The following is a 247108-nucleotide window of genomic DNA, read 5'->3' on the forward strand; positions in this document are numbered from 1 at the left end:
TCATGGGGATTTCTTGGCAAGATTTGTTCAGAGGAAGTTTACCGTTGCTTTCCTTGAGAGCATGTGACTTGTCCAAGGTCACCCAGTGGGTTTCATGGCCAAGCTGGGATTCAAACCCTGGTATCCAGAGTTACAAAGCACCAGGCTTCAAATCCCCATTGGACCATGGAAAGTGCATATCAACCTAGGCAAGTCACATTCTCTCATCCTCAGAGGGATGGCAAACTTTCTCTGACTAAATCTTGTAAAAAAAAAATAGGGTTACCATTAGGTGGTCAGGAAACAAAGTTGTCACAAGCTGCCATTTTTATCACTTCATTTTTGCATATGGTACCATGCTAAGGAGGATGGAAGGACAGACAACTGTTGTCTGCCTTCACCAGAATTTAGTTTCTAAACCCCAAGAATGACAAAGGGAAATTGCTGCAGATTCTCACACGATCTCTGTCTTCACTAAATTTTATACTTGTTTTTTGCCAGAAAAGGCAAAATCAGCCAACAGGTTATATTTCAGCATCCTTTAGATGCTCTATGTCCTTAACCTCATCTCTCAGTCCAATCATGGTTTTTTTTCATGCATCTACTTTCTAATCCATTGACTAATACTTTTAAAATGTATATCAATCCAAATTCATCTTGCAATAATTTTGGAAGCACTAAACTGAGTAGGATCAGAAAGCATAGTGTATGCTGTGACCAGTTAGTAAGACTACCTAGAAATGGTTTATAGTGAATGACAAACAAAGGAAAGTCTCCCCTGCTTCCATTTTAATTGCAAATCCTGTCAACAGCTACTGATAACACTTGGCACTTTTGAAAAGAACACTGAAGTTTGCCATATGTATTGGAATATCAGCCCATATATGTAACCTTGTCCTTGTTTTATGTTAATACCTGGGAGCTACAGTCCCAAATACATATCCCTGGGTCTTCCACTGTAGCAGAAGATGAGGATTAATCACTGACTCTCCAAAGGTCCTTGCATACTACACAAATATAGTGCTACGATTCTACTTTTAGTTGCCATGGGTGCATCCTAAGGAATCCTAGGGTTTGGCTGATGAAGTGGAGCTCTCTGGTTGAGGATCCTCAGTACCCCTCCTTAAATTACAAATCCCAAACTTTCATAGGGTTGCCATAAGTCAGAAAGGACTTTAAGGCGTACAACAACAACAACAACAACAGACAATTCTGACCCAGATGTATCAATGATCTTAGTATCTGGCAGTTTTTTTCTCTGTGTGTGCGTGTGTATGTGTAGACAAGAATTTTTAAAAAGTTATTTGTTAATTGTCAATGATTCACCAGTGAAAAAGCTGGGAGAACAGGGAGTACTTCTTTAGAGATGTAAATTGTGATCACGTTACTGAAATTTCTACAGATTTAAGGAGAGAAACGCATTCCTCTCTGTATCAGAGCCTGAAAGAAGGGATTGCTGCTCCCAGAATCCCTTAACTAAAATGGTTCCAATGGTCACACTGGCTAAGTGTTTCTAGAGTTGTATACAAAATAAGTTACACTTCTGAGCAATGTCTTGTCATATCTTCAAGTCAGTAGAAAACAATATTTTCCAAAATATGCAAATATCACCTAAGCTACTCTCTCAGATCTCTTTTTTTTCTGATCATATGTCATTTCTTCAAAAAGGTCCCCACATTTTCAGATTTAAGGGCACAGCAGTCCTGAAATGAAATTAGAAATACAAATCTGCACTTCAGAACAGATTTGTCATATTTCTTATTTACTGCAAGCTGGATATGTAAAGTACTGTAGACTGGCCATGTGCCATAATAAATTATTTCATTTCATTTCAGTACTGTAGTAACATATCAGTCATTCCTGTATGACTAAAATCTACTTTACAAATTCAAAACTAAAGTACAAATTAAAATAAATGTGAAAATACTCACTCAAAATGAAACTTTCACTCATCGTAAAAATGAACTACATCCAATTTTAATCCTAACCTGTTAAAATGGATGGATATTGTTCACCAGAATTAATGTAGGTCTCATTGGTTTCATTGGATCTAATCCTCACTCATTCATGGAGACACACTGGATGGTCTTGGGGAAGTCACATTCTCTCAGCCCCAAAGAGAAAGAGAATAGCAAACCTCCTCTGAACAAATCCTGATAGAAAATTCAGTAATAGTATTGCCTTCGAATTGAGCTAGGTTTAATGCAAGCTGTTTGGAACTGAAGTACATTTCAGTCTGCCTTGTAGAGAAAATTAACTACTAACACTGTTTTCTATCAGAAGTTTATTATATATTTAGTGCCCAGAAGTGGTAAATAGCCAATGAAGCAGCGAACCTGTTTATGAATTCTACTACTTCAGACTCTATAAAGCTTACAGATATGTGACTACTCTAAACATTCCTTTTTTCACGGTAAATAATGATGAGAATTTCTGTTGAGTTTACAGAGTTTGGGGATTAAAATTCAGCATTGGGAGACATAGACCATTTTGTCCGCTGTAATTAATGTGACATAGCTATGCGGGCAGGGGAGATACAATTTACCCAAGTAGATTTTTTAATATATATATATTTAAATCATTTTTATTTGCTGTAAGTGCTAATTTGTTTAAGCAATTGATTGTATTTAAGGCATGTAATATACTTTAAATTGTTAGAAAGTATTGTAGGTAAAATATGAAGACTGGTTTAAAACACACACACACAAAGCCAGATTGGCTGCAGTGTTAATTTAAAATATATATATATATATATATATATATATATATATATATATATATATATTGTTGTTGAAGCACAAGGTTTTAAGCAGTAAAAAGAAATGGTCTACCAATAATTTAAAAATATTATAAAAATAAAAATAGTTGATTGTGTGGATTTTGGTTGCCATCCTTTGTTTATTTTTCTGGGTGAAATGTAATAAAATCATTATTATTATTATTATTTTAAAGTAATAGGTGCATTCAGTATTCTGAGCCACAGGAGTTAGAATTTTTAATGAGCCTAATTCAAGTGAAGACAGTCAACCTGGTCTAGTGGTTTGAGCACTGGATTCTGGAGATCACGGTTCAAATCCCCACTCAGCCATGAAAACCCACTAGGTGATATCACTCTCTCAGCCTCAGAGGGAGGCAAAGGAAAAATTCTACTTTTTCATATATGGTGCTTACTTAACTACTCCTTGTTTTCTCATTTAGCTTCTCGGTTATAGATGGAATTGTAGTGTGACAGTACAGAACCTATTCCATTAATTCCAACTACTGCAGTCAGAATGGATTATTCTCACTCCCTCTTGCCGACATTGTGCACCTAAAACCCAGATCCAAAGGCTGGAAACCCCTTCAGGGTACGGTTTTTGACACTGTGGTGGAATGCAACAGAGATGGAGAGGAAGACAGATCTGGTTCTGATGGTGTTGGGTACAGACACACACTTTGGTCAGTCTGTGACTGTACAATATAGAAATAGTTGCCCTGATCATTCATTTTTTGCAGTGGAAATTCCAGAAAGCATCAGTACTATTTGCCTTAGAATAAAGACTGTAGTCAACTTGATATTGTTTTGATCTCTGTCAGTCTTCACACTGCAGGAAATGGAGACCAAATGGTAATTATTCCTTGGTGAAGACAAATTTGCAATAGCTACCATCACAGAACAACAGAGGGAGAAGGAAAGGAAGAGCTGTCTTCACAGATGGTTTACATTTGGTAAAGAAGATGGCCAAAAACCAACAACACATAGAAACCCTACAAAGTATATATTAAAGAAAACAAAACATCTTACTTGTTAATGCAAGACAAAAAGTTGTTAGGATGCACACATTACTATCAGTAATGTTTTTGGTGAAGTAACACTGTAAAAATTACCCCACATGTATTTTGGATAGTTCGATTAAGAAATGTATAATTTTATGTCACTCTCATCCTGAGAATTATATAAAGGCAGATAGTGCTCACCTATATCTCCTCTCTTTAAAAAAAATGTGATATATCTTCACTGTACTATTTATAGCTCACAAGGTCCTGTGAAAAAAGGGTGGGAAAGCTGGCAGGAAAGCTACTAAAACAAAAAGAAATGAATTGCTGAGCATTCCTTCCCAATTTCTTTTATAAAAGCAGGGAGCCAGGGACTCATTTTGGATAGGTGAGTAAGAGCATATTATTGATTCCTTTAGAATTCTGTTGTCATTGTTCTAATGGGCTGAAAGCTACTGTTTCAAGTCTCCAACATAGTTGCCCTCCCCTTTAAGTTGGAGTGATGGTTCAATAAATCCTTGTAGATAAATTAGAAATTTGGCATCCATTCCAGGGTGAACTGGAGTTCAGAATAAGCTCAGAATAAATTTTAGCTCTCCCAAGTCTTCCATTTGATGCCAAGTCTTTTTGTAGCATTGTTTGGGAGGAAAGACAGAAGACATTGTTCATTAAGTGTAGGCCACCTTCACACATTACAGATTTCCCACATGGAAATGGTATTCAAACTTATCCTACGAAAGAGACCCACAGTGTGCTTCATACCTTATGGTAAGACTGCTTTCTGAACACTCAGTGCTAACCCAGTTCCTAAATCTATTAGCTAGATCCAGTTAGAAATAATCTCTTTCTACTGGTGAGGGTGAAGGTGTCTGCCTCAAGACACCAATTATGTACCTACATTCAGTGGTACTTCTAATGGTCTTTCTGCCAAATGTAGACCCAAAATGTGCCATTCCTGAGGTAAAACAAAGAGAAAGGGAAGGGAGGAAGAGAAATATGGTAGCACCTTAAAAAAAAAGATTAACTGGTTTTTATTTTCGCATGAGCATCTTCTTCAATTACAGTATTGAGTGGTAATAAGGCCTCAGATATAAAGCATATTTATACAGTTGTAGGAGCAGGGCAGAATGTAATAGGATCCAGAAAGATGCTAATCATGTCCCATGCCCTAAATTTTCAAAGGGCTTTATAAGGTGATATATGTCTTTCTGGTCTTTACAGTGGTCAGTAAGTGTTAATGTGTGAAAGCAATAAATCTGCTTACCAAAAGTCTGGCGGGTTACAAACCGCCAAAAAATACGTATGGAATACGTATTAGGGTTAGGAAGGGGTGGTGCTTCCGCACCCCCCTAACCCTAGTACATATTCCATACGTACAACATGGTGGCGCCCCTTCCACATGGGGGCTGCCATGTTTACGTATCGGACGCTGTGCGTCTGCACGTGTCGCAGCGTCTATGATGTCGCGAGTCCGCCCCTGGCGCCTTGCGACATCATAGAGGCGCCGCTTAAAGAAGCTCCATTTTGGAGTTTCTTTTTTGCTCCGCAAGGGAGCCGCGCGGTGTGGCTGCGGCAGCTCCCTTACGGAGCAAACGGCGGCAGCGGCAGACCACCTCAAAGCAGCGGTCTATAACCCGCCTCAGTTTCCTTGGGTTCAAAACGCTCTCTGACAAGTTTCTTTTTGTTATATGTGCAGTAGTGAGGACTCTTGTATTAATATATATTGTGCTTAATAAAATCATTACCTTTATTTGTATCTCTGCTAATGAATTGGAATTTGTGAATATAATTCAATTCACCTGTTTCTGTTTCTATTCTTCTTTTGTTATTTCCTTGTTCAAAGACTGCCACTTGTAAATCCCCTCCTGAATGTCCAGGAAGGTTGACATGTTCTACAACTGGCTTTTCAATATTACTATTTCTAATGTCAGCTCTGTGTACTTTATTCTCCTTGTGGAATGTTGCTAGCATAGAATAGCATCTATCACATTGGAGGAAGAACAAGTGAATGTACCTCTGATGTTATGGGTGATGTTATTGGCCCATGTAATATGAAGAACTCCTAGGGGAAAATGGAGTGATCAGCAAACCCATATAATCTTTATTTAGTACTATCTAGGTCTTCCATATGTCTTCAGGCCAGTGTACCTTTCCCATGTGAAACTTCCTGATCTTCCAAAAGATCATTGTGACCTCTTTAATTAAAACATGCCTGACTCTAGATACCAAAATATGAAACCCCATATTCAGTGCAAGGAGATGTAGAGTATGCTAACACTGGATTTGTGACAGGATCCCTTTTTACCATCTGGATCTCTGTATTACCATCTATGTTGCATATCCTGTTGTAAGTGAGTACTTGTTTAAGATGTGCAGGCTATCTGTAGGCCTGCCTCCCAGACATTCTGAGAGGGCTGTTTTCCTGAATTGGCTGCAGCTGTTGATGATGTAGCTGAATAGTCTCAGCTGGGGACTGTAGGTGGCAATTAGAGGTGTTCCGTCATTTTGTGTTTTTGTTCTGTCTTGTAGTAGCCCTTTATTTGGGCTTTTTTTAGTCTGAGAAATGCTTGTAAATCCAAGAGTTTCAAGTGTGTGTCTTGTCAGTCAGAGCAGATACAGATGCATCTAGGGCTTAGCTGTAAGCAATAGATTTGGTAGTGCATTCTGGGTATTCTGGAGGAATGTAAATATGCAAGATGGTTACTGAATTCCTTGGCATCTTCTCTTCTTGTTTTGTGCCTTCAAGCCATTTCTGACTTAAGGTTACCCTAAGGCCCTCTCAACAATTGTAAAAAAGCAGATTTCCTAATGAAACAATATTGAGTATTTTATCTTTAAATATATTTAAAGAAAGTTACCTTATACATTTAACTAAAAATATCCAGATTTCTGGGAAAATACTACGTACATCACGTATGTCACATTTATCAGAAATCTGACATTTTCTGGAGTCTGGTTCTTTAGAGTTTTCAGCCATGGTAGACTATCACTCTCTGCCTGTAACTCCATTTTCTAGTGAACTTTCACTGGTTTATAAAATTCAGATTTTAGGTGATTTATTATATCTTCAAAATAATCTCCTGTGTTTGCTGCTGTTCCACCACTAGCAATGGGAGCAATTTCATTTTTTGAGTACATTTTTGCTTCCCCTGTATATTCTTGACACAATTTACTGGCACCATGCAGATATTTTTGCTCCATTCCTCACATCAGGCCTTATGCCTTCATAATAATGGTCTGCCCCCTTCATACAGCATTGCTGGTCTATTTTTGGTATGTCTTTTTTCTGATACTCTGGTGTGGTACACAGACTGCCCAAAAAGGGCGGCCCGCCAGCGCCTGTTTTTCCACCAGAGGGAAGTCTCAGCCGCCAAACCGCAAGGCTTCCCACCAGTGGAAAAAGAACCTGCAAAAAGCGGGTTCTTTTGAAGCTGCGGCGGAGGCATAACAAGTGCGTCACTGGAGCACTCGTTATGTAAGTGCCATGCGGATGCCACATAGCACTTATGTAACAATGGCGCCGCTTTGTATACAGGATGCTGCCATTGTTACACCCTCATCACATGCAAGAGTTATGAGCTGTGTGGGTGCTCCGCCCTCAGCCAACCCCTAGCACATGACAAGGGCGCCTAAAAGACCCATATATACCGGGTGTACGATTCTAATTCTTACAGGGAGGAGAATCATTTGTCCTCATTTTGATCAAGACTTCTGTCTACCTTGTCTGAAATTTCTCACCTCTCTCTGATTTGTCTTAATTTCCAAACTGTGTCTCTCTGAAAGAATAGTTGTAGGAATAGCAGTAGATGAAAAGTGACTGGTAAAAATACTAATTTAATTTAATTTAAGACATTTTCATACCCTCCAACATGAAACTCAGACACATGTGGTCAAGCTACATAGTGTGGTGAAAATGGCCATTATTAATGAGGAAGACCAGAAAATTTAGGAGAGGCAGTTAACTGAGTCGAAACTACCTTTGCACTTTGGATCCAGCTTGAAGCTATGGAAACAACCTGAGGGCAAAAGGGTATGGTGGGAGGAGGAAAGAGAAACCAGGACACTTTAGAAGCAGCTAGAAAAGATGGATATCTGGGGATTAATTGTGAAGGTCTCTATCAAAGCAAGACAGTTGAAAAAAATTGTATTTTGCACCTCTCTTTCTCTCTTACCCCCCCCCCTTTCTCTCTCTCTCTCTCTTTATGCATTTATGCATTTGACCCTGTAAACAATTTTGTCCTTCCTAGGCTTCTTGGCTAAAACTTATTCTTCCTGCTTGGGCTCAAACCTAAGGACATCCTACTTCTACATGCAGAAAGATTGGGCATGAAGATAATTCCTTGCACACTTATTTGCTCTTGCAGTTCATTAAGTCCCCTTCAGCAATGGCATTTAGGGCTTCTGTTCATTAAGGGAATGGGGCAGGAACATTACACATATCCCAGGTGACTCTATAAATGGAGACTAGGAGAAAAGAGGCAAAGATTCAAGAAATGCAGTAGATGACAGCAAGCTAACACTCTCCTTGTCTTCTCCTTGACCTCCAAAGCACTCTCTTATTTTCTATGCATTTAGAGTGTAATCTTATCCTTCTCTCAGCAGGAGATAGATCAGTATAAACACCTCGATACATGAAGAAACTAGCAAACAGTTTACTGTAGTCCTAGAATTTTCTTGCTGTTGTAAAACAGGAGGGTACTAAGTGGGCAGTTCATATCATCTAGTTTTTCAATACTACTAATATTTAAGAATTAAGATGGGTAGAGAAGCAAAAAAATACCTACTCAGAGCTAGTTTAGAATTATTACCACTGGACTATACCTCTCAGAATCCTCCAGACAGCAAAACCACAGTAGATTCTGATAGATGTAGTCTAAAAACCAACTCTTCTTTAAGCTCTTGTTAAGGATGAGGAAATTTGCTTTATTTCTAGCCTGCTTCTCATTTATCACAGTTTATATTGTATCTTAATTTTTTCCTGTTATTCCAAAGGTACATGGTTATATTGATTAGAAGAAGAATTAGTTTTGTCCTCTCCACTATGCTTCTCGCTACATTTTATACCTATTTCTAAGATTTTCCACATCTCCATTTCATTCAGTTCTTGCCATCTTATAACAATAATGGGGAAACCAAATAACATTTGCTACTTAAACTCTTAATTTGTGGTTTAATTTAAGAATTTCAGTCACTAGCTATTACTGAGGCAAAGTCAAGAAAGGAAGATGAGATTTAATTAGTTTTGCTTCATACTGACATCACACACTTCCAAGTTCGTGTAGCATATCAACAATGTCAGATCTAAACTAGAACCACCGATGAATCACCAGCAGCTAACAAACACAACCTCTTTTTGTATTTCACAAATTTTCCATATCTAGATAGGCTCTGAAGCATCATAATGTGTAACCTTGGCATTGGTAAAATCTGACAGAGCAGTACAGTCAGCCTTCCATATCCATGGATTCTGCCCAGAAGGATACCATAGTCAAGGATATCAAAAGCCACCAAGAGGTCCAGCAGGACCAAAAGTAACACACTCCCTCTGTCCAGTTCCCTGAAGAGGTCATCCACCAGGGTGACCAAAGCGGTATCCATCCTACAGCCAGGTCTGAAGCCAGATTAAAATGGATCTAGATAATTCATTTCATCCAAAAACTCTTAGAACTGGGAGGCCCACTCTTTCCAGAACCCTGTCCAAGAATGGAATATTAGAGAATGTCCAATAATTATTCAGAATGGTGGGTCCCAAGAAGGCCTTTTTCAGTAACAATATAGTGCACCTATGCGCACTATACACGGCTTCAAGCTTATGCTGAAGCCACACAATAGAGTGTATGGTGTGCACATCCATGGCATGCGCGCCTCTCAGCACCACAGACACATGCCCCATTTTTTCCAATGGAGTGCGAGCATACGTGGAATTCCCCTTACACGGGAGGATCCAGAATGGATCCCCCGTGTAAGGGAAGGACTCATTGTAGAGGTTTGTTCACAAGTAACCTCTACCTTCCTGGGAGCTTATTTGCAGAAAAATGTACACCATTGCAATTTATAGCATATATGGTATGCTGGTTTACTTAGGAGAAAATGTAATTTGTATAGAGGAAATTTTATTTATAAATTAGAAGGTATAAGGGTGGGCTTTATTATTTCACACATACACACACAAACACATGCACACAAAACCTCCCAAACTATAAAAGTACAGTTTCTCGGAAATAAGCTTTATTGAAGTCAGTGAAGTAGGATTGCAACCTAAAAGCATAGCTTTTACCAAAAGAAAGAATGAAAGAAAGAAAAGAAAAGAAACACAAATATTTCAACTGCATAAATCCTCCCTCTCAAATTGAAACTGAAAGACTGCAAGGAAGATATGGCTTTGGCACAAAAACAAGAGCACTTCAAGAACATTTACAAGGGTGCCATGGTGTTATCTACCCAAATGTGAAAGTGAAAAGGAGGAGGCTCTGGCCCAAAAGAGATATTTTAATGTGGTCTGGTTATTTTGTTTTGAAACAGTGTTAATTTATGTGCATATTGTCCCTATTAATTTATGAACTGCACAGTTCTATGTCCCTTTCTGTGTCTGGTTCATACTTTCGAGACAGATCTAAGCATCCTGGTGCCCTCCAGATGTCTGTGTTGGTACAAACTTCAGCTGTCATGATTCTCACCTAGCAAGATTATGGTGTTTGCGGAGGATACCTACTTGCCAGTCAATGGACTAGTTTCATAATACATCACAGCCAACAGAATAAAGCTATGAAATTCTTTCTTTGCCTTATATTATTGGCTTTAGACTCCATGAGGAAGAAATGAAAAAGCCACCTTGGAAGAATTTGTATCCTTAAAGGTGGAACAATTAAAACAAACACCATGAAATAGCATGCCAAATATATAAGTCAGTCCTTATTCCCTACATAATTCCTTTTATTTTTTTAAAAATATTCAAATTAATAGGGTTCTACTCCCAGGGCTGCCTTACAATGGACTAACAACTATGAACATTTATATACAGATGTGGCTCATTACTTCAAGACAGACCAGTGCAACAATGAGGCTCTGATAACACGATGAACTGTAATGTGAGAACATTATTTTCCCCTTTGAATAAGCACTGAACATTTTGTGACTAATAGCTGTGGCTTTTTGCTTTTTCCGCCAACAGAATATAGCTATGAAAGAACATTGCATTAGTATGAAGGTGATGACACATTTGTTCTTAATATTATTCTGCTCCTAGACAAAGAATGTGGTAACATACATCTGAAAGACACTAAAAGCCTATTTGCATGAACACACATACACACACACACCGCTTTGCTCAGCAGGAGATATTCTGCCAGCTCTGGGTCCTCTTAACATTTTTGGATTATTTGAATGGATTGCTTTTGAAAAGAACACCTTTTCCAGGCCCCAGTCTATTCCATTTTAGCAGCCTATGTGTTTATTAAACTATTTTTCCTTTCACAACATTATAATATTTTCCACAACATACCACTTTTCAAAAGCACTATTATTACAGGCCCATGGGTCCTCCAGGATGCCCCTAATATTTAATATCAGAAATATATAGGCTGAGTGACCTCTCCATGACCCCAACATGGAAGCCATGAGTCTAAGGTGTCTTTCTGCATGTAGCCTAGCAGAGCCAGAGTTGCTGGAGGCACTGGCCTGATTGGATCAGGATGCCCCGAAGAGGCAAGAGGGACCCAAAACAAAGAAGGTTCCAGAGATTTCCAGAACAGCAAAGCCTCAGCAATATTGTGCATTAATTCCAATTGTGCTTCTGAGTGCACACCTATCGCCCTCCTTTCAATCCGGTTTTGGCTCAGTGTTCCAGCCCTGGAAAACAATCCCAAAGTCATTCCCAAGCCATTTGTCCCCTCTCATTCCTTGAAAATCTGCCAAGGTGGAATTCTGCTATAAATATTGGGACCACTTCATCCCAATCTTTGGCTCAGTTGGATTACTGAGAGAACCTCTGCCAGTCTACTTGGCTAAGTACCTCAAATCACTCACCATCCCCACATGCCAGGGGAGGGCTTTGAGTCCTCTCTTCTTTCCCTGAACCTCTGAATTGGAACTTGGAGCCACATAGGTAAATATCGCCATTAGTGAAGCCTCGGATCTATTCCAAATTTACACCTTTGATTTGTTGTGTGCATGTGTGGTTGCTTGGGTGAATCAGTGTGGTTATTCTCCCTTTTTGAATAAAATTTATTACAATTTGGAAACCTGCCTCTGGAGTTCTGTTGAATTTGGACCCTGTAAAGCTGGTCAAAGATACATGGGCTGATTACCCTATCCCCTCTGTTTGAGCTAAATACAAATACCCCTAAGTATAACTGACTTCGGAGTGTCCTCTCCAGATACTGATGGATTGTGGGTAACATTATCCAAGTTTACCCTAGATTAAATACTAACATTTCTTCCCAGTTATTAAACTCCTTCCCCTGGATTACAATCCACCATTTATTTTCCCCTGCATATTGTGTTTTTCATATGTGGTGCATAATCAAACATGGATTTATATTACCATGGTCTCCTGTTAACCTGATTTATCTTTCAGATTTCCTTAGCTCATATGTGTACAAATTCACCTTCTCAACCCACAAAATGTAAATTCTGTGACACAGGAAATAGCTACAGGACAGTTATTGTCATCCAGTGGCTAACAGTGCAATCCTGTGCACATCTACTCAGAGGTAAATTGCATTAGAATCAATGGAACTTACTCCCAAGACAGCCAGCATGGTGCAGTGGTTTGAGCAATGGAGACTAGGGTTCAATTCCCACTCAGCCATGAAACCCACTGGGTAACCTTGGCCAAATCACATGCTCTCAGCCTCAGGGGAAGGCAATGCAAACCTCCTCTGAATAAATCTTGCCAAGAAAACCTCATGATAGCTTCACCTTAGGGTCGATATAAGTCGGAAATGACATGAAGGCACACAATACACATGAAGAGATGTACATAGGGTTGTATCCTAAGTGTCTGACCTCAAGAGTTTCTAGTGATAACCTTGCTTCAATTTTAAAGTCATGAAATGGTTTATGCAGGTCCTCATTATCTCAGTCTCAGCATACACACAGACACCCACACAACAGTCTGTAGTAAAGAGATAACAATACCAGTGTTGTTTCCAGGGCAGTTGAAAATATTTCTCAATGGGCTTTGGCTATTCTGAAATGCAATCCTAAAGCTAAATAATGTTATGAGCCTGGAAACCTTACATTTTGGGGGGACTCTAATTCCCAGGATCCCTCAGCCAGCATGGAGTGACTGCCCAAGCACAAGTAGTATTGCAACTGAAATACCACATGGAGCCAGTTCCATGTGACAAGAAATTTGGGTAGAAAGACTTGATGCTTATGATCACAAACACTGCTGGTATGATCAAAAGCTGGAATCCTATAAGGATTTCTGAAATTATATACAAATAGCCTATTACAGGCTAGTGGTCCTGTTTCAATCATTTTCCAGACATCAGTTTATTTTTATTAATTGAGGGCCTGAACAGACAGGCCAAAATCGGGTCACTTTGGAGGTATGCTGTTTAAATGACACACACATCTTAAGAAGCCAGAAGCTGTGCCAAAGCTGTGCTCTAGTCCTTAGGACTGGAGCATTGCTTTGGTGCAGCTTCCGTCCTCTTAGGACACATTCAGCATTTAAACAGCATTCCTCCAAAGTTACCTAAATCAGCTTTATTTTGGCCTGTCTGTTTGGGCCCTGAGTCTAGTAGTTTATCCAGCTGTTGTAACTCTGACACGGGACAGACCGCTCCAAAAGGGGGCCTGCTGGCAGCCTTTTTCCCTCTGGAGGGACACCACAGCTTCCAGACAATGGCATCCATCTGGAGTAAAATGAACCCGGTAAAAAACAGGTTCTTTTCGTGCCACTGGGCAGATGTAACGAGTGTGCCAATGGCGCATTCGTTACGTAAGCAACATGCAGCAATGTGCGGATGCTGTGTGTTGCTTACATCAAAATGGCACCACCCATATGGACAGGATGCCGCCATTACTATGCCACTGCACCGTGCTAGGGTTAGGGACCATGCAGTTGGTGCGCGGTCCCTAACCCTAAAATCAGCGCCAGCACGGCACATTCGGCTCATCTGTTACTTATCACAGCAAGGTCATACACCAGGGGTTTTTTTGCCTCTGGCTGCATTGAACACTCCCTCCCAGAACTGATAAGATTACACACACATGCACACACATAATCTCATTCCACTTGGTTCAGCTAGTGGTGGACCAAGAGTAGCTAGCAAACAACTTTCTCCTGGTGTTTGTGTTTTCATCCCTCTCATGAGTGGACAGGCTTAGCCAGTGCCAGTATTAAAACTGGCTGCCCAGCTCTGTTTAGTCCTCCATGCCAAAGAGTGGGGGGCATTTTTGCAGGGGATAGGGGGACGTTTTCACAGACATCCTTCGAGGGCTACACTGGTATATTTGGGGTGATCCTAAAGGGATGTTGCATCTATTCTGGCCATAATTTTTCTGGTGTTCAGGTGATGTTGTACCTTTTTTTGGTTGGGGCAATTGGGTTGGAGGTACAACCAGCACATTTTCTGATTTGGTTCATTTTGGCCAGTGTGGGTACAGAAGACACACTCCAAAATACATCCATTAAAAAAATAATGAGTGAATAGGGTTTGGAGAAATTGCCAGGAGGTTTGGGACTACATGCAGGCCACAGGCGGAACTTTCCCCCACTCTGTCGTACACTATTGGGGAAGCAACTAGAAAAAAGAAGTAGATTTTTAATCCACTGTTTTTAGGATCACCATAACTACTTGGTGAAACCATGCTCACGAGCCACAGGTTAAGCTGAATACTGCAAATGCAGTACTGTTGGGAACCCAGATGGTAGTGGACATAAAGGTAGTGAACAAGTGGCAAGGTTCCAGCAAATGCCCTAGTATGGTGGGTGCTGACGACGGCAGTTATAATCCTATTCATGGTTTTTTAATTTTTAAATGTGGCATGGTTTCTGCTTTGAACAAGCTCCCCATATGGCAAACATTTATAGTGACTGCTTTCAAGTTCATTTTAGTACATGGGTAGCCACAATAAAGTTTGGCACTTTCCCTCTGGTCCCATCCAAATATTATATCACTTATGTAGGTACTAGTAAACATCACTCCAAGGTAATTAGGGCTTCATTTTGAATTTCCCTCTCATGGCATCAGCTGGATTGCATAATGATTTCTCATTCCAATGATCCAGATAACCAGAGGTGAAGAAGTAAAGTGCTATAATGATATCTAATTTTTAGAAACACAAAATCTAAATTGGAGGTGATTGTACATATTCCAGCAGTATAGAACATTATTCCCAGATGGGCTTTGTGTCTCAAGGTATTGGAATTACAGTGCATTTTTGTTGTAAGTACTGATGACAGAGCTTGAAAATAACATGTTATAAGTAATGATATTTCTGAACGTGTTTGTTTTTAGGCTAATGACGGCATAACAAAGTCATATTTGCAAAATAACATAAAGCCAATGATGTCTTGTTTCTTTCTATGTAATAAATGACATTTATTTACTTCTAACATGTTTATTTGAAGAGATATGGAGCCATTTTCCTATTTTTATGTGTTTGTTGATTTGAATGCTATATGCATTCAAATCAACTCTGACATATGGAAACCCTATTACACTGTTTCCTTGGCAAGAATTATGCAGGGGACATTTGTAATTGTCCCCTGAATATGTAATGTTGAGAAAGTCTGACTTGTCCAAGTCACCCAGTGGGTTCCCATGGAGGAGTGGGGATTCAAAACCTGGTTACTTTTCACACTACCCAAATATAGCACTATGATTCTATTTTAACTGCCATGGCAACATCCTATGGAATTTAGAGATTTATAGTTTGGTGAATCACCAGATCACTTTGGTTGAGAACTTTAAGTTCCAATTCCTAAAGAGCAAATCAAGGGTGCATTACAGACGGGCTCATAGAGGCACCATAGTTATGCGCAATGGGCGGCGCTTCCTGACGCGCCTTGCCCCTCACGCGTAATGAGTGCATCAAAATGGCGGACGCGCAGCCCAGGGCCCAGGAAGAAGCAGTTTGGCTGCTGTGGTTCCCAGATGCAGCAACCGGCAGCGGCGCAAGACCGCCTGTTTTGGTAATGTGCTAAGGATTTCACAGGATGCAGCCCTGCCAATTAAAGTGGCTTTATAACACTGTATAGGGTGAAAGGGCTCCTGGTCTCCTGGAGTCCTATTTCAACACTCAACCCACCCCATCATTCTGGCTGTCTTATTATTTAATGTGTATTTTTGTAAAGTAATAATAAAATAAGTAAAAAGTAACATTTTAGCAAGATACTAGGCTTAAGCTAGGGATTAGTATGCCACTTTAAAAACCCTACAGCTTTTTAAACAAATTGTTTCTGCCTGATGACCACAAGTAATGACCTTGTGCCTTACCAACCACTCTTCTAACTCCCATACATTAAGTTCACAAAGAGCTGACAAGTTGTTCAAGATTGATCTTGAAGAAAAAGATTGTTTCAAGAAATCTAATTTCCTTAGTTTGTACCTCTTGCCATTTAATTTTACTTTTCTTTCCTACCCTGTTTCTTGTGGGCCACAAGAAAGCACAAAAATTATAACCATTCCATGGAGCCAAATTCCTTCCTTGCTATTTCTACTTAAAAAGAAAGACCGCTAGTAGAATCTCCAGGAAGCTGCTTTGCAGTCAAAACAGACAAAACACAGATGGATCAATTATCCGAATGTGGCACCTTTGTATGCTCATGTAAGGCTTCCTTTAAAAGAAAGTAGAATTTAAAAAAATTAGAAATAGCAGTTTATACTAAGTTAAATTTTAGTGTACGTATAACATAACAGATATCTATGTTAATAGAACAGATATCAATAGGTAATAATCCTTGTTTCTCGTGGAAAGATTAGACAGAAGTCTATCAGGAATGCTTCACACATATTTTAGGAAAGGACTTTGGATTAAAGGGACTTTGGAGTTTAGGGTTGCTTCCAACTCTGCTATTCTATTAACTTCATTTTATATGCTTTACGAGTGTTTTGCCATTTACACAAAAGATAAAGGACCTCATTGATTCTGAGGAGGTGTTGGATGGATCCACACTGAGCATGTATCTGCTTGCCATTATCATTAGTAACACTGGTGGTTCTTTGTTAATGTAGGATTTTTTTTAAAAAATTGTGACTTAGAAAAGCAGGAATGAGAGGTGAGAAAGATGATTTCTTAAAACTAAGCTGTGAATATGAGCCTCCCACACAAATCCATTTATGAGCAATAACAATAATCTTGTTAGGTTTTTTTTCCTCCAGACTTGAGCTGGATGAATTGATTAGAACTATAATTATTTCCCTCCTTCTCAGTTGCTTCACTTTCATAAAATCACTCCTACATTTCAGATTTAAAATTAATTCCTTAGCATCTTAGTTGCACTCTGAGAATGCTTTAACAACTTAATGCTTTAAAAACAAAAAGGTCACCTAAGGGAAAGTTGTTCCCTTCAAAAAACATTGCATAACATATAAATGTATAGTGTAATGTATATAATGTAGATTATATATTTGCACCAGAGATAACTGAATTTAAATTTCCACTTTAGTCTGAAGCATTTTGATTGACCATAGACAGTAACTGTATCACAGTCTAATCCATTGAATTAATTATACTTAATATTCCACCTTTACTCCCAAAGTGCTTAAGACAGAGTACATGATTCTCTTCCTTTCTATTTTACCCCCATCCAAACCCATTAAGTAGCTTGGGCTGAAAGAAAGATACTGGGCCAAGGCCACCAACTGTATTTGATGGCTTAGTTAAGACTAGAATCATAAGATCCAATTCCAGTCTAACAGTCTAACGACTGTCCCACACAGTATAATTAAATTTTAATGAGTTCAGTGTGACTTCCCCCAGGTAAATGTGCATATGCTTTTAGTTTTAGCCAAGGAAGTGCAGAACCATAACATATAGAACCACTTAAAACTAGAAACCAATCAAGAGCAATCAGCTGAAAAGCAAGTTATCTCTAAACAAGAAGACCACGTTGCCAGAGGTTCAGTGGTGAAGATTATAAATGGGCTTCCTGGAAAGAGAGACTGAAAACCAAAGCTTTGAAGCAACCACTGAGAAGGCACCTTTGCATCCAACTATGTCTACCCTGCCAAGATCTTAGGTGCCTTTTCATACTATGCACGGCCCAAGAAATTTTGCTGCCTCAGGTAGAGTAGCAAAAGGCCTCTCCCCTCAGTGAGAACTGGAAGTCTTATCTCTCTAGCCCCAATCAAAACCTTTAACCTCTAATACCACATTGGATCACTAAATTACCTCACAGGATAGTATAGGAAAACCTCCCATTTAATCAACCCCATTTTGGGGTGGTTTGGAGGGGGACAACAGAATGGGGGAATGCTGTGCTTTATTTTAATAACAACTGCTGTTCATGGAGGCATCTGGGAACTTTTTAATTAATTTTTTTCCAGTGCAGGGTATTGGGTCATGCTATGTCACCCACAAGCTACACAATTCCCATTTCTTGATCAGAACTGAAGATGAGCCACCCTAAAGGCTTATGTAGTCTAGCATTTTGTTCCCACAGCAGCTACCCTAAAAAATACTTGTAGGAAGCCCAGAAGCAGGAAAGAAGGATAATCATATCCTCTTGGTTATGTTCCCTAGCAACTGCTACTGAGAGGCATACTGCCTCCCAGACTGGAAGTAATATACAACTCTCTTGACTAGGAGCCACTAATCCAATACCAGGCAAATACATGCAGTGATTCCGCAGAAGAACTTCCAGATAAGAGCATCTTTTGGTCCCTGCTAAGAGAAAATGAAAGTTGCTAAGAAGAAGAGTTAGTGAAATTACAAAGTAGGTGTATGTGTGTGTGTGTGTGGGGGGGTGTTGCTGCTATTCTTTTCTATTCTTTTTTAGAATAACTAGCAACATCAGCAACAGGGAGGTTGGTACATTTTCAGTTCTCTGTGCCGTAGATTTGCAAAGGCATAATTGTGTTTTAAATGAACACCTTTTCTCTCAGGACATACACCTGCACTCAAAGCACTCCTTGCCTGAAATGGTTCCCAACAGACCCTCTCATTCTGACGAATGCAGCTGCAGAAGTGCACTAGCCCATGTTGGTTGGTGAGCAATCAAACACAACACAGAGGAATAAGAGCTAGGTGGCATTGTAGATTTCTCTACAGTTTACCTTTCAGCATGTCAGTGCTCCCCACTTCCAGGCTATGAACTCTCTTTATCCCAGCTGTTTCCATGAATAGTTCCTTTAAGCGGGTGGGTTATGAGGAAGGGAATGGGCAGAAGGTAGAGTGGGATCTGCTCTGTCCTGGATCTCTGGGTGATCCACAGTAGATTAGTGGGGAGGAGGGTTGACTCCCAACTATCTAAAAATTATTAGCATCTAAAAAACATTTCCAGTTTATATTGGGCTGCGGAGAAAGAAGGCTGTGGCAGGAGGGGGAAGAATGGGTTTTTGTACATAAAAGATGGCATTAGTTTGGTTTTGATAATTATCTGAAATTGCTAGGCTCAGCATGTGCTCAGAAGTACCCTGTTATTCAGTTCTTGGTATAGTCTTCACCACTGTTTTGCACCTGTCTGATTAGATGATCTCAGGAAAACAGAGATAGAGATTTTAAAAAAAATACTGTCTATTCTGCAAGTCTGACATCTAGGCTAGTTCTGCCATTAATTTTGCTTTGGCTTATGGAATAAATGAATAGGGCATTAATGAAATAACATTTCCTACTCCCTACATCCCATTTCCCTGAAGCTACTTGTGAAACTAAGGCCTGTTACAGACTGCCAAAATAAAGCTGCTTCGGGTCTCTTTGGAGGTATGCTGTTTAAATGATGCATGCATCCTAAGAATCCAGAAGCTGCACCAAAAGCTGCACTCCGGTGCTTAGGAATGGAGTGTGGCTTTGGTGCGACCTCCGGACTCTTAGGACCCATGCATCATTTAAATAGCATACCTCCAAAGAGACCCGAAGCAGCTTTATTTTGGCAGTCTGTAACAGGCCTATAAAACCTGTTTGGAGAATGGATGGGAAACTAAAGAGAGAAAGAAAATATATGAACTTCTGTTTTGAAAACTTTCTTATATTAAGTTTTGGGGAAATTCAGTTTCTTCACCCCATAACAGTCCCTATTCTCCACTTTTCAACCCAGCTCTCAATATTCTGTAGGCCTCCAAAATGCTCTTCAGTATTCAAAAGAGATATAAAAGAATGTTATTGGGGGTTTTTAAGTGTGAAATTGAAAGAAAGCACAGATAGGTATAGTTTTAAAAATTATTTCACAAAATCTCAAACATTTTTTTAACATGGGGAGATTAAAAAATGGTTTCTGAAAACTCTCAGAAAGCAATTCAGATGCTTGCCCATCCCTTTTTATGACAGTCTATGGGGCCAATGGCATATTATTTTTTATGACAGTTGTGGATGCATCTGCTGAACATACAAAGCTGTTTTATTCTTCTATTTTAGTCCATAACATTGTGGCTAGTATTTATTTTTCCTTTGCAATGGGTCCTATTTGTGCTTTGTTTCCCTGAGCATGTCTATTTCTTATACAATATGGCTTTTTCTATTTTACATTTCTTTTAATTTGCTTAAATTATATGTTCCCCACAAAACAAAGGTTAGTGGATGGCAAATAATAAATACTATCACCTTAACATGTATTAAATGTACATAGGTTTAAGGCAGAATGTGTGTGTGTGTGTGTGTGTGTGTATGTGTATGTGTATATATATATATATGTATGTGTGTGTGTATATATATATGTATGTGTGTGTGTGTGTGTGTGTGTGTGTGTATATATATATATATGAGTTAGATGGAACTATGGTCCGGTACACATGGGTGCTTTGTGGTGTGATGGCGGCCATTTTAGGGTTCGGGAGCACGCAGCAACCGCACGCTCCGAAGCCTAATACGTACAGATGCCGGCATCATGGCCACCTCCCATCCCATCCACCATGATGCCGCTGCTGCTGCCATACAGTGACCAGACATCGCTGGCAGCAAGTGGCGTTGTGGTGGTGCCCCTTCCTGCTTCCAGCATCGCAAAAAAGAAGCTGCTCTAGGTGGCTCTTTTTTTTTGCAGCACATCTGTGCTGCAGCATGGGGATGCAGCAGCACAGACACGGGGCAAAACGGGCAGCACGGAGCCGTCCATCTGTACTGTCTCTATGAGACCCATTTTGTACAGAACACTCATAATCACCACTAGAATGAAAGTGACTCCACAATTTTCAACTACCTCAGGTTTTTTTAAACAAGGGTTTCTGGAGCTTTCCTTTTATCTGTCATTCTTACTTAATAAAGCTGGATCATTAAAAAAGAGAGAGAGATCCTTAGAATGTGATCACAGCATATGTTTCCTCCCCATTTTTACACATTTTATATAGAAACTTTTACATGAGAGATTACTTTGAAAGAAATCTCTAATGGTTAGTCTGACTGTTAGTCTGGTAAATGGGTACTGGTGCAGTGTTTACTTTAATGTATATATTAGAAACATATGGTTAGGTTAGATAATAGGAGATTAAGCTATTCCCATGTGTCTTCTAGCTGGCTATCTCTGTGAAAGCGTCATGAATGTGCCTACTAATTTAACCACCTAGGTACTGTGTCTTTCAGAAATAATAAACCCTGACAGGTTTAGCTTCAGATGTTATTGGTTGCCTCTGCATTATGTCATGACAATTTGTTATTGGCAGTAAGTTCACACACTCCTGTTTCTTTGCTTCCTCTGCTCTTTTACAAATGCAGCCTCTAATGCTGAAGCATGTGATTCCTCCTCTCCACTGCTTATACCTTCCTGTAAGCCATAGGGCACATTTCCAGTGATAAGTTGTTGTTTTTTTTAAAGTCTGTTGCAAACGTCATGTACACTGAGCTATGATCGTGTTTCTACTTAAGCACACAAAGAGACATTTTAAGGTTTTGAAGGATCTAATTTTAAATAATGTGGGTGTCACAGATTCCACTGCTGACACCATATGTTATGGATTCACATTGCTGCCAACCATATGTCAAAAGACCTCACAGGTTTTCAGCCTGGAGGCTCTGACGGGGAATTACTGCCATCACCAGAAGCATTCTTTTCATGCAGTTATTCTAGAAGCCTGGAATAAACCCTGGCTTTACCAGTGCAGCACAGATCCAACTTCCTCATGTCTAAATCCCACACTGACCCAAAACATTTGAATAATACCACAGAAAGATTCCAGCAGGAGAAATTTCCACATCAGTCCTATGCCTTCCTGAAAGCCAAAGCCACTGATGTGCATCCAAAAATCAGAAGAAGAATGTGCACAAAGGAGAATCATGCATAGATCATACCTTCAGGGTCATGTCCTTGAACCTGGGCTTGTAGCCCATCCACACAGTCTGGGAACCTTCATGATGAAGGATAATCATGGCACAGGAAAAGCCTTAGGCCTGGCTCTCCTACAGGTTGAGTAAGGCATCTGCTGGGGAGCAGCAGTGAGATGTTGGAAGACTGATATTATGCATTATGCAGCATCTCTTGCATCTCTTAAACTAAATGTTAATGTTCAGTAATGAAGTAATATTCAGTATCAGTATGCTTGGGTTTTGCCCATGCAATGGTGGGGAGTATGCCTTCTTACCGTCCAGCAAAAGTAGCAGAAGGTCACAGGTCAGCCTTAGAATTCCTATACACAAAGAAATGAATAAGCTTTCCTTTAATCTGTTGTTTGCAATGGACTCATATCTAGCAGCACCACACACTCTCAGGAGAAGGGGCAGAGACCACACCATTCAACACATAATTCTATGTGGCTCAAGGCAGATACAAAAGGGGCTAGAATAACCGCCTGATAAACAGTAGATAACATTGGAAGTTCCCATGTCAATATCATGGGTATCGAGAGTGACACATTACTGCTGTGGGAACTTTGCTTTAGTGAATTCATTGCTAAAGTAAGTTTTGAATCGGAAACTTGTTTTTACCACAATAGATTCTTTGTTGAGGTGCACAAATCATATAGCAGGTGCCTTCCAGAGTTTACAAGATGGCCACCATTTTTGAAACTCTTGAAGAGCAATATGGAGGGATCATCCTGTGAACATAGAAAAGCAAATACTGTACTATATGAAATCACTTTGTACTCCAACCCTACACATGGCTACTGAGAATTAAATCCTACTTTACTTAGAGGAACATGCTTCCACATGAGTGTGCATGAAAGTACACCCTTAACGTGCTAGCCAGCTCTAGGATAATTTGCCTTTACTGGTGTCCATATCACACTGCACAAATAATCCAGTTCTCAATGCTAGATAATCCTGAGAATTATAGTTTATTGTGGCATCACTGCTCTCTGACAAAAAAGGCTAAATGTCTCATAAAACCACAGCTCCCAGAATTCTTTAGCATTGAGCCAGGGCAGTTAAAGCAGTCTCAACCTGGATTATTTCTGCAGTGTGTTTTGAACCTCGGTCTACTACCAATGTCACAAATTCTAATTTTATCAGCACTGGAATGTGAGCTGATTAAACTGCCAATGAACAGTCATAGGTTAGGCACGGTACAGACTGCCATAAAGTGGCATACCAGCTCCAATTCCAGGGTTAGGGAGAATACACTAACCACATGCTCCCTAACCCTAGTACGTGCAGGTGGCGTAACAATGACGGCATCCCATCCATACCGGCACCGCCATTGTGATGTAACCCGGAAATACCAGGTTCTTTTTCTCCACAGTGACAGTTTGCCGTTTGGGGGCTGTACCATCCCTGTGGAGGAAAATAGGCTGCCGGCAGGCCACCCTTTACACGCGTTCTGTCCCAGGCCTCAGATAGTTATATTATTCAGAATGCTCAAAAGAAAAAATATATATTTTTGTTGTGTTTTCCTGGAAGCCAAAGTCACTGATAACAGTCATATGACCCTACTACAAGTAGATTGATTCAATCAAGGAAGCCATGGCTCTGAGTTAGCCTTGATTTCAGAGATATGGATATAGCTTTGAATATGTGTCATCACTTACATTCAGCAAGTGCAATTTCATTGGTGGCTGCATCACTGCCAATAATTTTGTTCTAGTACTGTCAGCAGCAGAAAACTGTCACACGGAAGATGATATGTCTAATGTATTGATGTAAACACCACTTCTCCTTCCCCACAAGGGTCACAGTCCTACATGTAACTGTTAGAAAATAAAGTAATTTATAGGGTTAACTGATATATACATTCATAATGTTCAGTTGCACATGTTCTGTGACCTATCCTTGGTGCCACTAGTTGTGCAGCCAGTTTATGTGCCATTCAGAAAGAGTCTCCACAAACACTGTACATTCCAGGCAATGATGTGAAGCATCTCTGCATGATACAGAGATTCAACATGCACTGGTGTTCTCTATTTATAAAAGTTAATTTATAAAATGTATACCCTCCTTGACCATCAAAAATGGGCCAAAGGGTAGCTAACCATAACAAAAGTAAGTTTTTTTAAAATTTAACTAAAACATAGTATAAAAACACTGGGGAGACAGCATGATGAAGATGTTACACTGTTGAACTAGTGTTTAATCCTGGGAGAGCAGGATTACAAGACCTACTCAGCAATGAAACCCATTGAGTTATCTTGGCTGAGTCATACTTGCTCAGCCTTAGAGGAAGGCAATAGCAAACCTCTATACAAATCTTGCTATGGTTGTTACTATGGTTACTATGGTTGTTGTTGCTATATGCCTTCTCATTATATCCAATTTATGGCAACCCTAAAGTGAACCTATCATGGGATTTTCTGGGCAAGGTTTGTTCAGCGGAGATTTTCCATTGCTTTCCCCCAAGGCTGAGAGCATGTGACTTGTCCAAAGTCACCCAGTGGTTTTCATAACCAAATGTTCTCCAGAGTCATAGCCCAACACTCAAACTACTATGCCACACTGACTCTCGAATCCCTATGTTAGGGTCTCCATAAGTCAGAGTCAACTTGAAGGCCCACAACAACAACAACAACAAATAAATCACATTTAAGTACACATTATATTTTTAAACAAAAAAATAAATAAATAAAATAAAAATTTTATTTCTATCCCGCTTTTTGCCAAGCAATCAAAGCGGCATACAACAAGTTAAAATACAACCATATATACATAGTATCCTCCCCTCTTAAAACAAGATTAAACAGTATAAGATTAAAAACTACACATTAAAAGCCAACTAATCCAAAAAATAATCATCATGGGCAGAGTTCACTAGATGGAACTAGTCTTATTCGTGGTTGAGTATTTTATTCTGGGAAGGCCTGCCGGAAACAAGAAGCACCCATCTGATTAAATTTAATTTAATCTCTCAGGATAATTGACCAACTTGTTTGCCAAAAAAAACGTGCTGAAAAGAAGCCAGAAGAAATGGAGAGAAGCTGTAACTAAAATAATTTGCTGGCCTCAGCTAAAGTTCATCTGTCGATCCTATGACATTTACTTAAGTGTTGATTTACCTTTCAGTAATTCAATATGATGTAGTGGTTTGAATGTAAGACTAGAACTCTGGAGACCAGGGTCTGGTTCCTACTAGTCAGTGGAAACCCCCTGGGTGACCATGAGCAAGTCATACACTTTCAGCCCCCCAAAAAACCTGTGATAGGTTCACCTTGGCATTGCCATAAATCAGAAGCAAGCCAATAACAATAACAATTGTAGTGAGTCTAACCTAGTTGGGATTAAGAAATGGTTTCAGGCCTGGCATGAGCAAACTGCAGACTTTCCAATATTTTCAGACTATAGCTCCCATTATCCTTTACTGTTGCCTTTGACAACTATGGCTGGTGGAACTGGCAGTAAACTATATCTAGATGGTTGCAATTTGCCCATCCACATGTTATGAAACAGCCTCCTTTGCCATCCACTAACTATACTTCTCATGATCTTGCCCCCCCCCCCCAAAAAAAGGCTCTCCCTTCAAAATACTTTATTTTGGAAGAAGATATAATCATGTGGTATTTACCTAATAGCTATCATATGTAAACAGGACTTTAGCAGGGTGGGGGTGGGAAGAGGGAAACCTCCTCATTAACAACCAGAGACATACCTAATGTTCTTTCTTCATATTCATATGTGAACACAACTCTGGTGACCATGAAAAGGCAATAGTATTGGAGCAGTATTGCATTTAATGCCTTCTTTCAGTGTGCTGGACACCATAGGCATGTAAAGGCAATGACATATGAGCCAGACATACCAGCCTTTCCCTGATGATCTGTGAGAGTCACCCTGCAGCCCTGTCAGCAGGCACATGGCTTTGTTCCTCCAGTTGCAGCCAACAGATTGCTCCACAGGGGTGTTCCAGCGTGTACAAATCAGTCATAAGATACTAACATTTATATATTGTATGGTTAATATTTGCTCAAGTTTTGCATCAGTCACATCCTTTTAAGGTTATGCATGCTTATTTGGAAGCAAATTTCACTGATGGGAATGGAAATTACTTTCAAGTAAATATGGTTGATTCACAGTTTAACAAATAAAACTCATAAAGTCAGTAACAATATACACTTGTCCCTCCATATTCACTAGGGTTAAGGGTACAAGACCCCCATGAATATGGAAAAAATGCAAATAACAAAAACACCATGTTTTTACCTGAGAGGACACCTCTCTAGAAATCTCTAGGTCCTCCAGTGCAGCTCTGTGGCCAACATCCAACAGACACTGACCATAGAACTGCACCAAAGGAGCTACAAATGCCTAGTAGAGTATTCTCTCTAGGAATTTCTAGTAGGTCTTTCAGTGCAACATTTAGTTAAAGTTGACCATAGAATTGCACTGAAGGACCTAGATATTCCTAGAGAGAAAACATTAATCAAATCTGTGAATAATTAAATCTGCAAATATCAAAGCCGCAAATATGGAGGGATAAGTATACACATATTTATTTAAACATCATACGACATTTTAAACACTTCTGTGTCTTCCCACCAAGATTAACAGTGAACAGTGCCTACTCTAAAATAAGCCCTGTAGAGTGCAGTGAGGCTTATTCCAAGGGTAGCCATTGGTCTAAATACAGGTTTGAGTGTTGGACTATGATTCTGGAGACCAGGGTTTGATTCCTGGCTTGGCCATGAAACCCACTGGGTGACCTTGGGCAAGTCACTTGTTCTCAGCCTCAGAGGAAGGTAATGGCAAACCTCCTCTGAAGAAATCTTGCCAAAAAACAAAACAAAATGAAAAAACCCACCCCATGATAGGTTTACCTTAAGCTGGAAATGATTTGGAGGCACACAACAACAACAACAAAAATACGGTCACCCCTTCTAACTTGCCGATCTGAGATCCATGTCTTTGAATATGAGCTGAGAGGCAACTTCTGGTATTTACAATGGCGCATGCACCTGGGCCACACGCATGGGGGCACACTTCATTCAAGCCTATGGGGCTTGAATAAGCATGAGCCTCTGTTTTCGCAGGGGGAGTCTGGAATGGATACCCTGCAAAAAATGTACCAGATCCTTCTGATCTTGGAAGCTAAGCCGGGTCAGTTCTGATTAGTATTTGGATGGGCCACAGAATGCCAGGTTGTTGTTGTTGTGTACTTTCAAGTTGTTTCTGACTTATGGCAACCGTAAAGCATGGCTGTCTTGGCAAGTTCCTTCAGAGGGTGGTTGCCATTGCCGCCCTCTAAGGCTGAGCGCATGAGACCTGTCCTAGGTGCGTTTCATATTTCAGTAGGGATTTGAACCCTGGTCTCTAGCGACATAGTCCAACGCTCAGACCAGGGTGCTGTAGGTTATATTTCGGAGGAAGGAAGTGGCAAAGACACAAAGCACTCCTTGCCTAAGAAGTCCCTATGAAACACATGGCATCACCAGTTCTGTGTCTTCCTACAAAGAGTAACAGTGAACTCCTAATTGGGCCTACTGTAAAGTTGACAAGGGATTTGAAGGCACAGACACAGACACAGAGAGAGCAGGACTAGGAAACAGGACTGCAAGCTAAAAGCAGCACATGTTTCCATGGTTCAAGTAAGCAGAGTCCCCTTTTGTTTTTCTGGCTGCGCCTCTACCAGAGAGTGTGTGGTAGCCGAGGAATGTGTCACAGTAATGCAGAGAGCTGTAATGATGTCAACTTGTTATTTACTTTCCAAATCTGAATGACTGAGCAAGGCGAAAGGAGAATCAATCAGCCACAATGTGACCCTGCAGGCGGAAAAAACACAGCACTCTCACCAGTAAGAAGGATGGGGGATGGAAAGCACATGTAACCAGGGCAATGTTGCATCATGTACTTGCATTGCTTTTTGTACTGCTCCCTTCTCTCTCTCTCTCTCTCTCTCTCTCTCTCTCTCTCTCTCTCGCCATTGAATGTTATGTAGCTCTGTCTGAAAGCTGCATAAGCCTAGAGAATATATATATATATATATATGGAAAAGAAGGGCTAATTCAAGACAAAAGAACATCAACATCTGTTTCTAGGGCTGAATGGCTCCTACCATGTAATAAAGCCTATTCTGCTGAATCACAATTATGGAGAGAGTGTAAGTCCATGTTTTTCATGTGCTGTAAATTATGGCAGAGAATAGCAAGGGTTTTAAATCACTCATGAAGTGTACAGGATATTAAAAATATAGTATGGGATGTCATGCTGTTTTGGATAGGTCAACCCCCATTTATATAATATTAATTATTATTATTATATTAAGGAAAGCATGAATTGTTTTCTGCCCACCATGATCAGGTTACATTGGGGAAAGACTCAAATTTGGTTTAGGACTGGCTTTGGAGGAAATAACTTTTTGGAAACTGAAATTGAAAAGCAACAACAGCAACAACAGCGGATGGCTATCATGAAAATAACTGACTGCTTAAAAGAGGAGTTTTGTACAATAAAGATCACAAACACACACACTGCACACCCCTACACAAAGCTACAATATATATATGCTGTATTATACTATATGTATGTGTATACAGTAGCTTTGTGTAGGGGTGTGCAGTGTGTGTGTGATCTTTATTGTATAAAGCTACAATATATACACAATATATATAGATATTGTATAATACAATATATATATACACACACACACACACATACACACATATATTGTAGCTTTGTGTATGGGTGTGTAGTGTGTGTGTGTGTGTGATCTTTATTATTATGCTTCTTGTGTGATCTTTGTGTTTCTGTGTGATCTTTCTTGTTATGCATTTAGTAAGAACCCAATTTCCTCATTCCCCCTCAACGTTATGACCCCCTCCACCCCCTTCCCATAGGAACCCAAGACTGTGAAAATATTGAAAAATAACACACCCAGACATTATGTGAGGAAGTGAATGTGGAGTGTGTTGTTGATGTTGTTTTAAAATCTTTGATCCCCCCCTTTTCCCCCTCCTTCCTTTTTGCTGACTCCACAGGGTTAACATTCCCTTTGAATGCAGACAAGGGAGGGAGGGGGTAAAAATGTCTCCTGTTTTGCTGGAGTGCAACACAACATTTCAATATAATCCCTAAAAGTGACTAAGGAGTTACTCCAGGACACAGGGGCTTGGAAAAGAAGGGGATTAATGTGTGTTCAAGGTAGGTGGATGATGATGATGATTATTAATATTATTATTTAACATCCGATGCAAATGATAAAAGCAGAGACCACACACACACACACACACACACCAAATATATCTCTCTCTCTTCCTTTATGATCAATATGTTGATTTCCAGAGATGCCTGTTTGCCTCTTGTCTGCTGGTTGAGGAGCTGCTGCTGCTGCTGCTGCTGCTGCTGTTCTCTCTCTGGGGGAAGGAAGGCTCACCCTTTGCTTACTTCGAGACACACTCCCCAACCAGACCCACTGCTCCATGGAGGAGTTGTGAGCAAGAGCAGCGGCAGCAGCAGCAGCACCTCCGTCCTGACCGCCATTCCGCACCCAAAAAACTTTCCATTGCCCTCTTCGGGACTTCTTGCTTGGGCTCCTTCTCTCTTCCCTCCGTTTTGTGTGGCTGTGTACGGAGGCTGTGGAGACACTGGCTGGAGCTGCACAGCCCTGCCTTGCTTCACCCTTCGTTTTAGTTTTTAACTGGGGGGGGGGGGATCAAAGAACAGGGCCCCCATGGACTGCAAGTGAAAGCAGCCTCCTGGTGCCTGTGGGGGTTGGGAGTGTGGTTTTGATTCCTTTCCACTCTTCCCCAAGTTGGAGCTTTCCTTCTCTGGAGTGCAAAGCTGTCTGTGTGCCTTTGAGGGAGGTGAGTCTGCCTTACACCCCCCCCCCTTTTTGCATTATTATTATTATTATTAATTATTATTAGGTTGTTATTGTTCCTGGTGGGGGAGAAATGGAGCTGGGCGTGTGTTGGTGTGGGTCCCTTGCAACTTCCTCGTGTTGTGGAGCTCTTTGCTTGTGTTCCTTGTGGAGAGAAAGGGGGGGATGGGGTGGCCCTGGTGCCTCAGCTGCTGGAGCAGGGCTGGCTCCCTCATGCCTGGAATGGGGCTCCTACTAGAAATAGTAGGCGGATGAGGAGTGTGATGAGGAGGCTGGGGGTCCTCTCTGCCTTGGCCACCCTTGGCTTCTCCTCGTGGGGCTCCCCAGCCCAAAGTCTCTGGAAACTCTCTCCTTTTTAAAACAAGGTGAGAGAGAGGCTTCTCATGGCGCCCAGAACAGGAAGCCCTTCTCTTGTGGGGCTGGAAACAAGGGGGAGAAGGGGTTCCAAGCCTAGTGGGGGGGATGGGGAAGGCTTGGGGCCCTTTTTGTGAGTGGTTCCTGGGGAATGGGCCAGGTGGACTTGGCTCTGGAGTCGTTGTGGTGTTGTGTGTGTTGTGGGGGGATATAGGTATGGATGTGTGTGTGAGAGGGGTGTGGGGGGGAAGGGCGGTGAGAGCCCGCCGTTCTTGCAAACGGTGTGGCGTTTGCATAACCCTCAACAGCAGCAGCAGCAGCAGCAGCAGCAGCAGGGGGAGGGGAATCCCCATTCATTCCCAAGGCTTGAATCAGCAAACTCCAGCACCTCCTGGCTTTGGCTGCAGGGTGTGTGTGTGTGTGTGTGTGTGTGCCACATGGGAAAAAGGCTAAGCAACTAGGAGAGCCAGGTTGGGCATGGCCTTGTGGCTGGCTGGCTGGGGAGTCTCCTTCTTTCTTACCAAAACCAAGGGAGCCCTGTGGTTTTTGAACCCTGCCCCCTTGCAACCTGTTGCACTCAGGTTGGGAAATGTGTGGGGCCTACCCTTCCCTCCTGTTCTCCCTTGCTCACCCCTCTCAAAACTAGCCAGGGCTAGCCATGGAGCAAAGTACCATCACACCCCAAATCCACAAAACAGGGATACTGTTGTTGTTGTTGTGTGCCTTCACATCACGTCCAACTTACGGCAACCTTATTGTTGTTGTGTGCCTTCTAGTAATTTCCAACTTATGGCAACCCTGTTGTTGTTGCATGATTACAAGTCCTTTCTGACTTACTGTGATCCTTTTCTTGTTGTTGTGTGCCTTCAAGTTGTTTCCAATTTATGGCAACCCTGTTGTTGTTGTGGGCCTTCAAGTAGTTTCCAACTTATGGCAAGCATGTTGTTGTTGCATGCCTTCAAGTCATTTCCAACTTACCGTGTTGTTGTTGTTGTGGGCCTTGAAGTAGTTTCCAATTTATAGCAACTCCTATTGTTGCTGTGTGCTTTCAGGTTGTTTCCAGCTGATGGCAACCCTGTTGTGTGACTTCAAGCCATTCCCAGCTTATTGCGACCTTGCTGTTGTCATTGTTGTGTGCCTTCAAGTCATTTCCGACTTATGGCAACTCTGTTGTTGTTGTTGTTGTTGTGTCTTCAGGTCATTTCCAATTTACTGCAACCCTGTCATAGGGGTTTCGGGGCAAGCTTCTTCTGAGGCTGAGAGAGTGTGAATTGGCCAGGGGGATTCCATGGCTGAGCCAGGATTGGTACCCCGGCCACCCAGGGTCCTAATCCAGTGCTCAAACCACTACACCACATTGGCTCTCTGTGGCGACCCTAAGGTGAACCTATTCATGGGGCTTTCTTGTCAAGTTTCTTCAGAGTGGGGTTTGCCATTGCCATCCTGTTGAGGCTGAGCTGGGATTCAAACTCTGGTCTTCCAAGTAGCTCAAGCCACTACACCACACTAACCCTCGTATCCTTTGCAGTGGTCCCCAAACTGTGCTCTTTAAGGGATTGTGGACTACAGCTGCCAGAATCCCAGACTATTGGCCAACATGGCTGAGGCTTCTGTGAGCTGAAGTCCAAAATCTCTTTTAAAGGGCACCTTTTGGGGACTGCTGCTTTATGGGGCCAACCCAAATGCACACAACATACACATTTCAAGCTTTGCCTGATGAAGAAGCCACTGGAGCTTTGAAAGCTTGCATTTGGGTTGGTTCCATAAAGGCATCTCTTTTTGTAGATTGGAGATGTTATTTAGTTTATTCTTAAAACGACTATTTCCAGCACAGTTGCCTTAACTACTACCACCCCATTTTTATTGGGTCCCCATCCCACTTGTGGGCTGTTTGCCTCTTGTTTTGATTTTAATTGGGAGTGAGGGCAAATTATTGTTGGGGCTGGATGCTCAGCGAATGACCCCTTGGCCTACTTAATTATATACAGGGTTCTCAGAGACACACAGAGAGAAATAAATGGCTGGCATTCCTTCCTCCAACTTCTCAAAGTTTTCCTTTCCAAGCTGCATCAGGTATCTGACATCCCCCCTTAAGAAGCTAAACCTGTCCGCACCAGTGTTTTAAAACCACTTCTGCAGCATATATGCTTGCACAGACATTGATTTTGTGTTGGATCGCAAAATAAAGAGACCTTGTGCTCAAAGGCAGCGCAGCAGCACAAGCAACGACAACAACATTCGAGGTTGCTTTGGTGCCAGATGGCTATGAGAATAAATACTGGAGGTGCAACAGGATTTGACTATTATAGGTCTAGCTTAATAATTTGCTCAATGTTACCTATGTCCCAGTAGAGGGGGAAAACAGACATTATGTAATGTACAAGGAGCTGTTCCTGTGCCAAATTTAATGCCACATCTTCTTGCCTTGACCCATTTATTGGTTAACCTTAAACCTTCCAAGTCTCTTCGGTGCAGCAGAGACAAGGTTAATGCATTAAACCTTTCTTGCCACATGACTGCACATGCTGGGATTTACATCTCTCCTTTAGCCCATACTTAAAGAGACTGTTTGCAGTTAATGGGCTATCACATACTTCAGAATGGACTTGTAAGCTGTATTTTTCTCATTCTAGACATCCTGAATCCCAAGACACAAGGCTCACTTGCACATCAGGAATATCTGCAGTTACTAACCTGGTGGGTTTGTGTATTTCAAAGCCAGCTTGTGTGGTACAGGTTTGTTTACATGTTTGGTGAATCCCAGTGGCTTTCTAGCCTAAGCTTCTTGCCAACTAATTTGGGTCACTGCTAGAGCTTGGTGTGAATGGCTTGATCAAACTCCACCCAGCCAGGCTACTGCCATAATACTGTTGACAGAGTCTCATATCCTGAGGTAGCAATTACTTAATTCTGTTTAACCTTGAATTTGTCTGAATGATTGAAAGGAGGGTTATGGCTCAGGAGAACTGATCAGGAATTTTTGCTCACTGTAGGGCTTTGAGAGATTTTAAATCAATAGTCTCACACATCTGTTAGCTTGATTTTCTGCTACCACCAAAGTATCCTGTAATCAGATAAACAAATCTTGTTATCAAAGGCTGGAGAGCTGCATACAATTACTAGAGAGCAAGTACTATTCAACTGAAGGGGACTTGCTTCCAAGGAAACATGATGTGGATTACACTGTACATGCATTGAGACTCCTACATCATAATAAAGCCTGAGAGAACGTATTTGAGTATGTCTTCTGTTTTGAACATAAGTTAAGCAGGAAATAGTACACAGTTATTGGGAAACTCTGCAACAAAAGGCTAGAAAAGAAAGTCTTACTGAACACTGGAAAAATACTATATTGTGTTGGTAGAATAAAGCAAAGGTATTCATTTCAGTTAAAATCATGTGGAGGGTGAGCATTACTTAAAACAGTAGATGCTGTTGTTGTTGTGTGCCTTCAAGTCATTTCTAATTTTTGGTTACCCTAAGGTGGCCAGAGTGGGTTTTTCTTTTGTCTCTGAGGATGAGAGAGTGTGACGTATCCAAAGTTATCTAGGTCCAAAACGCACTGCAAAAATAATCCAGTTTGAGACCACTTTAACTGCCCTGGCTCAATGTTAAGGAATTCTGGGAACTGTAGTTTATTGTGGCCCAAGAGCGTTCTGACAGAAAAAACTAAGGCGGGATACAGACCGCCCAAAAGGGCGGTCTGCCGCTGCCCTAGTTTGCTGCACGAGGGAGCCACAGTGGACAAACCGCACGGCTCCCTCGCGCAACAAAAAGAAGCCGCAAAAAGCGGCTTCTTTCTGCAGTGCCATTATGACGCTGCAAGGTGCCAGTGGTGCACTTGTGGCATCATGAAGGCGCCGCCATTTTTATGTCCCCGTCAAGCGCAGGGGGCGAGTCATAGCACCCGTTTAAATAGCGCCATAATGTCTCACAAGGTGCCAGTGGTGCACTTGTGGCATCATGAAGGCGCCGCCATTTTTATGTCCCCGTCAAGTGCAGGGGGCGAGTCATAGCACCCGTTTAAATAGCGCCATAATGTCTCACAAAAAAACTACAGTTCCCCAAATTCCCTAGCATTGAACCAGGGCAGTTAAAGTAGTCTCAAACTGGGTTATTTCTGCAGTGTCTTTTGGACCCTAGTGGGTTTCTGTGGCTGAGTGGGGATTCATACCCTGGCCAGAGTAAAGCTCCAGTGCCACATTCAAACTTAATTATCTGTTTTCAAAGGTGAAAGAAAACAACAAAACTTTTAAGATTAAGCATTCAGCTTCCAGGAGTCCTAAATAGATATTTAAAAAGACTGATATTACTTCACATTGTGTATTATATTTGCCAATTTCTGTTCATACATCTTGATAGTGAAAGCTCTATAGACATGGATTTGGGGGTTAAGTGTCTTGATCAGATTTATCATTGATAGTGCTAGCAAGGTCTGTGTTGGGATTGTACCTTGGTACCTTGGCGCATTTTGTATGCTATGCTGTATATTTATTTCACTCTTCTCCATGGCAGACATTTGCACTATAATTTTCATTTCCCCCAGGCAGAATGACTAGTGCTCAAGAGTGATGGGAACTGGAGGTTGGAATGAATAGATAGCTTCATAACAGGGAAGTCTGTTTTCTAGAGTTTGGAACATTATTTCAACTGAATCCAGGTTTTCCCTCCTGCAAACAGAATAGGCCTTTCCTTCTCTGGAAGGTTTCTGATCCAACACAGCATTGCTCTTTTTAGAATGGGCAGATGAGGTAGTTCTTGTTGATTCCCCCTTTATTTACTCAAGTCCACCTACTTACTCCATTCCTTAGAACATTATGCCTTTCCTGAAAATTTGCTCTAGAGATGGGGAGCTGGCTCTATGATAGTGGAGAAAGCCAGGAAAGGAAAGAACCATAAAAGATCATTTCTTCTCTGTGCCTTAAGGCTGAATCTCCACTGCAAATATAATGTATGGTAACTTGACAACACTTTAACTGCCATGGTTCCATGCTATGGAATCCTGGAATTTCTAGTCTGTTGTGGCACCACAGCTCTCTGATAAAGAAGACAACTATCTCACAAAACTGCAAATACACAAAATCCATAGCATTGAGCTATGGCAGTTAAAGTAATGTCAAATTGTATTACTCTGTAGTGCAAATTCAACCCAAATCAGCCTGTGATAGGGTTTTCTTGGCAAGATTTATACAGAGAAGGTTTGCTATTGCCTTCCTCTTAGGTTAGGAAGTTGTGACTTGCCCAAGTTTACCCAATGAGATTTCATGGTTTAGCAGGAAATCAAATCCTGGTGTCTTAATCTTGTACCACTGACTATACCATGTTGGCTCACTCTTCCACTGAATGGAGCAAATTGTTGAATCCAAGTCACTCTGTATGGAGGAGCACATATGGCTTAATCTATTTACTGAAAGTGTAACCTGTGAATATTTCAGGTTCCATCATTTTATCTTACTGCTGGATTCATCCGGTTCTTGTGGCTGGTATAAAGTGAATGAAGGCAAATTTCTTGAAGGCTATGTGCCGTAATGGTCTAGGTAGGCCAGGACTGACTATGCTTCGCATCCCAAAAGGAAAAGAAAATACAATGCAAAGCAAATTGAATGTTTGATAAATACGTGTAATCCAGATTCTACAACTGGAATAAATTCTGTGAAGTAAATAATTTTGCATGTTTATTTCCCATCTTGTTTTCTGAGAACCAGGTTTTCCTTCAGTGAAGGAAAGAAAAAGTTTAAACAGATGCCATTATGCACATAAGCTCTAGGATTACTTGCTGCCATGCATGTTGTGTGTGGCTCCCATGAAGGCCATTTGGGAGCCTCAGGTGTACTAAACTGCCCTTATTTGATTCCTGATAGAAATGAGAAAATAGACTTTTGTTCAGCATCCTAAAGATACCAGATCCTGTCAGATCTTGGAAGCTAAGCAGGGTCAGCCTTGGCGAGTACTTGCATGGGAGACCTCCGAGAAATACCAGGTGCTGTAGGCTATATTTCAACCGAAGAAGCTGTCAAAACCACCTCTGAGTGTTCCTTACCTAAGAAAATGGTTTGAAATTTGTGGGGCCACCATAGGTTGACAGGCGACTTGAAGGCATGTGTGCACATGTGTGCACATACACACATATCTTATGACAGATTTACTAGTTTACAATTACAGTGCACTCCTTTGATTTATCCACGTTTTGTTGTGTTAGAACCTGAAACTGAAATGGATTTAATTCACATTGTTACCGCTTGACATATACGTTAAAATACTCAGTACTATGAAGCTGTAAAATATTTTTTATTGTAGCACAAAATTAAATGAACAGTAACAAACTGATTCTTAAGTAAACAGTAACAAACTGATTCAAAACAAGATATATTCATTCCATCTGACCCAATACTTGGTAAAAACACCTTTAGTGGCAATTATAGTTGTGAGTCACTTTGGGTAAAGTCTTTACCAGCTAAGCAGATCTGGATCCTGTAATTTTTTCCCCATTTTTCTTGGCAAAATTATTTCAGATCATTATCAACAGCAGCTTATAAACGTTGCTACGGATTTTCAATCACATTGGGATCTGTCTTAAACTGAACAATTTTAAGAGAGTCATGTTACTGTTTTTAAACCATTCTAGTAAAGTTTGGCTGTGTGTTTAGGGTCATTGTGCTGCTGGAAGGTGAATATGGGCCCAAACAGACAGGCCAAAATAAAGCTGCTTCAGGTCACTTTGGAGGTATGCTGTTTCAATGACACACACATCTTAAGAGGCCAGAAGCTGCACCAAAGCTATGCTCCAGTCCCTAGGAATGGAGTGTGACTTTGGCGCTGCTTCTGGCCTCTTAAATAGCATTTAAATAGCATACTTCCAAAGTGACTTGAAACAGCTTTTTTTGGCTATCTGTTCAGGCCCTACATTTCTCAGACCCAAGTCCTTTCAGAATGAAATAGGCTTTTCTCTAGAATGGCCCTGTATCCATCCATTCATTATACCCTCAGTCCTGACCAGTTTCCAAGGAGGAAAGGCATCCACACAACATGATGGTAGATGGTGATGATGGTATTCTCATGGCCATGAGCATTATTGACTTTGCATAGCACATAACATTTTCCATTTTGTTCTCGTCAGACCAGAGAACCCTTTCCTGATGTTTGCTGTGTCTCTCATTTGTCAACTCCAAACAGTCTTTGATAGGATGTTGTGAAACATCCATGTGATCGTTATCCAATAGTTTCTTCAATTTCAGCTAGAGATCTCTCCAGCTCATTCAGGGTTACTATTGGGTTTTGGTTACTTGTCTGACTAATGCCATCTTTTCAAGGATACTGAGGTGTGGTGGATGACCTTTTCTAGGCAGAATCACAGTTAAGCCATATTCTTTCCATGTTGTATTAATGGATTTAACAGTGCTTTGGGGGATTTAATAGTCTGGGGTTTATATATATGTGTGTACCCCCCCCTCTCTGTGTATCTATATGTATGTATCCCAACCATTCTTGGTGTTTATGCATGACTTTCTTCTTAACTTGGTATGTTAGCTTCTTGGTTTTCAGATACTTCATTTAGATAAGCTCTCTGACAAAATCTGGGGCCTTCCAAAAACATGCATTTAATCAAAGACTATGTTGTCCAGGAACTGTACACAGGTGGGCTCCATTCAATTAACCATGTGTCTTCTGGAGGCAGTGGGTTGCATCAGTTCATAGCAAAAGAGATGAATACTTATAGAACCAACAGCTGGCTATTCATTTTTGTTTACTTAATTTCTGTGCTCCAATAAAAGAATTTTGTACCTTTCCAGTATTGAGTATCTTCTGCAACGAACTGTAGGTTCTGGGGAAATTCAAGGGTGTAATTTTAACATGAAAAGCTCTTTTTCAAAAATGGAAAAATGTATCTGAGATCATTCTGTACACTCACTAATATTTGATTTGGAAGAATTCTATAATTCAAGATGATTTATCTGTGAGTTTGGGGGGGACTTTTCTTTTGATCATACAGAGTAGCTTAGGGCCTGAAGAGACCGGCACTTTATGCCAGCCTGAGCCAGGACTAGGTTTGTGTGGGGGCTGAGCATTTACACATTCAGAAATCCTACCGTGTGTCCTGGGCTCCATCTTGGTGCACACCTGTACAGATGGGTGTGCCATGATAAAGCCCCTCATGCACAGCGCACAAATGGCACTGCACACGGGGGGGGGGGGGCGCCCTTATGGTGCCCGTTCTAGGGCGCAAATAGGAGCTGCATTTCATGGCTCCTATTTGCACTGAGTTGGGGATGTGGAGTGCAGCTGCCGCATCCCCAATCCAGCCCATTCAGGGGCAGCATAGAGCTGCCCCTGAACAAGCTGTCTGCCGAGCCCCTAGTCATTGGAGCTCAGCTGTACAGGGTTTTCATCAACTTTAAAATGACTTACTTTTAGGTAGGCCTTATTGATGTTTAAAGTGAGCTCAGATTTTTCACATCTGGTGATTGTTTAGATTTGATTGCTTTTTTATCAAGTCATCTTAGCACGATCAAGTGCATGTTTTTTTTATTTATTAAACAAATAAAAATAATAGAACAAATATATAAATATAAAGGAGGCAGAATAGAATTCCCTCCATGTGTTCTACTGCCACTACAAAAAAAGCAAACATCAAAGCATTTTGGGTAACCCGCTTTGATCTCTTTTGGAAAAGCGGGCTATAAATAAACAGTATTATTATTATTATTTTGAAATTGAAGGCTTTCATGGCCGGAATCCATAGGTTTTTTGTGGTTTTTTGGGGCTACGAGGCCATGTTCTAGAAGAGTTTATTCCTGGCATTTTGCCAGCAGCTGTGGCTGGCATCTTCAGAAAATGTTGGCATGGAAGAGAGTGCAGTATATATACTGTTGGTTGAGAGGAAGATTTACATGTTACATGGGTCAGCCAGAAAAATCAGAAGTAGCAGAACACGTTATAAACCATCCTGGGCATAAATGTAGTTTGAAAACACTGAAATTCTGGACCATGCCAACATCTATCAGGTCAGAATGCACAGGGAAGCCACTGAAATCCTTAAACACCCAGACAACTTTAACAGGAAATAAGAAACCCTGAAAGTAAACAAAGCTTGTCTCCCAATCCTGAAAAACATCAAAATCAAGACCCAGCAAATGCAAATGAAAACCACCCAGGGTTAGGAGGGTTTCCCAGGAGACAGTGGATTGTTAATTAAATAGACACCCTGAGGCCTTCAACAACAGAACAATTCACAGATTAAGATGTAAATCACTTCCTCTCAACCAACTGTATATGCCCCACTCTCTTCCATGCCAGCATTCTCTGAAGATGCCAGCCACAGCTGCTGGCAAAATGTCAGGAATAAACTCTTCTAGAACACGACCTCATAGCCCCCAAACCACACAAAAAACTATCAGTGCAGTTGATGGAAAATATATAGCATATACTGTATATACAGCATATATAGGCATATGAAACAAATAGAAAACAAGATCCCACCATTGAAGCTGGACAACTAAAAAAGCAGTATCAAAAGAAAAAACAAACTGATGTAAAGTTACCTTTAAAGAAATTTTATATATTACAAAAAAGGGTTTCAATTCCTGAGAAAACATCCTTTTTTCAACAATTATTTTTTAAAGTAATAGATTTTGTTTCTTTTATTTGTTCAGTTTGTATCTTGCCTTTCTTCCAATATGGGGCCTGTTTTTATCGAGGATCTAACTTGCAAGGTATAAAATTGTAATAAAATAATATAGGTGAGAAATAATAATAATGACGCAGGAGTTATGCAAGGCATTAATGACATCCTGGCTACAAAAATAGTTCAGCCATCCCTGTACTTCCCTTTTCAAGCTGGAAGAATACATTTTTGGCTTGCAAACCCTTTGCTGTATGTGAATTGGACCTAGAGGGAGCAGTTTTACAGTGAAGAGGAACACCAACCAGGAAACATGATCACAGGGTGACCAGATGTCAAAACTGTAAATGAGGACAAGGCACTGCGAAATATAAGACATTAAAAAAAAAAATGTAAGCCATTACAAAATATAAAGAAAAAAAAAACAGTTTTATAAATTCATGCTTCTTTGTCATGCTCAAAATGTAGGATGGTTTGAAATTCCTCCTCGACAGAAGGTTGAAATGTAGTAAAAGGAGGATGTCTGGTCATCCTGCATGGTCAGTCCTTTCTCCACTAGTTTTCACCTCTTTCCTTCAAGAATTGCATGGAGAGAGTTTGTGGGAGTGGGTTCACTTACGTGGTAGGCTTTTTATATCTAAAAAACCCCCCAAAACTTCCAGTATCATTAATGTTAACATCAGTAGACAATGACACAAGTAGACAGTGCTATGGTGACTTGGTTAGGAAATCTGCATTTCTGAGATTCTACTACCTTCTTTCTCAAAGTGTGCTTACTCATGGTGTGAATACCATAAATCCCACAGTCTGACTGACATTGTTTTTTCCTGTCCTTTTAGCCTAGTGCAGCAACAGTTTTCTAATGATACTACAAAAGAAAGAGCAAAGCACATGATTTGCCCAGTAAACTTAATTCTTCACCATACTCTCTATTATCTCTGTGGGAATGGTGGTAAAAATCTGCATTGGAATTTTATTTTTGCTGAGATCACTCTCCCTGGGAAAGAGATACATTTTCTGGCATTTCCTTTTGTGCATTTTGGCAGTTTGGAGTTTTCATTACTCTTTTAATGTAAGTTCTGGTTATGTTCCAGCCTTATTTGAAATATGGGGGAGTAGAAATTTCTTTCAAACTGTTGTGACTGGTCTCATTTTTTCCATTTTTTTAAAATCAGGAGTCAAGATGGAAGTAATTTTGTAAACTGTTTCTTAGCCAGAAAATGTCTTTCCTTTCTTTGACTATTTTTAGTTAGAAGGAAATAGCTGACCTCTTTATGTAAAAACCTGATTCCCAGGGGTGCAATTTATAGGTTTTTAATCAAATGTCCTACTTGGACAACTTGTTTGAAATGTAACAACAACAGTGGAACTGGTGACCTCTTCAGGAGTAATAATACTCTGCAAGATAAGTACAAGCTATAGTTTTTGCTTTGTGGGAGAAAAATACGGAAAGTGGAGTATGGTGTGTTTCTTTGTCTACCGTATAAACTCGAATATAAGTTGATAAATTTATGCCCAAAATTGACCCTAAAATCCTGGGTAGATTTATATGCAGCTCAATAACTAGTACTGCTTAGAAAGGTCCTAAAACAAGCAAGCTTGATGCCCCACTTGGTGGCTGGAGGCTGTGTGTGTGTGTGTGTGTGTGTGTGTGTGTGTGTGTGTGAGAGAGAGAGAGAGAGAGAGAGAGAGAGAGAGAGGATCCCAGTCACATTTGTAAGGTTTCTTTTCCCATGGAAGAAACACCTCATTTAACTCCACTTCCTTGCCTCACCAGTCCGATTTGCAAGCCTCCTCTTCCCATGGAAGAAATTTAACAGCACTTACTTCCCTTCTCAATCTGTTAAAACCTCTCCTCCTCCAGCACCTGAGGATCAGTGTTAAGAGTTCGGGGGTGGTCCAGAGAAGGAGAAGGAGTGATGGAAGTGGTATTTTCCCTTTTCCATCCTTCCGTATAGCCCCTTAGGTTTTACCCTCGACTTGTCCACGGGTCATATCAAAATCCATTATTTTGACCCTGAAACTTTCCCTCAGCTTATATATGAGGCCGACTTGTACACAAGTACATACAGTTATTTTATGTCTGAGTCATAGGTGCGTTACAGACCTCCGAAAAGCGGCGGCCTGCACCCGCCCCTTTCCCCGCCGGATCGGGGCCTCAGTGGCCAGAGCAGCAGCCACTGAGGCCCTGATCCGCCACTTTCCAGGCCACGAGTAAGGGGCAAAAGGCCGCTTCCCTGCGGCCTGGAAAGGGGTGTCCTTGGGGCTTCAAGCCCCAAGGACACCCCGCGGCAGCAGGGAGGAGGAGAAAGGGGCCGCTTAGCCCCTTTCTCCTCTGCGTCGCTGAGTGCAGCTATCTAAAGGCTGCGCCCAGCGACGCAAACCTGGAAGGAGCTCAGAAACAGAGCTCCTTCCGGGGCCGCGGAACGTAACAACCGCGCCACCTCGTTTGGAGGCGGCGCGGTCGTGACATAGTCATGGTGGCGGCCGTGTGGAACGGCTGCCACCATTTTTTACGTGCTGAGCACTTACTAGGGTTGGGGGGGTGCGGAAGCACCGCCGTTTCCTAACCCTAGTACGTGCTCAGCACGTACTTTAAGGCCCGTCTGTAACAGGCCATAAGCACCATATTTGAGGTGCTACTGGAAACCCAAAAGCTCATTCTACAATTACATCACCTACTGAATTTTGCCACTCAAAGTGTACTAATACATGCCATATCGGAAAGGAAAGTTTGTAGTAATTCTGTATGTAATGAAGATACTAAATTTACAGCTCAATAACTTTGTAGTAGTTCTTTGCACCTCGTATTAATAGAATATGAAATACACCTGCTCTCAACTGGCTTACCTACTTCCAAATATACTGAGGATTGCTGGACTTAAATTTTTATCCATCATTCCTAAGGATTGCTATTGCTACTTCAACATTTAGAATCCTGTGTTTAAAAATAATAGTACAGTCTATTTTATAATAGTAGGAACTGCTCAGCAGTAGAATGGATTGTCAGTGGTAGGAGGCTTCTTGTTGTGGGAGTAAATCAAGCAGAGGCTAGACCAATAATGGCGAACCTTTTAGAGACCAAGTGCCCAAACTCAAAAGGTATTCCTGCACTGGGTGCCATCTGGTACTGGGGGCAGGACTTCTGGGGGGAGGGGCTTCTGCTTTCTGGGGTCAGGACTTCTAGGGGCAGGATTTCCCCAGACAGTTCATGGCAGAGGACAGGGGAGAGAGGAAGAACAGGCCTATGCCTGTTCCTCCTCTTCCCCCTGCCTTCCCGGGCCTTCAACTGCCTCTGTGGAGACAGCTGAAGGCCCAGGATGGCTGGGAAGAGGAGGAACAAGCGTGCACCTGTTTCTCCTCTTCCCTGCCCTCCATGTGCCCTTAAAAATGGCTTTGTGTTCCATCTCTGGCACACGTGCCATAGGTTTACCACCACGGGGCTAAAGAGTATCAATCAGGATGCTCTGGTTGCATTCTGCATTACAGATCCTAGATTTTGCTGGGAACTTGACTAGATGATCTCCAAGCTTTTTTATTCTTCTAATTCTCTACCATGGCTAGGGACGTAGCTAGGATTTTAGGAAGGGAGAGGGGGTCCAGACTAAGTGCTACCATTATAATGGGGCTTGGGTGTGGCGGCGCAGCAGCACACACCATTCATTTTTCTAATGGAAGGGGGGGGGTCTGGACCCCAAGAACCCCCCCCCCCTTGGCTACGTCCCTGCCATGGCTGTTCTTTTCACTTGTAGAAGTATCATAAGTCTTGTTCATCCAGAGAGAAAAAAATTGTTTAGGATGCAGCCAGGAAAAAAGCAACTGTGTGGACTTCATAATCTCTGTAGTCTAGATTTTTAACAGTTTATAAATTCCATAATCTAAGCAATTTTTCACATTTGAAACAATTTAATACAGTTAATCAAAGTAGTGTCCCATTGGGGTCTGTCCTCATTTGGTTTGGTTTGGTACTGATCACAATCTGAAATATCCACGTAGTGAAGTATTTGGCAATATCTTTCTTTGAAAATTCAAAATATGCAGTAGGAAATGTAAACAGAAGATTGAGACAAGTCCAGATGTTGTCGACTTGTGATGAAGCATGGAAATATTGGACTTAAATTCACTTAGTGTTGGAAAACATTTTTAAAGATAAAATACAATTGAAACCAGAGACTTTCTTGTTTTTGAACAAATCCGGAAGGACTTTAAAATATATGATTACTGTAGCTAGAAATTGTGTATGCTAAAAGATGGAAATATGAAGTTACCCCAACCAAAGAAGACTGGCTGATGAAAATAATTTAACTTGCTGAAATGGATAAATTGACTGTGCTGATTAGGGTGAAACCTCTGAATAATTTTAAGAAAGATTGGGAATTGTTTATTACCTTTTTGCAGCCACATTGGGACTATGTCTCTGTTTTGGACTTCATAAATTAAACAGAATTTATATGTAGTAGTAACATAAATATAATACCATATAAAGGGAGTTAAGTAATAGTGGAATGTAACCATTAGTTTCGGGGAGGGAAGTCAATAGTGTAAGTATAGTTTTGTTACTTATGTGGTGGTGTTCTGTTGTTGTGTATGCTGATTATAAATAGTTGTTTTAAAAGGATATGCGGTTGTGTTTATTGTGTTTAACAAAAAAGATTAAAAAATAAAATTGAAAATATACTACAAAATCAGTAATACCTACGCATTAGATCTGCTTCAGAATTCAATCTTTCAATTGACCATACTGTGCTCATTAGTGGTTTATTTGGATTTTTTTTATCAGGAAATTTTTGTCAGGTAATTTATAGTCAGAGTTCAGACTTCCTTTCCTCATTTGACAAATCCTAACTTGTAATGTGTTGTATTTCTTTTGTATTTCTTAGAGAATCACCAAAATGATAGTGTCAAATACCACTGTCGTGTCTCCTTTAAATTTGTATTTGAATCCATATTATTTTATAGTAAAACCTCAATAACCTTCAGCAGAAGAAATAGGTACACCCTGCTTGAAATGCCTACTTGAGTAATCTTGTGGGAGGCCTATAGTGGTTATAGAGCGATGAATTTTATGTTACAGCCCCTCCTCTGTTTTTGCATACTTGAAGTCTGTGTCCTTCAGCCGTTTGTGGGCAGCAAACGGAGGGGGACAAAATGGGGCCTGCGCCCACGAGTGCCTGCGGGTGTGTGCCGCTATTCAAGCCAATGGGGCTTTAATATAAGCATTTTTCCATTTTCATGTGGGGGTCCAGAATGGATCCCCCATGAAAATGGAGGGGCAACTTTATATTGTTTGATATTAAACTAGTTCTTAGGTACAATAATCCCTGATCAGAATTTCACAAAAACTAAATCTATACCAAAATTTAGGTAAACACGAACTGTAGACTTTGACATCTCCATAGTTATTGGCTGTAAGAAACTTGGCTTCAGTATATTGAAATGCAATATACCACAGGCGTAGCTACTGCAGATTTTCTCCAGTGTTCCAGACATCCCAGCTCCTTAAGAATTGAAATTTTAAAAGGGAAAACTGGCATGTAACCCTCTTCCCTCTAAACCCGCCCCCGCCACGAAACACAAAGCCTATGTGAATGATGGTCAATGCTGTAACGTCTATGGAAATAAGAGTCAATAAGATTGATTGATGCAAGATTCCAGTGGAGTAGGTGGGGTAGCCTGGTAAGTAGCTGCATACCTGCAGAATAGTGACAACTAGTTGCTTCATGCTTTCCTCTACTTTTGATCTTCGTCCCTCAGACAACTGGGGGGGGGGCGAAGCCAAAAAATAAATAATTAAATAATTTTTAAAAAATTAAATAAACAAATAAACCGGGACAAATGTAGCACAAAATTTTCAGATGGAGGACACTTTTTTATAAAAAATGGAGGACACGCAAAAAAAATTGCTGATTTTTTAAAAAATGTTAAGATAAATGCATGTTTCTGAGGCTTCTATAGACAATTGCCGCACCATGCCCCTCGTGCGAGAGGCCAAAGGCCCCGGCGGCAATCGGCGGCAGGACCGGGCTGGGGCCGGTCCCAAGGCCTCGCCGGGCCGCATCTGGCCCACGGGCCGCAGGTTGCCTACCCCTGGGCTATTCCAACGAGTCAAAAATGGAAAACATTGTGAGGTTCATTATCAGATGTCAGTGATTATGTCAGGGAATTTTAAGTAAGCTAGAATTTTAAGGCATATTTGTAGAAGTGAGAGCAGCTAAACAAATCACTAATATTCCATTCACTGTTTGTTCATTATAAGGAGGAAGCCCAGCACTCTGATGTGTATCTCCTGTGACAACCCGTACTTGTCGGCCTATGACTTCGGCTTGTTGCGTGAGATGGCTAGAAGTCTTGATTTATATGTCAGTTATAAACAAAGAGTGGATGGAAAGTGGGTGGTTTATTTAGTTGCTCTGGTTTGATGTTGGCATGATAGGGTGGACTACAGAAGCTGTAAACCACTTGTTAGGAACTTCCTGTAACCCCACCATATTGTTATATGTGAACAGGGTGACTAAGGATAAGAACAAACAAAAATCCAACAGTGATACCTTTATTGGCCAACCAAAATGCACAATATACTTGTTGCAAGCTTTCGAAGCTGCCATTGGCTTCTTCAGGCAAGATGTTACAAACCAAATAGGAGGGGGGGGGGGACAATGGGAGATTATTATTATTATTATTATTATTATTATTAACCTTTATTTATGAAGCGCTGTAAATTTAAACAGCGCTGTATATGCAATCTTTTTAGTTAGACGGTTCCCTGCCCTCGGGCTTACAAGCTAAAAAGACATGACACAGAAGGAGAAGGGAGTGGTGGAGGGAAAGGGTAAGAGGTCCAGCAGTTCCTCTTTACCTCCGAGGCCTGGACCAAGGCAGATGGACTGGAGGGAGGGCTTGGCTTCATAATGGATGGTTAATCATTTTCCAGAGAAAATACATACTCTCAAGTAGGATAATGCATATACAGTACATAGCAATACAGGAAATGGTTTGATAAACAGGCACCAAAAGAACATCAAATAGTAAGCGACAATTATGCAATGCCTGGGAAGGCTTCTCTGAACAGGATGGTTTTCAACTCCGTTTTGAAGCTGGTTAAAGAAGTGATGGCTCTTGCTTGTGGGGGAAGAAAGTTCCAGGAGTGAGGGGCAGCAAGTGAAAAGGGGCGAATCCGGGATGGGGCAGAGGAAATCCTGGGCTGAGACAGCAGACCTTGACTACCAGAACGGAGGGCCCTGGTGGGAAGGTGAGGAGAAAGAAGGTCTGATAAGTAAGGAGGGGGCAGTCCATGGAGGGCTTTAAATGTCGACAGCAGGAGCTTATACTGAATGCGGAAAGGGAGGGGGAGCCAGTGAAGGGATGCCAACACAGGAGAGATGTGGTCAGAGCGGTGGGTGGAAGTGATAATGCGTGCAGCTGAATGCTGAACAGAGATTAAAGGACGGAGGTGAGAAAGAGGAAGCCCAGCCAGGAGGACGTTACAGTAATCAAGTCGTGAGATCACTAGGGCATGGACCAGGATCTTGGCAGTAGAGGTGGAGAGATATGGTCGGATTTTGGCAATATTGTACAAAAAGAATCTACAAGCCTTGGCTGTGGTCTGGATCTGAGGGATACACGACAGAGAAGAGTCAAAGATAAAACCAAGACTGCGGGCTTGCTGGACTGGCTGAATGGAAATGTTGTCCACAGAGACAGAAAAGGAGAGTTGAAGGGTGGGCTTAGGAGGAAAGACAAGAAGCTCTGTCTTGGACATGTTGAGCTTCAAACGCCGATGGCGCATCCACTGTGAGACAGCTGTAAGGCAAGACGAGACTTGCTGTTCAAGCCTTGGAGAAAGGTCAGGGGCGGAAATGTTAGTCAGCTGCCTGCATGTTGTTGCAGTCCTTAGTAAAAATGTTATGATGGAGAGGATATCTTTTGCAGGCAGGCTCCTCCTTCTGGCCATGCGGCAATAGGGAGATTTTCAAAGTCCAAGAAATTTAAAATCCATTGCATTCTGTAATTCTGTTCCACTAGCAGATATATTATTCATTATTTTTAATTGTATACTGCTCTGGGCGCCTGAAAATAACAAATAAGCTTTATAAATATTTCCACAACATTTTATTTGTCCCTTTCACACATTGACTTAGATCCTAAGATAAAAGAATGGAAGTTCACAGAAAGAAAATTGAACATTCCTTTGTCTCCTTTCTATCTGTCTTTGTCCCCAAACCCCAATTTTTTGGATGGTTGTGAAGGGTGTTCTTCTGAACAGTGCAAGAAAAGCTGTGAGGGTGGAGAAGTGTTATGGATGGGATGAACTGTATTCAGTTTGGGAAGATTTTTCTCCCCTCTAGTAGTGCTCTCCAAGTTTGTTCCTTCTGTAGTTCGCTAAAATGAGTACCCAGCTTGTTGGGGGCAATTAGCTTACACTTTGTAAACCGCTTAGTACTTCGGTAAGCAGTATAGAAATGTACTTGCTATTGCTATTTGTTCAAGAGGGATTCCCAAGCACCTGTGTGAGGCTTTCTGGGAACACAAGTAGGAGCAAGGTTTCCGTTCACTAATCTTTGAAACCAAACTATTCTCTCTTCTATCCTTAATGCTGTCTCCCTCTTTTTCTGGATGTTTTTCTGGATGTCACCTATAATTATCTTGCCAGTTGTGACCACCTTACAGCTGGCCATTTAACACTGTCAGTTTGTGTGGCTTTCTCCCATCTCTGTGAATGGAGTGCTGCCCATACTCTGTCCTTGACTGAAGGTGGGTTTGAATAATAAAATTAATGCTTAGTATTTGCATCTTGGAGCAGTGTTAGGGTCCTGGGATCCTGACGGGGCCCAATCACAGTTCTGTCTGTGGGTTTACCTGGCAGTCATCACCTGGTGGCCTCCAGCTATCCCTTTCCTAGCCAGACCGGGACTGCAGTAACCACATGCCATGGCCCTGATTCAGCATTTCGAGGGCATGAAAAGGGCACCATAGCTGCAGCGGTGTGGCTATATGGTGCTCCTTTGGTGCTGTGTCATATGGACACAGCGCTGGAGGAGTGCACTGACCTTGCGCACCTTGTGGAGCAGCGTGCATTGTCATGACACCCTCGGGACAGAGTTGGGGTGTGCGTCATCTGGATGCAATGCCCGATTCCACTCCCAGGCCACCAGGTACTCATTTTCAGGCTGGTCTGTAAAGGGCCTTCATTTCTCATAGTTTGAGGGCCATCACTTCTTTTTAATGCATTCTTTCTGTATACTACAAAAGTAAGTGACTGTATATGTACTATTATATTGAACTTTTCTTCTATTCTTCCCTTTAGGCCAGTGGTTCCCAACCTGGGGATCGCGACCCCTTTGTGGGTCACACGACCCTTTCTCAGGGGTCACCAGGTTGGGAATCCCCCTGCCTCCCCCTCTTCCGCTTCTCCCTGCGGGTGCCAGCACTAACACAGGCGCCACTGGGGCTTGTAGGCGACTGAAAGTCCCGCCCCTTCCTGGCCTCCCAACCGATCAGGGAGGCCGCGGGCGGGACTTTCATTCCCAATGGGGGTCGCAGCACAACAAAGGTTGGGAACCGCTGCTTTAGGCTTTGGCGAGGCTTGCCATCAGGCACAGACCTCTTTTATGCCTCCTATAGAAATATATAGGAACAATAGCTTACTTGGTTGGGTCTCAGACTTGTCATTTTCTTAATCCTAAAAATCTAAAAAAAAATTGTCCAGTTTGAAAGTAACTGATGTAATAAGGACTGGATGGAGTGCTGGATCATTTCACAAGAAGTGCAGAAATATCTTCCATGCAACTATGTGTTCTGCTAAAGCAGAAGAATGTCTTGTGTTCTTGGTACTGCCCTAATACAGAGCTGTGCACACAACAGGATACAGATTGTGCTTGCATGATAATGGGCCAAAGCACACTGCAGAAATAATCCAGTTTGAGATGGCTTTAACTGTCCTGGCTCAGTGCTAGGGAATTTTGGGAACTATAGTTTCTTGTATCACCAGAGCTCTCTGACAGAGAAGGCTAAATGTCTCACAAAACTAAAGTTCCCATAATTTCCTATCATTGAGCTAGGACAGTTAAAGTGGTCTCAAAATGGATTATTTCTGCAGTGCGTTTTTGGCCCTATGTTAAGACACAGTTGTTGTGTTAAGTTTACAAATAGTAGCTTAATAGCTACCTGACTGGGTCATTTCTTTTGGTTCATTCTCAGTGCTAAGCAATGGACATTTCATATTTGCATAAAATTAAATTAATGTATGTAAATTAACAATTACCCAGATTACCATGTGAAACATGGCAATCATTATATGTGCTAGTAGCCAAAGAAATTGTATCACATTGACTGATTAAGCAACCTATCCTGCTAAACAGGCCAGTGTAATCCAGGCATTTAATGAGCCTGTTAATTAAAATGAACATTGATTCCATGGAAGAAATCATTTTCAAAAACAAACCTATAAAATGTCTGGTAACTATTGTACAGCTTATTTTTACACTAAACATAAGAGTTCTCATATGCAAAAGTAAATGGGAGAAACAGTCTGTAAACAGTCTATAAACTGGAAGTGATATACAGTATAGCAAAAGAATTGTATGTTTTAAAAAAAATTGAAAGCAGAGTTAATTTAATTTTGTTAGTGTTTGCAAACTACACTGGCTTTTTATTTATGGTTTGTGCTCCTTTCCAGCTTGGCTTTATCAGCAGTCCATTAATCCTGCCCCACAGAACAGCAACACTCTGCAGAGTACAGCACTAAAGCTCCTCCTAAAAAATCCAAGCATTTACAGATCAGTATTTGGGAAATGAATAAATTTGTGCTTTGATGACACTGATGAAAGGGAGCTATTGTGCTATCTTGATTAGTGCGAGCACAATTCTTACATAAGATTTGTGCTTGGAAAATGGCTGTGATGAATTTATGCTGATTTTAACACATTCCAGTAGCCTACAGCATATTGATTCACAAAGTCCTGCCAAAAGCAATAAGCTTCATAGTGTAGAGTGAAATATACACAGTGGATTTTGTTTTTGAGAGTGAAAACATGGGCCTTGATTGTTTATTATAAAGATATACTAATTTTATTGCCAGTTTGGCAACGGCTTTCTTCCTTAGTCATTTGTTGGCTTTCTTCCTATTTTCCAGTTGAGGTTGGCTTGACTTTGTTCAGGGATGAGGTACGTGTATAACTTTTATACATGTAGTATTGGATAGCATCAACAATTGAACTGTAAGCATCACTTCACCTATCCAGCCCCCCACTCCATCCCCACACTCACTAACCTAATTTCAATAATTAGATTCTTGGAAGACTGAGCAGTAGACAGGCAAAAAAGGAGCCCATGCAGCATAAACTCACTGCTGGGTCATGCATGCAGATTCTATCTACCTAATGCTAGGGTTGACATTTATTGCATTGAGTCTACCTTGCATAGCATATTGTTGGGGTCTTTGGAAAAGATTCTTACTGGACTTTCATAACCTGAAGGAGGTTGGAGGTCTGTAAGTAATTTTCTCATGTTTCACTGGACCTTGTAGGTCTCCCTCAAAGTGGAATGCTATGTGATGTTGGATCTTTGTTTATCTTGCCTCTCTTCCACAAAACCATGCTACATTCTAGTGCTGAATCTTCCTTCCCTGTGACCCCTCCCAAACCTTTTCCTAAATAGTGTGACTTGAATAAGAACCATTAAATCGCTCTCCTTGAATACAATTTGGATGTATGGGGACAAATCTCTGGGTGAATGTGAAATCAAAGACTTTCATGGCCAGCGTCCATAGTTTTCTGTGGGTTTTCCAGGCTGTGTGGCCGCGTTCTGGAAGAATTCTTCCAGAACATGGCCACATAGCCTGGAAAACCCCCAGAAAACTCTGGATAAATGTTTCTGCAGACAAACTCTGGGTTCATTTGTGTTGAGCTTTTAAATATGGCCTTTTCTTCTGTCTGGTGGCTAAACAAATCTGTAACCCTAGTCCTACCCAAAGTGTATAATATGTTCTTCATTCCATTAATTCTTCAGGCACTGCATTTTGAGAAAGCCCAGATGTTCTGCCCAATCCAGCTATAAATAATTAACTGGAGGGGGTTGACAAACAAGAGTGAGCCATTTGACTAGAGAAGGCAAAGTTCCATCATATATTGTAAAATAATGTTGATGTGTTTTCTATTTGAGAAGAAAGAAATAATGATATAAGAAGACCCATGCTGGATGACATTAAAGGCCTACCTATCTTGTGGAGAGCATGCTATTTCCCACAGTAATTGTTTAATGGGAAGCCCAGAAACAAACACTGAGGTTTGAGCAGGGTGAGGTGGAGGACTATTTTGGATTTTAATGGATCCAAATGAGATTAGCTCAGTTGTCATCTGTAAAATCAGGCAATGCATTTAAACAGCTAAGGGAAATATGTTTTCCCACACCAGTATTCCATCTTTCAAGATTTAAGAGCCAATAGTAATAATAATAATAATAATAATAATAATAATAATCTGCTTAATCACTTGGAATCCAAGCGGATTACAGCAATAAAAGAGGATACAGTTAAAATTCTAAAACCCCTATCCCCCCCAGTATAAAAACATAGTAATACTAAAAAGAGATTAAACCAGACAGATATTAAAACAGTAGTATAAAATCACAGTTAAAATCAATGGAAGATTTGTAAAAAAAGAAATGTATAGCGGAGACCAGAAAGGATGGAAAAAGGGATGTAGAAAAGGGGAGAGAAGTGGAGGCGGGGGGAGGCAGGAAAATAGAGATGGACCTAGTCTGGAAAGGCCTTTCAGAAGAGATCCGTCTTAATAGCCTTACGCTATTACGCCATATTTAATCATAAACTATAGTATTGAATCTAACTAGGTGTTGTTGTTGTTTTAAATCATATGTGCCCCTTCTTTGGTATTTTATTCCCTCGCTTACTCACTTGGACAGGAGAGGGGAAGGGGATGGGATGGTCTCTGAAAGATCGACAGAGAAGGAAAACCCCGCAAAGTTGTGGGCTGCAGATGTGTGGTTGTGAAAGACTATGGGTGAGCAAGCAAATACACGTACCCTTCCTCCTCACAGTCCCTCCTCCTTTCTCTTCCTGACCATGCAAGGAAGCGAGAGAATGTGCACACCCTCAGTGATTGAGTGAGGACAAACACACACCCTCCTTCTTAATGCTATCCATCCCATCCCCTTTCCCCCACCCATACAACCAGGTGAGAGAGTGTGCGCGTGCGGCCGGACCTAGCCACACCACCAGTTTGATTGCCTCCCAGTTACAATGGTGTTATCGGAGTTAAAAGTGGTGCAGGACAGCAGTGGAGGCAGCAGCAAATATAACAATCCATGAATATTCAAATCCATGAAAGTTTAACCCACAAATGTGAAGGGATGACTGTATATGAGTAAGCAATTTCTGTTGTGGTTGTATCACTCTTCTCTGACACAACCACAGAGATAAGATGTGAAATGTTCACTACAGCTTTTAACTAATAATTTCTTAGTATTATACATGTACCTGGGCAACGTTACTGAAGCAAGAAAACTTCTAATGGTAGTTCATTGGGGATGCTTGTTTCACCAAATTGCAGTTAAGATTAGCTAACATTTAAGGTTCAGAGAAAACAAACGGTGGTTAATTGAAAATGAAACCTAAAGCGCCCTGCTAGTGGCTGCATCAAAGCAGAACAGAGGGACATATTTAAAATTGGGTCTGAACAAGCCTACCTCCAACTTTTCATTCTTTTTAAAACAGCTACATCAGCAATAGTGGTCTCCCCAGTACAATCTATACTAGGTTCTTATTTATGGACTCCTTCCAACAGTTGAAGTCCCATGCTTTGTGTTATTCAAACAACTGCTGTGACCTAATTCCTAACATACCATCTGTTTTACAGATAAAGGAAACAGCATTGAAGGGTGCTATTTATAAAATGCCAGCTATGGAAATTACAGAATAAAAATCTACAGTCTAAGAAGAACTAAATTAAAGGCGATAGCTTGTCTAAGATACAGAGGATTATTGCTCAGTGATAGAGAAAGTCCCAAAATCAGTCTGTAGAATATTTGTTTAGAATGTTTGGATCTTAGACAGTAGGCTTGGCAAAACTCTTAAGAGTTTGGATCACCATTGGCAATTAGACTGGGCAGTGCTGTGCTAGCTACATTAATAATCTAACCGTTTCATATTAAAATCTTGAGGCTGATCCATAATTCAGTTTATCTGTAAGACTTGGACTATAACCATTTCAGCACCTTAAATAAAAGTTTTCCAGTTTGTGGGCTGGAATGTTAGTTATATCTAGGCTAGAAGATCTTCAGGATGTAGTCATGTATGAATTCTGGAAATGCAAAGAAAGAAAAAGAAATGAAAAAGAAACAGATTCTTATATGTGGAAAAGTCAGAACTCCTGTTTTATCCTATGTGTGAAGCAGAACTTGGAAAAAAATGCTTTAAAAATCCTTGCAGTACCTGTGGGTGGCCAACCAGTGAAATTGTCAGATTATTGGTCATTGTATCTTAGTACTGTCCACTCTGACAGCAGTGCCCTGGATCTTCTAGAGTGGTTTTTGTGACTGTTTGAGATGCATTTAACTGGAGGTGCCTTGACTTTGGTCTTTCTGCATTCAAAAATGTGCTGCACCTGTGAACTACACCTCCATCTTATATGAAAATTTATTAAAGCAAGAGAGGTAGATATGGCTAATAGAAAATGTGTTTTGGAACTCCAATGTTGTTTTTAATTTCATACTACTTCAGAGTTCAAGCATCTTTCCTGGTTATCTCAAAGTAAATTCAAATTGTTCTGTGTGAAAGAATGGAAAATGCACCACATACTCTTTACAAGACAATTAGCAGGGTGCCAGCTTTCACAGTTTGATAATTATAGAGGGATTTAAATTACTTTCCTATCCACCTTTCTTACAAGAGTACTAAGAGCATTAATTAATGTTTGGGAAGCCTTTTAAGATAAGTGTTGATTAGAGTTGCTGTTAGTTTAGTAAGTGGAAAATATGAATGCAAAATAATACATGTAAGCAAACATCTAAGCCCTTACCCCATACTTGAGTTTAATTAGCACCATTAATTTTGCCACTGATTTTAGGCTTATCTAGCTAGGCCTAAATAATCATTAATAGAATCTATATCTGCATGCACTTCAAAAGAAATAAATCATTATGTAGAATCACTGGCACTATTTTACAGAGGGGACAGGGATGGGCAGTGGAGGACAGAACTGTAGGTTCTATATTATCTGATATGAATATCCTGAATTAGATTTTTGCCCAACAGTATAATAGCGGACACTATCATGTCATATGTGTTGAAGTAAAATTCAGTTGTTGCCTGCTTAGGTTTTATATGTGAAATGGAGGAAGGCACCATCATGTCAGTTAGCAAAAGATCTTGGATTATCCCTGGCATATCGTTTACCAAAAGTAGCTGAGTTGCTGGGGGGTTCCATACTCAAATGTTCTGCATGTCTTTCCATGTGGAAAACTAGGATGATTCAGAAAAGACAACTATCAAATTCAGCTCACTGAAACAAATGCATGTTTGTATATTGCAGATCTTGTATATTTATTAATAAGTTTTTAATACTAAGTAAGAGTGATTTGCTCAATGTATCCTTCAGGATGGGAAAAACACATGCCCCATGAAGATTCTTTAACAATATATCCTACAGTTTGTTCTTTTTTATTGGACCTTTATTGGTCTTTTACAATTTGTTCTTTTTTATTGGACCTTTTTTCGTTCCTGTAGCTGTCTTTTTATTTCGTTATTCATTATCTGTGCTCAGTAACATTGATACAACTCTATTGTTGATCATGGCCTGATTAGGGCTACCATACCAGAACAGATTTAAGAGTGATCATGATGAGAGCCAAGTCTATTGGTGCAAAAGTAGATTCAGTCATTTATTAATGGCTACAAAAAGTATTTACTGCAGAGAAACTACACCTCCCTTTTTTTTCATATGTGGATTCTACAAACTACAAATGGAAGTATTTTAAAAACCATTGAGACCTCAAACGCAGGTGGGCATCCCTCCATGATACAATATTGTCCAAAGTACCTGCCTTTGTTCTCAGCATGTATCTCTATATTTGTCTATGACTCGTTTCTCATTTGGTATTCTAATAGATTTTCCCAGAAGTTCTGAGATTGCGGGGCGGGTTATGTAGGGAGAGGCGTTCCCACAAATAACTTGGGCCCAAGCCATATAGGGCTTTAAAGGTGATAACCAACACCTTATACTGAGGGATGCCAGATGTTAGCTGTCTTTTAGAAGAGCAGCTGTCTCTCAGCATTACCATCTGGAATCTGCCTGAGAGTTAGGAATGGAGCCACTGAAGTGCAGTGCCTCCAGTTCCCAACTCCCTCAGACATTCCAGAAGGATACCATGGTCAGTTGTATCAAAGGCCACTGAGATGTCCAAGAGCACCAACAGGGTCACACCTCCCCTGTTGATGCCCAGATGAAGATCATCAACTAAGGTGACCATGGCAGTCTCAACTCTGTATCCTGCCCTGAAGCCGGTTTGAAATGGGTCCAGATAATCGGCTTCCTCCAAGACAGCTTGGAGTTGGAAGGCAACTGCCCTCTCGATCACTTTGCCCAAGAATGGTAAAAGGGAGACCGGTCTATAGTTATTTCTCACCAGGGGGTCAAGGAGGGTCTTTGCAAGAGTGGTTTGACCACCACTTGTTTTAATGTTGATGGAAATTTACTCTCTGAAGGATGCATTGATTATGGATCTTAATAAAAAATTTACTGCATCACCTCCCCTGGCAAGGATCGAGATGGCAGGCTGTCTTCCTTACACTACCAAGAAGCTTGTCCGCTTCATTGGTATTTACAAACTCAAAATGAAGATTTTCCTTGTACCATGGTTTACGATGTTAATGTTGTGATTTAGAGAGTGGGCGATTTGGTGTGTTTTGTTCAAAAAGCTGTTTAATGGTTGAAATTTTCATGGTAGACTAAAAATTTTATGTCACTGGTAATGCTCTGTTCTCCAGTGTATAAATTGGACTGGCTGCAGTTGAAGCTCATTCATTTTGCTGTGATTCATTAAAATAGTTGAAAAGGAATTCTGGAAATCCAGGAAATCTGTCATTTGTCAATTTCTACGTCAGAACTTTTTTTTTCTTCTTTTCTGGCAGGCAGTTATGATGATATAGTAGTGGAAGTGTGTGGAATAAAGCCCACAAGGTTAATACAATATTAGAGTTGGTTTCATAATGTGAATTTGCAAATGCAGCCACACAGCCTTCTTACAAGGTGATGTTTTTTTTCCATTTGTCTTTCTCTTTAACATATGGGGAAAGAAATGAGGAAGGCAATGGATGGTCAGAGTCTTCACCTCTTTCTGTCTTCAGCCCTGGAAATAGCTGAGAAGGGCTTCTGTTAGAGTTGGTTAAAAAGTGACCCCTTCTTTATGGTGAAATATCTTGTAAATAAATTACAACCGTTACACTAGAATGGTGACATCATGCATCTGAGGTAGATTAGACCTGTTTCCCTATATAGGTTTTGTCCTTTGGCAGTAGCAATGTGAATGCTTGTACCTGAAAGTGGGTCCCTTCTTCAGGGGTCCTTTCACTACACAGTTACTTATTTGTAGAGATATATTTATTTAATCATTTTAGCCCGGAGTTATGCCCCTAGGGCATAAATAAGGCTATATATATGATACAAGTGCACTGTGAGAACTATAGGTACTGATACCTGTGTTGGCTATTGAAGGATAAATTAAAAGTGGTTTTCCTAATAAATTAAGAGTGACCAACAACAATGTGTTGGTAGCATCAGGGCATTTAAAAGAGGAGGTCTTCCTATATGGTGGTCTGCCATGGGTCCTGGCAGCCTGTGGCATATCTATTACATAGGTCTAGTCTAGAAATGAATTACACTTGTGTGAAGTTTGAACCATATATTAATAAGGAGAAATTCAGATGTTTTTGACAGGTTGTTGCCCACTTGCAATATTAATTTCCTGTATGATTTATGTATACAGTAGACCCTTGGTATTCACTGGGGTTTGGTTCAGGGATACCTATGGATACCAACATCTGTAGATGCTCAAATCCTATTAAATACAACAGTGAAGTAAAATGGTGTGCCTTATATAAAATGACATAATCCAAGTTTTCATTATTTAATGGGTGTGCGTGGGGGGGGGGAATCCATGGATAAGGAATCCATGGATATGGAGGGCCAACTGTATATGTCTTCAAGTTGCCTATCGACTTAATAGTGACCCCATGAGTTTCATAAGGTTTTCTTAGGCAAGGGATATTCAGGTGGTTTTGCTAGTTCCTTCCACTGAAATATAGCCTACAGTACCTGGTATTCCTTGGCTGACCCTGCTTAGCTTCCAGGATCATACGGGAACTGTTGCTTCTACGTTATAATTGCTAATTTAATTACTGAGGCTCTTGTCTTCTGAGACTGTCCCACTGAAAACAGCACTCTTTTTGTTTTACAAGATACCCTTTGAAATTTTGGCTGTTTGCCATTCCAGAAAGTTCATAAAGTAGGTTCTGTTCTGCTACTCTGTGGTTATCAGGGAACACAACTTGATTTCAACAGATGGTGATTCCTACAATAATGGCTGATATTTATTTCTAAATTTTGAGTATTTTACTAACAAGTATAATATTTTATGGGCCAAAATGCTTTAAAGGTACTAGAACCTCTTTGCTCCTGGAAGGTTAAGCAGGGTCAGTTCTGGTTAGTACTTGGATGGGAGACCATCAACAAATACCAGGTGCTGTAGGCTACATTTCAAAGGAAAGAACTGGCAAAACCACTTCTGAGTATTCCTTGCCTAAGAAAACCCTCTGAAATTCATGAGGTCACCATAAGGCCACAGATGGCTTGAAGGCTCACACACGCACATAGTACAGTACAGATTTTTACAAGATATTGCCAAGACCTATGCAATTGAGACAGTTTGGCTTTTCCATATGGTCTGACATTTTTTTTAAAAAAAATGGTTCTGATTTCCATGTTCTTCCCTTTTAGAAAAGGCAGTTTCCACATCTGTCTGTCACATTTGTTTGCTTTTCAGAAAGGTCTTAGTCATTTGCTGTGACTTGTGCTCAAGATGAAAATAGCAGTAGATTATCAGAGAAGTCATAGCTGCTTCTTCATAAACACTTATTTGGTTTCCTCAGAGTTCAGCACAGGAGAAAGAATTCTGAATTAGATGTGGTGAAAATAGTTCTCATCCAGCCCCATGTGTCTTCACCTTTGGTTCAAATGAAGCATGTGCCAGATACTACCAGTATGAAGTGAATGTGTGTCCTAGAACACACTTGACATTCTCCCTTTAGGTGTGCATTGCAGCGGCAGCCTTGTAGTGCTTGGAAAGCTTTTCTGCTACTACCAGCAATAATCTTCTCACTGAGAAACCTCTTGATAAGTTTAATGAAATGGGTTGTCGGCTAAGGGTTACTTCAGGACAAGTGATTGCAGCTGGAATTCCTGAAAAAGCTTTTGGGAAGGTTATGTGGCTTAGACGTGACATTTGCCTACTAACTCTGGTTAACAAAAGATTGTTAAGGGTGATTGCAGTTGGCAGATTGTTTGAATATCCTGCTGGTGCTGGGAAGGCCAAATGGACAGTTGTAACATAATGGGGCTCATTTGAAAAGGTGCTAATGCCTCCAGTATTTCTAAAAAAAAAATCCCATCAACCCGCCTTAAGCAATAGCAATTATTTATAAATCTTCACAATTTGCAATGTTATTCTTCTAAAGCATGGTTTTTCCAAATATTACTTATTAGAATAACAGACAGAAAAACAGGATATCTTCTTTCTCTCACTGTCTTCAGTCATTTTGCTACCTGTATTCTTTTGAGGAGGGTTCAAGATAGGTACTGGGAATACAACTGCCTCACTGTTACAATGGTTAGAATGTCCTGTTATGACCTCTGCTATGCACAAGCAAAGGTTATCCCTGGTTCACCGCTATTGTTTGATCCAATTAACTTTTATTGACTGAGTAGGCCTTAATAGGTTTCATTTATGTACCTTGGGTTTATTGCAGTTTAGCCCTCTAAAATCCCCAGGAGGCTTCCTGAATAACAGTGATGTTATTAATGAGATGTTAAAGGAGCACAAACTTTGGAATAGTATTAACAAATAGGTACGTTGGTATTCAAACCTTATTACATCTTTTATTTTCAGTATTGGCAATAATGAAATTGGTTCTGCCCAGCGAACAAGGAGATAAGAGCAGTGGCGCTTTGCCTGTGAGCTTTGTTTTGATGTACAGCTTGTATGAGAAGAATGAAGCTAGATCAAATGTTTTTGAAGCTACTAGACCAGACCTTACACAAATAGTTTTAAATGGAAACTAGACATATCAGTGCAGTACGTCTACATAGCTCATGATGGCTAAATAATATCCAAATACAGGATACTCCTGAATTTTTATTTTTTTGGAGAACAACAGTGTGGGATGGTTATTGTATTCATGTCCTGATTGTGGGCTTCCTAGAGGCATCTACTTGGCCAATCAATGAAACATGATGCTAGACTTGGTAGACTTATTGGTGGGTTACAGACCGCCCTCAAGTGGCCGTTTTCCCGCTGCCGCCATTTGCTGCGGAGGGAAGCCCCAGCGGCCAGACCGCAAGGCTTCCCGGCGCAGCGAAAAAGGAGCGCCGAAATGGCGCTCCTTTTCAAAACGCGGAAGTGGCGCCGCGAGGGGCGAAGCGCATCCTCGCGGTGTCACTTCCGCCGTGACACGTCTGGATGCTATGCATCCAAGACGTCAAAATGGCAGCGCCCATGTGGATGGGCGCTGCCATTAAGGACGCACTTCGCACGTACTAGGAAGAAGGGCCGTGAGGAAGGTAAGACCCTTCCTAACCCTAATACGGCCCTTCCTAACCCTAGTACGCGCAGAGCGCGTACTTTATGGCGGTCTGTAACCCGCCATTGTCTGATTTAGCAGGGTTCCTCTTGTGCCAGTGAATATTCCTGGGGTTTGGTTGTAGCTCAGTGGTAGGGCCCATGTTTGAAAACAAAACTTATCAGGCTCTGCTGCAGGCATTCCTGCAATATAAGGCTGGTTAAAACGTGTCAAAAACCTTGTGAAGTTGGTGTCACGTCAGTATAGATAGTACTGAGCTAGTAGATCAATATTAGCTGGAATCTTTTTGATTGGTCTCAGTAGATTAGCTCCATTGAATCAATTGTTGAATGGTGAGTCAACATGTAGATAAATGTAATTGATTCAGTGAGTCTACTTTATATAGGACCAAAAGACAGGCAGTTTGTCTCAGGTAATGTTTCTTTAGGAAAGCTCATGCTGCCAACTTCTTTCTTTCAGTTAGTCACAAAGGTGTTACAAGATCTCTCTACATACTGGTTCTACAGACTAACACGCCTGTATCTTTGAATTCTACCAGTAATGTTTCTGTGTTAGATTTGTTCTGAATGAGGCTTTTTTTATATTTGATCTTTCAGCTATCTGATATGTATTTCAAGATATTTAAGATTGAGAAACTAGGTTATAGAAATTTTATTTATTTGCGAGAGACAGACGGATAAAAACGCACTTTTTTTTTTTTAAAAAAGTGTATATGTGCCTTCAAGTCACCTGTTGACTTATGACGACCCCATTAATTTGGTAGAGTTTTCTTAGGCAAGGAATACTTAGATATAGCCTCCATTTATTCAGAAGGTAATTTAAAATTAACATTTGTCTGTTTGTCATTGGCCCTCATTGGCCTAATTGTGTACATTAAGTGACTAAATGCCTGCTAGGGCCAAGTTTAAATAATTTTTGGAGGCTCCACAAAACCAGGGTTCTCTAGTATTATTTCCAGCTTTGTCTTGTGCCAGCTGCCACAAGCATGGTGCTCTGTATTTCAAGGCTTTCATGTGGGCTGCAATACTCCATGCTGTCTCAGATGGCTTGTCCCTATTCTCCAGGGCCTGTAAAGCTAGACCCTTAGTAATTGCTCATTAGGATTTGCTTCAACATGTTCCATCATCATGTCTTTTGGATTATACTAATAGCATTTGGATCCTAGAATTTTGGATGCTACTCCTGTCATTTTACCTTTTTGCCCATTTGAGACAATTACCTGTCTCGGCTCTTTGGACTGATGGCTTCTACCCTGACCCACTTCTCTCTTGGTTTGTGTCCTGCCTTTGGGACTTGACTTGTAACTTGGAGTCATTTCTGTAAACCTGCCTCTCCCAAGACTTGCGCACTTGCGGCCTTGCCACTTTCTGAGAAGAGCCAGCATGGTGTTAGTGGTTTGAGTGTTGGACTATGACTTTGGAAAACCAGGATTTTAATCATTGCTCAGTCATTGAAACAAATGGGTGACTACAGGCAAGTCCAACTCTCTCAGTTTTCAAGGAAGGCAGTGGCAAACCACCTCTGAATAAATTTTGTCAATAAAAACCCTAGGATGGTGTCATTATAAGTCAGAGTTGAAGGCACATAGTAACAAAACGGAAACACCTGACCTTGACATCAAGCTATAATTTGGGCCTTTAAGGCAAACTGAACATACAGTAATATAATGAGAAAGCTTTGTATTTTGAACATTGTGGATCTCAACGGCTCTTAAATTATTTTTCACATAGCATACTTATTTGTTGAAACCTTAATTGGTCAGAAAACCTTAGGAAAATCAGATGATATTTTTAAAAGTTGGGAATTAAAGCTTTCTCCGGTTAGCTTTTCTCTTGGAAGGCCTCATCAAGGATGTAAATATAACAACTTCCAGGCTTGCAATCTTCTTTTATTATTAAATAAAACTGAGCATCATACTTTTTAAAAAATTTAAAATATATTTTTGTCCTGAAAAAGTAATTGTTTGAATATTTTTCATACTGAATTGTTTCATAGCTAAGTTTCAGCTCCATCTCAAAAAGAGTTTGAATTTTAGGAGGAGATCTGTAACCAAAGTTACTTTTGTGAAAAGTGTATTTCAGTTTCGGGCTTACTGGGCCTATTTTCTGTTAGGTAGCTTCAAACATAATTACATAATATAAAAACCAAATAACTGCCAAAAATTCAAAATTTAGTTTTGCAAAGCTGTAGAATTAGAAGAGTTGGCAAGATCATGTGTGTGTATACAAAATGAAGGGTCGAAGTAAATATGTGTTATTTGAACTTCTTAGAGCAGCAGTAGGAGGGAAAACTATACATACTATGTATATGTGACTAAGGCTGCTACCTAACAATTCTGCTGCAGGAAACACGTCTGTGTAAGAAATAGAGTCCAGTGGACAAACAGAAACACTTCTGTGTGCCCGGATTTCATGCTGGTTTTCTAATTTAAGCATTGCCTACAATGGAATTTGTCTAACTTTAAGCAACCCTAAGATAAAATGGTGAGATCAGTGTGAATCAGAAGAGTGTAGATCAGCAAGATATTGTTTTCTTTAAATATAAATTTTCTACAATTAAAAAAGAAAAAATTTAAAATTATCATCCTTTCTCAGGTGGTGAGTGTACTGCCATGCCAGTCTTTTATATATGTACATATACAATATGCATGTGTTGATTACTGATAGGTCCAAATGGACTTAGCATAGGAGAACAACAGCTATAACTTAAAGTGAGTCATGACAGTTACACATTATGGTTGTGGAAGTAACTCTTATATTCCTGTTTAAATTCTTTGTGTTTAATTCATGTCCAGCATCTGCCACAAGCCTGCTTCTGAAGGCACTTAGGAAACAGTGTGCCGAGACTTGTTGAGCTCGGGTCTTCTAAGGTAGTGCCTGTTTGTTTGTTTGTTTTTGTTTATTTAATATTATTTTGTTTGTGTCACAAATGTGACTGCATGTTAACTCAGATGAATTGCATTCTATCATTATAACAGAAACCTATGTGTGTGTGTGTGTCAGTATATTTGGGGTTACTCAAAAAAGGCTCATCAGATTGATCTCTGTACAATGTTGATTCAAGGGTGGTCCATAATGGTATGACTGCATACCCTCCAACTGTCCAGATTTGGCAGGGACAATCATGGTTAATTCTCTGCTACCCCACTTTCTCAGTTGCTTTTAAAATCTGCTGGTTTCTCCCCCCCCCCCCCCCCCCCAATTTTCTTCTTTCATCTTCAGCTTACTTCAGGTGCTGCAAACTGAATTAAAGGGACAATAGAAATTTATATTCAATTAACTTAGCAGGAAGGAGAAGTGAGGAGGGGCTAGTGTCCTGGACTGCGGCCAGCACACACCAACACCGCTGATAAGGATGGTAATTAGCAAAACAAGCAGCTGAAAGAGTCCACCACAAACCTTGCAGGGATTGAGAGAAAGAGCAAACTGAAAGCCAAAGCCGAAGTCAGGAGCACAGAGATCACGATAGTCAGTCCAGTCCAGGGTCAGAGCAGCCAGCAGGTAACAAGAATCCAGTCCAGGGTCAGGGCAGCCAGGAAGTAACGAGAGTCCAGTCCATTCCAAAGTCAAGGCAACAAGGAGTCAGGATACACAAAGCCAGTGCCAGCAGCAGTCACACCAAAGGACCACGCAATAAACTCTGGCATTGAGTTGGCGTCTCTCTGCTTCCTAAATAGGGAACGCCCTCCCCAGTACCAGGTGAGGCTGGTTAGCTAATTGCCTCGCAGCAATTCTCTGGGATCTGCGTCTGCCAGCACTTTCAGCCCTGTGCTGCCTGAAGGAGGGAACCTCCAAGCCTGGTTCCTCCCCAGAGTCACCACTAGACTGCTGTACCACCAGAGAAAAAAATGGGTGATCTCTTGCCGCTAAGGAACTCTCCTGTGACTCACAAGTGATTCTGTTGAACGGCACACTGGTGGACTGGGGGATTCAATTTATTTCCAGAAGGTTTAATGACGGATTCTCAATGGCGCTATTGAAGCGTGATTGCCTTGCACACATTCATGATAACGCTAATGAATCGTGATAGGCAAATCATTGGCAAGCTTTTTTCTCGTTAATGAGAAGTTACTCTAGCACGACACTTCTATGATAGGACAAGTACAGTATGTGCATGATATTGTAGGAAAATCTTCCTGAGATTGCGCAAACATAACGAATGCATAGTACTTTTCTCCTGTGTCTTATCCCCGCGTGATAATCTCCATAGTTAATTAGACCATTTCATACCCTCAGGCTTACAGTCTCAAATGACATGACACAAAAGAAGAAGGGAATGGCGGTGGGAAAGGGGAATAAGTCCGGCAGTTCATCTCTCCTTCAGAAGTCTTGACCATGGCAGATGAACTGGAGGGAGGCCCTTCTTACTCTGGAGCTCTTGGTTCCTGGCTACACCTATTTGACCACACTCTGATGTTGCTTGGCCACATATGTTACAGTGTCACTGAACAGGAATCTAACCTAGAAATCCTCTAAGATATTTGTAGTTATTTTCAAAAAAAAAATTTTTTTTTAAATTGTCTCATTTTATCCTATGAACTTTAAACATTTCCTTCTGCATGTGCTCAGTTTATGTCGTCTATCCAGTGAAACTTCTGTGGTAGAGAGCAGGACAAAGGGGATCAGACAGCTAGTAACCCTAACGAGTTCTTAAGAAACTTGAACTCATTAGCCAAACCCAATACGTTTGTGCTGACGTTATCTTTGCACAAGTCAGCCAGCTGATTGCAACAGAGGAAAGAATCATAAGTAGCCATAAACTGTGGTTTCAATAAAAATGAGGAACATTTTCTGTTTCTATACTTATAGTCCCTAGACCAGTGGTCCCCGAACTGCTCTTTAAGGGATTTTGGACTTCAGCTCCCAGAATCTCAGACTATTTATTGGTCAACATGTCTGAGGCTTCTGGGAGCTGAAGTCCAAAATCTTTTAAAGATTTTGGGGCCCACTGCCCTAGACAATTTTCAAGCAAATTAATGTTATAGGTGTTTCATAGATTCATACCAGTGCGATTTTTAATCAAAATTCTTTCAGAATTCTGAACATGTAAAGAGAAATGTAGTGTTTCTTCAGATAATACTGGCAGGTTACAGATGGGCAAAAAGGGGTGTGTTCATGACGTCATGAAGGTATAGCCTTCAGATGGCCCTTAGCTGAATGCCGCCATGAACACGCCGCCCGCACGCCCCAAGCGGGAAGAAGCAGCATTAAAAAGGTGCTGCTTTTCCCCGCTTCTTTTCTATATACTGCGCAGCTGCGCAGCTCCATCTGTAAGCTGCTGCACCGGTACGCCAGAATTGCTACGCTGCTAATTTAAGTTGCCCATTTAAAAGCTCCGAGTCAGCTGCGTCGCATAATGAGTCGGGGTCCTGGAACATGCGCAGTTTGCACCGAGGCTCTAATTAGAGCGTCAGATGCCATGCAGATGTGGAAGCTGCAGCACAGCTGCACTCTATTTTAATGCTCGTAACCCTAACCCTAACCCTAGAGCAACATGTACGCATGCGCTGCTAGAATTGGGGAAAGTTTGGAATTTAAAGTGAACCCCTACACACATTCCTGTGCCATTTTCACCTAACAATAAAAAACCCCTAAAACTTTAAATATTTACATATGTACAAGGGAGGTGATGGGGGATGGCAGGGGGACAGCGGTGGCAGCGGCGACAGCTGTGGCTGTGCATTGCAGATTCAGCAAGAGCGCGGGGACCAAAGGAGAGGAGGCATCCATGATGCTGGTGACATTGGCAACGTGCAAGCGGACAAGGATGCCAACACCAGCTGATCACCAGCTGGCAGGAGACCACTATTGTTCTTGGGAAGGGCGGGGGAAAAAGTTTTAAAGGGGCTTGGGCGCTTTAAATGTGCACATAGGCTTTCTGCCACCGCTGCTGAGCGCCGCAGCTGCGCATCCGCCAGCCGGCAAAAGAAAAAAAAAGCCCCGTTTTTGGCCGCCCGTGCAGAAGCTGCCTCTCTCTTTGCAGCGTCCTGCGAGGTGGCGGTTTGGAAATTGCGGGTCAGAAACGGCCCCAGGTGAGGCGTCTTCATTGCCCCCCATGTGGAAGCCCCAACACCTGAGCCACGCCCCCAGGGCGGGCGGTCTGGAGGCTCCGTATTCAGCAGAATACACCTCCAAGACGTCTTCCCCTGCCCGTCTGTACCCCGCCACTGTTTCATATTAAGAGTTAGATTGGGTTAGGTCCTTGATATCTGCTGGAGTTTGGTTCCAGGACCCCCTGTGGATACCAAAATCTGTGGATGCTCAAGTTCCATTATATACAATAGCACAATAACATGATATCCTTTATACAAAATGGCAAAATTAAGGTTTGCAATTTGGAATATATATACTTTTGGGATATTTTGAAATACTTTCAAGCCGTGGATAGTTGAATCCATGAATAAAGAATCTGTGGATGTAGAGGGCTGACTGTAAAATCCATGCATTACAGTGTTTCTTTACTTGTATAAACAAATATTGCTTTTTAAACTTTATCATTATGTGTGGATAATCTGGAAATTAGGGCCTTTTCACACTACACAACTATAGTGCTGTGATTCCACTTGAACTGCCATGGCAACATTCTATGGAATCTCACGATTTGCAGTTTGGAGTGTTCAGCCACAGAACTCTAGTGACCTATCAGATTGTAAACCACACAATTTCACTGGCTGTTGCTATGGACATTAAGATGAAACCTTAGTGCCATAATTGTGAAGTGTGAGAGGGCCTTCAGGTCCACCACTCTGCCTTCAAATTCCCATATGGTTCAAGATGGAGCTAACCACTCCTTAGCACACCAAACTATTTTCATCTTGCCTCAATAAACACGTCTGTCAAGGGTTAAAAGATTTTGTTATCATCTTTCCTTATCTTTTCTATTTTTTGCTATCACAATGTGAAGTTTCATCTGTTTAATAGGTTGAATATTGTTACACCATAAATGCTTAGTGGACCTCTAATGTAAGATTTGCATCTATGTGGTGATTACACGGTTGAACACTCACACGAATCCCTTTACAAACCTTAGTGCCCCATGGAATAATATGAGAAACGTGGAACCTTTTCTTAAGACTAATGTTATGGATCATGAACGCTTGGATTCAAAAAGACCATAGGGGAAAAGGGGGGGGGGGGGCGAATTAAGGCCCAGTGATTCTTCAAAAAGAAGGGAGATTTAAAAAAAAATCCTATGAAATGCAGTGGTTTCAATTTGACCAACCATTTGGAATTCACAGTCAACAGAAACATGCAAATATCTGAAATTTGGTTTGAGAGTATTCAGCCATTTCTCTTGTTTTGATTGGATCGTGTCTGGTCTGATAAAGAAGCAGTAGAAAAACACAACTGTGGGGCTGAACAGGGTAGGTTGCCTGGCACATACATTGGGGAATATTTTGGATTCTGTTGACTCTTTGTTGTTAACTAGTTTTGATTTGTCTCAGTCTCATGGTAGCCCAGTGGATGAGACATCTCCAAGGATCCCTATCCTCTACCATTTTTCTCAGGTCCTGCAGGCTCAAGTCCGTGACCTCCCTGATTGAATCTAGCCAGGGAAATGTCTGATTAACAAATTGTAAGCCACTCTGATAGCCTTGGCTGAAGAGCAGGGTATAAATAGAATCATAGAATCATAGAGTTGGAAGAGACCACAAGGGCCATCCAGTCCAACCCCCTGCCATGCAGGAAATCCAAATCAAAGCATCCCCAACAGATGGCCATCTAGCCTCTGCTTAAAGACCTCCAAGGAAGGACACTCCACTACACTCCGGGGGAGTTTGTTCCACTGTCGAACAGCCCTTACTGTCAGGAAGTTCTTCCTAATGTTGAGGTGGAATCTCTTTTCCTGTAGCTTGCATCCATTGTTCCGGGTCCTGTTCTCTGGAGCAGCAGAAAACAAGCTTGCTCCCTCCTCAATGTGACATCCTTTCAAATATTTAAACAGGGCTATCATATAACTTCTTAACCTTCTTTTCTCCAGGCTAAACATCCCCAGCTCCCTGAGTCGTTCCTCATAGGGCAAGGTTTCCAGACCTTTCACCATTTTAGTCGCCCTCCTCTGGACACGCTCCAGTTTCTCAATGTCCTTTTTGAATTGTGGTGCCCAGAACTGGACACAATATTCCAGGTGGGGCCTGACCAGAGCAGAATACAGTGGCACTATTACTTCTCTTGATCTAGACACTATACTTTTATTGATGCAGCCTAGAATTGCATTGGCCTTTTTAGCTGCCGCATCACACTGTTGACTCATGTTCAACTTATGGTCTACTTGGACTCCTAGATCTCTTTCACATAACAATATATTGTTATTGTTATTGTTGTTATTATTATTTTGCATGCGGTCTTCCTCTCTTTCTACTACCTTCTACCTTTCCTAGCATTACTGTCTTTTCTAATTAATCATGCGTTCTCATGATGTGGCCAAAGTTTGACAGCCTCAGTTTCGTCATCTTGGCTTGAAGGGAAAGTGCAGGTTTGATCTCTTCTAGGAGCCATTTGTTGTCTTTGTGGCATCCAGCACTCTTTTCCAGTACCATATCTCAAATGGGTTGATTTTCTTCCTGTCCACTTTCTTCACTGTCCTCACATCCATCCATAGGGAAGGCTTGGACAATCCTATTTCCATTCTTCTCAATGTTTGATCCAAGGTATGAGAAGTCTTTGACAATTCCATTTGCCTCATTATCTAGGTTATGTAGATCCTCCATGGTTTACATAAATTCTCTCTAACTTCTATCTTTTTGTTTGATTCCTGACTTAGATTCTCAGTATTACTCTAAACCTTTTTTAAAAGATGTTATCACTGTACAGAAAAATATAAAGCTAAGTGTTCACTAGGATCCGGGGGTAATGAATGACAAAACATTTGCCTAGCAGCCAGTAAGCCCATGACAGTGACAGAGAGTGGACAAAACTCTTTCTGAGAAGGAGCAAGACAAGGGGTGCTATAAAAATCCATTTTCTTTCCCCTAATGTTAAGATTATTATCACATCTGTGTTGACATTTTTGCTTTGAGAAGGAAAATGTGGTCTATAAACTTTCCAATAGCCTATATGGTATATACTGAGTGTTGAAAATACAAGTTTGTTTCTTGGCTGAGATCAGCAGAGCATAACGTTCACAGGGATTTATTCCTGCCAAAATCAAGGGGAAAATTCTTTAGTTCAAATGGAGACTTTGGCTTCTATAATATCCCTTTCCTGATGCTACCCCTCCTCTACCCATCACCCACTCTTTCCTATAAAATGAAGTGTACTGTATATGTAAGAAAGCCAAGTTCCTAATAATGCAAGTGAAAACATGGCTTTAATTTGTAGTTAAGAATACTCTGATCTGTGTATGTGGCCACATGTTCTTTGGCAAAATGTTAAAAGTGCCTCTGAAGTATGTAATTATTATATCATTGCTTAATAAATAGTATCTTTTTAAAAATTCATTCTACTTGGAGGATTAAGCTTTTTAAAATTCCAGAATTTAATAGAACAGTATGAAGGCGTCAAGAGAATTGGATGTTTTAGTCACTTAATTTCTTTTTATTTAAAATAGCTGTATAGCATGCTTTGCAATTATGAAACAAGTACTAAATTTTTGCTGTATAATTAGTGAATGGTAAAGACAAGGACTTAAAAGAAACCTGTCTTGACGTGCATGAATGAGAGATAATTTTGCTGCTTATTTACACAATCAAGACATTTTTGGTGTTTTAAGACAGTCTTTGAAATGTTAACTCTCCCCCCTCCCTTTTTTTTTTGGCAGAAGGGGGAGAGACATTGAAAGCAGCAGCCAAGAACATCAGCTTGCATAGGAGCATTCCTTATTTTTATTTCTAGATTTGTTTCCTGTATTGGGGGAAGGGAGATGGGAACACAGCTGCTCTCATGGTTTAACATGAAATGACTTTTAGTGTGCACGTTTGATTGAACATTTGGCTTGTTAGTCCTGTGCATGCTTACCTAAAACTATGTTCCATTGAATTAGTAAGATTTAATGTCCTTTTAATATATATTAGAAATAGGATCACACTGTGCATTATTCTTTGCAAGAAGTTCATAGTGGAGCTTTTCTTTGATCGTTCTCTTGGTTCTATTTTGTATCATAAGCAGACCTTAGTTCTTTTGGAGTATTTATGTATCTATGTGAAGTCGAAGGCTTTCACGGTCAGTAGCCATATCTTTTTGTGAGTTTTTCAGGCTATGTGGCTGTGTTCTGGAACGGTTTATTCCTGATGTTTCACCAGCATCTGTGGCTGGCATTTTCAGTCTTCATTGGAACTACCAAACGCAGTAGTTCAAACATTAATCAAGGAACACAAACACTGCAGACTGGGTGAGCCAGAAAAATCAGCAGTAGCAGAACACATTATAAAACATCCTGGGCATAAAATGCTATTTAAAAACACAGAAATTTTGGACCATGCCAACAACTATCAGGGCAGAATGCACAGGGAAGCCATTGAAATCCACAAACGCATAGACAACTTCACCAGGAAAGAAGAACTCCTTAAAGTAAACAAAGTTTGACTACCAATCCTGAAAAACACCAAAATCAAGACCCAGCCCATGCAAATGAAAACCACCCAGGGAGAGGGGGGTTTCCCAGCAGACAATGGATCACTAATTAAATAGAGACTCTGAGGCTTTGCCATCAACAACAGGCTGACACACAGATTAACATGTAAATCACTTCTTCTCAAACAAGGTTCACACACTTCCATGTCATCATTCTCTGAAGATGCCAGCCACAGCTGTTAGTGAAATGTCAGGACTAAACTCTTTCAGAATATAGCCTGAAATCCCATGAAAAACTATGTATCTATGCTATGTATTTTAGCAATAAAATACAGGCCTAATGTGATTCACTGAGATGGTATAAGAAACTATGCAGCTTCTGTTTCTCCAAAATGGATTACTCTTATTTGGTTCCTATTTACGTAACTGACTTTCTGACTTAAGGTGACTTTAATAGTGACCTATCATGCGGAGCTCTTGGCAAGATTTGTTCAGAGGAGATTTGTCATTGCCTTCCCCTGAGGCTGATAGCATGTGACTGTGGCCGAGATGGGAATCGAACCTTGATTTCCAGAGTTGTAGTCCAACACTCAAACCACTACACCACACTGCCAGTAGCTTTAGTATTCAGGTGTATATGCTTGGAACAAAATACAAAATACTTTAAAAAATTGGGTTCCAAAAATTGGGTAATAATTTTTCTTAATTAGCTACTTGGGTAACTAATTACTTTTGCAGTAGCAAGCTGGCATGGAGTTTCATTTTCCTTGAAACGACCTTTTCTAGATTTTACTACTTTTTAGTGAAACGGGAAGGTGTTATTTGCCTGTTAATCATTTCTGAGTGTATGTTGACTGAGTCTGAGCAATGGAACTTGGAGAAGGATTTATTGTTATTGTTGTTATTCCTATGCCATCTTTTCACCAGTTTGGGACTCAGGGTGGTTTATGAAAGTTAAAACAAACATAGGAGATTATCGCACAGGAAAACAGGCATGGATTACATGCAGTTTGTATCCATCTCCAACAGCTCTTACCACACTGCCCTGTGCCTGGGCAGTAGGCATCCCGTATGCAACTTGGACTTCTCTGGCACCTTTTCACAAATGAGACTTTACCATTCTTGAAAAGGTGCTGGAGAAGCCCAGGTTGCGTATGGGCTGCCCACTGCCCAGGCATGGTGTAATGTCGTAAGATCTGTTTTAGATGGATACAAACCACATGTAACCCATGCCTGTTTTTCTGTGTGATAATCTCCATACTTATAAATCAACAGCGTACAAACATTATAAAGCAATTAAACAAGGATGAAATTTGAAATCAAATTAGAAACAACAACATATAAAGGTCCAGCACATGAACAGAAGGCCTTTTCCCCATGAAAAATCAATTCTCACAGGACTCCTGGGATAAAAAGTTTTTATTTGCTTATAGAAAGATAGCAAGGGGGATACTAGTCTAGCCTCTCTGGGAAGAGAGTTTGAGAGCCTGGGAGCAACGACTGAGAAAACCCTCTCTCGTGTTCCCATCAAATGTACCCGTGCAGGCGGTGGGACAGGGAGCAGGGCTTCCCGAGAAGATCTCAAAAAGAAGACAGATTTGTAAGGGAGAGTACCATTCTTCAAGTAACCTGAAGGTGAACCTTATCTTGTGAGCCAACTTGGATCCCTTTCTGGGAGAAAGGTGGAATAAAAATAAAATAAATAAATAGAGCTTTAAAGGTCATAACCAGCACTTTGAATTCTGCTCAGAAACAGATGGGCAGCCAGTGAAATTGTTGCAACAAGGGAATTGAGAGCTCCCTCTAGGCAGCCCAGGTCTTGCTGCAGATTTTTAGAGCAGCTGAAGTTTCCAAACACTCTTCAAAGGAATCCACATGCAGAGTACATTACAGTAATCCAAATGGGATGTAACTAAAGCATGTGTCACCATGCTGAGGTCTCATGTCTCAAGGAACAGTGCAGCTGGTGCACAAGCCTTGACTGTGCAAATGCACTCTTTGCCACTGCGAAGAGCTGAGTTTCTAGGCTCAGGGCTGAATCCAGGAGCACAGCCCAGCTACAGCACAGGTTGAATCCCTATTCCCTAATCTGTTTTCAACTGATCAGGATCACCTCCATCTTGTCTACATTTGGCTTCAGTTTGTTCACCTTCTTCAAGTCTGATGACAAGCACTGGTTTAGGATCAAAACAGCTTCCCTCGATTGAGGTGGAAAGGAGTAATAGAGTTGGGTATTATCTGTATACTAATGGCACTGGACCCCATGTCACATAAGTGTCTGGCTCGTGCTGCAGTCAGGTTGTATAGCCAGCATGGTACAGTGGTTTAAATGTTGCCCTAGGACTCATTTGGATCCCTGCTGTGCCATGGAAACCCATCGGGTGACATGGGGAGAGTTACATTCTCTCAGGATTAGAGAAAGGCAGTGGCAAACTCCTTCTGAACAAATCTTGTGGGGATAATCCCAGGATAGTTTTGCTTTTGGGTTGGAAATGACTTGAAGGCATACAACAACAATGCAGGGGTGATCAATTGCCAGGGTTTGGGGGGGCAGCACACATCATCCTTGGTGAGACCCTAGAGGGACACATTTCCTATTTTGACCCCATGGTACCCCATTCCTCCAAAATATTGAGGCGAATTGGAGGGGTTGTCTCCAAATGACTAATAGTAAACCCTCCATGTCTCTGCTCAATACTGCTGATTGTTTTGCTGCCTCACTAATTCTTGATTTTTCAGATGAAACTAAATAATAGTAAATTATTAAATCTGATGAATAATATGTAATGATGGGCCTCACTGTCTTTGCCAGGGAGTCAAGAATTGATTTTCTGATATCTGAATTGTGCTTAAAGAAAAATACAAAAAAGTAGGCAAGCTATTCAGTGATGAAACGTTACTTTTAGAAACATTATTTTTGTGGCCTCTGTACACTTCCCTATCCCTCTGCAGTTCCCAGACAGAATCTTGAGTGAACTGTCTACTATACAAGACTGTATCGTTCACCAACGTGTTTGTTGACTTTGTTATTCTCTGTGGTATCTATTGTAGAGCTAAATAGCAGCAGGTATGGACAATTTTAGAAAGCTTTCCCTTGAAAACAGGAATTTGCTTATAGCTGCCAGAGAGACGGACACTCCTGACCTCTCACCTGGTAATTATGAAGCCATCTATTTCCTTTCTGCTTATATCTGAGGCTGCCAGTCATCATTACGTGGATGTTATAGTTCTGTAATGTGTTTACACATACAATGTGATGCTCATAAGACTCAAGTTGTACAGATGATTCCCAGATTTTATGTGTAATATCAATTGCATCATTTAGAACTACATGTTTAAACCTGATTCTAATGATTATATAAATGTTACAGTGTGAGAATTCTTGGAAGTGGCTTCAGTAATCTCCATACTGGATTCAGATAACTACTCCAGTTATTTTAGTAACATTTCCATAAAGCTGACAATAAGGGAGTTAGGTGACCTTGTCTAATCTAGAAATGTGGAATTACGTCTGAGGAACATGCATTCTTTGAATCCAAAAGCAGGTATCTTATTCGACATAAAAGGCATAGAGCTGAAAATTCTCCTCTCCTTCAGGAGACAGTGATGGATTCACAAGAAGCATCAGAAGGAGAAAAATAGATTTGCCCTTAAAACCCAACCCATACAGCTGATCTGACCAGAGGAAATTGCTTTTCTGTTCAAGAAGTCTGGCCCAGAAGCCCTAGCCTGGTATGGTCTCTCCTATGTGCTACTGGCATCAACTGCTACCGAAACAGGATAGGCCCTTTGCTCACCAGAGGCAGAGTGAATCACTTAAGGCTATTTCATGCTACAGTGAGCCCTTTTCTTACATAGGGGATCCGTTCTGGACCCCCTCCCCGCGTAAGGCAAATACTGCGTATGCTCAAACCCCACTGGAAAAAATGGGGCTCGTGCATGTGGACACGCATGCTATTACCTCTTCCACCATGTGGCTTTCAGCATAAGCTGAAAGCAGCATATAGCACTCACACATATGATGTAGGTGAACTGTACACAGTTATAACACTTAGATACCACTTACACTCTTATAGCTGCATCCTGTGAATTCTTGAGTTTTGTTTTGAGAAGAGAGTACTGTAGCTCTCTGGCTGAAAATTCAGAATATCCCATGAAATGACAAATCCCAGACTTGGACAGGATGGAACTATGAGAGCTAAAGCAGAATTAAAGTGCTATAACAGTGTGAAAGGACCCTTAGACAAAGGCTGCAGTTTTAGTTAAGGCTCAGTCTGAGTTCGCTTGCAGCTGAAGCAACATTGGAGGCTGCTTGTATTATTCTTGAGCCAGAATCTCAGGTGGAACTATCTAAGTGCTACTTGTTTTAGTCAACCTTATATTATTATAGAGGAGGGAATCATATATACTTCTACATCATCAGCATTAGATGTACTGGCTAGGACTGCTTGAACTTGCAGTCAAGTAACATCTGAAAAGTCATAGTCCCACCACCGTGTAAACGGAATCTGAAATTTGTGTGGCACTAGCACGAATCTGTACTTGGACTTGCTTAACTTTCTTTTCCACCACCAAACCTGTGATTACCACCACTTCTATCGATGTAAAGTCCTATGTAGCTGAAACTGACACCTGGAGCATAATCATACTGTAGAGCAGTGATTTCCAAAATCTAGTCCTCCAGATGTTTCGGACTTCAGTTCCCAGATGCCTCAGACAGCTTGGTCAGGAATTCTGGGAGCCAAAGTCTCGAACACCTGGAATGCCATGTTTTATTCCCATTGTAAAGATGGACAACTCCCAAAATTTCATGGCCAAATTCTACTACTTCTATTTGAAAGATACCAAAGAAGGTTTTCTTCCAAGCAGAAGCATTATCATTGTTAAAGCAGCACCTCAAGGTGGCACACACACCAGCAGTTAGGAAACAAGGTCCATCAAGGCTTTGGGCTTTCTGTGCTGTACTATACTGTAGGATCAGTGTGAAAATTAAAGATAGGTGAGCAGATTAATGTTTTCCAGTTTTCATTTCATTGGACAAACTCAACAGCATCTGTGTGATGGTTCCATGAGTTATCCACTACAGCAATGTTCTCAAACTGTGGGGCAGAACCACTGAGGGGGGCATGAGAGTTGTTGTCCCATTATTGCCCTGGATCTCCTGACAAGATCCTGCTGCACAAATATATTCATGTATATTCACAAATATATGTGAATGTGTGAACGATATGCACACTAAGCAAGCAAATTATTTTTATTAATTTGCTACCTTGAATTGGGGGGGGGAGTACAGCATCCAAATGTAGACGTATGGAGAGGGTCACAGTGGTGAAAAGCTCGAGAACTACTGCACTACAGCTATCCACATATAGGCTTTGGCTTTATGTCATTTCTTTTTCAGAGATAGCCATGCACTGCTATTGACAACCCAGATGCATACTAAAGAGCCGCCAGCCTATAGGGAAATATTTCTCTGCTTCTAATACCAGCCAGCTGAGAGATAAACATTACCTTCTAGCTTGATTTCTCTAGCTTAAATTACAGTTCCTTGAACAAAGTACCTGACTAACGCTTTTGGAATAATAGTGTGCCTATTTGAGCATTACAGTGGTTTTCTCTTCGAATTATATTTCATATGGCAACCATCTCTTCAGAGAAAGAGAGGAAATAAGCTATCAACACTGCAGTCTGTCTCCCCACTTCCCTGGCAGTATCTGAAGTTAGACATGGGAAAAAATGATTTCTTCCAGTTAAGTGTGGACTTGGGCTATTAAAAGAATGCTGACCTTCCATGTGAACACAAGGCATAATTTTGTGGTACTCGGTCCATGTCCCCAGACAGTGCTGAGAGGATGGTATGCTCACTAGGCAGCAGACTGCTAGTCTTGTCAAGACAAAAGACTTTCCAGATGTTGATGCAAAAATTTGTTTTCACAAGATATATATATCAAGATACATAATTACAAGAAACATCAATAATAGCCAATATATATCTGAAGAGTGAAGTGGTAACAGTCCAAGTACACAATGTTGCTGATTTTAGCAGTGAAAGAGGTTCTACTGTAACATAATATTAGAGTCCAAAATCTAAAAAGCAATGATGATGGATGATGCTTGAATGGCAATGGAACACCTTCTTATAAGCTACTTTGAGTCCCTTGTTGGGAGAAAGGCAGTGTAAAAATTAAGGAAACAAAAACTGAAGAGCATCCAATAAAACCCTAGTGGCATATCTCAAGGTGTTTAGTGAATTAATTATTTATTGATAAAAATATATGAAATCATTACTACATTTGAAAACTACTTATGGCCTGTAGATACTCATTTGAAATTTAACTTCAGAAATTTCTGGAGCTGAAACTTTTACTGGACAAAGAGAAAAAATGTGAGTTAAGGATGAAGCTTTTTGTTTATTAATCAGCAGTTGATCAAGGGAAGAAAGGGCGATTGATAGAGAACATTCAAGGATATTTTGATGCCAAAATGTGTTGGGCATTTTATCAATACATGATTGATAAAAATGAGATGTGTCTACAGTATTCTTTTTTTCTGCTGAGGATACAGATTAGACAACTGTTATTATAAATAACAAATAAATCAGAAAAACCATCCTGGATTAGACCTAAGGATTATGTAGTGCAGCATTTTATTCCCATAGTAGCCAGTCAGACTCTTTGGAAGCCCGTAAGTGAGTGCAGTAAAATCCACCTGTTCATGACACATGGAGACATATAGTTTCTGATACTGGAGATAATATGTAACCATCATAATTAGTAATTGCTGATAATTATATCTCCCATAAATTTGCCTAATCTCCCTTTAAAGCAATCTACATTGGTGGCCATCACTGCCTCTTCTGCTAGCAAATTTTATACTTTGGACATGCAAAGAAATAACTTCCTTTATAGCTGTCTAGATCCTTCTACCATTCTATTTCATCGGATGATGTCAGGTTTAAAGTATTAGGAAAGAGAGAGAGAGAAACTCTATCCATTATTTCATATTGCTGTTGTGTGCTTACAAGTAGTTTCTGACTTATGGCAACCCTAAGACAAACCTTTCATGGGGTTTTCTGAGGCTGAGAGTGTGTGGCTTGTGCAAGGTTCCAAGTGGAGATTTGAGTGGAGATTTGAACCCTGATCTCTAGAGTCACAGTCAAATGCTCAGACCACTACACCTCACAACATAACTAATCATAGGCGCTTTACAGAGCGCCCAAAAAGGGCGCTCTGCCGGTGCCCATGTTTGTTGTGCCAGGGAACCGCAGCGGACAAACTGCACAATTCCCTGGCACTGCAAAAAGAACCCGCAAAAAGCGGGTTCTTTTTGCAGCACGGTTATAACGCCGCAAGGAGCCAATGGCGCACTGACAGAGTCATTGCCGCGCCGTCAAAATGGCGCCCATGTGTATAGGGCGCCGCCATTTTGACGTACCCAGTACGTCCTAGGGATGAGGCCTGATTGGACGCTGCGTCCTCGGCCAACCCCTAGGACGTATTGGGGGTGTGGCAAAGGCCCGTGTAGAACAGGCCAAACATGTTCTAAATAGTTTAACCGTCCCTCATAGGTGAGTTGCTTAAGGTACTTGATACTGTATTTTGCACCTTTTGGATCTCTAATGTATTATATTTCATACAAAGTGAATTGAGATCCATTCACATCACACAATTATAGTGCTATTTCTCCACTATAACTGCAATGCCCACATCCTGTGGAATCCTGGGAGATGCACTAGAGTTCTCTAAGTGAGAATTCTAAATGCTCCTTACTAAACTGGAAATCCCAATTATAGTGAAACAATAGTACTATAATTCTGCAGAGGAGTGGGCCCCAGATCTGTACACTGTATTACAAGTGTAGTGGCAGCCCAGATTTGTACAAAGGCTAGAAAGAAACCCTTGACATTTTTCATTTTAATTTCTTTTCCCAATGAGTTTCAACATGGAATTTGTTTTTTTCTTAGCAGCACGAAGCTATAAAACATTTTCACCAACAACCATAATACTTAAGAATTACCTAAGATGTCGTATTTGTGATGGACTCAAATATATTTGCACTTAGTACGGTCTTGTTAATATTGTTGGGAAAGTCTGTAGAGTGCACATTCTTGAATTCAGAGGTTAATAAGCTAGTTATCAGCTGGCTCCCTAATTTGAGACTCAGAGGGCCACAAGGATGAGACACGATTCCTTGACTGAAACAGTGATTTGTCAAGTGTCTACCTTCCATACTCGCTACACATTGTTTTGAAGAAAAACATCTTATAACCAGCTCTTGAAGAGAAAGGGTGGCACTGTTTCCTTGAAACAGAAAATACTATGTTCGTGTGTTGTGTGTCTTCAAGTCATTTCTGACATGTAAAGTTCCATTTGTCTCCAGTTGGGGTATCAATCTCAAAACGGCCATTCAGAGACCCATAGCTATAGATGTTCTTTTGGTGCCGGTTTATCAAACCATTTCCTGTATTGCTATGTACTGTATATTATCCTGCTTGAGAGTATGTATTTTCCCTGGAAGATTAACCATCCATTATGAAGCCAAGCCCTCCCTCCAGTCCATCTGCCTTGGTCCAGGCCTCGGAGGTAGAGAGGAACTGCTGGACCTCTTACCCTTTCCCTCCACCACTCCCTTCTCCTTCTGTGTCATGTCTTTTTAGATTGTAAGCCCGAGGGCAGGGAACCGTCTAACTAAAAAGATGGCATGTACAGCGCTGTGTAAATTTACAGCGCTTCATAAATAAAGGTTAATAATAATAATAATAATAGATTAACAATTTTATATTTATTATGTTTATATGTTTTTATTATATTTATTATGCTTGGAATTTTCAAATCAAAACCACTTTTTTGTGAGGAAATAATAAATAAATTTAAATATAATAAATATTTTCCTTTCCACTTTCATCACATGCAGCTAACTGCTTTTAGTCACATAAATTAAAGTTTGTTGGGGAGGATTGTTTTGTTTTGATTTGTTTGGCTGGTTTGTTTTATACAAGAGGTATGTTTACACACACTGATACTGAAGAATATTCATCCAGGCCAAATTATACTTGCTGCATAGGGTCTTATATCAGTAAAGCTTATGAGGCCAATGTTGCCAGAGTTTGGCTAAGGAACAAAGAGCAGTTCCTGCAGTATCATGCCAAACCAATTAAATTGCAAGCATAAACTTGCCAAGAGATATTCCAAGGCTCTCTTGTTTCCACCCTCACAACGCAGTGGGGTGGAGCGTTCCAATCCAGGCCAACAAATACCTTGGAATGTGTAATTGACTTTAATTAAGGTTATCTTTTCATTCTTTAGTTTTTAAATATTCCATGGCTCAGTGTTACATAATGGAATCAAATATGAAGAGTTCATAAGTGTACAGTTTACCATATAGTTAGAAACATTTTGAACAATGAGAGATACCAAATAAAGTGCTGTTGAGACTTGATTATACTAACTGTCATTTTAAAAAGGGTGGTTTTTTTCTTTTTAAAAATGTGCGAAATGTTCTTGCCAATCATATGTACTCATAAGCCCTAGAACCTGGTGTCTTTGAATCAGTGGCTAAATGCTGCACTTTGCAGACTCTTCAGAAGGTCATGGCAGCAACATTGTATTAGTGGCTAGACTTGTTTCAGATCTTTTCACATTTTTGAGGGAGTCCTTTACAGACCTGTGAATGCTGGTATTTCCCAATTACCAGGTTAGTTCACCGTAAGCAGTTGCAACATTTGCAACAGCTGTCTAGCCTTGCTTGGCCTGCCTACCCCAGAGGCAAAAGAAAGGTGTGGTGGTGTTGGTGTAGCACAGTGGCAGGTACACCACTTAAAAGGTGGGTGTAATCTTCACAACAGACATTCAAAGGCCATTTATTTCCACCTTCATTCCACTTCCACATTGTGGAGGAGCAACTGGAGGACCTCTGCCTTTTACATAACATCTTCTATCTCTGTCAAAGTTCTGTCCTAGCAAAACCGGTTGTTGACAGTATAAATGGTTTGCAAAATACGAAAGGTGAGTGGACCTGACATTGGAGTAGGACACCTTGAAGTTAGCTCCAGAACATCACTGCTAGTAATCAGATTGGAGCTAGATACTGGAATCATATCACTCCTGGCATTTCATTGTCCACTTCTAGGTACAAATCAAAGGTCATTAAATGATTTAGGGACAGTATGTCTAAGGGCCTACTTTTATGCAAGTGACTCTTTCCACACATTAAGATCATCTGGAAGATTTTTGCTTTGCTCTACTCCCAACACTTCAGCTGAAGGTTACGGTTTTTACTATGGCTCTGCCAATGCTGTGGAACTCTCTGCCTAGGAAAGTGTACCTTCTGTGATGATTTTCTTTTGTTTTGTCAAAACCTCTATTTTAATAGGCACCTGCTCCTTTGAACTCTTTCCTTGTTTATACTCCCCCAAGTGATGTCCCTGATTCTGCTTCCTCAGGCATTTTGAAGAAATGCTTGAGATAAATATTTTTAAATATTTTTTTTTTTTGTATTTTAAAAAAAAATCTTGTCTGCTATAATTGTATAATTTTCAGTATGTTTTTGTAGGCTTAAAATACTATTCTGATCTTTTAATCCCTCTTTAAAAAGATTAAAAAATAGGAAAGTGAGGCTTGGGTCCAAGCTATCTCAGAGACCACCTCTTCCCATACAATCCTCCCCACGCTCTCCGGTCCTCTGGGAGAAACTTGTTGCAGCCTCAAAAATCGAGGCTTGCGGCGACCTCTCGGAGGGCTTTTTCTGCTGTCGCCCCCAGGCTCTGGAACGACCTGCCGGACGAGATCTGTCAATTAACATCTTTGGACAGCTTCAAAAAGGCTGTCAAGATGGATCTCTTCAGGCAGGCCTTCCCAGACTGAAATATCCCGGCCTCAGGATCTCCCCACTCCTCAGTAATGTCTCCAAAGCCCCCTTTTTCTTTCTTTAGAACTGAAGTTGCAGTGGTTTATTGATTGGTTTTATTTTGTTTAATTTATTGTTGGTTTAACTAGTTATTGTGGTTTTAAATTAGATATGCAGTTTAATAACTTTTTAAGGGGGGAGAGAAATATATTGTTTTTATGCTGTATGTTATTTTAATGTTGTAAACCGCCCGGATTGGTTCGCCACAGGGTGGTATATAAATAAAAAATTATTATTATTATTATTATTATTATTGCTTTGAATAAAATATATTCATAACAAAAGCTGTATGTATATTAGTCATGACCCAATGGGCTGGCATTATTACAGGGCTCATGAGTAACTGGATGAATAGTAGTGATTAACCTAAAAAGTGAAGGTCAGAAGTTCCATATATGGAACTGAATAGGGCAGGCCTGTCTGGGCTTGGTAAGAGTGCAGGTTTTCAAGAAACCTGGTTTTGCTATAAAATTGCTGTATTTTTATCCTTTTAATTTGAACTGAGGAAAAAGTATAAGGACCCTAGATATTTGGGTCATCTGGATATTTCTGAAAAATGTGTAATTTATAATGATAACAATGGGATGTATCATGCATTCTCATACTGATAATGAAGTAGCACAGTTCTTTACATATAATGTAGGCTATTTAAAATGTGGTCAGAGCATATAAAGTTAATTTGAAAATAGTAGGACCAAACATAAAATTGTTCCACCTAGATTCAGGGACATCACTTGGGGGATGCGAGCAGTATCAGGTGACCCTAAGGAGGATGGGCAAAACCACCGCTCCCCAATCATTTTCCTTTGGGCAGAAGCAGGCTGTGGAGTTCACCTGCATCCTTTTAAAACACTGAAGAGATTGTGCAAGTGTTGCAAAACTCAGTGGGAAGAAAGGAGAGACCCAAGTTTTTTTAAAATTAAATTTGAAAACTAAAAAAATTCTTTTTAATTTTTTTTTAAAAAAATCGAATCTTACCCATTTCTCACTTTAACTTCATGAAACTGTACATGTAAATACATTTAGGCTGATATTATGATTTAGATGTATAATTTTCATTTTTCTAGTTGTTTTATGTCACAACTATTACCGTTACATTCATTGATAGATGAGAATTGTGATTTATGAGTAACATTTGTACAAAAAACATTTTTAAGGATTTGTTTGGTGTGATATGGGAGGAGGTCAATTGCGGGGTGATACCATGAGTTACTTCACTGGTTGATGCCAGCCTTAGTGATGCAGCAACTAGAATGTGTTTCAAATGCATTTGTACTAAGGCTGCTGCCACACTACAGAATTACCAGTAATGCAACTTGACACCATTTTAACTGTCATGGTTCCTTCCTATGGCATCCTGGGATTTGTAGTTTGTCGTGGCACCAGAAAACTCTAACAGAATAGGCTAAATATTTCACCAAACCCAAATCCCAGAATTCCATAGCATTGAGCCATGGCATTTCTATATTGTTTATCAGTGAACTCAGCACTCTCTAAGTGGTTTGCAATCTGTAAACCAATTGCCCCCAACTAGCTAGGTACAGCGCGCCTGCGCCCTACACGAATGCACTATATGCGGCTTTCGGCATGTGGGGTGCAAGGGGCAGTGTGTCCCATTTAGATTAATGGGGCGTGCGCCTGTGGCATGCGTGCATCGCTGCGCTGCCGCCACATGCATGAACCCCATTACTTTAAATGGGGCTCGAGCATACACACTTTTTATGTGGGGGGGCATGGAACAGATCCCCCACATAAAAAAAAGGGCACACTGTACTCATTTTCCTGACCTACGAAAGGATGGAAGGCTGAGTCAACCTTGGAGCCTTGGGATAGAACTCACAACGTTGTGGCCGCAGTACCAGCATTTAAGTACTGTACCACCAACGCTCCCTATATATTTAATATATTTAATAGTCTGAACCAAATGGTATAGTCAAAATTCGTAAATATTTTCTCACCCTTTGACAATCTTTCTGCATAGTTTTCCTGCGCTTTATCATACCAAATTAGTGAAAGTGAACTAACTGCACATCCAAAGCCTCCCTAAAGGTTACTTCAAGGCTGGTATGGAGTAATAATAAATATTATTAAGCAATGTCATGCCTAAAATTCTGCACAATGGACTCCTACCATATATGGAATGAAAAATTCCAGAGGTGCAAGCAGGCTTCAGGAAAGGAAGAAGAACTAGGTATTACATTGCAAACATATGATGGATAAGAGAATGCACCAAGAAATTCCAGAATAAACTCTACATGTTCTTCATAGATTACACAAAGCTTTTGACTGTAAAGATCATGAAAAAGTATGGATTGATCTTAAATATATGGGTGTACCATTACATTTGATTGTCCTTATGTGTAACGTACTCAGGACAGGAGGCTACAGTTAGAAAAGAATATGGAGAAACAACATGGTTCCCAGTTGGAAAGGGAACCAGACAAGGTTACATTCTATCACCCTATCTATTCAATTTGTATGCAGAAAATATCATATGCAAGGCAAGTTTTGATACGGGGAAAGAGAAGTGATTGGAGGAAGGGATATCAGCAATTTAAAATATACAGACAGCCCCATAATACTAGCAGAAAATATTAAAGACCTTAAATTATTACTAAAGAAAGTCAAAGAGGAAAGTGCCAAAGCAGGCTTACTGTTGAAAATTAAGAATACAAAAATAATGACTACAGAGGAGTTACAGAAATTCAATTCAGATGATGAGGAAATTGAAATAGTTAAGGATTTCCCATATCTTTGGCTCAATCATTCATCAAAATAGGGATTGCAGTAAAGAAATCAGAAGACTAGGATTAGGAAGGGAAGCTATGAAAGAACAAGACAAGATCTTAAGTATTAAAATAATAAAGCTGAACACCAAAGTTTGGATTGTCCAAGCTGTTGTGTTTCTCCTCACCATGTACGGATGTGAGAGCTGGAGAGTGGAAAAAGCAGATAGAAAAAAAGTCAACTCATTTGAGATGTGCTGGAGAAGAGTGCTAAGGGTACTGTGCACAGCCAAAAGAAAAGCAAATGAATCCTGGATCAAAGCTGAACTCTCCCTGGAAGCCAAGATGATTAAACTGAGGCTGTCATACTTTGGACACATCATGAGAAGGCAGGACTAACTACAGTTGAACCTTGCCTTATGCAGGGGATCCGTTCTGAACCCCCCACGTAAGGCGAATTCCGCCTATGCTCGAGCCCTATTGAAGTGAATGTGGCTCGTGTGCACAATGGTATGGCGGCACGCACGCGCCACGGGTGCACACCCCATTCATCCGAATGGGACGCCCCGCTCCATACACCTTGTTTTTTTTAGATTGTAAACCTGAGGGCAGGCAAGCCACTCTGGGAGATTTTTTGGCTGAAGAGTGGGATATAAATGCTCTAAATAAATAAATAAGCAAGCAAGCCAAAGCTTTTATAAAGTGATGCATGCATTCCTGAAAAGAAGAGGGATTATTTCTTGTAACCTCCAACAACAGAAGTATTGCATCTCAGAAATAGCACTGGAAATATCTGTGACGTTTATAGTCATGTCCTTTTGAACCTGAAGGCTAACTTTGTGAGTTGGCATTGACTGAACTGTGTGCGCAGTCTCAGTCCCTGAAAGATATACAATATTGGCACTTGGTCACTGGATAAAAATATAAAGCCAGACCTTATTCCTTGCATCTTTAGTAAGGAATTGGAACATTCTTGTTTGAAACCCTATAGAACTTGCAATGCTAAGAAAGTTAGACCAGTGCTCTGCTTCAGTACAATATAAGGCAGTTTCGTATTCCCTACTTTTTTGATCTTCACACCTCAGCTTCTAGAGCTAGATTTGGTCATAGTTGTTCTGCAGAGCTACCCCACCCTGATACATTCAGTTAGCTGCACACCTGTATCACACAGGAAGCAGTTTTAAGAATCTGGTTCTGAAAGTGTTGGCTTTACAGTGTTGATGATGTTTCATTTCTGTAAAACTGAGTTAATAATTACTTTTGTTCTTTTGCATTTGAACATCTAAGGATGGAAAATGTTATGTAATCATGGTGACATAACCATGCTTTTGCCCATCTTTGAAGCAAATAAATTCTCCACCCCATTCAGTTAATTGCAGCAGATATAGGCCAATGAGGTAAACTTCAGTAGCATGTATTCCATAGACTCATATTATGGATTTGGGTTTATCTGTGCAGTTACATATGTATAGCACTAAATAAACTGAACATACAGACTTGCTCATAACAAATTAAGATTATGTTTCTGCAGGTAGGTGTTTGCTCATTATGTTGTGCAGAAGATTTTTCCTGGAATAGACTTGATCCTTTAAATGTAAGAGCATCAGGAAATGTACCTGAAAAAATGTGTTACCTGAATGAGACAGTGATGGGGCTAAATTCTTTGCCAACACAGAAGAATCTCAGATTGAAATGTTTTAGCATTTTAGGTGGCTGTTCTGTTAGTCTTTTCACAGTGCTCTCAACACCTAATATTGGGGCAAAGCAGATGGGCATCCAGGAGTGGCCAGAAGCCGCTCCCAGCCTGATTGCCTCGAGGCCATGGTGAACACATGCTGTGGCCCCAAGGGTGCCTCCCACCATGCTCCGAAAAGATCCACTCCTGGTTATGGCTTTGGTTTGCCTTAGGCAAATAAAACAAATAATTATTTTATTTTAAAAATAAAAAATCAATTCTAGAAATATACTATAGCTAAAATAACCTTCAGTAGTTCTGCCATTTAACACTCCACCTCTGATTTTAACATGCATCCCAGCCAATGAGATATCCAAGTATTATGAGTCACCTTTTGTTGTAAAATTCATATAGATTTGGAATGACTAGACAGACATTTTATGGCATTGAAACTTAAGAGTTTTAAACAAAAACACAAGTTTCAGTTAGCTATCATGTACAGATTATTTTTTTAAATATATCTCCCAACAAAGCTACTGCATTTTGCAATGTTCCCCCCCCCCCCCCATATAATATAAAATATATTGGATCAGAAAATTTCCCGTGCTATTTTGTGATGGAAGTATGATGAAACCCTCACCACACTCACAAGTGGGATGATAGTGAATGCTTACTTACATGATCCTGTTCAGGAAATGGCCAAATAGAGAGAGAATGTCATGAGAGACAGAAGGAAAGGACCTCATGCAGACATCCCATTCATGAATGTCCAGAGCCAAAAAAAAAAAAAAAAAAGCCTTTGAACTACTTCTCACCATAAAAACAAACAAAAACAAAACCATTCTTAAACAAATACTGGCCAGAATCTTCTTTGTGACATACACAGGTGTACGTTGAGCTATGAAAAGTGACATTTTTGGATCAGGAGGAACAGCTTATGGTGATGAGTGCAGAGTTGCACAAACAGAATTGTTTAAGTTGTGCAATAATGCATTACTGTAGTATGTCAATGAGGATTGCACATTGCATATTGCCTTTGTGCATTGCACAGTATGTAATATGGTGACAGCTATGCAAATTCACAATTTCCTATAATTTAACTCATGTAACTCACTGGTGGATATTTGCACTGAGATGGTGTAGAATTTCAGCCAATCTGTGAAACAAATAGACACTGTGAATCTGGAGCCTCAAAGCAGCCATACTAAAGTCAACATTGGCAGACCCTATATATCACTGAGCTGGAGGGATATTTTGGCCTTGTGATTCTAGTGGGGATGTAGGATGGACAACCTGTAGCATTGGATCACTACTACTTTAGACAGTTATGACTCTGAAGAGATTTTGTTCAGTCCAAAGGAACTTGAATCAAGGACGAAATAGTGATGCATAGAGACACTGATAAATGCGTTAGACATGTGGATTATATTGAAGGGCTGACCCTTCATTGTGGGAAATTTCTCTCAACTGGGACTGTTTTATTATTGGGCTAGAAGATTATCCCATGATAGCATCAATGCTAGATCTTCCTGGAGATAAATAGAAACAGCCTTTTCTTCAGGGTTCATACCCATTTTATTGTATCACAACAAAGGTTTTGCTTGTGTTTGTTTTCAATTGGAGTGAGTAGGAGTGTGTGTCTGTGTGTGTAGGCCACAAAATTATATTGGTTTTCCATATACTGTATATATGGAACGTTAATTTTTCAGCACAGGGCATTGTGGATTACTCTTCCTGCTACACCCAAAAACATTTATGTACTCATGGGGTACACAGCAACCGTGTTGCATCCAAACATGAGTTTAAGATTTGTTGCACCCAAACAAGCCAGGATTCATAAAACAATACTAACCCCTGATATAAACTGCCCTAAGATCCTGGCTAGTATGACCACAATGAACTATAACATCCTGCAGTAATCTTTTTGTGTCAGGGTAAACAAACCTTGGTTTAGCTATCTGCATTACTGGCTAAGGCAAATCAAGAATGCTCAATCTCTGTGTGATTAGACACAGTTCATTCACATTTGTGTTTTTGGTAAGCCAGTGTTAAAGTAACATACAGCCAGTGAGTATCAGCCATTTTCTAAGCACCTGCTTTGAAGTACTGAGGAAAATAGGGGAATTTTGCAGACCACAGTGGGGTTGTGAAGCTAGGGCTTGTATTTCAGTTTCAACACTAGCCTGTCATAAAGTGTCAGGAACACATTTTTCTGGTATTAATAGTAACCATTGTCATCAAAAACAGTTGGCTACCACTCTTGTTCGGGGAAAGCAGCTGTTCATGGTGAACATTAGAGTAGAAAATGATGATTTAACAGAACTACTGAATTGTTCTTCTTTCCAAAACAAAATTGAATCCACATAACCACATGGTTGCGTCTGTACAAAGTCACAGTTGATTCATAGAGATTTTTATTATCAGAAAACTGCATCCACATGGAAGCCACTTTCATGTCACTTGAAAACCAATTGTGCATGGGACATTGCTGTTACTCAGTCCTGCCAATCTTTACTGAGAAGCTAGCCGTCATTAGTAACAGTATCCTGTGATATACATGATACCAGGTTTTCAGTTCTTATACTTACTGATGAAGATGGCTTGTTGTAGCACATAGACTGATATAGCCAAAATCTCCTTTTGACTCTTATTATTAATTATTTATTTTATTCCTTCATATCCAGCTTTTTCCCCAATAGTGGGACTCAAGGCAGCTGGCAATATATTTAAAAACATAGACATGGACTTCACCCAGCTTCATGTGTTCCTCTGTCCACATGTACAAACATTGCTTCTTCTGTTACCTCTTGTCTCAGCCTGTCCAGTGAAAGAAATGAGGAGTAGTACCGCAGCTTCAACCTGCCAGCCAAGTCTCAGCTCACAAAGCTTAAGCAGGGTCCCAAATTTGAAAGCTCTTTTTTGCTGCTTCTCCTCTATTGCAGTGTGCTCTAACTCCTCACTCCAGTCAGTTGGTTTGATCCAAAATGTCACTGCTAGACTGTGTCGTTGCGCTTTATCAGCTGCATTCAAATGCCCCACTTTGTCTCTCCTGTTCACACTTTCCCCTTTTGTCCTCAGTTTGCTCCAATTGTTGAGTTCAAAGCGCAAAAATGGTTGTGCTCACTTAACTCAGCAATGAGAAGAATAGAAGGGGGTTGAATCATGTACTTCCCTGTAGGCTCAGGAAAAATCACACTGCAGCAGCCTCTCCCAGCTTGTGTTTTCTTCTGCATTAATACCTTATTCTGTCTTGACCACACTCTGATGTTGCTTGGACATGTGTCCTGGTATTTGTTTGTGAAATGTGTGAGGGTATGGAAAAATGAGGGTCATGCTCAAATTTCTATTGTACCTTAAAGCATCCACCATGTTATGTGCAATTTGCTGTGTACTTTGACAGCAAAAAATATATGGATAGAAGTAAGACAGAACTACCTATGCCAAGAACAACCAGAAAAGCTCTGCATGAAGCTACCTTTGAAGAGTGTTCAGAAACTTCAGCTAGTCCAAAGAGCTTGCAACCAGGCTGCTAACAGGGGTAGGTTATAGAGATCACACAACGCCCCTGTTGAAACAGCTCCACTGGCTGCCAGCCTGTTTCCAGGCGCAATTCAAAGTGCTGGTGATGACCTTTAAAGCCCTCAATGGCTCAGGTCCAGGCTATTTGGCAAACTCTGTTTCCCTATATGAGCTAGCCCGGGCTCTGAGATCCTCAGGGGAGGCCCTTATCTCCATCCCAAAACCATCACAAGCACGGTTGGTGGGGACATGAGAGAGGGCCTTTTTCGTGGCTGCCCCTAGACTCTGGAACTCCCTGCCCAGGGAGGCCAGGATGGCCCCTTCTTTGTTATCCTTCTGCCAGCAGGCTAAGACCTACTTGTTTAGACAGGCTTTTAAAATAGAAAGCTTTTAAGGCAGGTGACGGGGTGCTGTTATATTCTTTTAATATATTTTAAGCATTTTAATATTGTAAATTGGATTTTAGTATTGAATTTGTTTTAATTATTGCTGCAATTTAATTCTATTTTAATATACTATTTTTGTATATTTTTAATTGTATGGTGTTTTTTTAATGTTGTAAGCCATCCTTAGTCCCAGCCTTGGGAGAATTACAGGATATAAATAAATATAATAATAATAATAATAATAATAATAATAATAATAATAATTTTTCTTCTTATTGATAGAATCTTTGCATAATAAAGTTTCTTCGCTGTATTTAATCATTCTTCATAGTCATCTAAGTGGATTTTATAAAACATTATTTTGTTCTGTTTTGTTTACACAGGGTACCTAAAAATAGAAAACTGGCCTGAAGTGAAATTAGGGGAAGCTGGGAAATTGGCAGCATTCCCCTGTCTCCCAGAGTAAGTAAATTATTGAAATTATATTCCTATTGCATAATTACAGCAGAAAAGATCAGTTAGAAGCAGTGGAGCTTATAAACTCTTTCAACGTTTGTTGGAATATGCACAGTATCCTCCACGCTTGATTATGTTAAAGCTATTAGTCACCCTCACTGAGAACTATCAAATGATTTTCAGGTTTAATGAAACTGAGCTTTGGTGTATTTATTTATTTATTTATCATTATTTATTTATCATAATTTCTAGACCACTTATAATAAAACAAAGCCTAAGTGCTTTATAGCAATAAAATATCTGTGGCTTTAAATAGCATACAATAACTACACAGTGTAAAAGACAGAATCGAAAGCTAGGGATTGCCTGGGCAATCAAGTATGTCTTCACTGTGCACCTAAAACACTGAAAAAACAATTCTTTCTATATTACAATGGGAAGGCTATTCCAAAATGCATGCCTATGAATAGTACAAGCTCCTCTTTTCCAGGTTATACCTAAGTAATAGTTTATAAGTAAGTTTGTTTGAAAGTAATGCTAAAATATGGTTTTGTGTGATTGTGGAAGAACCTTGTGTTCACACTAAACCAGGATTGCAAACTATGGAGTTTGACATTACTTCTATGACATCTCATTTTAACCACTGTGCACTTGGATAAAAAAGAGCCTAAATAGCCAAAAGACACCAGTTCCTATCTGATCATGTACTTTAATCAGGAGCAGCTCTGGTTCATATTTAGGTGGGAGACTACAAACAAATACCAGGTGCTGTAAGTAAATCTTATCAAATTCATAGCATCATCATAAGTCCACAGGTGATTTGAAGGCACATAAACACACACTGGGATTTAAAAAAGGCATCTGTTGTTGTTGTGTGCCTTCAAGTCATTTTTTACTTAGAGCAACTGTAAGGTGAACATATCATAGGCATGTGAAATGTTTTCTGACCTCCTGTTAGAATTTCTGTGTACTGTGTGGTATGATCATTGCACCATACCAATTCTACCATTAACTACCATCCATGACAACCCCATTTCAAATCTTTGCTATTGTCCTGGACTGCAGCCAGCACACACAAACACACACCGATAAGGAGGGCTCAACAAGGTAATTAGCTCTGCAGCTGGAAATAGTCCACAAACCTTGCAGGGATTGAGAGAAAGAGCAAACCGAAAGCCAAAGCCAAAGTCAGGGAAACAGAGATCACGATAATCAGTCCAGTCCAGAGTCAGGTCAGCCAGAAGGTAGCAAGAGTTCAGTTTGTTCCAAGGTCAAGAGTCAAGATACACAGAGCCAGTGCCGGCAGCAGTCACACCAAACGATCATGCAATAAACTCTGACATAGAATTGGCATCTCCCTGCATCTTAAATAGGAGACGCTCTTCCCCGTACCAGGTGAGGCTGATTAGCTAATTGCCTCTCAGCAATTCTCCGGGATCTGCGTCTGCCAGCACTCTCAGCCCTGCGTTGGCTAAAGGAGGGAACCTCCAGGCTTGGCTCCTCCCCAGAGTCACCACTAGGCTGCTGTACCACCAGAGGAATCCCATCAGCACTAGGACCTGGCTGAACCTCCTCCTCTGGGGCTGGGAGATCAGGGTTGGGCTCTGGCAGAGCAGAATTAACATCTGGTGTAGCCTGAATTACCCCTTGCTCTGGAGTAGACCCATCCTCCTCCTCACCCTCTAAGTCCTGCTCTTGGTTGGCCATGACAGTTATGAAGTTCACTCGGCCCACACAATAACAAAACCAAGTTAATTTTCAGGGTCTTCATCACAATATCCACATCTTCTGTCTGCATATATTTCTGTTCCTTTTGGCTCTTCGGTATCCTATAACACTGGTAATAGTGTCCAGGGAATATCTGATTTGTGCTGTGAAAAAGTGTTTAGGGAAGGCTGTGTTCCCTTTAGTGCAGTTATCCCATCCCAGGTTTATCCTAAAGTAGGTAGTAAGGAAAATTAAACTTCCGCCTTATATCCTGTTTCTAAATAACCGTTAGAACTAAGATTTTGCATAAGAGCAGAAAAGCATCTTCAACTGAATGCTGTGCTGGCAATGTATCGATCAGAAATGAACATAGGTGGGGCTACTCATTTTTCTTCCTATCCCTCACCACATGGGTTGTTTGGGAAGAAACAGCTATGCAGAATGTTTGCAAAGGACTTTTAAATTGAGTGAAAAGCTGCAATTTGAAACAGTGCTTTACACTCCTGATGTAGATGTTCCACATAGTGCAAGAGCATCTTATCCATGAGATGTATGCCAGTTTCTCCAAGTTTAGTTAATGGGATTTATTCCAAGATACATTTCAATATTAGTTTGATTTATTTTATTTATTTGAAGTACTTGCTACCCAATTACAACACAACTTGTTATTGTTATGTGCTTTCAAGTTGACTCCAGTTAATGGGAACCCTGACATAAGATTTTAGTGGAGAGTTTATTTCTGTTGCTTCCCTCTAAGGCTGAGATAGTGTCACTTGACCAATGTCACACAGTAGTTTCCATGGATGAGCAAGAAAAACCCTGCTTTTCCAGAATCTAAGGCCAGGAGCAGATGGAGGGGGGAAGCTGGCTTACCCCAGGGTTTTCTGATTTGCGGGGAGAACCCACTGACTGCACCAACTGTCCCCCCTCCCGCTGTGAGGAAGGACTCACTATAACAGAGCATTTGCAGCTACAAGCTACACCATACCACACCATTATTTATTTTTTGTTCCACTGCAAGCACATTCATATGAGCACACGGGCTCTTCTCCAGAAGCTTCCAGTTGCCTCTCCTGTCCAGCCTTCAGCCCATTGGCCACCCCATGACACTGGCCACTTGATGGCACAGCACAATCATAGTGCCCCCTTGTACCTACCCCCTTTCTCCCCATCGCCTCATGTTCTCCGATTGGATTGGCAAGTTTTAAAATGTTTTTATTAAATCCATTCTGTTGATGGGAACCTGATGTGTCTGTCATCATTTCCCTCCATGACGTGTGCAATGGTTCAATGAAGCAGTTGCTCACTCATGTGCTTGTACCATTGATTTGTGGCTGCATGACAGAAACATTATGGTGCCAGTGGCTTGCTCAGCCCATCTCCTGTCTCCTCACTGGTGCACAGTCTGCACACTGGTACAATAGTTCATTCTTTCTGGTCCCTACCATTCAGTCAAGAAATACCAGTTAGCATCTCATTAACTCAGAAACAAAGTGGGACCGTTTCTTTTAGTCCATGCAGACAGCCCCAAAGACCAAAACTCACACTACTGTACCACATTGGTTTTCAGCACAATATAATGATAAAATTACATATAGAAAAATTACAGTAAGATCAGTTGCAGCTGTGCAACAGTAATAAAATAGAAAAATAAAACCATGATGATTTTAAATGCTGATTCCACTTGAACAAACCATGATTTTCAAAACCAGCTGATTTTGCAATCAAAGATGACTTACAGATACAAAGCAGGTTTTTATTTCAGTATTTATGTATTTCAAGGTAAGCAATCATAATTAAATATGAACAGGAATGGTGTAACAAGCATTATCTTAAACCTTCAGAGCTATCTGTTTTTAAAAAAAATGTTCTTGAGGATAAAAATTAGTCCCTGCAAATATTGGTCACAGTTACCAAAACCTTAGAGATTAGTGTTTTCATATTAAATGTGGCCCATAGCCATCATTACATATATTTCTTGTTTGTTACCAGAATTCTTATTTACTTTGCTGAATCTTGGAGGTGGGGAATCCAATCTTTGCCAGTTGTTGGTGTTTAAATATATATGCTCTGCTGCTTACATGGTCGTAAATGTGATAATTGATCCAGAGTACCACTGAAGCATTTGAAAGTGGATGTATTTCAAAGAGCAGTCGATTGTTTGGTAAGCTTTTTCAGAGGTTGTATATTTTAAGTGATGGCTGGAGACTAGAAGGCTCCTTTTTATGATGATGCTACGTGCGTGTGAAAATGGAATAGCTCTAATATTTCTCTAAGTCTTGCTTGATTCTGGTCAAAAGCAGTTCATGTAGAACGATGCTTTTCCTTCCGTGCACACAGAGAATCTTTGTAACTGAGAGCAGGTGTAGGGTTGGTTTTTTCTTCCTTTAGCCAAGCAAATTAAAAAGTGGCTGAAGATAATGAGATGCTAACTGGAATTTCTTGACTGAATGGTAGGGAGAGAAAAAGAGGACGAGGGAGATGTGATATAAACAGAGTACAGTATATCTTTTCCCAATGATTGGAAAAGAGGCTTATTACTGTGGGGTCAGACCCAAAGTGTGTGTTTGTTTGCTCTTTGATATTTAGAAAGTATCTGCTGATCCTTTTGAGCTAAAACAGCTCCTGCAGTATCAAGCAAATCAGAAGCAATTAGTGGTGTACTCTCCAAGGGGGGAGTCAAAGGCTTGATTTTAAGTGTAATGGAAAATGTTGCTGCCAAGGAAATATCAGATCCTAATGTATTTTGTTGCATAGTTGATCGCTTCTAGCTTTAAAGCACATAATTAGTAATGTGAACATGTGATAGCCAGGAAAATTAAACATCCTAAAAATCAAAGGGGAGAGATGGAGAACGTGCAGGTAGAAAGAAACCTGGAACTGGAGAAATGAAATAGTGTACTGTTGACAGTATCTATGTAGAGCTCTACACGTCAATAAAACAAGTGTCCTACTGTGGTGGAATACAAATGGACTGTGTATAGCAGGATACAGCAAAGACATTTGGCAAAGAGGGCTAGAAGAGCTTCTGGCATAATGTAATTGAATTGACCGTTTCTCTAAAGATCCAGCAAATTGTTTGTTTCTGCATTCATCGTCATGAGGCAACTTGTCAAACATAAGATATTTCTAATAAAAAGAAACAGAGCCTGCAGCTCTTGCGCTAACCTGTGAATTGTTCTATTAAATTTACAGTATTTAGCTGCCGTTGCAATTTAACACGTGTCTTGCAAAAAGATTAGTTTGTTTTGTTTTTTTAGCATATGTTGTGAGAAAATAAGACCATATTTGCCAAAGTAATGTTTAGGAATTAGCCAACTGTATGAACCCTCACATTTGCAGGAGAATTCATAAAGCAACATGCATATTTTGCCACCCACAGTGCTCCTTGACTTTTCTGTTTCTTTCGAGTAATGGGCGTTTCCGTGTAACAGAAAATTGCAATGGAGTTCCACTCAGATAAATTCTTGAGATTAATTATGTGATGTACAAAATCAGTAAATAGGGAATAAAAGACACCTGATTGGCTAAATTCACTGTGGGGTTTTCCTAAGTGAAATTCACATCTGCCCATTCGCTATTTTTGCTGTGTGTTTATTGCTTTGGGTTCTCACAAAATTGCTTTTTCGGGATTGGTTTTCTAAATCTTAAAAATATGTTGAGTACAAGGCTCTGATAGCTTTCTGCTGGTTTAGTTTTTTTTTTTTTTAAATGGAAGAACGTGCTTACATCTCTTTCCTACTAGCACACATTTCCTTGTTTGAATTTATTGTGGTTTGACAGATGATGCAACAAGCAGCAGCATATCTGAAACGGTATATAAAATGTTCAGCCTCAGTACATAGGGAAAACCCTTTCAAGGCAGCTCCAGAAGACCGAACATAAATTGTATTCTGACGGGGCCCCTGGGCCATGCAGTGATGGCTCAGCAAATGAGAAGCAGTTAGCTTTTTAGATTGCCACATATGGAGAAGACAGGCGTTTTGATTTCTTGCACCGCTGCACTCCTGATAAGGCTGGAAATTGGAATCAAAATAATTAGATTGGCGAAACTGATCTTTGCAAATGAGTCCAGTTAATTAGGGGGAGGGGAAATGATCTTGTATTCCCACAAAACAGCATGCTTCTTTTTTATTGATGATGGTGGGAGGTGGGAGCGATGGTGATGACGATGAGGACAGATCTGTTTGCACTGTGATAGTCAGTATGCTGCGTTATAGTAGGAAGGCCCTCTCTTGCATTTAAAATACATGGAGAAGAGCAGCTAGATAACTATTACATTTTAAATTATCCTGTTTGAATTGAGGTATGTTCTTTTGTCTTGTACACTTTAATTTGAGTTAATGAGTTGGGAAGCAACACTTGTAAAAATTTGTGCATAAGATTTGAAATTATAAAAATAATTTGTGGCAGTAATCAATTCACATTATTGTTGAAACTTGTGCATATTGTTCCCAACATCCTTTTCTATCACCCAGTTATAAAGGAAGCTAGATCACTGGAATTCTCAGATGTAAGTTTCTTTGCTCATTTATGTGAATAATGTAAAATAGGAATGTTATTTATTATTATTATTATTATTATTATTATTATGGATGGAAGGCTGCACTGTTGAGCAGGTGAAATCAGGACAATAGTAGGTAGGCCACACAAACACAGTCTTTGTTCTCACCCACATTTAGATAGAGACACCTGTATCTCCCTCTTTCTTTCTTACTCAGGCACAGTCTCCCATACTTCCACCATGTGATTCCCATTAAATTTCCTTTCACAGCAACACTATTTAATAAATATTGTTGTTGTTGTCTGCCTTCAAGTCATTTATAACTCATGGTGACCTAAAGGCAGGCTTTTCTTGGCAAGAGTTTTTCAGAGGAGGTTTGCCATTGCCTTAAAAACTCCAATTTGCAAATGGGAAGATTTTAAAGTATCCTAGGGAGCACTAAGGAATCTTGGCATCTCACTGGATAATGCTTCAGTATCCAGGTCGGTGTAGTGTAGTGGTTTGACTGTATACTATGGCTCTGAAGATCAGCAATTGATTCCCCACTAAGCCATGGAAACTCATTGGGTGGCCTTAAGCAAGTGTCACAATCTCAGCCCGAGAAAACCCCAAGATAGGTTAACCTTAGGGTACCATAAATTGGAAACAATTTGAAGGCATATAACAACACTCATGTACCTCCAAATACAACAGCTAAAGATCTATAGAATCATAGAGTAGGAAGGAATCACAAGGGCCATGTAGTCCAACCCCCTGACATGCAGGAGTGCTCAACTATACCAGTTATTTAAACAGATGCTGTGGTCTCCATGCTCAGAGTGCCAACCATAGGTAGTGTGGCTGCTTCAGCATTTTCATCCTTTTCACAGTCTTGATACCAGGAGGAAAGGTGAAGAGATTAAGGGTGTTCAGTGGGTCAAAAACCTCTGAGGTCTTGACGACCTTCTTCTTAAGTCCTGTGTTGTAATTTCTTTCTTCACAAATATGGCACAATATGTAGAATCTTCACCTTGATTAATTAAGCAATATAGTAATGAAAATAATATTCTTCATTCTTACTTTACTGTTAACAATCTCAAGTATTAAAACTGAGTAAAGTTACCATGCTACATTAAACACACACACAAACATGTGCACATGTACCCTTCACCTTACCTTGGTTTGGTGTTGTTGTGTGCCTTCAAGTTCTTTCTAACTTATGACAACCTTAAGGTGAACCTGTAATGGGGTTTTCTTGGCAAGATTTGTTCAAAAGAGGTTTGCCATTGTCTTCCCCTGAGTCTGAGAGTATATGACTTGCCCAGGGTCTACCAACGGGTTTCGTGGCCGAGCTGGGAATCAAACCCTGGTCTATAGGTCTGATAAGCAGTAGCTTTGCCAATCAGCTGTAAGAGACTGCAGAATTACCATCCAATGAGGAGTAACTATATCTGAACCAGTTTGTAGTGGTGTCAGGTTACATGTGACCATTATATGTTCCTCTGTTATTGACAAAAAAAGAACCACTGCAGTTACTCAGATCACAGTGACTGTATACAGAATGTACAGTCTATACCCCAATCCTCTAAACCATTCCTGATGATCCATAATTACACTATCTTAACCAATGAGCCCATGTCTTGGAAAATATCTGTAATATGAGATTATACTTTAAAACACTGTGTATATTTTTTTTAAAAAAGCTAAAATCCAATTAGAAATACTTTGTCAGGAGCAGCTCTTAATTCTTATCTTCAGTTGTTTAGTGAGAAAATTGTGTCACTTTCATATTAAGTTGTAATAATATTTAATATCTGTACAACTGCTACATTTCTTGTAGTGTATTTGATATCTGCAAGTATAACTGTAGTTGAGAGTCTATCTTTGTGGAGGTCAGTTTGGTCTCTGCAGGAAAATGGTTTTTTTTTGTGTGGTTCCATTGCTTTGAAATGCCCTCTCATGAGATGTTCACTCAACCTACTTTTTATGCTAGATATTCAGTTGCCTGCTTGATTAATACTGTTGTTAGTATTGTTTATATGGGTAAGTATTAATTGGTCTTAATGTATTATAAACTTGTCTCTGCATATCACTTTGGCTATTTTTATGCAAATCAGTATAGATATGCAAGTGAATGAATTAAATGTTTATTATATGCAGGGAGAAAAATAATTTCTCCCCTCTCTTACATAAAAGCCTTTGCTTTTGGTGTTTCTTTTCTGTTGAATTGTTTCATGAAGACAGAAAGATGTAAATTTACACAGTCCAAAAAAAGACTCCCTTGGGCTCTGTTTCAAATTTGCATTCAGAAATATGCCTGGCAAGCTCTACTTATAGATCAGTGTGCTATAATGAATATCCTTTCTTGCTCCGGAGATATACAAAGAAATTTAAAACACTTATTAACATTGAAAAATGCAAATCCATTCCCCCAATCCCAAGTACATACAAACACATTTAATTCTAAATTTGGCAAATTAAAATAAAAAGTGCTTGCATTCATATAAGTGGTGACATCCCATTACAATAAAAACTGGGCACCTAAAATCTAATTTAAACCTGTGTACCATCCCTGTTCCAAAAACACAAACATATATATCGGAAAGAAAAGGAAACCAAAATTGTGATTTAACACTAAGATGCACCTGAACAATGAGTAGTTGTTTTGTGATTCCTCCACCTCCAGTGGATTCACAGATCAAAAGAAACACAAATGTTGAAAATAATACAAATATATATTTGAGTTCATACTGTCCTGGGGGCTGGGTGGGTGTTATGATGGTATGACTTCAAAGATCCAAACAATGTGGAGGAGGAAACCTTAACGTGCACATATGCTAGCAGATCTATCTAGATCTGTCCCACCCTTTGTGTAACTATAGGGTGGGTCTTTCATACTTTCTTCAAGTAAAGAATATATGTGATCCAAGACAGTTGGTTGGGCTGGGTCCTCAATCTAAATTTTGGAACAAAGGCAGATTTTCAAAGATGATCAAGTGACACATTTCCAAGTATTAAGGGAGGATCCTACCAGGCCACATTTTTTGTTAGTATCACATTCTTAAAATTAACCAGGTGAAATGTAGAAGTTCTCCCTTCCACCTTTTTGGCTGGTCTCAAGGAACCATCTTTATACCTCTGAGGTTTACCAGCCATTGGATGGTGAAGTTTCCATTAGAATCCAACCCTATTTTTTCTCCTACAACTGTGCTCATTTTCCAACGAAAGCAATAATATCCCAACAGATTTATACCTCAGATTAGACCACATCAACTTGAAGACAGCAATGATTGTGTGAAGTAAGGTATAACATAAAAACACTAAAACAGGTTTGTTTGGTGAATGCTCTGTTGCCTTTTCATTTCTATTGGGTTAAAGTTTTTTTTTTACAAATCCTAATTAAAGTTGTGCTGCTGACAATGTAGGTCCAATTCAGAATCTACTATTCAGTACTCAGATCTTACTATTACAATATTGTTTAACAAGAGTGGATCTCATCTTTATTGCAGTATCTCCAATACAGGTCTAATTTTCTAGATATTTTTAAAGGCAAAGAGAAGTAGAACCCACAGTGCACATTAGTCACCCCAAGTTATTTTTAATATTAGGTTCTTACCCAAACTACCGTAATGACAAGGGGGAAAACAGCTTGAAAAGAAGGAGATAGGGAGGGGGAGGAGGGTAAAGGAATAAAAACTAAAAAGGTTTTTGTTTTGGCATGATCTTTTGTGAATAATAATCCACTTCTTCAGATGAAATGCAGAATGATAGTGAGACTGCAGGATATAAAAGCATATTTACACAGTTGTGGGAGAGGAAGTGGGATAGAGTATAATAGCATCTAGAAAGACGCAAATTAAGAGCCTTCCCCTAAATTTTCGCTGATACAGGAATTTGTCCATACATTATTAAATTTGTGACTATAAACCGGTATAAACCAATTCAGTTGTTTGGCTTTCTAGTCTTCCTTTATAATTTCTTTGTTAAAGGGATAGGACTTTTAAATCCCGTACTATACATTCAGGGAGATTGAAATGTTCTGCAACTGATTTTTGAGTATTGCTGAGTCTAAGTTTGATTTTTGTCCACTTTTTTCCCTGTGTAAAGACTGTCCTGTTTAGTGTTGAAGGGCATTGCTAGCCTAGGATGGCATATATCATGTTGGAAGAGCAAGTGATGTATTGTCGACGTGAGTGATATTATTGGCCCCTGTCATATTGCTCCCAGAGTAGATGTGGAGACAGAGCTGGTACCTGGATTTGTGACAAAGTCTTGCCCATGTATTAACATCCATGTTATGCATCCTATTGCAAGTGAAGGAGTTATTTAAGATTTGGAGGCTGTCTGTAAACCAAGAAAAGCTGCCTCCCAGAGACAGCATGGTGTGGTGGTTTGAGTGTTGGACTATGACTCAGGAGACCAGGAGACCTCTTCATCAGGCAAGATATTAAAAACCATACAGGAGAAAAAAAGTTGAACATGTTAGTCATAGGCATGTATTTTACTGTTTCTGTTCTCAGCTCAGATGATATAGAGGGGTTTTACTTGCAAGCTTGCACCTCCTCCTTCTGGCCATGTGGCTGCAGGGAGATTCTCAAAGTCCAGGATGCTTTCTGTTGAATGCTTTCTGCTGATATATGGACTGCAATCTATAAACTGGAGCCTGTCAGCAAATATCAGAATCCTAAAATATATTTGTTTGGAACCATGACCCATGTATGTTATAGTAATTCTGACTGAGGATATGTTAAATAAAACAGAAGACCTTAAGGCAAACTTATTATGGGGCTTTCTTGGCAAATTTCTTCATAGGGGATCTGAGGCGGAGAGAGTGTGACTTGCTCAAGGTAACACAGTGAGTGTGCATGGCTGAGCCAGGATTCAAACCCTGGTCTCCAGAGCCCTAGTCCAGTAGTCAGACCACTACACCTTGCTGGCTCTCATTGTTTACAGGTCTTCAAAATGTATATTATTTGGATACAGATTTGCATATGTTTGTTATTTTTAAGGCAGGACTTTTTCATTATTTGTTGTTGTTGCTGAGAAAATGAGTTCTGAAAAATTGGAAGCTTCTTATGAGGTAGCGGCATTTACTATCAATAATTTCCAGGGGTGTTGCTATGTGAACAAATGATATCCTAAGTAGACCTTGTTGGTCTTGGATACATGTTTCTCTGGTATTTTCTTTGAAAGAGAGATTCATGTAAGAGTTTTATTTTTTGTGATTCTATCAATCATTCAAAAGCTTTTCCTTCTGAGTTTGGATGGGTGTACTATTGTGATTATTTTTTGATCATTTTGGTTCAAAATTAATAAATTATGACAATTTCAAATTATCTGCTGTGAGATAATTCTATTTTATCACAACCAGAAGATCTATTTTCTTTGATTATTTTCCATTCCTTGTTTTATGCCACATTTTCCATCACATTCTCTTTATCATACTGAACTAAAATGTTTCCCTTAAAGTTTCTCCCTGAGTCATTTTACAGTCTAGAATTAATTACACGTATTATTTTGTCTTCTTCACTTTGCCAACTGAAAAATGTTTCTTGACTTTATTCCAAGCCTTGATTTTGCTTTGCAATTTTCAGCTGCACTTATGTGTAGTATTTCAATTACCTGTTGATAACATGTTTATACTGTATTCTCCTGTTCAGCTCTTTTTGTGATGCTACATAATGCAAGGTAACACTAAATACTCAATAACATACTGCACATCTTTGTTCCTTAAAAGAAAGGAAAGGAAAGGAAAGGGGGAAAAATACTAAATGATTATTCCTTATTGTCAATTAAAATATGTCTCAAGTAACTTGCACATATTCCAGTGGCTTGACAAACAAAATATTGAAGAAATAAATTTCTGAGTACATCAGGCCGGAGCGTTTATAGCTCAGCATTAACATGTAATGTTGAAGGAAATGAAAAATAATCTTTATGGAAGGTGAACTATCCCCTACTTTCCTTCACTTGGTTTTATTTGTTTGTCTTATGTGGATAGACCTGCTGGGAGTGGAGGCTATTCTGATTTGCTATTCTGATCAAAAATTTGTCAAGGACAAGTTTTTGGGGTGTGGTTCACCTTCCTAAACATAGACAGAAAGTATTAGAATGATTAGAACCCATGGTTTTGCCCCCAAATTTCAGACATTTGGAAGAATATTAATCTGTAGGTGGAAAGGATATGTTTCCAGAGTTTGCGCAAGATATGGAACTAGTCATCCAGTACCAAAATTTTTTAGCAACCAAATCCAAACAAGTTAGCCTTTTCCATTGCCAGCTGGCTTTGTCTACTGTAAAGTTGAAACCACCCACTTCATTTGGAAAGTTGCAGTGTGCCATGTTTTTGTACTAATGGATGAACACTACAGAGGAAGTTTGACAGACTTGTAGCATCCTAATGAACAGTGATGATGAGGGAAAAATTAATGGGAAGGGAAGCACCACTTCTCAAATTAGTGACAGTAAACAGCTAATACTGCCAAGAGTCCAATTAAATATGTGGTTATAATGTGTGGCTGTAATTAGTTTGTACACGTTTTCTATTAACATTACAGACTGTGGTGCAGGACGCAAACAGTAATATATTATGCATCTGAAATGTTGCACTAATGTTCGATCCTAGGTTTTTGCTGCACTACAGTAGTTCTTTATTATTTGGCTGGAAATATTTTTAAAAGAAACCTTAACATTCTTGTTTCACTATATGTTTACATACATACACCCCAAAAAGCTGAGGAAGCTTGAGGAAAGGATAGGTGCTTCTGCAGTGAGAACTGACACGATGCCCAAAATCCTCTTGGGAACTTAACTGTTTAGCTTGTGGTCAATTATATTCCATACAGGCTTGAAGATGGAAGTTGTGGCCTGAGGAAGAAAAGTTTATGAAATGATTTAAATTTATTGTCAGTACTTGAAACAAATGTGGTGAGGATTTGAAGTGCATCTATTCTATAGAAATCAGACATAATCCTGGGATTTGTAGTTTTGTGAGGCACCAGCACTCTTTGGCAAAAAAAAAAAAAAAGCTAAAGACCTTATTAAACTAGAAATCCTAAGAACCTATAGGATGAGCTACAGCACTTAAAGTGGTGTCAAACTGCATTATTTCTACAGTGTAGATGTACCCAGGTTCTAAATATACAAAAGGCACCAGATCCAATCTAATCTTAAGCAGGGTCATCCTGGTCAGTAGTTGGAAGGGAGACTGCCAGTTTCATCTTCATTTTATTTTCTAGGAAGATTTTAGGCTTGGTTTGCTTTAGGACCTATTTATTTGTCTTTTTGGTGGTCCATGGTCCACTCTCTTCCTTCACCACATTTCAAATGAATTGGTTCTCTTCCTGTCATCCAGGGTATTTGCTGTTTTCTTTTAGTAATATGGTGTAATCTGTGTATTTTGTGGATGTTCTTTCACCCATTTTGTGTTGCTTCTTTCCTCCCAGTATAATTCCACTTTCTGTATGATATGTTCTGTGTTTAAATTAAACAGATAAGTTAATAAAGACGCACCCTTCTCTGACCCCTTTGCACATTGGCAGCTTTCTGTTCCCCCGCACTGTGTCCTGACTGTGATCTCTTGTTCAGAATGCAGTTGGCCTTCCATAGCCACATATTTTTTTATCTATGGATTCAATCATCCATGCCTGCAAAATAATCCCCCCCCCCAAAAAAAAATCCAAAAGCAAACCTTGATTTTGTCATTATATATATTGATTTTGCCATTGTATTTAATGGGACTTGAGAATCCATGGATTTTGGTATCTATAGGGGTCCTGGATCCAAACCCCAGGGCCCACTGTACAGATTAAGCATCAGGACACTTATGTGCTGCAGCATACCTGCACCAAAGCATGTGCATGTAGTTGACATTAAAAAGATAACAAAGTAGTGCTATTATAGTGCTATCATAGCTCCCGTACTATTTTATGTCCTTTCAAGGAGTGTGCTTTTGGGGATTATAATTAAAATAAAAGAGATAAATTAGGATACTTACACTCTATGTTAATAAACTGCAATCTTTGAAGATGTCAGTACAATTTGTCAGACAAATAAGGGTCTGCTGTCTACATACAGAGGTTCATGTGGAATAGTTGAGTGTATTTTGGAGCATCTTACCCCAGAACCCTGTTAGCTGTGGTGATAGTGCAATAACAGCCATGACATGAGTTTGAAATGGCTTCCATACCATTGCAATGATGCATACACTGTGTGAAGTGACATTTAAAAACAACAACACTTATACTGTATAATAACTAAACCCTGTATGTATGTACGCTTATTGTTTTTTAATGAAACTTGCTCTCACAATCTTTTTCTTTCCCTTTCCTTTGTCCCTATCTGTTGCTGACTTGTGTGAGTCACCCAGGGGAAGTATGAAAATGGATGCGGTTGCTACCTGTTTGTGGCTGCTTGGTTTTCCCCCCTCTCCAATTGCTGCAGGCATGGAACAGAGCAGCAGCATATCAAGCATTTCAATCTGGTTTGCTGAACATAACAGTGTAAGAAAAAAATGGTTGCCTTGTTTTGGGTCCCTCACCCTCAGAGCAGTCCTAGAAGTAGACCATGTAAGAGAAAATGAGTATGTGGAATTGTGAAAAGTCCATAAATTAATTTCTTTCTTTCTTTCTTTCTTTCTTTCTCCCTCCCTCCCTCCCTCCCTCCCTCCCTCCCTATGGGTTAGTTTCCTAAGATTTGCTAATCAAAACAGTGTTGAAGCCAAACTAATAAAAAGGATGCCTTGTGCTGAACCAGGAAACATTGTATGACAGAATATTATTTGTAGATGCTCATCCTTATAGATAAATGATAGTGTTGATACAGAAAACAAGAACAAAAACCTACTGTAAAAATGTGTACACAGGTGAAATGCTTTTTCTCAATATGTGCTTCAAAAAGTTTGGAATAATAAAGTTATGATGCATAGTGTGCCAGAGGTATAATGGTGAAACAGAAAGTCCAGTCTTCTCATTTTATTTGGGCCATGATATGCAACAGGGACTTCAAAGTTCCATTTGTTGCTGAGTTCCATTTGTGTCTAAGAAAGTGAGCAATTTCTGATCACTTCCTCTTGTTTAAAAAAGGCATCTCTTGGACCTAAAATAATGTTAAAAATGTCTCTATACTCCTTTTGGGGACAACATATACATTTGGCCCTTGGTATCTGCGTGGGATCTGTTCCAGACCTACCCACTCCTATTCCCTGCAGATATCAAAATCCAGAGATGCTCACATCTCGATATCACCCATGTGGCTGGACATCACTGAGGGGCCAGTGGAGCTCCTTACCGCCACATGGCAGGCTCCCCTCCTCCACAGGACTCCAGATGCACCACTACTGGGACAATGGGGGGGCTTGCTGTCTGCAGATACTCAGATCCATGCATGACAAAAACACAGATACAGAGGGCTGACTGTATAGAGTCATCCGTCTACATCTGTGGGGGATCTATTCTGCACTCCTGTGGATACAAAAAAAAAAAACCAGGACCTCAAGTACCATTCTCCCCAATAGTGGCACAGTGTGAATGTGCACACACAGCCATTGGGAACAATGAGGCTTGCCGTCCATGTATACGCAGATATGCAGATGGCAAGTCCACAAATATGGAGGTCTAACTGTATATTTTATTTTTTATTTTTTTTGTAGGGGGATCATTCTGGAATGTGGGTGTCCAAGGTCTCTGGGGTGTGTGTTAATATTTATTTTATTATTTAGTTATTTTATTTATATCCCACTTCTCTCCCATATAGGACCCAGGTGGTTCATACATTTTAATAAAACTATATAGGTTAAAACTGTTGGAATTTAATTAATTAATTAAACACAATCCACTTAAAAATATTAATTTAAAACAGTTAGAAGCACATTAAAGCCTACTTGAATTAGTTAAAAGCTGAAATCCTATTTAAATAAAAAGGTCTTTGCCTGCCCCCTTACCTTCCATGGTTGTTTACCTTTGTTCTCTATCATATGAAACTTACAAGTAAACCAATTTATTGGAAGTTGAGAGATAATGACAGGGATTGAAAATATATATAACCCCTCCCTAAGATGCTGTACTGCATCTGGTGTCTGCTGGGGATGTGCTGGCTGATGGAAGCTGTAGTCCAGCAACTTCTTAAAGGTTCCACTTTGGGGACAAGTAACTTCCTTTTGTTAATTGCTGAAAAGCCAAAAATGAACACACTGCTCATCTTAACTTTGAGCCCAAACAGACTGGCCAAAACCGCTGGCTTCAGGCACTCCAATGCCATTCCTCAAGCTGGCATTACGCTGCCTGACTGATCACACAGGAGGTGGCATCACGGTATTTCTATGGTATGGCGTTTACACACTTCACACCACAGAAACTCCGAAAAGCTGCAGTGGCAAAGGTGCCTTTTTCCCAGCACAAAAAGGAGTGGCTTTCTGCGGCTTCTTTTCGCACTGGGAAAACAGTGGGTTGGGAGTGTGGTGTGCGGTTGCCGCAGCCCCAACTCAACAATCGAAGGGGTGGCGTAAAATAGTAAATAAATGGGAACAAATAGTTTAAAATGTACTTTTTAAATACTTACAAAGTTACATTATTAGATGCTGCTTGGCAATTTTATTAAGCAGCATGACAAAAATACTGCTTGGTGTTCTTTTGCAACAGCTCAGATATTCAGATCAATATTTTTCTCTAAATAAGCAATTAAAAAGATACGGTTTAGATAATAAAGTACTTTGTTTCTAACCTTTCCAGGAATACACCTCCTTGGTTTCTGTTTCCATTCTCTCAAAGTGAATGCCCTGGGCCTCATTTCTCAAAGCTTGAGGTGGGTGTCAATACGAGTTTTAGGCTGTATTTTGTCTTTTGATTTCAGAAAAGTCTCTCAAAGAGCTCCAGTTAACCTTTCTGCTTTTAATTCCACATGTGGCATGTTGTTGTTCTTGAGGACACTTTTTTTGTTACTTATTTAGTCTGTTGCATTTATGCCCTGCACTATTTGCTTCAAGGAACTCAAGGCAGTGAATGTTGTACCTACCTATAAGTAGGTAGAACTGTGAGAAGTGACAGTATAAAAAGCCGCATGAGGACCTCTTTGCTGAACAGGGATTTGAAATGAGATCATGCTTTTGTTGTTCTTAATTGCCCTCAAGTCAACTCTGATTTATGGCGACCCTGCACACTAGTGCTACTCTAATGCTCCAATCTACCCTGTGTTGTTGGACTGTCTCTCCCATGATCCCCAGCCATTGCCATGCTGAATAGAGATAATGGGAGCGGCAGTCTGCAGAGCACCATCTTGCAGATGTTGCTACACTGTACTTGGTGTCAGGTGAGTCTGCTGCCTCCCTCACTGCATCTGCTAACCAACCTGTATCTATCCTTCTCCTTCTTTAATCTCGGCTCTTCCTTGGAGTCTGCTTTCAGCAGAAGCAATAGATAAGGGGACTGAAAAGCGAGGAGTGGGTAAAACTTGCACAAAGAGTCTGTGCTGATTTGTTTATTTACAGATAGAAATTAGAATTCACAATAGCAACTAGAAATTTCTCAATTGCCACCAACAAGGAGAGAATTTTGTCCATAGGCAATACAGTATTCCTGGGCCCAGTGCTTTCCTTAGCCCCTGTTAGTGTACTCTGTAGCTCAGTTCAGTGGTAACAGTCTTAGTCCAATAAATACTAGATTATTGACCAGGAACAGGCTTGTACCCACACACTCCTTCACTGCCTTCTCTTCTTCCTTCTCTCACATACTGCAACAGAAAACTACAAGGGTTTGTAAAACTATGTGCATCTGACTCCATGCATCTGATAATGTGGTCTATAAGGGCTGTACAGATTGGATGGAGGCTGCAGTGTTTGTTTGTGGAGGCCTCCGTGAGGCCTAAAAAGAACCCGCTCCTGGCGGGTTCTTATTGTGCTGTGTGTGGGGTGCCATTGGTGTGCTTGAGTGCAATGATTATGTCCATGTGGCATGGCGCTGTTTGGGCTTGAAAGGGGAGTAGGTTGCCAAATACTGTCTAAAGTCATAGTCATTTCTGACTATGGTGACCCTATCACAAGGTTTTCTTGGTACGTTTTTTCAGAGGGGGCTTGCCATTGCCATAATCTAAGGCTGAGAGACCATGACTTATTCAAGGTACGCAGCGGGAGTTGAACTCTGCTCATGGCTAATCCTTATGGCAAAGTGGGCTGGACTACCCTAATACAGTCATGAACAAACATGCAACTATACACACAGATGTTGATTCTCACCCACCCACCCTCATCTCTTCATACAGATGGCTTGAATGCACAATCATCTTCACACCATGAATATAGGAAAGTTCATCCACCCTTCTCTAGAGCCGTTAGGTTTTGGGGGGGAAGGGGAGGAAAGAAAGAAGGAAACCCCTTCATTAGTACCAGCAAAGGATGAAATTAGGGTCATAAATGGGGATCACAACAATTACTTCTGAGAGAAGAAGAAACCACCAATAACAGCACACTAAAAAGATTAGAAATAAAACAGATTTTCTTATAAAAGTGTCTTATTTTAATTTATTAAAATATAAATATGGATCTAGATACCTGTTAGAGAAGAAAATAAAAATAAAAATATAAAAGAATTTAATAACATTATCAGCATATTTTTTGGAATATAACTTCTAGTTTGATTGATGCACAGTGTTGTGCTCTGCTCCCTGATGATGATGCAGTATTATCAAGATTTTGGGGGCATATGTGTAACAGACAATTACATGGATGGACAGTGCTGAACAAGGTCATTTGCAACCCTTTTGTTTTTTATTACATTATAATGCTTTTTCCTCTAAGGACTTTCAGGATTTTATATATGGTTCTCCCTTCACACTCCCAATTATCTTAACAACAGCCCTGTGATGCAGTCCATGTCATGTGGCAGGTGAAAGGGCAGAAAACAGTGTTTTACTTATTAGTGAAGTACAGTGGGCAGAAAAGAGAGAGTATCTTGTTAAAAATAATGTACTCAAATGGAACTTTGAAATGTTAGTATCGGTATAGTATACTTCAGACAATAAAGGTATGCATAGTTCTTTTATATTTTACATTGTTTTTCATATATCAGTAACTTGTTCCAGGTATTTTTGTTGCGATTTGCTTAGAAACTCTGCCACACTCCTTTTCGCACCTTCAGAGTCAATATGGCAACAGTTCTTAATGAGGAAGAACACACAAGCTACAATACACTGCAGCAGTTTGTTTTTGCTTAACATACTGGGAAGGGCAAGATTCCTCCCCTCCTGTCCTCTCCCTGCAGCTCAGTTAGTTGAGTACAAACTACTTTCGCCATTTGAACTTGGTTTGCAGCAACTGAATTAAGCTGAGGACAAAAGTGGAAAAATGGGAGGAGAGAGAAACTAGAGCATTTTAAAAACAGCTGAAAGAGTGGTATGACAGGATTAATTGCGACTATTCCTGCCAAATTGAACCAGTTGTGGGATATGCACTATACATATATTTTAAAATACAATATTTTGCATACTTTTCTAAAGCTAATAACAATAAACTACCTAATTACAACTAGTAAAACAAAATTGTTTATCAGTCTGTCTAATTATATAGCTTAACTTTTTTTCATGTATCGCTGTTGATTGTAAGGTTCTACAGTTTTCTGAATGGCGCACTTCATGTTCTACCATGACATTTAGTTTTACATGTTTTTTTTAACAGAGGGTTAGATAGATGCTTATTTTGTTATCACATATGTTCCTACATACATTTCCCTCAAAGTGTTATTTTTCTTGGCCTCTTGTGTTGATGAGAAGAATGTTTAAGTATTATACTGTGCTCTGATGAGCAGCTGGCTGTGTAATAGTATTTGTTATTTTACTGTTGTGAATTTTTACTCTGTTGAAGAAATCTGTTGAAGAAGATTGTGTTATGTCAATTTCATTGTGGTCGTCACATGAAAGAAAGACTCTCCTGCACTTTATCTGGGCTTACATTTCCAGTTCAAATTAAAAAGAGCTTGCGGGTGTTCTGTTTTTTTCAGTGATACTCCTGGTTCAGTTTCTTTCCTTCTTTCTTTTAATCTTCACGAACCATTGAATGGAGTATCCTTGTTAAAATTTCACCAAGGGTCACATATCTCCTGGGTGGGTTAGACAAATTTCATGACTCTGGAAAGTTTTTTCAGGGAATATTAAAACACAAAACATCTGTGAAAAGAGTGTTCTTTATGTGAGATAATTCTTGCAAGTGTAGTGGGTTAAACCTTGGCCTTGGAATTTCCTCCCCTGCTGATAGTGGTTACATATGGTAAACACAAAATAGTCTGGGTGTAAAGTCAGCAGGGGTCAACTCTTGTATGAAAAGTGGGAGGGAGTGACAGTATCCGTTTCCAAGGCTGCATTTGAGAACATGGAAAAATAATCACATACACTTTGACCCACTAGAAATAAAATCAACAGCACAGCATTCTGAAACATTGTGCATGTAGGCGTATCAGATTTTTCTGTTTGATAAATACGTTTTCATTTTTCCAGGCCATTTCCCCCCCTCTGTCAGAGAAGATGGATAGCTGTATATGATCAGTACTTAACAATGTGGATATTTTTGTTCCTTTTTGATGCTTCAAGTTGATATACATAACATAAATCTTGAACTGATGCTTAATGAATAATAAATAGTTGCATGTGATAAATGCTTTGGAAGAATAATTTTTACCAATTCAAATATATGGATATTCATGATTATTAAACCCTCCTGCCCCTGCCCCTGCCCTCCCACCACGTTTCTTTAGAACTGCTTCTAAAAGGTCAGAATCGTTCCGTTTCCATTAACCACAGACATGGTTTCATGTTGAATATGAACCCTAAACTATAACTAATTTTAACTATGGCTAGTGTGGTGTAGTAGTTTGAGCATTGGACTCTGGAGACCAGGGTTCAAATCCCTACTCGACCATGTAAACCCACTGAGTGATCTTGGGCTTGTAGCACTTTCTCAGCTTCAGAGGATGGCAATAGCAAACCCACTCTGAATAAACTTAGAGTTGCCATAAGTCAGAAACGACTTGAAGATAAACAACAACAACCAATGCCAGCATCATAAATTGCAATTTGATATTGGCTTGTTATTCATCCCAGATGCTTAACTGCGAACCGGACTTTTACATCTCCACAGCTGCGCAGCTGCGCATAGTTGTGACTGTGCCAAGGCAGGGGGAAAGCACCCTTGCCAGCCATTGGCAGAGAATGACTGAGGTGTCTTCTCTCTGCCTCTGTCGCTGTACTGTAGGGGGAGGAGGAGGTTATGGATGTGGGGAATGTTTTGGGTGGGGAGGCAGAGGGTAATTTACCTGGTTCGGGCGGGGCTCCTATTGGAGTAGTGTGGGGCAGGGGGAGGTATGGCGGTAGGAGAGTGGATCAGCGTTCCAGAGGAAGGCGAGATCGATGCTTAATATCTATCTCTGCTTCCCATCCCTCTCCTAACCAAAGAGATCTGAGGGTCATTCCAACCATACCACAAACCCTGTCTCTGCTCCTGTGCAATGCCAGGTCCATCAAAAATAAGACCCACATCATCCACGACCTGCTCGAGGACAACAATTGTGACCTGGCTTGCATTATTGAGACCTGGTTAGGGCCTGAAGGGGAAGCTGTGTAGGCTCACGCCCTACCTGCCGGGTACTCAGTGAAGGACCAGAACAGGTTAGGTGGGCGGGGGGGGGGTGTTGCCTTGGTGTATAAGAACACCTTGTCTCTGACCAGAAACCATGTCCGTCAAACCTCCTATATCGAGTGTATTTACTTGACCCTGAAGGCCAGGGACAGTCTAGGGATTCTGTTGGTCTATCGGCCACCCCGTGCGCTAACTGACTCCCTTAACGAGCTGACACAGTTGGTCTCGGAGCTGATGCTGGAGTCCCCCAGGCTTTTGGTCCTGGGGGACTTCAACATCTCCCTCGCGGCCAACTATATTCCATCCGGTGCGGCTCGGGAATTCATGGATACCATGACATCCATGGGCCTGTCACAACTGGTCCTGGGGCCTACGCATTCTGCGGGTAATACACTTGATATCGTCTTTTGTTCAGACATGGAAATTCCGTGGGCAGAAATATCTAATATTTCCCCCCTGTCATGGATGGATCATTTTCTGGTAGAGGCAAAAATCAAGGCATCTACCGAGATCCCTCCCGGGGGTGGCGGACCTATTCAAATGGTCCACCCTCGAAGGCTGATGGAACCCAAAAAGTTCCAGGAAGCCCTAGAGGGGTATATGGTTGGAAATGACAGCGATTCTGTTGATGCCCTGACTAACATCTGGGACACTGATCTCTCCAGGGCTATACACAGTATTGCTCCCAAGCGTCCTCTCAGGCCTGCTTCCAAAAAGAAGCCCTGGTATACGGAAGATCTCCGGGCAAGGAAGCGGGTGCTGCGACGGCTAGAGCGTGTCTGGCGGAAACACCAGCGCTTACCCGACAAGGCTCTCCTAGACCGTCTTTTCGACGACTATGGAGAGGCGATAGATGCGGCAAAGGAATCGTTCTTTGGCGCACGTATCGCGTCTGCGGAGTCGCGTCCAGCAGAGCTGTTCAGGGTAGTGAGGGAACTAACTCAGCTCCCTCCTGCCCCGAACCCGATCCTTGAACCAACTAAGGCCTGCTGTGACCAATTTAACAACTTCTTCGCGGATAAAACCTCTCGGATAAGGGAAGGTCTCGATGCCAGCGTTAGAGCAGAAACCAGAATAGAGGTGTCCAGAGCCTCCGTGGACTCGGTTATACTGGATCATTTTGAGTCTGTGAGTACCGAGGATGTGGACAAGATCCTTAGAAGTGTTAGGAAGACAACCTGCTCCCTCGATCCCTGTCCCTCATGGCTAGCGGCTCAGGGGGGAACGGCAGTAACTTTAATGTTACACCGGATTATTAATACATCTCTGAGGGATGGGCAATTTCCATCGAGCTTAAAATTGGCCACGGTAAAACCTCTGCTCAAAAAGCCCTCCCTTGACCCCCTGATGCATAACAATTATCGGCCAGTTTCGCTACTGCCATTTTTAGGGAAGGTGATCGAGAGGGCGGTTGCGATCCAGCTTCAATCCATCTTGGATGAAACGGATTATCTAGACCCATTTCAAACCGGCTTTCGGGCGGGTTACGGGGTTGAGACTGCTATGGTCGCCTTGGTCGATGATCTCCATCTGGGCATGGACAGGGGGAACGTGTCCCTGTTAGTGCTCTTAGACATCTCAGCGGCTTTCGATACCATAGACCATGGTATCCTTCTGGAGCGCCTGGGAGAGTTGGGAATCGGGGGCACTGCGCTCCAGTGGTTCCGATCCTACCTCTCTGGGAGGTTCCAGATGGTGCAGCTGGGGGACGTGTGCTCCAATAGGAGGGCCCTTATATCTGGGGTCCCCCAAGGAGCCATCCTGTCTCCCATGCTTTTTAACATTTACATGAAACCGCTGGGAGAGATCATCTGGAGACATGGGGCGCGGGGCTATCAGTACGCTGATGACACCCAAATAGTTTTCTCTATGTCTCCGACTGATGCAGTGACCGGGGATGGCATCTCTCCTCTCGTGGCCTGTCTGGAGTCGGTAATGGGCTGGATGAGGGAAAACAGACTCAGCCTGAATCCAGAGAAAACGGAAGTACTCGTGATAGGTTCCCCTGGTCCGGGAACGGCGGTGGTTCCACCTGTCCTAAACGGGATCACGCTTCCTGTGAAGGACTCGATACGCAGTTTGGGGGTGCTCCTTGACTCATCGCTTCACCTTACATCTCAGGTGAGTGCGACAGTCAGGAGCACCTGTTATCAGCTTCGGCTGATACGCCAGCTGCGTCCCTACCTGGGCCGGAGGGACCTTGAAACTGTAGTACATGCTCTGGTAACCTCTCGTTTGGATTTCTGCAATGCGCTCTACATGGGGCAGCCCTTGTATCATACTCGGAAACTGCAATTAGTGCAGAATATGGCAGCATGACTGGTCACTGGTACAGCCAAGGCCAGTCATATAACACCGGTCCTTAAAGACCTACACTGGCTGCCTATTCGCTTCCGGGCGCAATACAAGGTGTTGGTTGTTACCTATAAAGCCCTAAATGGCTTGGGCCCAGGGTACTTAGAGGACCGCCTCTCTCCGTACAATCCGCCCCGCACACTCAGATCAACCGGGCAGCAATTGCTAAGGGTTCCAGAGGCCAGATTAGTTGCTACTACTAGGAGGGCCTTTTCCATCTCGGCCCCCATCCTCTGGAACGCGCTGCCCTTTGAGCTCCGCTCGGCCGCCTCCCTTACTCAGTTTAGGAAGGAGTTAAAAACATTCCTATTTGAGCAGGCTTACCCCTGACTCTCTGACCCCTGAAGTATTCTCTCCTCGCCCCCTTCGTCAGCATGTCAGCTGGCATGAGTGGTGGTTTTTATTGTTTTTATTGTATAAGGTTTTTAGTGTTATGTTTTTGTGATTTTATACTGTTTATATTGACATATTGTCATATTGTTATTGTTATGTGGAATGTTGGAAACCGCCTTGGTCTTAGAAAGGCTGTATACAAATAAAATTTTACTTACTTACTTACTTACTTACTTAACTCCAATCACCCTAAAATGTAGGCATCCTCCTTACAGTTCAGTGAGGGGGGAAAGAGGAACGGATATGCCCAAACCTCAGGCTTATTCACACCATGCTAAACCGTTGTTTCATTACATCCAAATAGCTGTAATGTATCAAATTTAATATATGGAACATCTTAGAAGCCCAAAGTATGGAGAACTCTATATCTAGAGGTTTGCAAAGTGGAAGATTAGAGGTTTGTTAATATGAGAGGCTGAAAGTGTCCTCAGTTTGTTTACTCTTTTGATGCATCTATAAAGCTAAAGGTAAAGGTTTCCCCTTTGACAAGGGAGTTTATCGCACCGGGGATAAATTGTTCCCCGATGCGTTACAATGGGCACAAGTGGGGCCGTGCACGGAGCATGATGGGAACGCCACCGCGCATTCCCATCGGGTTCCAGAGGGCACCATTTCTGGGAACTGTTTCAAAGCGTTCCCAGAAATGGCGTCCCCTGGAACCCGATGGGAACGTGCTGCGGCGGCGGCATTCCGTGTGTGGTAAACTAGCGTTCTGGGCCTCATCGGGTTCCCATCACACTCCGTGTGCGGCCCCGCTCGTGTCCGTTGTAACGCATTGGGGAGCGTTTTATCCCCGGTGCGATAAACTCTAGAGTGTATAGTACAGCTTCTGGCGGGATACAGACGGGCAAAAAGGGGTGTGTTCATGACGTCATGAAGGTAGAGCCTTCAGACGGCCCTTACCTGAATGCCGCCATGAACACGCCGCCCGCACGCCCCAAGCAGGAAGAAGCGGCATTAAAAAGGTGCTGCTTTTCCCCGCTTCTTTTCTGTATGATGCGCAGCTGCGCAGCTCCGTCTGTAAGTTGCTGCACCGGTACGCCAGAATTGTTACGCTGCTAATTTAAGTTGCCCATTTAAAAGCTCCGTGTCTGCTGCGTCACATAATGAGTCGGGGTCCTGGAAAATGCGCAGTTTGCAGTCAGGCTTTAATTGCAGCGTCAGCTGCCATGCAGGTGTGGAAGCTGCAGCACAGCTGCAGCGCATTTTAAGACTCGTAACCCTAACCCTAACCCTAACCCTAGAGCAACATGTACGCATGTGCTGCTAGAATCGGGGAAAGTTTGGAATTTAAAGTGAACCCCTACACACATTCCTGTGCCATTTTCACCTAACAATAAAAAACCCCTAAAACTTTAAATATTTACATATGTACAAGGGAGGTGATGGGGGATGGCAGGGGGACAGTGGTGGCAGCGGCGGCAGCTGTGGCTGTGCATTGCAGATTCAGCAAGAGCACAGGGACCAAAGGAGAGGAGGCATCCATGATGCTGGTGACATTGGCAACGTGCAAGCGGACAAGGATGCCAACACCAGCTGATCACCAGCTGGCAGGAGACCACTATTGTTCTTGGGCAGGGCGAGGGAAAAAGTTTTAAAGGGGCTTGGGCGCTTTAAATGTGCACATAGGCTTTCTGCCGCCGCTGCTGAGCGCCGCAGCTGCGCAGCTGTGCATCCGTCAGCCGGCAAAAGAAAAAAAAGCCCCGTTTTTGGCCACCCGTGAGGAAGCTGCCTCTCTCTTTGCAGTGTCCTCCGAGGTGGCGGTTTGGAAACTGCGGGTCAGAAACGGCCGCAGGTGAGGCGTCTTCACTGCCCCCCGTGTGGAAGCCCCAACACCTGAGCTATGCCCCCGGGGCGGGCGGTCTGGAGGCTCCGTATTCAGCAGAATACACCTCCAAGACGTCTTCCCCTGCCCGTCTGTGTCCCGCCTCTGTATTGTGCAAATAATGCAGTTTGATACTAAGTGCTCTAGCTCCTTCCTGTGGAGGCCTGGGATTTGTAGTTTTATTTATAGTCTTTAGCCTTTTCTGCAAAAGGGTAGTGGTGCCTCACAAAACTACAAAATCCAGGATTCTGTGGGATGCAACCATAGCAATTAAAGTGGTCTCACACGGCATTATTTCTACAGTGTAGATGCTCACTTTGATTCTCAGCAGTTCAGCTGTGCTACTAAAGTTTTGAATTGTATTTATTTACAATGTTTATACCCTACTGTTCCTTTGGCAAGCTCCAAACAGCATACATATTTTTTTCTGCCAGTCTCCTCACACTGTCTAGATCCCATCAATAAGGTAGTCTTGCTGTTTTCCATTGAGCTGACTGCCAGGTAAGTATTCTTACCAGTCCTTCCCAATCTGACACCCTCCAGTTATTCAATTATAGCTTCCAGTTTTCTTCAGTCAGCCTGGGTAGGAACTGTGGGAATTGTAATCCAACCAATCCAGTTGTGGGAATTGTAATCCAATTTATCTAGTAGGCATCAGGTTAGGGAAAACTGGTTTATACAAAAAATAAATGTATAAAGGGCTACCTTCCACTGAACACTAAGATGCAATTCTAGACTGATCTATAAGGGTACAAAAAAGCTTTATAATTGTTCTTAACTTCAACTGTAAGACATATTGTCTCAACACATCGAGAGGAACTATTCAAAAATTATAACTGTAGTAAAAATTTTCCAAAAATTCAGTTTAAAAAAATCTGTTAAAACATTGGCTTTTGTGCAAAAACAATGGTGGCTTGTATGACATGTTTTATTTGTATAAAATACATTATATTCATGCCTTGTTGGTTTAATTTGGGGGGGGGGGGGTCCTGAAATAAGATGATAAAAAATAATAATTGTAAATGTGCTTAAACACTAGAGGAGCTGGAATAAAACTGTATTTTTCAGTGTTGTGTGCAAAAACAAAATAAATGAAGATTAACATCACTGCTAATGTACAACAAACTGAAGATTCAGTATTTTACGTACAGAAAGATAGAGAATCATGTGTCAACATTACACATGTCATGGGCTATTATTTAAAAGATGCTTGTAATGTCTATTTATTTATTTATAATGTATAATTGAGATTTATAACCCATTAATGGCTCCTAAAAGCCCCTGGAGAATATATCATGCAAAGCATAAAAAGGCAATTAGAAAACCTAAAAGAGCTGCATTAGTACAATAACAACAAAGGCACATAGACTAAGTGATATACACACAGAAAAAAACAAACCCAGACTGCTACCAGTAACAGCAGTTGTTCTGGAGTGAGGGAGACAGCATGTGACCTTTTCCAGTATCCGAAGGGTAACAGAAAAAATAAACACAATCAATTTCTGTGACAAGCAGACAAGAATTCTTTCACGTCTCTTAGGACTTATTGTGCAAGTGCCAAGTAACACATCCAGCAAACCTGGCCATTTGCCTTGTCTAATAGACCCTAGAATGTGGCGGTAAATAAGTGGTAAGCCTGCAATGCCCAGTGTTATTATGAAAGGTTCTCTGCAAAATGTGATGCCAGCTTCTCTTTTAATAAAAAAGGCCTTCCCCTGCAATAACAACAGCAAAGGTATCCTATGCCTTTTGTCCCTGACTGTTATTGTCAGGCATTCTCACGCTAGATGGGATATTGGGGACATCAACATAAGCTGCAGGCCCACATTAAAAAGATCATCATGAGAGTCTTCAGACTGAGTTTTAGATTAAACGCCAGTTCGCATAATCAGCCCTCCCTGTGTTTCAAGTTCATTACAGCTGGTATATGGCATAGCAGTTGTCTGATAGCTCTGTCACAAGCCTAGATCAATTTTCTGCCTGTGATGATATGATTTCTTCCACATGTTTAATATCCGGCTGTGAATTGATATGACTGCAAGGCAAAGAAGCTAGAGAACTGCTTCACTGTGAGGTCAGCTGTAATATGTATTTGAATCTGGGTATACCTAGGGCAGAAACACAGCTTACTGACTGAGTCTTGAAATCTTGAACAACTTCTGTAATGTGTGTGGTGTTTTTAAAATTTTTGGGAAGAAGGTCTTTCAGAGTCATGTGAAAATTATTGAATGGAGAAGGGAAATCCTGTTTGTATTTAAGTAAACCTCTCCCCAAGATGATGCCCTCCAGATTTGTTCAGTGTTCAACTGTCAACTGATGGAAGGTGTAATCCCAACTGATGAAAGTTGTAGTCCAAAATATGGAGGAAACCACTTGGGGGAAGACTGTTTTGTTGTGCCAGCACCAAAAAATTTGTACTCAGCATAAATCATTTGATCATCAGATAGGTATTTCCCACCTAGCAAAGCTGCTGTTTCTTACTGTTCAATCTGTTTATTTTTTCCTACAGTATTTGAATAAAGCTTTCATTACTCTACTTTGAAACTATAAATTAACAATTAGCATTGCCTGATCCTCTTTTTGTGTATTATCTTGTACTATGGGCCACAATTGTGGTTGAAACTTGTAATAAGTGTAATAATAAAAGGAGGGAGGAGGCCGTGTCTGTATTTTTAACTCTGTCAAATCACTGCAACTATGCCGGCATAAAAGTCACAACAAGTTAAATCAAGTAAACAAACTTGATTGCTGTCAAATAGCAAAATTATAAGTTACAAAGAGGCAAGTGGGGGAAGGAGAGGAGGAACTCCTAGTCTTATTCTCTGTAGAAGCAGTGCCATGGTAGCTTTTTAAAATGAATTAATTAATTTGTTTATTTATTGAATGTTTACCCCACTTTTCTCCCAGCATGTAAAAACCTGTTTTACAAAAGCTAAATAACAATTCTGTTTAAAAAGGCACATGATTAAAACAGTTTAAAATAGATTTATAATATTACTGAAAGGATACAACACAGCACTCTAATTTCAAATGCCCTGCTGCCATTAAAATTAAAGTGTGTGCCTAAATAGAAAAAGTGTTGCATAGCCAGCCAGCAGAAAGAGAACAGGGAAGGAATGAGCCAGGCCTTCTGTGGAGCAGCTGCCAAGATGGCTCTCCCCTATGTCCTCACCAGATGGGCCTGTGATGGAGGCAGAACTGAGAGAAACCCCTTCCTGGTAATCTTAAAACTCACATCTGGTTCATATAGGCAGATGTGGTCTTCCAGATAGTCTGGACTTTAAAGGTTACAGGCAGCACAGAAATGGACTAGTAGTAAAGCTAGGGGAGTTGTACGATCCCCGTAATCAGCCCTGGGCAGTAGCCTGGCTGAGGTATTTTTCACCCACTGAAATTTCCCAACAGTTTGCCCCGTGTAGAGTGTGTTATAGTAATCCAAACAGGTAACCAAAAGCATGTGTCACCATAGCCAGATCCGACTTCTCAAGGAGCACACATACCATGTTCAAATCTGAGTTCAGTACACCCAAACTGTGAACCTATGTAGCCTCACATCTTTGTGTTTTGAAACCATTATGGCTTAGTGTGATCATATGGTTTGCAGAAACAGCTCTGCCACAAATATAGGACCAACCCATTTCCAACAGCAGTTTGCTCTTGAAGTGAAGGGGTTGTGTCTGGCTTGTCTTCATAAACTTAGCTCTAAGAAACTCCCTGCTGTTTAATGTAAGAACCACTAATCTCTAAAAGGTTTGCCCCTGGTCATCTTAATGTATTCCTAGTATGTGGTTCACTGTAGAGTCCATTCTTCGTTATACTATTTTTCCTAAATTAACCTTTCACATTTTAAACAATTGCTGAAGTATATGATTTCACAATATTCCCTTCCTCTTCTTCCAGTTTAGCTTGAAATAAATTGATTTTTCAGTTTATTGAAATAAACATAAATTAATACAATTGCTGTCAATATGAATGCAGTCATAATGTATTCATGTCAGAATTAGCATAAGCCAGTTTCTCTTTGATTTCAGAGCACAAGGATCTGAACATGCATAAATGCCGCTCATTTAATTCAGACATTCAGCTTAGCAAGCCTTGTTGTGTGCGTATCTCCGGTACAGCATTTCATTCTCTGAAATTTGGCTCTGTAGAATTGCTAGCTGTAAATCCACGTAAAGAGGAAATAGAATGTCTGTGGCTCATTTGGAAATTGTAAAGGGTCAATTGGCTTTTTGAGCTCTTCTAAAAATCACTTCCTCATGGTCATAGTAAAGTGAGGATGTGAGGTTACTGCTATGTTGTGTTTCTTTTTCTACTTAATGTTCTGTTCTTTGGAGTATAAAATAAAGATTTCACTAGTTATTTTCCTAGAAAGAACTGAGAACTGAGTGATCTAAGTGCTTTCATGCTGAGAGGCTATCTCAGACCCTGGCACTAGATGCTGGAAAACAAATAATACAATGAAAAGTGCTTATTCGCCTGGAGAATGTAACTAACAACTCCTCAAGCTGAGCCTGAATGTCACATGCTTTCAGAAAAACAGCAGAATGGCAAAGGCAAGACATGCAAAGATATTTATGTACCATGGAGCTCTGTCATGATGCGTTACCTTTCCACATGAATGATGGATATTTGATAGGGGTTATTTCGTTAATGACCATCTATCTATATGCCGTCTGTTGAAGAGCAAGAAAGTTAAATGTAGTGTGAATCCACATAAATAAATACAAATTGTTTAGTGCAGAGGTACATATTATCCTTGGGGAAGTCTGCATTTTTGGTCTCAGCATTAAGTTTTCTTCTACATATTTTAGTTTACTCAGCAGCAGCTGAGTAGGAATAGCTGGTACTTGCCTTAGAACTGGAGGGTACTTGCAGAATGGAAACAAATGGGAGTAAATATACAGAGCTGCATAAATAACAATCTACAAGTGTACTAACAACTCATCCAAATAGTTTGGCATATAAAGCAGTGAACATGCATCAGTAAAGAGGCAGAACCCAAAGGAAACACTAACACATAAGACAAACAGCAGATGCCCAGGACAACTTGGAAAACCCACATAAAGCAGGTCACACTTGGAAGTGAGCCAACAGAGCCACAGGCCAACACCCCGTCAGGTTATGCACTATCCATCCTGCTAGAGTGCACATTCCAGCCTGTGGAGTTTTCCTGGTTGCCTCTCATAATGGAAATATTCAAAAGCAGACTACAGGGTTTTTTTCTTTCTTTTCACTATGGGATGTTCCATATTGCAGGTTATAACCATATTGCAGAGCATGACCCTGCAAGCTCTCGTTCATCTGCAAGTCAAACTAGCTCAGTTTCTCCTTTCCTGACTTTGTGCATGGAAGAAGGAAATCCCTTCCAAATTACTACTGAGACTGTACTTGTTAACCTTGTTTCCTGGGAGAACTTGAACATCTCTGCTGTGACGGATGCATGTCCCCATGTCAGGAACGCATTCATATCCTGGGGAGAAAGCAGGTATAGAGGGCCCATAAGTGGCCTGTCTGTCTGTCTATATTAGAGGGGGAAGATTCAAATGGATCTGCATAATCTCTGCCTGATTAGAGCTGTAAAATTTGGATTATAGGAGCTGGGAAACTTGCATGTCAAGGGGTTATGATATACTGGAAGAGACCTTTGGACCATGCCTGGATCCCTTTCAATACTATACAGTTACAGCACTGCGATTCCACTTTAGCTGACATGATTCCATCTTACTGGAATCCTGAGAGTTCAGTTTAGTGAAGAATATTTAAAATTCTCAGCCATATAGCTCCAGTACTTTCTTAATCTACAGATACTTGGATTCCATAGGATGCCATCATGGACAATGTGAAATCATAGTGCTATAACTGCGTAGTGTGAAAGGGACCCATAAAAGGAACTGTTTTATGCTAGTGCATATCAATAGAGCATACTACAGTACAAAATAGGAGAGCCAGCATGGTGTAATGGTTTGAATGCTAGACTAGGCCCTGGAAGGAAAAGGCAAACATCCCCTGAACAAATCTTGCCTAGAAAACCTTGTGAGAAGGTTCACCTTAGCATCACCGTAAGTCGGAAATGAAGACACACTGCTCTTGTTGCGTGCCTTCATTTCTGACTTACAGGGATGTTAAGGTGAACCTTACACCATGCTGGCTCTCCTGTTTTGTATTGTAGTATCCTCTATTTATATTCTAGCATATCCTGTAATTGCTATGCTTTTTGCAAGCATCATCGTCCAAAACCACAGAGCATTTCGGAATTATTGTAGAAGAATTATGAGTCCCTGTTTGCTTTTGCCTAAGGCTTTCTGCTATAGCAAATTAATGGTGGTAATATCCTGTGCATTTTTCAGTCTTGCCCCCGTCCCCTTTTAAATGAATCAAGGAAGACAATTTGGAAATATGTGGAAATTACAAAGAGGAAAGAGCTCACAGGTACATTTCAGTGACAGTCCCAAGTTTGCAGCGGTAATAAGCCACTTTATGCTATAAAACTAGAAAATAAAAATAGCAGGCTCCAAGGACACTGGCAATATTGGATGTGCCAGGCATTCCGATTTGTCTCTTTTAGTACAGATTACAATGCCAGAACACTACAAACACTCTGTCAGTGGAATATCACTTTCTGTGATGTTGTACTGATGTAGCCATAGCCTAAGGAAATGTTAAACCATGAGGTTGATTCATCCATTTGATTAAGAAGGTGGATTGATCGTGGTAACTACACACCTAAAGGGTAAATCAGTGTGCCTTTTCAGGGAAGCAAAATCCAATTGGTTGATGTTCATTTACAAATGAACACCAGAGTTCAGATAGTGTCTGCTATGCAGTTACATGAAGGACTGTGTGATTCAAATTAATTTCATGTACAGAATTGTATGCACTTGTTGGAGGTGGTGTTTTTACATGATACATTTGAAAAGCTACTGAAATAGATTGGAGAACAGCATTAAATCGCATGTTTGCAGGTAAGTCTTGAGGAGTAGTTGAGAGGTACGCAAAAGCCCCTACTAATAAAAGTGGTCTCCCTCTCATTTGGAAATTACTATAATTTAATTGCTGCCAATATGCTGTTGACGGGACAACATATTGTTCAGAAACATGTCTTTTAAGAAACAAACATGTCTTTTAAGAAGTCAGAAACAAATGCTATTTCAAAGAATAATAGGAAATCTTATAGGAATGGTGAAACTGGGGAGTTTAAATTTATGTACACCCACAACTCATTCTTTTGACTTTGAGGCAGATTGTCATTCCAGATTGATCCCAATTCTATATTTGAATTTGCCCACTATTTGAAAACAGGATAGGAAAGCTTAACCAATGCTATAAAGCCTACATGGTAGAATTGGATGTGGGAAGAGAAGAGACATGGACACAGGCTGACTTACAGCTGGACATTTGGCTCTCTCCACTGGTTTCAAACTACATAAACTAGATTTCCCTCTAGTTCAGTGGTCCCCAAACTGTGTTCTTTAAAGGACTTTGGACTTCAGCTCCCAGAATCCCAGCTTATTGGCCAACATGACTGAGGCTTCTGGGAGCTGAAGTTCAAAATCTCTTAAAGGGCACCGTTTGGGGACCACTGCACTAGTTTATACATGGAGGCCTGCATTTTTAGTGCTCTATACTTTGCAATCAAAAGTACCATAGTACATTTCAGGAAGGATTTTTACCAGTTCATTCTTTGCCACACACCAGTCGCAATCCTGACAGCCAACATAAAAGGGTTGTTCAGGGGGAAACTAACTTGGTTCAGTATACCTCAGAGTACAACAACAACAAAGCACACAATCTTTCCAGCGTCTGGGAGGAGGAAGAGGAGGAGGAGGACATGGCGTTCCCCAGGAGACTGTGCCTCAGGGAAGCTGCTCGGGAGGACTCCAGACGGCTTCCTGTTGGTAATTGTATACCTCTGCAGGAAAGGAAAGCCAGTCTGCATGATGCCACTCATCTGAAAAGTCAGTCCTGCTGAACTCCAGGATACTTGGTTGTTGTTATTGTTGTGTGCCTTCTATTCGTTTCCTGCTTATGGAGACCAGTGGCATATCAGGGTTTGGTGTTACTCGGTGTGGGGGACTTCCAACTGGAAGAGGCAGAGCTTCTGCCCAGAAGGGCTGTGCACCACCCGACCTTGTGTGGCTTAGTTTTCCACTGGATAAACAGGCCACAGCAAGGAGCTGGGCTGGCCGCACATGCCTCTCCGCCCTCCTCGCTGTGTGCTGTCAGATATGGCTTTTGTGCCAGAGAGGGCACGTGTGCCACAGGTTCACCACCACAGCTCTAGTACATCCTTTCTGGGAATAGAGGGAATAATTATGAATGACCTGTGATCCATTGGAGCTTTCCATTCAGAGAGAGAGAGAGAGGGGAGTATTCCCGTATCCCAACATCATATTGCAGCCTCTTAATACCATTCCTGTATTCAGAAGGGTTCCTTGAATCCTCCAGAACATATTTTCAGAAACTGTGTACAAAAGAGGATATGGAAAAATCCCATCACATCCCCAACAAACTCTGTTCATGGATTGTTGGATTCAAGCTAATATATTTAAGACAAGTATACAGTGGGCCCTTCAGATTCCCAGGAGTTCTGTTCTAGGTGTATGTTGGGGGGGGGGGTCACAAATGGGAATAACCCCAGGTGGTTGCATCCCATATCATTAAATGGTGGCAATATGAACATTGATTTGCTGAAGCATGCACACTAACATTGCTGCCATTTAATTATATGGGGCATTAAGTCCAGGATAACTCAAAATTGCAGATCCAGACCCCATGGTTCTGTATGGCCCACTGTAATTGCTTCTGTGCAGAGCTTTTGTGTAATTCACGTGATGTGTATGATTTACCAATTGGGGAAAAATGGGAGGTCCGCCTATTGCAGTATAGTATATGCATAGCAGTATACTGTAATACAAAAAATACAAAAATACAAATACAAAAAAACTGCTTTTGTATATAGCAAGCTGGATTTCCCTGAAGTAATGAAAATATTTTTGTTATTTGAACAAAGAGGGTGAGATGCTCTTTCTTGATTAGACAATGCACGCTTCAGCTGTATTTCCTGGTATTGCTTCTGAAAATACTATGCAAATTTGAGGGATTGTTATGTCCCCAAGGTGCCTGTAGCTATGTAGTACAAAACAACTGTGGATATAATTGCTCACAAATGGAGAACTTGCTATAAAGGAGGAAAGCAATAATGTAACCATGAGTTTCCATCAGAAAAACAAAAGAGGGAAGAGCATAAATAGAATGAAAAAGTCAGCTCCCCCCTCCAAATCATGTTCATTTTGTAGGTTTTAATGATACCCTTTTCAATCCATTAGTGATGATATGATACTCTGACTGGAATGCTATCTGTTTATTGTAGAAAAGACTAAACACAGAGTTGCCAATGTTTGATTGCTTTTGAAAGCAGTGTGCAGTGCAGGGGATCCAGATGAGCTGATGCAGATCACAAGCCAAGATGCCTGAGAGATATGTAAACATAGTAATTCTGTACACTGCCGCTGACCTAAGCTGAATGATTGGACTTAGTCTGATCCATAAAGAAACCAGATCAATTGCAGCCCAATAACTTCATTGGTTTAATGGACAAGACAATTAAACTAAGAGAAAAGGTATGGGTATTACAATGAAAAGACAAAGTTCCTAATGTACCATGTTTTCCTTGCCATTACTGGATGGAACGTTTTAAAGCAAGAGAATAGCAGCATGTGTTATTTCACCCTTGTTGTGTTTTGCATAATGTTAGTACTGGGAAGCTGTGTGTTGCTTTGTTAAATGCAAAACTCTCCATAACAATTTCGATTATACCATATGCTTCAGCACTCCCAATGTACCAGGAGAATCCATATTTTTGGTAGCTAATGTGGGTAAATAATTCCCAGTTTTGCCTATTGGGAAACATGTGTCATTATCTTCAAAACCTGTCAAAATGGGTCCTTGATCTTTTAGCTCCATTTTAAAGTACAACAGTTTAGAAAACAAAAGAATTTTGTTTCAACCTCAAAACCACACATCCTTTTTAGAGATGTGAGGGGCCTTCTTTGAAACTTTTTTTCCATAAGTTATTTTTTTAAAGAAAGATACCAGTTGAAAATAAATGGGGGAAGGGAGGCAACACTACTGCAATTTCACAGCCTTCCTCATTCTAGCGTAATGAGGACTGCAGGCTTAAAGACAGATCCTGTACATGTTTAGTCAGACATAAGCACTGTTCTGTTCAATGGTATCTGGTTGTGTTTGGTAGGCTTGGAGAACAAAAATGGACTTGCTTACTTTAATGGGAACGAACTAGCCGCTCAGTATGAACAAAAAGCAATCAAGAGAAGAGGGACATGGTTAGCATGACAGCCATCTTCCCTAGGACAACTCCTTCCACCTCACTTCAGTGGCATTGTTCTGTCTTCACCTGCTGAAAAGTTGCACTGCTGTTCCATTCTTTCTAACTTTACTGGCTGTATTGCCTCCCAGCCCACAAGGGCTCCCAAGGTGATGAACAAATAACAATCAATTAAAACAATACTGAGATAATTTAAAACACATGTACACACTGAAGTATTCTTTTAAAACTCCTGAAAGCAGCCTAAAAACAATCGAGTACAGCTTTAAAGTAGTTAAAACAGCATTTTCAAACATGGAATGCCATGAAGAATAGCACTGTTTTGGCTGCATGTCACACATTTAAAAAGAGATGGTGCCAGCCTAAATTTCTTGTGTAGGGAGTTTCATAGTTATGGAGCTGCTGCAGGGAAAGCCCCGTTACACACACTCGCCAACCTAACTTCACAAAGTGTTGGGACACACAAGATCTCAAATTTCTTTCAGGCTTGTGTGTGTCTTTCAAATACACACACCACCAAATTGGCCAGTTTTCGTCTGAAAGCTTTAATTAGCCTGGATGAACATGGGCCTGTCATAGACCTAACAGACAAGTGGTCAGTCACATATCTACAAGCAACTTGTCCACATAATCATGTTGAACAACCTGAAACTCATTCATCAAGACTGGACAAGTACAATGGCGCCTGGTTCCAGGAGCACCCCTGTAGATACCAAAATCTTTTGATACTGAAGTCCCATCATATATACAGTAGCATAGTAAAATAATGTCCCTGATATAAAATAGCAAAATCAAGGCTTGCTTTTTGGAATGTATATATTTTTGGCGTTTTTTCATGCTATGGACAGTTGAATCCATGGATAAAGAGGGCCAATTGTAAATGCTCCGCTTGGCTCACTAGACTCTGACCTGAATGTGGAGTCCAAGGTCCAAAACACAGTTCAGAAATAATTCAGTTTGGGATGGTTTAACTGACTTGGCTCAGTGCTAGGAAATCCTGGGAATTGTAGTTTGCTGTGGCACCAGAGAGCTCTGACAGAGAAGGCTAAATGTCTCACAAAACTACCGTTCACAGAATTCCCTAGTATTGATTGAACTAAGGAAGTTAAAGTGGTCTCAAACTGTATTATTTCTGCATTGTGTTTTGGATCAACGTTAGAATGAATCCGAGCAATAGAATCGTAGAGTTGGAAGAGACCGCAAGGGCCATCGAGTCCAACCCCCTGCCATGCATTAAATCTAAATCAAAGCATCCCTGACAGATGGCCATCCAGCCTCTGTTTGAAGACCTCTAAGGAAGGAGACTCCACTACACTCTGAGGGAGTTTGTTCCACTGTTGAACAGCCCTTACTGTCAGGAAGTTCCTCCTGATGTTGAGGTGGAATCTCTTTTCCTGCAGTTTGCATCCATTGTTCCACGTTCTAGTCTCTGGAGCAGCAGAAAACAAGCTTGCTCCTTCCTCAACATGACATCCCTTTTCCTCACAAAATATTTAGCAAATTCATCACAATGAAACACCATTATCGAAATACATTGAAGTTAGACATGAAGTTTTTGTGAAACATACAAAGTATGTCTCTACCACTTAAAAGTAGATGGCTGAAGAAACTCAGTCATAAGTACTGACACAAGATCACTGAAGAGTTTATGTATATGTGTTGGCACTCCCATGTCTTTAAGGACATTCCATAGTCTTTCATGATCTATGCAGTCAAAGGCCTTGCTATAGTCTATAAAGCACATGCTGATCTTCTTTTGGAATTCTTTGGTGCACTCCATTAGCCACCGTATGTTTGCAATGTGGACCCTACTGCCTCTTCCTTTCTTGAATCCTGGTTGGACTTCTGGGATTTCTCTCTCCATATGTGGTTGGAGTCTCTGTTGCAGAATTTTAAATGATTTTGCTTGCATGAGAGATTAGAGCTATGGTCCTATAGTTTTGTATCTCCTTTTTTGTGGATGGGGATGTATATTGATTGTTTCCAATCTGTAGCCCATCATTTTGTTTTCTGTATCTGTTGACATATGTTGGTTAGCACTGATGTTGATTCTGTTAGTGTGGATTGAAGCAATTCAATTAGAATATCATCTGTTCCTGATGATTTATTTTTTCCACTTTCTCTAATTGCAGATTCCATCTCTGTTTTTAGAATGTGGGATTCATCTTCATATGACTCTTTGATCCATATGTCCTTTATTTTGTTATCTCTTTTATATAGCTCTTCTGTGTACTGCATCCAGTGTCTTTTTATTCCTTCCTGATCTTGAATTATGGCCTGGTACAGACCGCCCAAAAAGGGCAGTCTGCCGGTGCCTAGTTTTCCACCGGGGGGGGGGGGGGGGATGCAGCAGACAAACCGTGTGGTTTCCCACCAGCGGAAAAAGAACCCGCAAAAAGCAGGTTCTTTTTGTGGCACGATACTGACGCCGCAATGTGCCAGTGGTGCACTCGTGATGTCAGTATTGTGCCATGACATGCGGACGCTAAGCATCCATCACGTCAAAGTGGCGGTGCCCATCTGTACAGGGTGCTGCCATTTTTACGTACGGAATATGTGCTAAGGTTGTGGGGCGTCTGTAAGTGATGCCCCGAGGCAACACTGGCACATCATCAAGACATGCATCGAGGCCCGTCTGTACTGGGCTAATGTTATTTTTATTGTCATAGAGTGTCCTGGTCCTTGATTTGAATTTCCCTTTGGTTTCCTGGATCTTCTGGAACAGATCTCTTGTTCTTCCTTTTTTGTTATTGTTCTCTATTTCTCTGCATTGATCGTTGTAGCATTTGTCTTTATCTATTCGTACCATTCATTGAATTATAGCATTCATGGTTCTGAGTTTGTTCCTGTCTCCCTTTTGTTTTGCTTCTCTTCCTTGGTTTACTGCTTGTAGCATTATCCATGGTTTCTTCTCTTGTCTGTCTTCATTCTTGTTTTATTATGTCCCTGGCTTTTGACCATAGTTCTTCTAGTTCTTGGTCTATTGTGCTTAGTGATCCAAATCTGTTCCTTATAGTGACAATAAATTTTGTTGAAATATTGTTTAGATCAAATTTTGGTGTGATTACTGGTTTTGTTCTTTTCTTAAGTTTTACTCTTATTTTTGAAATAAGTAATTCGTGGTCTGTGCCACAGTCAGCACCCGGTCTAGTCTTGGACACCAAAATAGTGCTTCTTCATCTTCTGCTTCCAAGTATATAGCATCCTAAGTAAGTAAGTAAGTAAAAAGGCTGAGGAGAAAGAGGTTGGGAAGATAAAGGAAATATAGGAGCTAGATAAGAGATCTCTAGGACTGAAGGTTTCCCATCCTGTGTGTTCAGTCACTTTATCAATATTATACCTTTTACCCAAATACAAGCCAAATTGTATATAACTAAAAACATACAGAAAGTTAAAACCCAAATAGTATTGAAATGTCTATAGAATTAGAAACCATATAAAACATTAATTTAAAAGTGTAGATTAAAAACAGTTTAACACTAAGACAGAAAACCTATTATATGAAACATGCAGTTCCCAACCACTTGTTGGAACAGAAAAATCTTCACCTTCAAAGCAGTTCACACAGTTATCTCAATAATCCCTAAAACAACCCTGTGAGATAGATCATACTGATCTATACTGAAAACTAGAAGTTGAGAGAAGATGTTTTCCTTAAAGTAATTGGAGAAATTTTCAGCAGAGGTAAGATTTCAATTTTGTATTCTTAGTTCATATCTCAGTCTCCTTAGTTATGGTTCTACACTAGATGTTGGTGTAAATTGCCTGTATGACCAACATATCCCAATAGCTTTGTGTAAACAGTTATGATTCCTTTTAAATTCTGGGAATAGAAGGATGGTAAAATAACAAATCTCTGTGCTTAATGTACTCTGACATTTTTGAGGGAAATTTGATCCTCTTGTGAATCAAGCCCAGTATGTCAGCTGCTGTGTTCTTATCTGAATTTCTAAAAGCTCCAGTTGCCTTACAGCTTAATGCCCCATATTGAAATTTATCATACAAAGTCAGCAGCTGTTAAAATTGTTTCTCTTTTGAAGGGGGAAGCCCTTATTGCACGTGTAGTTGTAATAAATAAATGCATAAATAATATGAACGATCTAGAGCTGAACTTTGGTGGCTTTGCCTGTTACATTTTTTTTTGGTCTGCATTCTGAGTTTGGAATGGACTGTTTCAAAGTCAATGTGCTTGTGCCCTATTGGTGATGAAATGGTGCCCTGTGGAGCCACTTAGATGTTAACATACATTCCCCACGTGGCCTGGCAGCTGCATCCACATTGCTTGGCCCATTTTACATTGCTTCTGCAAAGAAGAAATCACATGACTGAAGAAAATGACATGACTCTTTGCTATGGCAGTGCTGAACCTGTCATGTTGTAAACAATGATTTATTGCATGATAAAATTCAGATAGAAACAGATGCAGAAACACTATTAAAGCACACAGATGCAAAGAAAGGGTGGTTACCAAACTAGTTAAAAATTCTGCCATCACCAGCCCAGTTTAAATGTTAATGCCCCATCTGTGGAAAAATAAAAATAAAACTAAGAAAGATGGGGCCAACCTAGCCTCTCTTGGTAAGGGATTCCAGAACCTGGAACCAACCACTGAAAACGCTATCTCTTGTTTCCCCACCAAATGTACATCTGATGAAGGTGAGACAGAGAGACAGGCTTCCTCTTAAAATCCATACAGGCTTGTTATAGGATGGAGGTTCTTATCTCAAAATCCTTTGGGAGGCTTGTATGTATGACTCAGGCTTTCTCCTTGTGCTCTTTAATTTAAATTTTAAAATTATTCTAAATTTTAGGTAGACCATCCTGAGATCTTGTGATACGAATATTTTAAAGAAATAAGTAGATGCATCATACACTGGCTAAACAGTTGTGGAAAACCAATGGCCCATAGTATATATGAGGCATCAATTGACCTGTTGACTTATGGCAAACCTATGAAATTCATAAGGTTTTCTTAGGCAAAGAATATTCAGAGGTGATTTAAAAAAACCTTTTATACGTTTTTAAATCAGGCTTATGGTGTTTTATAGTGTTTTAGTGGGGTATTTTTAAAATTTGTCATGAACTTTTTGTAAATGTTTTAACGTGTTATGAAAGCCATCTTGGAGAAAGGTGGTGTATTAAATAAATAAAGTAGTGGTAAAGTAAGTGGCCGGTACCCTTCTCTAAAATATATCTTACCACATGCAAAATACAACTCTAATTTCCCGAACAACCAAATATTTATGCAGATTTTCCTAGAAAGTATAGTGTGCCCTTGGTAACCACTGGGGTTTGGTTCCAGGATTACCCATGGATGCTTGAGGCCCAAGGATGCTTGAGACCCATTATATACAATGGTACAGTAAAATGGAGTCCATTATACAAAACAGCAAAATCAATGTTTGCTTTTGGAATTTCTGTATTCCAAAATATTCTTTATGAATATTTTCAAACTGTGTTTGGTTGAATCTGTGGATATGGAGGGCTCACTACATAACATGGCTGTTTGTTGCTGCTATGTTTTGTATCCAATGCTATTTAATATTTACATGAAGCCACTGGGTGAGATCATTTGGAGACATGGGCAGGGTGTTATCAGTACGCTTATGACACCCAGATATATTTTTCCATGTCTTCAAGTGGTAATGGACTGGATGAGGAAAAACAGACTAAAACTGAATCCAGATAAGATGGAGGTACTTGCTGTTGGGAATCCTAATCCAAGTATGGAGATATGTTCACCGGTCCTGGATGGGGTCACACTTCCCCCAAAGGACTGTGTCCACAGCCTGGGTGTGCTCTTGGACTCGTCGCTTCAGTTGTCAGCCTAGATAGATGCGATGGCCAGGAACCTGTTATTAGCTTTGGCTGATATGCTAGCTGTGACCCTTCCTGGAGCCAGGGGACCTAGAAACAGTGGTACATGTGCTGGTAACCTCTCAACTTGACTTTTGTAATGCGCTCTACATGGGGCTACCCTTGTACCTAATTCGGAAACTTCAATTGATTCAAAATATGGCAGCCGGACTAGTCACCGGAAGATCTTATTGCAAACACATAACACCAATCTTGAAATCTTTGCATTGGCTGCCAATCAGTTTCTGGGCACAGTATAAGATGTTGGTAATAACCTTTAAAACCCTGCATGACTTAGGCCTAGCTTATTTGCAGAAGAGCCTTCCTCCATACAATCCACCCGGCACACTTAGGTCCTATGGAAAAAAGCTACTGCAGCAAAGGAAGACTAGGCTGGCTGCAGTTTCCCAGAGGACCTTCTCATCTGCTGTTAGTTATGTATGTTTTATATTTGTTATTGATGTATTTTATTATTGTAACCCACCTTGATCCTTTTGGGAGAGGTGGGCTATAAATAAATTTTATTATTATTATTATTATTATTATTATTATTATTATTATGTTGTGGTGCTGTTTTGATGAAAACATAGGACTGGAGGGGAAGAAAGGTTACTCTTTTTATTTTGAATTAACTTATCTGTGGCAGTTTAGATTTGTTAATGGTTTCAGGTTATGATGGAATGTTTAAATTGCACAATGTTTGAGGAGGAGGAGGAAGATGATCTAGCTTGATGACAGGCATCCACAAATCCACTCACCTGTTTGCCAAGGACAAGTGGTCCATCTTTCTGGAGAAAAAATCTAAAGCATGATATAGGCGTGGGACAGACTGTCCAAAAAGGACGGTCTCCCGGTGGCCAGCTTTGGTCCATGGGGAAGCCGCAGCCTCCAGACCACAGGACTTCCCCACGGACCAAAAAGAACCCACAAAAAGCAGGTTCTTCTTGTGGTGCCATTATGATGCCGCAGTGTGCTAATGGTGCACTCGCAATGTCACAATAGCACCGCGAGTGTGGATGCTAGACGTCCGTCACGTAATGATGACGGCATCCATCTGTACAAGGCACTGCCATTTTGACGCCCTTGTCATGTGTGAGGGCCGAGGGGCACCTAGAAGTACCACCCCTCGCACGTGACGAGAGCACCCTGTCGCACCCATCTGGACCGGGCCATCATTCCCTGTTGTGGATGTCTCATTTCCATAAGAAGCAGCAGAACATTAGCAAAAAGCATGTGGTTTTTTTGTTTGTTTGTTTATGTGTTTTGCCTTCTAATCATTAGGATAAACCTCTGTTGTTTCTTACTTTTGGCTGGATCTGCTCTGCAGAAATACTCTACTTTGATATCACGTTAACTGCCATAGCCCTGTAGAATTCTGGGAATTGTAGTTTGTTGCAGTACAAGAGTGCTCTGATGAGAAGGCTAAATGTCTCTCTAAACTACAGTTTCCAAAATTACATAGCATTAAGCCATAGCAGTTGAAGAGGTGTCAAACTGGATTATTTCTGCATTACAGATGCAGCCTTCGTATGCTTGCACAATTGAGAGCGGGTCTTGTTTTTCAGTTCTTACAAGGCCTATGCGCATGCCAGAGGAGTTAGTGGAATTCATCATTGGCATTCATGAATAAAGATTAACTACCAATGAAGGATAATAGTTGTGTGCCCCATCTTTGACAATAGCCTACCTTCTCTATGCATTTCAGAGCATTCTAGATGGATACATTACCCTAGAATATCAAACCCTACTTCAATTTCTTTTTGGAGGTCAAATGTTCCTTAATCACATTTTGAGATTTGTTACTCATATCTTCAAATACAAACACAGTCAGCTTGTGATAATAATTTTAAAAATCCTAGCTCTGTGGACTCTCTGTGGATACCAAAATAGATGTATACTCAAGTCCAATTAAATACAATGACATAGTAAAATGGTTTCCATATATAAAGTGGCAAAATTAAGGTTTGCTTTTGGGAATTTATGTAGATTTTAAAATATTTTCAAACCATGGTTGCTTGAATCTGTTGATAAAAAATCCGTGGATACAACAGTCTGATTGTATCTCTGAATCATAATCGTGTCTTATGTTATACTGAATGTGAATTGAACCTTGAGTTAAAACATCATAATAAAAATAGATCCATTCATCAGCTTATCAGGAGTAAGTGCTTCAGCTCTTTCAATCTCAGCATCCATTAATAATTAATAAGCTGCAATAGTCCTTACTGTTGTTTGTGCTCCATTTTAGACTCTGCGACATATTATTATGGTTGAAGTTCAGTTCAACAAAAATACGCATCTTCTCTTGAAGACTGATTTCTAAACCCAGAATATTGGAAAGTGGCAAAAGTAAATCACTTTAAAAAAAAAAGAAATTGGAGTTAGGAAGAGGTGTAGGAAATGACTAGCCATTTGGCTTTATGCCTTTGGGGATAAGTTAAGAGAAATAAATATTACATATAAAAGTATAGCTTTAAAATGTACACAAGGATGCATCTTACTGAATAAGAATAAACATGGCTACTGTAAATGTTAATCTTATGTCTAGCATTTGTGAGTTCTTTGAGAGTGTTGACAAAAATTTAAGCAGGGAGTGAGCTGGCAGACTTTATTTACTTATTTTGATATTCAGAAAACTTGTGACAGGGTCTGTTAATAGTGAGTGTTGAGCAAATTTAGTCATCATGAAATAATAAGAGAGATCATCTTCTGGATCACACTGTGACGATGTCAACTAGCTTGAACTTGAGTTTTCAAATAGACTTGAATCATGGGACATTTAGGTCAGTTCAAGTAGTGGATTTAGTCCTGTTAAAAGGAAGCATAAGTCTTCCTACGCTCATATTTTTATTATTGCAGCTGTACTGTGCTTTGTAAGATGAATGAAATCACAGAAATTGCCTTCTAAATTGCCAGTTCACTTTGTAGTGCTCTCCAGATAAAGCATAAGTTTATTTGTTGATCTACATCTCCCAGCATTCCTCATCATTAACTATGCTGGCTGATAGTAGTTGCAGTCCAACAGTTTCTGGAGAATGGGAAGTTGAAGGCTTTACTACCGGCATCTGTAGGTTTTTGTGCGCTTTTGGGGCTATGAGGCTGTATTCTAGAAGAGTTTATTCCTGATGTTTCACCAGCAGTTGTGGCATCTTCAGGGAATGCCGTCATGTAAGAGAGTGGGATATATATATACACATACATACACACACACTGTTGGTTGAGAGGAAGCGATTTGCATGTTAATCTGTTGTTGAATGGCAAGGTCCCAGGGTGTCTATTTAATTTATGGTCCATTGTCTGCTGGGAACCCCCCTCACCCTGGGTGGTTTTCATTTGCATTTGCTGGGTCTTGATTTTGCTGTTTTTCAGGACTGGTAGCCAAACCTTGGGCTGGAACAGAACTGCAGTAAGCACTGGCTTGGGGGAGGCATGGCATTCAGATGACACATGGCTCGACACTGCCCCCAAGACAGCATCATATTGCCTGCCCGCCCGCCCTGATGGGGGGCAGCATTGCAGCACTCCCTCAGCATGAAGGAGATCCTGATGATATGAACATTTTAATTGGCTGCAAAGATGCCTGAATTAGTTGACTCTTGGCTATGGAGCACTGGTTTCTTGATGGCGCCAAGCAAAACTAGGAAAATGACACATCAGGACTTTAATTCTAGAGAACTGACCAGGGTTTCTCTTAGGCTTGAAACAGTTATGTTCCTGAGACTGATGAAGAAGTGCCTATCTCAGGTTTGATGGCCTGGCCTTAAGTCTCCATTTGCTTGTAACATCTCTTGGAGAGATTGACAACACAGTGGTTCCGCTTTACTGGTAGAAAACGTTTACTATCAAATGTGTGTTTTGGTAGTTCTTTCCAGTAGTACTTCATGGCAGCCATGTCAGTTGGGTGATGAATTTGGTCCAAATTTTAATAATAATAATAGTAGTAGTAGTAGTAGTAGTATCCCGCCCCTCTACGCGATGCAATCTGGGCGGCTTACAAGAGGCCCTATCTGAAGTGCTAAACCCTATCCCAAAAATAGCATCTTGAATAGCAACTTTAAAGTTTAGCTTAAAATCCAGGTTAAAGTTCAGCTTCACTGTTTCACTAACATGGGAACTACCAGCTCTCACTGCTTCCTACAGGCTGTTTTTGGTTTATGGATGAAATCTTCTTTTGTAAATACTGCCCTCCCAAGAAATAAAGATTGTATCAAAACCTTATCTGTGAGAAAAATGATTTTATGTGAAACTATAAATAATACAAACTTCCACAGCAGAAAAATATGTTTTATAGGCAATTTGCAGGAACATATTCCTAACATGAAGTTTTGCTAATGCATTTGATTATACTGGGAATATGAATGAAATCAAAGCATAGTGAATCAAAGGGAAAAAATAATAACTTGCAGTGACTCTAGTGTTTTCGTTTGTTAAAAAAATCCTACATATGGAGACCATCAGAGAGCCAAGCTGTGCAAGAATAAAAACATTTGTGCAAAGTCTAGAAAGCTTTTTTCCGGGGTGCTTGTTTTACCATAAGGATTTCTTGGGTTTCTTGAAATAATTAGTGTGCATTAAGGAAGAAATTATTTCGGAAGGGTGTTTGTATTTCTAAAAGGGTTGTCTACCTGGTGAGATATGTTGGGAAGGAGGAAGGGTGGTATATATTTTGTTTGTTTGTTGCCTGCTTTGTTTACTTGTTGTAAATGACGCAATTGTAATAAGCATTAACGGCAAGCTGGCATTTTGACTACAGCAGTATTAATGGAACAGGGCCCCTATTACCGATGATTCAGTCATCTGTCAGTCTGATAAATGGATTAGTGTAAGAGGTATTCCAGTGGGGAAATGTAGCCCATAGGGCTTCCAGCTAATTATATTTAAGTTGTTTAGTACTGCTGGGAAGCAGCATCCAGGCAATTGCTGAAAGCTTTGATGCAACGTGCCCCATTAGAGTTTGCGTTCAGAAACTCATTATCCTTTCAGGCTTGTACTGGATATTCTAGGAAGCTGACATGAAATGGAGAGCAGCAATAAATAGCCAAGAAGACATTTTAATTCAGCTTCCATCCATTTCCTGATTCAGCAAATTTTGGTCCAGGCGATTTGTATGCGTTCAAAATATAATTATGCTTTCACTTGATTTGTTATCTCCACAAATCTTTTTACACTTTATCATGCGTCCAGACAAAAATATGATCTGATCTTTCTAAATCAAGACTGAAAGTGGGAGAAGGCTGTGTATTCCCGCTATTCCAAGGATCTCAGGTGGCCCTAAGAGCATAAAGTGCCTTTTTAAAGTTATTGGCTTCTGATACCTTGATTGCAATTGCCTCCTAAGTGCCTGGCCTTGGAACCATTATCTAAGCTTTATGACTTCAGAGCTGCACTGACAATATACAGTACTATGCTTCATGTAGGATTGTCTTTTCAAATCATTCAAAATTTACAGCTGCTTCTGGAAGCAAGGGTAGCTGCAAATAACATATTATACTAGCTATCATATGACCTATGTTTGCTGCTTGTTTGTTTCAAAGTGCAATTTTCTTTATATACACTTCTTGATCAGTTTGATCATATGGTCATGCCTGAGTCTTACAATCTTCAGGGGAAGGCTTTCTGTCTGTTACATCACTCTCACAGGCTCATCTGGTGAAGAAGACACAGGAGACAACTTCTTGGGGGCTGGTCCTCTAGGCCAAAGGAAACTTGGTTGACCCACTCTCTGCTCTCTTTTAGCCAGCAAGCAAAGACCCTTTTTAAAATTTAATCAGTCCTTTAGCTTTTGGCTGCTATAGAACACTTTTTAATGTGGGTGTACTTTTTAAAACCATGCTTTGAGTGCATTTTTAACTGTTCTAGATTAATATTTTAATTTTATTGTTTGATTAACATTTTTTTAAAAAATTGGATTATATATTGGTTTAGGTATATTCTCTTTTAATGTTTATTGTTAAGTGTCTAAAGTCTCCTATTGGGAGAAAAGCAGGATATAAATCTAATAAATAAATAATCAAATATGTAAGTTAAATAACATATAGACATTTCCCTCACATACACACACAATTTTTCTTTTTTTATAGCATCCCCCTTTTTAAGTGATTTTGAAACTTATTTAACTAGGTTGTTGTTGTTTTTAATGTGATGCTGTTTCCTGATTGTCTGCCAAACACCAGTGGGAAGGTAGAAAGACAGAAATGAAATTCTTAGCTGTGAATTTTGTGTTACTCTGGCACAAGGTGGCTGTGAAATAGTTGCCTTTGTTGTCCAGCCTGCCTAGAGATTCACACTTTCCAGTCACAGAGCAAAGGCACATGCAGTCAGTATAGGAAGGTGTGTATGTAAGAAAAGATGGGCTAAATACCATAAAAACACCAGCTCCTGTCTGGTCTTGGAAGCTAAGCAGGGTTAGAACTGGTTAGTAATTAGATGGGATACCACTAATGAAATATAGCCAGGTGCTGTAGGCAATATTTCAGAGGAAGGAACTGGCAAGCCTACCTCTGAGGATTCCTTGCCTAAGAAAAGCTTATGGCATTCATAGAGTTGTCATAAGCCGAAGGCACACACACACATGTGTGTGTCAGAAATAATTTTCTTCTCCTTTTCATATATTCTCCCTTTTCTGATTTTTGTGTGTTCCCTATTGAGTCTTTGCTTCTTTGCTATCCTCTATGCACAAAGGCTAAGTATCTCAGTGGCAGAGCCCAAGCTTTCCATCCACAAAACTTATGAGAACCTTCTAGCAGGGCTGGGAAGGACTCCTTTCTGAGACTCAGAGAGTTATTCCTGGGCACTGTGGGCAGTACTGCAGTAGCTGGACCAAGAGTTGAATTGATATAAGAGCGGGTCCTGTGTTCCCTCTGCTTTCTTCTTGTAGCTTCTCCTGCCATCTGTTTGCCACCTTAATGAAATTCATTACAACTATAAAGCTGTATTGTGTGGTTCGCATGAAAACATCTGCTCTAGTCCTTACGCTTCCTACTGCCTCCTGGGAAGGGCAAAACTGTGTCCCTGTCCTTTCCTTCATTATGTATATCCTATCTTTTTCCTCATCATGGAGTTCAAAGCAGTATACATGGGGCCACCAACAGGTCATTATCCTAATACTGAACAGACTCAGGGCTATGTAGCTTCAGTTCCTAAATTCTTAGAACCCCAGTCCAACCTAATCCTATAGCTGCAAGGCTCAAGTAGAGATTATTCTGAGCTGTACCACATGATTGTCTTTTAATGGGAAAACCCTGAGAATTGCACATAGAATATTTGCACAGGAAATATGTTTGTGTTGCCTTAGATTCCAGAAAAGGTGATGAAGACATGTGTTTCTAGGGAAGGTATTTCCTGGGCTTCTCAACATTTTCCACAGTAGAGCCATTCTCCAGCAGCTTCTTCACCACCAATATAACATAAAAAGAAGGCTGAAGGGCCCCAATTTAGTTCAGTACTTGTTTCCAAGTGTTCACACAATGACCAGCACAGCTAGAGTACCACATTGATGGAGGACCTCTTAGTAGGAGAACCCTTGAATGTGCAAACTTAGTTTGATTCCACTTAATTAGGAAAGTGTTACTGGTGGTTAGTTGAAAACTAGTGTAGAGGGCAGGCATTTTATTATCCCTTCAGTGCAAATTTGATCTGACTGAGGATGGCATCCTCTTATCCTAGATTTCTCCACTGTCGACTGTAAAGATCTCCATGGTAACTCAAACCCCCAGCCTCTTCTCAGCAGCCTGCAAGAAGCAGTTTTCAACAGCTCAGAGGTCTCACGGCCAGGTAAGCTGAACCATTCAGGAACAGGACTTTTCATTGCACAATTTTCAAATCTGTGATATTACATAATAAAGGGAACATAGAAGTTGGATGGGAGCTCTAATTCTTAACCTGCACATGCTAAAGTATAACAGTAGCCATATCTGAGAGGATTAGGAAAACAGAGGACACCAGTGAGTAACACTGTAATTTTCCTTAAATATCAGTACAAATTCAGCTGAAAAATTAAAATGCTAGGATAACCTGCATCAGTAAAAGTTCAACTATTACATCTACTGCCATTTGGCAGGTGATAGATACTTCTTGTAATAACCGTTCTTTGATGCACATGCCCCTTTACCTTTCTTCTCCTCTCATATGGCTGAGTTTGGAAGTGTTTGCTTCTCTTTTTGCTTAATGTGGCTTACAGTTTTGTCAGAACTGGCAGCCTGTGGATCATACTAACTATGGTTTGTTTGAAACAAGCCAATTTCAATCCTCCTCTAAGAAAGCCCAATAAAAGTATCTATAAATTTGGTAACAACTCCAGAGTAGGCATTAATAAGCTTTATTGTGTGCCTTCAAGTCATTTCCAACTTACAGCAACCCTAAGGTGAACCTATCATGGGATTTTCTTGGCAAGATTTTTTCAGAGGAGATTTATCATTGCCATCCTCTGAAGCTGAGAGAATGTGCCTTGGCCAAGGTCACCTGGTGGGTTTACATGGCTGAACCAGGATTCAAACCTTGATCTCCAGAGTCATAGTCCAGTGCTCAAACCAGATTGTTAAAAATCACACCTAGTATTGCAGAATGTAGGTGTTGTTAAACATAACTAAAAATAAACTTAATCGCATGGAAACAGTGTAGGGATTTAATTCCTTAGGCACGGGTATGGAAATATTCATGCATTAAAATATTTTTGTCCTGCACTTCTACAGAAGTATTGCTATTCCAGAACATTGACATATGATTAAAACAATTAAAAATGAAATCTGTCAATCAAATTAAAATATACAGACAGAAAATACATATCTTTGCTGCCTGGTCCTCAAAACTTATTTTATTCTAAGGCGTTTTGTTTCAAAATGTTCTAGACCACATGTTATCTGTAAACTGGTAGCTTCAAGGTGCCAAGTACACCTGCAAGAGAGACCTAGCAGGTACTGACTTTTCTGGATTGTCTCCTCAGTGACAGAATGGAGGATAAAGGACTTCCCTTTCCAACTGAGTGTTTTATTCAAGCAGCTTGAGCTGTAGCATATCTGGTTGTGTTCCTAACCCTGACTTCTGAATGGTTCTCCAGTCCTACTCTCTGGTTTGCCCCATATTTTGATTGCTCCTGGACCTTTCCTGACAATATACACACTACTGTCAATGATCCAGTCTTCACCTATCAGTAGGTGGCAAACTATAACCTGTTTTGAATGAGCCCTGGTGGCGCAGTGGTTAAATGACTGTACTACAGCCATTCACTCAAAACCATAAGGTTGCGAGTTCAATACTAGCGAAAAGGCTTCAAGCTCGACTCAGGCTTGCATCCTACAAGGATGCTAAAATGAGTACCCAGATTGTTGGGGGCACTTAGCTTACAGTTGTAATCTGCTTAGACACTGTTAGTTCAGTATGAAGCGGTATATAAACAAAGATGTTTTTTTAATACCAAACAGTATTGTATTTGCTATTGTCATGAAAATCACACGATTCCCCTTTAGTTAGATTACTCAATGCATTAGATGGGTTATGTAATTCTGTAGAGGCATTTGATAGTATCTCATAAGGCAAAACAGTGACAGTATATTTGTGTGTGCGCGCACCTAGATATGTTTATATTTCTAAAAACATTTGAGCAAGTACTGCTGATTCATTGATTTATAATGCATATATTTCTTTTTGGTATTGCAGTCTATCAGATATTTCAAAACTGTTAAAAATTCATAAGGATGTCATTCAACAAAATAAAGCTCTAAAGCAGTTACTGTAATTATAAATTATGACAGAGAAAAAAGCATCTGCAGGTTAAAAAAATTACAACAGCGGATGTAGTGAAAAATCACAGATTAGTAGCAAACAAGAATAAGAGAGCAAATCATAAACTAATAATTTAAAACTTTGATGATGAAGATTTAATCAGTAAATGGAAAATAATGGTAGAAAATATTAGGTGAATACCTCACTTAGCAGGAAAAGGTGTTCCATCAATTGGCAAAGACTATTTTCTCTCTAGTTGCTGTTTGCCTCTCTGTTGAAGGTTACAGTATCCAGGAAGAGGCCTAAGCTTTGGGGCTTGTGAAAATTACAACTGTGAAATATCACCCTTGAACAGGATATTTTAAAACTATGATTAAATCAACAAAAAAGGGTTGCTTTGAGGATATTTCTTGGTTTTAACTCTATGGTTTTGACATTTATTTTACAGCAAATTAGCTTTACTGTTGTGGCTTAGTAGCCCTCTTACGACATTAAGAATAGACTGTTGTACAGTTATCTCCAGGTAGATTCTCATTTATATGTCTTCTGTATATAATTTTGATGATGGTACTTGGGCAGTTCGGTGTTTCTGAAGCTATTAGTAAAAATCCGTTCTCCTGACTTCTGTAAAAGCTAAATTGGCTGGAGCTGTAAAGAATGTTCCTTGCGAGATTGTAACTGGCAGATTGGCTTTGACAGGCTCTGTCTGACAGAAGGCCTCCACCCTGAATTGTTTAATGATCATCCAGAGTTGCATAAAGATCATAAAGCTCCTGAAACCATAGAGTTTTTGGTATAGTTTGTTAAAAAGGTCCCAGTGTTTGACATTTTCTTTACAAAGAATTTTCTTTCAGTTTAGCTTCAGCAGTGTAAGGCTGGTGGCGGGACAGTGTAATGAAATCATAACTTCTCTGGTATCACAGTAGATAACCTGATACCTAAATAAATTTTCCAGTCAGTTTTAAACTTAATAATCCAATGCTGTATAGTGCTTAAATTACCAGAGTTACATATGATAGGTAAACTTGAACAGTCACAAAACCAGAGAAACAAAAGGAAGAATAATGTAGACTGTAGGTTACGATATCTTCTCTGCATATATATAACTAACTGTATGAAAAGTACTATCAGATATGTATCAGAAACGTCTACAATAAATAGGTTTACGTACTGGTAAATAGTATCATGTAGACACAAACTCTTCTTAGTGAAACAACTCTAGGTATAGATAAACCCATTGTATATAGTTCAGAAAACAATGTATGAATGAATTTGAAAGAATTAGTAAGACAGTGCAATAGAATGAGGAACCAACAGTGTTTATTTTTAGTTTTTTTTTGTGAGTTTTTGGGTCTATGTGGCCATGTTCTAGAAGAGTTCCTTCCTGACGTTTCGCCAGCATCTGTGGCTATGGGCATCTTCAGAGAATGCTTGCCTGGAAAAAGTTGTGTGTGTGTGTGTGTGTGTGCGCGCACACACACACACACACACAACTTTTTCCAGGCAAGCATTCTCTGAAGATGCCCATAGGCTAATGCAAAAGAGGATTAGTGTCTGCTAATTGGTGATCATTATCTGCTGGGAAAGCCCCTGACTCTGAGTGGTTTCCCATTTGCATTTGCTGAGTCCATATGCAGCGCGCAACGATGCCATCATGCGCACGCCATGTCCAAATGGACCATGCGAGCCTGATGGTATCGCGCCTCTGAGGGGCGCTTAGGACGCCCTATTTGCAGCACAAGAAGGAGCTCTGAAATGGACCTCCTTCTGGGAGGGCGCCTCTTTCCCACAGCAACTAGATTGCTGTGGGAACGAAGCCAGGGAGAAAGGGGCCGAGTGGCCCCTTTCTCCTCTGGCTGTGCCTGTCGACACCCCTTTCCAGGCCACAGAGAAGTGGCGTTTTGCTGCTTCTCAGTGGCTTGGAAAAGTGGCGGATTGGGGCCTCTGGGGCTGCCAGTGTGGCTGCCCTGGCCCCAATCCACCGTGGGAAGGGGCAGATGCGGACCGCCCCTTTTCCGCAGTATGTACCAGGCCAAAGTCTACATATCTTGCCTTGTTCTTGCAACCTTTCTGTGGCACCCATCTTTTGGAATGCTTAATCCTGGTGGGTACTTTGACTGAGGAGCTCATATCCTTCTTCCTAAGCACCTCATTTTGCACATCCTTATTTTAAATTTATATATTTCATCTGATTTTTAGAACATTCAATCTGAGATTCATTGACATAGAATATATCATAATTTGCTATTTTCCTTCTCTCTTTTCATAATTATATTTTAATATTCTAGAGAAATGTGGGCCTAAATCCAATTGCTAATCCCAATTAAAGTACCATGCAGGGCCTTAATTTGTTCTGCTGCAAATGTGCAACTGTCACCCATTTTACTTAGGGATTATATAATCCCCAATGGATCAGAGCACTCCGTGGGGATACATCTGGCAAACATGATCTTTCTTGTATTCTGAGGGAAATGCATGGGAGACCCTACTAGCAGCATTGCTACTAGCAGCACACCCTGTTGTCTCAGAGGAGCACACTGTCCCACCACTGTGGAAGGATAGTGCCATGATGACATGATTCACATTATATAAAGCTATTTTACTGGGAACTATTCAGTCTTGAGTTGTGCTGGGATTGGAAGTAATGCTGCAGGGTAACCTGGGTGGGTCTCCCCCCTTCACTTGGAAGTTCAGTTCAGAGATCAATGCCTCTGATTATCTAGTTCTTGATCCCTTTGCCGAGAGCATGTCTGCCACCCACAGTGCTAATTAACAGGTGACACGGATAGGTTTAAAGGCAATGAGGACAGCTGCATCAGTGGCTGCCCTTACTCTGCATCTGTCAAAAAGGACACACAATATTCCTCCAGGCAGATTGAGAGTATGGAGCACACCCTCAATATGAACTGTGCAAATACATGTGGGCCTGTGTTTCTAATTGCTTCAAATACTGTGTGACATATGGGTTAGTAGAGTATTTTAAAAACTATGTTTACATAATACTACTATGGTTGAATTATATTATTGTATGCTGTGCTTTCTTGGCATAAAATGAGACTGTGTCAATTGTAGAAGACTTTACAGTTAGTGTGACTTAGAATACACTTATTGCTCACAATGGAAAGATGCTAAGAGCTTTTTGCTCCTGATCAACGTTTGCTTTATATTTTAGTTGCAGCTGCTTTGTGTTTCTTTGTTTTGAAGGATACATGATGCTTTAATTTTTAACTGGCTGTATTAACAAATGCATTGATGTCTAATATGAACCTGACAGGCTTTCAGTTCTGAGGAAGACAAATTCCATTGTTGTGGTGATTCTCTGGATCAGGAGAACAGAGGTATATGTATGAGGGGGAGATGAGAGAGAGAAAAGAAGAGAGAGCTCTTTGGTTAGTTTGTGGAGGCCAGTTTTTAGGTGATATGTGATGGTATCATTATTATGTTTATTTTATAGTGTGCCATAGGCTTTATGCAGCGCTTTATAAAGCAAAACAATAAAAAACACATAAAAGCCTGCCTATGGTGTACAATCTAACCAAAAATGAAGAGATATAAAATTAATAAAATAAGATTATATTAAAATAAAACAAGATTGTACTTTTATTATTATTATTATTATTATTATTATTAACCTTTATTTATAAAGTGCTATAAATTTACACAGCGCTGTACATGCAGTCTTTTTAATTGGATGGTTCCCTGTCCTCAGGCTTACAATCTAGAAAGACTCGACACAAAAGGAGAAGGAAGTGGTGGTGGGGAAGGGGCCTTTCTAGTAGGATAATACATATAAAATACATAGCAATACAGGAAATGATTCAATAAAACAGACAACAGAAGAGCATCAAATAGCAAGTGACAATTATGCAATGCCTGGGAACACTTCTCTGAACAAGATGGTCTTCAGCTCCATTTTGAAGCTGGTTAAAGAAGTGATGGCTCTTGTTCGCGGGGGAAGAAGGTTCCAGGAGTGAGGGGCAGTGAGTGAAAAGGGGCGAATCCGAGAAGGGGCAGAGGAAATCCTGGTCTGGGACAGCAGACCTTGACTACCAGAACGGAAGGCCCAAGTGGGAAGGTGAGGAGAAATAAGGTCTGATAAGTAAGGAGGGGCCAGCCCATGGAGGGCTTAAAACATTGAGAGCAGGAGCTTATACTGAATGTGGAAAGGGAGGGGGAGCCAGTGAAGGGATGCCAAGACAGGAGAGATGTGGTCAGAGCGGTGGGCGGATGTGATAATGCGTGCAGCTGAATGCTGGACAGAAATTAAAGGACGAAGGTGAGAAAGAGGAAGCCCAGCCAGGAGGATGTTACGGTAATCAAGTCGTGAGATCACTAGGGCATATGTGTGCCACTCTAGTCTGCTTTGGTTAGACCTCACCTGGACTACTATGTCCAATTCTGGGCACTACAGGTCAAGAAAGATATTGACAAGCTGGAGAGTGTCCAGAGGAGGGCGACCAAAATGGTAAAAGGTCTGGAAACCATGTCCTATGAAGCGCATCTTAGGGAGCTGGGTATATTTAGCCTGAGGAAGAAAAGGTTAAGAGGTAACATGATAGCTGTTTAAATATTTGAAGGGATGTCATATTGAAGATGGAACAAGCTTGTTTTTGCTGCTTCAGAGACTAGGTCAAAGAGCAATGCATTTAAACAACAGGAGAAGAGATTCCACCTAAACATCAGGAATAATGTCCTGACAGTAAGAGCTGTTCAGCAGTGGGTTATGGGTGGAATCTTCTTGTTTGGAAATTTCAGAATAGAAGCTGGGTGGCCATTTATCAAGAGCGCTTTGATTGTGTATTCCTGTGTGGAAGGGGTTGGACTGGATGGCCCTTGAGGTCTGTACCAACTCTGTGATTTTATGATTCTTCATGGCCTGCTGTTTTCTGCATTTATATATCAACTCCTTTGCACACACAACTGGTGTTCTTAAACTAGAACTGAACAATTTTATGGAGTAAATTCATTTGACAACCTATTTGGTTGTAATCTATGTCAGATTTTCAATGTCTTTAAAAATCACAGATTTTTTTTCACCTAAGCGAAGAAAATATCCATATTTATCTCCTGAAAAAAAATATTATTCATTTAAATGTTTGCTAGTACTTTTCTTTGAAACACTCCAGGTTAGGTTTGCCAAAGAGGCAAAAATGAAAGGAAGGAACTGAGCTTGGAATGTTCCTTTTTTAAATGAGTTGGTTACATTACTGATTATTCCGATCACTACTTTTATTGAAATACTTGATCTTGGCTGCATTCTTTTTGAACTGTTACTGTTGCTGTAACTGCAGTCCATAATGTAAATTCATAGTTTACTTATTACTAACACATTACTTCTGAGAGCCAACGTGGCATATCAGTTTGAGTGTTGGACTGGAGACCAGAGTTTGAACCCCAGCTTGGCCATGTAAACCCACTGGGTGATCTTGGGTAAGTCACACTCTCTCAGCCTCACAGGATGACAATGGCAAACCTCTTCTGAAGAAAATTGCTAAGAAAACTCCATGATAGGTTCGTCTTAGAGTAACTATAAGTTGGAAATTACTGTACTTGAAGGTACACAGCAATAAAAAACACCTACCTTTATTGTTACTACTGGGGCATTGAATAATACAGGAGAATATTTTCTGGTTCCTCCACCCCAATCTCTGAGACATGCAGATAAACTTCTTCCCATCTATTTATGTCTCTCAGAGTTCACACCAACACAATCAGTCAAAATATGTGCCCTGTGCCACTGTTTGGAACAGCCTGCCTGCCTGCCTGGCAAAGTATCACTCTCCATTCCACTATCCTCACACATACGTCATGCACTTTTTCTAGAAGCAGCAGCAATTTTATTTTTTATTTGGGCAAAATGGAGGAAGGTAACTAACCTTGGGCAAGATGAAGAAATCCATCCCTAGTGCAAACCATGTTTTCACTGTGTCTCCTTGTCTTCCGTCTATTCTTCCTTATTTTTGTCTCCTTTGTTCCTCATTAGTTGCACAAAACTCCACAACGAAGGAACACATGTGCTGCTACTCATGTGAACCTTACTCCTCATCCCATTGATCAGAATGAATTAGAATACATAAAGAATCAAGTACTAGGCAAACCACCTCCCCACCCACCCCCAATATTATCATACAGAAAAATAATTGATTACAGACTTGGCTGTTACATGCAGAAGAGTAACAGTGTTCAAGTTCATTATTCCAAAGAAATAAAAGTAATGAGTTAACAAAGTAACTTCCAAGTTCATGGAAGAAAATGAAAGCCCCCCTTTGTGCTGATGCTTGGTAGGGGAGGAGAATTCAGAGTGAGGGAAAAGTCGTTGGGATAATCTGATGGGGTAGGAAGAAGAAAAGACACTGGACTGTTCAAATTCTGTTCATAAGTGGGTATAAATAGGTTATTCCTTGAAAGGTAGTTACTGCAATTTTTCCACAGTTCTACTGCAGGTACACAGAGTCCACCTTCACAAATAATAATGGACTCAGTATGACAAATATTTCTTTTTTATCTGTACTTCAGTGATCTGGTTCCTAAAGCTGTTGCCCTGTTTCCTATCCCTTTCCCCTTGATGATGGGTTTATAAAAACTTGTAGAGTTCAGGGTTGTTGTTTTTAAAAGGAATAAAGAAAGTTCTTGTTTTTCAAAAGTAGGTCATGATACAGAATACAACACAATCATGCTAATTAAGACGGTTGCAGGGGTTTTGTTTTTTTTTTCTTCTCTGAGCAAAGCACTGAGGGGGAAAAAGATCAATATAGCAAAAACTCTTTTCACTGTGGAGCCAAGGGAGTTGGAAAAGATCCACTTCTGCTTTCAAACCTTAAATGCTGGAGGCTGATGTTATTAAGAAAACCAGCTGAGGACAGAAAACTAAACCAAGCAAACTAATAGGTTTTAAGTGTATAGAAGAAGAGACTGTGTCAATCGTATCTGAAATTGTGGCCTAGGTTTGCCCAACTTCTGACGGTCAAGGTGCACTATTTTCTGGAGTAAGTTGAATACTGTAGTCCTATCCACATTTGTTTGGATGTAAACCCCATTGTACTCAGCGGAACCTATTTTTGAGTAAACTGGCATAGAATCCCTGGGTAAGGCATACGTCTTTCCAAGTGATGAGGCTCTATAGGAGGCAAGCAGTCCATTGTATTAACTGTGTTGGTGCTATCTAAGTGAAATTTGGTTGCTCTCAGGATGTCTAAGGAGTGCTACTCCTTCTCTTGTGGTGAGGTAGACCTAGAAAAAAAGGAGGGATAACCAGCAACTGGCCACATGGAATGCCAGATTTACCTAGGGAAGAATGAAGGGTCAGGCCTAAGGTTCACATTGTATTGCTTGTGAAAAATGAAAAAGTCCTTTTCTATTATTATGGCCCTTTTTTGTGAATAAGGCCTCAACTTCCAGATAAGCTGGTTTTCAGTGAAGGTCATCTTCTGTAGGTGATCTTGACTGAATGGAATCTCTGGAGAGATTCTGAAGAATGCAGGATACACTGTGGAGCATTTGAAAATTACTGCTCTGAAGAGAAAGGTCACTCATGGACTGGCATCCTCTTAGAGATGTAAACAGGTATAAGACGTTTATCACACTAGAGAGATCCCGCTGAAAAACAGAATTTAAACTAGATTCGTTTTTTTTAAAAAACCGCAAATGTGGGAAGTTTATCACACTGGATGACCCACAAAGTGAAATAATGCAAAGTTAAACCAAACGCAAAGCAGAGAAAACTGGCACCTTTTTACTTTGGGGAAGTTTCACTAGTAAAAAGCTGTCGGTTTTCTCTGCTTTGCGTTTGGTTTAACTTAGTGTTATTTCACTTTACCTGGACATCAACTGATAAAACTTCCAGCATTTGCAGGTTTGTTTATTTTTTACTTTAAAACTCTTTTAAATCCCATTTTTCTTCAGGATCTCCCTAGTGTGATAAGTTGTGCTATGCATGTGGAGTATTTTTTGTTGGAGGGAATGATGTACAATGTTTGTATCCACCTGATGGCAGTGTAAGCAGAATTGTGATGTGTGACCATTGCTCATACAGTAGCACATTAAAGTACTTAGTGAAATGCATCTGTGCATTGTGTTTCTACATTTTGCATTGCAATTGCACAATGGATTGTCAACCATGCACAGTGACTATTGTTCTACATATGTTGCATGACATTGATGTTCAGCATAGGGATTGTGTAATGCAATTCTGCTGGCAGATATATACGTTATGATCAAGCAGAGTAGGATCTTAGCCACTGTATGTCACATCTATTAATCAGAACACTCTTCATGTAGAATTCAGGATGATATTATCTCAGTCACAGAAAGATGAGGGTATTGGAACTACTTTGTACTTACTACTCCTCTCCAGTTGGTCACAGTATGTCATGTACACATATGGGACAATAGCATATATGGTGATCAGATTTCTGGGACTGAGACCATAATTATATGGATGTTGGTTTTTATTACCTAATGAAGGGAAGTTATTAGAAGAGTGCTACCATGTAGCTCAAGTCCTTTCTGGAAATTTTATTTTGTGGCATTTTGGGGCTTAAAAAATAAGTAGTGCAATGTTTTAGTTTCTAGTTGTATCTGTAATTAATAGAGCTTGTTATTTTTATATCAGCCAGTTGAGCTGATTTGGGGCTCTATCCAGACGAATGCACTGCTGACTATGGATATATGATTAGGGGCACAATTATGTGTTGGAGTGGGCCATGGAACAACCCAGAAGTAGATTCTGTAGGAGAGGAGTGGTGTTGGGTATGGATTATAAGTGATTTATAAACGGAATCTATTCTTATTGAAGGATAACATCTGACTAACTGAATGAACTCATCTGTTTCTGGTTACTGGTTATTGATATGGTGGTCTTTAACACCACGTTGATCTAGGTGTTAACTAGATAAATTAACTGCTTTGATCATTGATATATATCAGAACACTGTTGAATTTCAGGGATATATTCAAAACTTTTACTCCAAGTCTTAAGTCAAGTCTCTAGTCTCTACCTTCTAGTTTCAATTTGAGTCTCAAGTCCTTGCAAGATATTTTCAAGTCAAATCTCAAGTTGTGTCTCAAGTCTGGGAGCCAACTTTTAACAGAAAAAAGAAGGCAGGGTGTGTTTCCTGGAGGGAAATGAAAAGCACATTAAGCAGTGGGCTCAAGGTGGTGCTAGAGGTCTGCTTTGAAGCTTGTCCCCACCAGAGGAACATTGTAAAGATCTTTCCACTTCAAGCCCATTGCCTAATGCATTTGCTGTTCCCCTCTGAGAAACACACTGCACTCTGGAAGCAGGTCTTGCTTACTAGCAGGTTGGTTGCTAAAAATTGAGTAAAGTCAGTGCCTCATTTATTACCAAGTCAAGTCCCAGTCAAGTCACTGAAGTTACTTGAGTCTGAGTCAATCGATTCAAATCTATATCACTGATAAATTTATCTGAGTGTGAATGAAGTGACTGGAGAGTCCATGTGTTCTGTAAGGTACCATGATCAATAGTATCAAAAGCCACACAAAAGTTAAATAGGATCAACAGTATATAGCCTGTTGACTTTCTGTTGTACCTGACTTTCATTTACAGTCAGAGCTCTTTCGCTACCATATCTTGTTGTGGAACCAGACTATTCCCCTAATAACAGCTGGTGTTACCTAACTATCACATGTTCAAGTACGGTACCTGCCGAGAAAGGAGATACTAGTAACAGAGTGGCAATTTTCACATACCGCTGTTCAAGAGAGTGCTCATTACAGTCACTTTCAATGTGATAGACACTACCTAGCTGTACTACAACTTCTACTAAATATTCTCTACTAAATATTATGAGTCAAGATGTGCTGCGGTCAAGCTTATGTGAGATATCTTGTCCACACCATCAGGCCACTGCAATTGAAACTGATCTCAGGATATTGGACAGAGCATGGGGTAATTCCCTAGACTTTGATATAACTGGGATGCCAAATTCTGAGCAAATACAAACCAAGTTCTCTTTAAAGTGCCAGGCAAATTTGTCATTGCACATAATGAGAGTGGTTGGGTGGATTTTACCATTCTTTGTCCCTCTGGATCTGTTCCTAACCAGCTCCTCACCACTTAGAACAAATCTGACCAGGTTGTGATAATGGAAGCAAGTTATGAATTTTATTTTCTCTTTTTTCTAGTCTCCCTGCTGCATGATAGGCATAACAAAGATTCTTCCAGGAGACTGCACTATATTCTCCAACTCCGTTCATTCTCCGCAACACCCCCCCCCCCCCATCCCACAAGAGCTACTTTGTTCAGTCCACGGTTATTCCTTTTCCTTAAGATCTCACTTGCAAAAACTATTTTTGTACTTCAGGATGTATTGCAGTTTCCCAAATCTTGCCAATACAGCCCCCCCCCCGCCCCCTTTGTTGTAGATAGTGTCATTTTTTTATCTATTAAGATCAATATTTGCAGAATAAATTTGCAATTACTATGTAGGTTACACCAGTACTACAGAGCCCTTCACCTGGTGGGTGAAGCATTCAATATGTTCCAGTAGATATGGAAAAGTGAAGTGGGGGTAGGTGCAAGGGAGCAAAGAGAAAACTGGCACATTTTTGCTTCTTTTCTTTATAAATAAATAGACTTCTGTTTCTGCTCTTGTGAGACATCAATGTAATGCTTTATCCTCTGATGCTTAATCATCAGATGACACAGAAAGCAATTCTCTGTAGTTCTGCAGCTGTGAAGCTACCCCAAAAGAGAAAATTTGGGTTTTTCTTTTCTTTCCTTCCAAAGGTTTGGCTAGGTAGTTTGAGCACACACATCCTCTTATGTTGTCCATTGTTCTTAACTATTGAAATCAAAATAGCAGAAATAATTTGAAATAATAACATATGGTTGAAACTCTAAATTAGACAGCACAGTATTTTTTCTGATTATGGCTCCCCCCCTCCCTGTAAAGCACTGGCCTGAATCACTGGCTCCTGGATGTAACATAACTAGAGTTCTTCTGTCCAAGACAGTAGAGTAAAGTTGTTCCTGTTTCAGCTATCTCATAGGCTTAAGGTACCCAACAGTATCTGAAAATGAAACTATTAGTAAAACTACTGGTAAAATAATCCATTACTTAAAGGAATTTGCCACTACACATCTGGTCCATGTAAAAATGAAGATGTCCTACATTACCTCCAAAAAGTGATCTGGAAAATAAATTAACATTTGGCAATCCTATAAAGAGAGCAAAATGTAGAAATGCAGATTTTAAAGGATATAATAGAAAAGGGAAAATAAAGTGAATTTATTTTATAAAATATAACTACACTAGTCCCTCCACATTTGCAGCACTGACTTTTGCGGATTTGATTATTCATGGATTTTTCCAGGCACAAATTCAAAGTGCTGGTTTCCAGGCACAAAATCCATTTCCAGGCACAATTAAAAGTGTTGGTTTTGACCTATGAAGTCTTATACGGATTGGGCTCAAGTTATTTGAAGGACCGTATCTCCCTGTACGAGCCCCTGAGAATATTGAGGTCCTTGAGAGAGGCCCTTCTCTCTGTCTCACTACCCTCTCAACTTTAAGCAAAAGTCACACTGAAGGACCTAGATATTTCTAAACAGAACACTTCTCGAGGAATTTGTAGCTCCTCCAGAGCAATTCTGTGGTCAATGTCTGTCAGATGTTGTCCACAGAGTTGCACTGGAGGACCTAGAGATTCCTAGAGAGCTGTTCTCTCAGGTAAAAAAAAATAGTGTTTTTGTTATTTGCAGTTTTTCCACATTCACAGGGGTCTTGTGCCCCTAAACCCCATGAATGTGGAGGGATGAGTGTATATAACTGACAAAAATGCATGTGTGAGAACCCTGGTGGTGCAGTGGATAAATGCCTGTACTGTAGCCACTCACTCATAAACCACAAGGTTGTGAGTTCAATACAAGCCCGGGGCTCAGGGTCAACTAAGGCTGGCATCCTTCCAAGGTCGCTAAAATGAGTACTCAGCTTGTTTGGGTCAATTAGCTTACACATTGTAAATTGGGAGTGCTTAAGTGCACTGATAAGTGGTATAAAAATGTACTTGCTATTGCTATTGCTGAGAGAGAGGAGGAGAGAGGAAGTGAAGGTGAGAATATGAGAATGTTAGATAGCCTGTGGATTTGCTTGCTAGTACTGAAATGCCAGTTGAGCCTCTCTCTAAGAGTACCGGATCCCATCATATCTTGGGAAGCTAAGCAGGGTCAGCCTTGGCTAGTACTAGAATGGGAGACCTCTGAGTATTCCTTGCCTAAGAAAACTCTATGAAATTAATGGAGTCACATACAGTCAACAGGTGAAGTGAAAGCATGCACGTGCACACACACACATACACACACACAAACTGTGCTGCTAAAAAATGTATGCACTTGTGTTAATAATGCTTCAGCAGATGAAAGTTTTCCAAATATACATCTAATAAAGATAATTGATGTCATTTGTGGAAGAAATCATCTGTATCAATTTTGATAAAATTCCTGATTTTTGTACTCTTCAATTTTATCGTTATTTTTGTGGCAGGAGACTTATTAATTTTTAATAATTTGTTTCATTTATATACCGCTATTCCAAAGATCATAGCGGTGAACAGCAAGTAAGCTAATTAGTAAGTAAGAAGTATGAAGAGGCTTTTCCTAAGCAGTCAGATCCTACAACATGCTGAGACCATAATCTTGCAGAAGTGACTTTTTAAACATTTTCCGGTCTTATGCAGCTGTTTAAGGACAGATTCACTGTTGTTTCTTTTGGCAGAAACTCAGACCTGGGATCAGGAATGAGATCTATTCTCATGCTGCCCTTCCTTTCTTCCCTTGGTATCAAATGCTCTGTCTAGAGAATGCTTCCTAGTTGAACAAACCACAGTTTGTTGTGGACATCTAGATTCATATCCACTAGGAACTGAATGAGTGTGAAAGAACAGAACTTGTCCCCAGTCATCCAAACCATGCTATATTCCCTTACTTTGAATACTGAAGTATGTCAGTGTGCCATGCTTACTAAAAGCAAAAGTAGGTCATGCAAAATTCAACTTTCCCTCTGCTCACCTATGCAAGATGCCAATGCACATTAGAGAATATCTGCTTTCATATGCATAACCTAACATGTACTATCACACTGCACAGTAACCCAAAATGCCAGCAGTGGAAAAGAGTTGTTGCTATCCCTGTGACTACACAATGCCTGAGCAAAATTGGAAATTACTCAGACTATCTGCTCTGATCACAACAGTGTGTGTATATTAACTTCATTCTGTACATGTGAGTGGCTATTCATTTCCAAATTCTATGGCATTAGACCTAATACTATAGAATTACAGTTTTTCAAAAATTTAGCTTCCATCTTTGAGTTGTTGAGATTAACCATTGCAATACCCATGTTTGTCTAATACCATGTCTACACAAATCATTTACCTTGGTTTCCTCCCCACTCTCGCATCTTCCTATCCACATGAGGCAGGATAAAAAGCCTGGTTCAAGTGCAGACTGTCTTCATGTGAGAAAGCCAATTCTGCACCAAATCTGGGTCATCTCTGCTTTAATCCTGTTTTAAAAACCTCACCATTTGCTCTGGATCTTCCAGGAAACTCCAGAGCACTACGGAGTGACACCAAGTTGCTGTTTACATAGCATCCCACTGTGCTGCAACCAGTGGCGGCGGTAGTAGTGTTGTGAGTCAAACCGAGGTGCCCAGGCTTGTAATTGATGTTGGGCGCCTGTTTCTAGTGCCCCGGTTACCAGTGGATAGGATTCAGACAGTTTCAGGGTCAGATACTCTGGGAGCAGCTCACAGTATTCTGACCAGTGTAGATTCACCCTAAATTCCTCCATCTTTGCTCCAACTCAGAACTGTAAAATTTACTTGGTTAAAAACTGTGTGTGTGTGTGTGTGTGTTTTTTCTGCTGGTGTCAAGATGAAATTGACTACAAACAGGAACTTGAAAGTACATATTAGAATCCATAGGCAAGTGAAGAAATAAGTCTTCACTTGCTTATTGATGGTTATATTTTATTCTTTAAAAACATTTTATGATATATGTTTTTGTAGGTGTGTTCTATCAAGGTGCCATTTAATAGCCTTGTATTAATAAAAGTTTGAAAATAAATGCATTTTAACTCTGCCATAGATGGGGAATTAGTGATGGGAGATAGAGCAAGCTTGCCAAAAGGTTACTCAGGAAATCTCTGGAATGCCATATACTAGAATCCAGAGATCATAAAGGCTGTAATGCTCATTTATATCCTTGGACATCATTGTCTGAAGACATATACAGTACATGAGAAGGTTAATTGGAAGTGGACTATCAATGGAGGTTTTCCAAGCTCTGTAATGCAGAAGGGTAAGGACAGTCAGTTTCAGGGTAATTTGTGACTGGATGGCTATAATTTGAACATGGAACATTGCATTGATATCAGTTTTAAACTTTAGCAAACCTTGAATAATGCAGAGAATTGAAATATTGCAACTCATGCTATTTTTTGGCAGTTTAATTATTGTTTTAAATTGAGATCTTCCAGACTACTGCATCATAAATCTTAGGTCCTAAAAATATTGAAATTATACTTGGTTGTATCCAATTAATCCTTCTTTTTTATCCTGGACTTGGATTATGTAGTTAATTAACTGAATGGGTTCTCCCCCCCCCCCCCCCAGTGGTATAGGGAAAAGGCCCTCAAAATATTCTATAGAGAAGGCATGGTAGCATATTTTGGGAGCTGTAGGGAAGGATGCGTGTTTCTTACACTAGCAGAAAGTTATTTGTACATTGTTGAATTTTGCTCATTGTAACTTGAATAATATGTTCTTTTTAAAACCATCAGATTGCCACAAGCCTCTTTTGTTTGGCTGTATTTATCTAAGCTTTTATGGTTTTGTTCAGCTGGCCTGAGATGTTGACTCTTTGATTTTTCAGATACATGTAACTGTGGCAGTGTTTACTGTTCTATGCAAGTCAAGTAATGCAAGACCATTACATGTACATTTAATATCAAAGTGAATAATTTTGTGTATTCAGTTATTGTTGTAGATGGATCCATCGTGGGCAAAATGGTTATAGAAAGGATTGTCATATGAGTCATGCCCTGCCCATCATATGCCCATGGAAGCTATTACAGATCTGTTCAGTACTCAAATGACTCAAATGGCCACAGTCACCATATGTGGTCAACTGGTAGTTTATCCAAATGGTCTCAGGACCACAACTCAAGAAGTCAAGAATATCTCTAGTGTGACAGTCAAACAGACAAGAACTTCACTAGAGTGACGGATTTCTGCAGCCACAGAACTGAGCAGATAACTGACGTATAGGATTACTTTGTCAGGAGCATCCCAGGCCTTGAGATTGGGGATGGTGACTAGTAATGTGATGTCGGTGGGTGGCCTGACAATGTATTAATGCGTTCCAACCCTATTTAAGAGATATAATGATGTTGTATTGAACCATGTTGGATCAACTATCACTACGAGCTATTTCTGTCTTTCTATACTGCTAGTTATTCCTCTTGGGTTCTACATTATAATTGTGTTTAAAAAAAGATTAAGACCTTCAATTAGAAAATAATCTCTCCTTATTCAAAAGAAGCAGGGATTTCCTAACTGAGGATAAGATCCTGGCGTTTTCTCAAGGAGAAAAGTAAATAAAAAGGGATTACATAACTATCTTGATTATGTGAAGTACAAATTAATGTAATAAATAAAAATAGTAATTGGGAAGAAAGGTCCTAATTTACCATGATTGTTAAAGCTATGGGGGGAAATTAATGTGAATAGTTGATGAATTATATTAGGACAGTGAAATAAAAGCACCACACAGTTCCAAAGAACTGCTCACATAAATAATGCAGAGACATCTGCTACAGTCATGCATGACCTTCAGCTTTAGGAAAACCTGTAGATGAGTATAGCAGACTTAAAGCAGCAGATGCTGCTCTAAGCAGCAGGCATGGTCAAACACAGTCTTTCAATGCACAAAGGTCCTTTTGGTTAACAGAAAATGGACACATGCCAGTTCTGAAGCAACTAATTTTAGACGTTGCGTGGCCGAAAGGCTGTAGTGTATATAGTGGAGACGTCAGACCAAATATGGGTGACAATCTGATATAATAAGAAAACTGTTTGGTCAGAATGAAAATAAACATGAGCTACCAATACATTGTTCTGTGTATTTTAACACTCCTAGTGGTCATTCCCACTATAAAAAGAATCAAATTGCTGATCGGATTAAATGACCCTCGTTCCCATTTGAAACCGGTTCCTGTCACAATGTGATCAAATCCTGTTGTGATGAAGCGAGGCAAAGGCAAAAGAACCGTTTTTGTTTGTTTGTTTTTGAGACACTAGTTTAAAAGAGATTCTTTTGGAGAGAAAAAAAAAGTGATTCCAAAGAGTGTTGAACAAGTGGGAACCACAGATTGGAATCGCAGCATTCAGGAGGGGAGGGACTAATGGCAGAGGGGTGTTTACCATCTCTCCCCATTTTTTGGAGATGTCAACCCCCCCCCCCCCCCAGTGCTGTCTTTTCATTTATTGGTGTGACTTTTGGTTCCTTTGTAAAATTAAATTAAATTAATCAAAGTGACAGAATGGTTTAGCATCTACTTGGAAAGGTGCTAAACCACTCTATTGCTTCGATTAATGTTATTTACAAAAAGGAAATGAAAACATGCCCTGTCCTCCTTCTCACAAGCCTCCCTGGGACCCGGTGCCCTCCCTTTCCAAGCTTCCCTGGGCTCCTTGCCTCCGTCCTCCCCGGCCTTGCTCTGTTGCCACCCTCCTCCTCCTGCCTCCTTCTTCCTCCCCCTCCTGCCCCTCTGACCCTTCCTCAATACACTCTCTCAGCCTCACACTCTCCCGGCCCCCAACCCCCCCCCCCCATTTCTAAGCTGGGCTGCCGCTTACGTCACAGATGATTGACGGGATTTTGAAGCAGCACTAGCAGTGGGGATGAGAATCATGCCAAAAAAAAAAGCGATTTCAATGGAGGAGGGAAAACAGGGGACCTTTTAGAATCACTTTCCTAATCGGAGCAAAGGAGAACCAGGAACTAAATTCACCTCCAAGTGGGAATGAGCCCCTACAATATCTTATTTAAATTAATTAATTTTTTTTAATGTATATGATGGTAAATCAGCACCTCTGTACATGGAGGAAGTGTTGCATTTCTAAACCTGTTACTACTTTGCACCCTATATGTGTATGTGTGTGTATAGATATTGCTTATTAATTACAAAGTAACTCATGCCTCCATGTTTGCAGTTTTATTTGCAGATTTGATTATTCACAGATTTGATTAATATGTTCTCTCTAGGAATCTCTAGGTCTTCCAGTGCAACTCTAGGATCAATTTTAAGGTGCACTGAAAGACCTACTAGAGATTCCTAGAGAAAATACTCTACTAGGAGTATTTGTAGCTCCTCCAGTGCAGTTCAGTGGACGCTGATGGCAGAGTTGCACTGGAGGACCTAGAGATTCCTAGAGAGGTGTCCTCTGAGGTAAAAACATGGTGTGTGTGTGGGTTTTTTGTTTTTTTTTGTTTTTTTTTGGGTTTTTTTTTTTTTTTTTTTTTTTTTTTTTTTTTTTTGGTTATTTGCGGTTTCCCCACATTCTTGTGCTCCTAACCTTAGCAAATATGGAGGGACAAATGTAATTCCCTTTATTTTCTGTTTCAGAGGTGTCTGGTTGCTTCCTCACCAAGTGACCCTGTAGCAGATAAGCTAGCTCTCCCAGTCTTTCTACTTCTGTTTTCTCCTACTGTCTTTACTTTCTGATTTCTTCTGCTGTTTACAACACTGGTCCACATTTCTTTGTTTTTGCACACTGAAGAAAGATATTAAAAGGTTCTCCTGATGTTTGAACATTATATTATTACACCAATGTAGCAAATCAGAGGGATAGATGGTGAAAAAAGCAAGAATATTATGGGATCAGACTGAAATACCAACTTTGTTTCTATGTCAGTTCTTAGCCTGTTGGCTTTGTTTCTTTAAAACTGTTGTAATATTTTCAATTGGGCAAGTCACATGCTCTCAGCCGGGAAAGGCAATGGCAAACCCCCTCTGAACAAATCTTGCCAACCTCACATGCTTTAGGGTCACCATAAGTCAGAAACATCTTGAAGGCACACAACAACAGCAGCAACTAATAATAATAATAATAATAATAATAATAATAATAATAATACATGCAGACATTATTTCAAAGCTTTAAAAATCATATTAATAAAAACTACATCTCTGCTAGAATATTCAAAGTTTATAGGTGCTTCAGGTCTTTATAATTGTTTAGGGTTTTTTTCTAAAGAACTTCATCTGTAATTAAGATTTAAATCAAAGCATGCCTAGAACATACTTATTTAAACTAATGTTTAAATAAAAGTGAAATGATTATACTCAAACCCTGTATTCATATCTTCCTCTTTGAACAGAGTGTGGATCACACTTCTTGCAAACCTCATCATATTGAGGTGGGGCTAAGATGAGCATAACCAGTGACGAAGTGAATTTCTTGGTGTATCGCTATCTCCAGGAATCAGGTAACATGTTTTCTGTAACAATGCTACATGTCATTGAGAGTGTTTTCACAAAATAGTTTTACTGGTGCTTTCCAAACTGTACTGTGGGGACATTTTTTTGCCCATCCAAAATAGATGTAAAACAACTGTAATCTCTTTTAACATTTACAAATATTATTGTTGTTGTTGTTGTTGTTGTTGTCAGTATTTGTTTCATTTAATTCATCAAAAAGAAATATAATCAGCCCTCTATATCAATAGGTTCTTTGTCCACAGATTCAACCATCCACAGCTTGAAAATATTCCAAAAAGATATAAATTGCATAAAACAAAGCTTGATTTTGCTATTTTTTGAAAGGGACATTGTTTCAGATTCTAAGGGGCATTGTTTACTGTGCCATTATATTTAATGGGGTTTGAGCATCCACAGATTTTTGTATCCACAGGGGGTTCTCAAACCAAATTCCAGCGGATACCAAGAGCCTACTGTGTATTCTGTACTTTTGATCCATTCTAGAAATTCTTAAAGCTGCTAAACAACATTTCCATGAAAATCAATTAAGGGGAAAAAACGTAAGAGGAAACAGCAATCACAGCATAGAGACCATAATGATGAAATTACAGCATAATTAGTTAGAGGTCCTGGGGAACAATATTGTTTGTTTATCTGCTGCTGAAACACCTGCATGGAGTGAAGGAGCATACAATGTGCCCTAACAATGAAGGTCCTATCTTTGCACTTCAGTTAACGATGCTGTGTGAAGCTGAATCTAGCTTCAGGAGTTGGGCAGGGTCAGCCAAGGAATGGTGACACTTTGGGTACACCAATTCTAAAATGGGTTGAAGATATAAACCAGCATGTTGCTTGGTCTTAGAAACAAATGGGAAACCAATATTGTTGATGTAAATAGTTGGATCATATATTTTATATTTTATATATTTGTATTGCTGTGTTCTGCACTAAGGAGCCCTGGTGGCGCAGTGGTTAAATGCCGGTACTGCAGCCACAATGTTATGAGTTTGATCCCAGAGGGCTCCAAGGTTGACTCAGCTTTCCATCCTTTCGTAGGAGTACCCAGCTTGTTGAGGGCAATTTGCTTACAGATTGTAAACTGCTTCAAGAGTGCTGAGTTCATTGATAAGCAATATAAAAACGTAAACACTATTGCTATTGCATTTGCCCTGGAAGATGTTACTTCAAAGGCAACCAACAAGGAGCAGGTCATGGTAATTGAACCTGGATATGACTAAGTCGTGTGTGATACATCCTCAAGGGAAAATGCTGGGTGAAAGAGTACATCCAGATGGTGATACGAATACTTTAAGAGCAGTCTCATCCCATAAAGTGCAGAGGAGACATTTTAATATGAGTGTAAGATCTATTTATGGAAATAATGGCTACTATAATTCTCAGTTACATATATATGGAGAGTCAATGTGGTGTGAATGTTAGACTAGGTGGTTGTTCACATGGGACAAAAGGCCTGGCTTTGCATTGTCTAGATTAGATTATGTGGGCCAAAAACCCCAGGGCATGTTCAGGCCCGATCTTGCCTGTTCAGACGCAGATCCAGAGAGGCTGACCTGACCCTTGGGTAAATAACTTTACCCTGGGGTAATTAACCCCTGGTTTTGTGTAGAGTTTCTAGGACAGTCAATATGGTTCTCCTAAATCAAAATTTAAAAAGCCTACCTGCGGGTTATTCCCTCTGATATCACAGTGAAGCTCTCAAGCATATGTTCATTGTTGGGTGCCTCATTTTCAACCTCAGAGACTGCAACTTGTACCAGTACTGATGCTGGGTGGCATAGAGGAACTCTGGTCACTCCAGAATGCGCAGGTAACGGGGAAAATTGAGGCAGCTTCAAGGCCAGAATACTCAGGTATTGTGGCTAGTATAGACATTCCCCCCAAACCTTTTTGTCTTTTCCTCCATCAATTTTCTGCTTTTGCACAGTTCTTAATTTTACTGTACAGTTGACTCTCCATTTCCATGGATTCAAACATACACGGCTTGAAAATATAAGGGACATCCTATTACATTCTATTTAATGGGACTTGAACATCCACGGGAGGTCCCAGAACCAAACCCCAGCAAATACCAAGGGTCCACTGTCTTTCCTTAGTCATGGAAACCATGTACTAATTTGTGTATCAAATACTCGAAGAATTAAAGCAGAGAGTGAAAATACTGGAAATGCTAGCAAAACAAAACAGTTTTCTATAGAACAACCATCTTAATGCCATGACCCTTTAATACAGTTCCTCATATTGTGTTGACACCCAACCATAAAATTGCAGTGTCTCAGTTCCTAAGACCATCGGAAATACGCGTTTTTCTGATGGTCTTAGGAGAGACCCCTGTGAAAGGGTTGTTTAACCTCCAAAGGGGTTGCGATCTGCAGCTTGAGAACTGCTGCTCTGCTGCTCTAGAACAATGGTTATAAATTCTTTAGGGGTTACAGAGCCTTTTGAGTAAGTTGATGGGTCTGAGATGTCACTATTTAAAACTTTCCTTTAACATTCTGGGCTGCCTAATGTAACATTGTTCTGGAGTAGGAAATTAAAATGGCAGCTTCCTAGATGTCGATCACTGCTGCCACATATGGGTGGGTAAGGGTCCAATGCAGGTCTTAACCAAGCTCTCTCCTCAAACTGCAACATGCTGTGAACAAACCTATACATTTACAGGGTGGGGAACCTTGCAGACTTCCAGATATTGTTGAACTACAACCCCCATCAGCCGTAACCAGCATAGGCAGGGATGAGGAATCCTGGGACTTGCAAGCCAAAAAACATATGGCAGGCCACATGATTTAGCACATAACGAAGTAACTTCATAGTTTGCACCCTGCTGTCAGATAGGATTGCTTGGGAAATTTGAATTTTTCACTTGAGTTGTTTTTGAAGACTTACATTAATTAATTTGGATAAATTAGAATGTATTTACTGCTTGTTACAAGAGGAAGTATCTTTGCCCTGTAGAAGAGCCCATGCTTTCAATTCCTGACCTTTCTAGGTAGTGATGGAAAAGAATGCTTTGTTGAAACCTTTGGGAACCGCTGCAAGATGGACAAAAAGTGTAAGGCATCTTCTTTGTTTTATTCATCTTCTCCCAGCACAGGAGAATATGACTCCTGCCCTAGAATCTGAATAGTTGGCATACAACTTACCTAAGAGTCAGCTGGTATTTTGAGCTACATTTTTCCATATGTTAGTTATCCTGAAAGCCACTCATGCATGTTTTAAAGAAAGTCTTAATACTGAAACAGAGCACTTTGCTTTGTTGCCGAGTAGGATGAATTAAAAGAAAAGGAGGTTTTACTGTCTTGGCACACGTGAAAGCTCTGGTGACCATCTGTGGAAAATTTCAACGTTTGAAAACCTTGCTAGCTCATTACCTTGTGTCAACAGTGATGGCCTATTCACTATTGCTGGTTACAGGTGGTTATTATGACTGAATGCAGAGCACAGCTTAGGGCAAAATCTGCTAAGCATAATATTTCTTGCCAGAAAGTGAACCTGGATACTGTCTCAATTACCTCTTTTAACCTTTTTTTCTCCCAAAGAATAATTTTCATATATTCGGCTGAAAGAAGATCTGTTTTGCACCTTGAAAAGATCTCAGATCCGAAGGATCTGCGTATGTAGTTACAATTAATGGCTCTCTCAGATGTCACTTTTATGAAAAATGGGAAAGATGAATTTTTTTTATTTTATTTTATTGGCTCAGTACTTACGTTTTTCAAAGTGCTAAATGATGCTAATCTAAAACATCTTTTTCTGGTTCGTTAAACTTTTAAAAAGCGTACTTTCCTAGTTTAAAAAGGCTTTTTTTCCTCTCTTTTGACAGCTGACTAAATTTTGAGTTCTAAATTCTTGGGAGATACTGACAGGGTCAGTGGTTGACCTGATGGGTGTAATTTTGATATATAGTACACACTATCTCTCTCTCTCTGTGTCACTCTAACACACACACACGTCTCTGTGAAATGCAATAGAAAGCTACGAGTACTATAATTTTGGCAGTTGTAGAGAAACCAGATCCCTTTTCTTCAGATCCCAAGATCTTAGCCACCATGATGTAATGGTTTGAGTGTTGGACTCTGACTCTGGAGATCAGGGTTCCAATTCCAACTGGACTATGGAAACCCACTGGGTGAACTTGGACAAGTCACACACTCTCAGCCTCAGAGGATAGCAAGGACAAACCACCTCTGAAGAAACTTGACAAGAAAACCCCAAGATAGAGGGTCACCTCAAGGTCACCATAAATCAGAAAGGAAGGCACACAACAACAAACACAATAACTTTTTGTGCAACAGAAGTGCAACTCATGCTGCACTTCAGGGCTGTTTTGCAGTCTCTGGGTCTCTCCCAAACTCCCCCTCCCCACCAGATTTCTTCTTCCCTTAAAAGAAATATCTGAAAAATGAAAATTGCACAGACTTCTTTGCCCAGCAGAAGGTTTTACAACCAGATTATTTGAAGATCCATGTCTCCCCATCTGAGCTTGCCCAAGCTGTAAGATCTTCAGGAGAGGCCCTTTTCTCTGTCCCAGTTCCCCCTGGCCCATTTGATTGGTATTGTGAGAAAGAACCTTCTCCGTGGCTGTTCCTAGATTTGGAACTCTTTCTAGGGAGGTTAAGACTGCTGTCTTTTTGGTGAGATCTTCCTATTCCAGCAAGCCTTTGAAAACAGATAGTTAATGACAGAAGGTATATTTGTTTTAAAGTAATAATTGAAACAGTTTTAATTCAGTTGTTTAATTCTGTTTTAAGCTCTACATTTGTATGTTTTGAAGTACATGTGTGCTTGTTGTAATTTTTTGTAAGCCACTTTCAGTCCCAGTCTGGGAAGAAAGTGAGACATAAATAAAGTGGTGGATGAATGCAAGTGGGAGGAATTTGGGGCAGTTTTGTTCTTTGGGGCTGTTGAAGCATGTGATCACCTCAAATTACTGAAGCATCTACTCCTTAGTGATACAGGATGCATTTCCTAGACTTTCGCCAATAATTGTTACTAATACAATGACTCTCAAAATTATTTAATTAATGTATACCACTCAACTGGCAAATGTCTGTATGGCAGTTTAGAATTACCTTTTTAATAAAGTAAAACAACTGAAATAATAAACCAATTTTAGTATTAAAAGATCAAAATATTTTGATATTAAAAAGTAAGCAAGAAAACGGATAATAAAAGACGGATCTCTTCCAGTAGGCTATTCCATAATTTTGGAACCACAGCAGTAAACGCCCTATGTAAATGTTCAACAGCATGGGGGACAGAATGGTGCCCTGAGGGATGCCAGATGTCAGCTCTCTCTTGGAAGAATTACCATCTGGAATCTGCCTGAGAGGTACAACTGGAGCCACTGGAGTGCAGTGCCCCCAATGCATAACTCCCTCAGGCATTCCAGAAGGATACCATGGTCTGTGGTATCAAATGCCACTGAGATGTCCAAGAGCACCAACAGGGTCACACTTCCCCTGTCGATGCCCAGGCGGAGATCATTGACTAAGGCGACCATGGCAGTCTCCACTCTGTATCCCGCCATGAAGCTGGTTTGAAATGGGTCTAGATAATCGGCTTCATCCAAGACATCTTGGAGCTGGAAGGCAACCGCCCTCTCGATCATTTTGCCCAAGAATGGTAAGAGGGAGAATGCCAAAATAAACCAAGAGTGAAAAAAATCACGCAGGTACCACAATGGTTGGTTTTGAAAAATGAGTTTTGAAAATAGTTTTTTGTGGGTTTTAAGATGCCAGCCACAGATGCTGGCGAAACGTCAGAAGGAAACTCTGCTAGAACATGGCCACATAGCCCGAAAAACCCACAAAAAACTATGGATGCCGGCCATGAAAGCCTTCGACTTTACAGTTTTAAAAATGTTAAATAGTACGGGCAGGTCCCTTAACCTATTCAAAAGGTGAGATGACAATGCTGGACGCTTCCTCGGGGGGTGGGGGGGGCAATAAAGGGGAATGGAAGCGTCAAGAGTTACAAAAACAGGACCACATTTTCCATATCCCTTAACTATGCCAGTGTTGTATTATTATTACTTTTTTTTTCATTTCAAAACTCCTCTTTATTCAGAAGCAGATTCACATTTCTTGGTGGCTTTTGAGAGCCCCTATTTGCTTGTGAAGAAGGTGCACAGCAAGTAAACAAAAGATGGTGATTGACCCATGATGCCTGATGAGCTTCATAGCTTGAACCCAGGTCTTCCTAATCATAGTGCTCTGCCCATTAGATCATACTGTTAATAATGGTGGCCACTGAGAGTTCTTTCACCCATATTTACTGAAAGACTCTTGTTTTTGCCACCAATATGAGTTCTACATGCATGCACGCATGAGTTGTGTGTCTTAGCCATGATATAAAATGATGGCTGTGATATTCATGCAACAAGAATGGTTGTAATATCTACTCAAGCTGGTTCACCTTTGTATGTTAGTCTAAAAGACACAAAAACAAAAAAGATTCTCTGCACATTCCTTTTCATTGTGGTCTTTGGCAAAAGAAAATAAGGAAGGAGGATAGCTTTTTATTCTTTATAATGCAAGTGTTAGAGAGTAGCTCTTTTGACATTAGGCTGTGGAGAGGAGGAAAGCCTGTGACTTCATAAAAGTGAAGTGGGAAATGAAAGTGGGGGATCAAAGAGAAAAAACATGTGCTATCACATCTTCTAGTACTTTGCTTTGTCAGCCATTTTTCAGGAATGCAGTTTCACTACTTTTGACAATAGTGTATACAGCTAGTGATGGGAAACTTTGAAATCAATCAGATCTGATATTAACGGTCATAAGCATCTGTATGTTGCTCTGGCTAAGTCTGAAAAGATGATTAATATGTACCACAAGTTAATATCAATTTGACCATACTTTTCTATTTGAAATAAACAACTGAACTGCCATTCCTAGAGCCATCCCAGTCCTAAATGTCATTATTAGTCCAAACTATAGTAGACCTGTTGACTTAATTGCTGGATGATAAATCAAGATGTAGTAAATCCTATTGATTCATTGGGTCTACTATAGTTGGGATTAAAATTTTGACTTAGTCCTTAGTCCTTAGACAGATGTTTGAACTAAGAAAATATGGTTCTGGTGAAACAAAGATATTTTTGTGCTTTAAGCATAAACACCACTTACTTCAAGATAAGTCTTCATTGTCTGCAGCTGTAAATAAAAGAATATGTTTATAGTTAGGTATCTACTAACAGGTTTGTCATTGCCATTTAGAGAGTAAGGAAACTATTTCCAAAGATCTCTTCACAAACATAACACATGTTTTCTCAAAGGGCACTGCCAAGATCCAAATTTTGGTATTATGGAAGATATTTTCCTGTAAGCATATTGAGGTTTCAGATATGACTGGGATGCTGACAGGACTGATTGCATTTTCCAATACCACTTTTAAAAAAACATGTTTGTGATTACATTGATACAATTCAGCCTTCATTAAATACCCATTTATGTAAATACTGTACTTGTAACTTCTGTAGTTATCAACTCTCTGTGTATGAACAGAGATGTTAAATAGTCTACGTAATACACATTCCACACTTTTAAAAAAAGTGTACAGTGGGCCCTCCACATTCACTAGGGTTAGGGACACAGGGCCCCTGTGAAAGTGGGAAAAATTGCAAATAACACCCCCCCACACACACACACACACACACTTTTATTACCTGAGAGAACATCACTCTAATAATCTCTAGGTCCTCTAGCACAGTAGATGTTGACCACAGAATTGCATTTGAGGCCCTACAAATACCTAGGAATCTCTATGTTCACAAGTGTGACTCTATAGTCACCGTCCAGCTGAGTCATGCTGGAGGATCTTGTAATTCCTAGAGAGAACATATTACTCAAATCCGCAAATAATCATATCCACAAAAGTCAAAGAACTAGGAAAATATGGAGGGCCAACTGTACTTGATTATTATATATCATTTCCCCAGTTATATATCTTGCATATTTTTTTCTTTCTGAATAAAGTTATACTGTATAGTGCATTCAAAATCACATTAACCTTCTGTTCAGTTTGGTATATTATTGCTTCCCAAATACTTTGTAATTAGGCCGCCCTCCAGCTTTTTGAGGGGAGTGCATGGTCAGGATGGCTTTGTTGCAGGCCCTGATATTTCAGGGCTAAAATCTGGATACAGAAGAAATCCCTGGTGATGTCAGCAAGCTTGAGATATTAAGTATCAACTCTAGTCGGTCAGAGTGTATCGCTGAATTTCTTTCAGAAATCTAACAAAAGAGAATATTCATACACATACACAGAGAGGAGGTGGTTTTCAACATGGTGCTCTCTCCCTGAGATTCCCTTCCTTTGCCATAAGAAGCATCAGGTCCTGAGATCTGGGAACCCTGTTTCCCATTTCCACTTCAACCCCTCTGGTGCCACAGATCCCACTCACCAGCAATGTAGGCTTTCTGGTAGGCATGATGGCCCATTACATTGCTGTTCACATTGGCTATGCCACTCACCTGCAGCCACTATGAAGAGAGCAGCTTCCAGTTCCCTCACGTGCCTTCAACTAGGATTACTCAGTTCAGTGGCAGTTGGGTATGCCTACTTAGCAAAGGTGGGAAGACAATGGCTATTGTACAGACTTTACTGCCAAGGGTCCAACATGATATTAACAAGTGTATTAATATGTAAAATAATACATAGAAATAAATAAAATGGGGACACTGGAAGCTACCAAAAAGGGTACTTACACAGAAGCCAGAGACATTGGGGTAAGGAGAAAAAAGTGCTAAGGAAGGTGTCACTGTTTTTTTCTCCCTTTTCAATATGGATAAGCAGAGAAGCCTCAAGGGCCCTAGTAATATATAGTGATTTCAACATTAAATAATAGCTCTCTGTGCAGTTTCCTTTCCTTCTGATCAAACAGGTGGTTTTTTTCCCTTTCATTTTCAGATGTGCTTTTAAAAATATCTTCCACTTCTCATTTAAGAAATTGACAAGAACCTCTGACAAAAAATAGCAAAAGGGATTATTTTCCACAAAGTTAGCTGGACTGGTTAGCTACATTTCCAAAAACAAATGGACCTTCCAGCATTACCAGATGCTATTATGGAAGAAAATTATTAGAAGATATAGCTTATAAACTGATCAAGCTCTTAATGGGTGGAATTGTTTTTCATGAGCTATATCACGCTATTTGTTCTTCAGAACCCAACTTCTTTTTGGGGGGGAAACTGTGGTGATTTTCCTTCTCCTACTGTAATTTTAGATTAATTTTGCAACCATTATTATACCCCCAAATTTATAGCTCCCCCCAAAAAGCCAAACCACAAAAGACAGCCTTCAGTATAGCCTTACAAAATCTTAAAGCACACCACTCATATTTAAGCTTTAATTTTCATCCTGCATACTAAATTGTCTCTAATATGACAACCAGTGTGATGTGAGTGTGGTTTGAGTATTGATCTAGGATCCCAGGAGACCAGAGTTCAGATCCCTCTTCAGCCATGGAAAGCCACAGAGTGTCCTTGGGCAAGTCACTCTCTCACACCTCAGAGGAACACAATGGCAAGAAAATCATATGATGTAGTCAGAGTTCACTTGAAGGCACATAACAACAATAAAGTGCAATATGTGTTTTTATATGCCCCCATCCTGGGTATACTTTTGTTTCATGACACAGCACAGCTGTGATTGTTTTTAAAAATGAGAACATGAGAGCAGGCTTGCTTAGAGCTTTATTCATCAGGTAGGGGCATTTCTGTGCCATAACTGCACAAAATTTAGTGAAATTTAAAAAAAACACATGACAACTCCACTTGCACATAGAGTGGAGAAGACTCGTGATTAATTGAGTCACATACACACAATGTTCTTTAGTATAGATAACATGTAAGAATAATGTGTCTGTGTCTGTGCCTTCAAGTAACCTGTCAACGTATGGTGACCCCATAGATTTCATGGGCGGGATACAAACCGCCAAATAGTACGTCATCAATACGTACTAGGGTTAGGAAGGGGCGGTGCTTCCGCACCCCCTAACCCTAATACGTATTGAATACGTACAAGATGGCGGCGCCCTGTTCATACGGGCGCAGCCATCTTGACGTATCGGACGCTGAGCGTCCGTACGCATCGCGTCCTTTGTGATGTAGCGAGTGCGCCCCTGGCGCCTCGCTACGTCGCAAACGCGACTCCAAAAGAAGCTCCATTTTGGAGCTTCTTTTTTGCTCCGCGCGGGAACCGCGCAGTTTGGCTGCTGCAGCTCCCGCGCGGAGCAAATGGCGGCGGCGGGGAAGCGCCGCAAAGTGGCGGTTTGTATCCCGCCACAGTCTTTTTCTTAGGCAAGGAACACTCAGAGGTGCTTTGCCAGTTCCTTCCTCTGAAATACAGCATATGGTACCTGGTATTTGTTTCATTTACAACACTTTTATTTCTTGTTTCATAGTACAAATGTCCATGTAAAAATAGTATTACGGTACGCATGATAGATTTACAGCAAGTGTTCTGTGGTAGGGAATGGAATAGATATTTTTCAGGGTATTGTGTATGTGTTCACACAAGGTCAGCACACTTAGTGACCATGGAATTCTGGTTCCCTATTGGAGGAGGGAAAATCTGAAACTAAAGAAAGAATGGAATGGAACATCCTGGAAACAGACTTAGCTGTTTGCCTAGAACTCTGAAGAGAAGCTAGGAGCAGTTCATGGGGAAACATTTTGTTATAAGTCCCATTTATGAGAAGACTAAGCATCAGTATCTGAATGGAGAGCTAATCAACATTGCAGTATTTTCAGTTTCACAACATATTACAAATACACTTCACAGAGGTTTAGCACCAGCATGGCACAACTCATCAGAATTCACTTTTAATTCTCTCTGGGTATCTGTAGCCACCCAAAAACCACCTATATTCTTTACTTGCCAGTATCTGCATTGTTGTTGTGTCATTTCTGACTTATGATATCCCTACCACAGGTTTTTCTTGGCACATTTACCATTACCATCCTCTGAGTCTGAGAGCATGTGACTTACCCAACGTCACCAAGTGGGGTTCATGGCCAAGCTGGGAATCAAACACTGGTCTCCAGAGTCATAGTCCAACATATTAATACATGAAGTCCCTTAACGGTAGCATATTAAAAGCAACATATACATGATACCATTCACCTTTGGCTTCTCAATATTGGATGTCTTAAATAAACCAGAATGATCCTTACTATAAGCTTGCTTGATTTATTTATCATTTATTTAATCACTATATGCATATAGGCTACCTCAAAAATATATGCTCTCTGAGAGGCTCCCAAAAAGTAAAATAAAATACTATATTGAAATCTCAATACAAATACACACACACACACATCCATACAGACACATATAGCATAAGGGAAAATGAAACTGATATGTGGTAACACAGATAGATATTTACATATCTGACATTAAGTGCCCACATTTTTAAACCATAATTTAAAAAGTCAGTGGATTGTTCTCGATACACCCTGCAAATATTTCCAAAAAATTAGCACTTGATTTTGGAAACCAAACGATTTCCTTAAAGAGAATGCAGTTTCCATCTAACAATGAACTGATTTTTGATATTTTAGCTGGTCTAATTGTTGATCCATCGATACGGAAGCCTTTGTCTGCTCAAATTTTCTCTTTTCTCTTGCAATCTTTACTTGCCAGTACTTTCAAAGTTGTGAGCATTGGGGTCTGTCTGTGTCAAAAAACAAAACAAAAAACCCAACCCATAGTTTGCACAATTAGAAAATTTTATATTCTACATTATAATATTTTTATTTTAATTGTTTTTCCTATGGTAAATTAACCTTATGGAGTCATCTGGTTTTCACACCAGGATTAACTCAAGTGCTGGGTTCTGATACTGTTGTTCTGAGTTTCTCCTATTCATAAGGAATTAAAGGTATGATATGCGAACTTCTGTGAAGTTGTAGTGTTTTCATTCACAACATACGGAGCCTTGTTTGAGTGCCTCAGAGTCTCTGCTGCTTCAATTCATGGTGCCTCAGAGTCTCTGCTGGTTCAATTCATGCAAAAGACAGACAGACAGACAATCTTACTTTATCATTATATATTGTTAGTCAATAGATGTGATATTCTCAGTTTTATGAATGAATTGAATGATGAATTAGACAGATCTGTTTTGCCTGTCCAAATGGATAATAGTTTGGAAAGATTTCATAAAGCTTTGATGTCAGACTTGCTGCTGCTGTCCATGTTATTCCCAAATTATTCCTATGGCCGATCACATAATAGTTAGGATAATATCTGGCTTGTTAGAAATAATGTTTTATCTTCAGGCCCTTTCCAGGACTGAGCTTGCCACAGTCAGTATGGCTCCCTCATCTGATTATAATCATGGTGACAGATGAATTCAGAACTAGCTCTTTGAAGAAATGTTGCTTTGATGTAATAGAAATGGTGGGATGATCAGGGATATCAGTGAACTGTTTCTTCTTCTACTTACATGTCCATTAATGTACACTGCCTATTTTCTTCCTTTAGCATTTTGGTGGCTTACAGATCCTCAGCAGGAGTTTGTTGTTGTTGTTGTTGCTGCTGCTGCTGCTGCTGCTGCTGCTGTTGTGTGCCTTCAGGTTGTTTCTGACTTATGATGACCTAAGATGAACCTATCACAGGATTTTCTTGGCAAATTTCTTCAGGGAGGATTTGCCATCCTCTGACAGTTTGTGACTTGCCCAAGGTCACTGCCTTGGGTTTCCATGGCTGAGCAAGGATTCAAACCCTGGCCTCCAGAGTCGTAGTCCAACACTCAAGTACCTCTCCCTTTTGCTGGATCATGGCTTGTGATCAGTGAACCCATCTTTGTGAATTTTTCTTCAGTTGAATGAATGAACAATCCACCCATCCTGAGCACCCTCAAAATCTGTTTTGGAGGATTTGGGGACCCATCAGAACAGATTTGGGGCTGTCTTGCAACATTGCACAGATTAGAAGCAAGACACATATGGCCAGACAACATTGGAGTGAAGACAAGATGGCAAATATTACTAATGGAGAAGAGCACCAAGCTAAGAGAATGTAGCAAGTTCATTCTGCCTGTGCCTATTAGGAAGAACAAGATCGTGCCCATTCTTCTCCCCCATCCGACTGAGTTTATAGAGCGCCAACTATTTTTGCATTTGGAAATCAGTTTGCAGCAGTTGAAGTAAGCTGAGGACAAAGGAGAAGAGTGGGAGGAGAAGATAGAAAATGGGACATTTTGGAAGCAGTGAAAAAGTGGGATGGCAATGCATTAATCAGGACAATTAGAGGGCATGCATGGATTATGTTAGGAAGACATGTGTCCTGATGTTAATTTTGCATTTTGCCCCATGATTGAGGGGTCAGGGTCAGGGATGATCTGAGTGGTCAGGGATCTGTTACGATCTGGTCCTAAAGAGAATTTAAGTCATTCAACAGCTCGCTGTGAGCAATTTGCCCACCATTTTGCTGATAAAATTACTCGGATTTGCTCTGATTTCGATGCCAGAGTTGATACAGGTTCAGTGGATGTAACCTTAGCTCCTGCTTCTCCACTATTGATGGATACCTTTCAGTTTGTGCAGCCTGAGGATATGGACAGGATCCTTGGAGAGGTGAGAGCCACCACATGTATACTAGATCCTTGCCCTTCCTCTCTACAGCAAGGCAGGGTTCCAGCATGCCTAAAAAAGGCTGTGGTAAGACCTCTTTTTTTGGGGGGGAAACCTTCCCTGGATCCTACTGTACTAGATAATTACAGGCCAGTCTCCAGTCTTCCATTTTTGGGCAAGGTGCTGGAGTGTGTGGTGGCTTCCCAACTCCAGGCGTTCCTGGATGAGATGGATTATCTAGATTCATGTCAGTCTGGTTTTAGGTCTGCTTATGGGACAGAAACAGCTTTGGTTGCCTTGGTGGATGACCTGTGCAGAGAATGGACAGGGGGAGTGTGTCTATGTTGATTTTGCTGGACCTCTTAGCGGCTTTTGATAACATCAATCATGGTATCCTTCTGAGCTACCTCTCTGGGATGGGGCTTGGAGGTACTGTTCTACAGTGGATCTGCTCTTTCCTAGAGAGGTGCTCCCAGAAGATGGTGCTGGGGAATACCTGTTCAACTCCTTGGCCATTGGCCTGTGGGGTCCCTCAGGGCTCAGTTCTGTCCCCTATGCTTTCTAACATCTACATGAAAACACTGGGAGAAGTCATCTGGAGTTTTGGACTAAGATATCACCTGTATGCAGATGATACCCAACTTGATCACTCCTTTCCATCTAGGGAAACTATTTTTGTCCTAAACCAGTGTCTGGCTGCTATAATGGACTGGATGAGGGAAGCAAATTGAAGCTTAATCCAGACAAGACAGAGGTGCTCCTGGTCAGTTGAAAGATAGATCTGGGAATAGGAATTCAGCCTGTGTTAGATGGGGTTACATTTCCCCTGAAAACTCAGGTTCATAGTTTGGTGGTACTTCTGGATTCAGCGCTGAGCCTGGAAGCCCAGGTATCGGCGGTGACCAGGAGTGCCTTGGCACAGCTAAAACTTGTGCACCAACTGCGTCCATTCCTGGAGAAGTCAGACCAGCCATGGTGGTACATGCCTTGGTTACATCCCGTTTGGATTACTGTAATGCGCTCTGTGTGGGACTGCCTTTGAAAAGTGCTCAGAAACTTCAGCTGGTCCAAAGAGCTGCAGCCAGTCTGTTAACTGGATCTGGCTACAGGGAGAATACAACTCTGTTGTTGCAACAGCTCCATTGGCTGCCAGTCCATTTCTGGGCACAATTCAAAGTGCTGGTTTTGACCTATAAAGCTCCATATGGCTTGGGTCCAGGCTCTTTGAAGGACTGTATATCCCTGTACAAGCTCCCAAGAATATTGAGGTCATTGGGAGAGGCCCTTCTCTCTGTCCCACTACCCTCTCACGTGCATTTGGTGAGAACGAGAGAAAGGGCCTTTTCAGTGGGTGCTCTCAAGCTCTGGAACTCACGCCCTAGAGAGGCCAGGATGGCTTCATCCCTGTTGTCTTTCCCTTCCGGCAGCAGATAAAGATGTTTCTATGCCGCCAGGCATTTTGCATGACGGGGATGCTGCTTTGTTTTTGTTTTAAACAGTTTTAAACTTTACATTTTAATAATGTAATGTTTTAATTGTTTAAATTATTTAATTGTTTTTTAAACTTGTATTTTGCATGTTTGAATTTGGACTGTTTTAGGTTTGTAAGCTGCCTTGAGTCCCTGTATTGGGAGGATGGTGGGATATTAAAAACATAATGATAATAATATCATCTTAGTATACTTCATGAATTTGTGTGCGCTGCACTGCATATTTCACATACACCATACATCCTTCCCACACACACCACCTTCCACCTACCTTATATAGCAATAGCAAGTACATTTCTATACCACTTAGTGCACATAAGCACTCCCTAAGCAGTTTACAAAGTGTAACCTAATTGCCCCCAACAATCTGAGTACTCATTTTAGCGACTTTAGAAGGATGCAAGCCTGAGTTGAGCTTGAGCCCTTTCGCTGGTATTGAATTCGCAGCCTTATGGTTTGTGAGTGAGTGGCTGCGGTACAGGCATTTAACATATATGTGTGTCTTCCTGTCTTTTTCCAAACGTATCAGAAGCCTCATACCTGCATACATGAAAAAAGGAAGGAAAATGGGGAAGGAGGGATGAAGGAGAGTGAGAGGCCAGATGAGCTACCCACTCCTATACTTTTAATAGTGTTTGGTAACATGATGGCAGAGGCATTGGGCCATTTTGATACAATTAACCATGTTATTGCCTGCGGGTAAAATGTGCAAGTAGAGATGGACTTTTATGTTCTTCTTTTTTTTAGTTGGTTGCTTCTTACTTCCTGTTAATAATATTTTAATAATAATAATATTTATTTATATTCTGCTTAATCACATGGAATCCAAGCAGATTACAACAATAAAATGAGATAGTTTAAAATTCTAAAAACACCCCCCCCCCCCCCCGGGTTAGGTTATACTTTCATGTGAGATTTAGCTGAGAACTATAGACGCAGAAGGTTGAAAATATGTTTTTCTTTTCCTGCACTAGAAGATCGTACCCCTGTGTTTGCAGTGATCTGTGACTGTGCCTTTTTGCAGATAAATGCAATCTAGGTATTGAAACATAGTTTAAGCATCAAGTGATCGTTTTGTAAAATACTAAATAAATAAATAAATAAATAAATAAATAAAATACACAGCTCTCTTTGCTTGATGCTGACTGTTCATTTCTGAATGTGTATTTTTTTGTAAAATGTGTTTGAAAATGAAATATTAGGAAACGATAAATACAAGTCTTTGTAACCATCTGGCCTAATCTGGTAAATTTATCTCCTTGGTTGGGTTGGCACAGGCTTGAGCAGTGTTGTATTTAGGGTGTGTGTCATATTGCAGAGTGTTTAGATTTCCTATCATGGCTTCCCTTCTTGCTTTCAGGTTTCTCCCATTCAGCCTTTACATTTGGAATAGAGAGTCATATTAGCCAATCCAACATCAATGGAACACTAGTGCCACCTGCCGCCCTCATCTCCATACTTCAGAAAGGCCTGCAGTATGTGGAAGCAGAGATAAGCATCAACGAGGCAAGTATTAACTGCAGCCCTAGGTGGAAAACAACACCCAGTCTGAGTATATGTAAGGGTATGATTGACATGCAACAAGGTAACTTTGTTCACTTTAGTTGGATCTTTTAATGGAGTGTATAATGTGAAAGTATCACCATATTTTATTTTTTCCAGTCGTATTCAGTTAAAATTTAATTGCCTCTCATTCCTTTGGTTCTTTCATCTACTTGGAAGGCTCCAAACTCAACCATGTCTTTATTATACCATGCTTTTGCATTTTAGGAGAATTGCTGTTTTATCTTTTTGTTCATTTGTTGTATTGTTTTGATTGCTGATATACATATTTTCTTCTCTCTCCTCATTCATATCCTACCCAAGCTGACCAAAACATGCTGTCTAGGTTCCTACACAAACTTACTAGGCAGGACTGCCAAACACTCTTGTCTTGTGCTGTGTGTGTGTGTGTAGAAATGATTTCAAAAAGCAAACCAATAGCTCTTCTCCCAAGTTTGTCCTACATACAAGAAAGGTGCAGTTAATCATATATATTGAAGCCATTAACTTTTCTGTTTGTTAATCACTTCAGTAAATGTGTTTGTGTGTATGTGCATGAGTGTGTGAAATTAGTAACAATTTGGGGCTGAGTCACATGACTTTGAAGTGAAGCAGATGTGAATTTCTCTGGGTATGGTGGTGTCAGATGAATCCCCAAAGGAGAAGTTAGATCATATGTTACATAATTGTGACCCTTTGAAAACAAAATACCTTCTGAGCCCATGAAAAAGCTATCACTCAGCTATCTGGTGTTCGCATACTTGCATGCCCCATCACAATGTTTAAAAGATTGTAGGAAACACCCTTTAGTTAAAATATATGTCTTTTGGAATTCAGGGGTTGTTTTGAAATATTTTGATATTAACTTGGTTACATTTGGACAATTTTGTTGGTTGAAGAAGACTGGATTAAATTAGATTGTGGGTTTATCTTGGAAGAACATTACTCTCTGGTGTGTCTGCCCTTGCCTCACCCTGCCAGAGGGCTAGGTTTGATGTGGGGCTTTGTGTTCCTGTATTTTCTTTGTAAAGAGTTTCCTATGAATGTAATTGAGAAGGGTCTTTAGTGTGAATTTCCTTGGAGACCTTGCTTTTTCATTACCTAAGGGAAAGGATGCTGTCCTTTCATTAAAATTCTTCTCTGTCCACAGCAGAAATGATATGATTTATCTTATATTTAGTTTTCTAAACTTGGCTTGATCCTAAAAAGAGTTAGGATTGATCATTAGATCTGAGAATTTTTTTAATATGAGTAGACATTCTTCACATTTCTGAACGGGTTAGTTATTTGCATTATAACAATATTTGTCCAAATGGCTGTTTCTGATATTACCTCAGTCGCTGCTACTGGCCTAAAGTGTAAGTGGAGTGCATAATCATTACCAACTATATCAGGAGACAAATATTCAGTACAACTCTGCCTGCTGCAGCGAACAGCAGGAAGCCCATCAAAACAGGAAGCTGTGGATTGTTTATTTAGCAGCTGTGAAATTGCATACTCTTTGGTTATTTTTACTTGCCCTGACCCAGATACGTGTTGCCTGGTTGTTTTCTGAAGAAAAGTGGGGGAGGGAAATTTCTGAAGTACGATTTGTAGTAGTAAATGAAGGAGCTGGTTGCTTAGCCTTTACCCTTTTCATTTCCCTTTCTGCCCCTTCACCCTTTAGGATGGTACAGTGTTTGATGGCAGACCTATAGAATCACTGTCGCTGATAGATGCAGTAATGCCGGATGTAGTGCAGACCCGGCAGCAGGCTTTCAGGGAGAAATTAGCTCAACAGCAAGCTAGTGCTGCACCAGCCATAGCAACAACAGCTGCTGCAGCAACCACAGCAACTGCTACGACAACTGCTGTCCCACAGCAGAATACACCAAAGAACGGAGAAGCCACTGTGAATGGAGAGGAGAACGGGGCGCATGCAATAAGTAAGTTAAAATGGTGTTTTGAGTGGCAGCTCTCAAAACTTCAACACCTCATTGTACTTCCTCCTTAGAGTAGGATTATTTTATTTCTTTGTTATTATTTTATTTCTTCAATTCATTTTTATTATGTCTCTGATTCCTCCCCATTGTCATCAATATCATTACTAGAGTCCATTCTTTTCTATAATATGACATGACACTATATGCTAAGAAAAAACTCAGAATGTGGCAAAGCCTTGCACATGAAAAGTCAAGGTACAACCATCTCTCATCCATCCCATTTTTCTGCTGGTACAGTCCTGAGTTACTGTATAACTACAATTATAGTGCCCTTGCTACCAGCCCTTATATTTGCTGTAGGAGTCATGGATGAAACTATCTTCCTTGCCACTGATCTCAAGAAGGTTGGTGAATCTATGCAGAGGATCGAGAAGAAGGGGACAGATTATCTGAGTCAATACTCTGAATTGAAGTCCAGTAAAGTCAGTGTGTTACAGGCAACAGGAAACTGAAGCTTCTCTTTTCCCCCATGAGCAAGCAGTGGTGGAAGTATCCTTCATAGGCCATAGATTCCACTTGACAGTGGCTTTAGCAATACATATCAGCAACTCCAAAGCCTGTATGGTGGTCTATGAGCAGTTTCTTTGGCAGAAGATCCAGTCTTATCTTTTTTAATTACCTGAGAACCATGACAATGTGGTTATGCTTTTCCAAGTTGAATTGCATCACCTAGTGGGCCTGCAGATATATGCCACTAGATATGTTGTAGATTTTGCCTCTGAATTCATGGCAGAAGCAAGAGTTTGCGAAAGAAAGAAAGAAAGAAAGAAAGAAAGAAAGAAAGAACACATATGATTGTGTTCAGCTGGAGAAATGCAAATGGCACCAGGACATACATTGAAAAGCTGCCGTTTGTCAAAGAGAAATATTGATGCCAAGATGAGTAAAGATAATCCTTTTAGAGCTAGAATAACTAATCATAAGGTGGCTATTGGGGCCATCACACTCTACCCCTCATTCAAGCAGTTTCAGTTTAGATCTTCCTTGAGGAAGAATTTGTTGGGAAATTTATAACAACCTCTTTGTCTCTTGATATTGCCACACTCTGCTTTACAGCTACAGTGTTGTGTAGTTTGACACCATTTTAACTACCAAGATTTCATCCTACAGAATCTTGGGATTTGTAGTTTTGGTTCCTGTCACAGCTCATATAGAAAAAGTACAATCACTACGAGATTCTTCAAATACCACCGTAAGTTTATCAAGACCTCATTTGTGGAAGTTGAGATGGCATGGACAATTAACCTACTATGTTCTGTTTTGAGGTGGACAACTATTCAGGAATTAGGGGCATTTTTGTCTCCATTCCCCCATAGGAAACATTGATATGTTGGTGGTGCACTGCAAGTCACTCATACTCAGTTTAGAATGATGCAAGATTTTTTTTGAGGGAGCAGGATTGTCAACGTATAGGCAAAGCATCACGTTTATGGTCTCTGTATGTTTTGGATGATTTGGGGGCTGTGAATCACCTAAAGATTTACCCAGAGAAAATGTAAATGGAGGAGTTTGGGAACTTTGGAAGTACCTAGGGTTTGGAAGCTGCAAAAATGGAAATGTGAGTCATGGACCATGCTCCCTATTCAACATAAACAAGCAATAATCCACTTTTTCCACCTCTTCATGCTTCATCTGCGGAACTGCTTTGTTCTGCATCAAATCTTTCAGTAGTGTTTTCACCTATCAGGGAATCAAATGTCTTTATGGATTGTATTACCCATTTCATGAACTATTGCAAACAAACTTACAAGCCTTACAAACTTACTAGGGCTAGCGTGACACCGGAAAAATCTGTTGGATTTATGAAAGGACAATGTATAGTCCACATAGAAAGGCCATTATGACATCCAGTGAATGAAACAACACACGTGTATTACAAGGGTGCTACATGAGAAGGGTGCTTCTGGCAAAGATAAAATTGGGAGACTTCCTGGGCCAAGAAAACCCTTACCCTGTAGAATACCAAAACAAGAAATGCAAAAGCTCAAAGCACACAGCTCATCTAGATGAGGCAAGAGGTACAATAAAGGCAACCTTGAATGACAAGAGTTGAAGCCTGCCTGTCGCTGGGGGTTCAAAGGGTTTCTTCACAAGCTGTGACACTACCACCAACATTGACCAGACTGACTGAGGCTGCAAGAGAAGTGGATGCAGCTTTACTAAGGCCTTTTTAACAAAAATCACTACATGGTATATTTTGAAAGATATGTACTGGTAGGGTAGCTAGCCTGCCCTAGAATTTTCCACGTTTTGCTCTATTAAGGCATAAGAGCCTATGCGTGTGAGTGCACAGATTGTGAAAGAACCAAAGTGAGCAACTGATTCATATTTATACTGGTCAGAATGACCGCTGAATAAAAATAATATGTTTTCCGTTCTGTCTGGGTTGGTTAGTTTTTATAAAAATAAAATCTTCAAGAAGTATCTAACAAATTAACAAATCTCAGTGGGTCCTGTTTTAATATTTATCACAATCATCATTGATAGTTCCATATGTACCTTTATGTTTTGCAGATAATCATTCAAAGCCAATGGAAATTGATGGGGATGTCGAAATTCCTCCTAACAAAGCAACAGTCCTCCGGGGCCATGAGTCAGAAGTGTTCATTTGTGCCTGGAATCCTGTCAGTGATCTGCTAGCATCAGGGTAAGTCAAGGATTAGTTGCTTCTTATTTCAGTACTTTATTTGAAACAGGTGTACTGCAGATCTGATGTGCACTCCCTACGTTGTTACAGCATACATTGCTTTTCCCCAGCTGAGTACTTTCCAGATGTAGTGAATTATCACAGCCACCATAGGCAACAGCCTTATAAACGTAGATGATACAAACTGTCCTAAATTTATGCAAACATTTCTCTATCTTGCTAATATAATCTACTCTGTCTGGCTGCAACCATGTAGAATATTTCCTAGCACTTGCTTACCTGATTGTGTTTTTTAAAACTGCAGATACGCAGGATTGTGATCTTTTGCATGAAACACATATTGTCTGCCACTGAATTGTGGTCCCTCCCTGAAACTCTTAATGCTGTTCAGTGTGTAAGAAAATAATCTTCAGCAGAGTGAATACCTTCCCCTCCAGCTTTCTGTGTAGCATTGTGTTTTAGCTTTTTTTAAATCAGGCTTTTAGGTGCAAGTATTATAGAAGTGTTTCTTTATAGCATATGGTTAAGGAATGTTAAATTGTGAAGAAATCTCCTAATAGTTTCATATTCTGTGTTCCTTTCATAGCTTGTGGTACTTTGTTTTACAATTTTTTAAAGGAAAGACTGTATATTTTTTATCTATAATATATAAAATGCTTTTAACATTTCTTCACCTCAGATCTGGAGATTCTACTGCCAGAATATGGAATCTCAATGAAAATAATAATGGTAGCTCCACTCAATTAGTTTTGAGACACTGTATAAGAGAAGGAGGGCATGATGTCCCCAGCAATAAGGATGTGACATCATTGGACTGGAATGTAAGTGGACTTCTTAAACTCTTCATGTTGTATATGAACTGCACGTTACCATATTTAAAGTTGTTTTGATGCTTCCTTTCTAATCTTGTTTTATTTCATACTAGGAAAATGCATATCATTATCATTGATACATATGTATGCATTGTCAGTGGACATAGAGACACGCTGTATGTCCCACACACGTTGGTTGATCCCTTTTGCTTAATGCTACGTTACTCAGTTTGTTCAGTGATGAAGAATGTCTGATTACAACATTTCTTCTGGAAATACTTTGCTTTTCACTAGAATTGTATATGGCAGAGACTTTCCCAACTGGGTTTCTTCCAGATGTGTTGGATTACAACTTCCAGAAGCTCTAAACCAGGTGTTTTTTGGCCATTGTACTCCCAACACATCTGAATGGTACCAGGCTGGGAAAGGTAATATGCAATGGAAGACAACAAGAATTGAAGTTGCTAGAGGTTTGGCAGAGCTGTATCTTTATTGTGCATTATGAATTGGGGAGGGTCAGGAATGGGGTGGTCCATTTGAAACCACCCCAAAGGGGGAAATTATTGTAATAGTGTTATTGTATTATTGTTAATAAAATTATTTTAAAACTAAATTAAAATTACCTCAGAACTGGTTTTTTATCCCACTGAGTACTCAGTTTAGCTAAAATTAATTTAGCTTGGAAGACTCTAATGAACTTTCAATACAGCTGGGGTCCCAACTAAGGAATTAGCACCTCCTCACATTGCCATTGGCAGTATTGAACAACAGCTAGGATTTGGTAGGTTGAAACCTGCTGGGTTGTGAATCAAGCACTGAGTACTCTGGGAAACTTTTATTACACAGCCAAAAAAAAAAAAAATCTTTGACATCTCTAAATGGAATATTTACATAAGGCAAATCTTTCACTTTGTCCTGAAATAATATGTGTGTTCAAATTAAAGCAGAAAACAAACTGTGATTTTCATATCATTAAATAGGTTAAAGTCCCATTGAAAATGGACTTTGTCTCTTCTTTTAATGGGTGAATTTATGTTCAGGAAGAAAATAGGTAAAATAGATGTTTGTTGGCAGAATGTTTTTAGAGGAAAATCTTTCAACTCAGCTTAAAGACCTTATACAGATAATGATGTTTCTCTTTCCTTTCTTAGTAGTTACAGTAGGCAACACAATAATGCATTAGCAATCTTGTTTCTATCTAGCTGCCAAGTTGTTGTTACATGCCTTCAAGTCAACTCCATCTTAGGGCAACCCTATGCTAGGGTTTTCATAGTAGAGTTTATTCAGAGGAGGTTTTCTTTAAGGCTGAGAATTGCCCAAGTACTCTATCATAAACTCTTTTCTTTTCTCTTTTCAAGTTTAATTCAGAGGAGGATTGCCATTGCTTTCCTAAAAGGCAGTGTGTGATATGCCCAAAGTTTCCATGACTGTGTAGTGATTCAATCCCAGTCAAGCCACTATACTATGTTAGTACCACCCTAAAAGTTGACTGGACAGCTGCAGAAAAAGATTTTCTTGGCTGGTTAACAATAATCATAGGAGGCTTTGTTTTTGTCTTCTTCTGACGCTGAGAGAGTGTAGCTTGTCCAAGGCCACACAGTGGATTTCTGTGGCTGAGCAGAGATTGAAATCCTGCTGAATATAATAAGTCCTAGTCCAATTCTCAAACCACTACGGGACAGTGTCTCCCTCCAAAGGCTGGCCTAAAGTACCAGCTTTTAATTTGGGATGTGTTCTGTTAATGGTTTTGCTCTTGCTCAAAGGAAAATCTCATTTGGTTACATATGAACACTTACAAGTTGAAGAATAAATTGGAGAGACAGCTGTCTATGTAGATTTTGTGTCTCATCAAAAACATTTTCATTCTCTTTCTCCACATTCTGCAGAGCGATGGAACATTACTGGCTACAGGATCATATGATGGCTTTGCAAGAATATGGACAGAAGACGGTAAGACTGAAAATGGTTGTTTCCAAATAATTATGATGCTTTGTATTACTAAATTATTTCAACCAGAAATACTAGAAACATTAACTTTCACTTTGTATGTATTACAGGAAATCTTGCAAGCACCTTAGGTCAACATAAAGGGCCTATATTTGCTTTGAAATGGAATAAAAAGGGAAACTATATTTTAAGTGCTGGTGTTGATAAAGTAAGTGTTGAGTTGCATAACTTGCATATATAAATTATCAAATACTCTTAAAGCTTTTCGCTTGGTACTGTTTCACTTTTAGCTCACAGGAATTGCTCTGAGGAATTCAGAAGAATTTCCTTTCCATTCCTCTAAGGAAGTTTCCAAAAAGTCTTGATTTCCTCAGACTTGATTAATTGTTGTCTTATGGTATGGAAATTTGGGCAGCGCTATCTCTCTTGAAAACTCTTGAACATTTGCCTGTTTGCTAAATGGCATGGATTTGCCTTCAAAGTTAAGATATTTTAAAATTACCAGCAAACCAAAAATATATATTTGGTTACACTGCAGAAGCAGCCTTTTCCTACTGACGTTGAGTTTGCTGTGTAGTGGTGACTTTCATCTCATTATCTATACATATATTTTATCAGTTGTAGTAACTTTTCATGGGTTTTTGGAACATGTCAAGATTATCTTTTAATTTGTTATTATATCCCAAATTAATAATATAATTATAATAATATGCCAAATACAGCTGTATGTTATCTAATCAAGCAAACTGAAAATAATATATGTTACGTATACATCCATCCTGATGTTGTGTACCTTCTAGTTGTCTCTGATTTATGGTACTCCTATCCTAGAGTTTTATTGACAAGATTTATTCAGAGGAGGCTTACCACTGCCTTCCTCTTAGGCACAGAGAGTGTGGCTTGCCCAGTGGGTTTCCATGCCTGAATGGAGATTTGAACTCTGCTCCCCATGACATCCAAGTCCAGCATTCAAGCCACTACATCACTCTGGCTTTTCCTGTCCACCAGTATGTAATGTCTATTATTAGTTAATAATAACAACTATGCCAAAACTATGAGAATACATTAAAATGGGTACCAAGTTGCTACAAAAGTGTCCTCCTTTCTTTCTGTTCTCATCATGCCAAAAAAAGGGAGAGAGAGAGAGAGATCTGGCAAAATTTTCTTCAAGTGGAAGTGATCACATTCTATTCTTTAATAGACCTTTTAATTTCTTTGGCAATATGTTTCGTAACAAAGTTTTTCTTTCTTTTTTTCCTTCAAAAGTAAACAGTCACTGATGTGTGTGTTTTTCCTTCCATTTGCCTCCCTCCCTGCACCAATGTAGACTACAATAATCTGGGATGCTCACACAGGGGAAGCTAAACAGCAGTTTCCTTTCCACTCAGGTAATTAGTTTTCATTGGATTTAACTTATACAATGTGCCCACATCATATGCGGGTGTGATATACACTGAAAGCTTTGCTGGAAGAAGCCTCGGCGCTCCCCAGAAGGAGTGATGGCGCGTGCGCCACTGGCACGAGCCCCATTATTTTTAATGGGGCTTGAGCATATGCGGAATTCCCCTTACACGCGGGAGGTCTGGAACGGATCTCCCGCATAAGGGAACGGCCCACTGTATATATTTATTCCTGTTACATTTTGCCAAAAGAGTAGCACAAACAAATAGATCATTAATTAATTAATTAGATCAGGAGGCTTCTGCTGTTCTTAATATTTCCTGTAGAATTTTCTAAAAATGACTGTAACAATATCGTTCCACCCAAATAATGCCTTGCTTCCTAGCCTTGATAGCTGGAACTCAGGAAGGGATATCCTCCTGGAATGATAGCTTAAGGCCCACAGTCAACTTTGAGAAATATTGTTGTTGTGTGCCTTCAGAAAATTTCTGACTTACGGTGACCCTAAGGCAACTCTGTCATGGGGATTTCTTGGCAAGATTTGTTCAGAGGAGGTTTACCATTGCCTTCCAAGGAGGCTGAGAGTGACTTGCTCAAGGTCATCAAGTGGACTTCCATGGTCAAGCAGGGATTTGAACCTTGTTCTCCAGAGTTTCTCAGTGCTCAAACCACTACACCAGTGATAGCAACGTTTGACATATACCTGTTGACAGCTAAAAAGAGAAAGTGGAATCTTTACTCCTTGCTCACTTATGTCCTTCACAATCCAGCTGTATTTTACTGTATTGGTATACTGCCATGTGTCCCATTCTAATATAATTCTGTTGGCACTATTGAAGAAAAAGCAGTCTTTTTTTTTTTTTTTTGAATAGCATACCTTTGAGGCCTTAGCAGATGCTCAAGCTTCTTGCTTCTTTGGCTCTGATATACAGTATTCCCACTTTCCCTCCAATGTTGCAAAAGCCTCTGTGACTTATTGAGGGGTAGGAGTAAATATGGGATACTTTCCCCTTTCAAGAGTCTGGATGCATGTTTTTTTTACTGTATTAACACAGTGTTATAAACTGTGACATTATGTCAGTCAGCATCAGGAATGCTTGGAAGGGATCCCACGTAGAATCAGCATACTAGTCATTTTATAGAAATGCAGAAGTCATTTGGAGTATTTGTTTCTTTGCCAGATTTCCTAACGGTCCCTTTTTTTGGCTCCCCTTTTACAGCCCCTGCCCTGGATGTAGACTGGCAGAACAACACTACTTTTGCGTCTTGCAGCACTGACATGTGCATACATGTATGCAGACTTGGCTGTGATCGTCCAGTTAAAACTTTTCAAGGCCATACGGTAAATTTGAACAGTCCTATTTATATATTTATATATTTATGTATTGGAGTTAAGACATGTAACTGCTGGAAAAGTTAGGTTTTTTATTACTTTTATATATGGTGGAGCCTCTGTATCCACACACTTGCCATCTGTGGATTTCAGCATCTGCAGACAGCAAGCTTACATTGTCCCTAATAATGGCGTGAGTTGCCTTGGGTCCCTTTCAGTGATAAAGGCGGGACAGAAATCAAATCAAATCAAAATAAATAAATAAATACATAAATAATAGTGGGCACATGCACCTCACTGCCATTAAGTGAACAGATCTCCCATGGATTTCAAAGTCCAACTGTATGTTCTATTAATCACCATCTACCTTTGTAAAATTGCTTGGGAGTAAGCACTAGGTCATGTTCATTGCATGGATTTCTAGATAGTTGTGTTAGCTTATTGCAGAAAACACAGAAGAGCAACTTTGTCTTAAAGCTATTGTGTGCATCTGATGGATTTTAAAACCTTATGCCAAAATAAAATTAGTTAGCTTTTAAAGTGCCACAAGATTCTCCTGTGCTTTTGCATGTGTAAGATTGCATTTTTTGCTTTCCCATAATTGGTAGGGACCAGATCACAGTGATAGAGCCCTATTCATTGTTCTATGGCCATATTCGCTAAAGTGTTTTGTTGAGACTTAAGGAGTCTCTGATATGCAATCTATATCTCCTTTAATTTAATTTAAATGGCAAGATGTATTGAAGATAATTTCTGCTGTTTCATTAATGAAATAACCAAACAAGTAACATGCAATTGTTTGTCTTCTTGTAATAAATTAAACTTAGATGGCCACCATCTGGTTAAAATGTGAAGTGCAGTTTTATCCAAAATAATCACTGATTAAGAGAAATCTTTATTTCAGAATGAGGTTAATGCAATCAAATGGGATCCCTCTGGTATGCTTCTAGCGTCCTGCTCAGATGATATGACATTAAAGGTAATTTAATCTGATCTGAAGTCTTTGCTCAACATTTTAAGGAACTGTTGTTGAAATGTTAAAAGTGTTAGTTTGCAGTTTTATGTGTTAAATGTTGTATGTGTTTGATATGTTTGGTGTTCAAAATCTATTTGAAAAAAAGAACATTCAGCTTTTTACAAAAATGTTTTCTTCATGGGCTTCACTATAATTGTGGAAAAAATTACAACGATGCTCTCTCCTCTGGTTCTTTGTATAGATTTGGAGTATGAAGCAAGATACATGTGTACATGACCTACAGGCACATAACAAAGAGATTTACACTATCAAATGGAGTCCAACGGGACCAGGTACCAGCAACCCAAACTCCAATATTATGTTGGCAAGGTAAAAAAAATTAAAACAATGTTACACTTCCTTTTACAACAAACCAGTCTGTAGCCTGAGGGCAGGGAACCGTCCATTATCCCCTCTGTTGTAAGCTGCCCGGATTCCCAGTGATTGGGCAGCATATAAATAAATCCTATTATTATTATTATAAATCACAGTTTTTGTCCCCAAAACCCTGGGAGTCTGTATGCTGAAATAAAGAGTTATGTCCTTTTTATCATTTAGTTAATGAAGTAAATATGTATCCCACTCTTCTACCCAGAATGTTAGGGGACATTGCTGGGTTATTCTCACCATAAATTTGTGAAGTAGATTAGGCAGACCTTGGCTGAGATCCTGCTGGGCAGCACAACTATGCCAATATAGGTAGTGATGGCATATAGTATAACAGCAGTGTCAGGAATAAAAAGGCCATGGGTGTAGACCAGGGTTAGGCAACCCTTTTGAGCCGGGGGCCAGGTTGCTGTCCCTCAGACAACTGGGGGGCCGAAGCCAAAAAATAAATAATTAAATAATTTTTTTAAAAATTAAATAAATAAATAAACTGGGACAAATATAGGACAAAATTTTCAAATGGAGGGCACTTTTTAAATAAAAAATGGAGGGCACGTGAAAAAAATTGCTGATTTTTTAAAAAAATGTTAAGATAAATGCATGTTTCTGAGGCTTCTATAGATAATTGCCCCACCATGCCCCTCACGCGAGATGCCAAAGGCCCCGGCGGCAATCGGCGGCAGGACCGGGCTGGGGCCGGTCCCAAGGCCTCACCGGGCCGCATTCGGCCCGCGGGCTGCAGGTTGCCTACCCCTGGTGTAGACAGTAGCAGAGTGAAAGCTATCACTATGAGTGGCCCTGCCAGCTTCCGAACTGTTCAGGATCCAGAAGGACAGCTTTCTTTCCCAATGGCAACATTCTTTTTTCCTAATATGACCCTTGTATCTACGAGGGATATGTTCTTAGAATTACCATGGAAATGCTAAACCATGGATAATAGCAAACCCTGTTCAAATTAATGAATTCTGTGGAAGCTGACCATAGAGTCATGCTGGAGGACCCAGAGATTTCTAGAGAATGCACCTCTAGGCATTTTGAGGTCCTCCAGCAGGACTACAGTGAACTTTTGTCAGACATATACCACGGAATCACACTACATGATCTAGAAAATGCCTAGAGAGAAAATATTTTTTTCTGAGGTGGGTATGTGAAGCTGGGGATACAGTCCTGCAGATATGAGGTCATGTTGTAGTTTCTTTGCCTTACCCCTGCTATCACTTTACAGCCCTGAAGAATATGCACTAGGCCAGCATATATCTGTACTATATATATATATAGAGAGAGAGACCTGAAAAATATGCACTAGGAGAGGCAGTGTGGAGTTGTAGTTTGAGTGTCGGACTACAATTCTGGAGAGCAGGGTTCGATTCTCCTCTCATCCTAGGGGAAGGCAATGACAGGACTCCTCTGAACAAATCTTGCCAAGAAAATCCCATGATAGCTTCAACTTAGATTTGCCATAAGTCAGAAACAACTTGAAGGCACACAACAACAGCATGGTGAATTATTATGCTAGTGCAGTGTACCAACAGGATTCCAACTCTATAAGCAATTCCCTCAGAGTTAGTTCCTTGAAGAGTTTGGTACTGCCCTGTTGTGGTGGAGGGGCAGAAGTAGAATGGAAAACTATATTTTTATGTTAGATACAGGAATGGATTCTTCCATCCTTGAAGAATCCAATTGGTTTCCATGCTGAGTGCCAGGAACGGATTGACTACTCAGTCCCTCCTTCAAAAGCTCACTTATCCGCTTGCCCTGAATTGCACACACCTACCTATGTGCATGTCTTGGGAGCTACCAGGCTGTTAGGAATGGATCACTCTCCATTGCTAGCCTGAGATTTCAGCTTCAAACTTATTTCTTTATCTACCAAACCACAAAGTGTTTGCCTGAGAAAGTATAAACTTTATACTAGCTCTGTCCATGTGTCATTATATTATTATTATTATTATTATTATTATTATTATTATTATTTTCTTATATACCACCTTTCTTCCAATACAGGGACGCAAGGCGGCAAACAAGTATAAAACAATGATTTTAAAAACAATACAACAATATTAAAATATATAAATTAAAAACAATTAAACAATTTTAAGAATTAAAACAGTTGTGAATTAAAATATGACATGTTAAAATACAAACCATTATAATTTGTATAGCCCAGCATTAAAAACCCAGTCATTCCCAGCTTAAAAGGCCTCACTGCACAGGAATGTCTTTACCTGGCATCGGAAGGATAGTAAGCATGGTGCAATCCTGGCCTCTCTAGGGAGGGATTTCCAAAGCTTGGGATCAGCCACAAAGAAGGCCCTCTCTCTTGTTCCCACCAAATGTGCCTGAGACAGAGAGAAAGGCCTATCTGGATGATCTTGATATTCTGGGGGGTTTGTACAGAGAGATATGGTCCTTCAAGTAGCCTGGACCCAAGCTTTATAGGTTAAAACCAGCACTTTGAATTGCGTCCGGAAATGTGCTGGCAGCCAACGGAGCTGTTGCATCAAGGGAGTTGTATGCTCCCTGTAGCCAGCTTCAGCTGCAGCTCTTTGGACCAGCTGAAGTTTCTGAGCACTTTTCACGTAGAGCATCTTACAATAATGCCCATGTGAAATTATGATGGAAACCTTTCAGTCTCTGATATTCTGTGTGAAATCTTTTGGTTTTAACTGTTTACCACAGTGCTTCATTTGACTCTACTGTTCGATTGTGGGACGTTGATAGAGGAGTCTGCACTCACACGTTAACGAAACATCAAGAACCTGTCTACAGTGTAGCTTTTAGTCCTGATGGAAAATACTTAGCAAGTGGGTCTTTTGACAAATGTGTCCATATATGGAATACTCAGGTATGGAAACTCCACATTCTGGGACTAAAATGGTTTGGATGAAACATTTAACCTGTTATTAATTATTACATGGCTCAAAGACAGCAAAGCAGGGCCTTTATAGATGTATATAGAGGAATATTGTAGCACAGGTTTACACACACAGTGGGCATGGACTTCAACATTGATGCTGGTTTGTAGGTAAGGTGACAAGTGTAACTGCAAAATGAAGCCAGATGTTTGAAAAATGAGGGCATGGGGTGCATGTGAGTGTGTATGATGAAGAAATATAAATGCAATCTATGTTTAAAGAGGGAAGACTGAGTGAGAATGTAACTGGCAATGAACTGTCAAGGCAAGATGACTAGATGAATCAACAGAGAAGGACAATGACCTTCTTTACTGGGCTGACCACTCACGGTCCCAGTTGAGCACAAATAGATTGTAAAACTTAACTGAAAAGCCTATTTTTTATTTTATTTTTTTGCATTTCTGTAGGCCAAATGTTTCAGAATTTTGGAAATAGAGTCAATAATACTCAAATGCAACTTTGCTGATGAAAGAGTTTCCCCTATACTAGTCTTTTATGATGTGTCTTCATCTAGAAGAGGGACCATATATGGTATACCATGCAAAATCAGGATTCATTTTGATTTAAAAATTTATGTCCAACATTCGCACTGTTTTCAACATGGTTTTCAATAGTACAGCCAGTAAATCATACTAAATGATAAGCTGTACAACTGACAGTCTCAACCTCAAAATCACAATTAGGGACCCCAAATATCTCTTGGAATACAATGTACATATTTTCTTGAAAACCTCAAGAAAAATGCACTTTTTGTATCTCAGCTGGCAAGTAATGCCATAAATAGAAAAATTCCCACTACAGGGTTTTTGCTGTTGTTATTGTTTTTTTGTTTTTTGTTTTTTGTTTTTTGTTTGTTTGTTTTGGTGAGTGGGTTAATTAAGAGATTTTAGGTAAACCTCTGGGGGAGAGCTAATTCAGAGACAACTTAAAGAAAGCATTCTTAATGACTGAAACCTGTCATAACAGTTTCAGAGGGCATATCTGTTCTGATAGAGGTATAGTCTTGATAAATCACAAGAAAACTTCTCTCCTTTACAAAGCGTAATTTCTTAAGCACCAAATTCAGGTTCAGTGTTTTGGCCCTTGACACCAACTGTGGTTATCATGCAAAAGCTAATGCAGAAAGAACTTTATCTGGATACAGTTCAAAGACATGGCTATGTTAGTGTGGAAAATCAGTATGCAACGGGATCTTTTAGCACCTTTGAGTCTAACTGAAAGAAAGAAGCTGGTAGACTTGAGTCTACAAAAGCTCATACTTCCAGCTTCTTTATTTCAGTTAGTCTCATCGGTGGTGTAAGTAGGGTTGCCATAACCCGGCGGCCCCTGTGCCAATCACAGTTTCGGGGGGCCCCTCCCGGTCCCGGTCCGGTTTGGGCCCCCACCCGTGCTTTGTTCCCGGTTTGGGGGCCCGCTCCGGCCATTGCCGCTGCTGCTAATGCGGCTGCTGCGGCGCCAACCCACCTCCTCCTCCGGCTCCGCCTTCCTCCTCCTCCTCGGCGGCAGAAACACAGCTGCCACCGCGCCCCCACTGTGAGGGCTTGTGCGCTGCCCAGGCCTCAGCAGGGGCCAGTGGCAGTGTGCGCGCCTGCCCCGCTGCCCGCCCCACTTCCCTCCACGCGCACGTGCGCCTACCCCGCTTCTAGGAGGAGGAGGGGGGAGAGGAGGAGGAAGGAGCCGGAGGAAGGGTGCCTGAAGGCCAGGGCATAATTGGGCCAGAGGAGGAGGAGGAGGAGGAAAGCTGAGTCAGTGGCCATTAGGTCTGCCTTGGTATTTTGGGGTTTTTTAATTATATTTAAAAATATAAAATACTTATTTTATTTATTTTTATTATTGCTTTTTATTTTTTATTTTATTTTATTAATTTTTATTATTACTTTTTAGTTTTTATTTTATTAATTTTTATTATTGCTTGTTTTTGTTTTATTTCATTAATTTTTATTATTGCTTGTTTTCTATTTTATTACATTAATTTTTATTATCAAATATATATAAAGCTCAGTCAGTGGCCATTAGGTCTGCCTTGGTATTTTGGGGTTTTTTAATTATATTTAAAAATATAAAATACTTATTTTATTTATTTTTTTAATTTTTATTATTGCTTTTTATTTTTTTATTTTATTTTATTAATTTTTATTATTGCTTTTTATTTTTTATTTTATTTTATTAATTTTTATTATTGCTTGTTTTTGTTTTATTCTATTAATTTTTATTATTGCTTGTTTTTGTTTTATTTTATTAATTTTTATTATTGCTTGTTTTTGTTTTATTCTATTAATTTTATTATTGCTTGTTTTTGTTTTATTTCATTAATTTTTATTATTGCTTGCTTTTTATTTTATTACATTAATTTTTATTATCAAATATATATAAAGCTGAGTCAGTGGCCATTAGGTCTGCCTTGGTACTTTGGGGTTTTTAAATTATATTTAAAAATATAAAAAACTTATTTTATTTTATTTTTATTATTGCTTTGTTTTATTCTATTAATTTTATTATTGCTTGTTTTTGTTTTATTTCATTAATTTTATTATTGCTTGTTTTTTATTTTATTACATTAATTTTTATTATCAAATATATATACCCCTGCCTTGTTTTTTATTTATTTTTTCATTATTTTTTATTATTAAATATATGCAAGTGCATTTTTTGTGTATTTATGGTGGTTTGAATGCTAACAAGTCTGCCTTTCTTGGACAATTATGGTGGTGGTGGTGATGATGATGATGATCGTGATATCGATATCAACAAACCTCTGAGGCACGGCCAATGTAACTTGCTTATGTAACTTGCTGTGATTTTTACAAACTCATGCGCAGTGAAGAAAAACCACAGTCCCTTGCCCAAGTACACACTTCAGAGAAGTAAAGTTGAACCCGAGGGCAAGTACATTTCTGCCATCTGTCTAAGAATAATGTCAAAATGTCCTCCATTTTGATCATGCCTAAATAACATGCATTTATATTAACATTTTTTTAAAAAAACTCATTTTTTGCGCGTCCTCCATTTTTATAAAAATGTGTCCTACATTTGAAAATGTTGCCCTACATTTGTCCTACATTTGTCCCGGTTTGGAGGTCCTCACTTATGGCAACCCTAGGTGTAAGAGCCGTTTGCATACTGATCTGGATACCACGTTAGCAAACAGTAGGAGAGGGTGTCATCAGTACTGTATGGCACATAAAGCTTCAGATGATGACATTTTATTTGTAGGTTAAATGTCAGTAATAAAGTTTATCCCTACGGAACCCTATGGGACAGTATCCAAGTTGTCAAGAGTGTCTGTCTTTGTGGTTTTTAGCACAGGGCTATTCTGTAAGACAGGCTGATAGAAAGGAACATCCCAATGGCACAAGCTCTTCATGACAGCTAGCTGTTCAGAAATATTGGAAGCGCATCGGTGCTTGAAGCTCAACATGTCCAAGACGGAGCTTCTTGTTTTCCCACCTAAGCCCATTCTTCAATACTCCTTTTCTATTTCTGTTGACAACATCTCTACTCAGCCGGCCCAGGAGGCTCACAGTCTCGGTTTCATTTTTGACTCCTCTTTGTCATTTATCCCCCAGATCCAGACCACAGCCAAGGCCTGTAGATTTTTTTCTTTACAGTATTGCCAAAATCCATCCATATCTCTCGGCTTCTACTGCAAAGACTCTGGTCCAGGCCCTAGTAATCTCACGACTAGATTACTGTAACCCTCTCCTGGCAGGGCTTCCTCTCTCTCACCTCTGCCCATTTATTTCTGTCCAGCATTCAGCCGCACGTATTATTTCACTCACTCACCGTTTTGACCATGTTTCTCTATTTTCATCCCTTCACTGGCTCCCCTTCCCCTTCCGCATTCAGTACAAACTTCTGTTTCTGACTTTTAAAGCCCTGCATGGGCTACCCCCTCCTTATTTAGCTGAACCTCTTTCTCCTTATATCCCCACTCATGCCCTCTGCTCTGGTAGTCAAGGTCTCCTGTCCCAGCCTAGGATTTCCACTGACCCATCCTAGATTCGTCCTTTCTCACTTGCTGCCCCTCATTCCTGGAACCTCCTTCCCCCATAAGCATGGCTCATCACTTCCCTAACCAGTTTTAAAACTGAGTTAAAGACCATAGTGTTTAGGGAAATGTTCCCAGGGAGTCTGTGATTGTTATCTGTTTGTTTTTGATATTTGATTTGATATTTTATATTTGATGTTTTTAACTTGCTTCCTTTTTACTCAATTCTATCTTATAATATTATCTATTGTTTTATCTATTTGTTATTATCCTTTAGATTGTACGCCATGTGCAGGCTTTATATATTCTTCAATTTTATTGACTTTTTATACAGTGCTGTGTACATCTACAGCACTTTATAAATAAAGTTTAATAATAATAATAATTGGAAGTGATCCTATAGTCGGGTAGTATAAATCTCTGCATACAGAGTTGTGCATTAATTTTGCCATGCAGTGCTTGTGATGAATGGCAATGTTGTGCAGCTGAACCAAGACACCAAATGGGCAATTGCATACACAACTAAAGGCATACATACATACATCTGTGTATAATGGCATGGAATGTGCAACTCCACTTCCAGACCTTGAACTGAATCCAACTATTCTGCATTAGGCAAAAATGTTAAACCACCTCTACAGGGGCATTTAACATGCATAAGGCACATACAGATTCTGGCTATCATGTTGAAATGATGTGGTAGGGGTGAAATGCTTGAGCAAGGGGTGAATGACTATGGGAAGATAATGGGCATTAGCCCCCTTCCCTTGGAAACCTTGGAGTACCCTACACACAGACTGCACACTCTTACCCAAATTTATTTATTTATTTAATTCAAATTTTAGATCCAAAATACCCCTTGGGTACTGGGGCCGTTTTTGCCATGTCCTCCATGGGTATTTTAGGCCCAGAAGAGCCTTTTTTAGCAACAAGAAGATACTTCCAGTTTATTTCCTCTTTTAGAAAAGCCCTCTGCTGAGCTAAAGTGCTCAAGAGGACAAAATTGTGGCAAAATGCTCTCTGGACATTTGAGGGAATTCCGACACCCCAGAGGCCTTGGGAGCCAAAAAAATGGCCATGGGGGCTTTTCTTTGCCCACCCACATTCTGAAGAGTTGGAAGATACTTCCAGAAAACATCACAATAAATTATTTTTACCACCTAAAAAAGCAGAGATCAGATTAACATCAGTCAAAAAAGTAAAATCTACCATTGTACATCCACAATACCCTTATGAATACATGAAAAGCACATTTCTTGCATCCCTTTCAGCATTGTGTTCAGCTTGAAAAGTCTAGCTAATTTTAACTAGAATTTTCCATTACACTCCATAGAGAAAATTCTGATTTAAAATTAGCAAACTAGACAGAATGAGATCAACCAGAATGACCAAAATTCTAGAATGTACATTGTCGTCTTCAGATATACAGTACTCCAGCCATGTCTACAGACCACAAGTCAAAACTTATCTGAGCATCATTTACATATTTTTTTAAAAAAATAGTAGTGATGTTAAGAAAGCTAGTTCATTAAAATTTCTTCCTAAATGAATTTGTCTGTCTATCTTTAGAGTGGAACTCTAGTACATAGCTACAGAGGCACTGGGGGTATATTTGAAGTCTGCTGGAATGCTAGAGGAGATAAAGTGGGAGCCAGTGCATCAGATGGATCGGTAAGCCTTATTAGACATTTTCTTTTAGTTTGCACTTGTTAAGATTGGTCCAGCCGGATGAGTATAATTTTCATGTTGTAAAACTGCCCTCTCATGGTAGTTAGCAATTTGTGTTAGTGACCATAATCCAAATGGATTCAAGCTTGATCAGATTCAGATGAAACCGTAGTTGGATAATCAAGTCTTGTACTGAATTCTTTCTTTTGAAAGATGGGGCAGACCTTTCTGTAGCCTGATAGATCCATAAACTATTCTTTATCCTTTGGGCAAGTTCAGTGGTCATTAATGACAGGTAGTGGACATTGTAATATTTAAGACTGCTGTGAATCTACTGCATGGTTTCTCCAAAGATCAAGTGGACTTTGAACTTGATTAGATTATCACACATCAAGCCTCTATCTCATATATGTACAGTGGTCCCTTCCCTTACGCAGGGATCTGTTCCAGAACACACACACACACCGCATAAGGGAAATTCTGCGGCTGCTCAAGCTCCATTAAAGATAACGGGTCTCATGCCTGCGGCAGCACATGCCATTTTTTCCCCGACGTGCAGCGCCGCTTCTTCTGGCACGGCTTTCAGCGTATGCTGGAAACCGCGTAAGGGCACGCCCACGTATGACACAGGCACACTGTAATACAAATTCTAAACAAAGGCTAGGTCTTCAATAATTTTTACTCCCTTTTTTGGAAAAGGGAAAGATTTTATGTATTGTTCAATATGCCTATGCACAGAACATGGCCTGTTTATATATGTGGCTTACATCTGCTCACAAAAAAAAAAAAGGTTATGGAACCAGTCCTCATTGAATATGAAACTATCACCTTGATTGGTATGTTCTTCTGTAGTGTCATGATCAGTAGAATTGCTGTCCTAAAGCCTGAAAGAACAATCTTGTTTGTATTTTGTTCCTGATTTCTACCCCGCTCTGTACTTTCCAGGTTTGTGTTCTAGACTTGCGAAAGTAAATGTTTTAGAAGAAATTGCAAACGGACCAGCATTGAATGTGTGGGTAGAAGCACTCTTGAAAACTATTTTTGAACATCTCTAGAACTGCAAGAACTGGGGGAAACATACAAATGGGAAAAAAATCCTAGAGTGTACAACAAAAGCAACTCTCCCAGGCAACAGTGGCCTGCAATGTTTTGTCCATAACCTGCACCAAGGAGTTAAAACACAATCATGTAGGGGGAGGGAGTGGGGACCATTTCCACCAGGAACCTTCAGCCTTTGGAAGCAAGCAAGCAGGAGTCTGCCACAAGCTAATCCCCTGCAGTTTGGTTTGGGTCTCTGAGAATGTGTTCTGATGGCTGCAGAAGAGAAAAGGAAAAGCTGTGCCAAATAATTGATGATTATGATGGTGAAGAAGAAGAAGAAAAACAAAAACAAAACAAAAACCTATAAAGCAAAATGCTTTGATAAACCAAAACAAGAAAAAGAATTCTCCTCCATGTGCTATTGTATTTTTTCCCTTCCAATCTGGACACTACAGTTGCTCTCCCAAAGGACATTCAAAGACAGTTTGTACTGATGTCACACACAAACTTTGTAATCACAACACTTTCTATTTTCTAGACTACTTTTGTTTGTTCGGTGGTTGTTTTTTTTCTTTCTATCAGCTGGAATATATAACTTTGAGGATCACAGGCATAGGTTTGAACTGAGTTTCTTTCTTTTCCTTCTGTGCCCCCCCCCCTTTTTTTTTGGTATGTCTATTTTGCTTTGCTTTTTTGCCCTTTATGCCTACAGTAAATGTAGCCAGGTGGGTATAATGAAAATTTGTAAGAGACTGCTTCTCTCCTCCTCTTTCTCCCCTTTCATCTGTCCCTTTTCTTTTCCTCCCAGCTGCTTCTTCCTTTTTAAATATCTCCATGCTTCACATCTTAGTGTCTCAAGGGCACTTTCAACAAATTGTGTAATAAGTGCTTTATGTAAGAATGCAGTGCCGGGAAAGATTTTTACAGGGGAAAGATGACTTTTTGAAAAAGAAAGAACCCAATGTATTTTTGAAAGGAAAAAAAAGTCGTAGTATTTTTTATGTTAATCACAATTTAGAAGCTTAAAAGCTCTGCCAGATATAGGCTGGATTGTATTAGTAATTTGAAAGAACAATTCAGATGGATCCTAATAAGCATTTAAAGATGCAGTCTCTTCATTAATCTTTTCCACATGAAAGGCAATTTGTTAAAACATATTTCATAATCTTTTTAAAATGAACTCTGCTAAGCTAAAATACTTTTGTGGCTTAAATGTATTGGCAGATATTAGTGGTGTCATTTTAACTAGAGTTAAACTAGGTGTCATTTCTTTTTTAAAAATAAAATCATACATTTAGCTACAAACAAGTAAAAAAATGCCCTACCATTTTTTCTTGCAGAATTAGCATATGATCTGATTCTGCATTTTTGTTCAGCATGGGCAATGACATTTTAATTCTGTTCTAAATAAGAAAAAGAACTAATCCAGGATTTTACGATGCATAGACGTTTTATTACTTGCTGACCACCTTTGTTAAGAAAAGGTGCTTCTGCAGGAGAGATTTGCAGTGTAATTCACCTTTACAACTACTTCAGAACCCCAAGATACTAAAAATGGCAGTCCTGTAAACGCTTGCCTGAAGGGAGTCTTAGCACTGGGAGTTTTTTATTGTGATGACATACATAGGCTTACTATGTAAGAGGTATTAAGATTAGAATGCAATTATAGATACAAGCCAATGGACAATTGCTGGAGCATCAAAAAGGGGAATCTTTTTTCCCCTTGTACCCCACTACTAATTCTGGAATATTACAGTTCTCACTTCTGGATTTATCTTTATTCAATACAGTTATCACTCTGAATAGGTTAACAACCTCTCCATAAAAGGAGGATACTGCATCTTTAACATGGTAAACACTGGGTCCCTATACAGGATCTCAGAAGTCCTGTTATTTCCAGAGTTCAACAAGTATTAGTCCCCTAATACATATAAGAAATTGCATTTTTATTTTAAAAACGAACTAGCTAACTTTAGAGTCAAGTGAAGTGCACTTTGTTACATGTAAGGGTCATTTTCGTTTTCAGGGGTTTCTACTTTTGTTCTCTTTCTTTTTTGCCTTTTAAAATGTGGTTGTCAATTGCAGAATTGTTCTTTTATCCACCCATGGATAGTTTGAATCTGGCTTCTGAAGTTTTATTGTCTGTGTCAGACTTGAAGCCAGGCTTGGTTCTCATTTCACCATTTCCTAGGTTCTGTTGAGACAACATCTCCGCCCTGTCCATTTTGTCTATCACCCCATCCCTCTCAGACACACACACTGACTCACTCACTCTTCAACTGATCACCTTGTGTGTTATAGTTCATTTGTTCCAAGGAGAGAATCAACAGATCATATTCAGTGTCTTGAATAAATTGCTATATTTTGATATTAGAAAACTATGTGTGAGTTGTTTCTCATTCTTTCTATGCTGTTAACATTAGCATTTCCCCTTCAGATGTGTTCCTCGTTCTCTTTTCTGTATAAATCAAGGTGAAATGTTACAGACAGAATCCTGTATAAAGTTTTCAGGTTTGGAAAACTTTACAGGATTTTATTTTTTATGATTATGGGAAGGAGAAAAGAAAACACCTCTGGTTATGTATGCAAACATACAGGCATCCTCTGAGATATCACCAGGAGAGAATTTCAGCAGCCCAAGGACCTATCTGATATCCTGCTCCAAGGACAGACACAAAGTCAGAGATATGTCCAACTTTAGATAAGCAACCCTGGGATCCCCTTCCCAGAGGTTACAAAATAATCATGGCTGGTCCTTCTCTGGGAGGAGAAGGGAGGAATGTGCTAGAAGAGATTATGGATCCATAGGTGTCCTGCCTACTAGATGCACCCCAAACAATCTCTTTATCCCTCCTATCTCTGGAACTCCAGTAGATTCTATTCCATTGTTTCAATATGCAGGATTATTATTTTAGGAAAAAGAGTAAAAAAATGGCCATGTAGGAGGAAAAGGAGGGAAGTTGGTATTCTGATGGTATGAGATCAACAGGAACTTTAGGTATCATGGAAGCTCTGATATTGATGTTTAGGATTGCCCTACAATGAGCTAAAGAGTAATGAGTGATTTTCAATTTTGTACCAACTGCCAAATTTAATGCTAGCACAGTTCACTTGTGGACCTCAGATATATTTCCAGCCCAGATAATAAATTATAATCGTTTTTCAAGAGGAAGAGTGAATATCCAACAGTCTAGATTTCATAGGTATGAGATAAATTTGTGGCTGATTCATGTATGAAAATACATTGGCAAACGGTGGGGCGGCTGCTGAAAGAGCGCCCTTTTGCTGGATCAAAAAGGAGTGGCATTTTGCTGCCTCTTTTTGAACCAGCAAATAGCTGGATCGGGGCCGCAGCATGTGATTGCCGCAGCCCTGATCCAGTGCTCAAAGAGGCAGCATCAAGCCGCGCCTCTGGGAATGTCTCTTCTGGCTACAACTCCCATCTTCTCCAGCCAGCATGTGACAAGGATGGAAAGGAATGACAAGGAAAATATTTTAAACCTAGAAAGGTGCAGTTCTATGGAGATTGTGCACTCTTCTGTGTGCTCTTCTGTTTAAAACAGAATTAATGCTGGAACAGCAAATGAAAGTGAGTAAAAGTGAGGAAGTTTTGTTTCACCTTCTCAGGACTTTATCACACAAAGTTGTAAAAGTGGTATTTTAACAGAATAAAAGCATCTTTGGCTGGTACTTTCACACAATGTTGTGTCCATTCTCCTGCTGCCGTGCATTCCATTCATTACTGTAGTGCACTTTTTCATTGATGGGCAAAACCCATCAATAGGCTCTCATTCTCACTGCTATTCTACTATGGCCTTGATGCAAAAGGTCTCTTCCACTGCATTTCTGTTCCTCAGGCAGTTACATGGGAGTGAATGGGTGTGATTCTGCTTCTCTCCCCCTCACAATTTCCAAGCAGCTTCGGGAGTGGCAAGGAACAATTACTGCAGCTACCAACAGCCTCCTGAAGCCAGCTGCTGTGTGCACATTCAGCAGCTGACTTCAGGAGGTGGTTGTCTCAGTGGCAATTGCTTGTTCCCATTTTCTTCCCAAAACATGGAGCTGTGGGAATGTACATGCAGCAGCATCACACTTGAGCAGGGGGGAGCAGTGATCACAGCTGTCAACAACCTCCCAAAGCTGGCTGCTGTGTGCACATTCACACACCAGCTGGTTTCAGGAAGCAGTCAGCTTAGTAGCAACTGTTCACTCTTCCCTTCCTCATGGAAGGCACTGTTTTTACAATGCCAAAAGCAGATCACCAAAGCAGTGCCAAAGTGCTATCGTGGAGAAAGTGTAATAAGAAATGATGTCAAACTGGTATGCTTCCATTCTTAAACTAGAGTGATTGTGGGAAAAGAGTAGACTGGTGTGATAAAGTCTTGTGCACTCATATTGAATCTGTTGTGACATTGTGGACCATGTTTACATTCCAACCAAATTCACTGACAAAAAAGAAATCATACAAAATGCCTTGGACAAGCAGAATATTTTAACATGTGTTGAATCTGGGCATGGCTTGAATCCATGATCAAGATAACTTTATCTATTCAAAATATGGTTTTTGCATAGACTAAAAAAAGTCAAAAGTTAATCAAACAGAGCATTCAGACGTGTGTGTGGAATGGTGGGAAATCTGAATTTCATAGAAGGACTACCAAACCATGCCATGAGAGAATCTGGGGGGTCTCCAGCTCCTCACTGTAATCCTTTTTCATTTATTCAACATCAGCATCGTTACCATCTAATTCATGGATTCCACTTGAGATGTGGATTTCAATTGTGCTAGCATCAGAACCTACCAAAACAAAGGAAAGAGAGCTCTTATTACACTCAGTGAGGTAAAGAAAAGAAAGACATGGAGGGATGAGGGAGCAGCTCTAACTTGCTGATTTATTAAAAATGAAATGAGGAAAACTGTATAGTGAAGAATATGAACTTAAACTAGTGCTGCACAAATTTGGCAAGATACTGTAGGTTTGTTACACCTCAAAGCCCTTTAACTGGAAGCGTATGCAAGTGCCTTTTACTCTAGAGCAGACAATTATGTACTGTAATATAGCAATTACACTTTGAAGCTGATTGAGTAGCACAAGGAGGGAGGCACTAAGGGTTTGAGCATTGCTTCCCAGATAAAAAGAGTCAGGAGGTCTTGAGAAAGGATTCCTGATGGCTTAAGGAAAGATACATTAAAACAAGAAAGGACCACATGACTGGTATTAAGGCTTGTGACATATCCATAGAAAAAGTAGCACTTAATTGAACTCTTGGGTCTCAAAGGGTTTGTTTGTTGTTAAATGCCCAAAGCATCTGTAGCATCGGATGTGCAGCCAGCTGGAATGGTACATTTTTCTTGTCAGACTGATAACTGATAGTTGACATCTAATCATTATTTCTTCTCAATAATAGCACCAGTTTTGAATACCGCTCTCCTTTAAGTGTTTAGAAGAAACTCTATTTTCTGATATAGAATGGGATACTGAGGTAGAGTTAAGTAATATTTGGCATGGCTTTAAAAATTAAAAACTTTCAGTTATACTCATTAAATGTCTTTCACCATGGAAAGAATGAGATGAAATTCTCCCTGCTCCCCTTGAAGCCTTTGTATATTCACATGGGGGGGGGGGGTGTTGATGTTTTAAGAGCACAAATTTATGTGAACAAAGTAACCCATGCTTATGTAAGGAGATTTTTGTTCACTTCTACTATAAAACTTCATTAATTATATATCTAACCCCCTTTTTTGATATTCTAACAGACAAGGTAGCAACCTGGTTTTCAGAAAAAAACACCATAATTTGATCCTAGTCCAGTATCTGAGCAAAAGAAAGTTTGTTACATGATGACAGGAATTAATGGTTGAAACTCATCTATTAGACTTTGTTCTTTCATTTACCTGGTTCATTCCAGTCCATCAGCATTAAAGTGTTTGAATCAGGATACAGATCTGAACTGAGTAATTTGTATACCTAGTTTACAATATCCTCCTGATCGTGTGCACCAGTAAACTTCACCACAAAAGTATGCTTATTCTCTGACTCCAGTTCATTCGGCTGCCTCTTCTACCTCTCCGTCTTTCAGTGCCAGAACCTCTGAGCTCAGTTTAGGCCTAGTGCTAACACAGTCTAAACATCCAAACAATACTCTCATTGGGCCAAACAAAATGCACAATTACATGTTGCAAGCTTTTGAAGTCACACTGGCTTCTTCATCAGTCAAACAGAAAAAAACCTGAAGATGGTAGTCATAGGCCTGCATTTTCTGTTTCTGGTCTTAGTTCAGATGGTAGGGAGGGCTATCTACCTCCCCCTTTGACCAAAGTCTAAACATGGTGAGCTACAGCTATGACCATTGCAGAGTTATATTACACAACCCTAAACTGAATACCAGTCTACCACAGCTTATATAGATCAGTTAGCAGTGCTCATGGTTGACACCTCACTGTGCAACCTCACTGTGCAAAGGTAATGCACAGGGGCAATGCACATTCACATGCTACTTTAATGTGGTGTTGCATACACAATGGGCTCAAATGCTCAAATCCACTTACATCACTATTAGGTGGGTAGGATGGCTGCATGCTGTTTAAAAAAAATCACCCTGCATGAGCAACACAACTTATGCCTGTGTATGTCACTACAATATTCCAATCTATGCTCATTTGAATCTTTCAGCCATCTTCAGAGAAGAGAATAGATATTTGTTTGTCAGCCTCCATGATTAGCAGCTCGTCAAAGGCTAGGCCCCTCGCTGCCAGCCCTTAAGTGATCTGATTAAGGCTGCAATTTCTAGCTTTCAACCATTTACTTTTAGGACCTTATTTGACATCTGGTATTAGTCACTCTCAGTCACACTCAGCCTTTTTCATCTACGCCTGAGAGTGAAACTAAGTATAAAAGGCAGAGCCAGGGGAAGAATTGGGGTTGCCACTTAATGCCCAGAAAATGGTGGGATATGTTTTGGGAGGTTTCTAAATGCAACATGGATAAATCAACAGTGGTGAGAGGTAAGGGTCAACCTATGCTTTAAAATGCTAGAACCACTTTAAGCTATTTTTCCGTGAGCTCCAATTGAAATACATTCCTCTTATCTGGAGTACAAACAGCTTAAACATGTGCTCCGCAAAGATGTAGTTTCAAGTAGTTTCAGGTTTTTATCCTTTCTGCTTGTTTTATAAAATGCTCTTTTACTGTCATTGTTTTACTGTTACCTTTTATCTTACATTTTCAGTTTATCTTGTGTTGCTCAGAGAACATTTATTAGGTGGTTTTAAAATGCAAGTAGTAAAAGAATTAACTGAGTGCATTTTCAGGATTTAAAATCACACACAGCTCGTTCACCACTTTAGATAGAAAAGCCAAGGTTTGTGCTTTAGATCTTGCTACTTTCATGCCTACTCCCACTCTGACCTCTTTTTTACTTAAGAATTAAGCGTCAAAGAAGTTTTACAGTTTAAACATACTCAAAGAGGTAGTTCATACAGAGTTTTCTAACTATGGCATTAGAAATGCAGACAACCCACTGCCATCAAGTCAGCCACCTTGATGACAAGTAGCACAGTGAGGTCCATATAGTTTGTTTTGCTTACTTAATCTTAAGGCCCATATTGCTCAACTGGTTGTTGGATATTTCATGTGCCTCATACTTCCTGCTGAATAGATTCTTTTTTTAAAGTTTGACCCATAAGGCAACATATGTAACCAGAAGGGGTTCCAACAGTTTTGTGTAGTTAAGGAATAAACCATCCATTTTAAACAATAATGGGTGGGTGGGGGAAGGTGTAATCTTTAAAAGGAACCTAAATTGTTTGAATACACATAATTTCATTTTCCCAGTCATTTGCCCATCATAGCTCTATTAAGAGATTCTAATGCCTAAGGTAGAGCAATAAAGAAGACCACCCAGCCACCTCAAAATGCCTATCGCACAAATCCTGCCAAGTTATTTTGGCAGATGAGGCAGAAAATTCCATGAACACTCCTCATTTTGGCCAGTAAAAATATACTACTAATGAATTAAATAATGAGCCATAATGAATAGTTATAACACCATAAATCTGCTGCCTGAGGTAGCTCCCCTAATCTGCCTAATGGTAGGATCAGACCTGTAGAGTATTTTCTGCACTGTCTGCAGTCTTCAGGTTTGCAAGGTGATTCCCCCTTGCCCTGTTAAATCTGGTCCTTTTATTAGAGGAAATGAATATAGTTTCTGCATTATGCAAAATATCTTAAGATAATTTTTCCTTGGCCTCCTGTATTCTTCAACACAAACTGGGTTTGGTTATTAAAGCAGACATGCATGGCTAGAATTCTGTTGGTGATATGTGAGTATAAAGCAAGGTTATACCCACACTTGCAACCTTTGGGATGCTGTGAAAACAGGTGTTCAGTATCTCCTTTCACAATGCCCTGTTTCATACAAGGCAACTTCATACTACTGACATGCATCCTTATAGCTATTTATTGGTTGACAGTGTGTGAGCAGTTCCTAGCTGCAGTTCTATAGCTGAGAAAAAAGAGAAGTCTTCACCAGGAGAGGAGACATTGTTCAGAGGACAATACCTGTTGTTTTTTCTCAGCTGTGGAATTGCAACTAGACTCTGCTATCCTAGCAATGCCTTTTATTTTCTCCCTGCTGCAGTATAGAAGCCAAATATTACACCAAATAGCTGTAGGAATGTGCCAACAGTGAGAAGTAAAAATAAGTGCCAGCCTGGAATATTACACTCCACAAGCATGGAAACAGACATAGCTGTGTTAGTCTGGAATATCAGTATACAAAGGGATCTTGCAGCACCTTCGAGACTAATTGTGCCAAAGAAGTTGTAGCATCAGCTTTCACAGACTTGGTCAACTTCCATCCTGAATCTGAAGAAGTAGACAAAGTCTACAGAAGCTCATTCTACAACTTCTTTTGCACAGAGTCTCAAAGGTGCTGCAAGACTGCTTTCCACAAACATGATGCAGGGTAGCAACAACAGCCTCCAAGTCTATCTGCAACATAACAGAGGATGCATGAACACACACAATAATAGTCTCCCCTCGCCTTCATTTTGAAACAAGATTAATCAGGTGCCTGTTGCAGTACCTGCACATAAGCATGGTTTCAACCTATCTCAATCCCATTTTAGTGAAAAACCAGCTCATAGAACAAACAGAACAAGTCCTATAAAACTTTCCTGATCCCAGCCAGAACCACTTCAAAAGGTTTGGTTTCCAGACATCTGTTCTGAGCAGCAGAACAGCCAAAGCCAGCCACAGATGCTGACAAAACATCAGGAAGAAACTCTTCGAGAACATGGCCACATAGCCCAAAAAACCTACAAAAAAACTATGGATGCCGGCCATGAAAGCCTTCAACTTCACATTGATTTAAATTGTATTTCATATGTAGACAAACATAATCTTCTGCCCCCTTGTACTGTATTCCCAACATAAATCTGATGAGAAGAAATATTAGATGCTGTATATAAAGGTGGCATATTTCAAATGGGCCTGAATGTGTAAATGTCAACATCTAATTTTATACACTGTCTTTGTACCTATGGAGGGGGTATTAGAAGCTGAGGTAACATGTTCTTATAAGATGTATAAACATACGTTTTCTTTCCTTTAACACTCCAAAATGTAGATTGCATTCAGACACGCAAACTTTTTCATCTTGACATTTTTATCCTGCCTGTAAAGTTAAAGGTGCTCAAAGTGGTTCATGTGGCTTTCCTCCATTCTGTCTTATCATAACAGCCCTGTAAGAGAGGTAAGAACTGAGAGTGACTGGCCTAAAGTCACCTAATGAGCTTCATCAAACCTCTAAATACTATATTACACTGTGTACAACATCTGCCAGAGAAGAGGTTGTATCTCACCTATCAGTAGCGCATCAATCTAGATGGCAAGACATTTTATTATCACATGGCATGGCTTTGAAGAGAGTGTCTTAGTTGAAACTTAAAATCAATACAATATGATAGACAACAAGCTTGCCTTAACCTATAAATATCATACTTCCAATCCCACATCAGCCACAAAAGATAGAGTGATTCCAGAAAAATTAGTTTGTGGACCAGAAGGAATGTTAAAGGAATGTTAAATGCCATTACTGAAGATGCAAATATTTAATCCATGTTAGGACCACATATACTAATCACTCTTGGCAGAAGCTCTTGAAACCCTTTAAAATCATCTCTGCATAGAACTGAAAAGGTGACCTTAAAAGGTGACCATCCTATTGTTTTTTATTTAATGGCTACTTTTTTACACTACCCAATAACTACTCATTTTTTTAGGATGAGGATGATCTCCATGACATCACTCTATATACTCTGTACTCATATACACTATGTACTCATAGTCCAACACTCAAACCAGAATAGGATGTCTGGGATTTTTAAAAACATACTCTCTGGCTATAAGCGACCATATACACATTGCTGCATTATTACTTTATTTCATAGAAAAAAAGGATGCTTTATAATATCCTTATCCAAAGCGAAATGATGCCCACAGGTTTGCTGGCTTTCTTCTGCTCAGATGTAACTTGGGAAAGATGTGTCATACAATGAAGAGAAAAGGCAGGAACATCCACAGGTGCTAAGAAACAATTTACTGAAATGAAGCAATGGGCAGGATCCAGTACTGGACTTCTGCCTGAACAAGAGCAGGGTATGGGTGTTCAAGTCACCTGTTTACTTATGGCAACCCCATGACTTTCACTGGGTTTTCTTAGGCAAGAAATATTCTAAAATATTGCCCACACCACCTGGTATCATTGGCAGTCTCCCATTCAAGTACTAAGCAGGACTAAGCCTGCTTAGCTTCCAAGATCAGGCAGGATCTGGTGACTTTCTTATTGTTGTGTGCCTTCAAGTCATTTCTGACTTATGGCAACCCTAACTGGGACCTTTCATGGGGTTTCCTTGGCATGTTTCTTCATAGGGTGTTGCCATTGCCATCCTCTGAGGCTGAGGGAGTGTGGCTCGTCCAGTGGGATTCCATGGCCAAGCCTGGATTTGAACCCTAGTCTCCAGAGTCATAGTCCACAATTCAAATCATTATGCCATGCTGGCTCTGACTTTCTTGGGCAGCATTAAATCTCTGGACTCACTACAGCCCCCAAAGCATCCCAGAAACCTGTTCTGAATTGATGGAAACCCCTTTGGGATATGCTTTCAGCAGCCAGTGTGGGCTACAGCCAGGATGGGTAGGATATTCAGAGCAATTCTTTTTCACACTATTCTTTCACAGGATGCACACTATGCCATCTGTCCAGAAAGCTTCAAGAGGCACCTGTCTGATGAAATGACCATATGAGAATTCAATTAACAGCCACCATGATTTTTTGGTTAAACATGGGAACGGAGCCTTCCAAAAGTTGGACTGCAACTCTGACCATCCCCTCACCATTCTGAATAACTTATGGAAATTGTAGCTCCACATGTAGAGAGACCATTTGGTTCACTGCTCACCTAACATGTTCCACTGATAACTCCCCACGTTTATTGAAGCTCCCATATGTCAGGGAGTTGCATTTAAGAAGGGCTGTATCCTAATCAGCATGTTAGTTAAGTGAAGTAGCTATAGGATGATGTCCCACTTGCCACTAGTTCTGACTTCACTGTTACTTTAGAATTCGATTCCAGTAGTGAAGTATCTAGGATTGGTCTATTTCTTGGAAGAGACTCTATGGAGTCTATGCAATTGAAACTGACATTTTGTTGTTGCTGTGTGTCTTCAACTCATTTCTGATTTATGGAGAACGTAAGGTGAACCTATCATGGGGCTTTCTTAGCAAAATATGTTCAGAGGAGGTTTGTCATTGCCTTCCCCTGTGGCTGAGTGTGACTTGCCACGAGCTGGGAACTGAACACTGGTCTTCAGAATCGTAGTCCAACACCTAAAGCATTATGCCATAAAACTACTAAATTACATTACTAGTACTCATTTGGGAACCAATATGATCCACAGAGAATGATAACAGTTGGACATGATGTTAAAGGTAATCTAATCCAATCTCCTGCACTATGTAAAAAATTTTAAAATTGCCTTTCAGACTATTAGGTGAGAGTGAACAAGAATGAAATTAAAAAAAGTTGTGATGACACAACAGAATTTGGGTAAGAACCATGTATGCCGCTTTGAACCCACTGAAGGAAAGGTAGTCTCTAAATGCAAAAAAATATATATCATAAAATCTATTGTCACCATCTATACTTCACTGTTTTCTGGTTATAATAATGGAATGTGATCCATCCAACTCAGCACAGGGCTGTGTCTGCAGCCTATAATAATGCCAGATTCAAGCTTGTTTCTTCTCTTGAATCTTTCTGAGAAAACCAATGCAGATGATGCTTGGTATCAGCTTTGGCTGAATCGCCAACTACGTCCCTGTCTGGACCGGAGGGACCTAGAAAAGGTAGTACATGCGCTGGTAACCTCTCGTTTGGATTTCTGCAATGCGCTCTACATGGGGCTACCTTTGTATCAGATTCGGAAACTGCAGCTGATTCAAAATGCTGCAGCCAGGTTAATTACGGGGACACCGAGGTCCGACCATATAACACCTATTTTAAAATCTTTACACTGGCTGCCTATACGTTTCCGGTCCCAATACAAAGTGTTGGTTATTACCTTTAAAGCCCTAAATGGCTTGGGCCTGGGTTACTTGAGGGAACGCCTCTCCCTACATAATCCTCCCCGCACGCTCAGAACTACAGGAAAATGTTTACTCGACCACCCTAAAGTGAGATTGGTAACAACACAGCAACGGGCATTTTCAGCTGTAGCGCCCTCCTTATGGAATGCCCTCCCTGAAGATATCCGCCACAGTGGAACGGTGGAAGCCTTCAAGAAGGCTTTAAAGACTTATCTCTTTCAACAAGCCTACCCTCCCAATTCCATCTAAGATTCTTCCTCCCCTATTGTTTCTGCAGTTTGGTTTTTAATAGATTGCTATGTTTTTAACAGTTTTTTATCCAATGCTTTTACTGTCGTTTGAATTTAATTCTATTTTAATATGTATTTTATGATGTAGACTCTTTTTTACTGTTTTTACTGTTTGATTAACGACATGTACACCGCTTTGATTGTTGGAAAAGCGGTTTATAAATAAACATTTATTATTATTATTATTATTATTATTATTATTATTATTATTATCTGAAGATTGCCTTACAACTGTGTATAAGAGCAAAACTTCATACCAGATGGATAGAATAAATCAAGGAGTCCACAGCCCTGAGCCTGCAGGACCTAAACAGAGTAGTTGAGGGGAGGGGGCTTAGAGAGGTCTCATTCTTGGGGTCACCATGAGTCAAAGTCAACTTAAAGATATTTAACAACAATGCATAACCAAGTATACTCTTTCACATGCTACAAGAGGATGGCTGTAAGCAACTGCAACTACCGAGGTATTGGCAATATAATACCACACCATATTTAGAACTTTATTTTCAGTTAGTGTTGAAAGCTACTAGAGTAACATGATTCCATAATAAGTTTATTAAACAAAATTATGTTCTACTGTAAGTACAAGTTATAGAAGACATTAAAACAATCTCTATAAAGGAATTTACTAATAGGTGCTAATAGTTTCTGTACATCCAAGAAACAATCTGGTAACAGTAGTATTATGCACTTTTATTTCAAAGTCACCTCTTATTTTTGTTCTCACAGACATTGGCCTGAAATCTATTAGTTCCAACTAGAACCAATTAAACCAGTGGGATTTATCTATGTGTTGACTCACCATTCAACAATAATGGAATGAGTGGGAAGAATCTAATAAAAAAGTGATGTACTACTGGTGTAACTACTGAATAATATAAAGGAATAAGGAAGGATAGGTTCTCTGTCACAACCTAAATCACAATTCACAGACATCCCTGAACTGTTCTACACTTATTGGTAGCAGCATAGATGAACTGGCAGTGTTTAACATGATATACAAACAACAAAAATATTTTCATATCCATATGGCCCATTCACCCATAGAGGCCTTTAAATGATGAATTTGCATGTGTGAAAAAGCCCTGAGATTTACCAGCCCTGGTAGACAGGAGAGTTCCTACTAAGCCTGTCGTCACTGCCAAGGTTACCTTCAGACAGCATGCTTAAGGCTTCATCCGTCTGATGGCTTGGTGCTACTGACGTTTTCTTTGAGTCATGAAAATTCACAGAGTTTTCGCCTGGCAAGCCATAAGCATTCTCAGCAGCAGTTGATGTGGACATCGACTCCCATGGTATTTCACTTTTCCGCCACTGTAGATCCAACTTCCAGCCAGTCCATCCATAAAAAGCCAGTGTGAAAAGAAAGCCTTGCATTGGGTTCAGTACACCCTATACAACAGAAAGAAAGGAGTTATTATATCCCAAAGAGAGGTGTTGATGAATAGCAACAAGACCCTGAAGTAAGTGGAGATCTAGGAAGTGAATAACCATATTATTTTCAAGGAAAATTAATTACAATGAAATACACAATTCATATATTACAATCATAACTAACTTGTAAGTTGAAAGGAGACTATAAAAAGTAATCAGAAGAGGTAAAAACAGAAGTTGGTGATGACAAACAGGCAAATTCATAGAAGTCTATAAGCATCCTGCTACACAAAAATGTTTTCAGATGAAGGTGATGGAACCTCAGTTATGGAGACATATTCCAAGGGCAGGAATTCCAAAGGCTTGGTGTGAAAGCCAAGACGGTCTCATGGACCTAGTAATTTTTCTGGTATAAAGGTGGGAAATAGGAAGGGGTCCCCCTGACATCTATTTTGTATGCACCATAGAAAGTAGTCGTGAGAGATGTTAGAAGAAGTAGTCAGAGCTGCTTCTCTCCACACCATCCACAACAACATCTAGTACAGTTGGCCCTCAGCAGCTGCAGACTTGTCATCCGCAGATTCAACCATACGTGGACAGCAAGCTCACATTGTCCCCAATGGTGGCACGTGCATGTGGCTGCACCGCCAATGTGTTGCATTTGCTGATACGCAACTCCCACCAGCCCTAGAACATAAAACACAGTGATGGTGCATGCACACGGCCACAACACTATTAGGGACAATGGCGGGTTACAGACCGCTGCTTTGCGGCGGTCTGCCGCCGCCGCCATTTGCTCCGTGCAGGAGCCGCAGTAGCCACACCGCGCGGCTCCCGCACGGACCAAAAAAGAAGCTCCAAAATGGAGCTTCTTTAAGCGGTGCCTCTATGACGTTGCGAGGCACCAGGGGCGCACTCGTGATGTCATAGACGCCGCGACACGTTCGGACGCACAGCGTCCGATACGTAAATATGGCGGCGGCCGTGTGGAACGGCCGCCGCCATATTGTACGTACAGAATACGTACTAGGGTTAGGGGGGTGCGGAAGCACCGCCCCTTCCTAACCCTAGTACGTATTCATTACGTACTAAATGGCGGTGTTTAACCCGCCAATGAGTTCCACTGTCACCAAGGGTGATGCAGCCATGTGCACGCACCGCCATTGGGAACAACAGAACTTGAGCATTCACAGATTTTGCTATCTGCAGGGGGTGGGCGGGTGGGTCTGGAACAGATCTCCCATGGATACTGGGGGCTGACTGTATTATATAAAGTTTGTGGTTAGTCCGTGTGAGGAACTGTTGTGGCAAATGGGTTAGCAGAACTAAAAAAATTAAAGCATAGATGGGAAAACTTTTGTTTTGCAGATGTTTTTGGACCTAGAGGTACCAGCCAGCATGGCCAATGGCAAGGGATTATGGCAACTCTACACCAAAGTAACAAAGGTTCACCATCCCTGCAATAAAGAAATGTAGGGTGTAATTCTGTGCTCTCACACCTACAAATAAATACACGTGTGTGTGTGTGTGTGTGTGTGTGTGTGTGTGTGTGTGTGCATGCGCCTTCAAGTCACTTGTCGATTTAGGGCGACTTCATTAATTTCGTGAGTTTTCTTAGGCAAGGAATCCTCAGAGGTGTTTTTGGCATTTCTTCTTCTGAAACATAGCACATTGCACCTCAAATTCATTGGCATTCTTCTACACAAGTACTAACCACGGCTGAGCCTGCTCAGCTTCCAAGATTATATATGACTTTATGTCAAGATGTGAGAAAGATTTAAATATAAGAGAGGTCAGAATCAGTCAGGCCACTCTGTTGTGGGGAAGAAGGGTAGGAAAAAGAGTTAAAGACAAGGCAGTGGGAAAGGGACCACACACATAAAGACAGATGTGTGCAGAGGAGAGATAACCCACCACAATTAAAGGAAAGGAGTGACATAAAGAGCTCTAAAAGCAGATAACATGTGAAGAAAAGAAAGTAGTGGAATGTCTATTATGGTGTATAGGAGATGTGGGGAAAGAGGACTAAGAGATAGTGGACGGAGGAGAAGGAAACAACTGACAGGGATAGGTATGGCTGGTGGGATAAGGATGGCAGTTGCTACAATTCAGGAGCAGAAATGCAAAACCCACATAGAATACTGTGGTGAGGAAGTCAACTTGGCTATTTTCTGGGTGGCTTTATGCATTTTCTCTCAACCATCTCATCAATATCCCAAGAGGTTTCTTCCCTGGTCAACTCACTTGTCCACCTCCCTACCTCTTTTTATCTTAGCCTGATATTTCTCAACAGGGCTATTGCTCCATTAAAGAAATATACTCTACAGATCATAGGAATTTTAGCTGATTAGTCTATTTATGGGGATAGAAAACACAGTTCTGAAGCAAGGAGGATCTCTGTATTTAGCTGAAATGGTTATCTTCTTAAACCAGCTAGCAAAATGTGTTGCAACTCCCATGAGCCCAAGAATGCATAACCTATGATGAGGGATAAAGGAAACTGTAGTTCAACAACAGCTAGAGAGCTGTCATCTACACCAAGAAAACTGCGTTATCATCACAGTAAACAAATGAGCAGCAGGTTTGTATAGCCCTGTATATTTTGTGGATGCGAATGAAATTTGGTAGTAATATGGCTTTATATACATCTATAGAGGCTATAATTAAAGCCTACCAAGCATTGCTTGCAGGCTGTACCTTCATGTAATAAATACGCTATATGTTTCTCTCTGAGTCTCTGATTTGGCTGTGTGCAGAGAAAATAATGAGTAACACCTGCTCTGGACACAAAATACAAACTGAGCAGTCTGCAGGCTTCATTTGGCACTTTGGAGGCCCAGTGTGGCTTGTGGAACCCTCTGAAGTACAGCACACCCCAAAAGTGTATGAAAAATACATTTTGGGCCTCCCCAGAAATGCACATCCAGGCAAGATTCTACTAAATAATGTTGTTTCAGAAGAACCTCATCCAAACTGAGGAGGGAGGAGAGAACCTAATAGCAATCACAAGTAACTCAAAGTCACTTGCAGTCACTTCAAATGGTGGTTGTGGTGCTGTGATACCATCCTCTAGAGCTGTGGAGGAGACTAAAATGCCATAGCATGGCTCTCAGAGCCCTACCGTTTGACCATCCCTGAAATGGCTAGATAAGAACTTAAGTATAAAGTGTTGCCAGTGGAAAAGGTCTACATAGCACTTTCAAAACACTTAGAATTTGGAATGCTCTTACCATGATGATCCATGTGATCAATGCAGCATTTCGGACATTTTTTAAGAGGCTTCCATTGATATCTGGCTGCATTTCCAGGTAGAATAGGAGGGCTTCATTGATAATATTTGGTGACCAGCTGTAACAGGCGTAAGTATATTCAGGAAGAGGTAGATTTGCTTTACATAAATCCCATGTTTTCAAAGCATATTGAAAATTATCTTTTTTTAATGCTAATATTCACACCTAGTAGCATGAGGAAATATTAATGGAAGTATAAGAACTCCTTGGCTTAGAATCCCTTTCCACAGCCTGAAGCAAAAAGAATCAATAAAAAAGCTAACTTTGGCACGGTACAGACAGTGCTAATGTGCTGTGCTGGCGCTGTACTAGGGTTAAGGGACTGCGCAGCAACTGCAAGATCCCTAACCCTAGTACAGCACAATTGTTATGTGAGCGCCGCACCGCATCCGCACGTTGCCACACAGCGCTTACTTAACCAGTGCGCCAGTGGAGCATTTGTTAAGCCGCCCCTGCGGCTTTAAAAGAACACGCTCTTTGCGGGGTCTTTTTGCTCCACAGGGAAGCCATGCAGTTTGGAAGCTGTAGCTTCCTTGCGGAGGAAAAAATGCTACCGCCAGCCTGGACAACATATGTACCAGGCCTTTAATTCTTCTAAAGGATTATGATTTATGGAACTTAATTTTGGTAATTTGTGTTCATGCCATGCTACACTGTGACATATGAAGAGGGAACAGTTATTACAGGAAATAATTTTCAGCAACAGCAATAGATAAAAGAAAAATAAAGGGACAGGTCTGGATCCAACGTAGAGTGCAACATTCAGATATTAGTAAAAATTAGCTCTCAATTGCAGACCTCACAAAAAATCAAACCTACAGATTTCCAGGTACAAGTTCTATCTAAAGAAAGTATTCTATTTAGGTGGAAATTTTTGTCTTACCAAATAACGACCACCAACATAATTTTGAAAAAACGAATTTTGATCTCTGTCCCCAGACGTCTTTCATTCTCTGTGTAGATCCCTTGCCTTCCTTTCAATAAAGATGCAACTAGAAAGCAGATACAAGGTATATTGGGCATGCCATGTTATCTATGCAGTAGACACAGAAATTTGAATGATGACAGTGGAGACAGATGTCACTCTATGCAGCTGAAATGTTTTTACTCTTTAGCACAATAAGGATTATTTGGGACAGTTTCCTGGAGGACTGGGCCCAAATTTAAACCACTAGTGGGCTCCAGTGTATTCAGAAGATCAACATTATGCTAATTTCTATTTCATAATTATTATGATTATATCCTGTAACAATCAGGCCAAAGTGCGGAGCAGATCCGTAATATACTGCACATACTCATGTATAAGTTAAAAATTTTAATTAAAAAAAAAAGCTTAGTCCGTTCCAGGAAACCTAAAACACCACCGAAACCCCTCTCTACTCCCTCTGCCATGAATCTGCTTCTGATCTTTTTGAATGCCTGGGCAGGAAAATGGTGGCAGACGCAGCTCTTTGACACTTTTCCTCAAAGGATCACTAAGAGGAAGCAAACTTTGAAGTATATGAATAAGACATTTAAAAGCTGTATGTCTGTCATCTTTTCCAGGTTAAAACAAGGCAAAAATAGCACATTAAAGTTAAATTATACATAATCATCATTTGCTTTGCTTTGCTTTTTCAACATGTGCACATTTTTTAGTTCCTCCTGAATCTGGTCACCTCCCACACACATTGTACAGCCATGATTCGCCATAGTTCCTGCCTCGTTCAACCAGATTTTAGGGTGATTACAAACACTTATGCCTGCCAGAATTTTGTAAGTTCTTTGGCATTGTTTTCCTTTGCTTCCTCCTTTACATCCTTTGTTACATGTCCCTAGGTTTTACCCTTGACTTATCCACAGGTACTATCAATCCATAATTTTGGTTCCCAAATCTGCCCTTAACTTATACATGAAGTTGACTTATTGTTGAGTTTATACAGTAATTTTGCAAGCATACAAGGGCACAACCAATACATATAACTCTGATTCTGACAGATAGTCTCCTCAGCTTAATGGAGAAGCACCAGCAGCCCAACTTCCAAAATGATGACAGTTACTTGAAACCTGAATTACTTCAGAAGTACCTGTTATTTCCATATAGTGATAGCAGCTACTCATTTAAAAATGTACTCCAGAGAAATAACAGGACAAGATCATAGCATTGATCTCTGAGTATTTATATAAAGGTCAGTGTTACATAATGTTCATATGTCTTCAAGCTATCACCTACTTTTGTGCTCTGCATGCTAATCCCACCCTCAAGTGCCAAGGACTGTTCCTATATTTGTGTCCATTGCCTGCAGTTGCTTCTTTCTTTCCTGGAAACGTGTTACGGAATGGCCACTAATGGCTTTTGGAGTAGCACCAACTCTAGGTTTCATCCTCTCAAACCTCTCTCTCACTCCCACCATCTTTTCAGTCTTCTTACTCTCACTCATTCACCTCCAAAACTGCTGCTTCCCACAGCATTTCATTATAACTTCTGTTGTAATGTACATGTCAGGCACAAAACATGTCTGCAGACCCACTCAAGCTTTCCATCCATAGCCCTCTTAAAATGGGCATCCACAGTGCTGTTACCCCTCTTCTCTCTAGCTTCCAGCCACTTCTCTAACATGTGTTTATGTGTAACAAGAAAGAGTAAGAGCTCAGGGAAAAGCAAAACCCTGGATACCTAAACAGGATACCTTGAGAATTATATATATTAATAAATGGCTCCTGATTTGCATGTTAGAAATTCTTGGTCCCTTTATCTTTCTGTCTATATTCATTCATAAACACGCAGAAGAGATCTCTTTGCCTGTGCTGAACCACTCGTCATTCTCAAGACTTTGAATACTGCAGATGTTCTTATGTAGATTGCCCCTCCTTGCCATCCCATCCTCAGGTAAGTAGGATTGACTCTGTTAATTATTTGAGGGGTTTTTTAAAACTGAAAAATACAGTTACAGATAGTAATCTTACCAGCAGTCACTGTCCTACTGAAAAGAATTGGGTTGGCCAGCAAAACAAGAACTAGCGGAACATATGTAGTGACATAATGAGGAATTGCATGCTCCAGACCATTTTCACAACTGATGAAAAGAAAAGGACAGATTATAATAATAATAATTTTATTACAGCCATTTGGCCAGCACAGTTACAAAATTCAAGGACAGATTACATCTTTTAATTTTATTTTTCTTCCTGCCTAGTGGAGAGCCTGTTCATACATGTAGTGGCCCTCACTCATTCATTACTGCTGGGTCTACAGTGTGAACAGCAGACCACTCGACCATCTAGTAATATATCTGCAGCTACCACTAAATATGTAAGTATGATGGTCAGTAAGTCAAAAATGTAGGGACAAGCCAGCTAGGAACTAGTCCTCACAGAGTTTTCCAAGCTCTGCTCTAGCTTGGTCTTGGCCTATATAATTAAACAAAACCAAACATAAGTACATTCTTAATTATATGCTGTCTTGGGATCTCTTGATATGGTTTAATTTATAGCACACACATACACTTTTCTTTCATGGACAGATGGTTCCAAGGTGATCTCCCATACAGACACTAAGCAGCTTCAGATAAACTGCTGTATTGTGTACCTTAAAACAAAGCCCTGATCCATCTTGAAAGGCCCATTTCCCTTCATATACATGTGAACCCTTTCAAAATGAAGACACAAGGTAGAAGAGTTGGTTTTTGAATGACATACTCCTCAACAGGCATGGGCTGAACCTACTTGATTGAAACTGATGGGCTTTGTCATTTGCCATGTCGAATAAAATTCACGGAGACACCAAGAAAACCATAGAAATGAAGTTAAAAGCTAAGCAAATTTATGCATACCTAGAAACTGAAGGGTAGTACAGCATAGCAATTCCCTCCACACAGAGCAGGATGGCCAAGCCCCACGTCATCATGTGATATAACACAATTGTACTGGGAAAACATTACAGGGGTGGGGAGAAGATAAGGACATTGCACTGATTAACATTAAAAATTACTTCTACACTATACAGTCGGCCCTTCTTATACACGGATTTTTTATACATGGATTCAAGCATACACGGTTTGAAAATGTTCCCAAAAAGTATAAATTTACCTTGATTTTCCATTTTTTATAAGGAACACCATTTTGCTATGTCATTATATCTAATGGGACTTGAGCATACACTGATTTTGTTATACACGGGGGATCTTGGAACCAAACCCCAGCGTATAACAAGGGTCCACTGTACATATCCTGTCTTCTCATCCTATGTAACAATAAGGTCACTGATCTTCTGTTCCAATGTTTAGCATCAGCTTGTAAGGGATTCCAGTTTAACTCTGCAATGCCTGTTTTGTACATATTGCATATAGTGTCATTTAGGAACCCTTAATGAAGACATAAGCACATTGCAGTTAAAATAAGAATAGAAAAAGCCAAGTGAATGCTGACAGAGAAAATGAGGGAACAGTAATGAAAGTCGAAACATTGTCCAAAAAGATATGTCAGATCTAAACCACAAAGATACATTAACGAGAAGACATACTGAAAATACTGTTCTTTTTTTAAAAAAGTGATTTTATTTAATTCTGGTACCTTAAACCTGCTGATCTTCTAACAACCAGGTAGGAATCAACAGCATAGCAAAAGAGCCACCAAAAGCCAGCACTGTACAGGAGCTGGATCCACATCTGTGGAGGGAGAAAAAAAATCCTAAATGTCTAATTTCCTTAGAGTAACAAGTTGATCAGAATAGTGCTACTTTTAATAAATTACATCCAGATCTGTTTAATAAAGCATGAAGAAAAGTAAATCAAAGCTGTTAGGACTCAAAATTTCTCATGAATTATGTGTTTTTCATGTGCAGGATTTGTTCTAATTCAGTTCTGCAAATTTTACATATGCAGATATATCAGACTACAGAGCCTCCCTCTTGTGCACTCCACTCACAAATTATGGTAAGAACATTTAAAAACATATGAAACATAAAAGGCTGGTATTACAACTAAAGTAAACTTTTTGAAAACTGGTTATCCATTGTCCCCCCCCCCCCCCGGGATGTGAACATCAGAGGTTGTTTTTGTTCTGAAGCTGACTATATGCCACTTTGGCAGGACAAAAATGAGGCTTGCCAAATTTATATTCCATATTTCCTGCAGTGAAACTAATGATGTGTATGTGGCTCTCTTCCACTGCATTTTATCCTACAACTGGCATCTTGTGACACAAATTGCCCCAAGATCACCCACCCTGGCTCAGTGGGGACAAGAACCTTGATCTCAACTCTCCATCCAGCATGCCGACCACTTAGATAACATTGCTCTCTGGAAATAAACACACACATATAGTGTCAGTAGTGTGGTGTCAGAAATCCCGCCATGAGGGACAGGAAGGCTGCTGGTATTACAGCAGGTTCTTTCTTCGTTGTAGCTGAATGGTTAGTCAAATGGAAGGCAAGCTGATGTTGCAAGCCAGCCCTCTTGCTGTGCTCTGAGCTGTGCTCTGAATATATATGCATATACCTTTGTTGAACCACCTGCAGATGTATTGCTCATTTCTTAGTTTAAAAAGGAAAGTGGCTTGAACCCATTTTTAAATCTGAAGTAGAACAGAATCACTGAAACAATGGGAACTTGCTACATCAACACTAGCCTTGCCTACATGGAGCAAATAAACCAATCTCTCTCTGTCCTCTCGGGAGAGACCAGACAACGCAGGCCTCTGAGTCTGGCACCAACAGTCCAGTGTATACCCCTCTTATCATGGATTTTTAAAAGCCCCCAGTTAATGCCGTTCTGATCCCAGGTGGCTATTTGCATGGACATCCCACTGTGCCTCCAGGTGCAACTGCCATGAGTTGCTTTGCTCTGAGGTCAGAATGAGATGCCCAGCCATGGTACCAAGGCTGAGTGCTTTGTTCTATTCACCACAGTAATGGCTGTGCCTGTCAGCATAATGGGACACCTGGGCAAACAGCGCCCCTGGTGTCCCCTGGCCATGGTAACAGGGGAGGTTCAGCACAGCTCCATGGCCAAGATACTCCGAGTTGCCCCCAAATAAACTGGCCAATGCAGACAAGATCCCCAATTTAATTGGTCTACTGTGTGTTCAAGTCACCTGTCGACGTATGGTAACCCTATGAATTTCATATGGTTTCCTTAGGCAAGGAACACTCAGAGGTGGTATTGCCAGTTCCTGCCTCTAAAATACAACCTACATGACCTGGTATTCATTGGCAGTCTGGTAAAAATATCTATCCCTCCTCCTGCAACACCTGGGATTCATTGGCTGTCTCCCTTGTGGTCCTTCCAACTCTACGATTCTATGATCCAAGTATTAGAGAGGGCTGACCCTGCTTAGCTTCCAAGATGAGATGAGATCAGGTGCCTTTAGGGTATGGAGGCAGTATATTTCAGACTAAAAACTGGATTAAAGCAGGATATATATGTATGGTGAGGACTATATTCAGTAATTGATGGCAAAAAATGTTGGCTCCATCACCAAATTTCAGCATTCTTCATCAGCCTTGCCCAAACAGGTGCAAGCCAGATATGTCAGACAATTCCACACATGTTCAGAACCCTTTATGGAACCAAATACTATTTGTTTTATATGGGTTAAATTGCAACAGCTACCTTTTCATGTACATGGAAAACAGTGAAGTGAAAACGATTATTTGTCCTGAAAACAGCTGTCTGTTTCTCTCATAGACGTCTGTTGGAATGTACAGGTTCCATTAAACTAAATTCCATGGCATTTATCTTTAGATAATTCACATTTTTCTCCCACAACTAGACCTTAGATAACTGACCTTTGGTGTCTGTGTTTACATGTCCTAACATTCTTCCCTATAGAAGTTTGATTTTTCTTGCATACTTTCCCCTTTAAATTGGCTTGCAATTGACCCTACCCTTCCTTTACTTCAGCTCCTGGAATTTCTAGTGCTTTAAACCTTTCAGTTCCATTTTAGTTTGGATTATTTTTATCTCTTTATTAGTCTTTTTCTCCACTGGCCACTGTCAGAATTACCTGCAAGTAAGCCAGACTTTATACTGCTTACAGGTCTAGAGTCCTAGTCCCAAAAGACCTATTTCATTCCCCATTTAATGTTTTTGGCTCAGTTATTGAAAGCAATGATAGCTAACTAGTTTTTATTTTGTTTTTTTAAAAAACCTCTGCCACACAATCCTGTGTAATAAAGGAAAGAAGTAAGCCCCATTGTGTTCACAGAAATTACTAGTAGATTAAGATGCACAAGATCTGCAGCTCTACTTGACTGCCTTTTACTTATGTGAAAACATAGGAAGTTTCCTTATACTGTGTCTGACCATTAGGCTATCTAATGTAGTACAGTTGATACTGACTGGTAACAGCTCTGTAGGGTGTCCAGAAAGACTGTTTCCTAAACCTGACTGGAGATGTTAAAGCTCGAATATGGCACCCTCTAAATGCAAAGTATGTGCTTCATCACTGGGCTGCAACTCATTCATTTATTCGCATGACTCTGGCAACATTTTAAAGCTTGAGCCTATGGGCAAGCATGTCAACAAAATCAGTTATTATTCATTATTAGAAGGGAGTTCTGGAAGTGTACTGTGCCACACTGGTACCTTACATCATATTTGCCTGATGTAGTGGGGCTTTTGCCAAACTGCTTCAGCCGAAGAAACCTGAATATATAATTGTGCCCTCAGGTCAGTTAACCATTTTGAAAACATCTGAAAGAGCAGATGGAGGTTCTGAAACTGTGCCAGTAGACAAGAGAATCTGTACTTTTAGCCTTGAACATTACCCAATTCCCCTACTCTTGATTTTATTCATGTCCACATATAATACGTACCGCGCTTCCCACACAAAAGGCAGCAGGCCAGACATCAGTCCCATTCACCACAGATATGTTTGCAACAAAGTTTGGAAACCCTAACCAAACAGTTGATCTGAATATGATACCTATAAGTGGGAGAGAAATGAAAGTTAATGAGTGATGTCTAAGTTCATAAGCTAGTTTTATTTTCCAATTTATTTATTTATTTATTTAATATTCTACCCTTTCTCAGGAAGAGCCCAATTCATATGTAATGACTTACATAAAAACACAATTAAAAACAAAATATTAACATAATAGCACAGCATTAAAAAATAAGAAAAAATTAATCAAACATTAAGAATTGCCTGTTCTTCAAAGTCTCAAACAAGACATTTTTCAACTGGTATGTAAATCACAAGTGATGGGGCAAATGAATCTCCACTGAGTGGGAATTCCAGAGCTGGGTGTCACTACTGAGAAGCTGCTGTCTTTTTGTTTTATGCAAATATTTTGAGCACAATTACAGTTGTCCCTCCATATTCGCTAGGGTTAGGGGCACAAGACCCCCGTGAATATGGAAAAACCGCAAATAACAAAAACACCATGTTTTTACTGAGAGGACATCTCTCTAGGAATCTCTAGGTCTTTCAGTGCAACTTTAAGTTAAAGTTGACCACAGAGTTGCACTGGAGGACCTAAACATTCCCAGAGAGAACCTATTAATCAAATCCGTGAATAATCAAATCCGCAAATATCAAATCCGCAAATATGGAGGGATAACTGTACAAGGAAACAGAGATTTCCAACAGCTTTGCATGAGGCTACAAAAGTACACTGATGTCCAGACAAGTGGATTGATGGCCAAAACAGCTAGAACTGTATGCCCTAGCAAGCTACACCCTTCAAATGGAGTCATGAATGGAGTTCATGGATAGAGTTTCCAAGCTTGAAGAATCACATGCTTGCCCTCAAGCTCAAGCTTTAAAATGCTGTCAGGGTCATACGAATAACTAGAGAGAAAACTATGGATTTCATTCATGAACTAAGGCCATTTGGAGTTTGAAAGCACACAAATTTCAACCCAACACTCAGTTCATTGAAAGATGAAAGTGCTGGCTCACATTTTAAGCTGATGGTGTCAGGAGGCAGGTACTGCTATTTCTCCTACTTTTGAATCAAGTTCATATTATCCTTGTGAAAAGTAAGAAAGGGCAGCTTTTTGCCAAAATTATATTACAATCAAAGTTTTACAATACAGGAAATGCAAAAGGAGATATATCCACCATGTGTGAAAATACATTTGCAAATTATGCATGCAGACTCATTCATGTCCAGAAAGCAATGCCACTTTATATTTACACAAAAAATAGAACTATGCAAAAGTGGGGATTATAAACTGCAACACTGTCTATATACTCTTTATTTGTATTTTTGCTAATATATTTTGATAGCACTATTAAGCATCTTTAATTAGAAGCTCCTTCAGTGCATTGAGGCGTGCAGTGTTAACAACTGGACTAGATGGCCCTTGCGGTCTCTTCCAGTTCTATGAATATCTGGACAAGCAAGGCATGTACATCCAGTTCCAAACATAGCAATAAAAATAAACATTGATAGTTTGTGCAAAGGATACTAAGAACAAAATATAGATTTATTTATGTTATGCTGGTAGCTCATATAATAAAAAAACAGAACTATGAAACTGTGGTTTGCACCTGTACTCCAAATCAGAATTGGAAACTACCATTTCAAATGTAGATTTCAATTTATGAGTTGGGCAAGCCCATACTGGAACACAGGAATGCTGATGTAATCACAAATTAGGATTACTTGCAAACCAGAAAATCAGGATAGGAACGTGAACACATAAGGGAGAGAACATAAAACTCAAAGGGTTTTTCTTTTAACAGCAAACCACAATTTGGTGTTATATGTGAGGTGAGTCTTGCCTTTCTTTCCAGTCTGCTCTGTAATTCTGAACAACTTGCTAAACACAACCTTGCATACTAGTGGAAAGCTCCTATCTACTCTGATATCACCAACAGTAATGTCTATGATCATCTAGATAGTTTGGTGCGTTGTTGCTGTTCTTGTTGTATGCTTTCAAGTAGTTTTTGACTTACAGAGACCCTAAAGTGACCCTAACACAGGGTTTTCTTGGCAATATTTGGTCAGAGATTATTAGTCTTACCTTTCTTTGGGGCTGAGTGAGATTTGCCCAAGGTCTCACTCACTCACAAGGTGAGGATTGGAAGCCTGGTCTCCAGAATCCTGATCCAACACACCATAGCCACTACATCATGCTGGCTCTTATTAAGTAGAAGTATAGGCTGCCACTAAACATACACTTAGGAAGGGGCTGCAGTGTACTATATAATTTAATTATTTCCCATTAATGTGGTTATGGCAAATGAATGGCCTTCCAGATGTTATTAGACTGCAACTCACTTTGGCTATTTTATCCAGGGACAATGGTTGCTGCAGTTCAAAAACTTCTAGTGGGACATATTTTCTCCACAGCAGACAGTTAATTGTTAATTTGTTTGGGAGCCAATTCTGCTGAAAACCAGAGAGAAAACAACAGGCAGTGTGTATCTCCAGTGTTTGTTACATCCGTATTACATTTCCTCAGGACCCTTGAACTTGACTTATAGTTCATCTAATATGTGCTAAGTAACTACCATGTTTCTTCTTTACCTTCAAACAGATGGCCTGTTTCCTTTGTGAAGGCTAATTTTACTTTTAACAAAATTAATGTTAGAACCACACACCCCGCCCCAAATTTACTTCTGATATATAACTGCAGATTACCAGAGTGAATACCATGGTTTGACTGTAAGATCCAAAAGAAGGGCTTAGGGATTCCTTTCATACCAAGGGGCTTGGCTTAATACCCGTCTGTGAAAATGGCAGAATAAAGAAAATAAATGGAACACTGGAAGGCTGTTAAAATCCCAAAGATGGAGCTGTATATTAATTTTAACTCTTTACCTTTAACATTTTGCTATAAAATATGGATTGGGTTGGGGGTTCAAGTGGGATAGACACCACTGAAAATCCTCATGAGTGGTTACTTTCTGAAAGAGAATATGATTAGTCTTTAAGGGTGCAACCCCCTAGTCCCTTCTGTAGGAAAAAGTCACACTGAACTCAGAAGATTTACTTCTCTTAAAACACAGCAAGGATACAGTCGGACTGAAACTTTGCCAGATTCTTAATCCCAGGACTGCAAACATATTATCAAAATTCCTGCTTATTTTCCCTAAATCCAATTAACAGACATCCTCCCCCTTTGTGTGTGTGTGTAGACTACACTAAATCTGACGTAACAGTCAGTTGATTCAATGGGTCTAGTCTTGATTCAATGGGATGGCTTTTCATTAAAGCCTTTGGGCTTGAATAGATCTCAAAGCATACCTGGGCATTATTATAAATTATTGTAGCTTTTAAAGTTGCTTCATCTGATGTTATACAGCTGAACACTAAAGTTAGAATTGTTCAAGCCATCATATAACCTGTTACTATGTACAGATGTGGGAGCTGGACAGTGAAGAAAGAAGATAGGAAGAAAAATAATTCATTTATGATGTGGTGCTGGAGAAGAGTGCTGAGGATACCATGCACAGCTAAAAAGACAATCAAATGGGTCCCTGAACGTATCAAGCTAGAACTCTTCCTGGAAGCCAAGCTGACTAAATTGAGGCTGTCATACTTCAGCCACATTATGGGAAGGCAAGACTCATTAGAAAAGACAATTACGCTGGGGAAGGTGGAAGACAGTAGAAAGAGAGGACGACAACATGCCAGATGGATAGACTCAGTCGGCAAGACCTGGGCCTAAGCTGCAGGACCTGAGCAGGGAGGTAGAGGACGGGGGCTTGAAGATGTCTCATTCGCAGGGGCCCCATTCCCACTGGGCTATAAATCGAATCAAGAATTGTATTATAGGAACATCGTTCCCATTTGAACTCATGTTCGATCCTTGTTTAAGGAAAATCATTCCCATTTGAATCCACGTTCGATCCAACTTTGATCGATTTCTCTAGCTAAAACCCAAAACAGCAGTGGATAACCCGGGTTATCCTGACTGCACTTTTCCAGAGGTTTTTTTGCAGCTGCCATGTCAGATCCGCAGCAATTAATGGGAACGACAAGGACATCCAAATCAGGGGAGGACCAATGTTCAAGGGGCTGTCCCGGGAGTGTCACCAGCTTTGTTCTTTCCTGGCATTCCCAGCACCATTTTCCCCCATCCACATAGCCTTTCCCTGGTGGTGTGTAAAACCTTTTTTTTTAAAGAAGAAAATTAAACTGGGTTTTTTGGAGAGGGGGGGAAAGAAAGGAAAGAGGAGAAGGGATATGGAGAAAGGGAGGCTGGTGAAAACTTTTTGTGAGCGGAAAGGAAAAAGAGAGAGAGAGAGAAACCCGAAAACCCTGAATGTGGCTCCTGCATCCAGCCTTGTTTCCTTTTTTGAGACAGAAAAGGGATGGCTGGCTGCTGCATATTGGGGTGGTTTGAAGAAGAAGGGTCCCCCTGCTTGGGAGGAGACCTATGGAGGCCAGGAGCCTCCTCAATCAGGCTCTCCTCAGCTTTGTGGGGGCTTACTGGGAAGGAAATGCCTTCTCCCAAATCCTCCTGAGGCAGGAATGCTGGACCTGAGGCTCTTGCTCACGAGGAGCCCCATTGGGTTGCAAGTGGGTGCCTCTTTCTAGCTTGGAAAACCCCGAGGCTCCCAGCTGTAATAAAAGGGCCTTAGGCTGCCAAAGCACCTCCTCCAAAAAATTAAAGGGAGGAACGCTAAGAAATACAACTCCCTCTCTCTTTATGTATCTATCCAACCCCTCATCTTTTTTTCTCTTCAAATTCCCCACAGAGCCATCCTTCTCTCCCTCTCTTTGCAAATAATAATAATAATAATAATAATAATAATAATAAATATTCGAGTGTGTAAAACTTTATTTTTTTATAAAAAAGAAGAAAGTTAAACTGGTTTTTTGGAAAGGGAGGGAAAAAGAAAGGAAAGAGGAGAAGGGTTATGGAGAAAGGGAGGCTGGCAAAAACTTTTTGTGAGCGGAAAGGAAAAAGAGAGAAAGAAAAAAACCCAAAACCCTGAAAGTGGCTCCTGCATCCGGCCTTGTTTCCTTTTTTGCGAAAGAAAAGGGGTGGCTGGCTGCTGCATATTGGGGTGGTTTGAAGAAGAAGGGGGGATAAGAAGAAGAAGAAAGGGGGATTAGACGTCTAATCGCCTAAGTGCTTGATTGACAGCTTTAAAAAAATGTTCCAGAAAGGCAATGGGAACGGGGAACAAAAAAACCCGCGTCAAAATACAACAGAGAAATATCAATGGGAACAAGAACATGAGTCAAGAAAAACCAAGTCCGTTTGCTCCCTTTTGTAATGAAAATGATCGACCTGATTCGAATACGACTTGGAAACTTGACTCGCAGCGATATACGTCGCTTTATATGCCCAGTGGGAATTGGGCCAGGGTCGCCATGAGTTGAGATTGACTCGAAAGTAGCTAACAACAACAACAACAACAACAACAGCTGGTGTTTTGCATAACACATGATCGTGTTTGTTTTTAATCTGGAAGTGCTTTAAAGTATCTATATCATATACTTACTACCTTGAGATCCCAGGATGATGGGGAAGGATGGACATATATTATTTAATAAATAAATACTCTTGTGGAGAGGAGACTAGCAAATGGAGACAGACCTACTGACCAGCCCTTTCTTTCAAGATAAATACAGGCTGAGTCTCCCTCATCCAAAAGTCTTGGGACCAGAAGGGTATTGGATTTGGGAGTATTTGCATATACATACACAAAGTGATCTTGTAGCACCTTTGAGAGTAACTGTGCAAAAGAAGTTGTAGCAGAGGCAATGAGGAAATCAAAATAGTAAGAGTTCCTGTACCTTGGATCAAATATTGATCAGGAAGGAGACTGCAGTCAAGAAATCTGAAGAAGACTAGGAATGAGAAGGGCAGCGATGAAAGAACTAGAAAAGAGCCTACAGAAGAGATATATATCTGAGCACTAACATTAGAATTGTCCAAGCCATTGTTTTTCCCATCACTATGTACGGATGTGAGAGTGGACAAAAAGAAAATCAGCTCATTTGAGACATGGAACTGGAAAAGGGTGCTGAGGAGACCATGGACAGCTAAAAAGACAAACAAGTGGGTCCTTGAACAGATCACGCCTGAAATTTCCCTGGATGTCAAGATGATCAAACTGAGGCTGTTGTATTTTGGCCACATCATGAGAAGGCATGGCACATTAGAAAAGACCATAATGCCAGGAAAGGAGGAGGGTAGCAGAAAGAGAGGAAGACCACATGCTAGATATATAGGGATGCTGCCTTGAGTCCCTATATGGGGAGAAATAATAATAACAACAACAACAACAACAACAACAACAGCCCTGTTTAAATATTTGAAAGGATGTCATATTGAAGAGGGAGCAAGCTTGTTTTCTGCTGCTCCAGAGAACAGGACCCAGATCAATGGATGCAAGCTACAGGAAAAGAGATTCCACCTCCACGTTAGGAGGAACCTCCTGAGAGTAAGGGCTGTTCGACAGTGGAAGAGACTCCTTCCTGGGAGAGTAGTGGAGTCTCCTTCCTTGGAGGTCTTTAAGCAGAGGCTGGATGGCCATCTGTCAATGGGGATGCTTTGACGGAGAGTTCCTGCATGGCAGGATGGGGCTGGACTGGATCAGGGCCCTTGGTCTCATTATTCTGTGATTCTAGGATTCAGTTTTATACACAGCATCTTTAATAATTTCATGCATGAAACCAAGTGTGTGAACCTGGATCCAGCAGAAAGCAAAGGTGTCCCTGGATTCTTTGAGCCAGCCAGCTGCCTGGAGAAACTTTGGAGGACTCCGGATGAGGGAAAGCCAGCCTGTTAGAGCAGGTGCCCAGAGAGACGTCTTAAGGGCAAAGGAGGGCAAGCGAGGCTCTGGAAAAGTAGGTCACTCAAGGGAAAAAAGAAGAACTAAACTCCCTGCTAGAAAGATAAACCCCTGGTTCTTCTTGCTCCAAGTGGAGGAGATTTGGGAGTTCCTCCTGGACAGAAGACTGAAAAGGAGCAGGTCTCCAAGAAAGGGATGAAGTCTGGTCAGGCTGGGCTTCTAGAGGAGACCCTGACACGATCTTGGCAAGATCTCTTGGTTGGAAAGGCTGCCCCTCCGCCATCCTCTGAGGCTGAGAGAGTGTGCCTTGCCCAAAGTCCTCCTTCTTAGAGGAGGGGTCCTGGGGGGGGGGAGAAGGAGGGCTTCTGGTCCCCCTGAATGTAGGACCTTGAGGGGAAATGGAGGGCAGGGCCAAATCCCAGTCTGCAAACCCAGGCTTCTTAGTGATGCCCCAAAGGGAGGGCCCTTGGAGCTCCTCCTGGGCAGAAGGCAAAGCGAGGGCTGTCCAGCCTGGCGCCCCTGGGGCCCTGGGTTCGAGTGCTGCTGCCTCCGCCGCCGCCGCCGCCTCCGGGGCCGGTGACTTACCGAGGGCTCCGAGGAGGTCGCAGGCGGAGACCAGGCGGAGGATGGTGGAGGAGGAGGAGGAGGAGGCGGCCTTGGGCCCCTTCCTGGCGGGGCCTCCCCGGCCCTTCTTGGGCAGGAGCTGGAGGAGGCTGAGGGCCAGGCCGGCGGCGGCGCTCCCCGCGCAGACCCCGCAGAAGACCCGCGGCTGGAAGGAGAGCACCAGCTGCGTGGCGCCGTCGCGGTTCGGGCAGCAGAAGGTCTCCAGCCGCGGAGAGGCCATGGCATTGGCTGGGCAGAGGAGGCTCTGGAGAGGAGGCAGGCAGGGAGGGCGGGAGGGCAGCGCCGGGGATGAGGAGGCAGGCAGGCAGTCACGGGAAGCGCCGGTCAGGAGGCTGCTGCTCCAAATCCCCTGCAGCGGCCATTCCAGGGATGGGAGGGAGCCAGGCCCCATCCAGCCTCCCCTCCCTCCCTCAGCCAGGACTCAGGACTTCCTCTGGGAAAGGAAGGGCCCTGCAGGAGAACCCAGGAGCCCCTCTTGGGCCGCCTTCTAGGGGGAGTGGGCCTCTGTGGAGGGGCTCTTGCACACAAGGGGCAACAAGAGGCTTAGGCCAAGGCAGCTGCTCTTACAGGGCTTTGGCCTTGGCTGCTCTCCTCCTGGAGAGAAGGGAAGCCCTGGAGAAGAGGAGAAGTCCCAGCAGACTGGAGGAGGGCAAACGTTGTTCCCATCTTCAAAAAGGGGAAAAAAGAGGATCCCAACTATTATTGTCCAGTTAGTCTGACATCAGTACCAGAAAAGATTCTGGAGCAGATAATTAAACTGAGAGTCTGTGAACATCTAGAAGGCAATGCCATAATCACAAAAAGTCAACATGGGTTTCAGAGAAAGAAGTCATGCCAGACAAATCTAATTTCTTTTTTTGATAAAATTACCAGCTTGGTAGATGAAGGGAATGCTGTGGATATAGTATATCTTGATTTCAGTAAGGCCTTTGACAAGGTTTCCCATGACATTCTTGCAAATAAGCTTGTAAAATGTGGGTTAGACAAGGTAACTGTTACATGGATTTGTAATTGGTTGACTGGCCGAACCCAAAGGGTGCTCCTTTTCATCCTGGAGAGAAGTGACCAGTGGGGTCCCACAGGGGTCTGTCCTGGGGCCAGTTTTATTCAACATCTTTATCAATGACTTGGATAACAGAATTGGGGGCATACTCATCAAATTTGCAGATGACACCAAATTAGGAGGAATAGCTAATACCCCAGAGGACAGGATCAAAATTCAAAACGACCTGAATAGAAAGCTGGACCAAAGCTAACAAAATGAAATTCAACACGGAGAAATGTAAGGTACTGCACTTAGGGCAGAAAAATGAAATGCACAGATATAGGATGGGGGACACCTGGCTGAACGAAACTACATGTGAAAGGGATCTGGGAGTTCAAGTGGATCACAAATTGAACATGAGTCAACAGTGTGATGTGGCAGCTAAAAAGGCCAATGCAATTTTAGGCTGCATCAATAAAATTATAGTGTCTAGATCAAGAGAAGTAATAGTGCCACTATATTCTGCTTTGGTCAGGCCCCACCTGGAATATTGTGTCCAGTTCTGGGCACCACAGTTTAAAAAGGATGTTGAGAAACTGGAGCATGTCCAAAGGAAGGTGACTAAAATGGTGAAGGGTCTGGAAACCATGTGCTATGAGGAACAACTTAGAGAGCTGGGGATGTTTAGCCTGGAGAAGAGAAGGTTAAGAGGTGATATGATAACCCTGTTTAAATATTTGAAGGGATGTCATATTGATGGAGGATTTCTGGTCACCCTGAATTTAGGACATTCAAGAAAAATGTAGGACATACAAACACACACACACATATATGTTCCTTTGTGATGCTCAATACGAGGACATTTTGGAATTCCTCCTGGGCAGAAGGCTAAAATGTAGGACATGTCCTAGAAAAGGAGGACATCTGGTCACCCTGAATGTAGGATAGTCAATAAAAATGTAGTACATGACCAAAGAAAAGCTAAAAATACTTAAGATAAATTCAGGCTTATTTGTCATTCTCAAAATGGAGGACATTTTGGGATTCTTCCTGGGTAGAAAGCTGGAATGTAGAGCAAGACCTGGAAAGGAAGACATCTGGTCACCCTGAGTCAGGGACACAAGCACACACCCAAAACAGATTCTTCCAAGACCCATGTTACATAAGTCACATCTCTTAGTTTAAGTGACTGCTGTCAAGAAATCAGAATTCAGAGACATACCCATGTTCCTCTGGGAAATCAGTATGCAAAGGGATCTTGCAACGTCTTTGAGACTCACTGAAAGAGACAAGTTGGAAGCCCAAGCTTTCTTAGACTTGAGCCTGCTTCCTCAGATGCATTTAGGGAAGTAGGCTCAAGTCTAGGAAAGCTCATGCTACCCACTTCTGTCTTTCAAGACATTAGAAGAAGGCTAGTACTGGGAAGGGCGGCTATGAAAGAACTGGACAGAGCCTAAAGTGTGAAGATGTAACTGTGGAACAGCCAAAGTGAGGATCTTCTAAGCCAGTGGTTCTCAACCTTCCTAATGCTGCGACCCTTTAATACAGTTCCTCATGTTGTGGTGACCCCCAACCATAAAATTGTGTGTCAGTTCCTAAGACTATTGGAAATGTGATGGAGAAGAGTGTTGAGGATACCATGAAGAGCCAAAAAGACAAACAAATAGGTCATAGAGCCTGAACTCTCAGTGGAAACCGACTAAATTGAGGCTGTCATACTTTGCTACATCGTGAGAAGGCATGAATCATTAGAAAATACAATGCAACATTGTGTCTCCTTTGAATGACTGTCTTGCGGAAGTAATGGTTGGATGAGGAAAAACAAATTGAAGCTGAATCCAGACAAGACAGTGGTGCTTACTGTAAAGAGTCCTGATCTGAGTTTGGAGACATGTCAACCACTCCTGGGGGTTATTCCCACTATAATTCGAAGCAAATCCCGATTCGAGCTATGTGATGACCCTCGTCCCCACTTGAACCTGCTTCCAATCCTCATTGGATCGATTCCAGTTGTGATGAAGCGGGGCAAATGCAAAACTCCCAGGTTTTCTTAATAGTAGTTTCAAAGAGGTTTTTTTCCAAATAATCAATTCTGACATGTGTCCAATAAGTGGGAACGCCACATCAGAACCAATTCTTTCTGAGAGGAGGGACAAATGGCAGAGGGGTGTGTATCATCCCTCCACAAATATGTCACATCCCCCAGTGCTGCCTTTTTTTTAAATAAATAAAAGTGATTGAAAAATCCATAGGTTGGTCAAGCAACTATTTATGAAGGCAGGTAGTTGCTTGACCAATCTTATCAATTTTTTTGGATGAATTAATCTTTTTTTAAAAAGACCCCTGCCACGCCTGGATCGAGCAATCCAGACATGGCAGGGGGCTTTTTGGGACCCATGGGGGTCCCCCTCCTCTCTGCCTAGCCTGCGTCCTCCCTGTCTTCTCTGAACATCACACTTTCTCAGCCTCAGGGCACACATCTGTCAGTCTCACACTCTCTCAGCCTCCAACCCCACCAAAAAAATTTCCAAGTCAGGCTGCTGCTTACGTCACAGATGATTGACAGGCAGTTCCGAAGCAGCGCTGCCAATGGGGATGACAATTATGCCCCACAACAAGTGATCTCCAGTAAGGAAAAGATCCCCTTTGACAGTGGGAACGGGACATTTTAGAATCGTTTTCCAAACTGGAGCATGGGCGAATCAGGAAGCGATGGACAGGGTTATATTGTGGGTATTGATATCCACTGGGGTTTGTTCTGGAGCCTCTTGTGGATACCAAAATCCATGGATGTACAAGTCCCATTATATACAATGGATTGTAAAATGGTGTTTCTTATATAAAATGGCAAAATCAAGCTTTACTTTTTAGAATTTATATACATATATTAATATTTTCAAGCCCTGGATGCTTGAATTAGTGGCTAAAGAACCCATGGATGTTGGGGGGGAGGGAACTATACTTAACGATATATGGCTACCAATTACAGGAAACAAGTGCTGACCCTGTGTGGGCATGTTCATTTTCATTCCCCCCACATGTATGGCACTTGGATGACTATCATAATATGCACAAAGATATGCATTCAAATATGCACCTATAGCATTTACACATATAAAAATCACTAGACTGCATTCTTTTTGAGGTACTTTTAACTTTTTTAAATTAAGTCTCTAACTTAGAATATACTGTTTAGATTGAAGAAATTTAGAATGGAGATGCAGTATAATCCAGTACATTTCCACTTAGTGGAAAAGCCCATTGATTTCACTGAGAATTATTCTCATGTATGAATGTAGTCAACTTTTAAATCCAATCCTGCTCTTTATCTTAGTCGAATTTCATAAAAATGAACAATTTATTCCCCCATCCATCTCAATCTCAACTGATACAAAGTATGATCAAAGAAAATGTTAATGCCTTTCTGCAAAATTCATGCATTCAGACTTATTCAAGCATTTACAAATTGGTGTTAAAATATTGGTTTTATTTGGGATTTTTCTAGAATAGATTCTGCAGTTCGTGTTAGATTCAGCAAAGTATTTTGAAACAATACAGACAACATGGACATGTTCACATAAGGACTGTTACAAATGAAACAGCAGCATATAGATCTATAAATCTGCTTTGGAAGAATTCTCTCTTGGCAACTACTAGGCAAATTTAAACCACATTGCAGTTCTGGAAGGAAAAGCATGAGAGAGAAATAAGTGTGGCATGTTGGCTCATCCTTTCTGCTACTTCTAGCCAGCATTTTTCTATAAACTTTACTCTTCCCTTTCTGTAATATTATGCAGATAAAGTTTATGAAAACAGATGAGGTGGGTGAAGAGCTGCAGTTGAAGAGTTACAGAAACAAACAAATATTTATGGGAAACAAGTATATTGTCGCTGGCTTCTTCATGTATCTTGTGACCGTGACCGTTAAAGACGTAATACTCAGGAACACATCAGCTTCCCACATAAACCAAGGCATGTGCCCTTGTAAATGAATTGCAAGTAGGATGCTAGCAGGTTTCAGCGGATATTGGTAGAACTAGGTGAAACAAACTTGAAGATTAATGCGCCAGCCAAGATAAAGGTATACGCATGCATGTAGGCTGCTTCAATTTGCACATTCATAGCCAGATAGGAAATCATGCACAAAACCATTGCTGCAAACATGATTTCCATATCCAATCCTAAAAGTAAGGGCTATATTTACTTTTTCAACAACAGTTGCCCGTTTGAAAGCAGGAGAGGGGAGTTGATTTAGACAAGGTGGGGACAATTGTCGGGTTTCGGAGGCTGCATTGGTCCACCTCAAATTTATATATTCTTTGCCCCCAAATGTTTCTCATGTTCTCTGGGAAAGTGGAGGACAATGTCTGCATGCTGTTGGCCCCCTCTGGGCATTTTTTTTGTTCTTGTTGAAAAGATGGCTTCTCCTAGGCTTAAAATGACAACCTCATTGCTGTCTTTCTACAAGCAGGGAGAAAACTTTTTCTTCTTTAAAAATTGATGTTTCGGAGAAAACAAGGCTCATATAATGTGTTGGACATCCATTTATTCTCCCATTTGTTACTGACTTAATTTGTTTTACTGGTTTCAATTTTATGATGGTTTAATTGCTTTTCTAACCTTTGCATGTTATTAGTTTTTAAGTCCGTTTCAACTGTAATTGTCCCAGACTGAGAAAAAGGTGGGATGGTGATGGTGGTGGTGACAATGATAACAACCTTTACACAACCTTGACAGCAGTATGATGCCACTGAAAGATATTGCAAGTATATCTCAGTTAAAAAAGCTGATGTGCTTCTGAGTATTACGTCTTTAACAACAACAACAAAACAATGATACCAGAGGTAGAAATAACATGAATAGCATGTTCCTCTGTCGCAAAAAAGAAGAACGGTTCAACATTTTCCAACCAAACATTTTATTCAAAACTATGAGTACAAACATGTGAAATGAAATAAGCAGGTCAGGTTTGAATAAGTCAGCAGACATATTTTGAGCCTTCTAGAGAAGAATACAGTACTTGAAAACTTCTTCCAAAATGCAGCTCACTTCTACTTTTATGTGATTTCCACAATAATAGAACCTCCTGGGAGTGTTGGCAGCTCCACAGGGATATCATGTACAGTACTGCCCTTGGTCCTGCTTTCCATTCAAATCATTTAAAAGGGGTTCTGGCTTCTCTATAAACTCCACTGATCCTAAAAACCAAGTGACAAAGAGAACTCATCTGAGTGCACAACCCAGCAAGGAAATGAAAGCAATATTGCAGTGAAGTAATGAATAGATGTTGCTTTCAATTCATTGCGGAACTGCACTCTCTAAACCTTATCCTATGTTTATCTAGAGGTAAATTCCACTGTGTTTAGGAGTCCTTGCTCTTAAGATCAGTATGCCTACAATTACAGCCTCCTTCTGAACTCATGAGTAATGTGAATCAACTGTTACTGACTTCTGGACTGAATAGGATTTTATCTTTCTGGATAAGCTAGCACCATACCATTAAAAAAAAATTGAAATAGGATAACAGCAAGATGGTCAAAAGAGCAATTTTTAAAAATGTTGCACAATAAACATGTTAACATTAAATGTTGGTTACGGGGACCATAATTGAAAATGACTCTTTTATGCTTCTGAGAACTGTAATATTTTTTATACTGTATCTTCTGAAATATAAGTTTGTTTTCATAGTCTGCTTTCATTATTTAGCTGAAAGGGTTACTTTTCTATAACTGAATGAGAAGAAACAGATTGTTTTGAATTTCATGTCTGGGGCAGAATGAGGATAGCATGACTTGAGACACAATGCCTGCTTGTAAATATTGTAATGAAGTTTAAGGATTCAAAGTAATCTCCTTGCAGCAATAAAATACTGTTGTGAAAAGGAAGTTGGGCAGGAGTAAGAGAGAGAATAAATATACTTTTCTTTCTTTGGTGTGCACATACTAGCAGGAACCTTTAAGGTGAATTGCTTTGACATTTCTAAATAGCTATAGTAGTATAAAGTTCAGAGGTAGCTGTGGTGGTTATACAGGGGGAAAATATTTTAATCCAGTCAGCATTTATTAGGCCAGTCAAAAGGTCATAAAACTGAAAACATTTCAAAACTCTCCATCAGACGAAACACAGGTGTGAAAGGAAAAATAAAGGAATTCTGTCTTCGTGGTCAAGATTTGTTGTCTGCATAGTACTCCAAGACAAAATGACTGAAGAGGAACATCCTTGTTGTCTGTCTTCATGTCATTTCTGACTTATGGTGACCCTAAGGCATCAAATCCTGTGTGATCTTGGCTAAGCAGAAATAGTATTAGGATGGGGGACTGTCAACAAATACCATGTGCCTAGGCTATTTTTCAGAGGAAGGAACTGACAAAATCGCCTCTGAGTATTTCTTCCCTAAGAAAACCCTATGAAATTAATGGGGGTCATCATAAGTTGGTAAGTGACTTGAAGACAAACACATACACACACACACACACACACACACACAAGGTGAACTTATCACAAGGTTTTCTTTGCAAGATTTGTTCCGAGGTTTCTTCACAAGATATGCTTTTGCCCCTCTCTGAGGCTGAGGGAGTGTGAGTTGCCCAAAATCATCCAGTTGATTTCTATGTCTTCGCAGGGATTTAAATTCAGGTCTCCAGAGTCACAGTCACACATTCAAACCACTACATCACAGACCTTCAAATGAGATACTGTCTGGTATCTGATTGTTTTAGGTTTCACCTGGCATATGATGGAAGAAATACTGAAAAGCTCTGCCATTTTTAAAATTATAGGTATAAGTTAATGGTGGGAATAACTACTGTTGGACTTGGTTGGGGCACTTCACATGTTGGATTGCAATTCCACTCATCTCTGACCATTGGTCATGACAACACAGAAGGGTTCTCTACATTAAGGGCCGTTCATACATTTTCCAGGAATCAGAGGCCCACATCTAAAGATTTACTGATTAGTTCAAATTAATGTCGTATCCTATGTCTTTATAGCCATTTCCTCTCCCTAAGCTACAGCTGGGAACTGTGTAAGGTCCAGATGTTGTTGAATAACAGCTCCCAATATTCCTTACTATTGGCTATGATGGCTAGGGATTCTGGAAGTTGTAGTTCAAAAGCAATGATAGTTCTGGAGGACTGCACAATTCCTAACCTTTTCATCTTTCCAAGTTTTCCTCCTCCCTTCTGCTCCCCTCACTTGTTCATTGCATGATTTCTACCGCAAATGGATAGTGGAGGAGGGGTTCTCCACACAAATTTTGCAGCGAGCACCTTTCCCATCTGACCATATGCCATCACTGTCCCCTCACATATCAATATTCTCATTTTTAAAAAACCTTTCAAGCTATCATGTGTCTTGCTATCTTATTTTCTGAGTCCCTGCTTTGTCTAGGCTCCTTTGTATCCCATGGTTCCATGGAGCTTTAGTAGTTAGATTATTCGAATAGTATATTTTTTTGGGGGGGGGGGGAATAGCTGTGTTATTCTGTCACAGTCACAGCATAAGAAGGAAAGTGGGACGAAAGGGGAAGTGGCAGTCTAGATTCTAGCACAATCTTTGAAACTGACTGATTTATTTCAGCATGAACTTTTGCAGATATCAATCCGCTCTTCAGATGCGGTGAAGGACTCAGTATTACTATAGCTACAGTATGCACATCAAGCTAAGCTCATCACAAGCTAAACTCACCAGAAAGCCTTATCAAAACCACTGTTTTCCCAGCCACAACCTTTCCACCATTTATAATTGGGAATGTGGGAATTATGCAGCCCTACAGATATTGTCATACTATAAGCCCCATCAGCCCATGCCAGCACAGCTAGTAGTCCAAGAATATCTGAGTGGCTGCATTTTCCCTATTCCTGATCAACAATAAGGGATACCTTCTTTGGAGATGCTGCCAGTACAAGATGTCACACATGGAAATACCTGTCATGCTATATGAAGAACATATGGGAAAGACACAGTAAAACTGCACTGAGTTCCATAAATGTAGGCATGTTTTTGAACACACTAATGAATACGTTAAAATGCACATCATATGTTAATAATACTGGAATTTGTTCTTGTTGAGTGCCTTCAAGTCATTTTTGACTTAGGGCGATCCTAAGGCGAGAACCTATCATGGGATTTTCATGGCAAGATTTCTTTAGAGGAGGTTTGCCATTGCCTTCACTTGAGGCTGAGAGTATGTGACTTCCCAAGGTCACCCAGTGGTTTTAATGGTCATGCTTGAAATTGAACCCTGGTCTCCAGATTAATAATCTAACACTGTAACCACTACGCCATGCTGGCTATACAGGAATAGTATAACTGCACAGTTATAAAGATTGACCCTGAGCTTTTTTGATGGTGACTGCAAACGCCATGTGTTGCTGTCACATCCAACAGAAGGTGCTGTTTTTCAAAATAACACATATTTTTACCTGCCACAGGTGTGACAACTATATAACAGCAGGTATATGTATATTTAAAAAAATGTGTGTATTCAAATGGAACATTATGTCAAAATGTCAAAGCAATCGGTGAAGAACTTTCGGAGATTTAAGATTTTGAACAAACGAACATTTACATTTTTATTTATATAGATTGTATAAACAGTTGCAGTTTGGAGGTTTTCATCTGAAAACATGGTAACCAGTCAGCATGAAACAGGCCAGATTCATAAGAAGTAGAACAGGGGTAGCCCAGTCCTGCCGCCGATTGCCACCGGGGCCTTTGGGGGGCGATTGTCTATAGAAGCCTCAGAAACATGCATTTATCTTAACATTTTTTAAAAAATCAGCAAATTTTTTCATGTGTCCTCCATTTTTTATTTAAAAAGTGCCCTCCATTTGAAAATTTTGTCCTACATTTGTCCCGGTTTATTTATTTATTTAATTTTTTAAAAAAATTATTTAATTATTTATTTTTTGGCTTCGGCCCCCCAGTTGTCTGAGGGATGGCTACCCGGCCCCCGGCTCAAAAGGGTTGCCTACCTCTGAAGTAGAAAGTACCTACCCAAAGCTTGAAACATACTTACATTTGTACACACTGCATAGTTCAGGCAGCCGCCCTTAACGTGCTAACCAAGAATATGCCCAAGTAGACATACGGTAACTTGCTTCTTCTTGCTTCACATTATTTTTTGTGATAAGGAGGATATCTTACATAAATTACTGTGTAATATTTTTTGTAGATCTTACCAGATTTTAATGGGATTCTTTTCAAAAGTGCATTGTCTTCTGTTAGTATCAACTTAATATAGAATATTAAAACATTGTATAGCCATTCTTTTTTTTTTTTTTTTTGCCTTTGCTTTGTAAGGGAATTTTAATTGATGTGCTGGTGGGAGGTATAATGGATTTTATTTTATATTGTTGTATTTTACTCTTATTGTTTGCTGCCTCGATCCTGACGGAGAGGCGGGATATAAATAATGTTTTGTTGTTGTTGCTGTTATTGCTTCTGCATCAACATGTAATGATTCCTTTTCTCCTGCTTCTTCTGGTCAGTTTACAGCTAGAGGTGACTGTATCATGCAGGGCCAGCTAGCCTATCAGCCAGCCGACCAGCCTTTACCTTGGGTTTTAAGTGTCTGCTTCACTGTGAGGAGGTGGTGGGCTGAGCAGCCTTCAAGCTTTTGCAGACTCCCTGTGAAGACCCTGTGGCCTCTCTGGGTCTGTGGACCACAGGTCAGAAATAAGCCCAAGCAGACATGGCCAATCAGTCGCACTGCTGTTGTGGGACTTCCCATTTATTCTGTTCAGTAGGGTGCTGGAACTCTGCCCCCAAATCCTGTCCCGATGACACCATATTCCAACTCATGGCCTGTGTAGTTGTTGCAGATGTACCTGAGAATACACACACACACACACACACACACACACTAATAAGGAGACCATCAATGCAACACCCATTTATAAAGAATCAACTTGCAGTGATCCTTCATTTGGACTGTGTCATTTTAGTATCATGTTTAATTATCTAAGAGAGTTACTTGCAAAGAGGAAGTGGAAGAAAGGAAGTTGTGGTGCAAAATAATAAGCTGGCTGAGTACTAAATAAGTGCAAAGTCCCATGGTTTGTAAACACATGCTTATCAGCACTGATGTCATTGTGACCCTTCCTTCTTTCAAGAATGACACACTTTGAATCCACTTCATTACTCAGCATTCTATCTACCTTGAAAAATCCTTTAGCTCTTCCTTCCTTCCTTCCTTCCTTCCTTCCTTTCTTTGTACAAAGATTGTAACCATGACTGCTCCTAGAATCCAGTTCTCTGTACATGTTTCAGAAAAATGCATAAGTACAGATGACATTTGAGAGCCAAGTGTGGTGTAGTGGTTTGAGTGTTGGACTACCACATTGGAGATCAGGGTTAGATTTCTCCAGGTTCAACCATGTAAATCCACTGGGTGACCGGGGTCACATTCTCTCAGCCTCAGAAAAAGGCAATGGCAAATCTCTGAACAAATATTGCCAAAAAAAATGAGGACAGATTCGCCTTAAAGTCACCATAAATTGGAAACACAACTTCAAGGCCACATTATGTGAAAACATTGGAGCAGAAAGATCTAATGATCCAGGAGCCAGGTTCTTCTTGTGACCACCTTAATGTTTCCTGTCAACTTGTGGTGACCCCAAGAGGGTCACAATGTTTTCTTAGGCAAGGAATACTCTAGAGATGACTTGTCATTGCTGGCCTTTGAATATAGCCTACAGCACCTGGTATTTCTTGGTGATCTCCCAACCAGGGCTGACTACTGAAAGCTTTTACTTGGTGGTCTCCCATCCAAGTACTAACCAGGGCTGATTACTGAAAGCTTTTACTTGGCAGTCTCCTATCCATGTACTAACCAGAGCTGACTACTGAAAGTTTTAACTTTTGTCTGCATATTGCAGCCCCAACGTCTTAATTAGGGTGTATGCACACTATAGAAATAATGCAATTTGACCCCACTTTAAGTGCTGTAGCTCCATCCCACAGAAACCTGGGACTTGTAACAACAAACAATAGCCTTTTATTATAGTCCACAGACTATTAAGCGACACATTATGTACAGAAACATATTAAAATAGCTCTATAAAACATTTGATTTACAACGTATAAACATATTGTTAAAAAGCAGTATGATAATAAAAACAGCTAAATATTGGGATGTGTTCATCTATATATCTATATATAATTTAATAGTGTGGGCCCTTGGTATCTTCTGGGGTTTGGTTCCAGAACTGTCGTTGATACCAAAATCCATGGATGCTCAAGTCCCATTAAATACAATGTAAATTCATGCTTCTTAGTCATGCTTCAAATGCAGGACATTTTGGAACTCCTCCTGGAAGGAAGGCTGCAATGTAGGGCATGTGCTGGTAAAGGAGGGCTTTAATGCTGCAGTTAAAGCGGTGTGGAACTGCATTGTCTCTACAGTGTAGAGGCCCCCTCAGAGGAGCTCTCTTCTGCTCTTCCCGAGGCCGCCAGCAGAGGGCCTCTGGGGACAGATGATGGCGTCCAAGAAGAAAGCCTCTTCCTTCCCTGGCAGCAGCAGCAGCTGCTCCTCAGGGAAGAAGGCGAGGAGGAGGCGACTAGGCCCAGGGGCCGCCCCCTGCCTGAGGCACAAAGGGCTCCCCTCTCCCCGCCATTGCCAGTACTCCACTGAGGGAAAGGCAGGGCGACGGAGCCCAGAGAGAGGACGCCCAAATAAGCGCCCTCCTCCCCTTTAAAAACAGAGAGACAGAGACAGAGACAGACCAGGAGGAAATGGCCGCGGAATAATAATAATAATAATAATAATAGTGTGTCTTTTAAGTTGGGCATTATTAATAATGATAATATTCTCGGATTACCAGCAGTTTCATCAGCTGCAAACTCCCTAATAATAATAATAAATTATATATATTAATATAATATAATATAATATTATTTTGGGGTTACCAGCAGTGCCACCAGCTACAAACTCCCATATATATATATGTATATATATAAATATATAATATTATTTTGGGGTTACCAGTAGTGCCACCAGCTACAAATTCCCTAATAATAATAATTTATTATTATTTTGAGTTTATTAGATGTGCCATCAACTGCAAACCCCCAAATAAGAACCAGAACAAACATTGATAATAATAACAATAATAATAATATTCTGGGATTACCAGCAATGCCACCAGCTGCAAATCCCCTAATAATATTATTATTATTATTATTATTATTATTATATATAAGGATATATTACTATAATATATTATGTTAATATTAGTAGTAGTAGTAGTATGGGGTTACCAGCAGTGCCACCAACTGCAAATCTCGAAATAATAACAACAAACATTATTATTATTATGGGGTTACGAGCAGTGCCACCAGCTGCAACCCCCTAATAATAATAATAACAACAAACACATTATTAATGTTATTGTGATTGTTATGCAGAGGTGCTGTTTGCCTTTGCTTTCCTCTGAGGTTGATAAGAGTGTGACTTTGCCCAAGGTCACCCCAGTGGGTTTCCATGGCTGAGTGAGAATTTGAACCCTAGTCTCCAGAGCCATAACCCAAGACTCAAACTACTACACCATGTTGGCTTTCCATGTATTTACGATAAACCACGCTTTTCCTTGATAGCAGGCCCTACTCCTGAGGGGGTACCTGGGCAGGGTGGCCTCCTGCAAAGGAGGACAAGGCACTGCAAAATGGAGGACATTAGAGGGAAAAACAATGGAGAAAATGATCAAATGAAAGGCAAAAAGCGTTCACATAAATCCAAATCCAGGCTTCTTAGCCATGCTCAGAATGGAGGACATTTGGGAACTCCTCCTGGAGAGAAGGCTGAAATGGAGGAGGACATGCCCTGGAAAATAAAAGGGAGGCTGCCTGGTTTCCCTGGACTTATGGCGACCCTAAGGTCATGGGCTTTTCTTGCCCAGAGGAGGTTTGCCACTTGCCATGGCCATCCTGTGAGGCTGAGAGAGTGTGCCTTGCCCAAAGTCACCTAGTGGCTAAAAACACTCCTATAAATATAAATCCTTGCTCTAAAGGGAGGACATTTTGGAACTCCTGGACAGAGGGCTGAAATGGAGGACACATTTGCCATTTTGATGGTCATCCTGTGAGGCTGAGAGAGTGTGCCTTGCCCAAAGTCATCTATTGGCTAAGAACACTCCTATAAATATTAATCCCTGCTCAAAAGGGGGGACATTTGGAAACTCCTCCTGGAGAGGAGGCTGAAATGGAGGACATGTTTGCCATGGCTAAGGCCATCCTCTGAGGCTGAGAGAGTGTAGCTTGTCCAAAGTCACCTAGTGGCTAGAAACACTATCACTGCTCAAAAGGGAGGACATTTTGGAACTTCTCCTGGACAGAAGGCTGAAATGGAGGACATGTTTGCCATTGCCATGGCCATCCTCTGAGGCTGAGAGAGTGTAGGTTGCCCAAAGTCACCTAGTGGCTATAAGTATAAATCCCTGCGCAAAAGGGAGGACATTTAGGAACTCCTCCTGGGCAGAAGGCTGAAGTGGATGGAGGACAGGTGCTGGAAAAGGAGGCTACCTGGGTCAGCCTGGGCAAAGGTCCCTCTTTCCCTGTGGGGAGGAGGAGGGCCAGGCTTTCCTCTCCCCTCCCTTTCCCCTCCCAAAT

The 247108-nt window shown here is 40.3% G+C and overlaps 2 protein-coding genes across 9 annotated transcripts; one reads left to right on the forward strand and one right to left on the reverse strand.

Annotated features, from left to right (window-relative positions):
• The first annotated feature begins 27929 nt into the window (after nucleotides 1-27929).
• LOC149319382 (F-box-like/WD repeat-containing protein TBL1X) lies at nucleotides 27930-201976 on the forward strand. Of its 8 annotated transcripts, none has more exons than XM_089511587.1 (19): nucleotides 27930-27988; nucleotides 90958-91036; nucleotides 105589-105721; nucleotides 107948-108020; nucleotides 141279-141386; nucleotides 161736-161843; nucleotides 178281-178426; nucleotides 180129-180387; nucleotides 182959-183091; nucleotides 183771-183912; nucleotides 185790-185853; nucleotides 185961-186058; nucleotides 187178-187238; nucleotides 188472-188593; nucleotides 189489-189563; nucleotides 189802-189929; nucleotides 192666-192831; nucleotides 198459-198560; nucleotides 199503-201976. In XM_089511587.1, the coding sequence occupies exons 6-19, from the start codon at nucleotides 161786-161788 to the stop codon at nucleotides 199527-199529; spliced, it is 1581 nt and encodes a 526-aa protein (XP_089367713.1). In that variant the 5' UTR covers nucleotides 27930-27988; nucleotides 90958-91036; nucleotides 105589-105721; nucleotides 107948-108020; nucleotides 141279-141386; nucleotides 161736-161785; the 3' UTR covers nucleotides 199530-201976. The 8 variants fall into 8 exon arrangements, 7 of the variants coding, with proteins under 7 accessions (XP_089367713.1, XP_089367712.1, XP_089367714.1 ...); XM_089511586.1 differs by lacking the exon at nucleotides 27930-27988 and adding an exon at nucleotides 29216-29334; XR_016280178.1 differs by lacking the exons at nucleotides 27930-27988; nucleotides 199503-201976 and adding exons at nucleotides 29848-29996; nucleotides 195721-195783 and having other exon boundaries at nucleotides 198459-198537.
• A 1865-nt stretch (nucleotides 201977-203841) lies between these two features.
• GPR143 (G protein-coupled receptor 143) lies at nucleotides 203842-232775 on the reverse strand. The gene is made up of 9 exons (XM_089508056.1): nucleotides 232474-232775; nucleotides 224999-225108; nucleotides 221755-221849; nucleotides 221016-221108; nucleotides 220150-220259; nucleotides 218087-218195; nucleotides 217144-217261; nucleotides 213691-213931; nucleotides 203842-204396 (listed from the first exon to the last, which is right to left on the reverse strand). Exons 1-9 carry the CDS (start codon nucleotides 232730-232732, stop codon nucleotides 204317-204319), a joined length of 1215 nt encoding a protein of 404 aa, XP_089364182.1. The 5' UTR covers nucleotides 232733-232775; the 3' UTR covers nucleotides 203842-204316.
• Between the last annotated feature and the right edge of the window lie 14333 nt (nucleotides 232776-247108).

This window comes from Sceloporus occidentalis, unplaced genomic scaffold (assembly GCF_023333645.1).
Source record: "Sceloporus occidentalis isolate IW3139 unplaced genomic scaffold, rSceOcc1.0.p SCAF_2, whole genome shotgun sequence".
In the NCBI taxonomy this organism is placed as follows: Eukaryota; Metazoa; Chordata; class Lepidosauria; order Squamata; family Phrynosomatidae; genus Sceloporus; species Sceloporus occidentalis.

Excerpts from the sequence above, each read along its gene's own strand:
- GPR143 (XM_089508056.1), bottom strand. The coding sequence starts at position 232,732 with ATGGCCTCTCCGCGGCTGGAGACCTTCTGCTGCCCGAACCGCGACGGC. Across the intron at positions 225,109-232,473 it reads CGACCTCCTCGGAGCCCTCG|GTATCATATTCAGATCAACT; the intron begins GTAAGTCACCGG and ends TCCCACTTATAG. Across the intron at positions 213,932-217,143 it reads TGATCACATGGATCATCATG|GGTGTACTGAACCCAATGCA; the intron begins GTAAGAGCATTC and ends TCTGTTGTATAG.
- LOC149319382 (XM_089511587.1), top strand. The coding sequence starts at position 161,786 with ATGAGCATAACCAGTGACGAAGTGAATTTCTTGGTGTATCGCTATCTC. Across the intron at positions 185,854-185,960 it reads AAGAATATGGACAGAAGACG|GAAATCTTGCAAGCACCTTA; the intron begins GTAAGACTGAAA and ends TATGTATTACAG. Across the intron at positions 198,561-199,502 it reads CCAGTGCATCAGATGGATCG|GTTTGTGTTCTAGACTTGCG; the intron begins GTAAGCCTTATT and ends TGTACTTTCCAG.